The following is a 285,818-nucleotide window of genomic DNA, read 5'->3' as shown; positions in this document are numbered from 1 at the left end:
AGAAGAGCTGGAGGGGCTTGTGCTAACAATTCACGGGCAGTACAGAGCAGCCATCCCCTGCCCCTGCAGCCTGTGTCTGCCCTGGGACGTTGGGCTAATGCCCTCATGCTCGCCAAGGAAAAGAGAGGTAGACTATGGCTCTGATCCTGAAAGGTCCTCAGCTCCCACGGAAGATGATGTAAGCGAAGGGGCACTCAGCACCGAGGAGGAGGTTCCCATCACCTGTCAGGGTCAGGCCCTATGCTGCGCTGTCTCTTCATACCGGGGAGCTCAGCTGTCCCACGTCCTCCGTCCCGCACAGCATCGGAGGACATGCCGCGTCCGTTCCTGTCCAGCCAAGCACACCAGCGCTTGCTGTTCTGAGCCAGGGCCAGCGAACGAGGGCAGCGCCCAGGCGGTGCCGGCGAGGAGACACAATGCCTTGCCTAGTGTAACTGATAATCAAATAATTAGGCTGCGCGTCGTCGCTCGCCTTGAACAAGCAGATTAAAGCCTTTCCCGAAGTCGGCGTCCACCTTAATGGCTGGATGTGTCCTGCACGCAGAGATTTCTTTATTTAAAGGCTGCCGACGTCCCCCTGCCTGCTTCTCCCACTTAAAAGGACGCCGCCGGGAGGTTTTCAATAGCGTTTCAAGCCCGTTCATCGCAACCACGCTACAAGACTTGACACTGGAACCTGTCTATTTCATCTGTCGGCGGGGGACGTAGCTGGCCTTCGCTAGCGCAGGGCAGCTCGGAATCCGTCGTGCTTGTAGACTTGCGACGCCCCCGTGAGTGAAGGACGGGTTGTCATCCCCGTGGTACAGTTGAGAAACTGAGGCTCTGATGACACCGTAGCGGGGGCTATAATTGACAGCCGGGGTAGATGTACTCTTATCAGTATTCTTATCAGCAAGTTAAAGAAGTATGGGTTGGATGAATGGACTATAAAATGGATAGAGAACTGGCTACTTCAATAGGCTCAACAAGTAGTGATCAATGGCTCCATGTCTAGCTGGCAGCTGGTCACAAGCGGAGTGCCCCAGAGGTCGGTCCTGGGGCCGGTTTTGTTCAACATCTTCATCAATGATCTGGAGGATGGGGTAGATTGCACCCTCAGCAAGTTTGCAGATGTCACTAAGCTGGGGGGAGTGGTAGATATCCTGGAAGGTAGGGATAGGATACAGAAGGACCTAAACAAACTGGAGGATTGGGCCAAAAGAAATCTGATGAGGTTCAACAAAGAAAAGTGCAGAGTCCTGCATTTAGGACGGAAGAATCCCATGCACAGCTACAGACTGGGGACCGACTGGCTAGGCAGCAGTTCTGCAGAAAAGGACCTGGGGGTTACAGTGGATAAGAAGCTGGATATGAGTCAGCAGTGTGCCCTGGTTGTCAAGAAGGCTAAGAGCATATTGGGCTGCATTAGTAGGAGCATTGCCAGCAGATGGAGGGAAGTGATTATTCCCCTCTATTCGGCATTGGTGAGGCCGCATTTGGAGTATTGTGTCTAGTTCTGGGCCCCCCACTACAAAAAAGATGTGGACAAGTTGGAGAGAGTCCAGCGGAGGGCAACAAAAATGATTAGGGGGCTGGAGCACAAGACTTATGAGGAGAGGTTGAGGGAACTGGGCTTGTTTAGTCTGCAGAAGAGAAGAGTGAGGGGGGATTTGATAGCGGCCTTTAACTACCTGAAAGGGGGTTCCAGGGAGGATGGAGCTAGGCTGTTATCGGTGGTGGCAGATGACAGAACAAGGAGCAATGGTCTCAAGTTGCAGTGGGGGAGGTCTAGGTTGGACATTAGGAAAATGTTTTTCCCTAGGAGGGTGGTGAAGCACTGGAATGGGTTACCTAGGGAGGTGGTGGAATCTCCATCCTTAGAGGTTTTTAAGCTGCGGCTTGACAAAGCCCTGGCTGGGATTATTTAGCTGAGGTTAGTCCTGCTTTGAGCAGGGGGTTGGACTAGACACCTCCTGAGGTCCCTTCTAACTCTAATATTCTATGATTCTCTCTGCAGGGGGTGAATTTTACCCCTATTTCTTTCCATTTACAAAGAAATGCAGAGGGGCGAGTCCAGCTGCTCTGTGCTGAGTCCAGAGGTCTGTGACAGACCTGGAATTAAATCCAGCTCTCCTACGACCCAGCCTGGTCCCTGGACCATACCACCGGCCTGCCAGCTCCCCTTTAGTTGTCAGTCTTGGGAGTACCCCCAAGCCCATCTCCCCACTTGTGCCTCCTGCCCGCGTCCATCGCCAGCACTCCTGTGACTGGGAAATGTAATTCTGTGACAAGCCCTGTGACTAATCCCATGTGCGCAGTTTGTTTGCAACTGGCCTCATTTCCTTGATCTCATCCTTGCGTTTCTCCGGCCTTGGGCTGGTGCTGGCAAAAATGCTGCTGTGTTGTTGTTTCAATTAACCGTGTCAGACTCCATGGGGCCTGCGGTTTAATAACCATCTACGTGAGGCAGAGTGGAGGCAGCAGGAAGGAAGTCGGGGAATAGCTGACCCTGACCTGCAAAAAGCCCAGAAGGTGGGGGAAAGTTTGGCTGTCGATCTAGCTCTCGATTCAGACCTCGCAGCTCAGGTCGGTAAAGGAAACGTTTCCTAATGGTGAGATCTGTTAGGAGGAAGAACAGTCTGCCAAGGACGACTGTGTAACCGTAACCACTCGCCTGTGTGAGCTGTGTCCCCCGAAATGCCAGCTCCAGCAAGGCTTGGCGTCAGCTACAGCGTCTAACTAGGGCCATTGACAGCAGCCTTCAACTACCTGAAGGGGGGTTCCAGGGAGGATGGAGCTAGGCTGTTCTCAGTGGTGGCAGGTGACAGAACAAGGAGCAACGGTCTCAAGTTGCAGTGGGGGAGGTCTAGGTTGGATATTAGGAAAATCTTTTTCACTAAGAGGGTGGTGAAGCACTGGAATGGGTTACCTAGGGAGGTGGTGGAATCTCCATCCTTAGAGGTTTTTAAGTGGAAGCTTGACAAAGCCCTGGCTGGGATGATATAGCTGAGGTTAGTCCTGCTTTGAACAGGGGGTTGGACTAGATACCTCCTGAGGTCCCTTCCAACCCCCATCTTCTCTGATTCTCTGATTAGTCTTTAGCACAAGCTGCCTCAGTTCTGGATGTCCTGGATCCCTCATGCTGGTCGATGTATTAATCAGCAGACAGGAACTGTCAGAGCAGTGCTGTATCTAGTGTCTAGCCTGGCTCAGCCCACGAGCAGGTGCTTCAGAGGAAAGCACCAGCTTCCCCCAGTGAAGTTATGGATCACCTGACCATAGGGTAAGGTCTTCCTAACCCTGGGTGACGAAGTGGGCTTTTTTCATAATGTTTTGTATGAATAGCGTGTGTGCCTCAGTTTCCCCTATGTGGTGCAGGGGTAACGAGGTGGTGAAAAGGGTTGTTGACTCTTTACAGAGACCCAGAGGTAGTGGTGGGAGTCTGTGTGATTGAAATATGGCCGTGTACAGCATTAATATTGCCGCTCTTAGACAATTGCAACAAATCTCGCACAAGGTCTGTCATGCAAGGGATGAATGGAAAAGTTCCAGGCTATCAAATACAATTATCCTGTTTGTATGTACGTCTCATCTTTGCATCTCAGGTTATGAACAGTGACTATGTACCCGTATTTCAAATGTGCGTGCTCCTGGAGTCACACCCACAAGGTAGTTTACATCCAGTCCAGCCAGCACACTGTGAATGGACCGCCTGGAAGACGTTTCTCCCTGCCCAATGAGCCTTCCTGTGGATGCTTTAGCTACAATATGGGCCATGGCTGCTCCTTTGAGTCATCTAAACATGCAGACTTGCTCATGTGGCCCTGGACTCCACCTTGTGCCTGTAATTTTCCACAAACTAAGACTGAAGGCATCCCCTGCACATGGGAAAAGATATAAAGGACCCTCGAAGCATCTCTGTTTTGCCTCTTTCTTGCTCTGATCTCTGGACTTACACTAAAGGGAGCATTTCAGTCAATGGACTGAGGACCTTCCAATCTTTTGGAAGTTACCAGAGACTTTACAAGCCAGCCGTCTATCCCATCACTGCTACAAACCTGATCCAAGAGCTTTTGCAATGCTTTTATGCATCTGACTTCCCTGACCATTTTAACCCCCCTTTTTTCTTATCAATAAAACTTTAGATACTAAAGGTGTGGCAACTGTGTGATTATCGGGTAAGATCGGAGTCCTATATGGACCTGGCTGTGTAGCTGATCTTTGGTGATCCGAAAAACCCTTCAATGAAATTGGCTTTCAGTAATCACTCCTCACAAAGTCCAGCGTCTGGGTGGTGAAGGAAAGGCTGGAATACCTAAGGAAACTACATTTTGATTTCTGGTTAAGCCGTGTGGTGGTTACTTTTGTTACCGGCGTGGTGTAATTTAAGGATAAAATAGCCACTGGTTTGGGATAAGTCTGCCCTCTTTCTCGGCAGATTGCCCTGAACGTGGCATCCTCAACTGTGACCCACTGAGGCCAACAGGTGTGGCCAACACTGAGCTGCCTGGGGGCCCATGGAGAGTCCCAGAAGACAGTGGCCACTCCGGTTGCCCGGACATTGGCACCTAGCAACGAATGACCGTGGACCGCTCACGCTCCTTAGAAGGTCACACCCAGCTGGAGGACAAAGAACTGGGAAGGGGCTAGCTGGGGTTGGTGAGTGTGGGAGAAGCTTCTGGACTGGTACTAAGGAGGAGTCGGAGGGCTCTGGACTGACCCGGATGGACTGCGCTCTAATTATCTGCTCTCCATGTTAACTAAGAACTTTCCAGGCTGTTCCAGACATCTATTACCCCCCCCCCCCCTGCTTTTACACTGCCGGCGGAGATTCACTCCAGATTCAGGAAGTTGGGGGGCGCATTGCTCTCTTTGGATGTGCAAGTCTCCCTCGGAGGGGCTCGCTGCACAGTGTGAAGCTGAAGGCGCTGAGGTTCGGTCCCCAGAGGCTTTGAAGCCCAAGGGTTTGCCCTAGTGAAAGTGTGACCCTCCGGGGGCTGACACACCGACGGGGTCCTCCCTGCCACGGTTCCAGAGCCGGACGAGAGCACCAGACCGGCGGATCCGTGACAGCCCACCAATCGGAGGAAAGCTTATATGCGTTTCTACCTCTTCGAGCTATTTTGTACGCCTTGCTAACGTAGCGGTGGGTGTGTGGATTACCCAGAGAAAGGGCCAATCCCTTTTCTTTTTTTTACTCCTACTAAGCTCTTGGCCTCAGTGATATCTTGTGGCAGTGAGTTCCACAGGACCCTCAGGCATTCTGTATATTTCCTTTCATCCATCGGAAGCAGTGGTGTAGTCCTAAACTGCAGCATCTCCCTGCCAGCCTGGCCCTGTAACACGGCCCCCACGCTGCTTTCTAACCACAACCTCAGACTGCTCTAGCCCCACCCTCCCCACCCCCAGGCTGCTTTAAACACACGGCCGGGGGTGGGGCACAGTGGCGTGGAGGAACTGGAATGCTGGTCTGGCTCCAGTACACCATTGATTTTAAGAGCAATACTGGGGTCCAAGTCGGGTGTGTAGGCCAACCTCCTAGCACGCTCTGTGTGTGTAGCGTGTAAGGCCTAGTGACTAGTGCACTAGACTGGCACTCGGGAGAGCTGGCTTCTACGCCGGGCTTGGCCACTAGCTGTCGTGCCTCAGTTTCCCCATCTGCAAAAAGTCAGCCTCAGGAGAAGTACACGCAGCCGGATTTGGCCCAGAGCTTCTAACGGCACAAGAAAAATAAAACTCTTCAACAGGCTTAGCATTTCAGCTGTTCGTTATAAATAACTCCTCAGTGTCTTCTGAGTCACCCAGCCGAAAAGTGCAAGCTAATAACTAACTGTTTAAGGGTCTGGCTGGCAGAGCGAGCCGATAATAGGCTGCAAAATACTTCCTTGCTCAGTCATCAGTTTGGGTCTGGTCTGGGGGGAGGGTTGGGGGGGGGTTGTGATCAGAATTGCTATTATTTATGTGTATTACAATAGCACCGAGAGGTCCAAGCTCAGCTCCGGGCCCCACTGTGCTAGACAGGGACACACAGGCCTGGGCTCCAGTAAAAAAATTAGGTCGGTCTGCGACGTCACTCAAGACAGTGGAAAATATCCTGCCCTGTGTAACGCACATAAGCCGCCCTCAGCTCCAGTGTAGACGCTGCTAGACCAACAGAAGAACCCCTCCATTGCTGGAGTAAGCGCAGCTGCTGTCGTGTTTCTAACACAGACGAGCCTGTAATAAAAGACAGCTCCTGCCCCAGGGAGCTTACAGTCTAATTAGACAAGACAAAGGGGAAACCGAGGCACAGGGCGGGACAGTGACTTGCCCCACGTCACCCACCGAGGCAGAACCTTAGCATGGCGGTTTTTATAGCATCCTTGAGACGGAGATGCCACGATGAGGGATACCAACATAAGAATCTAGACAGACAGAAATGCACGGCAGTGGAAAGCTGAGATCCACTGTGGCATGAACTGTTTCTTTCTAGATATTTGTTCTGTACCTTGGCCCATACCCACGCAGAATCTATATTAAACAGTTCACAGAGAAGCTGGCTTTTTGATGAGAGGTAAGGTACGAAATTACTGCGACGTTTTAGCATGGATCCACATCAGTCTGCTACATGCAGAGGTGGCTGCATTTCAGCTGCAGCTCTGATATTTTTCTGGCGCTGTCCTTACCCCCGATTTATCGGTCCTGTGTTCTACAGGAAGGACTAGGTGGGTGTGCCGTAGAACACATGTTGCTCTATTTAATTTACGTCCAGTAGCCTTAGTTGTCTGCATGTCTCCCGCTTCCCAGTGGTGCCCTATCCTGCCTCCTATAACTGGCATGTGCGCATCCGTCCTTTATCCAGGGAATAGCTCCAGTACTTGCAGGGACCTGGGCTCCACACTGTGTAAACGTGAGCTCAAGAGGTGACATTTTGGATCCGGATTTCGAACACCCCAAAGCACGTAGGTCCAGGGTTTTGGTTCAGCCTGTTCTGAATTAGGGGGCTGTTGCAAAAAGTGGGTTGGGAATGAGATAAAAAAACAGCCCCAAATTTAAGGGGTTGGGGGGGGGTCTGTCTGGGCCCATTCCTATTGCAAAGGTCTTTTCCACCTCTAACTCCCACACGGCTAGTATCCTATGATCCAATGCACATTGTCCAGTGTTTTATCTGATCTCTCTTTGCTTGGGCTAACAGAAACACGCCTGTTTTCTTTGCTGATGCAGCAGAGTCAGCAGTCATAGCACTGGTGGGGGAAGTGATTCATGGGGTTCCCTCCCCCCCCGTTCAGATAAGCAGCCCCATCCATTAAGCAGCACGGTTCAGCCCTTTGCAGGGGAGGGCTGGAGTCTAGAGAATCCCAGGACAGCTTCCTCCATGCTCCAGCGTGCCCGTGTTTCTGGCTAACGACCAGCACAGCTCTCAGAAAGCCACGTGGGAGCCAGGAAAGAGACAGGCTGCATCTAGCAACAGTGAAAGATCAAGAGGAGAGGGGAGAGATTGGTTTGAGAAACATAAGGCATTCCTGGAAATGCGCTGAGATCATTTGTTGCTTCCCAGGAAAAAATATCTCCCCTCTTCCATCCCCTTGCAATTGAACCACTCAAGTCCTGAGCTCACAGAACAGTTCCCAGCAAAAAATCAGCAGCAAGGTTTGAAGCCTGGGCTAGCCGCACCGAAGCACTGCCCTCCACCGCTTGGGCTAAAGGAGCAGCTCCATCAGCAACCAGCAATAGTAGGCTGTTGTTCGCTGGGGAACGTGACATGCACTTTGCCTTCATCTTAGGCTTACCCCGGGGATGCTTCTCCGTGCTGGGAAGGAGGCAGATATGTCAAGCTTTAGCACATTTCCACCCAGCTCACCATGGGGAAGGGCCCTTTCTGGTAAAATTATCCTCCCCTGTTTGAGTGTCGGCTGCAGGATGGAGCCATGATCAACGGAGCAGAGACCATACTAACTGACTGCATCTGCTGTAGCATCTGGCCAGCAGCCGGCAGACACAATGGGATTAATTCCTTGAACATCCTACAGTTGATTATTCTTCTGATTATTACTAGTTGTAATTTGCAAGGCGCCCACAATGTGCTCAGGGTTGTACAGGAGACATAAGCAATTCCGCATGTCTAGTGCATCTCTGTACAGCTAGTGGCATCTCTGGATCTAGTATCCAAAGAGCTGACAAAGTATCTACTGAATGTTTCCTCGGCATAAGTGACTTTAAAGCTGACCACATCCAGGGCTGGAAGCAGGCACTGTGCTCTCGCTGGAAAACTGGACAGTGCCCCTTTCCAGTGTTATTTACTCCATCTCATAACACAAGAACTAGGGGGTCACCACGTGAAATGAATAGGCAGCAGGTTTAAAATGAACCAAAGGCAGTATTTCTTCACACAACGCACAGTCAACCTGTGGAACTCCTTGCCAGAGGATGTTGTGAAGGCCAAGACTATAAGGGGGCTCAAAAAAGAACTAGATAAGTTCATGGAGGATAGGTCCATCAATGGCTATTAGCCAGGATAAGCAGGGAATGCTGTTTGCCAGAGGCTGAGAACGGACGACAGAGGATGGATCATTTGACGATTGCCTGTTCTGTTCATTCTCTCTGAAGCACCTGGCATTGGCCGCTGTCGGAAGACAGGATACTGGGCTAGATGGACCATTGGCCTGACCCAGTCTGGCCATTCTTATCAGCTCTCATCCCTAGCCCCGTGGGATGGTGACAAATCAGAAGAGGCCTTACCAGCCAGCATCCTTTAGAGTACCCCTAAGGCTGCTCTAACTAACACCAAGGGCTGGATCATCTCTTGGCAGTCCTGGGGATTGAGACGAGGGTGACAATATGCCTTGGAGCACGGCCACAGCTGAGCAGCTGTTTGGTGACTCCCACCTTTCGGGTGAGGCAAACAGCACAGAAGAATGAAATGAGACATTCACAAACAGACTGCCCTACGCTCTGCAAGATGCCCCGCTGAGCCAACCCTGCACTGGCAGGGAGGTGGCGCTAGAGAGGTCTCTGCAGAGGAGGTCTCTGGAAAGGGAGAGGGTCTCCCAATGGATGGAGGTTGATTTGGGATGCGTCTCCCAGGACAGGACTGAGGCAAGCTCTGCTCCAGATCCCCTTTGTGACGGGCAGGGCTGGCATTAAGTGAGCATTATACGCCAGCTAAACGGGGAAATGGATGATCCAGTCTGGTTTGCGGTATTTGCCATGTGCTGAGCCCTACTTCAACTGCTCAAAGGCTGCCTGGATAATAAAGCACCACGCCGCATCCCGCTCACTCACACCGCCAGGGCTGGGAAGGGGTGCACAGAGGAAAGGGGGGGGCTGGTTTGGGTCCAGAAAACATTGCAGCCTTTCCCCACTGGCCTTCAACAGATTTTCATGCTGGGCTTATTAAAAACACCGTTGTGACTCCGAGTGCTAGCTGTGCCGATTACGCTGTCTGTATACGCAGATCTTGATTGACAGGATCCCCCCCCCCCACCCTCCAGGCTCTGGGGAAAGCAGGAGGTGTTTGCAGTATGAAAGCTCATCAAGGCACTGGGATCTGGAGTACAGGGCCGGGAGTCCCTGGCACCGAGTGTGGTGCAGAGCGGGTGGGACAGGCTACTGGATCGGAATGGGAGCCCTTCACAGTCCCTTTGCCCAAGTGTAAACGACCACAGCCGGCGCAGAGCAGAGAGAAGCTGGGCTCTGAGTGTCTAAGCCCAGTTCTGTTCCTGATTCACTTCGTGTTTCAACTCAAAAGCTTGGGACAATCTCTGCTCTGTTAGTTATTCTGTATCTATTCTTCCGTGCTTTCTGGAGTAACCCAAAGGGGATCGACTCAGAGACTCAGAGACTTTAAGGTCAGGAGGGACCAATATGACCATCTACTCTGACCTCCTGCACGACGCAGGCCACGGAACCTCACCCACCCACTCCTGTCATAGATCCTGACCTGTGACTGAGTTACTGAAGTCCTCAAATCATGGCTTAAAGACTTCAAGGTACAGAGAATCCACCAGCAAGTGACCCGTGCCCCCTGCTGCACAGGAAGGTGAAAAACACCCGGGGCCTCTGCCAATCTGCCCTGGGGAAAAATTCCTTCCTGATCTAATGCTAACTACCTGGGGTCAAATTGGGCTCTGTAACTTTGCTGTACGTATAGAGTAACTCCACTGAACTCAGAGGAGGCAGTCCACACTGCCACCCAGCTAAGCGACAGCAGAGGCTAGATATTCTCTCGGGGGATGAAATTCACTCACTGGGCCTTGCTCTCTGAGAGGAAGTGTGGTGCAGTGGTTAGCGCAGTCACCTAGTTCAGCTCTCTACCACGTGCTTCCTGAATGATATTAGACAAACCCCTTTGTCTTGCCGTGCCTCAGTTTCCCCTCTGTGCAATGGGGATAACAGCCCCACCTCCCAGGGGAGTGTGAGGATACATACGTTAACGACTGTGATGTGCTCGGATGCTCTGCTGACAAGTCCACGGACCTGCCGAAGATGGGGTTCAGCCAACAGCCTCATTTAAATGCTTCTACCTTGTGGTGATGTTAGGCTGAACTCTCCCAGTCTTCCTAGCACCTCCTCCCCTTTAGTAGTGACAGATCACCAACGATAGTGCGCTTTGATTCACTACCACAGAGCCCCAGTTCAGCTAGACTGAGGGGCCTCCCCCAGAGACACATATATGGCAGCAAAGTCTCTGAGTCCAGTCCTCCAGTGCTGTTACCTTGTGTGACCGCTTCACCGGTGCTAAGAGAGCGTAAAACCACCCAATGAGTGGCATTGCACAGCTGCAAAATGCCAGGCAGTGGGCGAGTCAGGCTCCCTGCCCGGTTACTGCCCACGAGGCCATAGAAGGGAGGCCGCAAAAATGTTTCCTCTGCAAACCGCCACCAGCGCTTGACTAAAAAGAAACCCACGGACAAATCCTTTGTCCTTCCCAGGGTCACCGTGCCAGATCTGGAGACTAACTAGGCTAATCAACCCGCAGGTGCCTGGCTGGTTCCCCCTCACGTGAGGTCTTTAAATCAAGACCAGTCACCGTTCTTATAGTTCGGCTCCAGCTCAGCCAAAAGTCAGTGGGCTCGACGCAGCGGTGACGGGCTCTATTCCTCCAGTGGGGCACCCCACGGCACCTACCGCCGCTCCGTACGAATCAGGGGAAATGGATTCGGGAGCCAGAGTTCCAACCCGGATTCTGCAACGGCCTTGCTGCGCGGCCTTGAGCAAGTCACGTCACTTCTCTGCCTCGGTTTCCCTATGGGTAAAATAGGGCTTTGTGGACCTGTGGTGCAGGGATGACGTGATGCTTAACCGGTTGAGGGTGGTTCAGTTCTCGGAGCCTGGGGAGAACTGAGGCCACCTGTGGGTGCTTTGAGGAAGCTGTTCACCGTCTCCAGCCCCTCCCCACCAACCTTTCCCAGCTACCGAGGACACATAATTAACACCTCAGGTTAACCTTAACACTAGCCCTGTACCTGTCTGTCGATGGCACCTGTCCTTAGGACGGCCCTGTTTGTACTGAGGGTCATTAATACGCGTAAGCCTCCTTTCTCTGCCCCCATTTCTTTGCCTGGCATTGGCTCCATCACATAGACCAGGGGTTCCCAACCTTTTTGACTCGAGGGCCACAAATATGATTTTTACAACCCTGAAAGGCCGCCAGGCTCTGCCAGCAGCCCCCCACTCCCCCACTGCAGCCAGAGGGAAGGAGTTCAGCGAGGATCTCGTGTCCCCCTGGCTGCAGCAGGGAAACTGTGCGCTCCAGCTGGGTCCCTGGGCAGTGGCTCCCTTCTGTAACCAGGGGGACAGGATGAGAGATCAGTGCTTCCCTCCCTCTGGCTCCAGCAGGGACCCCAGCACCTAGGGACCCAGGCGGAGCGCTTTGCCGTGCTCCCTGCTACAGCCGGGGGGAGAGGAGCGCTGATCTCCCATCCCTCTGGCTCCAGCAAGGCGCCTGCACCCGTAACGCGCTCCTCCTGGCTACTCAAGCAGCGGCTCCCTTCCGCAGCCAGCGGGCGGGGAGCCGCGGGCCACTCTGAAAGACCCCGCGGGCCGCAGGTTGGGAACCACTGATATAGGCCTTGTCTGCGGGCCCCTGCCCGCCAGTACTAACAACCCGTTCCTAGCACCCTCCCAGGAAGGGACGCCAGGTGCTTACGTTAAGCTTTTCCTGCCAGAAGGTGGGCAGCACCGTCCCGGCCATCCAGAGGCCTGCGTCCTCACTGACTGTGGTACCAGTGCCCGCTTTGAGGTGTCGCGGGTCTAACGATCTGGAGCACTCCCAGCTTTGGCTGGCGTCAGTGGGACCGGGGGGGGGGGGGGCGGTCCCCACCCCCGGCACGTCTGAAAACCAGGCCCAAGGGGGTCTCAAGAGGGGCATCCAAAAATCAGTGGCTGCTTTGTGATTGTTTGGGCCTGCGTGACTTGCCGGAGCCAGAAGCCCTGACTTGTGGGCCTGAGCCCGAAGCCCAAAGCAGCCCTCCGTCGGGCATCACAGCTACCCCGCAGGAAGGTGCCCCCGCAGGGCCTGATGGCACCACCCTGAACCTGTGCCTGTGGTTATAGTGCAAATCTACGGAGAAAGCACGAGAGAGGAGACATGAGTTCTGCTCCTGGCTCTGCCACTGACCTGCCGGGTGACCTTGGGCAGGTCACTTCACCTCCCGTGCCTCAGTTTCCGCATGGGGGTGCTGACACTTGCCTCTCTGACGCTCTTTGAGATCTATGGATGGACGTCACCAGGGGCTTATTCCTATCCCAACCGGGGGAGGGGGGTGGGGAGAAGAGGGCTCTGGAGCGCAGGGATCAAGAGGAAAAACTACTGCCCCAGCTCCGAGATCCCCATCCATGGCCCTGGGGAACAAAGGGCACCGCTGCCGGTCCATGAAGAAGGAGAGTCAGTCCCACTGCACAGGGCGGCTGCTGCATTGACACAGACCCGGGTCCGGTAGTTCCTGGGGAGAGGGCAGGCTGTGCAACAGGCAGGCCAGGCCCTTCTATTCACTAGCCCATCTGGCCAGCTGACAATGGGGGGGGACACGAGTCCCGGGAGTCCTGTGCCGGGTGCAGCGAGGGGAGTTCCCAGTGCTTCATTCCCCCCCCACCCATCGCCCGGCCTTCTGCCACCCCGGGGCTGGGGGTGACGAAGCCCCAGCTGGGATGGTTTAGTTGGGGTGGGCCCTGCTTTGAGCAGGGGGGTGGGAGGAGGAGCTGACCTCCTGCGGGGCCCTTCCAACCCTCATCAGCTCTGAGTCTCTGCTGGCACTGCTGGGCCAGAGGCTGGCTCCCAGGGATAACACTTGGTTGCCAAGAGTCATCTCCCAGGAAGAAGCCCTGCTGGAGCTGGCCAGCCCAGCTGGGAAGCAGCTGTTGCACCCACAGGTGCTGCTGCTGCAGGCTGCCTTCCAGGGCACTTTTCGCCTCCCGGCTGGGCTGGACTTGCAACAGAACTGGAGCCTGTGTCAACGCCAGCCCGGGGGGCTGGAAGGGGGGCTCGCTTTCCGCTGCAATCAGCTCTTGGGGCAGAGGCTTGCACCGGGCAGCGGTTTCCCCCTTTCTCTGTGTCCCCCGCTTGCAACACGGGGTGGACACAGCCGCACACCTCTGGTGGGTGGCCAGGGCACCCCAGACTCGGGCGGGGGGAGCTGGGCGAGCGACCGCCCCCGGGAGGCACAGGACAACTCGGGCTGGCAGGAGAAGGAGCGGGGGATAAAGCCAGCGTGGGGGGCTCGGTGCGGGGGGTGTTCTCGGAGGGGGGGGGGCTGAGTTTTGGGGCGACCTCTTCCGAGCAAGCGGCTTCTCCCAGCAGCGCAGGCTGGGCTGAGACTGTGCAACTATTGTCTGAACACGTGTGTGCTTTGCACAGGCGAACAAAGGCACCGCCACCCCGCGTCCGGCCCGCCCTCCCCCAGCCCCGCCGCGGCCCGCTCCCCCCCGGGCACCGGGCAGCAGGACGCGCTGCCGGCCCCTGGCTGCCTGCGGGCCGAGAGGCGGACCCCGGCCCCGGGGGCTGGGCGGGCGGCGAGCAGTTGGAATAAAACTCCAGCCCCCCCTTCCTCCTCCTCTGCTTCCCCGGCCCGCAGTTCGGATCCCGCACCCGATCCTCTGGGAAACGCGATGCGCCCCCCCACGTCCCCCCGTGCTCGGAGCTGTCACAGGAGGGGTGGCGGGTTTAACCCAAAGGCGGGACTCGTCCCCTCCCAGGGAGGGAGTTGCCAGGGGCAGCCTGTCTGTCTCTTGGAAACGGCAGTATTTCCAGCGTGGCTGGCACAGGCAGAGTTGCACTTTCCAATGCAAAGTCTACACACACACACACACACGGCCCTTTAACCACACCAGCCCGACAGTGGGAAACGGCTCCCCTCCAGCCCCGTGCCCGCCTTCCACACCAGGAGTATTTTGCACACCCCGAGACCGCAAGCAAAGCGAAGGGAAACTGAGGCAGCGGACAACCGCCACCGGGCTGCCCCGGGGGTGCCCCCTGAACCAGCAGCCTGGAGAGCGACAGCCGGCGCCTGGCCCTGCTCGGTGCCCCCCGCCACAAGCCCGCCGGTCAGGGGGGCATGGCAGAGGGGCTGTGGGAATATCGAGCCCGGAATTCCCACGCTCGTCTGGCAGGCAGCCGCCAAGGGCTCCGGCTAGGACAGGTCCCTATAGCAAGGGGTGGGCAGGGGGCTGGCCGGTCCCCGCAGGGGAGGGGGCCTCACTCATTTCCTGCTGTAACGCCTTACCCTCTCCCCCCCCGCTTTTTATGCAGGGAGAACTTTTATCCCTGTCTCTGAATCAGTTTCATCCCCCGCCCCCCCTTTCGCTCCGTCTTCCCCGCTGGCTCGCTCCTTCCCCCCCCTTTCACCAAACCTCCTTCCCTGGCTCCCCCCGACCTTCACTGCGGACCCTCCCGCCCCCCCCCCCGGGCTCGAACCGGCGGCCGGCCCGGCACTCACAGGTCAGACGCGGCCGGCTGGTAGGGCTGGCTCCGGCAGAGGATGGAGTGACCGCAAGCTTGGCCCATCTCTCCTCATCCTTTCCTCCCAGCCCGGCCAGGAGCAGGCGAGGGCGGAGGAAGATGCTGTGGCCAGAGGTCCCGGCGCCCTTCTCTCTATCCCTCCCTCCCTCCTCGGGCTGCGGATGCTGATCCGGAGGGAGTCAGCGCCTGTAACCGAGCCTAACGCAGCCTGCTGAAGCATGCGGGGTGGGCGGGCGCCGGGCGGGCGGGGAGAGCGAGAGGGAGCATGTGTGAGACAGAGACACAGAGAGAAGGTACCTGCGGGGCCGGGGCTCACCCTGACACCCAGCCCCGGCCCCCAGCCCGCAGCCGCTACGGTTCCCACGGGCGCCCGGCGCGCTCCGGCCTGGCCAAGGCTCCTGATTGCATGAGACCGGCCCCGAGCTGAGAACCCGCCCCAGGTCTAGCCCCCGAGGGGAGCAGCAGCGGTGGGTGACAGAGTGTGAGTGTGTGTGTGTGAGTGTGTGTGTGTGTGTGTGTGTGTGTGTGTGTGTGTGTGTGTACACACACACACCTGGGCTAGATCCTCAGCTGCTGTCAATCAAGGGAGATTGTGTGTGTGTGTGTGTGTGTGTGTGTAATCTACACACACCCTGGGCTAGGTCCTCAGCCGGTGTCAATCAGGAGTGTGTGTGTGTGTGTGTAGGTTAGCCGGCTGTCAATCAGGAGTGTGTGTGTGTGTGTGTAATAGACATACACGTGCTGGGCTAGATCCTCGGCTGGTGTCAGGAGTGTGTGTGTGTGTGTGTGATCTACACACACCCTGGGCTAGATCCTCGGCTGGTGTCAATCAAGGGAGGGAGTATGTGTGTGTGTGTGTAGGTTACCCTGGGCTAGATCCTCGGCTGGTGTCAATCAGGAGTGTGTGTGTGTGTGTGTGTGTGTAATCGACACACACCCTGTGCTAGATCCTGGGCTGGTGTCAATCAGGTGTGTGTGTGTGTGTGTGTGTGTGTAATTGACACACACCCTGGGCTAGATCCTGGGCTAGTGTCAGGAGTGTGTGTGTGTATGTGTGTGTGTGTGTATCAGATCCTGGGCTGGTATCAGTCGGGGAGGGTGTGCTGTTGTAATCACACGGCTGACTCCAGCAAAGCGCTGTGGGACGCCAGTGCAGATTTCTGCCAGCTGAGCGGGGGGTCGGGCCCAGCAGCTCCCTTGTGCCGTGACTGCACTTCAGAACTGGCGAGGTCCTGGCCTCGTCCCCGCTTCCCCTGTGTATTTCTCAGGGGTTCTCCTCCTCTCCAGCCCTCCCCTCCCCCAGCCCCCTCTCCCCTTCTCGCCTCACTTCACCGCTGAAATCGCCTCCCCCCCATTCCCCGTCGACTGCTCTCTTGCCTGCTCTGTTCATGCCCGGTTCTGGCCAGCCTCGGAGAGGACGGCTAATTGCAGGCAGGGGCGAGCCAGTCGATACGGGTGCCATTATTCTGCGGCTGAAATCGCTCCGGCTATTATTAGCCGGGTGTATGGTAGTAATTTAATTCATGTGGTTTCGGAGCCTGGCTGCATTGTTCCAGCCAGCAAGAAGGAGCTGTGGATGTGGAGGGCTGGGGACACCGGGAAGCCAGGAGGCCCAAACTGATCCGGCCTTTGTCACCGCCCCGGAGTGGAGATCTATGGAGATGCACGCTGGATCTGACCTGGAAAAGGTAAGAAAAGCCTGCTGAGCGCACAGATTTATACCCAGAGCCCTGGGGCATGGTGACAGTCACTGGGCCAGTTTAACCCTGGCGGGTCTCCTGGCTTCCACGGATGGATTTTGGATTACTCTCTTGATCGGCTAAGAATAGTGCACATCCTACTACTTGTGTCCCCCCCCCACACATCCCGCTGTTCGCCTCCTCCATCTGCCGTGCTTTAGAGCACATGTCTACGCTCAGTCAGTGTGCGATTCAGCACCTGCAGCAGACACACACCTGCTAGCTTTCATCTCGCTCACCGGAGGACCGGGTACCGTGAAGCCGCGGCGGCTGTGCACACCTGCCTGGGACCCTGGGCGCACCGATACACAGAGCGCTGTGAAACCAGCTGGGTCAGAACGGGAAGCCGCATCTGCTAAAACGAAGCGTGGCCCTCCGGGCTTAACTGGTGGAGGAGACTGAATGTGTCTGCCTGGCCCCTTTGGAGGCCCTGAGATCTGCATTTCCCAATGGATCTCCGAAAAGAAAACAGGGCGGGCGTGTGTAGGCGTGACAGGCCTCTCCTCCACAGCCTTGCTGACGGGCCAGCTCTCCGGGTTTCACTGGCTAGCTGCATCTTTATGATGGCTGTGAGCTGATTCCTCATCTCCGCTTCATCCACCTGCCGAGGGGACAGAAGGGCAGAGTGACAAAAAACCCTCCACAGCCCGGAAGCAGAAAGTACAACTTCACCCTGGGTCCCAGCTTTGGGGAGAACGTGGGCTTCCCCCATCAGTCCCTGGCCCCCTGCCCGTCGCTGAGCAGTGCCGGTCTGCAGACGCTCATCTGCCCCGCTCGAATGGCAAACCAAAGGCGTCGCACGTCTCTGCAGAACAGCACTGAACTCCTGACAGGGCTTCCCTGGCTTCTCGCCCTCTGCTCCGATGTCCTGGAGAGGCGAGCCCAGGCCAGGCCCGCGCTCCTCTTGTTACTTGAGGTATCTGGACCGATGTCGACGTGTGCGGTCACACCTCTGATCCCCGTGCAGACATAGCTCCATGAACTTCCAGGGAGCTGTGCTGACTGACAGCTACACGGGCGTAAGATGTCAAAGGGAACTTTGCTGTGTCAGGATCAGGCTCTTCCACGGGACACAAGGTGCTTATCTGAGCCCCAGCACTGTGTCCCCCCCTCGGATTCTTTATTTTATTTATGCCCACAAGAGCCCTGGGAGGTAGGGCAATGCTGTTATCCCCATCGCACAGACGGGAAACTGAGGCACAGATCGTCAGAAGTATTTAGGTGCCTAAATCCCATTGAAATCAATAGGAGTTAGGCACCATTGAGGAGCTGGGTCAGAGAGTCTAAGGCCAGGCATTTCTTTGCGGCTCTGCGTTGCAACGCCTAAGTGAGTTAGACAGCTGAGACCCACTTGCAACAGAGACTCAGGCCCCTCGAAACCGAAGTCTCACTGCAAGTCAACGGGAGCAGCTACTGGTGTATCCTGATCCCACTGAATGCAATGCAGCTAGGCCGGATGTGCACCCACTGAGGAGTTTGCCTGCTGTGTTCTGTAACCACACAGGAGCGAGGCTTGCCCGCACATTTTATTAACCACTGAAACACGCAGCTCAGCTTGAGCCTGCCCAGGCGCTTGGATTAATCTGTTCTGGTTTAGATCTTGCACTAGGATAATTAGGGGAAACCACTCTCAGTGGGTCCAAAATCAGGCCCATGTCATTTAACTGGGTGGAATTCACTGCCAGGCAGAGGGGCACCTAGCCCTATGGGCCCCATTAAGTCCTTAAATAGGAGTGAAGTGGTTTATAGCCTTCCACTGGCCCTCTGCACAGGGGTGTGTTCCACCCACGGGGGGCCCATCAGGGACTTAACACAGTCACTCCTTTATTACGATTATTATTTTTTATACTATGGTAGCATCTACCGGCCCCGGGTCCCACTGTGCTAGGCGCTGCATACAATATTACCAACCCCAAGTGTTCAAAAATCATCAGACTGGCTTAAAAATCATGAAGTTGGCTGGGTTTTGTTTGTTTGTTTGTTTGTTTGTTTTTGGATTCTTTTTCTTGGCCTTCTGGGTTTTGGGAATCACATTGTGAAGCTTTTCTCCAGTGCCATGAGGGTGAGAATCTTACTTAAAAGAAAGCCGAGATTCTCATGTAATCACCTGACTCCAGGAGGTGGGGCATTAAGAACAACAAATATTGGGAGGCTCACGCAATCAAATCACAAGAGTTGGCTGTGCTGTGTTTGCATAGCAGGTAACAGCTTCTGCTCCAAAGAGCTTATATTCTAAATAGGCAAGAGAGACAAATGGTGGGAGACAGGTCCGTTAGCCACGTGGTACGGATGGGGTACTGATGAAATGAGCTGTTTACAGTCACAGCAGGAGTCCGTAGAGAAACCAGGAATTAAACTAAGATCGCGGAGTTGCCAGGCAGTGCTATAACCACCTTCGCTTTCCTTCTATGCTACACAAGTTGTTGAATGACCATCCAGCCCCCCCTTTTAGCCCCTCTAAAACAAGCTCTTTACTTTCTGGAACAATAGCTTCTGAACTATTGTTTGAAAAGGCCCGCTCCACATACCACACTGAAGTCAGTGAGCGTCTTTCCATCCCAGAGGAGCTTGATCAGACTCCAAGTCAGTCATTTATGCTTTATTTCAGCCTCGGCCATATCTGATCATGTGGCTTCTGTCAGCTGCTGCTTGGGCTTTGGCAATGGTAGCAGTGCTGCCTGCTGTTCATAATGATGGTGATCTCATCCATGCTGGTGCCTGTAAAGATCCTTCTCGTGCTGGTACAGCTTTCTCATGACATAGTATTTCTGTCCTATATGTCTGGGGTGACAGGTACATTTTGACATCTCCTCCAATCTCTCCGACTGTTTCTCCACTGATTTCGGGTGGCTGGCTCCCATTAATTATTATTATTATTTATTATTTGGCTTACTGTAGAGCCTAGGAGACCAAGTCAAAAGCCAGGATCCCATTGCGCTCGGAGCTGTACAAACACAGAACAAACAGATGGCCCCTGCCCCAAAGAGCTTCCAATCGAAGTGTAAGACCAGAGGCAGCAGGTGGATACAGATCAATAGAGGAATACAAGGAAACAATGAGATAATGTGGGTCAGCCTCACAGGCCAAGTCTGGCGTTTGCTTGCGTAGTTGTGTTCTGGCGGGAAGTAAAGCCCTTGCTTCTCTGCCCATTGAGCAGTTGTGGTGGGGAAGCCATCCCTTCTATTAGTGCATTACTACAGTCCAGTGGCATTAGACTCAATAAAACTCTTGTCGTGATTTTCGCTGTGCGACTCTGTGAACCTTCCTGCTCTAGCGACGTTGTGATGAGGAGGTGATACTCTCCAAGACATGGCAATACCTGAAATTCAAAGTCATAGATCCCAAGGGCAGAAGGCACCATTGTGATCATCTCGTCTGACCTCCTGTATAACACAAGCCCGAGAACGTCCCCAAAATAATTCCCGAGGGCAGATCTTTTAGAAAAAGAGCCAGTCTTGATTTAAAAATGGTCAGTGATGGAGAATCCACCACAGCCCTGGCTAACTGTTCCGGTGGTTAATTACGCTCACCGTTACACCTTATTTCCAGTCTGAATTTGTCTAGCTTCAACTTCCAGCCATTGCATCTTGTTAGACCTTTCTCTGCTAGACGGAAGAGGCCGTTGTTAAATATTTGTTCCCAGTGTAGTATGTATAGACTGTAATTCAGTCACCCCTTCACCTTCTCTTTGTTAAGCTAAATAGATTGAGCTCTCTGAGTCGATCACTGTAAGATATAAAGACAAAGATTGTTTTCAAACAAACTCATGTGGTTTGTGATCAGTTTCTAGGTTTCTGTTCTCATTGCACAGACATCAAAGAGTAGTTATCTGTGGTTTGCTGTAGAACTGAGAGGGTGCAGCTAGTGAGGTCTCTCTGTTGAGTCTTGTATTTATGTTTGGCTAAAGCATCTTCCAGAAAAGCCTCCGGTCTTGATCTGAAGACATGAAGCGAAGGAGAATCCACTACGGCCCTTGGGAGTTTGTTCCAATGGCTACTCACCCACACTGTTAAACATTTGTGCCTTATTCTCATTTGAATTTGTCTGGCTTTAACGTCAGCTCTTCTTACGCCTGCCTCCGCTAGACCCTGTTAGTACCTGGTGTTTTCTCCTCATGAAGGTGCTTACACACCATAATCAAGTCCCCTCTCGAACAGATTGAGCGCCTTCCTGTGCATCTCTCACTGGAAAGCCTTTCTTGCAGCTCTTTGATATGGGCAATCACCGTATTTACAGTCAGTGAAAAAGTTTTGAAAATTAAAACCTTTACATCAAAAAAAGCTGTGGGTTTTTGGGGTGTGAAAATATTTCGAAAACGTTTCATTAAAAATGTTCAGCACTTTTCCAGCCAGCTTGCGCCACATTCCTCCTTTGTGTTTTGTTAGCTTGGGAACATCCATTCGTGCAGAGGAGGAAGCAGTTAACATGAAGGTCTTGTCTATAAGGGAGGTTTTTTCGGGAATGTATTTTCCCACTCGGAATCGCTATAGCGAACGCGGGCAAAGACACACTTTGATTATTCCGGCTTAAGCTACTTCCCTTCTGACTCATTTTATCCATGCACCTCGAAGATTTTTCAAAACAGCATTCGGGGCAGATATATTAGTGGATTTCTTCACCAGACAGCAGCAAGCCCCATCCCAGCCTTTGCCCGTTTCCGCTGGGATTTCGTTTCCCTGCCCAGGCCCTCTTCAGTGCCCCAGTAACCCGCCATGTCGTAGGATACGTTGGCACTGGAGCTGAAAGGTAGACAAAGCCGCACCAGCTTTTTGATCGAGCTGGGATGCTAAAAATAGAAGTGCACCAGTGCTGATGTGCTAAGGCAGCACTTCAGTGAAGACGCTCTCACGCCGACGGGAGAAGCTGTCCCGTTGACATAGCGCTGTCTACACGGGGGGATAGGATGGTATAACTACATCGCTCAGGGGTGTGGATTTTTCAGGTCTGTAGTGTAGACATGGCCTTAGATGACTGCTGTGTATTTTAGCGAGCGTCTCTATCCTCAGCGTTGTTGGAATAATTTTGTCTCTTCTTATGGCAAAACATTGTCCTTAATGAAGGTATGGGCAAGCAGCTATTGAAATCAGTGCGGGTCTTTCTATTGGCGCTAGTGGGAGCTGGCTCAGGCTGTAATTTCATCCCTCAATGGCCAATACGGCCTGAGTTTGGGAGCAAACCCTATCCTTTCCTCAGGCCACCCTTATAAAGCTTTTGATTTTGTTTTATGCAAAGCTGGATCTGCGTGCTCCAATTTGAAGCTCAGCTAATCATGGTCATCAATATCGTCTTCAGATGGCGTTGATCTGTTTGCTGTCAGTTTATTCTTCTCAAGGAGATTGCCACAAGGAGATCATCCATTCGATCGTGAGTGCATGAAGGCAAAGATTGTTTCCTAACAAACTCATGTGGTTTGTGATCAGTTTCTAGGCTTCTGCTCTCATTGTACAGACATCAAAGAGTAGTTATCAATGGTTGGCTGTCGAACTGGGAGAGCGGATTGAGTGGGGTCCCGCAGGGGTCAGTCCTGGGTCTGGTACTATTCAATATTTTAATTAATAACTTGGATAATGAAGTGGAAAGGATGGCTTATAAAATTTGTGGATGACACCAAGCCGGGAGGGGTTGCCAGCTCTTTAGCGGCCAGGATTAGAATTCAAAGTGACCGTGACAAATTGGAGAATTGGTCTGAAATCAACAAGATGAAATTCAATAAAGATAAGCGCAAAGTATTTCACATCGGAAGGAAAAATCAAAGGCACCGCTACAAAATGGGGAATAACTGGCTAGGTGGTAGTACTGCTGAGAAAGACCTGGGGGTTCTAGTGGCTCACAAATTGAATATGAGTCAAGGGTGTGATGCAGTTGCAAAAAAGGCAAATATCATTCTGGGGTATATTAATAGGAGTGTTGTGTGTAAGAAAGGGAGGTAATTGTCCCTCTCTGTTCAGCACTGATGAGACCCCAGCTGGAGTACCATATCCATTTCTGGGGACTGCGTTTTGGGAAAGATGGGGACAAACTGGAGAGAGTCCAGAGGAAAGTAACAAAAATGATCGAAAGTTTAAAGAACCTGACTTATGAGGAAAGGTCCAAAAAACCCCGCAAAACTGGCCACGTTCAGTCTTGAGAAAAGAAGACGGAGGGGGGACCTGACAACAGTCTTCTAATAAGTTAAGGGCTGTTATAAAGAGAACAGTGATCAGTTGTTCTCCCTGTCCACTGGAGGCAGGACAAGAAGTGATGGGTTTAATCTGCAGCAAAGGATATTTAGGTTAGATCTTGGGAGGAACTTTCTGATGCTAAGGGTAGTTAAACTCGACCAGGTTTCCGAGGGAGGTTGTGGACTGCCCGTCACTGGAGGTTTTTAAGAACAGGCTGGACAAACACCGTTAGGGCTTGTCTAGGTGGACTTGGCCCTGCCTCAGCGCAGGGGGCTGGACTAGATGACCTCTTGCAATCCATTCCAGCCCTGGCTATGAGTAGTGTGTGTGTGTGTGTGTGTGTGTGTGTGTTACTTGAAATAACCAAGCACCTCCTTTTTCAAACAAAGTGAAACTCACTGCAGAAAGTCAGTACAGACCTATGCATCAACATAATGCTCCAGTGGGGATTAGGTGATCCACCAGCCTCTTACTGGCCTTCTACCTCTGCGAATAGTTTCTTTATGACTTCTTCAGGGCTTTCTATGTAAAAGTGACTGGTGGTTCCCCCCATACCAACAGTTCAGAGATTAATAGAGTAGGCCACTAGGGGACATGGTGATCATCTGATCTGATCTCCTGCATGACTATGCTCCCTTCTGGCCTTAGAATCTGAAACACAGTCCATCCGTCTTCCCCACATTCATTCCCGTACGGTGCATGTCGTCCTTTAGAAGGTGTGCTGACAAACCCATTGACTTAGTTACACTATTGTATATTAAGACCGGTGGTCAGAGATGACTGCTCTCATGCTTGTGTCCGTCCATTTTTCCAGTGTCCAACCATGTCATTTCCCGGCAATTGACCACAGAGTAGAGAGATTCGGAAGGGATTTTGCCAAATAGCTGGCTCTCTCTCTGTCTCTGCTTAGCGGGGGCAAGGGGAGAGATTCCAGGTCTTGCCTTTATTCAACCTGGACCTGCAGCTAAACCATGAGTTATTGCCCCATACAGATAAATTCTGATAAGGCAATTTTGGACTCTTAAATTCAGTGTTAAGTGCCTCTCTCTTGTTCTCTGTTAACACTTGCTTAAGCTATTCATTATGTTCTTTGAGGTCCCTAGCCCAGATTAAACCTCATCCATTATAAATTCAACATCTTGTAATCCCTCAAAGGTCTGTGCAATTATGCGTTGAAATACCCTGGGAGCAGAGCTAACACCAAACTGCAGTCGCTTACATTTATAACATCCAAATGGTGCATTAAGTCATTAGCTTAGAGTTAACTCAGCCACCTTTACTTGTTGAAATTCATGTCCTGCATCTAATACGGAGAATAATTTTTTGCTTCGGAGATTTTAGCTGCTGCTTCAACAGTTCTCATCATACAATGTTCCCATTAAATGACTATATTTAAATTCCAGTGATCAATGCATATCTGTTCTTTAGTTGGCTTTTCAGTACAACTGTAGCATTAATGCAGCCTCCGGTAACTCCTGGATTTTCCACATTGTCATGTCCTCTTGTAACTTGGTCTCTTGGATCAATTTCCTCTTGGTTAGGGTCTTCTCACCTCCCATTTTATCAGCCCCTGTTGAGGATGTTTGCCCCACAGTTGGGAAACAGATACGTACCCTAGGCGCCTTCTTCAATACCCCAGAGCGAAAGAGTGACAGCCGGCTAGGAAGCTTTCTTCCATCCTTTGGCAAGCTAGGAGACTACAACGCACTTCTTCAAGGGCAAAGCGTTCTGTCCCTATTCTCCTATAGCCCTATCAACGTCAAACTCAAACACCTCCCAGGTGTTTATGGATCTAGCCCAACTTCATCCCTTTTCAGCTACACAGCTGTGATCCAGGGGCCGCCCCCAGGAAGTTCTCCATGGAAGGCTGGCTAGTCACAGGGTGCTGGCTCCTAATCCTCACTTCCGGCTAACAAACTGCGTTCAAAGTCAGCTAGCTCTCGGCGTGCCAGGCCATTTGTCCGGTCTGAAGCTCGGTGTTCCTCTTTTACAGTGGTTTTGTCCCCTGCACTGAGCCAAAAGCGGCCCTTGCTTTGTCTGGCGTCGCAGCCTGCCAGGAGATGCCAGTTTGAAGAGTCCGGTAGCACCCGCCGGGGTGAGGCAGCAGGCTCTTCAAAATGCCGTCCTGTGTGCGGTGTGACCCAGGACACACGGAGCATGTGAGGGCATGCCGGTGGGGGCCGGGTCCCACCAGCGGGGGTGCGGGCCCACACCATTCCTGGAACTGCTTGCGGCTCCTCCGCTATTTTTCACCCAGCAGCACCAACCCGAATCAGTTGACCTGGGCTCTGAGCCTGGCTGATGCAGGCGTGCTTTCGCTGTGTAGACATCCCCTGAGTCTCCCTGGTTCTGACGCCGCTACGCTGGGTTAAAAGGACAGAGAGACGCAAAGGAGCGAGGGAAGCACCACATCAGGCTCCTGCCAGCCCGGCACCGTGGAAGACAGCTGCACGGACCCGCGGGGAGGCACTGGTGCGTGGGGTGCGTCGGGGTGGAGCTGTGGCACACAGCAGTGCAACGTCTAACGTAAGTTACGCACAGGGCGGCTCAGGCGTGGGAGGCTTCCACGGGAACTTACATCCACCCTATCTCTTACCCCCGTCTCGCCGGGCTCTGAGTTCCACACCCGTGGCATGAGGGTGAGTGTGCGTCCTTTGTCCACCTGCAGCACCCGGAGCGTTCAGTGCTAACACAGCCTGGCCATCTGCATGTATCTCTTGGAAGGTTACATGATGCTAGTTCTTACAGCACCCTGCAGCTGCTATTTGCCCGTGTCCTGGTGTTCTGCATCCAGAATCTGAAACAAGATTTCTGCCGAGTCTCCTTAGCTCCGGTATTGAATGTTCGGATTCTGAGTGGCCTGGCGCTGTCAGCCAGGGACCCTTGTAAAGGATACAAATTCCATTGTTAAGGTAGATGTATTTGCTGATGGGAAGCAATTTGCTCTGCAGTTGCTGGAGCTACAAAGAGATCAGCATCGCTGCCTGGCTGTTTTCCGAGTGCCTCGGCGCACTTGGCTCAATGCTCTGCCACACGCTTGGGGAAAACAACTGGTTTTCCTGTGGCACTCACAAATACGGGGCAGTCGCTTGCTTCCTGTTCTCCACCGCATCCAATCCAATATCCCCTGATGGCCCATAGGCCCCTCCAGTGAAGTCTGTGTTTAAACTTAAGCACACGACTCACATGCTTAAAGTGAAGAAAAGGCTACATACATTGCTGAACTAAGATCCTCCTGCCTGGGCAATTTGCCTGTCAGAAAGCTTTTATCCCGATTTTGGTTGCCCTTCACTTCTAGTTCACTTTTGAATGTGAGCGGTACCCTATGAACTGGCTACTTATTCTGCCCTACTCAGGAGTACTGTGAGTACTTGGGTGTATTGCATCCAGTTTTGGGCCCCACACTACAGGAAGGATGTGGACAAATTGGAAAGAGTCCAGAGGAGGACAACAAAAATGATGAGGGGGCTGGAGCACATGGCTTATGGGGAGAGGCTGAGGAAACTGGGCTTGTTTAGTCTGCAGAAGAGAAGAGTGAGGGGGGATTTGATAGCAGCCTTCAACTACCTGAAAGGGGGTTCCAGGGAGGATGGAGCTAGGCTGTTCTCAGTGGTGGCAGGTGACAGAACTAGGAGCAATGGTCTCAAGTTGCAGTGGGGCAGGTCTAGGTTGGATATTAGGAAAAATGTTTTCCCTAGGAAGCACTGGAATGGGTTACCTAGGGAAGTGATGGAATCTCCATCCTTAGAAGTTTTTAAGGCTCGGCTTGACAAAGCCCTGGCTGGGATGATTTAGTTGGGGTTGGTCCTGCCTTGAGTAGGGGGTTGGACTAGACACCTCCTGAAGTCCCTTCCAACCCTCATCTTCTCTGATTCTAAGAGTTTTATACGTGATTAGTGTCTCCAGTTTGGGGTGCCCACCTTGACATGCTTTAAAAGGGTCTGATTTTCATAAAGTCCCTCCAACACCAGGCCTCTTTGGGGTACCTCAAGGTGGGCAGCCAGCTCACTAATCTCTGTTGAAATCTTGACTCCCATCTGTCTCGGTCCAGTTTCACTGGCTCTACAAATGCCTCTGACTTGGGTTAAGGTGAAGACAACTCCCTGTGGCAGTCGGTGCCCGTCCTGCTGTCACTTTCCACTGCACGTGCTTTCATTTACTGAGGAATCACGCAAGCCCGCAGATTCATATCTCTGAGTCAAGTTTAAAGTCAGGCGCATGGCCGTCAGTTGGTCTGTATGGGCCTTGATTATGTATACTGAACAAATGCTGCATAGGTAGAGCTGGCCAATTAGTGGGGGAAATTAGTCACACATTTTGGTGGTGGTATTATTATGTATATTCCAATAGTTCTTAGTGGTCACATTTAAAACTAAGTCCTCATTGTGCTGGATGCTGCACAGACAGGTAGTGAGAGGTAGCCCCTGTCCCGAAGGGCTTACGATCTAAGTAGACAAGACCGACACAGGGTAGGAAAGAAAACAGAGAGGCAAAGTGATTTGCCCAAGGTCACAGAGCAGGTCAGTGGCAGGCACAGAACCCGGGGCACTGGCCTAGGAATCTGAAGACCCATTCGCCTTTTCTACTCATCACCTCGGCACCCCTCTTGAATGCACTTTTCAGGAGCAATTAGGCAGGCAGAGTTTTGTCCTGCGGATGTTAGCGGGAAGAGACATCCAGGCTCTCGCTGGAATTCAGACTAGGCGAAATTCACCGCTGCACGGGGGAGAATTTCAAGCTCAGGGAGGCAGAGGAACGCAACTCTTGTTGAAGCAAATGCAACGACAGGCAGCTAAAAGGGGCCAGTGGGAGCGCTCCCCTGTTGATTGGCACCAGCGGGAGTTCGCCTTCCAGCCTGTGTGCCTGCCAAGGAAATGCCACCTCCCAGCCTCGCTCACACGGTTTGTCCGTGACCCTCCCACGCTTACCAATGAACTGAAGCCAAATGAAAAACAGATGGCATGCCCTTTCCGGGTAAACGAAACAATCACGGACAGCTTTCCTGTACGGAGCACAACACGGTGAAGTAGTGCTGAGTTTTCTTCTTCCTCGACTCCCTTTGCAGTTCCCTATTCTGCTCCGTCCGCCTGTCTCCTGCTCCCCTTTGGCCCCTGCCAGTGTAACAGCCACCCTCTTGGGAGCGAAGCACCAACCTGCAGGGCCAGGCTGTGTAGCGGGGGGGCTGTAACAGAGCCACGCCCTCTGTGAAGCAGACATGTAACTCACACTCGCTGATCGGCGGGTCGCACAAAGCATCATTGCGATCATCCAGCAGAAGGACCATCACGTGCATGGTCTGTAGATGACCTCTCCTCCCCTGCTACGCCCACCTCATCTGTCTCATCCTGGGAAGAGTCAGTAGCCTGGGATACACCCTTTGTGTACTCGGGCGGGGGGCACTCAGCCTCTGGCTTTGCTTGTTTTCCCAGGCCGTGTGCAAGCTAGCAGTACAGGGCCTTTGACACACAGCTGAGAAACTCCAGGTCCATCCTCTAGAGGGCAGTGGCGACACATATACACTAGCCAGTTCACTACAAAGTATACCCACTGTGGTCCACAGACACACTTTATTTTACAGCAGAAGCCTCTGCTACCAGTGACACCCAGCCTGGAGGGGTAGATCTCCCAGGGACTTGAGGCTTGGACCACCACTAGTTAGGAGGGAAGTAGGCTGCCACCAAAGTTTCACATGAAAAGGCAACAGCCACACATATTCCTGTGTGCCTGACTTCACTCACTGCCCTGGTCAGCCACGGCCGCGTGGGATCTTGAAAGTGGGCAGCATTACCCTGGGGGAGTGATGGACAGACAGACAGCCATGCACAGAAGGACCAAGGACGCACGGACAAACACGCGCACAGGGACCTAGCCAGTGGCTTCTTTAACTTCTCCAATGATGCAACGCTTTGTTGTAAGAGTCCAATAATGAATGTCTTTCCCCAGCAGGTGGGGCAGTTACACATGGCTACTTTTTCTATGCAGAGATATTCCTTCAGGTGTACGGAATACACAGAACTTGGATCTTAACACAGCTCTGCCTGGAACAAAGAGGGAAGCCTCCGGGTAACCCAAATCTTACTCTCCACACACGTTTTGGCCTGGTCTATGTGATGGCTTGAACCATGGTAGCAACAGTGATACCTAAACCTGGTGCAGTCCATCACCGGACTGAACAGAGGGGTTTTCCTGAGAACGGGGTTGAAAACAACCTAGATGTGGTTGAAATTCTCAGAATTCTTCATCGGATTATAATTGTCAAAAATCATTTTTATTTTGATGGTGAAGGAAATTTCTGCGGGAAATGGCCACTTTCGATTAAACTGTTTGGATGTTTTGCCAAAAACTGGGAGGCGGGGAGGGAGAATTAGCGTTTGTTTTTTCAACCAAATCCTCAATGTCAAAAAAAAAGAAAAACTTCAGTTTTTATCAAAATTAGTTACGGGAATTAAAAAAAAACCTTCCCTGTCCGTCTCTACTTTAAAAGCACCCACTACGGAACCCAAAGCAGGTGTTTTATAACATGATTAGTCCAACACTGGTCTCAAAAACAAAATCAATACCTAGGGGCTCAGGGAAATTATGTTTCCAATCTATGGTTAGGACAGTTTTAACTAGCGTGTGGACACAAAATGAAAGAACGCCACCTGCTTTTATATCTGTGGCCCCATCACCACAGTGCCTGAGTGCTTGCATGCATTAAGAGGAAGGATCGTCCAATGGTTAGGATACCGGCCTCTGACTGAGGAAATCCACATACAATTCGCTGTTCTGCCACAGACTTCCTGTGTGTGACCGTGGGCAAGTCACTAAATCTTTATGTGCCTCCAGTCATTTCAATGGGGACAAGAGCACCTGATAGGTGCAGTGATTACAATGATTTTTTTAAGTGATGTGACCCTACATGGACCTAAAACACAGAGATTAGTGTTTTTACCCTTTCAATATAGAGCAGAGCTATTATGCCCATTGCACAGAGGAGAAACTGAGGCACAGGGTACATTGCATACCTTTCCTAAGGGCACAAAGGTATTCTGTAGTAGAGGCGGGACCTGAACCCAGGTCTAATCCGTCCCACTGCCACGGCTACTGGGCTATTTTTAGCATCCTAGTTCAATCAGAGCTAGAGCATATCCATCTCTACCTGACCTGGAAATGACCCGGCCAGCTCCTGCACGGACGTCTCCTCTGACAGAACCTGGACTATCCGAGGGGAACGTTGGAGCCCCCATAAATAACACGAGGAGGGACTCGCCAATTGCTCTTTATCCTCGGCAGGTAATTAACGTGTTTGGGAGCTGGCAGAACAAGAGGCTTGCGGCTTTGCTACCACTGGAGGAAGCAGCTAATGAAAAGATCCTTTCACCAGATAGTAGAGGAAATTAAAACAAAACTCACCAGGAGACGCGAGCTGCTAACCAGCCTGCATTTAATAATGGAAAGGCACCACGCTGAGCCCAAGCGCACCACAGGGAGGGCCCAATCACGTCAGCCCTCTTGATTCACTTCTCCCCTTTGGCCTCCAGCAGCCCCAGCTGGCTCCCGGCGACTGCTTGATAAACGTGACAACTTCTCTGCAGCGCAGCCCGGTTCCTTTCATGGGGAGCAGAAATTCAAGGGGAGCAGACAGCCAGCAATAGCTGGAGCCTTCACCCTCCCCCATGGTTTTATGTATCAGGAGCCGTTACCAACACAACCGCGGCTGGGTTTGTTTCTCTTTGGGGGCCCCTCCCCTGCAGCTGCAACTGTGCTTTGGATCCCAGATTTAATGGGATTGTTAAAGGCCAGTGACTGAGAAGCAGAAGCAGCTGTCTTCAAGGGGCCTAAAGGCCACATATATGGCATGTCTACACTGCATGCTAAGCCGGGGTTCTGACTCAGGTTTGAGCCCAAGCCCCACTTCCGTCCACACACAAACCAGCCGGACTCGGGTCGGCAAGCACTCATGACCCATGTCCTAGGACCCTACTGGGGGGGGAGTCAGAGCCCCAGTCCTGCAGAGATGCAGAGTGACTCTAAGAACATCCTTGTGTCCCTATGGAAGAATCCCATGCACAGCTATAGACTGGGGACCGACGAGCTAGGCAGCAGTTCTGCAGAAAAGGACCTGGGGGTTACAGTGGACAAGAAGCTGGATATGAGTCAGCAGTGTGCCCTTATTGCCAAGAAGACTAATAGCATATTGGACTGCATTAGTAGGAGCATTGCCAGTAGATCGAGGGAAGTGATTATTCCCCTCTATTCAGCATTGGTGAGGCCACATTTGGAGTATTGTGCCCAACTTTGGGCCCCCCCCTACAGGAAGGATGTGGACAAATTGGAAAGAGTCCAGCAGAGGACAACAAAAATGATTAGGGGGCTGGAGCACAAGACTTATGAGAAGAGGCTGAGGGAACTGGCTTGTTGAATCTGCAGAAGAGAAGAATGAGGGGGGATTTGATAGCAGCCTTCAACTACCTGAAGGGGGTTCCAGGGAGGATGGAGCTAGGCTGTTCTCAGTGGTGGCAGATGACAGAACAAGGAGCAATGGTCTCACGTTGCAGTGGGGAAGGTCTAGGTTGGATATTAGGAAAAATGTTTTCACTGGGAGGCTGGTGAAGCCCTGGAATGGGTTACCTAGGGAGGTGGTGGAATCTCCATCCTTAGAGGTTTTTAAACTGCGGCTTGGCAAAGCCCTGGCTAGGCTGATTTAGTTGGGGTTGGTCCTGCTTTGAGCAGGGGGTTGGACCTCCTGAGGTCCCTTCCAACCCTCATCTTGGAGGATTCGAGGATTCGAGGATCTAGCAGTGCGTTTCAGATGGCACCCAACTCACTATTGCTGTAAGGTGCATCTAAAAGGTGTCGTGCAATATGTGATTGGAAAAACTAGTAGCTGGCAGATGATCAATATTCTTGCATGATATATGCACAAAGGATTATACAGATATGCTGGAATTATGACCAAAATGTGCCAAATCCGGGAACATCAGCAGAGCTGATAAATAATTTCTCCAAATAAAGGACTGCGGCTCCACCTGCTTGAATGTGTCTCCCATGTAAACTGAGCAAGGTGGGACCAAAGCCAAAGCAAAGCACATGTGCATGGCAGCAAACAAAGCCTTCAGGAGAGCAAATGGGGGGGAAGTGATCACGGAACAAGCTCAACGGACGATGGAGACTGTCCCCCTCGCCCCTCTGGAGGCCTTCCTGCCTCCTGGAGCAGGGAACTTTGAGAGCGACTTTTCAAAGGTTTCCTGGGCTATAAAGAGAGGGGCAGAAAACCCCTACGTTCTCCTTCACCTGAGGAGACAAGGAAAACCAGCGCCTCGGACTCGGTGGGGATCCCGGCCTGGGAAAGGAAGATTGGCAAGGAAACGACCTTGAACAGAGACTGTGGTTTGTTAAGTCAGGTCTTAGCCATTAGGAAGTGTATTTTTGCTCTGGTTTGTCGGGAACCCTTCCTATCCCTATCCCTCATCCTTGAACTCAGGTAAAGCCTTTCCCTTGGCCATTAAATAGACTGGTGTCGCTTTTGAGCTGACCCAACCCAGTGCTTTGGTTGAGCTAAAGGAATTGGTAACTCCTGTCGAGAGAACAGGCTGCTCTTCCTGCCTCTTTAAAGGAGCAGTGGACTCGGTAACTTCTGGGAGTGTTTCAGGAGCAGGCTGAACACTGCAGGGAGACAGGGCTGGAGAAATTTCAGACTGCGGGTTGCGTTGGGGGTGGGGGGCACTCGGCAAACAGTCACTGGCCGGGGGAAGCCAGGGTGTGACCTGCATGCTGGTCCGCTGGCTGCGGGGGTCCGGGCTGCAACCCATAGGAGCAGAGCATTTAAGGCACCCAGAATTGCAGGGCAGGCAGTGAACACAACCCCCCACGGCTCCGGGTTGAACCCCAAAACGTCACATCGGGGGAGCAGAACAGGACCGACACGCAGCTTGCTCTTTTAACGGAGGCGTCCGCTTTACGCCCAGGTCCGAGAGCTTCCAGTGATCCTCAAGTCAGAGGGCTGGGGTCCAGCGAGGGAAGGTTGCACTTGGTTGTTTGCTGTTTGCTTATTCTGGGTGAGGGACGCAGAGCGGAAGCAAGGGCAAGACGACCAAAGAACCGTGGGCTAAGTTTAACCAAAAGCAGCGAGGCCACATTGTTCGCATAACTCTTCTGCTTCCTCTGGGGAAAAGCCAGCTGTGACGAGACCTTTTCTCACAGAGTCTGACCAGCGACCGGAAGAAGAGATGAATCCACAGAAATTCACGGAGGGCGCCGGGGCTGCAGTGATGGGAGCCAGCCCCCATCCACCACAAAGCCTAGAATGGATACAGCTGGGGAGGGAAAAACTGCAACTAGAAACCCTCCAACTCCCACAGGAGCTAGGAGAAAGAGAGAAGCAATGCTAATATGAGCTCAAAATCTGAGAACGAAGGCGAGGGAAAGAGACATCGTCCCCCCCAAAGATGTTCAGCAGGGGCTGAGCCATACCATGGCTCAGACTGTATTTCAGAGCACTTGGCAACTTCTGGACAGGCTTGAGAACGATAGAAAATTCGAGAAGACAGGACAGGACAGTTCCATCCCTCCCACGCTCGGGCCCAGGCCCTGTCGTTTTGCAGTGTAGACGCAGCTCAAGCCTCAGACCTGCATCAGACGGTCTGCATGGTGGAGTACAGATGCGGCCAGGGCGGCTGGGAGACCCAGGTCCAACAACTGTAAGCCCAGGTTTGCAACGCAGCGTGGCCGCTCAGGCACAGGCTTGGAAAGACCAAGTCCACAAATCCCGGTCCCAGAGACTGGGGTTTACAAAGCTGTGTGACTGTACCCCTCAGCACGTCCCAAGCTCGGGCACCCTCATGGCGTGGATACAGCATTACCAAGTCTCACGATTTTATCACACCTCTTACCATATTCTGTGTTTTTCCTTAAGCTCCAGGATTCGTGGGATGCCATGAGACCCTCAGTTTGCATTTTTTATAAAGACGTTTCTAACCCTCATTGCTGCAGGGGGGGAAAAAGTTTGAAAATGTGAGCCTGAACCAGCAAAAACCCCAGAAAGAACCCAACATCTAATACCTTTAAAAAAATCTCATGCCCTTTCAGCCCACCAAATGATTTTTCTTGTGACTCTTGAACCCTGGGGGTTGACGAGCCTGTAGATATCTTACTAATAAGATGTGCTGTAATTTAGCCAGAAGGTAGGGTCAGGATACAGGAATCTCTGGGTGAGGTTCACTGGACTATACTACACAGGCTACATAGCTAAGGCGAGGTCATAATGGCCCTCTCTAGTCTTAAAAATCTCTGTGTCTCGCTATTGGAAGGTGCACAGGTGCCAATGATTTAATTATGGGTTTGTCAGTGGAGCAGAGAAAGATCTAACGTGAGCCAGGGGCTGGAAGTGGAAGCCAGATGGATGTCGCCTGGAAATAAGGCATCAATTTTTAACAGTGAGAATAATTAATCATTGGATCAATTTACCAAGAGTCGTGGTGCATTCTCCATCACTGACAGTTTTTAAATCAAGGCTGGCTGTTCTAAAAAAGCTGCGCTAGGGATTATTTTGGGGAGGTTCTCGGGCCTGTGTGACACAGGGGGTCCTTCTAGCCTTGGGATCTCTGAATGTACCTGTCAAGGTACGTACAGGGCCTTCCTCTTTTTCGGCTTTGCAATCCATCCATCTGTGCCCATCTGAGGATAAGACCGTCAGAATGGGAGAAGGAAGTCCCACCCCTTGAAAGATCAGCTCCACAAGGGTGTGCTGTGCTGTGCTGGCACCGCATCATGCCTGCTTCAGGCTGTTCATTGTACCTATGCGTCAGTGGTCACGCTTGATAAAAAACAAAACCTTTGCAGATGTGTGTGTGCAAGGATATCTCCCAGCTGTGCCCCAATTCCAGTGGGTTAGTTGCACGTAGCACCCCTCTATTAACTCACTTAGCAAAGCCACTGCCTACAGCCCAGACGAGCCCCGTTCAAGTTTCGGCTGCCCAGAAAACTCAGCGTGATGCAGACGCAAGATGCCTAGGCGTCAGTTGTTTTCTAAAAGCCACCAGCAGTGGAGATTATCAGCTGGTCCAGAAAGGCCTTCCCTCCTTTCTAGATCAGCTCATTCCCTCCAGGCCAAGTGGGACATTGAACTCCCAGATGCAATGGGGCAAAACGCAGCTAAGAACAACAACAAGCTAATTGCCCTTGCTGGTTAGAGCAGGCTGGAGTTTGCCCTTTTTTCTTAAACCTAAAATGATCATTTGACAACATTTGGGGGGTTGTCATTAACAAACAAATACCCACCCCCCATTTTTTCCCCTCCAACAGGAAATGCTTTGGTTTTCTGTTGTCAAAAGTAAATAAACAAAATTAAAATTTCAATGAAAACCCCCAGAATATCAAGGAAAACGAGCACAAGTATTTCTTCACACAACGCACAGTCAACTTGTGGAACTCCTTGCCAGAGGATATTGTGAAGGCCAAAACTATAACAGGGTTCAAAAAAGAACTAGAGAAGTTCATGGAGGATAGGTCCATTCATGGCTATTAGCCAGGATAAGCAGGGATTGCTGTTTGCCAGGGGCTGAAAATGGCCAACGGGATGGATCACTAGATGATTACCCATTCTGTTCATTCCCTCTGAAGCACCTGGCATTGGCCACTGTCGGAAGCCAGGATACTGGGCTAGATGGACCATTGGTCTGACCCAGCACGGCCGTTCTTATGTTCTAAAAGTGTCAGCGAAAATGAAAATATTTTCTCTTTTGTTAAATCTTTTCACGCACACACACTTCTGTTACTTTCTATGGATCGGATTCCAGGTTGGGACTCTGCCAGCCTGATGCTCATTCACGAGCAAAGGCTTCATGATTTGCCAGGGCTTCGCTGATCCAGAAGCCCTGGCCATGTCAATGTCAGAGTCCACCTAAGAATGGCACGATTGACCCCCTTCCCTGACATCAAATGTAAAAGTCTCTGTATATATCCTTCCTAACTAATCAGCGCCAATTTCCCTCTGCAATAGCCCTAACTTCTCTCAAGCTGTCAGAGACATATGGATGGAAAGGAACGTTAACATGACACGCTCAGCCTGGCTCGGATTGGAAATCTTCAGAGCAATTGGCCCTAGGATTTCACAGCGCAGAGAAATGATATCCACAGAGATTTGTGATTAAGCTACATTCTCTCCAGGCTAGACTGGGCATTTCATTTTGCTGCCCGTACCAGTGTTTGAAATGAAAATGGGAAAACAAAGTTAGAGACGAGGATCAGGCTAAAGGGCTAATATCTATGTCTCCCTAAGACACCAGACCTGTTCCCATCTGATTTACCCGGAAAAGCTCCTTCAGTCCAGTCTCTTCTGCCACAGTGAAGCTTCTTTGTGCCACTCCAGCATTTGGTTGAGAACCAATGTAGCCTCCAGCGGAAATCAAACTGGTGTAGTCAGAGTCTAGGTTTAGCTGCAATGGCATGGCCAAAGCATTAATATGCTCTGGCTATTCTCAGTTGGTGTATTGGCCCTGGGTACCGTAGTCAGCCAACGTGCTTTAGAGCAGCCTCGAGGTTGCTCTGGATGACGCCAAAACAATCCCAGAATAAGCCCCACGGTCAGGGAGTTGCAACCGACTCCTATGCAGCCTCCGCTGCGCACAGCGATAATCTAGGCGTTTGACTCCAGGGGAGTTGCTCCTGATTTACACCCAGCGTAAGAATCAAAAGCAGAATCACACCCAATTAATCTGACATCCCTGAGCAGCAGAATGTAATTAAGCTACCGACAATTCTTCTTGCTCCAGTGATTATGGAATGAGCACAGCCTGCCACCTCCTCTGCTTCTTGGCATGCAATGTCAGTAGGAAAGCATCTGCTTGGTGTCGCTGGCCACGTTCCCTGCCTGCAGCTGAACAAGTTTATACACCGACAAACACCGGGCCAGCTTCTGAGCTGGTGTGAATCAGCACAATGCCACTGAGTGCCGCTTCACTGACTCCAGCCGAGGTTCTGGCTCCGTGTCGGCAGGGCAGATCTTGGATTTTCAGAGGTTCCCAGTTGTGAGGAGGGTAACCCATAGGATGACCGCTCATTTACCATGGCCCAGCATAATGCTACCTGCAGCGACTCAGGAACGTGGGTACCAGCGTAAAGCAGACTGTTAAGAACCAGGGCACAAACTCCACATTGGCCGTGAGTTCTTTACTTAGCTTTCACCAACCAGTTATCAACTGTAAACGCCGCAGGCACAGTAGTGACTTTAACATGGAGTTACAGACAGTCCCCTGGGGTACTCCGATGAGTTTCACCACCCAGGGAAGCCTGCCTTTGCAATAGATGGCCCTTTACACCACTGATCACAGCAGTATTCAGGTTACACCCAGTTCCAAAGGACCAGTCACTTACCCCAGGTCAATTGCACCTTGGATCTCACACCAAAGACGCTTGTAGCCAATCCTATAATAAACTGTACACAGATTTATTAAATAAGAAAAGGAAACAAGAGGGTTATTTACAAGGCTAAACCGGATAAACATAGATTCACAAATAAGTTACAATCCGAAGTTTCAAAAGGTAATAGAAGCTTCTATAATAAGCAAGCTCTGTATGGTGTTTAGGTCTAAGCCAACGTAAGCAGCTGGAGATCTCTTGCTTATGCCTAGTAAACCTGGCCCCGAGAGTTCAAGCACATACAGATACAATTCCTTCTTGCTGGGGTTTTTCTTCACCTTCTTCCTTGTGCTCTGACATGGGGACCTTGGCATGAGCTGGCCCCTGGTCTGCCAGCGTCATTGTCAGTACTCAGCGGTTCCTCTTACACCTTTCCGACCTTGCAGATAACTCCCAGCTGTTTTCTCCCAGCCCCCTTGCACCGGACTGGACTCAGCTGTGCCTGGTGAAGTCAGGTGCATGTAGGAAGCCTAGGGTTTTACCCTCTGCTTGGGGTAGCACCCTCAGACTGAAGGCTATTGTTTAATCCCGCTACCCCCAAGCTGCTGCCTGTCTAGGTGGGGCCTTCTCTAGAGGGTTAGAGCCAGGGCGCGGTGTCTCACATCAGACCCTGCACAGCCAGTTGTGAGCATGACTGCACATGTCCCGGTGGCTTATGTGTCATGAGATAGCGTTGCCTAGTGGGCGGTGTACTGGAATGGGTTTCAGGAGACCTGCGTCCTAGTCCCAGCTCTTGCTATGTGACTTGAGACAAGTCATTTCCCTTCCCTCTGCGTCCGTTGCGCCTCCCACTCGTGTCTATTTCAACTGGAAGCTTTTCTGGGGCAGGTACTGTCCTATGGCATTGCAATGGCCTCACTCAAAGCCAGGGCCTGGCCGGGCTAGGCCCTGGATACACAGATAGTAAGAGACAGTCCTGGCCCGAAGAGTTTGCGAGCGAAACAACACTGGAGGAAAGGAAGTCTCATCCTCCCCATTGTACAGGTGGGGAACTGAGGCAGAGAGGAGTCAAAGGCTGGGCTCCATCAGTCAACTCAGGAGCCAGAAAGAGACATAGCAGCCTCCATAAAGAATCCCCTGCGTTTTCACTGCAGCTGCAGGCGTCTCTTCTGAACCACAGGGGACACTAATGGACCAGAAGCAACATGGCTGGAGTTAATTTTATCAGCCATGCATCATTCGGGGCAATTTTGACGCCTGTCCCTATAATCGATGTTCTGCAGATTAAGTAGGTTTGGCTCATTAAGGAGCTGGGGCATTGAGGAGCTGCAGCTCCAGCGACGCACTCTGCAGCGGAAGGAAGGGAAACTGGGAGCTGACCTGATTTCAACACCCTTCTGCAGCTGATGACTGCGCTCCTGCTTGCCTCCCCCAGCTCCTCCATCTGCAGCACCGGGAGCCACCATGAAATCAGTCACAGGCTCATGGCAGAAACGTCCCACGGTGCTTGCACAAGGGTTGCCGCCTTTTCAAAACATCGTTTTAATTGCACAGCAAGTGCCGGGTCGGCCCAGATGAGTCTGACACGTCCTTCCAGATTATTGCTATGAAGAATTTGCAATTAGCATTGTGCAGATTTTTAAGGCCCTGTTAGAAAAGAGTTTAATGGAAACATCTATCAAGTATGCGTATTTTATATACACACCATAATAGGGTGTAATAAGCTGAGGGAATGTGTGTGTGTGTGTGCACACAACTACACTCTGCTGGGTAGACACAGAACTGCACAACTGTACGCAGTGTGGCTAACTCTGGCCCATTCTTAAAGCATCCAGCTCCTGCACTCATGTGAAAATGTGAGCGTCTCAGCTTTCCTTTTTGAATGCTTGGGGTTGGCAACGCAGTGTGTGTCATGTGCTCCAGTCTTCCAAGCCCCACCAGCTGTTCTCCTATAGATCCAGTGGTAGGAGCTCATGTTCTGGAGCAGGAGGTGTTGCGTTCTAGGTGTGCAGCAGAAAGACTCTTGTATGATCCTCGATGGCCCCAGAGTTTATTGCATTATGTTAGGCCAAACCTGCACTGCAGAGTTAAGTCGACTTAAATTACGTCAATGATCATAAGCCGCTTTAATAACACCGGTTGTGCATGTCCAGGCCACGTCCCTTGTGTCGGTGGAAAGCATCCAGTCGTTGCTCTTGCATCAGCAGAGAAAGCGCTGCAGCATGGGTAGCTATCCGTGCAACTCGCCACCCTCTGCCACTGGGAGCTCTGGGAACGGATCGTGGTGCATCCTAGGGACATGCTCGCCATTCCGTGGTGTGGTTCTTTCCGTCCCATCATTCCATGGGCTTCCGACTTGATGCGCATTAGGAACACAACGCAGCTGGTCCTCCAGCATTTCATGAGCTGCGAAAGAGAGAGGGAATGGGTGATGCCTGCCCTGCTGTCTGCCACGGAGACAAACAATTCAAGATTGCGGCTGGCATTCACGCAACAGCTTGCCACGCTGGCCCGTCGGCACTGGGCTCGGGAAACAAGCACTGAGTGGTGAGATCACGTCGTGATGCAGGCCTGGGATGATGAGCAAGGGCGGCAGAGCTTTCAGATGTGCAAACCCACCTTCCTGGATCTGCGTGCAGGGCTCGCCCCAGCACTGCGGCGAAAGGACCCCAGAACGAGAGCTGCCCTCACGGTGGAGAAGTGAGTGGCAATCGCTGGGTGGAAGCTGGCAGCTCTCGACTGCTACCCGTCAGTTGCGAATCAGTTTGGAGTTGGGAAGTGCATCATGGGGGTTGCGGTGATACAAGGGTGCAGGGCCATTCATCGCCTCCTGCTACGTAGGACTGCGACTCTGGGCAATGTGCAGGACATAACGGATGGCTTTCAGGCAGTGGGATTCCGTAACTGCGGTGGGGCAATAGATGGAATGCATATCCCAGTTTTGGCCCCCAGACATCTTGCGACAGCATACATCAACCGGCAGGGCTACTTCTCCATGGTCTTACAGTTCCTGGAAAAATCATGGAACGGGGTCTCAAGGAATCCATTCTGAGACACTTGGACGAGAGGAGGGTGATCAGGAACAGTCAGCATGGATTCACCAAGGGCAAGTCATGCCTGACCAAGCTGATCGCCTTCTATGAAGAGATGACTGGCTCTGTGGATGTGGGGAAAGTGGTGGACATGATATACCTTGACTTTAGCAAAGCTTTTGATAGTCTCCAACAGTATTCTTATCAGCAAGTTAAAGAAGTATGGGTTGGATGAATGGACTATAAAGTGGATAGAAAGCTGGCTAGTTCAATGGGCTCAACGGGTAGTGATCAATGGCTCCATGTCTAGTTGACAGCCAGTATCAAGCAGTCTGTGCTGGGGCCAGTTTTGTTCAACATCTTCATTAATGATCTGGAGGATGGGGTGGATTGCACCCTCAGCAAGTTTGTGGATGTCACTAAGCTGGGGGGAGTGGTAGATACACTGGAGAGAAGGGATAGGATACAGAGTGACCTAGACAAATTGGAGGATTGGGCCAAAAGAAATCTGATGAGGTTCAACACGGACAAGTGCAGAGTCCTGCACTTAGGACGGAAGAATCCCATGCACAGCTACAGAGTGGGGACCGACGAGCTAGGCAGCAGTTCTGCAGAAAAGGACCTGGGGTCACAATGGATAAGAAGCTGGATATGAGTCAGCAGTGTGCCCTAGTTGCCAAGAAGGCTAATAGCATATTGGGCTGCATTAGTAGGAGCATTGCCAGCAGATGGAGGGAAGTGATTATTCCCCTCTATTCGGCATTGGTGAGGCCACATCTGGAGAACTGTGTCCAGTTTGGGGCCCCCACTATAGGAAGGATGTGGACAAATTGAAGAAAGTCCAGCGGAAGGAACGAAAATGATTAGGGGACTGAAGCACATGACTTGTGAGGAGAGGCTGAGGGAACTGGGCTTGTTCAGTCTGCAGAAGAGAAGAATGAGGGGGGATTTGATAGCAGCCTTTAACTACCTGAAAGGGAGTTCCAGGGAGGATGGAGTTGAGCTGTTCTTGGTGGTGGCAGATGACAGAACTAGGAGCAATGGTCTCCAGTTGCAGTGGGGGAGATTTAGGGTGGATATTAGGAAAAACGTTTTCACTGGGAGGGTGGTGAAGCCCTGGAATGGGTTACCTAGGGAGGTGGTGGAAGTTTTTAGAAGTGATTTAGAAGTTTTTTAGCTGCAGTTTGACAAAGCCCTGGCTGGGATGGTTTAGTTGGGGTTGGCCCTGCTTTGAGCAGGGAGTTGGACTAGATGACCTCTGAGGTCCGTTCCAACCCTCATCTTCTATAATTCTATGATCTCCTGTGTGTGGCTTCAGACCAACTCTGTATGCTGCTCACCTCTGTGCCATTCTGATCCTGGCAGAAATAATTGCTGGATCTTGCACAAAGTTTCCTACAGTGGGGGGAGAAACAAGGCAGCTCTGCCAAGGAACCTTTGGCAGCGGATTGGAGAATACCGCCAGGAAAGCTTCCTAGAGATCTCTCTGGAGGATTCCCAGGCCATCCCTGTGTGCATTAACAAACGTTTCCGCCATGGCCCCACTGCCTAGATGGACAGGCTCTATTGTTAATTTCTGTCCCTCATCCCTCCTCTACCATATAACAAAGTACACAAGAGCTCAATCCCCTCTCACCGTGCAGCATCAAAGTAAACTGAGCACTTACCGGCGCTCCCCTCTCTTCCATCCTGCATGCTAGAGCCGGAGGGCTGGGACTGGCTAGACCCCGCCAGGGTGGAAAAGAGGTCTTCACTCATGAACCTGCCGTGTGCTCCACAGCGTCCTTCAGCTCCACCTCCTCGTCCACCACCTTGGCATCGGGGCTGAGTTCGCTGGCTGCTGCCTCCGGTCCCCCCAACGTATCCACAGGGCTCTTGGTGATGGAGGTGGGGTCGCCGGCGAGGATGGCGTGCAGCTCTTTATAGAAGCGGCAGGTCTTTGGCACTGCACCAGAGCAGCAGTTGGCCTCCCTGGTCTTTTGGGACGCCTGCCTCAGCTCCTGGACCATAGCCTGGCACTGCTGCATGTCCGTTTCATGCCCCTTCTCCTGCATGCCACGAGCTATCAGCTTGTAGGTATCCAAGTTCCTCCGGCTGGAGCGGAGCTGGGACTACACTGCTTCCTCTCCCCATAGACTCAGCAGATCCAACAGCTCCACGCAGGAGAGCATCGGGTGCGGAAAGCCGGCACCGTCAGCTGGGAAGATGCTGGGTGAGTTGTACACGTCAAGCAAACAGGAAGAGGAATTTGAAAAATGCCCAGGCTTCTCCACGGGGAGGGAGGGCGCATACCTGCGTACCTTCAGGGCAGCGGAGTTCAAACTGCTGAGCAGAGCGGTCAGGGTGGGCCTTGTGGGACACCTCCTGGAGGCCAGTTGGGGCGACATAACCAACCGCGGTGTCTACACCGATGTGACGTCGTGCTAACTACGTCGCAGAAAGCCCTGTGCCGCTGGCCGAGGTGGTTTTAGGAGCTAGATCGGCGGGAGGAGCGTGTCAGTGTGCACACCTCCGCTGCTTTGCTGACGAAGGCTGGGAATGGAAGTTAGACCAATTCAGACCGGAAACAAGGTGTACGTTTGTACGTGGGAGAGAAATTCACCACGGGGACAATTCACCAAGCATTGCGGTGGACGCACAGGCAATTTTAAGTCAAGTCCGGATGTTGTGCTAAGAGATCTGCCCTAAGAGGTATAGCAGGGCAGCTCTCTGGCCTGTGTTGTACAGGAGGGCAGAGCGGCTGGTCAGGGCCATCCCTTCTGGCCTTGGAGTCTATGAATCTCTAAACAACCATAGTATCTGGGCGCATGCTATTCTCTGAGCTCTGATAATGCTACGCTCCTAGGTATGAAGGACCAGGCTCTGGAGTCTCAGGTAAAACTCCCACTGGACCAGCTCCTGCTTTCCTTCACTCTAGTTTAAACCTGAGGGAACTCGGTGGAAGTCAGCGGAGTTATCTTGGCATTACACCTCTGGACAGGTGAGCAGTATCTGGCCTGATGGGATCTTTTACCTGGGTGGATCCACCCCTGGTGGAGACATCATGCATGGTCCCGAGGGGCTCTAGGTAGAGATCAGTGAACGTTAAGCAATGGGCAACCCCCGTTCACATTTAACACATTTGCCTCCTATTTAACACAACTCCCGTTCCTGACAGACCATCCACCACAACCTTAACTGTGCCCCTTGGCAATGCCAGCCTTCCAGCATCCCCCTGTACCCGCCTTCCTGCCCAGGACGCTTTACCACACCAATCACCACATGGCCTCTGCAGCTCATTTGCATGCTCCAATTCTATTGGTGGCCCCTGCACGTATGGGATCATGGGATCACGGCTGTGCTTGTCCAGAGAGAGCTGGGGAGGGGCTGTTCTCCAAGGCAGTGGTCCCTCTCGGATGCGTAGGCCCACCCCGTTGCAAGTTTAATGCCGCCCTAGGGGGTGATCCAGCGTGGCACCAATCAGGGGAATTGTGGATTTTGGGGAGTTGACTCCCTGCCATTCCCAGCAGAGCAAGCCCTGCATCCTGACTTCCCTCACCACTGCTCAGCAGAAATAAGGAGCAGTGGGCCCAGGGTCATCAGAGCCATATTTCTAGCGCCTCTCAGACGCAGCAAATCGAGGATTCGTCCTGCCAGCTCCCAGACCCCCTGAATTTCAGTCACCGGGGAAAGATATAAAAGAGCTGAAAATTAAAAGGGAAAAGTCATCGCCTTAGTGCATGTCTGAGAGCGTGCCACATGCAATATTAACAGATGTTTCTGTCCAGATGGCTTGCTGGCCAGAGCAGTAGCTGGTCTCTTTCTAATACCTTCATTCCCCGAGCTCTCTTTTTGATAGCTCCGTGATGAGGGGGTGAGGGCTGAAGCATCTTGGTTCTGTGTGTCGTGCAGAGATGGCTCGCCCATTACTGAAATGCAGCCACCTCTGGGGTGGAACATGTCAGCAGTGCTAAGAAGCTGTTTTTAGGAGGAAAAGTGAGGAATGATTTCTCCAGTCAAAACTGCAGGAGGACTGTCCTTGCTGAGTGTGTGCATGGTGCAGCAGACAATAGGGCTGTGATTTCGGGTGGGGTGTTTAGGTGATACTGTGCTAAGTGAGGAACAAGGGTCTGATGGTTGGGGCGCATACCTAGAACTCTGGAAAGCTGGGTTCAATTTCCGGCTCACACAAAGAACTAGGTGTCAGGAGAAACTCCTGATTCTTCCCCTGACTGAGCGTGTGTGTGTTACTCAAAAGTATAATCTTTGACTTTGAATGAGAGCAGCCCCTTCGAGAGAGCGGAAAATGGGGGGGATGGGGCATCATGGTCAGGAAATAATGTGCTCTTCCTTTTTCTTTTCACCCTGGCATGGCAAACACATGGCACCAGAAGCCTAGGGGAACGGACCCACCTTCTGTGGGAAAAAAGAGACAGAGAGTCTAAAGTGAGCAGGTAGGATTGATTCTAGCTAAATTGAATCAGCAGATAGTGTTCCAGAAGGACCAAATGGAGTATCAAAAGGATAAAAACGGCCATGCTGTGTCGGACTAATGATCGATCCAGCCGAGTCTCCTGTCTTCCAACAGTGGCAAGTGCCAGGTGCTTCAGAGGGAATGAACAGAACAGGGCAATTTCAAGTATTGTCCAGTCCCAGCTTCTGGCAGTCAGAGGTTTAGGGACACCCAGAGCATGGGGTTGTGTCCCTGACCATCCTGGCTAATAGCCATTGATGGACCTATTCTCCATGGACTTATCTAGTTCTTTTTCGAACCCCGTTATAGTCTTGGCCTTCACAACATCCTCTAGCAAGGAGTTCCACAGGTTGACTGTGCGTTGTGTGAAGAAATACTTCCTTTGGTTTGTTTTAAACCTGCCGCCTATTAATTTCATTGGGTGACCCCTGGTTCTTGTGTTAAGTGAAATGGTAAGTAGCAGTTCCTTATTTACTTTCTCCGTACCAATCATGATTGTATAGATCTCTATCATATCCCTCCTTAATTGTCTCTTTTCTAAGCTAAACAGTCCCAGTCTTTTTAATCTCTCCTCATGTGGAAGCTGTTCCATACCCCTAATCATTTTTGTTATCCTTCTCTGTATGTTTTTCAATTCTAATATGTCTTTTTTGAGATGGGGTGACCAGACCTACATGCAGTACTTAAAGTGTAGGCATACCATAGATTTAGATAGTGGCATTTTGATGTTTTCTGGTTTATTATTTATCCCTTTCCTAATGGTTCCCAACAGTCTGTTAGCTTTTTTGATGGCCGCTGCCCATTGAGCAGATATTTTCAGAAAACTATCCACAGTGACTCCAAGATCTCTTTCTGGAGCGGTAACAGCTAATTTAGACCCCACCGTTTGGTATGTATAGCTGGGATTATGTTTTCCAATGTGCATTACTTTGCATTTATCAGCATTGAATTTCATCTACCATTCTGGTGCCTAGTCACACTGTTTAGTGAGATCCCCCTTGTAATCTTCGCAGTCAGCTTTGGACTTTGAGTAATTATGTATCATTTGCCAGTTTTGCCACCTCTCTTCTTACCCCCTTTTCCAGGTCATTTATGAATTTGTTTGTGATGTTGGCAGACCGGAAGCCAGTTCATGCCAAGATCCCCATGTCTCAGCCGGGCACTAACAAAGACATAGCTGGAATCTGTCTGGTTCACTTGTGGGTTAATATTGATAAAACAGGTATTCGAATTATAAGGAAGTGTTTAGTGTTGAGACTATTGAATGCTTGTGGGTTGCTTCCTGCATTAATCCTACCTGTCATATCTGTGTTCCATTGTGTAATGTAATACTTGAGCTGTTGTACTGTGAGCCTCTGGGACTGCATGAATCACCGTGCAGTGCGAAGCGCTGGTCCCGTTGATACCAGACCGGCTATGGCTGGATCTCACAACTAGAAACTCCCCACATCTGGACTGAGCAATCATCAGCGAAAGGACTAAAGACGCTTATTATTGTTCTGCTCTCCACACCCGTCAAGATGAGCTGTGCGAGTGGACTCCTCCCATCAGCGGAGTTTGCGGTTGAGCGCACATCTGCTTAGCCTGGGTTAGCCCTAAAGGGCCAATTTGGCTTGCTAATTACAGAAGCCTTTTAAAACCTAAGACGGCAACTCATTTGTGTCTTTATATTTGCTTGCTTTAACCTTGCAAATATCACCCCTAATTTCCTTTCCTAGTTAATAAATCTTATAGGAGTGGCTACAAGTGTTGTCTTTGGTGTGAGACCTAAAGTGCAACTAGCCTGGGGTAAGTGACTGGTCCTTTGGGATCAAGAGTAAACTTGAATATTGCTGTGATTCCCGGTGTAAGGGGCTGTCTCCCGCAGAGATATGCCATCTTGGGTGGCAAGGCAGACCGCAGTACCCGAGGGGACAATCTGTGGCCCTCTGCTTAGGCAGTTGCAGTGCCTGAGGAGTTTGCACTTGGGGCTGTTGGCTGGTGAAATCTAAGTTTGTGAAATCTCAGTTTGTGTCCCGGCTTTGAACAGTCTGCCGTTAGGCTGGTACTTGCGCTCCCCTGTCACCGTTGGGAGCATTACCATGTGAACAGCACAGGTCCCAGGACAGATCCTTGGGAGGTCCCACTATTTGCCTCATTCTAAATGTGAAAACTGACCATTTATTCCTACCCTTTGTGTCCTGTCTTTTAACCAGTTACTGATCCATGAAAGAACCTTCCCTCTTATCCCATGACAGCTTACTTTACTTAATAGCCTTTGGTGAGGGACCTTGTCAAAGGCTTTCTGAAAGTCTAAGTACACTATATCCACTGGATCACCCTTGTCTACATGTTTGTTGACACCCTCAAAGAATTCTAGTAGATCGGTGAGGCATGATTTCCCTTTACAAAAGCATTTTGACTCTTCCCCAACATATGTTCATCTATGGGTCTAATAATTCTGTTCTTTACTATAGTTTCAACCAGTTTGCCTGGTACTGAAGTTAGGCTTATCGGCCTCTAATGGCCAGGATCACCTCTGGAGCCTTTTTTAAAAATCGGCGTTACATTAGCTACCCTTCAATCATCTGGTACAGCGGCTGATTTAACTGGTAGGTTACATACCACAGTTAGTAATTCTGCAATTTCACATTTGCATTCCTTCAGAACTCTTGGATGAATCCCGTCTGCTCCTGATGACTTATTACTGTTTAATTTACCAATTTCTTCCAAAACCTCCTCTATTGACACCTCACTCTGGGACATTCCCTTAGATTTGTCACCTGAAAAGTCACCAGAAAAGTGTGGGAATCCCCCTCACACGCTCTGCAGTGAAGACCAATGCAACAAATTCATCTAGTTTCTCCATAACAGCCTTGTCTTCCTTGAGTTCTCCTATAGCATCTCGATCATCCAGTGGCCCCACTGGTTTTTTGGTAGCCTTCCTGCTTCTGATGTACTTTTAAAAATTGCTGTTAGTTTTTGTGTCTTTAGCTAATTGCTCGTCAGATTCTTTCTGGGCCTGCCTAATTTTACTGTTACACTTGACTTGCCAGAGTTTCTACTCCTTTCTATCTTCCCCAGTAGGATTTGACTGTCTGTGTTTAGCAGATGCCTTTTTGCTTCTGTCTCTTTTATTCTGCTGTTTAGCCATGGTAGCATTTTTAGGTCCTCTTCCTGGTTTGTTTTTCTTTTTAATTTGGGTAGACATTTAATTTGAGCGTCTATATGGTGTTTTTAATAGTTTTCATGCTGCTTGCAGGCATTTCACTTTTGTGACTGTTCCTTTTAATGTCTATTTAACTAGCTTCCTCATTTTTGTGTTGTTCCCCTTTTTGAAGTGATATGTGTCTGTGCTGGGTTTCTTTGGCACTTTTCCCGCTACATGGATGTTAGATTTAATTCCATTATCTTCACTATTACTGCATGGTTCAGCCAGATTCACCTCTTGAACCAGAGCTAAGACACAGAGAGATGCAGTGACCTAACCAAGGTCACGCTGGGAGTCTGTGGCGAGCTGGGACCCAGCCCTGACCCTTCCTTGCCTCACAACAGGTAACCTGGTGCTGACGCTCAGCTCCAACTCCTGGCTCCAGTCTCCAGCTCTAACCCTGGGCTCTGACACCTGATTACCAACACCTCCTCTAACCACTAGGCATGACGGCTGCTCCAACCCCTACACACAATCACCCACATCCCGGTCAGTGACACTAGGCGATTTCCAGTCCCACCTTGCAGACCTACAGCTTCCAGATAAAGGTTGGAAGAACTTCCAGGCTCATGTCTTCTGCTTAGCACTTTTCATCCATAGATGCCAAGGGAGCCAAAGTCCTATTCTCCCAGTGTAGACATGGGGAAACTGAGGCACACCATGGTTAAGACCCACCTTTTCAAAGTGTCCACTAATTTTGGGTGCCCATCTTAAGATCCCCAAGGTCTGCTGTGCATGTTCATCTCCCATTGGTTCTGTCAGGCGTTGTGTGTGCTTATCTCTTCTGAAAAATCAGGCCCTGCCTGTCTCAAGTTGGATACCCAGAAAATTGAAGCACCTGAAATTGGCGTCACCTGCTGAAAGTTTTGGACTAAGTGACTTGCCTGAGACCAGAGAGTGAATCAGTGGCAGGACTAGGAAGAGAAACCAGGAGTTCTGCCCCCCCACCTCCCTGCCCTAGTCTCTGAACGCTGCTGGTTCTAATTGAACCTGTTTTCTTAAATGCTAGCCTGCATTTGAATGAATCCTGGTGGGCCCGAACTGGAAAATTCAGATCTGGATTTGGAGCATCACAGAGTTCAGCAGTTTTGGGGTTGAGTCCACCTTGACTCCTGGAGGCTTGTCCAAACCCAGAGTCAGCAGTACTGCAGAGCACCTCCACAGTTTCACGTTGCCCTCTGATTACAGTGTCATGCTGTGTCTGATGTGCCGCGCGCAATGAAGCAAGCGCTAATGGGCTCACCAGACGGACGCCAAAAAGAACTGGAAAAAAAAAAACCCACCCAGCCAGACACAGAGTCTCAGAAATTAGCAGAATTATCAAGTCTTTTCCTTTTGTGTCGCCTTGCACAAAAGAAAGGAGCACTGATGCTAGGAACAGCCATCAATTAGATGAGCAGAAGGCAGTAATGGGTTTGTGTGAAATCAATGCCAGCCGGCAAAGGAGGATCTTGTGAACAGGTGACTAGACAATGCGCTACACAAGCAACGCAGATAATCATCTTGTATTTTAACACGCCTGGGGAAGAGTGGGACAATATTTGCAAATATCACTTCTGCATCTGGGGCTTGCCTTCCGAATGACAGACAGCGGACGGCAGTTCACTGCCGGAGAATTTAAGTCCTTCCAAAGGCAGCGTGATTTTGACAGCCCGCATTACCCACAAGTGAAGGGAGAGGCTGAGAGAGCGCTACGGACCACCAAGATAATCCTACATTCCTTGCTTTTCTGAGTTACCGCTCAACAGCGAGATACAGTCCAGCACAGCTCCTGATGAGAAGACAACTCAGAACTACCGTTCCGACTTTGGCAAGGAACCTGTCTCCACAGTGGCCAGACATGAAGAGAGTAGACAAATCGGATAAAAGGCTAAAAGAAGCTTATGAATACTTTTACAATGGCTGTCACTCAGTGAGAGAACGACCAGGTCTAGAACCTGGGAACTGTGTTCCTGGCAAACTGGATGGAGAAAAGGGATGAACAACAGCAGTCGTCATAAAGAAAAAGAATCAGCCCCCAGGTCAGTGGAGAATTCAACAGAAACTGTCGACATCTTAGGGTGACCAGATGTCCTGATTTTATAGGGACAGTCCCGATATCCTGAGCTTTGTTTTCTATAGGCTTCTATTCCCCTTCCCCCCCTTATCCTGATTTTTCACACTTGCTATCTGGTTGCCCTATGACATCTACAGTTTGTTCCTCAGAAAGAACAATCCATGGAGCAAACTCGACCGGTGGCAGATGCAAAACAAGAAGAAGACGACTTCGGGAGTCCAAAGCAAGCACAGCCAGTTGTTGAAAGCAATGGACCGAGTTGTTACGTGTTCAGATCGTGGAATTAGAGAACCAGGACTATTCAGAGACGCTGGACACACTGAGCCATACAAAACCAGTGCGGTTGGGTGAATACTGTAAATGGTAGAAATGTAGAACTTAAAGGGGGAGATGGACTAGATGGTGCCGTGTGAGAAATGCCTTATTTGAACGAACCGCACCCAGACCTGTCAGAGCATTCAAGGATCTGATGATGAACATACCTGGTGTGTATTAGGAAGCGCCGTAGCCAGGCCGTATCGAGAATAGGAGCGACAGCGGTGACACCCCAAGCCATGGAGCCTGCCCTCGGAGAGACCCACACTTTGCAGGAGTGTCGGCCACCATGTGCGTGCCTGGGAGACCCCGGCATGGCTCTCAGTCACTCACGGCGGGCCGAGGAGTTCTGCTGTCTCACTGCCCCCGACTCCAGGGTTTGTATCTCCCTCCCCAGCAGCTGCCAGGAAAGAAAGCTTGGGCCCTGGTTTGCTTCTTTATGAGGGCACAGGGACTGGTGGGGAATTGAAGCTGTCACTGCTGCAGCCCCACGGATTCTAGGGGTGGCCAGGGATTGATCCAGCCCCCCCACATTGGAGACAGCAGCCTCAGGGATTTAAATTTCGCTCAGTTGCCCCTCCACTAAGGAGTGGTTTCAGCAGGTGAGAAAAGCCAGATTGCAAAAGTGACCTGGCCACGCCCCCTTTTCACCAGCCACGCCCCCAAAGCCAGAGTTGGCCGGGAGAGGGCGTGGCTTAGAGTCGAGACGGCAGCTGGGATCAGCAGGTGACTAGCACCTAATCCACGAAGAGGGGTGCCCAGGGTGTGTTGGGCCCTTCCCAGGCGTTCAAGATGGGGCAGCCCCCCAGGATCTCCCAGTCTAAGGAGCGGTGGGATGGGGGAACAAACAGGGGGATGAGGGAGGCCAGGCAGGGATGGGCCGTCACACAGATCTCGCCTTGGAGGGAGCAGTCCTCTGCTGTTGCAGTCAAACTGCTGAGAAACCAAAGCTCCTGGTTTCAAACGGCCCTCCTGAGTCCTGGGGGTGGCACTCAGCCAGTCCGGGACCCCGGCTATTATCTAGCGGGTTCATTTGTGCATTTCTTGGCCCTGCCTGTTGGGCTTCCAGGGAGCGGAGCCTGCCAGCAGCCGCTTACTAATGGCCTCGTTGTTTTCTGTGGCACCACGTTAGGATCCGTATTCCCTCCCCACTGCCCCCCGGCGGGAAGGCTGGGCTGCAGCAGCACCCACCGGCTGTCTCCCTTTCTCAACCGGACCTCTCTCATCCTCCCCGCCGCTGCACCCATAGGAGAGCAGCTCGCCTTGACCTGGGAAACCACCTCAAACCAACCAGCTGAAAAAGCCCCTGGCTACCGAACCAATCCGAGCGTGCCGGGGAGTCGGCGCCTTCCACCCTTGGATTGCATCAGGCCCTCATGGTAGAAGGTTTGGGGTGCTCAAATGCCAAGAGTTTATGGTGATTATTGTAACAATCTCTGTCCCCAAAGGGCATCCCATGGTCACTCACAAACCACAGGCCCCGTGGGGACAGCACTCAAAGCCTCCTGCTATAAAAGCCGCTTGAGCTCAAGGAGACCCTCCATTAGCACTATAGGGCCTATGACACACAAGGTATGCCTACACAGGGCCTCCAGTGTACACATACCTAGGGTCTCAGACAGGATCCGCCCCCGCCCCCTTCCATTGCCATGGCTACACGCGCCTCTTTTTAGCTCATTATCTCAGCCACAGCTAACACAGGGACGTCTCCTCGAGCTGGCAATTACCCCTGCCCCGGCAGGGTGGACGCACCCTCCACCGGGCAGAGCTGAGTCTGCCCAGCAGAGGGGCACCGCCACACTGTGATCATCGCAGGAGCGTTTCGAGTGCAGTTGAGAGCCGGAGGCTGGTCGCACAGATTTCCAGTTAGGCACAGCCGGCACCTGCTTCGGGAGATGCCGGCATTAGAATCACAGAATCAGAGAGTTGGAAGGGACCTCAGCAGGTGTGTAGTCCAACCCCCTGCTCAGAGCAGGACTAACCTCAGCTAAACCATCCCAGCCAGGGCTTTGTCAAGACGCAGCTTAAAAACCTCGAAATTTGGAGATTCCACCACCTCCCTGGGTAACCCATTCCAGTGCTTCACCACCCGCCTAGGGAAAAGCTTTTTCCTAATGTCCAACCTAGACCTCCCCCCTGCAACATGAGACCGTTGCTCCTTGTTCTGTCATCTGCCAACACCGAGAACAGCCTAGCTCCATCCTCCCTGGAACCCCCTTTCAGGTAGTTAAAGGCTGCTATCAAATCCCCCCTCACCCTTCTCTTCTGCAGACTGAACAAGCCTAGTTCCCTCAGCCTCTCCTCATACGTCTTGTGTTCCAGCCCCTCATCATTTTTGTTGCCCTCCACTGGACTCTCTCCAATTTGTCCACATCCTTTTTGTAGTAGAGGACTCAAAACTGGACACAATACTCCAAATGTGGCCTCACCAATGCCGAATAGAGGGGAATAATCACTTCCCTCCATCTGCTGGCAATGCTCCTACTAATGCAGCCCAATATGCTATTAGCCTTCTTGGCAATAAGGGCACACTGCTGACTCATATCCAGCTTCTTATCCACTGTAACCCCCAGGTCCTTTTCTGAAGAACTGCTGCCTAGCTTGTCAGTCCCCAGTCTGTAGCTGTGCATGGGATTCTTCCGTCCTAAGTGCAGGACTCTGTACTTGTCCTTGTTGAACTTCATCAGATTTCTTTTGGCCCAATCCTCCAGTTTGTTTAGGTCCTTCTGTATCCTTTCCCCGCCTTCCAGCGTATCTACCACTCCCCCCAGCTTAGTGTCATCCGCAAACTTGCTGAGGGTGCAATCTACCCCATCCTCCAGATCATTAATGAAGATGTTGAACAAAACCGGCCCCAGCACAAGCCCCTGGGGCACTCCGCTTGTGACCAGCTGCCAGCTAGACATGGAGCCATTGATCACTACTCATTGAGCCCATTGAACTAGCCAGTTCTCTATCCATTTTATAGTCCATTCATCCAACCCATACTTCTTTAACTTGCTGATAAGAATACTGTGAGAGACAGTATCAAAAGCTTTGCTAAATTCAAGGTATATCATGTCCACCACTTTCCCCACATCCACAGAGCCAGTCACCTCTTCATAGAAGGCCATCAGGTTGGTCAGGCATGACTTTCCCTTGGTGAATCCATGTTGACTGTTCCTGATCACCTTCCTCTCTTCCAAGTGCCTTAAAATGGATTCCTTGAGGACCTGCTCCATGATTTTTCCAGGGATTGAAGTGAGGCTGACCGGTCTGTAGTTCCCCGGATCCTCTTTCCTCTCTTTCTTGAAGATGGGCACTAGATTTGCTTTTTTCCAGTCATCAGGGACCTCCCCCAATTGCCACAAGCTTTCAGAGATAATAGCCAATGGCTCTGAAATCACATCAGCCAATTCCCTCAGCACCCTCGGGTGCATTGCATCCGGCCCCATGGACTTGTGTACGTCCAATCTTTCTAAATAGTCTTGGACCTGTTCCTTCAGCACTGCGGGATGTTCACCTCCTTCCCATTCTGTGCCGCCCAGTGCAGCAGTCTGGGAGCTGACCTTGTCTGTGAAGACAGAGGCAAAAAAGGCATTGAGTACCTCAGCTTTCTCCACATCCTCTGTCACTAGGTTGCCTCCTCCATTCTGTAAGGGGCCCACACTTTCCCTAATCTTCCTCTTGTTGGTAACATGCCTGTAGAAACCCTTCTTGTTCCCCTTCATGTCCCTTGCTAGCTGCAACTCTAATTGTGCTTTGGCCTTCCTGATTTCATTCCTGCACGTTCGAGCAGTATTTTTATAATCCTCCCTAGTCATCTGACCAAGCTTCCACTTCTTGTGAGCTTCTTTTTTTGTGTTTAAGTTCACCAAAGACTTCTTTGTTAAGCCAAGCTGGGCGCCTACCATATTTGCTATTCTTTCTGCACATCCTGGTTTGCTCCTGTGCCCTCAATAAGGTTTCTTTAAAACACAGCCAGCTCTCTTGGATCCTTTCCCCCTCATATTAGCCTCCCAGGGGATCCTGCCCATCAGTTCCCTGAGGGAGTCAAAGTCCGCTTTTCTGAAGTCCATGGTCCGTATCCTGCTGTTCTCCTTTCTTCCTTTTGTCAGGATCCTGAACTCGACCATCTCATGGTCACTGCTGCCTACGTTGCCACCCACTTCTACTTCCCCTACCAAATTGTGAGCAGCAGGTCAAGAGAAGCACGGCCCCTAGTTGGTTGCTCCAGCACTTGCACCAGGAAGTTGTCTGCAACACTATCCAAAAACTTCCTGGATTGTCTCTGCTCTGCTGAATTGCTCTTCCAGCGGATGTCAGGGTGATTGAAGTCCCCCAGGAGAATCAGGTCCTGTGAACTGGAAACTGTCCCTCGTTGACTGAAGAAAGCCTCATCTACCTCGTCCTGGTCTGGTCTATAACAGACACCCACCACGACATCCCCCTTATTGTTCTTGCTTCTACGCTTAACCCAGAGACTCTCAACTGGCTTATCTCCAGTTTCTCTGGCATTCTCGGGGCGCTGGCATTTTAGGGGTGCCTATACCATGGTGGATTACCGCATGGGCCAAGGGTATGTGCCTATCATGTCCACCCCGCCGCTTCTCTCCGAGGCTTCCTCCCTCCATCCACAGAGCCAGTCACCCCCTGCCCAGAGCTCCCAGCCAGCCCCTCTCTCCCCCATCGCCCTCCCCAGGCGGCAAGACCATCAGGGGGTGTGTATTGGGGTCAGGCATGGTGAGATCCATGGTCTAGACCCCCAGCTCTCCTGGCTCGCAGTCCAGTGCTCTAGCCACCAAAGCAGAGTGAAGCGGGTCTGGTGCCCCTGCGCCAGCACCAGATGCATCCCCAGCTAACCTGATTAAGAGGGTGGGGTGGCATCTGGGGCTACCCAGCACCTATACCCCTCCTGGCCAGGCTGTACCCCCTGCCACACACAGCGGGGATCCAACCATACCCAGCACCTGACCCTGTCCTGGGCAGGCTGTATCCCCTGCCAAATACTGGAGAGGCGCTGTCTGTTTCTGTCATGTTAGCAGCATGGGTAGAGCCATTCAGCTGACTGGTGTAAACATCCATCAGTGTGTGAACCAGAACCCTGGTCCTGAAATTCAGGGTCCAGTTCCTTTAACTAGGATTTCACCAGTGGCTGCCATCTAGGTTTAGACAGCGTTAGTTACAGCTTCTGTCTCTGTACTGCTGTGAACCGGTGGTCAGGTATGCGCCATTCTTCCTGAGCTGCATGAAAGCTGAGTCATTCCATTGTGTGTCATAGGCCCTGTACTGCTAATTGGAGCAGGTCAAAACACTGATGACCATGTGGAAGACGGCGCTGTTACTTTGAGGGGTTTGTTGGTTTGTTATTTTGAATTTTTCAGTATTTTCCACAGAATTTTTTTTTCTCAACTTTTCAGTTTTGGAAAAACCCTGATTCTCTACAGCAAGCCTTTTCAGCGCTGAAAATGGAAAAGTTCAAAGAATGAGAAGCACTGAATTTGGAATATCCCATCATGTGTTTAGGCCACCCACTTAAAACTGACATCGCCAATCCCCCCTCCTGGAAACTGACAAACAACTAAACAAGTAAATCCAATAAAACATTTTGGCAGAGACAAGGTGGGTGATATCTTTTCTTGGTCCAATAAAACATATTACCTCACCCACCTCATGTCTTTAACATCCTGAGATCTACATACTTTTTTTGTGGAGCAGTTTCAAAAGGTGGGGGGTTTTTTTCAGGAAAATCCACGCATTTTTGTCAAAATTTCCTGTGTGAAAAGTGGCCACGTTTCAGCAAGAAAAATATTTGAATGACAAATATCAACCAGATTCAGCTCCTTAGAAGAGACATTTCTCCTTTAGCTCCCGTGGAAGGGGGCCTCTGTCTGTACGGGATCTGAAATCAACCCTGCTGATGCTAGGAAGTTCCAGTGGTGTGCTGCCATGGTGACAATCTGACAGCCCTTTGATGGCTCAGGTTCGTTCCAGGAGGAAAGCGAAGGGCTGAGGATTTCTGGAGCCAGCTGGGGGGGGGTAGCCACACAACTCTCACCACCTCTTGTGGGCATTCTCGCGGTGTAGGGAACTCACACAGCCTTCATAGCTGGAGTGGCACGTAGCTGGTCTAAACGCCAAAGCTGCAGTGATGTAACTCTGGCCAAAAATGGCTTTTGGACTCAATGGACATTTTTCTGGAGAAAAAAAATTCCGACTTTTTGGTCAAATGTTCAGGTCTGAGAAGCCTGGGCAGTTTGCCGTTCTGCAGCAAATACGTTGAAAAATTCCCCAGGACGGGTTGACAAACGTGAACATGGTGGAAATTTGCGGCTGGTGATCGTTTCCTGAGCACTGCCTCTCGCCTTGTGTCAGGCCTGCATTCACACACCCATCTGCCCCACCTCACAAGGGTGTGGGGAGGATAAATCTAGTAGGGATGGTGAAGAGCTTTGAGATCCACGCCCGTCGAAAGCTAGGGATTATTGTTATTCTCCGTCTCCACTGAGCCAGAGTTAAACAAATCAATTCCATTCTCCTGCTTTATTACTGGCAAAACTCAGCAGTGGATTGGAGTTAAACTGGTAGCAGCAAGGAGACCCTTTCACCTTCCAGGGCTGCTAGCCCGGGGCAAGTAGCCCTTCCGTTGCTAGCTGAAGAATCAAGCTGTCTGTTAATATCTCTCCACTTCGTGGGGCTCCCGCCTGGATTTTTGCCTCACAAGGACCCGGGAAGCTACAGCAGCATCCACTGGACAGATGGGAAACTGAGTCAGAGCAGATTAAACAAATTGCCCAATCCCAAAGCTGGCAGAGAACCCTTATGCTATCCTTCCTACTCTAATCAGGGCTACGGGGCGCAGAGATTAAAACTCAGCCCGGTGAAGAGACTCGCGCTGCAGCTGGTCGTTTTGCTTGTGTTTGTCGGCAAAAGCGAGGCCGCTGCTATGCCTCCAGACCCATCTGACAGCCTCCGTCTGACGGCAGGCGGGTCAGTGGGCTCTGGGAAAGAAGCAAGGCCCTGATCCTGCAGGGTTAGGCGATTAGGGAATCTCAGCCCATTTCCTAGGGGTCCCACCATCCATCCCTCTGCAGGCGGCTCCTTACGGGCAGGGCCAGCAATAAGGGTCAGGACTGAACGGTCTGGGAGCTTGAACTCATTTGGAGAGGGGCTGGCTCCCCACACAACCCCACTGGCAGCAGCTTAGCACTAGAGATCATGTCTCCCTCTAGTGGCTGGCTTCAGTGACTGCAACAGCCTCCTCCTGGCCCCATCAGTTGAACGCGAGTGGTACCAGGGGCTTGTATGTCTTAGGTGCAGGTGACTGAGGTTTCCCGGTGTTGGGAGGTGCAGTACGTGCCTGTGGGTTGTTGCATGAGTGCTGCTGCTGCAGCTCCAGCTGGGCTCAACCCAGTGACCTGGCGGGGAAAAGCGGCTTGGCCGATGAGCTCAGGAAGGAAGCACGGCCGTCCTGGTCTGCCAGACCCCGCTTCTCTGGAGCACGGCAGATGGGGACAGGTGGCGAGCAGAGGGCGATGGATCCTCCCAGGATATTCCCAGGTCCCCAGGAATCTCAGCGGTGTCTATGAATGTCATATGACTAACCCCATCCCCAGTGGGTGCCCACTTCCCCTTCACCCCACCCTTCCAGCTGTGCTCGGTGGCCTTCTGCCGCGCAGGCTGTGAGGACCCAAGCCCTGCCCATGGATGCTGGAGCCTGACTCCTGCCAGAGCTAGCTGTTGAGGTTTAGGTCTTTAGAGGCTGCATCCATCCGTGAGAGCATGCATGAGTCCTGGCATCCGTGGGAGCGGTGTTTCTTAACACCTGGTCCATAGACCGGTGCCGGTCCCTGAGATCTCCCTGATGCAGTTTAGGAAGGCAGCAAGCCAGTCCATGGTATCCAAAAGGTTGAGAAACAAGGCGAGAATTTAGTGCGTGAGCTCGCCTTGTCAGCTAGTGGCTGATCAGAGCGTACCGAAGCGCGCTCTGTCTTAGTTCAGGCTGTAGAGAGCTGCTGGCTTTGTAGTGCTGAAGGTCTCTGGTTCAATCCCCTTCATGATTCATGGAATCTGTATGGAATAGCCTGGGGTGGAGGGTGCTACCCTTAGGCTAGTGGTTAAAGCAGGGATCTGGGAAGTCAGGCGACCTCATAGACTTGAGAGCCAGACAGGGCCAGTGTGATCATCTGGTCTGACCTCCTGCACGTCGCAGGCCAGAGCCCCTCATGCTCATGGAGTAGGCACATAACCTCGGGCTGAAAGAGTGAAGTCCTCACATCTTGATTGAAAGACCTCACGTTAGAGAATCCGCCACGTATTCTCGTTCAAACCAGTAAGCGACGGGTGCCCCATGCTGCGGAGGAAGGCGAAAACCCCCCTGGGTCTCCGCCACTGATTGCGTGACCTTGGGCCAGTCACTTCCCCGCTCTGTGCCTCAGTCTCCCGGTGTCTGACATGGATAGTGATGCAACCCCATCCCTCAGGAGGACGGAGGTTGTCTGGGTAAATTCACCAATGCCTGCCAAGCGCTCGGGCAGCAGGCGCTACAGCGATGCAAAGATTTATCGCTATTATTGTTATCAAACATTTACAATACATGGGGCTCACTGCAGCCCCATTTCCCCTCCCAACGCTGGGCTCTGGTTGCCGAGGTCTCACAGGTAGCCATGGAAACCTCTTGACGGGATGCTGCGCAGCTAAGTAGCCAATCCAAAGTGATTCTCTGGCAAGGGCTTTTCTGATTAAATCCCTCATCTTTCTTGCTTTCTTTTTTTCTAATTCAAGGTTTGGAAAATGTGGCATAACAATGACGCGCTGAATTGCTTTGTAATAAAAGAAAGAGAAACAAAGCGGGTCGATCTGGATGGGAACAAATACGAAGCGCGGTTCTGAGTTTGTTCTGTGGGAGGAAGAAATCTGTGTGTGCAGGCAGATCTCTCGCTGAGCATGCGTGTGTCTCTGTGCACATGTTTGCATACGTGTGTGTTAACATGCCTGTGCATGTGTACGTATGATGTGCGTCTATGCATGTGTGTGTTAAGAACATACGAGCTGCCACACTGGCTCAGACCACCAGCATGGGGCTACATCACTGACTTTCTTGGCTAATAGCCATTGATGACACTATCCTCCATGAGCGTCTTTAGTTCTTTTTTGAACCCAGTTATACTTTCGGCATCACAAGGCAATGAGTTCCACAGGTTAATTGTGTGGTTGGGGGGATACACTAACCAAACCCGTCTCCTTTGATTTCCTTATAACACCGGGTTCCTTCACGTTTCCTACAATTTTCTTTTGCACTCAGCTCTCCGGCTGGGGAGGGGGGGGATAATACCAGCTCTGACTGGAAATCATGGCGTTTTCTACCGCCTTAGAAGCAATAATTTCCACCTGTGGTAGCGTTTTACACCCTCTCTGCATGGGTGTGAATGGCAGCAGGTGGGAGGCAGGGGAGGACTGGGCCCATGGGGGTTTTGCCGTTGATTTCGTTGGGACTGGGAGCAGGTCAATACAAAACATTATTTATGTTACAGCAGCACACCGAGGATCCAACTGAAATCTTGTGCCGGGTGTTGCACAGACACACAATGAGAGCCAGTCCCTGCCCCAAAGAGCTCGCAGTCAAAAAGAGACAAAGGCTGGGAGGGGAAACTGAGGCACGGAGCAGGGAATTGGCTTGGCCAAGGTCACCCAGCAGGACAGGGGCAAATCCAGGATCTCAAGCTCTCCTGACTCTGTAGCCATTGGCCCACGCTGTCTTTCAACAGAGTTGGCTTCTAGCTAATGTAATTCCATTGGCTTCAGCAGAGTGCCGCCAGACGGATGCCGGTATCGGCGAGCACAGAGTCAGGCCCGTGGTCTATAACCAGCGTTCTCAGCCTTGTTTGGCTGCGGCTGAAAACGGAGATTTTCTTGGGGACCTCCCACCCTGACCACGTCCAGAGTTTAGGGCTGACTGCTTAGTTGGCGACCAAATCTCCCCCTACTGCATGCCTCCCCCCTCCTCTTCTCCCGAGACACTTTGCAGCATGCTTCCCGGTGGCTGTGTCTTTGCAACCCCTCCCGTCCTGGCGTCACCCTCAACATCGGATCCAAGTTAAATTAACGGAAAACAAACAACTGACAAAGAAATCCACGCGGCAGCCTCTTGGGACACAGCGAGTACATCCGTTTGTGTGCTGGTCAAGAGAGGCTCTGCCCCCCCCTCTAATCCCATAACATCCACACACCTTCCATGCGTGCTCTAAGGGACAGGCCTCACGGCTGTCACGTGTGCCTGGCCAGAAAAGTTTCTTGCCTTTCGAAAAGAATCCCGGACTGGGTTAAAACTAACATAGCACGCAGGGGCAGGGCCCCAGGGGCTGTAATCGGAGGATTGTTTTGGTGGGGTGGGGGCGAGGGGGTTTACGGGGGCGTCGTGGGAGAACATGCAGCCAGATGCACTGAAATGAGCGTACAAGCAGAAACCTGCGAGCACACGGGGAGCTGGCAGCTCTTTGGGGTTCAGAGATCCAGAAAAAGTGGAAGACAGGGGATGGATCATTTGATGATTGCCTGCTCGGTTCATCCCCTCTGAAGCCCCTGGCATTGGCCACTGACAGAAGACAGGACACGGGGCTAGATGGACCAATGGTCTGACCCAGCGTGACCATGCTTAAGTTCTTAAGAAGTTTCTTCTCCATCCCAGACAGGTTCTTCCAGCTCTTTCTCACTAGCTCAGATGAGAATAGTCCATTGTTATAGAGCCACTAGCGCTCAGAGGGGCAAAGGACGCCTGTGAGGCCCGTCTACCCTTTAGAAGGACGCTGTCTTGGGAGTAAACGGTTCAACAGGGTTGTCTGATGTCCTCCCGACCCTGCCTGTCTTGTGGACACCGCAGCAGAGCACCTGCTATACCTCATGCCACGGAGCTGCCTTGAAACTCAGCCCACATTACCTCTGAAACGAAGTCCTGGGGTTCCCCTTAGCCCTGGACCCTCACCGTGGCACCAGACATTGCAGTACGAGGAATACAGGAGTACCTCGAAGCTCTGAAATTCCACTTAGGTTTCCCCCAACTGTCCCCTGATTGCTAAGAACATAGGAATTGCCAGACTGGATCAAACCAGGGTCCATCTAGCCTGCCAGCGTGACCAGCACCAGCTGGTTTAGAGCTTCCAGAAACCCGGCAGAAGGCTCTTGTGCGAAAATGTGCCCCTGAGAAAAGTTTCCTTCTAACCCTTGCTAGCTAGAGGTCAGCCGGAGCCCTGATACATGAGGGTTAATACCTCCTTCCAATTTTTTATCCTGTGTATAGTCTTATTCTCCCATGGAAAAGTTGATGGAACGTCCAGGTTTACAACACAACCCCGCTCGGACAGTCTCGGACTTGTTTTCTTCCAAATGTTTCACAAGTGAAAGGATCAAAATAAAGACAGATCTGAGCCGTTTCAAAGATCCCTCGGAGGCATCTATATTCCTCAGATGTGAAAAGTACCTTGGCTAATGCTTTCTTCTCAAAAGCCTCCATTTAATGGGGAAATGATTTATGCATTGGGATTCATTTTGCGGCTTTTCTTTTCCTCCAAACCATTCTCTCTTTCCTCTGCCCCTCCCCAACTTCTGGAGACATCATGGTGTCACTTTCTATTATTAAAGAGAAGCGCATGAGGTAGCCTCCTCACGCGTCTGCCACAGAAGATCTCATTTCTGTAACAGAGGAGTGAGCTGCACCAAAAGAATTGCAAAGATTTTACCCTTCTTTGCAAACACTTTTGCCGTCTTTTCCTTTTCATCTGTGGCCATGATTCTGATCTACCGCCGGCTGACAGTGGTTTCACTCTTCCACTATTTGCAAAGCTTCTTCTGAGTGGCTGACGGTAGGATTTGAAGGCTGGGCTTTCAGCATGAGTGTGTATTGCTAGGGCTCAGCCTGTTAGCCGAGAACTTTATGAGACTTTATGGCTGTTGGGAATTTTTCCATCCAAACTGGTTTTTGACAGAAAGTTGAGTTTTGTGACTAAATAAAGGCTTTGCAGACGGTGTCCCCTTTCCGCCGAAAATTTCAACTTATCAAAAACCAAACACACAAAATAAAATAAAAAAATTCAATTTGGAAATGCTGCAGTGGTGGGAATTGCAGTTCAGGGGCCTCAAGCCCCATTCTCTTCTACGGGCCAGGTTCCTCAGCCAGCCTACATGTCCCAGGATGCACCACAGCCAGGGATGACACAACATGGTACCTCAATAACGGGAGAGACTGTGGTGTGTCCTGGGTGATGTGATCTGGCCAGGGAGCCTGTCTGATAGGGAGAATGGGGGCATGAGACACCCGAACTACAACTCCCATGAGGCATTGCGATGACATTTACACATCAGAATTTGGCTGAAAACTTTCCGTTTTCAATTTTTGGCAACAAGTTAAAAATTTCTAGCCAGGAGGGGGTAAGGGGAATAACCATTTTCCAAACAGCCCTACTTCTAAACCTCTTACGCCGACCGGTCACAGGAGGGGAACAAAGACTGGTGCTGTCCCAATGGGTGTGAGTTACAGCTGCTTCCCTGGTTGTAGTTAGCAATACTGTTGACCTTAGAAAAAAAATTGAGTCATGGACCTTGGAACGACATCTGAATTTTCCCAATGAGAGGAAGGCTGGTCTTGTCTCATTGCTAAGGAACGGACATGGGTTCGGAAGAGCTGTGTTCAATTCTTGCCTCTGCTACAGACCCTCTCTATATCCCTGGGTAAGTCTCTTAATCTCTCAGTGCCTCAATACTGCATCTGTCCTTGCCTGTCTGGTCGATTTAGACTCTAATCTCTACAGGGCAGGTATTGTTCTCTTATGATGTGTCTGTATAGTAACAAGTACGATGGTCCCTGTTTTGACTGGACATCTAGGTGATGCTGTAATGCAGACAATTAATTCTAGCAATGGCGTATCCATTCACCCTAAAATCCTGGTTGTGAAAGGTCTCATGTGCCCCCCAGGTATTCCTCAGCACACTTTGGGTGGGCTGGGATTATCTTGACCCTCACAGTAATGGTGTCAAGAGTGGGGCAGAAGCAAGATTTACCTCGGCGGCCCCTGAGCAATCTTCATGCTCCGCTAATGTTCCCTGAACTCACTTGTCAGGATAAATCCTGTTATTAGTTCCTCCCAAGAGCTCTTATCCCTGCTGGTCTGCTCATTCTGCAACCTCTTCTGGTCTGCGGCTCTACAGACTGTCAGACTCTGGCAAGATCCTTTCCACTACCCATGGACATGATTCAATATGTACTCAGGCCCCCGTTTCCCAAGCAGTAGCAGATCTCAGGGGCTTGCCCATTGGTTTCCTGCTGAAGAAGAAATCTGGGAGGCAGAGTCTGGGCATTTTCTGCAACTAGTTTATCTACGTTGTGTCCACCAGTCCTGGAATCTCTGTCCTAGCACCTTTACCTCTGTGAAGGCAATTCAGGAGGCAGTCCAGTTCTGTGTGGGGTTGTGTCACCACCTGCCGTGTAACCTGGGGTGTCACACGCCTTGCTGCTGTCGCTCCCAACTGGGCTGCTCATAAACAGCTACCAGCATGCAGGTCACCCCCTGAGAGTCTGTGTGCTAGACAGCCCTGGGTCAGCAGCTCTGACCCCAACCAGCCTGGGTTACTCCTTGCAGGTCCCACATTTTCCCCAGACCATGCGCTCGGTAATGTCAGCCCTTTCCTGGACAGATCAGAGAAATAATATGGTTTGTTTATTCCTCTAAAGACACAAAACTAGATCAGAGCTTTACTGGGGTAGGTAGACCCTTCCCTTTAAACACAGCACTGAGTTGGTTCGTAGTAAAAATAAAGCAAATGTATTAACAACAGGCTAAGTGGTTAAGTGATGCCAAGTAAAAGGAATGAAGTTAGGAAGGGTTACAAGCAAATAAAAGTGAACACGTGCATCTAAACATCTAAAACTTACTCTGGCATGCTACAGACTTTCTTCAAGATGATTTCTCACCTATATTCAATTCCCAGAGACTTCAACCCCCCTTAGCCGAAGGAGCCATCTCTCTCAGCTTGTAAGAGCTCTGTTCCCTTGTGTCTGGCTCGTGTTTGAGGCCAAAGATGGCTTCTGTCTTTGCTTCTATCTTCCAAGGTTCGGGGACGTTGTTTCAAGAGGCAGGATGACCTGCTGTTCTTCCCTTCCTGGGGCTTTCCCAGCCCCGCTGATGTCTATGTCAATGGGGCTTCCGTTGTTTCTGCTCATACTGCTTCATCTCATTGGAGACAAGCAGATCGCTGGTAGCCCTCCTGTCTAGGAGAACCTGTTTCTTCCTTGGTTTGGACACAGACTGTAAAACCTAATGTTACAAGGTATTCGACTTTCCTCAAGGAGAGTTAATACAGACATCTATTCTAGGCCCCTGCATTGAGGCAGGGCCATGTAAACCTAGACCAGCCCTGGCAGGTGTTTGTCCCACCTCTTCTTAAAAACCTCCCGTGACGGGGATTCCACAGCCTGGCTTGGAAGCCTGGTCCAGAGCTTAACTCGCCTTCGAGGAAGGTAGATTTTCCTAACATCTCACCTAACTTTCCCTTGCTGCACATTAAGCCCATCACTTCTTGTTCCCCCTTCAGTGGACCTGGAGAACAATCAATCCCTGTCCTCTTTAGAGCAGCCCTTCACAGATCTGAAGACTCTGATCAGGTCCCCCCTCAGTCTCCTTTGATCCAGGCTAAACCTGCCCACGTTTTTTAACCTTTCCTCATAGGTCAGGTTCTCTAAACCCTTGATCATTTTTGTTGCTGTCCTTGGGACTCTCTCCAATTTCCCCCCATCTTTCCTAAAGCACAGCGCCCAGAACTAGACACAGGATCCCAGCGGAGGCCTCACCCGTGCAGAGTAGAGCGGGATAATTACCACCTGTGTCTTACAAACGACACGCCTGTTAAAACACCCCAGAATGATATTAGCCTTTTTCACAACTGTATCACACTGGTGACTCATATTCAATTTGTGATCCGCTCTAACCCCGAGATCCATGCCAGCAGTACTACCATCCAGCCAGTGATTCCCCACTTTTTAGCTGTGCATTTGATTGGTCTTCCTAAGTGACGTACTTTGCATTTGTCTTTACTGAATTTCAGCTTGTCGATTTCAGACCAGTTCTCTAATTTATCAAGGCCATTTTGAATTTTAAATCTGTCCTCCAAAGCGCTTGAAGCCCCTCCTCGCTGGGTGTCATCTGCAGATTTTATAAGCATCCTCTCCGCTCCATTATCCAAGTCATTAATGGAAATTTGAATAGTAGCGGACTCGTCTATATGCTCTAAAATTATTGTGGGGAAATTCTATGGCCTGTTTTGTACAGAAGGTCTGATTAGATGATCATAATAGACCCTTCTGGCCTTGGAATCTATGAAACTGTGAAGAATCGGAGGCTGTCAATGCGGCACGACTCATGCATTCACTTAAAGTATTTTTTTTTTAAAACTCCTTCCTATGAAAAGGGTCCATAGCCGAAGCCAGCTTGTTCCTACAGCTCCAAAGAAAGGAATAAATTAGTAGTATGTTCCTCCCCCAGCCCACACACCTACCTGCCATCAGCCTCCACATGGATGTCAATGAGAAAAGACATCCTGAGCAACTTGTTTTCATTTGGCCCAATAATTGCCACTCTCCTCCCTCCGCTGTGGAACTATTTTGCAGATCAAAGCCGCTAGCCCACCCTGACCCGCATGGATTTTATGTCAAGTCATTTAATGTAGCCCCTGCTTTTCTGGGTCCATACATAATCCTCTCAAAGCAGGGGACATGCCCGCTTCAGACAGAACAGCTTCAAGAATGGCTCAGCTCTCACGGCCTGGCTCTTTTCTTCAATCACGGTCAACATCCCGGGAGTCTCCGCCGCGTGACCGCTTTGCACGATGGTCCTCCTTGCCTCCAACACACTCAGCACGCTCAGGGTTGTTCAGTCATTGGAGGAAGACTTTGATGGAGCAGGGACGTGCTGCAGCCAGGGCGGCTTTGCCTAGTGGCCTGGCTTTCCTCTCTGTGTGGGACTAAAGCAGGGTCCCAGCAGCATAGGCGTGACGCGCTGCTGGACAGGCCATCTCTTTGCACGGTTGCGGGGATGTAGCAGCCCCGGAACGATAGATCTAAGTAAAGTATTACTTAGTGCAGGAAATGCCTCTTGGACAGTCCTACCCAGCATCCTCTTCCGTGCCCTCCGCGGGAAGTGAACCAATACACACATGGACAAAAAAATTCGACTCCAAGTTACTCCCTCTTCTGGGTTCCCAGTGCCTGCTACACCTGCCACTCTGTGGAGGTATTCATCTAGCTCCAGGCATCTGCCCTATGGATTTGAAGGCCCTTGCTTGATGCTGCACTCGGAGAGCGGGGTAAAATCTGGGGAGCAGGGGCTGTCTGCATTTTGGGGTCTCATATGTTGTCAGGCTTACTGTCAATACATAGTCATTATGGCTCCACAGTTATGACACAACTGGGGTTAATCCTGGGCGTTTGGAGAGGGGAAAGTGATGTACGGTGGCTCCAGAAACCTCAAGGTCTCTGGGTTATTTCCCTGACAGTCCCCGTCGCCAAAGAGCCCCCTCATTGCACGGTAGAGCACAAGGTGAGTGACTAGGGAGTCGCTTGCAAAGGGAAGTGATAACCCCAGTGCAAATAAAAGAGGAGCGGGGCTCAGCACCACAGGCTTGCAGAGCAGAAAGAAGGCAAGGCAGGGGTTTGCACACTGGCTGCTTGCGATCGATGACCTTGCTCCCGTGTGCTTCAAGTGGCTCTTTGGGTCTGGAACGCGTCTAAACAAGGCGCCCTGAGGCAGATTTGACCAGGAGCCGCAGAGCAAGGCGGCCCAGAAAAAAGGAGGCGAGAAAGGCCTGACTTTCCCGGTTACATGGAAGATAGCATTAAAGGTCTCATCTCTCCTCTGCTGTTGGACTGGTTCTTTATACCACGCCCATCACAGTAGCGTCTGAGCACTGCACAGAAACGGCAAACAACGATTTCTCACAACAAGCAACACTTCTTTCTTTCTTTCTTTCTCTCTTTCTTTCAAGGATCTTGGAACGCGGCCCCAGGACCTTGCATAGGTTCTGGTACTGGCTAGGTAGCCCCGCGTACCGATCCCACCACCACGGTGAAGAGTTTCTGCCGACCTCTGTTCCTTAGCAAGCACAGTCGATTGAGTGGAATGTGGCAAACTTCTTGAAAGAGGCCAAAGGTGCCAGGGGCGTACAACTGGAATTGCTTCACTGAAGGCAGTGGAGGTGCTGCAGACACACCCTGGGGTAACTGCGAGTCAGCAGCACTCAGCTGGGCCTGTGGTGAGTCAGCCCCCGGGTGACCCAGGCTCAGGTATTTCCACAGCCCCAGCAGAGCGTTACCTGGCCAGGAACCCTCCCTTTGCCTCCTGGTGCACCGGACTTGCCTGAGCCCTGCCCTTGTCCAGTTGCCCCTGTAGCCTATAGGACTAGCCCGCTTGCTTGCACACATATACCTTCCTTTATAAATCTTTCTATTTGTTTTATTACAATAGGGTCATAGATTCATGTCAAAGTATTATAGCTATAACGCAAGATACCTACAGGCCACATCCTGTCTGAAAGCGAAGGCAGGCAACATACGTATGTTCGGGACCTTTGGCCCAGATAAGTAATGATGAGTTAAAGGATAAGGTACATATGTGGCTGTAACCTTCACCCTAGATAAGTCAGGAGGCATCAAGACAGGGGGACTATCTCAGGTTACGCCCCGAGTAAACTTCACAGACACACCACAGAACCCACAGAGGGCCAGAAATAACAGAGATGAGATAAGCGAACCGTCTGGAAAGGACGTGGATATGTCATTAATACGCCCGAACCTGACAGCCTGTAGAAGAAGTGTACCCGAATCATTTGGGGGTGAAGAAGCCAAGTTTGGATTTAGAAGGAGGACCCCTATATTGTTCAGGGTGTAAAAGGGGCAACTCACGTTAATCAGCTAGCAGATGCTCAGGCTGGCACTTGAGTTAGTTTGCCCTTGTGCTTGTCTTGGCGCTTAGATTCGTGCCTTCTTCGAGTAAGAATAGGATTATTCGAATATTTACCAGTAAAAAACAGACTTCAAAGAGAAACTGCTGAGTTAGAAATTATCTGCAAACTTGACACATTCAAACTGGGTTTAAACAGGGATTTGGAATGGCTATCTCATTACAAGAAGTAAATTGCTCTGATCACCCATTCTCACCTCCTACTCAATGGTTGTCATTAGACCTCAAGTACCCGGCTTTCATCCACCCGCCCCATTGTTGTCTATGCCTTTGGATATGTATATGTTGCCTCCTATATATGTTGCCAATATTTGCTGTATTATTTCTACCAACTGCATCTGAGGAAGTGAGCTGAAGCCCATGAAAGCTTATGCCTGCTGAAATTAAATTTGTTAGTCTTTAAAGTGCTACAGAATTCTCATTGTTTTTGCTGTATACAGACTAACACGGCTACTACCCCTCTGGAACTCTTTTACCTTGTTAGGATCTTTTGTTCTTAGTAGTATCAACTACTACGTAGTCTTAATCTTAGCCTTATAGCTCTTAGCTCTCTAGACCGTCTAGCCCTCCACCTCCCACTCGAGAATTGAGGAGTCTGGACGTCCTCCTACCAGGTCATCAGGGAAGGGTGTGAGTATATTAATCCAAAGCGCACAGCAGATATATATATGTATCTCCCACAAGTGTGTTTAGGACAAGACTGCAATTGTAATCATTCTCCATTTGATTATTCATGTGTCTATCATTCTGTTATCTCAATAAAAGTTTGTAAAATTCTATGTACTTGGTGTCAGTGTTCCTGTCATGCACCTTGTTAAACTGTCCTGTCCTTGTAAAACTCTGTGTAGCCTGACGAAGTGGATTACAGCCCACGAAAGCTTATGCCCACAGAAAGTTGTTAGTCTGTAAGGTGCGACAGGACTCTCATTGTTTTTGCTGTGTAGCCTGATTCCAGGACTAGAACCTCATTATCTTTTGATCAGATCCACTGGCGAGCCTATAACCCCACTCAAATTACTACACACCCAAAATCAGGCAACACCCCAAACCCTCAGACTCTGACTATCTGGTTTTTGACCTTTGGCGCCTATCTGGACTCTGACTTCGGCACTGACTTGGCTTATCCTTGAACTCTGACCAGCCAGCTTTGACCACTGGCCCGTCCCTGGACTCTGCCTACGGATCTGATTTCGATTTGTCTATGGACTATTTCCTTGGCCTGTCCCCGGATCTTGATTCCAGGCCTGCTCTTGGCTGAGGCTCAATCCTACGTGTAAGCAGGGCGGAAGGAGCTCTCCCCTGTCCTCTAGTGCTGAGCGGGGGAAGAGGACTTCAGGCACTGACCTTGTTTGCATGGACACGCCCACCCGGCCTAGGTGAGCAGCATGATGGATCTGCCTCGCCCAGTGATCCCTTTTGGCGGGTGTTGACTTGCAAGTCGCTTTGTTATTGGGGGCAGGGGTAATAAAGGGCTGTTGTCCCTGTTGCGTGAATCAAGGGCAGCAGAACCGTGATTGGCATGCCCTGACTGAAGAGATCACCCTCAGCTGAACTGCGCTGGCTAAGCAAGGGGAAAGGGTGCCAAAGCTTGGGAGGGTGATGATGGGGATCTGGAGCTGGCCCAAACCCAACTGAACCCAACCCTGTTTGATCCGCTCCACCATGTCATGACAGAGTGAATTAAGAGTCCATTAGGTATCTTTTGCCGTGGATCAATAGAGCTGAAATCACTGATCACTGGCTCTAAGAATTAGAACTGCTTTGGGACAAACTAGCCTGCCTGACCTGTGCTAAGTGGAGGGACCATAACTCATCCCAGAGGTTGAAGTGCAGTGATGGGTTGCCAGTGGGGTGAACCGAATTGAGCAGAGTGAGTGGCTGATGGGGGAGAGCAATATGCGTCCCCCTCCCTCCCCGGAGGAGGGGATGAACTCAAGCAAATGCATCTCTGAACTCTGGGTCTTCACGGACCAAGAAGAACAACAGTGAGCGAATGCGGTGGAGGGAGGGGCCCATTAAAGGAACTTTTGTTTGTTGGACTTTCTCAGCGCAAGGTGAGAACCGGCGGCGAAGGACACCACCCAGAGTGCTCTGGGCTGGATGTTTAGTTCATGGTCTTATGCCCCTATGAATCCTGCATGTGGCATTTTCCCAAATTAATGCCAGGTTCCTTTCCTTTTTTTTTTTAATTAAAAAGTTTCTTTTCTACACACAGACTCAGCGCTCGCAAGAGGGGAAGGGTGGCCTCTGAGAAACGCCCAGGTCTGGTGTGTAATTTTCTCATGTTACTGGGTGGGGGCCGAGCCAGTTTTGTGGTGCTGTTAAAGAGGAGCCCCTAGATATCGAACCTGGCCCTTGTTGCTGCTGACTCCACCTGGCAGAAGCGTTACATCCACCTCGCTGGGACCCACACGCCAACCGCTAGCCCTGATCGGCAGCAGCAGTGTCTGAAAGGAACAGATCAGAATTTGGCCTCTTGTGTTTATTATCAGTGCGGGGGAGAAACCACACCTGGAGGTCATGAGTGCATGGGTCACATATCTCCGCTAGCGTCTTTACCATGAGTTAATCAATTCCGACTTCACTCAAGGTCGTTAGTACCTTTGCAAAGGCTAGTGGATCCCTCCAGCGTGTCTAGCACTCCCCTCAGTCTGGTGTCATCTGCAAACTTGCTGAGGGTGCAATGCACCCCATCCTCCAGATCATTAATGAAGATGTTGAACAAAACCGGCCCCAGGACCGACCCTTGGGGCACTCCGCTTGTTAGCGGCTGCCAGCTAGACATGGAGCCATTGGTCACTACCTGTTGAATCCGATGATCTAGCCAGCTCTCGATCCATTTTATAGTCCATTCTATAGTCTTATAGTCACGCTTGGTCTGGACCTTCCAGCTGCACCTGTGCAACTGAGTCAACTGAGCCTCCCCGCTCCCACGATGCATTGCTTCACAGGCTGCTGGTGTGGGTGCCCTCCCGGCTATCTATCCTCCAGCCGAGACACTACGAGACAGCTGCCTGGATTTGCCCAGCATGCACTGGTACAAATGTCAGAGGGATGCTCAGACTCAGCTGGCCCATGGCTGCGGGGTGCGGCAAGCAGCACCGTGGGCTCTTGGATGGTGACGCCGGAGATTGGTGTCCTCACTCAACCGCCGTCTGAGCAGGAGTGAGAGACTTGGACTGCCTTTCCCTGTCCATCTTGTCGCGTTAGATTGTAAGGGCTTCACGAAAGAGCCTGTCCCGTACCATGGGTTGGTGCAGCATCAAGCACATTTGGTGCCTTTTCCTTGCTGCTGTCAGCCAGTTCATTAACAACAAATGCATGTGCATGACTTAGTGGTGTTTGCTGGCTCCGGATCACTCGCGATTGTGATAAGCTCGTTAGAAAACCCCGGCGCGCTTGCAGGGCAGGTGTCCCTGAGAATCACCGCCCGCTGCTCAACGTCCGCTGTGCACTGAAGAGACGGCTCAGCCACCCAGTGACCCCCACCTGGCAGCAATCAGTGACTATCTCAGTAAGGACTGAATGGTGCAACGGAGAGTAAATTTCCAGCCCCGGAGGGAGTCAGTCCAGGTCAAGGGCGAGGCGTACCAGCAGGCAGAGCCATCTGGGGGATGCGTATGTGCTATTTTTGCTCCCGGGATAAATAGAGCTGTCACTCTGGCACCTTTCACCAGCACTAAATTCAATTTGCATGTCTTAAAGAATAAAAATGACATGTGGGCGGCTAATGGAGAAGGAGAAAAGAGAATGGAGCGGGGTGGGGGGAGGAGAAGGGAATCGTGTGCGTGGATGTGCAACGGGCGTCAAATGCAAGGTGCTTGTTCTTAAAAGCTTAGAAGTGGCTTTTATTCCCCTGTAAACATGAGCCGTTTCCATTTTGATGCCCACCCACTTTGCTTTAATGATGCTTGAAATGAACAATTCTGGAGCCCAGGTTTCCAGCCTGCAGCCATGGACCCCTGAGCTGGGCTTCCCTGCGGTTCTCGCAAACGAAGCAGCCTTCAGCTAGTGCAGTGTGTGGGTAAGAAACCTACCAGGGACATGGAGCTGTTCTAGGGATACGATGCTTGCAGGACAGCTTTCCTTTTGATGGGAGTGCTGCTTTCCTAGGACATCCTACTCTGCGATAGCAGAGCCCTATCTCCGGGAGCAGCGGCTGGTCGTAGCTTCCTGGACAACTTCCATCAGTGATCATTGAATTCCCACTCCCTAAATTCCACGTGTGCTAAGGGTCGCCAACCATCTGTAAATTTACGGACAGCCATTAAAAAAAGTGTGCAATTTTAACACTGTCCGTCAATCCGTAAATAAATGAAAATGTCCATATAATTGGGTAGAAATAAAACATCATGTATGTTGACATGGATTGTCGCTGTTCAGAATCACTTCTTGTATCATAAAACGACACTGATCATGACTTTATCCATTTCCTGTTTTCTATTCTTGCACACGCACAAGGAACCCGACTGATCAATTAACTGCAGCTAAAACAATTGCATAATTCCACATTCCTGTGTACAGACTATTGCGAGTGAGCACACACTTTTGTGGCATTATTGCATTGTTTGTGGAGTTTTTAGTGAGGTCGGTAAAAAGCGTACCGTGTCAGTAAAAAAAAAACAAGTTCAGATCGTCATGTCAGTAAAAACTAAAATGCCAGGTTGGCAACTCTGGTTTTCAGTCGGCTCCGATATTCTCCTTCAGGTCCTGTCCTAGATTGTGTGGTCTCGCTGTGCGCTGTTCTAGGTTTTCCCTCCCCCAGGATGGAACGATTTCCCCAGGACTGTGTGTGAAGGGAATGCTGTGATTTCTACCCATAGCGGTGTTAGGAGACTGAACTGAGAGGCTGGCAGAAGCGTTGCTGAGGTGCAAAGCCCTTATTCGTTATTGCTGTTGCATTTGCTTCGTTGGCCTTCCGCCTAATAATGCGTCCGTACGAACAAAGCTGGTGAAAGCAAACCGGTGCTGATGGCAGCGGTTTCTGACTTTGGCTATGAATAGTCTCATTTCTGATCTTGGCCTGCCACTTACAATGGAGCCGCTGACAAAGACGCTGAGAATCAAAAGCGCCAGTCCGGCTCTCGTCAGTCTTCCTCAGCACCCCGCTGCCGGACAAGAGCGGGTGTCGCTGCGGTTCTGGGAATCCGCAGCGTCAGTCGGCTTGGCTGATCCGTGCTGCAGAGGCATGCGATGGAACAGAATTCGGCTTGCTCTCCCATTGCTGCATCCGCGCTGCAGAGCAAACAGGTATGTGTAGGTAACGGCATGCGCAGATGTCGCGCAAGGCACACAGGGAGCAGATATGGTGAGTCAGAAGGAGGCATTTTTAGCACTGCTTCTCTGACCATGATAGACTCCTAGACTCTAAGGTCAGATGGGACCAATATGATCATCTAGTCTGACTTCCTGCTCAACGCAGGCCACGGAACCTCACCCGCCCACTCCTGTAATAAACCTTAACCTCTGGCTGAGTTATTGAAGTCCTCAAATCACGGTTTAAAGACTTTAACGTACAGAGAATCCACCAGTAAGTGAGCTGTGTCCCCTGCTGCAGAGGAAGGTGAAAACCCCCAGGGCCTTTGCCAATCTGCCCTGGGGGAAAATTTCTTCCTGACCCCAAATATAGCGATCAGCTAAACCCTGAGCATGTGGGCAAGACTCACCAGCCAGACACCCAGAAAGAATTCTGTGTAGTAACTCAGAACCCACCCCATCTAACATCCCTTCACAGGCCAGTCACATGTCTACCACCAGTAGTCAGAGATCAGTCAAAATGGCCAAACTAGGCTACAGACTCACTGAATGAGGCCACAGAGTTGTAGGGAAAAGGAAACCAGCAAAACTGGGTGCAGTTACGGACTGGGATGCAAAACCCCAGTTAGCTAGATGGAAGGGAAAGCGAAAGCAGAGTGCAAAGGCAGTGTTGGTTTAAACTATGGATATTATATAATGGGATTATATTGTATGTTTAATGCCATCTACAAACACTCCTAATTTTCGGACAATCACTGCTTTCATTTTGGATGAAGGGTGTTTTCTGAGGATGTGCTAAACCACCATGTTTGTGCCGCTTGTATTTATCTTCACAATATTATTTGTATATTGTGTCCCGTGCACTGCATCTTTAAGGGCCCGGCTGCCTGCAGAGACAAGCAGCCATTTTGTGTTCAGGTCCATGCAGAGTGTTGGAGGAGATACACACACTTTGCTCTCTCTCCTGAAGACTTTGCATTCGTTCTTTCTCAGTGTGTTGTCCTCTTAATCTAAAAGTCATTTAAAATACAGATTTTCTCTGTGTTTACGGAGAAACATAATAGCAGGGGGAGGGGAAGAGAACAAAACTGCGGATTATCAGCCTGGAAGGTTTCAAGTTTAATTATAGCTGGTGGCAGAGATTGGGCTTAAGTTTGGATTTGGAATGAGCCAGGTTTTGGCGGTACTCAGCTCTGTGGCTTTTGTTCAGCTCACCTTAAAGGCTGGGTGTAATTATATGTTTACTTGCAGTTTATGATTCAGCCACTTGATGTCTCTGTGTGTTGAGCTGGAAGTTTAGACAGTGTGCGTGGTCTCTGGTTAAAAAAGGAAGCAAAGCTGGAACTCAAGCTGTGTAGATGCCTGTTTGTAGCTGTAATATGTGGCTGTTTTCTTTTATCATCAGCTGTTGGCTTTGATGCACTTTGATTCTATAGCACCTGACTATACAGGCCACATGCAAAATGTGGAGCTGGAATTGGGTTCAGATTCCAAACATTCCCACAGGTGATGGTCTAAGCCAGTGGTTCTCAACCTTTCCAGACTACTGTACCCCTTTCTGGAGTCTGATTTGTCTTGCGACCCCAAGTTTCACCTCACTTAAAAAACTACTTGCTTACAAAATCAGATATAAAAATACAAAAGTGTCACAACAAACGATTACTGAAAACTCACTTAATTTCTCATTTTTACCATATAATTATAAAATAAATTGATTGGCATATAAACATTGTACTTACATTGCAATGTATAGTATATAGAGCAGTACAAACCAGTCATTGTCTGTATGAAATTTTAGTTTGTACTGACTTCGCTAGTGCTTTTTATGCAGCCTGTTGTAAAACTAGGCAAATATCTAGCTGAGTTGATGGATCTCTGCATCCCCCCAGGGGTACATGTACCCCTGGTTGAGAACCACTGGTCTAGGCCTGTCTCTAGCCAAAAGGAATCAGAGTTGCTGTCTATAAATATCAGACACACTCAGGGGGGTGTTTGCGGCCAGGACATGTCTCACAGAAAGTGCTCGCTTGTTTCTCAGGAAAACGGGGAAGTTCTTCTGGACAGGCTGGAAACACAGCGAAACCAGTTACCCAGCCACAGTAAAGAGTCAGGTGCCGCATACTACTGCTGCCCCCCCCCTTTCCGCCCCCCAGTTCTGTGAACAGAGAGGAGCAGAAGTGACCTTATTAGAGCAAGGAGAGCAAAAGGGAGAAGCAATGGCTCCGTGGCATTCAGATTCCTCAGCCCCCAGCATCCCCTCCACCGACACTTGGCTAGGTTTGGGTGCTGTGGACTGCGAGGGGGCAGGACTGAAGGAACAGCTGCTCTTTGAGGCATGCCAGCACTTTGCCAGGCCCTGGAAAATCTCTGGGCAGGCCAGAGAGTGTCTTCTTTACAATTATTTCTTTGCTTTACCGTAGTGCCTGAGGGTCCCAGCCATGGGTCAGGCCCCCTTGTGCTAGGCCAGTGGTCCCCAAACTTTTTTAGTCTGCACCCCTGCTTACCAAGTCCATGCCCCTCCAGGAGCTGAGGGCCAGAGCTTCAGGGCAGGTGCGGAGCCAGACCCAGGAGCGTGGCAGCCAGCCAGTGCCCGGGGCCTGAAGCACAGCCAGGGCTGGGGCCGTGGCCAGGTGTAGGAGTGTGGCCAGGAGCTGGGGGGGCCAAAACTGGGTCCAATCTGGGGGCAGAGCAGGGCCAGGTGGTGCTCCCTCCTCGCCCCACGTGCGAGCTGGCCTAGGCCCTGCCACCATCCCCCTGAATGTTCTTCCACAGTTTGGGGCCCACTGTGCTAGGTGCTGTACAAACGCAGCTTTGTATAGGACCGTCAAGTTCTGCTCAGCTCTGAGCAGGGCAGTGTGTTGCTGTAATGGCACCTGACCCCAGACTGAGTCACAGCTCAGGATGGGCTCTTCCCCAGACGATATGCTCTTGCAATAAAGCCAAGCTGTGAATACACAGGTGAGCAGGGTTGGTCTGAGGTTTCATGGCTCCCCTGTGCAGAGAGTTTTTGCACCATCTCCAAGATCAGGGCTGTATGTCATATGCCCTAGACTGCTAATAATCCAGGGCAACTTCCTCTTCTTTTTCTCACTGTCAGTGGCTACTTCGCTGTCTTTTTACACAGCTTTAGGAGTAGCTGGAATGCTACTGTAATGGTCATAGGATTATTACTCCAGGTCGGTCAGTGTTATCCCCATTTTACGATGGGGAAACTGAGGCACAGAGTATGTGTACGTTGTGTGTGTGTGTGGGTGGGAGGTTGTCTTGTCCAAATCCTCATAGGAAGTCAGCCTGAGGGATCCTGGCTCCTCTTCTGCTCTAACCACTAGGCCATGCACCACAAACAGCTTCCTATCGCAAAACGATCCAGTCAGACAGCAGCTCTGCGCATCCAGCCAGAACAGACCCCCCGGCACTCTGGCACCAGCGTCGGGGAAGTGGTGTAGGTGGTATCGGGCTTCCTGCCTTAACTCTGTAGCCACGGAGCCTGGGAGAGTAAGCTGCGATGGGAAAAGCAACTGCAAAAACACATGACAGTTTAATGGGGCTGCTGATGAAATAATGACTGTTTTAAAGTCTGCCAGAGTGTGGCTGTGCTTCTATTAAATCGAGGTAGCTAGTAATCTGCTGAGTTTATTACCATGTCGAGGGGGGAGAAACAGCGGTTTCACCTGGGGCACGTATATTTTTTCCCATGGATGAACGTGATTGAAGGGGGCTGAGGTAGCCATTAGCTCAGCTGAGCACGGAGCCTCCCCCAGGGTTGACAGCAATTTGTAACTTTAACACGGCCCTTCTCCGGCGGGAGCATGCAGGTGTTTAAAAGGGAACGTCCTCCTGGCACAGCACCTGGGGTGGAGGAGAGGTGATTGGAGCCTCTCTTCTTGGGGGAGCATCTGGCTAGCACCCCTCCTTCCCGGGCCCCTGTGGGGCATGGCTAGGGCGCAGAATTGCCAGAGTGCGGGTCTGCCTCGGCCACGCCCCCTCCCTCCTATGCCCCGGCCCAGCCTCAGAACACGTCTGTGCCCCGGGCCCCTGCAGGACTCCCCAGCCAGTCTCACAGCACCTTGATATCCGCCCGGCTGGAGGAGAAGGCCAGCCTCTGGGCCTGATTCCCCCGCTTCTCTGCGCCCCATATTGTCCTGTGCCCAGGGGAACACCATTCCACAGGCTGAAGGCGAGTGAGGCCCCATCCCGGGGAGGGCTCCGCATTGAGCGGTGACTTGATAACAGAGCCCTTTCTTGGTGAGTGCATGCCCCGTTTTCTGTTCCTGCTCCCCTCGGGCTCTGCAGGGTGGCACCCCCCCCTCGGACTGGGCAACGTCTCCCACCGGGGCATGGCCCTGCTGCGACAAAGCGGAGGATTGTTGCATGGCGTGCTCAGGACGGGCACCCCTCTCCAGTGCAGCTGTGGGACAGCTATCCAGCTGGGCGTGGGATAGCCGGCTACTGAGCAGAGGCAGTGTCCCCCACTGGGTAGGGCGCTAAGCGAGGACCCACGAGACCAGGGCTGTAGGCGTAGCTGTCCTGCTGTGTTACGCTGGACACGTCTCATTGGCACTGGGTGCTCTCTCACTAGATGTGCATACAACAATGCCGCAGACACAGAGGTACTGTTCGGCAGTCCGCGCCAGCGTCCTGGCAGGGGCTTCTAGGTGTTGCTAAGATCATCTGGCTGACGCCCTGCTTGGTGTGTCTAAGGTATAAGAATCCTGACAATGGAATCAGTCCATGACTAGAGGGAAAGGGTAGAATTATCTACACTAAATTACAAAGAATGACTATAAAAAAAACCCCCCAACACAAGCACGGAGGGACAAAATTAGAAATGCCTAGGCACACAATGAGATTAGACTGGCTAGGGACGTACAAAGGGGAAGGAGAAAATGTTTTACAAATACATTAGAGGCCGGAGGAGGACCAAGGACAGAGTAGGGCCGTTACTCAATGAGAAGGGAAAGACAAGAACAGAAAACGCTGCAATGGCCAGAGAATTAAATGCCTTTGTCTTTCAGGTTTCACCAGGAAAGGTTAGCAGCGATCGGACACCTAATGTCGTGAACATCAGTGTAAATGGGGTAGGATCTGAGGCTGAAAGAACAAGTTAAGAATTATTTAGGGCATGTTCACTCTACCCCCTTTTGGTCGGTATGGGTCCTTACCAAGAGTGCTTCCACCACCTGAAGAAGGGCAGTGCGGGGGCTGAGAGCCAGACAGGAGTGGGATCCAGCCGCCCAGCTCTCCAGGGGAGCGTGGGGCAGCTGGGCTGTAGCTGCCCGGCTTTCTTGTCAATTTCAGGGCTCCTGCCTTGAAATTGACAAGGGAGCCGGCAGCTGATGTAAGGGACACAGCCTCTACACAGACACTGCCTGGCTCTAAGGACACTGACATAAGCCCTACGCCTCTCGAGGAGGGGGAGTTCTGATGTCAGCGCAGGAGGGCACTTACATCGGCGGGAGGAAAGCTGTCGTGTGGACGCTGACATAATTAGGTCGACATAATCTGCCTTACGTCGACCTACCTGTGAAGTGTAGACCAGCCCTTAGACAAGTTAGAGGTCTTGAAGTCAGCAGGGCTGGGCGAAATCCTTCCCACTTGAGGAAGTGGCTGAAGAGATCTCGGAGCCATTGGCGATTATCTTTGAGATTTTATGGAGGATGGGAGGGATCCCAAAGGACTGGAAAAGGGCAAATATAGGACCTCTCTACAAAAAAAAAAGGGGAATACGGGCAACCCAGGGAACATAGACCCAGAAAGATAATAGAGCAAATAATCAAACAGTCAAGCTGTAAGCACCTGGACAATAAGAAGGCGATAAGCAACAGTCAACATGGATTTGTCAAGCTAAGATGATGTCAGACCAACCCAATCCCCTTCCTTGACAGCGTAACAAAGCCTGTGAATAGCTGGGGTGTAAAGCTGCCTGCAATGAAACAAGAGCATGAGTACCAGCCCCAGGGCCGAGTGTTAAGAACCCAAATTGACTGGGAGTTCTGTGTTTTGATTTCACCAACCAAGTGTCAAGCATAAACTCCTAGGCACTCACCGTGGAGTCACAGAGTCCCATTGGGTACACTGGTCTGACCTGCCACCCAGGCATGCCTGCTTTGTGATAGATGATCCTTCACACCAAAGATCACAGCAATATTCAGCTTACTCCCAGCCCATAAGGACTAGTCACTTACCCCAGGTCAATTGCTCCGTAGATCTCACACCAAAGGCGACACTTGTAGCCAATCCTATAATAAACTATCTAAAGATCTATTAACTAGGAAAAGGAAATAGGAGAGTTATTGACAAGGTTAAAGCAGGTAAACATATACACGCAAATGAGTTACAATCTGAAGTTTAAAAAAGTAATAGACGCTTCTATAATAAGCAAGCTCTATAAGACCTTTCGGGCTAACACAGGCCATGCACTGGAGATCTCTTGTTTATGCCTAGCAAATTTTGTCCCCTACAGTCCAAGCAGGTAGAGGTAATCAGTATCTTCTGTTTGGGGTTTGTATTCCCCCTCTCCACGTGCTGTCAGCTGCAAAGTCAACTGATGGGAGGAATCCACTCGTACGACTCATCTTCTTGTAGGGGAAGAGCAGAGCAATAAAGTCTTTTGTCCTCTTTAGCGTCCCACAATAGTCGTCCAGTGTTGACCTTTCCTGTTGGGCACGATGTAACTCGTTCTCTTGTAGATCAGCATGTCAGACTAGTTAATGTCTCGCTCCTGTCTGGTGATTTACTTAGGCATGGTCTACACGACAAAGTTAGGTCGATGGAAGGCAGCTTACATCGACCTAACTATGGAAGTGTCTACACTTAAATTTGGCACCTGCCGACGTAACCACCCCGCTACATCGCTTTAACTCCACCTCCATGAGCAACACAGAGTCACAGCTGATGTAGTGAGGTAGACTCGGGAGTAGCTGTGGTGACGTAAATGGATTTACACGAGGCTAATAGTGATAGACTCAACAAGCTCAGTCTGTTTATTTTAACAAAGGAAAGATTAAGAGGTGACTTAATCACAGTCTGTAAGAATCTACGTGGAGAACAAATATTGAATAATAGGCTGTTCAATCTATCAGACAAAGGTCTAACAGGATCCAAGGGCTGAACGTTGAAGCTAGACAAATTCCAACTGGAAATAAGATGTAAATTTTTACCAGTGAAGGTAATTAACCATTGGAACAATTTACCAAGGATCGTGGTGGATTCGCCATCTCTGACCACTTTTAAATCAAGATTGGCTATTTGGCTAAAAGATCTGCTCTAGGAATTATTGTGGGGGTAGTTCTGTGGCCTATGTTACACAGGAAGTCAGACTAGATGACCACAGTGGTTGTAACTTTCCCCCCCTGCAATCTGGACTGGTGTGTAGCCATGTCACTCCTGGGTCCTGACTTGCCCTGCTTTGCTGTGTGAACAACCCACTCCTGGGTCAGCCCACGCCCAGCCTCCTGCGAGCAATTGGTCCCTGACCTAGTAAAGGCATGCTCCAGCCAGCCGCTTATGGGATAGACACCCCCAGTCCCAGATGCAACCCTGGTAACTGCCGTCTTGCAGGGTTCAGTGCTGCACACTGCACCCTGAGAGCTCATTTACATTTGTCCGTCAATTTATCAAATAAATTTATATGTACCAGCTCTGTCACGCTAAGTGAGGTCTCCGCACACATTCAATCCGCACGCACTGCTTTAGACCAAACAAACAAATACGTTTATTGACCACAGCAAGATTTTAAGTGATTATAAATCAGATTAATATTAATCAAGAGATTTGACCACAATTAACTAAAGTAATAAATCACCTGCTAAACTAAACTTGATATTTCAGTCGCTTCTGTGACGTCAGCTTACCCACAGCTGGTTGCGATGCCTCTTGCAACCAGGCTCCCCTGTGGGTAGATGTCAGTCCTTGATGTCGCTTGGAAGATAGATTCAAGGGGAGAGCCCTGAGACTAAGATGCCTCAACTTTAACAAGTTTCCCCAACACCCCCTGGGGTCACGTGATCGGCCCAGTCCGGCCATGGGCGCTCACAGGCGCTTAGGCTAGTCCATTGTTCCTGTACGCAGGCCTCTTCTGGGCACGGAAACACAGCCTTGTGTTTGTCGGCATCTATTCAAGCCGTGTGAGACACCCATTTGGGAATATGGCACACTTTGCATCAGGCAATACACAGTTACACTGTGAGGGTGAACGTGAATATACACAACTCACACTATAAGAATGTACGTGGGTCCAGCGTGTCACAATGGTCCCCTTCTGGACTTGGACTCTATGTATCTATAACTTTTATTTAAAAACCCCTGTTTTGTTTCCCCGGGACATTTATGGGTAACTAAAAACGGACCACCCAGGTAAGCGTGCAAGCTTTAGGTGTGGCATGCTTTATCCACAGGAACATGGTGCGGTATTGCCTGAATAAAGAGACCTTAACCGTTTGGCCCCATCACCACCTGCAGATCAAGCCCCCTGAGGGCACTGCATTGTCTCTAGTACCATTGCACGCAGCTGACTGTGCAATATGATTGTGCACAGAGAAGTCCCTAGTTCACTAGTGCAGGTTTTACACTCAGACCAGGCCAGTCGATGGTGTCTCACTCAGGATTGTGATCCTTGCCATGCCTAGCTCTTTTCACCCGTCGCTCTCAAAGTGCTGGTATCATTATCCCCATTTTACAGGTGGGGAAGCTGAGGCACAGAGTGGGGCCTTGACTGGCCTATGGTCATCCAGCCGGCCAGCAGCAGAGCCAGGACTAGCAGCCTGGTCTTCAGAGCCAAGCCCAGTGCTTTAGTCATTCGCCCCTGTCAAATAGAGGTCAGAACACCTCCCCTCAGGCTGGTGCTGTTTAATCGCTTTGAAGATTCCCTAGATGAAGGGAGCTGGAGAGGGGACCATATAACGAGGGCAGCCACGGTACTAGAAGGCTTGCGGGGAACAGAAGATCTCTGGTTCCTCCAATCGAGGAAAAAAGGGAAATTGAAAATGCGGCTCCCCACTGCCACGCTTTAGCTGCATAAAGATCACCTACTTCAAAGCAGTCCCGAGAGGCGTTTCACACGATGTCATTAAGAGCGTCTCGTTGAACAATTTCTGTAACTCGGCCTGTGCTGGGGCATGTGGGCAACGTTGGCCACCCAAATCGATTAGACAGCGGTCTCAGACTGGGTAGGTGAGTCCCACATGGCGCCCAGAGGCACTTTGACAGAGAAGGTTGGTTCTTAGTCTGATGAGAGAGAGACACTGTCTTAGAGCATTGGCTGACCAAAGCATCTCGTTGGGGCCGTGAGCATCATGGCTAGGTAGGTGCCCGTTAACTATGTATCGTTATTCTAATAAGGGGGTGCAGGTACTGCACAAGCTGGCTTGGTTACTATGGAGTTGGTGCTTCCTGCTGCCATGATCACTAAGAGATCCTTGCCAAGTGTTCATACTTGCCTTTTTGTTCCCCCAGTCCAGCTTCTTATCCCCATGGGTCATGACTAAGGGGTTTAGTCTCACGCCACTTGAGTGTCACAGCAAATCCAGAGGGTCTGATTCTACTCTGTTCTAACCTCTGTTAGCATAGTGGAAGGTAGCTACCCCTTCAAGAGAAACTAAAGCAGCGAATAGCAGACCAAATCCGGATCATGGTTACAGCGGTAGCGGAGCAATGCTTGCTGGTTCTTCGCTTTCTATTCTTCAACTCAATGGCGAGGGGTGGCCAAAGCACTCAGTAACTAGTGAAAGCACTCATGGCCTGCTATGGGCGTGACGATATTCGTCTCCAAGGAAATATGGACGAGCTGTTTATCTGAAAGCTTGTCAATTATTTCACCTCACTGTGACGTGGTAAGGGCCAGTCCGCTTAAAGTTGCAAGTGTTTATAAACCTCCTGAAGAGCCTGGAACACCCCACCTTTACCAACACCATCTATCCATGCTGGGGTTTTCAATAGCCACTGCGTCTCACGGGGCTACAGAGAATCTGCCAAAAATAGAAGCAGATGGAGATGCCAGTTTTCCCAGGAAAATCACCAGATCTCTTGATCTCTACAGACATTTACAAGGTAAAAAGCATTGCTTTGGGCCACGGGGTGCCATCAAAAACTGAAAATCAAACAGCAACATTGCCCTCAACATCGTCAAAAAAAAAAAAAAGCCATCAGCAGTCACTGCTCCATATCTGATTGGCTTGTCAAAGCCCAGGCGAGTGACATCAGTTTGTGCCTCAGTTTCCCCATCTGTACAATGGGAACCATGATGATTCCCTACCCGGCAAAGAGGATGGAGGATGAATTCACTTCGGGAAGGGAACTGCTAGGGAAATTAAAATGGTATTATAACTCAGCCCACGAGGACTCCACCAATACAGTGACACCGAAGAGCGAAGCCAAGGGGTTTGTTTGTGTGTGAAGGCGCATGAATAAAGCCCTCTTGCGTAGACATGAGGAAAAGGCTCAGTCCATCTCCGATTCCCAATAGCAACATCTCTCCCTGCTTCCAGGCAGCAGGGCAGAATTCCCTCTCTCTCTAGAATGAAGATCAGCTTTAAAACACTGAATCACTCCCTGCAAAGCGCAGGCAGGGAGGGAACCGGTGGCTAAAACCTATGCTCTCTGGTTCTGCAGGGCAGGCTATTAGCAGGGCAATCACAGCGAAGGACCGGCTGGCCCACTCGCGCCTTTGAAGCCGATGAAGTGCGGCACAGGGACGCCGCTGTGCCGATGAGCAAATTAAACTGGAAGAAGCTGGCTGCAGGATGGGGAACCGCGGCGCTAACCTTTCACGGGCAGGCACCTCCAGCACAGCTGCTGCATCCTGTGCCTGCCGGGCTCATTAACGCCACGTCTGCTTCTCTAGGATCCTAGTCCTCCAGGAAAGGAAGGAGCTGGTGGGTCACATTAGGCCAGGCGCATTCCCTGCAGGTGACGGTCCAGGCTGTAATAATACGGCGCTTTCCTGTACCTCTAGTACCTGCCGGATCTCAAAGCACCATGGAGACATCAGTGAATTTATAACCCCACAACCTCCCTAGGAGATAGGTGAGGCTTGTTATTCCCATGGTAAGGATGGGGAAACTGAGGCACCGGGTGAGGAAAGTGACGTGCCCAAGGTCACCCAGCAGGGCGGTGGCGGAGCTGGGAACAGAACCCAAATCTCCTGTTAAGTTTAGTTACGTTTTGTATCTTAACAACCTATTGGTTTCCTCACCGTTACAGCTCCCCCCCGTCCATGGATCTCAAAGCACTGTGTAAATTCAATTAAGCCCCCCAACCCCTCAGTGAGGGGAGGGCAGTATGAGTAACCCCCCTTTTGCCAATGGGGAAACTGAGGCATGGAGCCGTGCCGTGAGTTCCCGATGCAGAAAGCCAGCAGCAGAGCCGGGAATGGGTCCAGGGAAACTTGACTTTCTGTCCCTCTGCTCTAACCACAAGACAATGCTGCCTTCCTTTTGCGCTAACAGCCTGTTCAAAGAGCAAAGAACGCCAGGGGCTTGCTCCAAAACCCACTGATGCGTGTGGCATGATTTGAGTGGAGCGGGCCTTCTGTCATTTTTAGTGGCTGGCAGTAAGTAATACAATTACTTGTGTTTGCTTTACATTACCTTGAAAATGAATGGACATCTCCTGGCATTTACTCAGTCCATTTAATCAATGAACAGAAGTATGAATATCAACAAGGCTGTATTTCTCTAGCGCCTGGCATCAAAATGAGCCTCTCGGGCAACATCCCCCCAGCCTAGCTGCCGACTCTCTAGGGTCCCCCCACGGATGAGGGTGATCTCCCAGCTCCAGCGGGGAGCCCAGGATATCACCGGGCTTTAAAGCCATGGCATTTTGCTACACGTGTCTGAGCCCATCTATCCAGACTCGGCCGCTGGTCCCTACCGCCACCGGGCCCAGTTCCAGCAGGGTCACAACAGCCGAACCAAGCCAAACGCCGTGGCTTTGGTGCATTTGGCCTTGAAGTTTGTTTGAACCCAGACGGGGAAGGGAGTGTGAGCGATGCATGTGCACGCAAGGAACGGTGCTGGCGAAACCCTGGAAACTGCAGCTGCTGAGCGACAGGGGAGCTGAATTGTCAATTATTCCGCAGCCCACCCGTCTGCCCTCCCACTGTGTATGCATTGAATTGGGCTCTACCTTTTCTGGTGCTCGATGCGTAGGAGCACGTGGGGGGAGGGTAGCCACGTCTCTGAGCCCCCCCCACACACACACCTCTGCACACCCAAGATAGCCCTCTGCACCATCTCCCCCCACAGACCGGTATCCTCTTATGAGGTTCCATGGTGGACCTCCTCCTCCATGGACCAAGGGGCCAGGAAACAGAGCGACACCGGAGCACGTCATTCTCTGCGGGAGGCAGGCGGGTCTGCAGGCGGGACGGGGCGTCCTGGGCGGTAGGTGAGCGGGATCTGTTTGACCGAGGCTAGAGACGCCGCCGACTAGTCAGGGAGGGGGGCTGCTCAAAAGCTCTGAGACCGACCGGACCCTCTGCCAAAGCGCCACCTGCTCTGGTTCCCCAAGGAGCTGCTGGGATTTGTGGCTCTTTCTGGACAGCCCTGGAGGGAAATCCTGGTAACCCCAGAAGAGGCACAGGGTAAGAGACCCCTCCACCTGCCCCCTCCCTCCAGGGCCAAGATGCAGAGACGGCCAAGCAGGGGAGGGGCCAGTCAGTGCCCATCTTCTCTGTGCTCTGTGGGACTGGATGGGTATGAAGCCGGGGTCATATTGGGGGTAGGGGGGGAAGGTGGCGATGTTCCTCCCAGCTCAACTCGTGAAATAAGCCGGGCCCACTCGAGCGACCGCTGGCTGTAGAAAGGGCCAAGGTCCAGGTCTGACCGTGTCAGCTCGCTGGATGCCCTGAGCCTGGCTCCCCCATGCCACGCCGCGCACACAGCCGTGGGCTCCGCTGGGGCGTGTTGGCTTGGCACCCGGATGGAGGGCAAACTAAGAAATGGGGGGGGAGGCGTCCTCTGCCAGCAGCGCTGATGCAACAGGTGACCCTGCGAGAGCCGTCCTCGGAGGTCTTGGCTGGGGTCAGAAGAGGAGACAGTGCCACGAGCCGCGGGCCTGGTGTGAATGCGCTCTGGTCGTCACACAGCCCGGCCCCACGCGGCGCTGCCAGGCCCTGGGCTGAGGGCTGAGCTGAAACGCGGGGGGCGCTGGAGCCGGGGGTGGGAGGGTGGGCGGAGGAAGGCGACGGAGCCCTCATGGGAGAGGCAGGCAGCCAGCGTGTTTGCCGTTGTTTTCTTGCGCTGTTCGCGGCGTGGGCAGCGGGGGCGGCTGCGGGGCTGGCATCCAATGAGAGGAGCGAGAAGCTGCCCGTTCGGGTGAGCTGGGAAGGAACCTGAGCAATCCGCACAGCCTCCTTGTGTGGCTGTGCTGCTGCCCTCTGCTGGATGGAATCAGCATTGCGCAACTATGCATCATAGGCCCTCTACTGCCAGCCAAGATCCCCCTTCAGGTGCTTTTGGAGCAGAGCGACATGAATCCTGTTGCTGTAAAGTCCGGAGTTGCTGAGTTGCTGAGTCCCTTCTTTCAGATCCCTCTCAAATCCACACTGAGTTAGCCAGCTGTGCCCTGGGGGTCAGGAAAGCAGAGGGATGTTAAATGGGTAAGACAGTACTACACGGAATAGTCAGTCCAGGCCTCCTATGGAAGGCCCCTGAATTTTTCAGTGGTTCTCCCACAGCCTTTTGGGTCGCCTTTCAGCGATGTGGCTTGCCCACAGGAGTGGGGAGCAGAACGCCTGGGTTCTGGTCTGCTGCTGACTTACTGTGGGGCCTGTGCAGGTCACGTCTCCGCTCTGTGCCTCAGTTTTCCCATATGAAGAATGGGGTTATAATACTCACCTACCTCCTAGGGAGGCTGTCATCGAGCCAGGTTCATATTATGTGTATTACAGAAGCATAGACGGCACCAGTCAAAATTGAGATCCTATTTGTGCTAGGTGCTGTATGTACACATTGTAAGAGCCCCAGAGCTCACAGTCTAACCAGACAAGGCTGGGAAGGGAAACTGAGGCACAGAGCCGGGAAGTGACTTGCTCAGGGCCACCCAGTCAGTTAGCAGCAAGGCTAGGAATACAACCCATGTCTCCTAGGCCCAGTCAAGCGCTGTACCCACTAGCCCGCACTTCCGCCGGTGCCCCAGGCTGTTGACGGAAGCCAGTTATTTGACTGGGAGGTGAGTTGGGCCGCGATGGTTCATAAAGTGCTCGGAAGAAGGCAAGGTAGGCATTTTTCCAATCCACGCGTCCACCCGCGGCTGCTCGCAGGACAGCTCCCAGCGGCCCATCTCCGTTAACAAGTGAAGGCGGCGAAAAAGGCCTTCCCCACAGACTTCAGCGCCTTTCCACTCGCCGCCTCCGCCTGGCTGGGAAGCGGAGAGCAGCTGGCACATGAAACACACCACGGCAGGCGGCAGCTACAGGGAGGCGGCGTACCGACGGCCCCCGAGAGCTGCCCCTGCAGGCGTATTGCCTGGAAGGCTGGGGCACAGACAACACGGGCGCTGTTGAAAGGGATTTCGGAGCCTTACAGAGGCTGGGCCGCTAAAACGAGTCCCCTATGCCATCTGCAGCGCTGGCTCGACGGGAGAATTCTCCTGTCGGGCCTACGCTAAGGAATTAGCTCAGTATAAATATGTGAAAAATCCACCCACCCGAGCGACACGGTTACACCGACCTAAGCCCTGGTGTAGACAGCACTAGGTGGCCAGGTGCATGGGTGGTGGATCGCCTGCACTGCTGGAGAGTCCCTCCTGCCGGGTGGTCACCGCTTCGCCGAAGAGCTGACGTTTACACGCCCCGCTGAGCCGTTCAGCCACGGATTGCAGCCCTCGGCCTGGCTCTGCGGGTGTTAGAGACGAATCCCAAAGCAAGCAGCTCCACGCCCAAGGGAGGTATATGGACAACCAGGGCCCCCGCTCGGACACCACAGCAGGAGAGCGCGGGCGCCGAGTCGCTGGAGTACGCGGGCAACTGGCCAAAAAGCCCCGGATATTTTGTCTCGTTCAAATGGCCCAGGGCGACTTTTCCGAATTAGTGGGTTTGTGGAACCCGCACTGGGGGTGGGGGGCAGATGTGCAGGGCTGCGTGGGGGGGGGGGGGAGAAGGAGGTTGTGGACGGGGGGCGGGCTAATCCATACTAGGGCCTGTGGGAAAGGTTGTGGAGGTGCTGTGTTGGGAACCCACGCATAGGGTTTTTGTATGGGGGGGCGGTGTGCTGTGTGTCTGTGTGTAACCCACACTAGGGGTTGTGTGCGTGCGAGGGGAGGATAACCCACACTAGGGCTTGTGTGGGGTGGGGGGTGGTGCAGTGCGGGGAACCCACACTAGGGTTTGTGTGTGTATGGGTGTGTGCTGTGTGTCTGTGCGTAACACACGCTAGGGGTTGTGTGTGTATCGGTGTATGCTGTGTGCCTGTGAGTAGCCCACACTAGGGGTTGTGTGTGTATGGGTGTGTGCTGTGTGTCATAGCCCACACTAGGGGTTGTGTGTGTGTGTGTGTGTAGCCCACACTAGGGGTTTTGTGTGTGTGTGTGTAGCCCACGCGAGAGGTGGTGTGTGCACGGCTGTGTATTGTGCGTGTGTCCGTGTAGCCATGGCTTATGTGGGGAGGGCGGGTGTGAGCGGGTATCTGGGGAGCAGGCACCAGTGACCCCAGATCCAGCCCGACCCCTGGGTCCCCTAAGCACTGCGTAACCCCAGCCTCCTCGGCCTGCCTCCCCGCTAGACAGACCTGCCTCTCCGGCTCCTCCAGGCTGTCCTGTGCCTTCCTGCCCCCATATCAGACGCTTCACCCCCCTCAGAAGCGCTGGGCCTGGCTGCCAAGGGACTGGCCTTCAACCGGGGCTGCAGGGACCCCCCGGACACACACGCCCCTGCCTGTCTGGCTGTCCCAGAGCAGCTGCGGAGCCGGGGCTCCCTCTGCCCGGAGGAGGAAGGGGCCAGCCCCTGGGGGGGGTGGCCTGGTAAAGCTGGTGGGGGCATGTGACTACGTGCACGGGGGACAGGGGGGGAACTTGCCCCAGCCCTGGGTTCTGCAGAGCCCTCTGCAAGCCCCGTCTGGCGGCCTCTCCGCTGGTGGCTATGTCCCTACCCTGTGCTCACTCACCTCCTGCCAGTCACGTGTCCCTTCCCCTCCCCAACAGCCACTGATATAGTATCTAGAGAGATAACACATCTGGATGAGACTGACACCGTCGCAGGTCTCCCCACTCCCGTGTGACTCGAACCCTCTCTCTGACACACACACACACACAACGCGCAGGTGGAGCACTTGCGTCTTGGTGGGCAGACAGCTGCTGCGTTTCCAACAGTTTCGCTCTGGTATCGCTTAAACGGCAGAAGTGGGAACACGGCAGCATCTTTAGCTGGACACAGACACTTTACATCGGCTGTCCCAGTGTATTGTGACAGCAACGCAAATCTTTAGACCCACAGTAAAAAACAAACAAATTATTCTTCTGGCAAATCCGTAAAACAACTGGCCAAGCTGGTTGGTAACCATACTTGTCAGGCTGTGTCTGCATTGTCCCTGGAAGAGCGAACAGCGCCATGCATGACCATAGAGACCTGACATTCCCACGAGGGCTGGAGATCCTTCTCCATAAAGTCTTGGCCCAGGTCCTCACAGGTATTTAGATGCCTAACTCCCACTCATACCTAAATCCTCCGGAGTTCCGGACTCTAGTAACTACAGCGATGGGTTTGGAAATCCAGAGCGATCGAGTCAGCTTCACCAGGGCCGACCTAGATCAAATCGTGCCCCAGGCGAGAATCTCTTCGGTCCCCCCCTCATCCCTCTTCCTTTGTTAAACTTTTGAATACCTTATTTTTTATCGCATTTCATGACTTTGATGCACAACTTGCAGGTTAGCATTGACATCCGAACATTCCCCATGGGTCAATGTCCGGCGAAGATCCAAACAATGGTTCAAGAGTGTTTTCCTGCCCGCCGGCAGCTTACTGAAGTCATACAAAAAACGCAAGGTCTTTTCGTGGTGCTTCATTTGGCTGAAGCTTTCTTCGATGGACACTTAAGCAGTGTCAACGAGCAAGCAAAAAATCTCCCTTTTGAATTTTTCTGACAAGCTTCCCATCACCTCGTCTCTGCCCTCCTAACCGAACTGTCTCTTCTTCCGATGAATACGAGTTTCCTTAAAGACAGGTTCAGCTGCGAAGTTTTCTGCCGTTTCTCTGGCAGCAGCGATGGCACCTTCAGATCCATTGTCTCTGTAGGCCACAGAGAAATCAAGGCAGCTTCTCATCAGTGCAATATTTCCTTGGAACAGGATATCACGCCAAACCACAGCTGAGACCAGAAATTTGAAGTCAGTGATCTGATTTGCCAGGCTTTGCACCTTGTGTTGGATTCCGGCCATGACTTTGCTCGACCGCTCCAGTTCCATCAGGGCGTCGTAAACCTCAGTCACTTGGTATCTCACTGGCCTTACGCTGCGCGTTCTCCCAGTCAGTGTCCTTAGCGGCTTCATAGTCCAATTTGTAACATTGTCCGTGAGGATCTTCCACCTGATGCTGAAAACAGGCCGGGTCTCCTTTGCGGTACTCTGAAGAGAGATACTGAATCGAAAGAAAATGACGCTGCATCTGACACAGCCAAGTTGAGGGAAGGAGCCTCAAGGCACGGAGAAAGCTCTTGGATTCGCCTGGACAGCACTGTTAATTCCCTACATGTTCGCCCCACTGTCAGAGCCTGGGCCGCGGCAGTCCGGCAGCTTTATTTCATTCTCATTCAGAACGTTCATAAACCGCTCTGTTAGGCCTTTTCTAGTAGAGTCGTCCACAGACCGGAAACAGATCCAGTGTTCCTTTGCTTGGACACAGCCCCTCGTCGATAACAAATCTTACTGTACATGACATCGTTTCGCTCTGGCTAATGTTGAGAGTGCAGTCCATGGTTACGGCGGAGTACTTCGCTGTGCCGAGCCACATCGATATGGTGTCAAACACCTCCCTCGCCATCAGGTCAATCAATTCGTTTCGAATTGTTGCGCGGCAGTAAGGGTCCATAGTTTCCTTATGAACTACTCAATGTAGGTGCTCACGCATGACATTGGCGTATTTCCCAAGGAGCGCTACCAAACCGAAGAAATTACCGTTATGTTCGGTGAACAGCTTACCCGACGAGTCCTGGAAAACCAAATTAGTCTTTGCAAGGAAGAGGGTAATTGAGATCAGACACTCAAGCATGTTCCCCCAGTGCTGGGTTTCTATATTAATAATGCACTGATTTCCTGAGTCTGTGCAGTTATTCAGCTGGAGCCTGGACTCGACCTCCATCCATTCGGAGTAGGCTGTAAAATGGCCGGGTGACTTTTCACGTTACTCCAGAGCATCCGCTACATTATGCCAGTAATTTTACCCGGAAAGCGCATGCAACGATTTGGCATTTTTGTCAATTATTTTGCAACAAAACCAAAACACTTTGCCGGTAAACTAGCCAACGCCGATTCGGTTTCTCGCCATTCTCAAGCACTCTTTTGCAGTGTGACTTTGAGAAGCGTCGTGTCTGCTCATTTACTGAAAATGTCATATCCTCAATTTTGCCCGGCCCGTTCAAAATTGTCCGATCGATATCGGCAGAGTTTAGTATCTCCGGCCATAAAGCAGGACCTGATGTACCGATCTGTGGTGTGCAATTTTTCTCACTGCTGTTTCTGTCACCATGCGAGGCAGAATCTTTTTTACCGTTTCTCTCCTTTTCATGTAAACCAGGTTTTTCTTTGTCAATACTCTGCTGCTCACGTGAACCACGTTCTTCTTTATCATCGCTCTCTTTTACGCCACCAGGAAAACTGGACATTTCTCCGTCACTCTCCTCACATTTCCATTCCTTATCTTCCAGTAAATCTGCTAATTCCTTAGTAATAGGACTTCTATCATTTACTCTTTGTTCCTCAATTTCTTCTGTACGGGGACGATTGCTACTGTCGATAGCCTGGTCTATACTGTTTTCTTTCAGATATTTTCCCATCAAATTTGTCCCCGGCTGCAAAAACTAGTCTGCAATTGAGTTTTTCACTTCCTAGACCCAGCTCCTGAAGGTTCTTCGGGGGCATCTTTTATTTTCTACGGGGGAAAACAGACAGTATTAGAGAGAGCAAACACCTGTGTCCCACAGGCTTAGAAAGTCATCAAACATTACGTGTCAAGCATGGCAAAAGTAACCGTATTTCCTTTATATTGTTGCGCAGACAGGGGGTCGATAGATATCGCTGGCGTCTCATTAAATATGTCGTCTATTAGTTGCTACTTACACTCTTCAAGGCTTAAAACACAAGTACACTTCCACAATTACACAGTAACACAAGGGTCCCGGTATCGCAGCTGGGCTCTCACTTCACTTCAATTGGTTCTTATCTCTCACTGCTTGACTGGTGAGGCCCAGTCCCTGACATACCCGCGAGGGCCTGGCTGGCAGCCTCCTGGGAGAGTCGAGGAAAATGCCATTCTCCGAAAGTCTGGAAGGTTCCACGAGATTCTACAAAGGTCCAGAACCTTCTAGGAGGCTAGTGACAAATGAATCCACAGACGAAACAGCTGAACCATTTTACATCAAAACCTTCTATCGTCCCTTTTATCGCTGACAACAAAACCAGCCCCCTGAGTCCAGCGCCTCCAAAGCCTGGCACCCCGGCAGACACCTGCCCCTAAATCTAGCCCTGCACTTCGCCATCCCGCCCCCGCGACTCCAGGACTGGCCCTCCAGCATCTGCCACCGCCGTGAAAAATGCTGCCCTGGGATCTGAAGCGGGCCGAGCACGTGTGAAAGAGCGAGGGTTAAAAAAGAGGGCAGAGAATTGTTCCCTTTGACACTGACTCTGTCCCCCCCTCACAGCTGCAGCGTACTGCCTGGTATTCCCCGGGTCTGAGCACTCGGGCTGGCTGCACTGGCTGGAGACGTTTGCCAAGGGGTGGCCATGATGCTGGGTGTCGGTGTCAGCTTCTGCTCGGAGAGCCCAGAATGCTGGCCAGGGGGGAGTCGCTCAGGAAAGTTGCAGGGACCCGAGGGGAAGGAGGTGCTAGGGGAACGTGGCGGCTGATCCGCGGTCAGAGACGGCTCCGGCGCGGTGTTGAATTGGCCGGGCGGGGAGGCCATAGAGACCTGGGGAGACAGGATCTAAAGGAGGGACCCAGGATCCATCCATACAGCAATGGCACAAGGCCAGGGGTCTGCTGGGCGTTGAGAACAAATGACCGAGGGGCCGGCTGGTCCCATCCAGTGGGGATGTGTCTTTTGCTCATCCAGGACACTGATAAGAAACCCCACAGCCTCAGTTGGTCCCAGATCCCTGCGTTTCCTAACAACACACCCACGTGCTAGGCCTCGCTCCGTACACACTCCTGCTCTGGCTGGCTTTTGACACACAAAACGCAGTGAGCTCCGCTGGGGGGGGGGGCACCCATTATTTAAAAGGCTTCTCCCCTATTCCTGTACACTACCATAGGCGTGAGGCCATCCAGCCCCTGCACCTTGGGTCTGTTCTCTAAGCGGGAAAGCGATGGCCCAAACTCTCCGGCTAAGTGGAAATAGCAAATGAGGGCACCTGTCTCCCCTAGCGTTGACTTATTTGGGTTCTGAAAGAAGTTAAGAGTCAGGCACATGGTTTATGACCATCCGCGGCCCTTGTATATTGTGCAGCGAAGGCATCTGGAGGGCTTGGACGTCATGATCCTAGCCACACACGTGCCCACATGCTGGCTGGGCTCAGATAATTGCCTGGACATGGTAAGAGAGTCACAATGGTTCATGAAAGCCCCTTTCCGCCCGCTCGTGGTAATTAAATCATAATGGTTCATGTGTATTGATTAGCGCTAGATGCTGGGGGAATGGAGGGGGACGGACGGCGGGGTCTGTCCTGAAGGATCCGGCTGACACAGATCATCAAAGACATTTTTTTGGCTCGTCCACCTCCCTTGCTGGATGCCTGCTTGGAATCTCACTAGCCGTGATGAACAGGCAGGTAGCGCTCTCCTCGGTGGAACTGCGTTGGTTTGTCTGTCGGCTCCTTGCCCGGCTCATCCCGAGGACAGCCGGCCCCCCGGGGTCACCTGCTCCTCGGCAGGACCCTTCCATGGCGGGATGGGTCACACTCTGAGTCCAGCCCTCTGAGTTCTGATGTGGGCGGCCTCTGTTAGATTTTGCCTGTGATGGCAGAGGACATAGGAACGGCCACACTGGCTCAGCCCAATGGTCCATCCAGTCCAGGAGCCTGTCTTCTGACAGTGGCCAATGCCCGGTGCTTGGAGGGAATGACCAGAACAGGGCAATTATCAAGTGATCCATCCCCTGTCATCCAATCCAGCTTCTGGCAGTCAGAGTTTTAGGGACACCCAGAGCACGGGGTTGCGTCCCTGCCCATCTTGGCTAATAGCTACTGATGGACCCTGTCCTCCACGGACTTATCTGATTCTTTTTTGAACCCTGTTATAGTCTTGATCTTCACAACATCCCCTGGCAAGGAGTTCCACAGGTTGACTGTGTGTTGCATGAAGAAATACTGCCTTTGGTTTATTTTAAACCTGCTGCCTATTCATTTCATTTGGTGACCCCTGGTTCATGTTATGGGAAGCTTTAAATAATACTTCCTTATTCACTGTCTCCACACCAGTCATGATTTTATATTCTCATAGACTTTAAGGTCAGAAGGGACCATTAGGATCATCTAGTCTGACATCCTGCACAACGCAGGCCACAGAACCTCACCCACCCACTCCTGTCATAGACCCCTAACCTATGGCTGAGTTACTGAAGTCCTCAAATCATGGTTTAAAGACTTCAAGGTACAGAGAATCCACCAGCAAGTGACCCATCCCCCATGCTGCAGAGGAAGGTGAAAAACCCCCAGGGCCTTTGCCAATCTGCCCTGGGGGAAAATTCCTTCCTGACCCCAAATATGGCGATCAATTAAACCCTGAGCATGTGGGCAAGACACCAGCCAAACACCCAGAAAGAATTCTCTGTAATAACTCAGAACCCACCGCATCTACCATCCCTTCACAGGCCATTGGGCATATTTACTGGCCACTAGTGGTCAAAGACCATCATAGATCTCTATCAGATCCCCCCTTAGTTGTCTCTTTTCCAAGCTGAAAAGTCCCAGCTCTTTTTAATCTCTCCTCATAAGGAAGCTGTTCCAGACCCTTAAAGACTGTGTTTCCCTCCTCTGCACCTTTTCCAATTCCAAGAGATCTTTTCTGCGATGGGGCGACCGGATCTGCAGGCAGTGTTCAAGGGGTGGGCGTCCCATGGGTTTATACAGAGGCAATAGGATATTTTCTGCCCTATTATCTATCCCTTTCCTGATGGTTGCTAGCAGTCTGTTAGCTTTTGTGTTTTCCGAGATCTCCCCATGGTGACTCCAAGATCTCATTCTTGATGCTGATTTAGACTCCATCATTTTGACTGCCCAGCAAGTCCTTTCTAATCCTGTGACCCTAACGCCCATCCCCCAGTGCCCATCCCTAGCCCCTCTGCCTCTTCCTCAAGGAATGAACAAAAAGGTTTGTAGACATGAAGACCAGCAGGGACCCCTCATCTAGTCTCTTTCAGCCACGGCAGGTCTTTCAGGAAGACACGCAGCTGCAATGGGACGTGAGGGGTCTCAGCCCATTGCAAAGCCTGGCCTGACCTCGGTGTCTTGTATTACGAGCCCTGTGGCAGGCTGATGAGACCCAGCTCCTTCCCCTTCCTCCACCCAGGATCGGGCTGTCTGCAGCGGCATGTCACTGCAAGCCTAGCCAGCGTGGGGGCTGGAGAAGAGATGGTGCTGAGCATGCCTGGATCCTGTAATGGGGCAGGAGACACGTGATTTGGATGGCTGGCTGGTTGGACGGAGGAGAGAGGTCCTGGCCTCGCCGTGCTGAGATGGGCCGGGATGGATCGGCGCTGAAGGGCTTTGCTCTGGGGCTGGGAACAGCTGAAGTGGTTGGTTGGACTCGAGCGTCCGTTGCCCTGAAGCGCAGTGAAATCAGCTGGTACGGCGGCACGGGCCAGGGCAGCGTGGCGCAGGCATAGCCCCGCCGCGGCGCCAGAATGGCTGAGACGGATGGTCACCAGCCGTGACTGGCCTCTAATGCTGCAGCACGGCTGAGCCGAGAAGCAAGGCGCCGAGGCCGAGGGGGACAGCAAAGGGCCTCTTGGGGCATGGCCAGGCAGGTGGGAACAGGGAGGCTGGCACAGCGGGAGCTGGGAAAGCGGGAGGGAGCAGTTTGCCAAGTCTCCATTCACAGGAACCTCTGGCTGCCCCTAGACACGGGCGGGCGGCGCTTCCTGTGGGCTGGAACCGATAACTCCTCCTAGCCAGGGCAGGTAAAAGGGAGAGCGGCACATTTAATAAGGAGGCTCCGAGACAGCTGGGGTTCCGCAGGAGACACTCACCCTGGTGCAAGCTACACTTTCCAAGGAACTGCCCTTTGTGTTATTGTACAGTCAACGACCTTCCTAATCATCGGGCACTGGCCTGCCCCTATTTTCTCTGATGTCTCTGGCTGAGGCTCGGAATCAGATCGTTCCTGCAAAGGGTCTGAAACCCAGCCCTCTAGAATCCAGACCGTAGGGGCCACGCCCGTCTAGATGGTGACCCCGTGTATTCCCTCTGCCAGCTCCAGCAGCCGTGATTCATCTTCCTTGGCCATGCAAGCTGCCTTCGTTGCTAAGCTCGCTCTGATTAAATTGCCAGCGCTTCCTAGGCAAATCCCAAGCCCTCGTCAGGTTTCCCTGGTTGTTAGATGGATTGGCGGCGCGGCTCCCACTCACGACTCATCGCCCAGCCCTTTCCAAGGAGGGAGAGAACCCTCAAGGTTGTACAGCAGACGCCACGCTGTGATGGAGGGTGGCAGAGGGGTGAGGTCGGTGGCGCGTGGGCATCTAGTTGGAGGGCGTTCACCAAAGGGAAAAGGGAGCTGGCGTTTTTTTCTAACAGTGAAATTGAGTCCTGGATGCCAAGGCCAGCAGGGACCACTGAGATCGTCTGATCTGCTCTGAATCCCAGCCGCACACGTACAGGTGCTGCTAGGGAATCTAAGCTGGGAGTTACAGCACCAAAGCCCCCGGCCCACTACCCGAAAAGAGCAACGCCCCAGGCTGTGATAATTGCTGGCACCCAGACATCAGAGGGAGCCACTGTCCCCCGAGACCCAGGATCTGGTCTGTGCTTCCGTGTAACCAGTCTCCTGGGCGTGACCTTTGGGGTGTCAGGACCCCCAGCTCCCCGGGGCCAGGCGCATGGCCTCCAAGGCTCCAAGATGGGGCCCCTGGCACCAGCGATCCCCGTCTCTCTCCATGGCCCCTGGCAGCGAATCCAGCCCAGCCAGTGTCCCGTGGGAGACCCCTGGGTCGCAGTGTTCTCCGGGCGTACGTGCAGCGAGGCGGTCAGTCACCATCGATCGGTCACCCGGCGGCAGACTCTAGATGTCCTCGGGTTGGTGCACGGCGGCAGGAATTGCACCGAAGTCCATCCTGGCCCCACTGGCCCCATGTGTTTTACTCCATCTCTGACTCTGTCCTTGTTCCCCTTGTCTGCCCCCACCCCCGTCAGAGCTCCTGTCTCCCTCCAGAGGGCAGCCCTCTTCCAGTCGCCTGCCCCCTTTCCTCCCCTTTGTTCTCCAGCTCAGTTCACGTGTCCCGCCTGCTGGGGTTTCCGGCCGTTGTTCAGTCATTGGGAGCGTCCCTTTGGCTTATTTGACCCGCCGCTGATTTGAGTGTTTTTCAGCCAGTTCTTTAGTGCCCCTAATTCATTCCACCCAGACAGCCAGGTGGCAGACATTTCTCCTGCCTCCCACGCTGCTCTCGGAGCAGAGTTAAACCTTGTAACAATGCCAAGTGCAGAGGGAAACTGAGGCACCCCTCGGCTTCATTAAAACGTTACAGAAAACTCCCACTTCATCCCAGCCACGATAACACAGGCTTGGCCAGAGTCTTGGACAAGGGCTCCAAAGTGGAGGATGAGAAACAACTCACGGCAAGGGACGGGGGAGAAGATGCCTGCTCTGTTGTGATAGGCCTTTCCCATGGTACTGGAAGAGGCAGTTAGCCCTTGATCTTGTAGTGCACTGCAGTGCACGTGTGATTGGACCCTAGCATCTGGAGGGTGGGGTGGATTGCACCCTCAGCAAGTTTGCAGATGACACTAAACTGGGGGGAGTGGTAGATACGCTGGAGGGCAGGGATAGGATACAGAGTGACCTAGACAAATTGGAGGATTGGGCCAAAAGAAATCTGATGAGGTTCAATAAGGACAAGTGCAGAGTCCTGCACTTAGGACGGAAGAATCCCATACACAGCTATAGACTGGGGACCGACGGGCTAGGCAGCAGTTCTGCAGAAAAGGACCTGGGGTTACAGTGGACAAGAAGCTGGATATGAGTCAGCAGTGTGCCCTGGTTGCCAAGAAGGCTAATAGCATATTGGGCTGCATTAGTAGGAGCATTGCCAGCAGATCGCAGGAAGTGATTATTCCCCTCTATTCGGCATTGGTGAGGCCACATTTGGAGTATTGTGTCCAGTTTTGGACCCCCCACTACAAAAAGGATGTGGAGAAGTTAGAGAGAGTCCAGCGGAGGGCAACAAAAATGATGAGGGGTCTGGAGCACAAGACTTATGAGGAGAGGCTGAAGGAACTAGGCTTGTTTAGTCTGCAGAAGAGAAGAATGAGGGGGGTTTGATAGCAGTCTTCAACTACCTGAAAGGGGGTTCCAGGGAGGATGGAGCTAGGCTGTTCTCGGTGGTGGCAGATGACAGAACAAGGAGCAACGGTCTCAAGTTGCAGGGCGGGAGGTCTAGGTTGGATATTAGGGAAAACTTTTTCCCCACTGGGAGGGTGGTGAAGCACTGGAATGGGTTACCTAGAGAGGTGGTGGAATCTCCATCCTTAGAGGTTTTTAAGCTTAGGCTTGACAAAGCCCTGGCTGGGATGATTTAGCTGAGGTTAGTCCTGCTTTGAGCAGGGGGTTGGACTAGACACCTCCTGAGGTCCCTTCCAACCCTAATATTCTCTGATTCTATGATACGCACAGGCTAAGATGAAGTGCTAGGCGCACGCTCTGCGTCCCTGCATCTCTTGTCCCTCTCTCTAACGAGGGCCCATTCCCCACACTTAGCTGGGCTTGCCTGCCTGAGAAGATCGCCGTAGCAGTGGAGGACTCAGTAACGCGGAAGCAAGATCTCTTGCATTCCCTGCCCGGCACAGGTAATAAAAGGCCAGAGACAGAGGTGGCTGCTGAAATTGACACGTGCAAGATGTTTCTCCCAGGATTGTTGTTAATGCCCTTGTTTTCTGTCATCAGCAATAAATTGGTTGGGGAATATTGTGTAAGGGAGGGGAAAGACTGAATAAATCAGACGCCAGCTCAGCTGCTCTGGACTCCAATGAAATGAAAAGAAAGCCGGAAATCAAATTAAAAACAAAGAGCGCAATCAAGAAGAGAAAATTGGAAATACCGAATTAAGCTGGGACTTTGTCATTTGTTTTTCAAGCTGGGCCACGTTGGCTAGGTTGGAAGCCGCTCTCTGTTGAATTGCCGGCTGCCCATCGCGGCCGGCTGACTTCAGAGCTCAGACACGCAGCACGAAGTGTTAGGCCTGATCGGCCGTTCAGCGGCGTGACACCATCGAAAGCAGTGAGTTACGCCGGTGCAAATTAGCTGGGCATCAGAGGCTGCGTGCTGTGATCGCAAAGGGAAACGCACGGCTGGCTGAGCGGAATTCTTTTCTTTCCCCACAGCCCTGAAACATCTCGACAACCAGACCAATTTCGGAGGGGGGGGAGGGGGCGTTATAAAATCCAGATAAATTTTCCTCCAATGGCGCGGGTTGAAAATTAGTTTCTAAAAATGACTCTAGCGGAGAAAGGCACAGCGAGCCCCCAACGGCTGGAAGCTGAAACTTGACACATGCAAACGTGAAATATGGCGCAAATTTCCAACGGTGAAGGCGATTAACGGTTGCAACAAACGACCAAAGGAAGTAACAGCTTCTCCATCTTTTGACATCTTCAAGGCAAAACTGGATGCCTTTCTGGAAGACATTCTTTAGCCAAATACAATTTTTGGAGTTCAACCCAAGGGTAATGGGGTGAAATTGAATGGCCTGTGATATATAAGCGCTCAGAACAGATGATCAAGGGGTCCCTTCTGGCCTAAAAATCTATGAATCTGTGACAAATGATTTTGTGACCGATTTCAAAAATCGTTTCCATTACACGTGGTTTGAACTGGCTGCATTTTCTGGTATCCGTGGACTTTTTGTTGCGATCAGTTTAGCGTACCGCTAGCTGCATTTGTGTCAACTGAAAACCAAGGTTCTGATAAAAGACAAATTGCAGAACCAATTTTTCAATCAAATTTTCAGTTAACAATAGCTTGGAACATAATGTGAAAAGCGGAAACTGTTGCTAAGTGTTGACGATGGTGAAAAGTTTCTTTATAAAATAGACCATATTTGGGCTGGGGAAAAAAATCACCCCACCCTCTTTTTGTGATTGGAAGGTCTGTGGTAGCGCTGCCCTTTTGAACTGATCTTGATTCTCTTCTGCGCCTGCTGACTCAGAAAGGGCGGCCTCTTTTGGCCTCGCTCCACCGTGCCTCACATCGTGTGTCGTCAATTACGCCCGTGCAAAGTGGCCGTGAAACACGATCAGAGCATTATCCATACTGCAGTAGCAGCTAGAGGTCAGCATTCCATTGCGCCAGGCGCTGCACATACACATAGTCAGAGACGGGCCCGGCCCCAAAGATCTTAAATGGACAAGACAAAGGGTGGGAGGGAAACTGAGGCACAGAACGGGGAACGTGACTTGCCAGAGGTTATACAGCCGGTCAATGGCAGAGCCCGGGCTAGAACCCAGGTTTATTGGCTCCCTGTCCTGTGCTCTCCCCACTAGCTTACGCTGCCTCAGAATGGCCACGTGCCATGAGTATGTTAAACAGGTGCACGTGATGACAGCAGCTGTGAGGCAGTAAAAACTCAAAGCCATAGCGTCTAGCGATGGGACAGTCCTCTGTGTTCTTCCAGGCCAACTCCCTGCACATGTAAGATCAGTGACTATATTACAGTAGCAGCCAGCAGCCCCACCTGAGCTCAAGGACTGCATTGTGCTAGGCGCTGCACATACAGAGTAAGACACAGGCCCTGCCTTGAAGAGCTTAAACAGCCTAGCTGGGGGCAGAAAAGTATTAATCGCTTTGTGCCTCAGTTTCCCCTCTAAAAAACAGGGATAGTAATCCTGCCTTTCTCCCACCTTTTGTCTTGTCTTGCTAGCGCCCGGGTGTGATTCCTAAAGCCAGAATGGCTGAGAACGTAAAACTCAGATGTAACAGGCTGAAACCCAGCGATGCTTCGACCTGGTGATATTCTGAACCAAAGGAACGCTCAGCTGTTTCCTTAGCTTCACGCTAGCTCAACGGATGTTCCCGACTTCAGCATGACACCAGCCGGGACAGTCCTGGACTCCTACTCTCTAGACTAAACTGCACTGGGTGCTGATGGCGCTAACATCTGCGCAGCTGGGAAAGGCTCCCCCCCAGCAAAAGAAGAGGGGATAGTATGAGCCCCTGGAGTGGGAGTGACTGCTTCCCAGCCTCCAACAGAGAGAGCCAGGCACAGCCAGCAGCCTGCACCGTCCCCTGCTCACGCACCCTGGTGTGACGCTGGAGGGACTGGCAGAGCCGTGGGAGGGTCACCCCTTGAAGCAAGAAGCGAATGTCTGTGGCCCAGTGCCTGCAGGTGCTGGAAGGGATTCAGGGCGTTAATGAGACTACAGCGCAGAGGGGATGTTCTCCAGCGCTGTCTCAGCCCACGATGCTGTGGACAACCCAGCTCCGGGAACAAAAACTCCCCCGGTTCTCCGGACTCCTGGTTTATTGGGAGACCATCCAGGAGCGGTTTAGCCCCTGCTCCGATCTCACAGCCAGCCAGATCTCCGGGAAGCCGAGCGTTCTTAGAGCACAGTCAGATCACGCTTCCACTGCAGTACTTGATCCTGATTCAGACCCGTCTTTTGTCTCCTGGGCAGGCGTCACTCAGCGCAGAGCCGTGGTGTTCACGGGACCTATGCCGCTTGCCGTCAGCTTAACTTAATTTACCTCCTAACGTCTGGCTTTCATGGGCTGGAGTCGGCAGTATTGTACTGACCTGGCTGCAGTCCCTGCGCACCCTGCTGGATGACACCGGAACGGCTTCGCTGTGTGTCCTAGACCCCATATTGCATCATTTAATGCTGCTGCCAAGGGGTGGAGGGTTTGGAGCAGGCGCTGGGCTCTCGCCCCACTGCCATGCTGACATGCCAAGTGGCCGTGCCAGTCAGCACCGTGCCTACGGCAAAGAGCGGAGCGGTTCCTGCATCCGTGTGCTGTAAGCACGGGGCGCACGCCCAAAATGAAACAGCCAAGCCCAGATGCTCTCTCCATGGGGTTGACGCTTACCCCAACGCAAGGGATAAATAGCACCCTGCTCCCATAGGCTGGCCTTAGCATAGGCCTATAGGTCACCCCACTGGCACCAATGGAAGGGCTCCAGGCAAAGGAGATATAGAATAGCCCCGAGGTTAGGGGGCTGCTCTGGGGCTGAGGATGCTGCGATTCAGGCCCCTGCTTTCCTACAGAATCCCTGGGTCAGTCACTTAGCGTCTCCGCTATAGAGATCAATTCACTAAGTATTGTAAGGTGCAGAGCTGCCCGTGTCAGGCGCCACGTAAGTACCCCAGAGAGAGGAGCGGCCCTCCACGAGATTCACTCCTCTATTCTGGGCACGTCTCCGTTCAGCCCAGATCGCCGCACGCCTGGGCTGCATTCTGCTCTCCCGCGCCGGGCTGGGAACGGGGAGAGGGTCCATAGGAGTCAGTACGCTTTGACGGGTGTAAAACCAGCAGGAAATCAAGCCGCCTGCCTTTGCCCTCCAAGACGAGGACAAGGATAATGAGACTTAACTTTCAAATATATATTCTTGCAGCGGTCTCCTTATCGTGGAAGATAACCCAGCCGAGACCTTCCTCCATGCGCCTCCGCTAGATTTTCTTTTGTATTTGTTCAGAAATCTTGAATAGACCTTTAAAAAAGCAAAGCTGCAATGTATTGGCAGAGCAGGGGGGGGGGATAGCAGGGGCTGCGGGCTGGGATTGAGGGGCATTGGCCGGGCTGCGTAAGGGGACCCCGGGCTGGGAGCTGTAGAGCAGGACTCTGCTGGTTTGGAAAGGCTGGGGTGGGGGGGAACGGGGCTGGGGGAGCAGTCGGAGAAGCGGCTGCAGATCCAGCTAGAGGGGAACAGCGACAGGCCAAGCACCCGATGTGGGGGCGACTGATGGGGCCCAGCACAGCCTCTGCACCGAGCACAGCGCCAGGAGCGACGGGGGGCCGGCAGCCAGGCCGGGTTTGTGGGGAATGAGGTGATCAGGCGCCAAAGCAAAGCTCAAGGAGCCCAGGGGGTTGTGCCGGTCTCTAGGAGACCATCTCTCACGGTGCCCCCATAAAGGGACTTGGGCATTAAAGCTGGCGGCTGGGCCACGTGGGTTTTCTCCCCATCGCAATTTTCCCCCAGGATCGGTGCCATTTTCTCCCCCTGGTGGCTGGCCCCATGGTTACAGTGTGAGCCTGCTATTTCCTCTCGTCTGGTAACAGAAGATCTCCTGGAGGAATTTTTAGTACTGAAGGGCCCAGGTTCCAGCCCCTCTGACAGCCCCTGGCGTCTGTATCTTTGTGGCACCGGGTCCATTGCGACAGCAGAGTTGCAGCAGTCAGCGCCCATGACCTGGCAATGTTCTCACTGGGTGCTGGAGTGGATGGGACACATGTGGGCTGGAAATCACGGAACAGCCTTGTTTGATACCTGGGACAGGGCTGTGACAGCGGACGACCCTTGGGGGGGGGTTTCTCATTCCCTCCCCCCAGATCCTCATCACTGTTACAAAAGGTAAATCCTGCACTCTCAGAGACGCCTCCCTCAGAGGTCCCCTGCTTGCGCAGTCCTGTACAGCTGGGGAATGTTCCTTCCTGACCCTGGCTGTGGGCAGCTGGGCCCTGAAGCATGAGGATCAGTTGCCGTGGGAATTGTCATCATCACTAGCGTAAGGGCAGCTGTGATTCAGGTGAACTTGAGCTCGCTTCTGCAGGACAGGGGGTCCAGCTCACCCAATGAATGACAGCAGGGACTTTGTCACCCTCGAGTTCTCACACACGAGTGTGAAATAAAAGGCGCCAGCTGCCTGCCCTTCTGCCTTCCCTGGCTTTGCCTCCGTCCCCACCCTTGGCTGGCTGAGCTGCAGGTCGCTCACCTTTAAACGTTCCTATAAATAGAGCAGCCAAAAGGTCAGCAGGAAAGTGTTGCAGCCTGCAGTGCATGCTGATGAGGCCAATTCACCGAAGGGTGGCCGGATCTGGGGAGGAGGAAGGCTGGCTTCCTCGCACAGCCGGGGCCTGTGGAGGGATGGATGCAGAGCACGGTAAAGCTAAGAATAACAGCCTCAGCCGGTGTTCATCGACTTCACAGCCTGTTTACACCGGCCGAGGGTCTGGCCTGAGACCAGACACTTCTATGCCACCGTCCATCTCAAACGAGCCCCGCGCGTACGCACTGAAGTCGCTCCACCTGTCACTGAGAGGCAGCCACCTCTGGAGTACAGCACAGCAGCTGCGGTGCGCCTGGGCCCATCTGGACGGCAGCCAGCCGCAGGGCGTGAGTGGGCTGCGCCGGCAGGGAAGGACGCCGCAGGTCAGCACGGCAGCACATCGGCACGGCGGGACTCAGGTGCTGGCCCAGCAGGGGCCGCGGTTGCAGGTCAGCCTAGCGCAGCCCTGGCAGACTGGCACAAGTTGCAGGGCACGTGCAGAGGCGGGATTCGTAGGATGCGGCAGAGCCGTGGAGGTGGCCGTGGCTGGACTAGGACGGGGTTAGCAGGAGGCGCCAGTAGGCAGGGCTGAGGTACGTGAGCGAGCTGTGTGGGGGAAGCCCACAGGCCAGGGGCCCCCCAGCTCTTCTTTGGCAGCGCCGTCTCTCCCAGCCACCTCGCGCGTCGCAGGCGGAAGGAGGCAGGCTGGGTTCGTGGGTAAGGAGTCGGGCTAGGGAGCAGGAAACCTGGGTTCAAACACTGGCTTGCCCACGGTCTCTCTCTGCTTGACGTGAGGGTAAATTCCTCTTGTTGTGTCACAGTTTCCCCAGTGGCAACATGGAGTTCTTACCTCACTGCCGTGGTGGGAGGAGAACGCTAGTAATGCGCGCAACCGCTGGGTGATTGACAAGGGGTGGGAAGGCAGCACGGGCCAGTGGTTAGAGCACACGGCTGGCAGACATGACTCTCGCCGCGTGGGCTTGGCCAAAGGGCTGCATCTCTCTCTCTCTCCGTGCCTCAGTTCCCCCATGCATAAAATGGGGATAATAAAACACCTTGGATGGAGCGAGCTGGAGAAGTGCAAGACATTGTCATGTCAGTAGCTTTTCCAGCGCTTGTGCTGAGTCTCCCCGGACCACAGCCCCGTAGTCGCTGAGCACCTCGCAGTCCGCATCGAGTCTCACACACCCCGGCAGGCAGTGCAGTTAACCCCATTGCGCAGCTGGGAAACTGAGGCACACAGAATGGCCAAGTGACTCGCCCCAGGTCAGAGAGGGCTTGGAACGTGGGTGTCAGCCATTCCAGGCTCAGGCCCGACCTGCCGCACCGTCCGTTCCCTCGCCCAGAGGTCCAGCCAGGCTCAGCTGTTCCTGCCACCGTGGATCCTGAACCTCAATAAATAAACTTGAATCTGAAAGAGAAACCGCTGCCGTGCAGCTCAACGTTCGCTGCTTCCGCATTTTCCAGGCCACCCCTTCCTTCTCTGACTAATCAGCAGCTCCCCATCCTCGCCAGTGGGACCAGTCGGCTCATCTGAACCCGACTGGGGTGTGGGACTGGTCCAGCCGCACCAGCCAGGCCGAGGGAAAGCCTTGGTAATGCGCACTTGCAAACATCAGTGGCTAAATAAACCCAGTTTGCCTGTTCTTTGAGTGCCACCTGCCGGCCCCTTTCAGCAAGGTTGGGTCTCTAGTCCCCACACCGTGTGCCTGGTGGCGTCTGTCATACACAGGGAGAGGTTCCCAGCTGGGGTGATGTGAAATGTCTTGGGCCAGTCGTTCTCGGGTGCGGGGTACGCAGAGATCTTCCAGGGGTACATCAACTCAGCTAGATATTTGCCTAGCTTTCTAACAGGCTGCATAAAAAAGCACCAGCGAAGTCAGTACAAACTCACCTTTCATACAGACAGTGCCGTGTTTACGTGAGCCCTCCCCTGGAGCTGTGCACACAAATCAGCTGTCGACACCTTGTTCTCTTGTAGAAGTGAGATTAGAGAGAAATGTTTCCTTCCCTGTTACGATAATGGTACAGCGCTGTTTAGTGGGGCATAAGTGGACTCCATCCTGTTAGTTTCCTGAAGTGAGCTCTGTCCTGAAACTTGTACTATTGAACTGAAAAATGTCGTGATGAATTCCCTTTGTGTGAGTGAGGAATGTATGTGCAGGGCATCAAAAGACACCAACCTAAATTGCTCTGACAACAGAAAGTGGAGTAAAGACACTGGCTGCCAGCCTGCCCCTGAAGGCCGAAGAATACCTATCAACGACCCTAAAGTACAGAAGGATCCACCCTGGGAACAAAGAAAGTTCAGAAATAAGAGACTAGTCCTGCTTGCAATTAGCTGGTGATTAACAACTATACTGAACCCAGGGGCAGCAGGACACAGCCAGGCCATAGACTGACAGGAGAGCCAGCAAGTATCACAGATGGGTAAAAACATGGAAACTTTGGGTCTCGTTCTGCAATCGTCATCTTGGAGCATCGGGTCCGCGACTGACGGAGGCCCGGCTCCCTCCTCGTGCCCCGCCTAGTTGGCCACTGGGCCGGCTCGAGCAACACATAAAAGGACTGGTCGTTATATCACACCAGCTTGCAGAACTTTGTGAATGTGACGGATTTTTGCTAGTCTCACATGTACAATAAACGTAGCGTATTGCCTTGTCCCCCTGAATACGAGCCTGCTAGTCTGTTCTTTTACAAGTATAACATTTACTCTGCTCTATATACTGTACACTGAGATGTAAGTCCATTATTGATATACTGATTGATTGTATAATTATATGGGGGAAAAGGAGAAAGTAAGCAATTGTTTTCCAGGAAGTGTGCTATGACACTTCGGTATTTTTATGTCCGATTTTATAAGCAAGTTGTTTTTAAGTGAGGTGAAACTTGGGGTACGCAAGACAGATCGGTTTCCAGTAATCTGGAAAGGTTGGGAACCGCCGTTGTGGGCAACGCAACGGTCATAGAGTTCTTCAGCATCAGTGAGCAGCTCCTGTCAGAAAGTCACAGCCGGCACAGCGCAGCCACGCAGGGCTTCATAGCAATAGCAGAACTCGAACTCAGAGCTTCTGGTGCCCGAAGGCCTGTCGTCTACCAGTCGTGCATTACCATCAGCTAGGGGCAGCCGGGGGGTGTTGAGTGACACATTTGAGCAGTCCAGTAGCGGGCAGTGGTGCACATGGGGGAAAAGAGCGACCCCCGAGTCCGCTGCCCCCTGGCCATAGGGAAGGCACCAATGTTCCCGGCCAGCCTCATCGCTTCCACGGACAAGCAGCGTTCCAGCTCAGACAGCACAGCCGCCTGCCCACGCCAGTCTCGGGGTGGAGGGGGCCAGGCTGGCTGCCCCAGGTGAATGTAGCTGGGGTGGAGGCAGACCCTCTGGTGACCTTCCCTGCTCCCATAGAGAAATGCCAGGATGAGCCACCGGTGCGATGCCGTCACGGAAACAGGCTGAGGATGGTGTCCGAGGATCTCTCAGGCGCAGCATTTCCCGCAGCGATAGGGACGGACGAATGCCATTGGACAAGGCGCTGGGAGGCCTGGCACGAAGCAGAGCGGGGGGGTCCGATAGGGTGCTACACCCCCGGGAGGGAGACGAGCTGAAGCTAAAGGACGGCATTGGCGCAAGAACAAACCGGGCTGCGCTGGCTGGGAATAAATGGAGGCTGGAAAGCAGCAGAAGGTTTCTGCCCATCAGAGACGTTCTGGACCAGCCACCCAACAGAGCAGTGCAGGCCGTTAGGACGTTTGTGCGCCAGATGCTACGACATAGAATCGGGACAGGGACTGGACACCTGACTCAAGCAGGCCCATCCAGGCCTGTGTCCCTAGGAGAGCCGAAGCCGTGACTCTGGCCTAGTATCCAACAGGCAGCCAGCAAAAAGCACGACCAACGCCTCCTGCTGCTCTATTTCAGCCCTCCGTGGAGCTGCTCCGACCCCCAGAGTCCTACATGAGCTTCATAGTTCACAGCCTCAGTCCTGGAGGTGTCCCCATGGGAGGCTGGGCTGGTGGGTGACGTGTTGTACGCAGCGACTGAGGACAGGATTAAAGCACGCGCCTGAAAGAGAGGAGAACGGGCCATTGCACGGATCCAGGCCTGGCATCTAGCTATGGTACCTAGCTGGCCCCCATCATCACAGTTTCTGAGCACTGCACAATCTTTAACATGTGAATCCTCACACACACACACCCCTCTGAGGCAGGGCAGGGCTATTGACCCCATTGCACAGGTGGGGAAACTGAGGCACAGGGCGACAAGTGACTTACTCAGCATCACACAGGAAGTGTGGGACAGATGCAGGAATTGACCCTGGGTCACCCATGCCCTAGACGAGCATTCAAACCACTGGGCAATGCACCCCATAAAGTGAGGCTGGCCCGTCTAATGCTGAGCAGTGGGGAAGGCTGGTCTAGTGGTTAAGGCAGTGGAGATCTGGGGCCATTTTCCAGCTCTGTTACAAACTCCCTGGGTGACCTTGGGCAAATCATTTCCTCAGCGGTACAATGCGGATGAGCCTTCCTTTGGCTAGCTAGAATGTAAACGCTTGCTCGGCTGCATAGCCGATCTCAGCTGGCGCCGCTAAACGCCACTGTAATGCACACACGGATAAATATAAAAGAACGGGGACACATTGCTCGCAGCGTCCCCTGCCCCCCGTCTCCTTTGCCTCCGGCTGCAATAGCTCCCGCAGAGCAGTGCAGCGCACCGCCAAGGTAACCCTTCTGGCGGGGGACAAGTGCAGGAAAGCTGGGAGCCAGCAAAGCCCCCGTCCCCCTCTGGGCTTGTCAGCGGCTAAGTGTGAGACGGTGGGTGAGGTCGTATCTTTGATCGGACCATCTGCTCTTGGGGAGAGAGACAGGCATTCGCAGCACACAGAGCTCTCCTTCAGGGCTGGCAAAACACTCCCAGAGTCCCAGCAAAACGCGTGGAACCATCCCTCTGACATTGGTCCAGTAAAAGATATTCCCTCCCCTACTGTGTCTCTCTAATGTCCTGGGACAGACACAGCTGCAACACCACCGCATACAACAGTGGGCTAAGCCCGATCACTGACTAATGGTTAACGTTCCAGCACATAACTCCTGGGGAGTCTTGCCCACTTGCTCAGGGTTTAGCTGATCGCTGTATTTGGGGTCGGAATGGAATTTTCCCCCAGGGCAGATTGGCAGAGGCCTTGCGGGTTTTTCGCCTTCCTCTGCAGCATGGGGCATGGGTCACTTGCTAGTGGATTCTCTGTACCTTGAAGTCTTTAAACCGTGATTTGAGGACTTCAGTAACTCAGCCAGAGGCTAGGGGTCTATGACAGGAGTGGGTGGGTGAGGTTCTGTGGCCTGCGTTGTGCAGGAGGTCAGACTAGATGACAATAATGGTCCCTTCTGGCCTTAAAGTCTATGAGTCTGAAACCATGCTCTAACTCAGGGGGACATTTCTCCCCTGGGGAGGTTATTCCACTATTGTCCCCTAGGGGGTTTATTGCTCCTTCTCTAACGCAGCTGTATAAACCCTCCGCCAAGCGCAGAGCCCTGGGCAAGCGAGAAGCCCTGTTTGGCCGAGCCCAGCATGACTCTGTGGGACAGAACCCAGGCTCCTCTGTCCGAAGGAGTGACAGCCTTAGACCTACAAGGCTGAGTCACGCTCATCTACCTCCTGCACAACCCCATCACTGCCGCTTCCCTGGCAATGAATCCTGCTGGAAGACCGCAGAGGCTTACCGGCCGCCCCGCGTGATCGTTTAGGACAGGAAGTGATGGAGAAGCCTGCACCCTGCTGAGCCTGCCACCGGCTCCAGCCGGGAAGGTGGCCTTGCGCCCCTTGGGGTTTGCTCTCCCAGCCACTCTGACTCTTGCAGGGTCTTTCCTGGCTCCAGCGGGCAGCGTGTGCTCTCCGCCGCGCCCGACCACTGAAGCAGAGGGACGTTGCTGCAGACACAGCAATGCTCTGGGGGGTGCGGGCGTGGCCGCGGTGCCAACCCACGGGGGGGACGCCCAGGCCCTTGAGATCTCAACGAGCCAGAGCGTCACCCTGGCCACGAGCACATCGCCTTCCCGCAGGGACCAGGACAGACCAAGCTGAAGCAAGCTCCCTTAGCGAGTGGCCAACGGGAAAGGGTGGCGGCCCATGGGTTGGTGGGTCACAGGGCGCTGGCTCCAACACTTCTTTACTGCACCTCTCCCACGTAGCTGCCCACGGCTTCGGCTGCCACAAGGGAATTCAGGGATGGGGAGCGGAAGGGGAGCAGGGCCAGGCAGCTGTGCTCAGAAGGCGAGCTGGGTTCCCCCAGCCCGTCGCACCATTATACCGGGGATTGGAGAGACGTGAGCGGCCCCGGCTCAGACACAATCAATCCGCTCCGCCTGTTTAATCAATGCTGATTTCATTCACTGCGCCCTGTCTGTACCATCCACCCGCAATCCAATAAATTAGCCCTCCCCTTCTGATGAAATGCACCCCGCCCGCGCCTCCCCGCTCACTGCCCAGCTGGGGAGCTTGAGAAAATGAATGGACCTGGCCGCTGCGGGACCCCGGCAGCGGCATCAGCTGGAAGCACAGACCGCAGCCAGGGCAGACGCCCTGGAGAGAGCCGGGTGCTGGTGCTGGGCTGTGCAGCCAGGAATGCTGGGCCGGGAGTTTCCTAGTAGCGAGAATCTAGTAGCAAGAACCCCACTAGCCGACGCTTTGACAGCGACCTGATTTCAACTTCGGGGATGATCACTCAGTGCTTGCCCTGGTCTGTTCATTCCCTCTGAGGCACCTGGCCCCTGTCGGAAGACAGGACGCAGGGTTGGATGGACCCTTGGTCTGACCCGCTATGGCCCTTCTTATCTAATTACCCTCCTCAGCCAGGCCAGAGCTGTCACGGTATCAGCAGAGCAGCTGACCGATCTCCGGGCTAGCCACTCCTCTCTGGGCCAGGGTCCGGCCTTGCAAATCCCAGCCGCACTGCGTTGCTGAATGCGAATAACGAGAAGCCGGAGTCCGTGAGGACTGCTGCAGGGAGTCGGAAGAAACTGGAGGTGGGCTGGATGCTAGGGGGAAGAGCGGTTGGATAGGGCGAGCTGGGGCTGGGGAAAGCGGGAGGGCAGGATTCCTCCTGCTGGAACGGTAATAGCAGCAGCACAGCAGGGCTCCAGCAGGGACAGGGTTAAGCGGAGTCCTGCGGCAGAACAAACGGGCGTGGAGAAGAGGGAACCAGAATGAAAATGATCCAATTCAAAGTCAGGAGATCCTGAAAACTGCGCACGACCAGACAGTATAACAAGACCCTCCTCTACCTCCCCTTGGGTGCAGCACCAGCTCACGGCGATGCCCTGATGGCTTATGGGCAATTTATTTCATTTGCTTATTTCTAAAAATCGCCAGGTGGGGTTTAGTTAATTGGTAGCCAAGACACTGCTCTGGTAACCTCGGTGGTGTAACCCAGGGAAACTTCTACCAGTCATCAGGCCCATTTAAAGGAAGCAGCATTTATGGGAAGCTGAGCTTCATGTATCTACCTCCACATCCATCCCCCACACACCACACTACTCTGCCAGGATGGATCTGTGATGGCCACGGGCTGAACTGAGTATGGGATCTAACCGCCCGCTGCCGTGCCTGGGACGCAAACGTTGGATGTTACCTGGCCAGCGGCACCCTCTAACACCAGGAAAATCAACGCGGCCCCAGGCACTGGAGTTAAAGCTGCCCCTTGCTGGTTGCAGGCGCCGTGCTCCGAATGTGAAATCAGTCCACAGCCTTGGTGCTACGCAACGTGATTAGATACCCGCATTGATGTGGCGGCAAAGGACAGACGCTTCCACCTGGGCCTGGCCAGAGGATTACGCTGGTCCTGGCGGAGACAGATCTGACCACAGTGATCTATGCATTTGTAAACTCCAGGCGCCACTACCACCATATGCGCTAGTTCAACCCCACGGCACGGGGCTGGCGGCAGAAATTCTCCAGCTTGTGCAGGGCGAGTCAGACCGTCTGATGGCAGCGGTCCCCTGCAGCCTTAACATCTGTCAATTCCCCAGCCCCTGGGTGTGATGCCAGCAGCCTGCAGAAGCCACTCTGCATTCAGGGCTGAATGCAAAAACCATCTCTTTATCTGGGCCCCTCGGCACCCTCCCACCCACGGTACAGAGTGGTGCCCATAATAAGCATGTTCCCACCAGCAGAGCTGGAAGAGAGAGAGATGTTTGTGGTCACTTCTCAAGAGGGGGGACTTAGCTACCAGTGTGACAGGGGACTATAAAACCCTCGGGAGATAGCAAGAGGTGGAATCAGTTGTTAACCCCATCCTCCACGTCCACGGTGCCAGTCCTATGATCGCGAAGGGCACCGAGGATTGACGAAGCCCATTCAGCCCGTGAGCGAAGGGGTGCATGGAGCTGAGAACCCATCAGATGGACTCGGCTTCTCAGCTGAGAGCCATGCAGAAGGAGGAACTGAAATGCAACACAGCCACTGGCGGTGGTGGTAAAAAGACCGGGGAGCAGAGGAATGAAGAAGCCGGGTGACCGGAGAACAAGTCTGGGAGGCCCAGGAGAAGGGGAGCTGGCCCAGCAGCAAACAAAGGGCTGACGAGGGCTAGAGAAAGAGGGAAGGAATGGCAGGAAGAGATGGAGAAGAAGCTGGGGGGTGGGTACACGGAAGGCAGAAGGGATTGGAGAAGATGACAGGGAAAAGGGAAGCGGAGCAAAGATGATGCTCTCTGATACAACAGATGAGAAATATAACGCTGTACCCTTTATAGCTGTGCAGACGCCACCCCCGCTCCCAAAAGTTGGCTTGAGAGTCGATCGTGATTAAGAGACGGTTTCAGTGAGGAAATCTATTCCTCGGCTCTCAAGGTCAGATTCAGAATTGTGTCAGTTGGGGCACAGGGTTTGGCATCGCACACACACAATCTCTGACCCCACATTCCTCAGCTGGACCCTGTTGCTGCTGAAAACGAGTTACTGTCAACAAATCCCTCCCCACACCCCACAATGCCTTGACATGTTTAGCGCGAATTTCTTCCAGGCCAGCCTGGATGGTATTTGGAAAACACAATGACTCAAAAACTCAAGTGGAAGGCACTTTTGCCTATTCTTGCTTCTGAGAGTCACGCTTATGAAACCTTGGCTGCTCGAAGGAGAAGAGAAATCAAAGACAACGCCGCTTTTAATAGAACTGGCTCACAATGCCCCGCGGTTGCAGCGATCGAAAAGGAGAGGAGAAAAGGAGAGGCATAATGGCTCTTTGAGAGTTGAGTGCCCTTGTGAGAAACTGGTCAACAGTGAGCTGTGAAGAAAAGCTAGGTTTGGAAAGCTGATAACGTATCAGGGTCAGGAAAGGATCAGCTCCAACAAGGCAGAAGGGAGAGTGCGGGGACTGACAGGCATTGAGATAGAGCGGTGAGAAGTGTAGATAAATGACTAGATAGATGAGGACAGCACTGACCCAGCTGCAGGAGAATGGGACTACAGGGAGGTACATGGGAACATGGCCATGAAAAATCTTGCAGACAAGGGCAATCGTGTAGAGGCAAAGATGGTGATATTTGATGGGGGAGGTCGGCTGCGGCTTTCTGGACAGATTGCTTTGTCTGGGAGCAATAAAACAAGCGAGCCTGACCTTCTAAATAAATCTAATCTAGTCAAGCTGTCTCCTGTTCACAGACAGAAAAGTCAACGGAGCTCAGCCGGGACCGCTAATCCACCTGACATTTCTCGTGCATCCATCGCTGGAGAATCCGTACACCTCAGAATCTCACCCGGCCCTGAACGTGCTGGCAAAGGTCAGCCGGCACGTCTTACTCACGCTCACTCTGCGAGCGTGTCCATGAACGGAAGCCCAGCCCAGGAAGAAGCCAGCTTAGTCAGGGGCCGTGGGGACTGTCTTCTCCCCCGGTTAGCGAGGAAAGCAGAGCCCTGTGTAAGTAGATGAAAGATCTCAGCCGGTTTTCCAGCCTGCTCTGCTGGAAGATGGCCACAGAATCATAGATCCGTAAGCTCAGAAGAGACAGCCGGGGTCACCCAGTCTAACCCGTGGCCAAGGTGCAGCACTGCCAAGATGCTATTCCCTCCCTGAGCACGATCCTTCGCTGGGTGCACCTGTGCGTCCGTGCAGGAGGCCATCTTTAAAATGGGGCCATCGGGCCCCTGTGCTGAGACAAGTCTTGGGGTAGTTGGCTGGAGAGGGCTCTCTGGGGAAGATCTCCACTGGGCCTTCCCAAGTATCTCACTCTGGAGGCTCACAGGCCTTGGCTCCCCTGTTTCTGGCTTACCCAGGCTTAGCTTTAAGCGGTGAACAATACTCACCGCCTGGGAGAAGTCAGCATTTTTCTAGCTGCCCGAAGGATTAGAAGGCCTGTGCTGCTGCCCACACGTTGCCAGGATCAGAGGAGTCATGGTTTGAAGGTAGGGCTGAGCGAGGGTAATGCAAGACAATGTCCCGCACATGGAAGGAGGGATGTGGCTGGGTTCAGCGGGCCCGATCCCGCCAACCCTGCCTGCGAGGAACTCACGTTGACGCCAATGGAAACTCCTCGCACCTGTGGCATTGGTAAGCCCAGTTATTTGGGACTCTGCATTTCCAGGCTCGGACTGTCTCTCGTGAGAGGAGAAGGGTTGCAGCCAGGCTCGGCACCCTGATGTTGTGAGCATTTCTCAGAGAGCTAGGAGCATTCGGGACAGAGCCGCTCCAGAATCGACATCCCTTTGCCCATAGTTTATCCTTTCTCTTATCCCTTCTCTCCAGCCAGTGTGAGACATTTCACATAGGCCAGTCTAATTCCTGATTCCTACCACCTCCCTGCGATGTATACTGTGCTGTACTGGCTGAAGCACACAATGCGGATCTCTAGATGCTGCCTTGCTTAGATAAAACCTAGCGTATGTGCTCCACTAAGAGGCCTACGATAGATAAAAGACCTACTACTTCTGCTGCCCACTAATGGGGATTTTCCTTTAGCTCCACTGGTTCTAGAGCAGATGGACACATGCTCTATCCCCTGTGCCATGGCGGGGCCCAGGGGAGGGGTCCGATGGCAACTCTGCGGAAAGCCAGCGAGCAGGAGTAACACGTCTGACTCCTTTCTAAAGTAAATGAAAGCAACTGTCTTGTCTTCCACCTTCTGTGGAACACAGAGTGCTAGCGCTGTTCCCGACACGGCTCTGGTAACCTTTGATTTTCTACAATTCCAGCTCTGCCTTCCCACCTGCTAATGGAGGAATAATAGCTGAATGACACTAATGGGACCTAGAACACAGTCAGGAGAGCTATTCCATTAGCAGCGGAAGCTACCATCCCGGGCGTCTTCACTTAAGGGATGACGGCTGCCTCTGGCTTTTAAAGAAGAAAAATAGCTCTCTCCTCCAAGGTCAGGAATCTCACAGACCCGATGATGCCATTAACTCTGCCTGTGCCAAAGTGGAGGCAATGACGTCAGGTCATCGCCTATGCAGAACTACTCAGAGAGTTCTCGCTATCCTAAATCTCTGAGGCCTCCCCCTCGTTAATGGAACCAGCGCGCTATTCGGTGCCAGTTAGACCTCCGCCGGAGAGCTCTGTCCAATTCTGGTCACCCCTGGATGGAAAGGATGTGGAGAAACTGGCCAGGATCCAGAGGCGAGCGACAAAGACGATCCAAAGGGACGGGATGCAAGTCACATGAGCAAAGGCGGAAGGAACTGGGTAGGTTTAGTTGGGAAAAGAGGAGATTAAGGGGAGACATGACAAATATTTGAAAGGCTGCCGTGAAAAAGACAGAGAAAAGTTGTTCTCTCTTGTGACAGAGGGCAGGACAGGAGGCGATGGGTTCAAACTACAGCACAGCAGAGTTAGAGGAAATCTCAGGGAAAACTTCCTACCCGTAAGAACAGCAGGACAATGGCACAGAAGGCCTGGGCAGGGCGTGGAAGCCCCTTCACCGGAGGTTTTCCAAAGGAGGCTGGAGAGCCGCCGGTCTGGGATGGTTTAGACACCACAAATCCTGCCTCTTGGCAAGGGGTCGGACAGCCGACTCTTGCGGTTCCTTCTAGGAACCCTGTGGTTCTATTCTAGGATTTATCCTCCCAGCCCCACTGCGGGGCAGGGCGGCGCTCTCCCAGCGTACAGATGGGTGTACTTCAGTGCCCGACCATGAGACCACGTTACATACGGAACGCAGGACATGAAAGGAGCACACGAAGCCACTGAAGACAGACTAGCACATCTGATTGGTGCAAAGCATGACGACCTCCCTTGAAATCTGGGCCAATCATAAATAAGTCACCACAAGAGAAAAATCCTAAAACGGGGACCTTGGTTCTCGGGATATAGCCACCAGCCACGGCACACATACACGCCCAGCCTGGCCTGGCCTCCATTGAGCGTCCACAGGATCTGCAGGCTCAGCGGCTCTGCATAGGAGCCACGGACTCTGCTCCGGCCACCACCGTTCTGTGAGCCCCTGCTAGGAAGAGGGTAGAAGTCTGCACACAGGGTTAGGAGCTCATCCTGACTCTGCCACTGACTCCTCCTGGACCTCAGTCCCACCGGCTCTGAGCAAGACAGGAACTATAGTTACTTACCTGCCTTATCGGTGTCTCAGCCTGCTGGGAACGGCTGTCACCTTATAGACTCCCACATATCCAGGCCAGAAGGGACCCTGGTGATCATCCAGTCTGACCTTCTCTGTAACGAAGGCCAGAGACCTGCCCCACAATAATTCCTAGAGCAGATCGTTTAGACAAACAGCCCATCTCGATTTAAAGATAGTCCATGATGGAGAATCCATCACGACCCTTGGTACGTTGTTCCTGTGGTTAATTACGCTCATTGTTGAACATTTATGCCAGAGCTCCAGTCTGAATTTCTCTAGCTTCAACTTTCAGCGCTGGGATGACAGCCCTTCAGACCGTGCTCTGCGTCATTGTGCCCATTATTAAATATTGGTTCCCCACGTGGATTCTTACAGACTGTGATCTAGTCTGGCAGGGAGTCACCTGTCTCCAGCACAGCTGAGCTTCACCCCGCTCGACTGTACCGGAGTTCCCCACAATTTTCTCCTTCCTGGAGCTTTCGGCTATTTTAGATTCCCTGGGCTGAGTCCAGCGACTGCTCTGAAAATGAGAACCTTGGATCTGGATTCAGTATTCTGGGGGAAGTGAAGGACAGCTCTGATGTGCGTGCGGTAGCCCACGTTGCTAAGGAGACATGCGGCTACGTTCTGTACCAGCTGCAGTTTCCTAAGCCCCGAAGGCTTCATGCCCAGGTATATCGTCTTGCTGTAATCCAGAGGAGAAGCGATGAAGGCATGAATAATTGAGGCCATCGAGTCTAAGGTCATCCAAGGTCCCATCACCTTGGTCTCCCGGCTTCTTTGTGGAAAGAAACTAGATTCCAGCACTGGCCATAGCTTGCCTGGTCCTTTTTCCCAGGTACTTTTCCCAAGAGGAGGGGGTGTTAACATCGGGCTCCTTGGCGTATTTCCACTTGGCCTCCTTAAATCCCCCCTGCTGTTTCAGCCAGCTACGGCATTCATCTTCTCTTCCTGCCCTGACGCGGTGTGCAATGCCGACGTCGAAGGGCGGATGTGTCCATCTGAGCGTGTGTGTCGGGGGGAGTGAAATGTGCTCCGTCTCCCCCAGATCTAACCCTGGCAATGGGGTTCCACCAATGCTTAGAGAGCCTTGGGCAAAAGAGGCTCAGAAAGTGCAAAGTGTGTATGGCTATGACCCCCTTCCCTTGGCACAGATTAACAGGGTACATGGCTGGGCTTACTTCTAACTTCGGTTTCCCACGTTATTGCATCTGACCTGTCCTTTAGAGTGTGAATCCCAGCCAGAAAGAGCAACGTTACCCTTACTCTCCTTTGTAAAGTGCTCTGCACTCCTCGGCTGAAAGGGGCTATATACAGACAGAACATTATTACTCTGTCTCATACCAAAAAAGCAGCTTATGTTAACCTTATGGGTGCATAACCTTAACTCTGCCCCCTGGGTATGGGTTACAATGCCCTCTTTACTTACATGATAACATTTTGGGTTCCCACAGTTCCTGCCTCATTCAGGGCACAAGCTTCACAGCATGCAGCAAATGAGACAGCTGTTCACTGTGTGGTCCCTGCCTCATTCACCAAACCAGGGATGGGGCAAGGGCTTGCAGAGAAAATGGCATGCGATCAGATAATTAAAGACCGCACAATAATGCACATGTTCAAGGGGCAGAGTTAAGGTTGCCTGGACAACCTTACTTTTGGGATTTCCTGGCTTTTCGGCGCTTGACCAGGCCGATGTAATGTTCTTTTAACGTCTTTTTTTTTTTGTCTAGAATTTCCTAGGTGTTTAAAGAAAAGGGAGGCTACTAAACAGAGGAATTCTTTCCCTCGGCTAGTCAGCTGGAGAACGCATTCGAGACAGGTCGCTCCGCTCTCTGAGCGCCCACTTTGGAACACTGAACTAGACAGAAACTGGCCTTTTTCTCTCCATCCAGACGGTCCCGATGAAGAGGGCCACTGCTCCTCCGTCGTGGCCTGTGGCCCAAAAACAGTGGGCTCATGGGTCTCCATCTTCACCTCTAGCTGAAGCAACTGGCCCTCCTGCCCCGCACCTCCATTCCAGCCTGCAGCCCCAAGACAATGGTTCTTCACCCCTTTATTTCAGCTTGAAGACTGGGGGTAACGGGCTGCCACCCCCCACCCCCCATTGGCCTGCCACTCTCTGGCGGCCAGCTCCCCGCCTTGCCTGCAGAACAGAATCACGGGAACACCACCACTCTGACTTCCCCAGGCCTTTAATATTAACAATAACCAAAGACACCATTAAACAGGATAGCGCCGGCCCCGCTCCCCCGGTCTCCTGGCCGCTGAAGGCAGTTTGCAGTTTCCTTTACACCAGGAGGCAGGATGCAAGGGACTCCCAGGCCAAACGGCCCCACTCCGGGCTCAATTTTAGGTCCAGAGTCCCCTCCCTCCCTCCCCGCACAGTCTCTTGCTGCTTCCTCCAGACGAGCATCCCGACCACGGCTGCGTTCGCCCCTCTCCACGTCCCCAGGGCTGGGCCGTGCGACCTCTGCTCTCCACGCAGGGATCCTGCGGCTGGCTGCAGAGCTGCGGCTCCCCCCACCCGAACGTCCCTGCCCGCGAAGCTTTCACCAGAAAGGCACGTGCGGTCGTGTGACCCGGGAGCCTGGGAGGAAGAGAGGTGGCGTAGGGGCCCGCAGCGGCGAGGGAGCCTTCAAGCCGCTTCCCCGGCGAGTCGTCTTCAGCCCTTCCCCGCGGCCGTGATACCGAACGGCTGGGGTTAGCCCATCGCTCCCCCGTACGAACATTTAACGCTTCCACCAGCAGAAGCGCCCCCGGGGGAAGGTCTCTTCCTGGGCCGGCCGGCCGATCACTGCTGCCTTTCCACGGCTTGCGGCTTCACGCAGACAGAGAGAGATTTAAAGAAAAGCGAGAGTCCCCGCAGCCCTGGAGCCCCTCCCGGAGCAGCAGAGAGGCACCACTCCAGCCTACGTCCTTCCAGTTTTCATTCAGGACCCAAGAAGAAGCAAGAAGCAGCTGGGAATGGGTGAGAGAGACGCAGCGATGAATCGGGAATAGTCCCTTCCAGCACAGCGTCCTCTGCCCCTGTCTCTGGGGTTCCGCTGGTTAAGGCTCTGACAGCCAGCTAGATGACCAATTAGGCGGCCTCTGCTTGAACGATTAACCCTTCAGAGGCAGCTCCGGGGTCCCATGCTCTTTCCCAATGGATTAATTTTCCCCGGTGGCTCCTGGTTTGCTGCTGCTGTTGGCTTTGCCATAGAAAGAGGTGATTGCATCAAGGGACTGGCGCGTGTTTCGAGAGCCTCCCCGGTCTCGGCGCAGACCCCGCTGGGTGAATGGGGACAAGGCTCGTGCGCACCTGGCCTCTCCGGCTGGCTCCCCCTTTCACAGACGGACCTGGGGACCAAAAGAGACAGACAGGCTGAGCCCCAGGGAGAGAGAGCGCGACCCAGCCAAACGGCTCCTCCAGGAGCTTTTCCTGGCCCGCTGGCTCCTGCTACCCCGCCCCACCCACGTCTCTTGCTCTCAGGGCCGCCTTGGAGATGGGCCCATTAGGTCAATAAGGGGAGGGTGGCACAGCCGTGGGGGCACAGTAGGGGACTCGGAGCTTAGGTCAGTCCCTGGGTCCCCCTGCTGTGTTTGGCCCTGCCTCACCTGAGGGAATTGGAGCAAGCCACGCAGGTCAAAATTTGGGTGCCATAATTACACCCCGAGACCCTCCCAAAGCCCCTGAATAGACTCGGCCAGCGGCTGCCCCTGCCAGCGCGGCAGGATCTGGAGCCCCCATGAGCCGTATCTGTGCAGGTCCTTGAGCTCAGGCAGTACCAGGGCATGCCTTTTCGACCCGGACCTCATGGTTTGATCCCCACAGGCAGCCGGGATTAAGATGGAAAGCGTAGGCGCCACGATCACGCAGATCCCAGCTTGCCATGCTACGCCCTGATCCGAGCAGGGGCCGTTTGGGTGGAGACGGAGCGGGCCAAGTTTGGGATCTGCTCAGCTCCCAATGGAGCCGGCAGTCACCATGAGCTGTCTCTCTGCAGGGAAGAGGAAGGCGGCTCTGGGCTAATTCTGGCCATTGAACTGCCATTTGGTCCCGGGAGCCGGGGGAAGATCCCCTCCTGGCACGTGCAGGGGTGAGCGACGCAGGGCAGCGCAAACAAGCAGGGATGCTGGAAGCACTGAATCACCTGACGTGTTAGGCCTCCGACTCATGCGTCTCGAAGAAGCTGGAGAGAGAGCAAATAAGGAAGAAGAGGTTAGTTTTCCTTCTCCTACAATGCGGGTCATTAGGCGAGGGTGACAGGGTTGCTGCCTGGGAAACAAAGGATTCACTCCGGCTCAATGTCCCCTCCCCTTGCGTAGGTTCTCAGGGGAACCAGTATCAATTAACTGCCTGGGCACGGGGCAAGGGACGACCGTCACTGCGGTAAAACGACTGGCCTGAGACGGGATCAGCGGGAAAACTTGGCTCCTGTGATGAGCAGGCCAGACCCAGCCCCCTGCACCGCCCCCCAACACGCAAGCACCGCGGGGCGAGCAGGGAGGCTGGCATCGCACCCAGGACTTGTGGAGCGAAACTTCCAGCTCTGGTTGGATCCTGCAAACCCACGGATCTCTGGGGCAGCCCCGCGGGTGCCTCTGCGCTGCCCTGCCTCCTTGAGACTCGGGGAAGGCCACGAGGCATCCGGCATGTCACCTGCCTACAAGAATCCCGGTGGCGGGAGCTGGTGGCTTGTCCCCTTAGCCAGCCTGCGGCTGCCCCCACACAACCCACACTGCACGCTACTCCTCTCGCGTTCTGGCTCATCCTCGGGGGCGGGGCAGGCATAAACGTCACTCAGGTTCTTCCCTAGCACCCACAGCCACCGGACCGTGGCCCTCGTCTGTCAGGGGACGTGTCAATTTCTACAGCATCCACCCTCCCCAGGGGCAACAAGCTTTGCCCTGCAAACTCTCAGCGCTCGGGAGAAGCCTGTCTGAAACGCAGCATCGTCCTGCAGGCAACGGCTTACGTGGGAAGCCGAAGAGAACAGCTCGTGGCCCCAAAGCCCTGGTTCGTAAGGCACGAGCCTTGGGCAAAACAGCGAATTGCTGAGATCCAGGCCTGAGTCGCAGGGAATCATTCTTCGCAGTTTCCTGCATTCTGCCAATTAAACATCTGAGCACCATCTCTGAGCACCTCACAACCTTGCTGCGCAGTGGCTATTATCCCTGTTTAACCAGATGGGGCGCTAGGGCACGGAGAGATGCAGCGACTTGACCAAGGTCAGGCAGGAAGTCGGTGGCAGAGCTGGGAATTGAATACAGATTTCTGTCCAGCACCTTAACCACACGACCATCCTTGAATGCCTGAGGGAAGTGACCACAAGATGCGTCACAGCTGCATCCATGGGAAAACGTCCTGTATTATCCTCCCAGCGGCAGGAAAAGGTGGCAAACTTTGTGTCAGAGGAACAAAGGGCCGGGCAAATGCGTGGCAGGTATGGGAGCAAAGGTGCAAACATCAGCTGCGGGAAGGCAGTTCAGGCCAAGCAGAGATGTCCCACTGCTGCAGCACCGGATCTGCTGCCAAGGGGGAACTCGCAAAAGCACCAGAGGAAGAGGGAAGACACGGCCTCTAATCCTGGCCTCCTGGGATCAGCCAGGGAATGAACTGTCTGACCCCAGCAACAAAAGACTCTGACATGCCCGTGCAGCTTTGAACGGGGAGGCAGAGGCTTGCGTTGCACGGGGAGCTGCCGCCAGGGGGATTCGGGAAATAAAGCTGGAAGGGATTTTCAGCTGGAACCGAGACGCTCTGAACTGATGAAAGCCCAACATGCTCCGAGAGACCCTCTGGAACATCCAGGGGCCAGGGTAGGATCAGCCCTTGCCCAGCGGCCCGAATGCAGCAAGCCTCACCCACGCGCTCTCCAGCCTGAGCGGTTTCCTCTTGCTCCCTCACAATCGTGTGGAAAGGGGCCGGAAGGAGGCAGGGCCGCAGCCCTGCTCTGACTGCACCAGCTCGCAGACCTGTCCACCCACTGCGCTTCATGTGCTCCTGACCTTGCAAACAGCGGGATGAGGTCGGACACAGCACCCCAGCGCCCTGCGTCTGCTCTCCGAACCACCCCAGATACAGGAGGGGAGGGAACGCTGCCGGCACATCCCCCGTTACTCATGCTCTTCGGAGACTCGGCACTTTCCCTCGCGACTCGCCAGCTGTCCTGCCTGACCCAGCCTGCCTTTCACGAGTCCTTTCACGCCCGGCTTTTAGGGAAAGGGGGTTAGCGACGTAATCACTTCCCAGGCTGCCACTTCAAGCCCTTCCTTGCTCAATGCACACAGCTCTCAGAGTGGACGCCCTACAGGACCCCCAATAGCTCCGCTGCGTGGGGGTCTGAGCCTGCGTGGGAAATGGACCCTGGTTCAAAACACTCAGTGCCTCGGAGCCTGCTTACTCTGCAAAGAGATTTCTTGAGCAGGCCGGGTGGGGTTGTACAAGGGGGGCTCCATCCTTTCAGAATATACCGCACCCAGAGGCAGTGTAGTTTAGTGGTTAGAGCACGGGAGTACGAGCCATGGATTTTATTCCGGCCACAGATTTGCTGCGCACCCCCCGGGGCACGTCACCTAAACGCTCCTTGCCTCAGTTTCCTCATCTATCAAACAGGGCTCATGCTCCCACCTCCCCTGGGTTCTGAGAGGGGGAATTCACTGATGTGCACAGAACACGTCGAGATCTGCACATGGGCAGAGGATTACTAAGTTGGAGATTCCCCTGAGCTGCTGCAGCTCCCAAGGGCGTCCCTGGAGTTGTGGGTGCCCTGCCCCGCCGGAAAACACAGGCCTTTCCAGCGTTAATCATCCTCCCGTAAAATGCTCCCTGAGCGCAGAGTGAATTGGGCATCTGCAATTTCATCCCACCCCCAACCTTGAGGCAGTGAAGTGACACTAGAATCGCCATGGACGGACAGGGCAGGATTTGAACGACCAATGCTGGAAAGAAATTTAGCATCGGCAGGGCTCAGAGCCTGGCTTTTCATCTGATTCCTACACACGCTCCTAAGGAACCCATCACTGTGGCATCTGGGCACAGGCAGAGCCCTGCGCGGGCTGCGATGCTGACGGTGCAGAGTCGGTGCTTAAGACACCCTCAGCAGACCGTCAGGCAGCACTTCTTGATGGGGAGATCCGGGCAGCAGCAGAGCCTCCGGCGGGAAGGGGCGGCACATTGCTGCCCTTGCTTCCAACAGGGCTGGACAAAGGATACGGAGGAGGGAAACGCTCATGCAGTCGCAGAGGATGGAGTCTGGGGGGGGACCCTAAAGGGTTCCCAGCCCCGCCTGGCCCTTCGCTCCCCACTGTTGAGGCTGGCAAGGGCCTGGCCAGGACTCCATCAATGGGGCCAGCACCCTCTCCCCAGCCTCTGGCGGATGGGACTGAGCCAGCAGCCTCCGTGCCACGCCCGCTTTACACAGTCAGGCCTGAGGACACATCCGGAGGGACAGAGCGGAAGAGGGGAAGCAAAGAAAAAGCAGCGTCCGATCGTGCCCCAGCGCCGGCAAGGTGGAGAGCTGGAAGGCATCTCTCCCCGCCCCCTCCGCCAAGCAAAAAGCCGGATGCGTCCCATGGCACAGAGCCGCGCAGGAGACCCTGTCCCAGCACAGCTCTCATTATAAACCTGAGGTTGGGTCGGGCCCGGGGTCCTGTGTGGCGGACGGCCTGAATATCGCAGGCAGAGCACTGGCGCTAACAGACATTTAAACATGGCCATTGGGAATTCAGGGCTAGGACGTGTCGGTCCCTTACTGACCCACAACAGGGACCCAGCACGGGCAGTGGTGGGGCAAACTTCCCCTGTGACATCTTGCCACGACCTGCCCCGAACTGACTCCTCTAGAGAGACCCATTCAGTCCCTGGCCCATTGTGAAGACGGTGTTTGTGTAGAGACACTTGTCTTCTAGCAGTTGGGCTGAGACCCCACCCAACTCATTTCACGACCCATCGCCCCGTCTCCAAACCATGGAGGAGGAGCGATGGGGGATGAACGCTGCCAGTGCCAATGGCTTCCCTCTGGCCATCAGCTGCATTCCTGGCTTTCCGGGGCCAGAGTTGGAAGGACATCCAGAAGGGAGAGGGCAAAAGCTTCTGGTCAGGTTTATAACAGCAATAAGGACCCCAAAGCTCAGTCTGTTGGCAGTCAGATAAAGACCAGCTCTTTGCTAACGCCCACACCCAGCTAGTCCTTATCTGAGCTGCCGACTGCTGGCTCGGGCCTTGTTGCTCAAGCGAATCCGTGAGGTTTCCACGCTCATGGAGTCACGGTCTGCAGTGGCCTCTCTGGCAGTCCCCGGTGCTGCCATCGCGTGTGGACAGAGTCCAGAGCGCCGAAGGCGAGGCTCAGGGAAAGGCGAGGGCCGGACAGCTGATTTGTAACTGAGAAGGAATTTCAAAGCAGCAACCCCAGTTACCAGGGGAAATCATCCTCGGGACAGCATCCCCGGTCGTTGCATCATGCCTGCCGGTATCTCCCCACTGACGCTCGGACAACGGCTCCCTGGACCTTAGGCCTGATGGGGACGGTTGCACGGCACGGGCAAAGACTGAACCTTGCACTCCTGGCTTTGTGTCGTCTGGGTCCATGACCAGGACAGAGGCCGGAAAAGGATCTGGAAGCAAACTAACTGTGGAAGGTGCTGCATGCTCGCCCGTCCCACGCCAGCTCTCGCAGGCTCCGGTCCCCACTGGGAAGATGGGCCAGTGCTTGGTGAATGAGAGTTTTGAATGGCCGGGGCCTCGATTTCCTCCCACTTATACTGGTTTGACACCAGTGTCACTGACTTTGGCCCGGCCACTGCGATGATGACACGTCTCCCTTTTAGGGTCACGGCCCCGGGCGTGATGCTCGGAAAGGCAACAGCGCCCTGATCTCGCACTTGAGGAAACCCCCGGGTGTGGGGATCCCCTGCCCCGCCCTGCCCTCACCCCACCCCGGCAAGCATGATGCTCCGAGCCGACCAGATGCTGCTCCCTGCACCGACAAAACCCAGCGCCGATTGGTTGTCACTCACAGTTAGTGGGTCAGCAGCAAAAGCAGCCACACTGTTCCTCATCTCATTCTCATTGCCCCGCAGAGGGATGAGCGAGATGTTACCCAACCTGGAGTCGTGCTGTGTCCGTGACGCCCGCACCTTGGAGGATTCGGAGGGCCAGACATTCCCGCCGTTCTGGGGAGGGAGAGCAGACGCATGGCGAGTGAGCGGATGGGTGCAGGGACGTGCCTCAGCTCTGACCCGGAGGTCTCCATGTCCCACTTGGTCCTTGGCCTCTGCCGAGCCCGCCCACCGGGAGAACGGTCAGCACCCTCCCGCCATGCTGTGTGAGCTCTTGTCCACCAGCAACTGGACTAAGAGCCGCCAAAGCATTTCACGTAGGGCACTGGGCAGAGATCAGACACTTCTCCGCTGAGCGTGGCCAGCTCCAGAGAGGCAAGTTAACCGGCAAAGTCTTTACAGCCCGTTGAAGTGGATCTTTGAGCTAGGCGGTGAGCTGAGGAAGCCTTCGGCGGGGCAATGACCCGTCCTGCCCCTCTCCAATGTCCTTGGCTACCTACCTAACGCAGCAGCTCCCCATCAGTGCCGTGTTTCTTCTCTCCCACCCCTGTGAGGCAGGGCAGGGCTGTTCTCCCCATTGTACAGACGGGGGAACTGCAGCACGGAGAGGCTAAGTGATTTGCCCAGGTCACACGGGGTGTGTGTGGCGGAGCAGGATTTGAACGCTGCTCTCCCACCCCCCAGGCTAGCCTTCTAACCACCGGACCCTCCTTCCTCTGGCTGGGGAGACACCGGAGACCTGGTTAATTGGGAGGAATCTCGGCTAAGATATGCTCATCACACCTGCATTGGTCACATTCATCTAATACCCCGTGACTATGTGGACCATGACATGTGACTGTCCCGGCAGGCAGGCAGAGAGATGCACCCAGACTTTATCTAATTTATCTACGGGACGGGGAGGTGGCAGCGTCAAGTGGTCCCAGGCCGACCCTCCCCCTGTGGCAAGGCTGTATCCGAGCGGTGAGGAAAGGCCCCTCTCTGCATCCCACCGCCCCTCCCCGCCCTGTGGGGTGGCAAGGCATGCTGACGGGCCGCCCGCTGCTCCCGCAGTACCTGTACGTGTAGGAAGGTAGCGAACCACTCCCGCAGCTCCATCTGGGTATCGCAGCACAGGTACCTACGGGGGAGATTGAAGGGGAGGTTAGGGGGCGGCGTGGGCAGCGAGACGAGCCCCCTCCCCTGCCCACCAGCAGGCCTGCCCGGCTTCTAGCACGAGAAACGCAGAGTTCCTTTCAAGCAGAGACCCCCCGGCAGATGTGAAACACGACAAGCCCTGCAGTCCGGCTTGCTTGCTTGCAAAATAGGGCTGCCTCGGGGGCTGCTACTCCACATGGCGGCAGGATGGATCCAGCCCAGGGCAGGGCACCGGGTGACAGCGCAGAGCCGGCCAGCTGCCCTGTGACCAGTGGGCGTGGATATGCCGGCGCGGCAGGAGTCGGGGCCATCTGTAGTGAGAGCCGTGACGCTGCCGCCTGCCCTGGGTGGGGATCCTGCAGTCAGGTTTCCTTTCGAGCGAGGGTTTGTTTGCAGCAGGGGGAGCGCTTGATTCCCGCCCAGGAATCTGATTTGTGTGAATCGGATGGATCGAACTGGTTTGAATCAGGATCTGATCTGGCCCGCGGGCCAGCTTGAAAACCGGGCTCTTTAGGCATTCAGGACCAGGCCCCAACGTTACCGGGCTTTCAGCCCCATTCCGGATCAGGCCCATTTTTCATAAGGTGCTAGGATGCCCTTGGCTGTCAGGCTGTGGGCATCAATGGGTATCATGATTAACCGTAACACAGCTGTGTGTCGAGTGATCTGTTACCGGCATCGTCATTAGTGATCAGAGAACATCTGGCGTGTCTGAGGATGACAGCTGCTCTGGGGGCGCTGGATAATTAGACAGAGAGGGCGGCTAGACAGGCAGAACCAGAGGGAGGGTCCCTAGAGCCAGACAGGCTTGTGTGGGTGGGTGACAGATGGAGTGTGAGAGACAGCCCACTCTTCTCTCCTGGACAGAATCTGAATTGCTGGACTGTGCATCATAGACCCTGTACTGTTAACGGAGATTCTCATGTAGGTCAAGTAACAGGGGCCCACAGAAGGTGGGGGTCTAAGTGGCGCAGGGAGATCCATGCCGGCAATGAATTTGTTTCAGTAACACCTGTACAAGGGAATGCAGACAGATCCTGGCCAGCTCCATTTCTGGGCAGAAAGGGCCGCTCCCCTTGCGGTGGGGAAGTCCCTGAAACCTGGTTCTGTCTCGGAAATGAGCTCGGTCCCTGTCTGCCTGACCGTCAGTGTATCACGGCTAAGCTTAATGAAGAGCTCTCCTCCAGCAAATCCCCCCTGGGTCCCGCCCGGCCCAGCCTGGCCCGGCTCCTTACCACTGCTGCTTTTCATGCTTCTCGTTTTCAAAGAAGACGGTAAAGCCCCAGCTGGAAGGGAGAGAAGAGAACACAGCGATGAATTCCAGGGTTCCCCTCCCAGCCAGAGCAAAGCTGGTATCCCAGCAACCGCAAGCACCCCGGCGTTACTGTGGCGAGCGGTTGTGATTTGTCACCCCGGCCAGGCATTTTCCTCCGTAGTTTTGCTTTCGGAGAGGGCCAGGTGGCACATCTGCCCTTGGTGGAGAGTTCTTCTCGCAGCCAGAGGACGCCAGCGATGGAGTGAGGGGAGCCACGTGACTTAAAAACCCCCTCTCATGGTTTTGTGGCGCCTTTGATCCCAGTGGAGCCCCACGTTTTGCCTGTCAATTAAACGCAGCCAGATCTGGGAGGAGGAGGGGACAGGCCAGTGCTTGATTTGCAGTGAAAGAGGTGCCGGGCCTCCAGCAATTTTTTGACATCCATAACGGAGGCAGCGAGCCCAAATTAGTTCATTAAGCATTGGCGCGGGGTGTTTAACGGCACACTGCAACGTTACGAAGCAGGGTGGGCCGTAAAGCAAAAGACATCAGCCCTGATTCTTCCCAGTTTTACACCAGCGTCCAGCCCACAAGCTGCTCCCGGCCAGAGATGTCCAAAATCAACAGCACGACTCTCTTATACAACCGAATTGCTCTCAGTTCAGCCCCACCTATGGGCCGAGCAGCCAGCAGTTGGACTGCCTGACCTGTGGTGTCTAACCCCCCGCGTGACGGGCAGAATAAATCACTCTGGACTATCCCAGCAACACACTGCCATGCTGAGCTCTAGGCATTGTCCTGGTGCTTTTCATTTACCAGCCCAGGCAGAAAGCCCCAGCGTGACCGGTTTGATCATCGCCTGCATTTTCCCTTTCCTCTCTACTGAATACAAATCTGGAAGGATGACTGCACCTGCAGACCACCAAAGATGCGCCTTCCCCCCCAAGCCGCAGCTGCAGCCCTGCCACCTCCAGCTGTGCTGGTGTCGCATCTCCCAAGCCAAGCAGGGTCAGGCTGGATCCATACTTGGAAAGGAGCCTGCCAGGAAAAAGTCAGAGTGCTGCAGCCAGCAGAGCTGATGTTATAGCAGGGGGCCCTTTCCTCTGAGCCAATACTGAACCTACCTGGCCATGTTTCAATGAGAAACTTGTCTAAGGTCATCCCAAGTTGCTTTGAGCAAGAGCAGGGGTGTCTGTGCTGGTCTGAGCCAGATTCCAACCTGGAGAGCGACAGCGCTCTCCGGAACTCGTCTGACCTCCCGCACGCCCCAGAACCTCGCCCGCCCACTCCTGTGGCAGACCCACAACCTCTGGCTGAGCCCTGGCGTCCTCAGATCACGATGTCAAGACGGCGAGTCACAGGGAATGCACCGTTTACACTGGTTTCAACCCGCAAGTGACTCGTGCCTCCTGCTGCAGAGGAAGGTGAAAACCCACCGGGGTCTTTGCCAATCCGACCGGGGGAGATTCCTTCACGCCCCAAATCTGGTGATCAGCTAGACCTTGAGCATGTCGCAACTCAGAGCCCGCCCTATCCCCGACGTACCACCTGAGCAGGCTGGCTGGGTCTGGCCCCAAACCACACCCAGGAAGCATCTGTATCAGCTCCACTTTCATCCTATCCACTTTCTCGCCCTCATGCCTCGCCCTGACACCAAGCAGCAGGGCCCTGCTGCCACCCGTGGAGGGTGAGAAACCGGGGTGGGCCAGGCTGTACTCCACTCGGCCCAGCGGGGCTATCGGCCGGCGGCTCCTCCGTGGAGCTGCAAGCCTGCGGGTGTAGCCGGCGTGGCTTGCGAACCCCCCCGGCACCTGTCCCTCTTGCAGCGAGACCTGGGCGCACGTCCATGCAGAGGGCGTCCAGCTGCAGCCCCTCTTCCGGCTCCTCCAGACCCTTTTACTGACGTTCTGGCTGCACTTTTCCCTCCCTTCCTTGCCCTAGCACACCCCATCCGTGGCCCCCCGAAGTCCCGAGGCCTCCTGGCCAACCTCCTCCTGGTGCTGGCCGAGACGGCCATCCACCACACCCGCAGTGTTTACTCGTGGCCTGGGGTCAAAGGCTCCTTCCCTTCAGTTGAGGAGGCGAGCGGCTAGGCCCGCCGTCTCCCAGCAACCGCAGTAGCTACCCAGGCTCAGCGCTCTCCATTCAGAGGGAGGCACAAGTCCCGTTATGCCGGCATCAAACCGGGGCACAAGGCACTGGAAGGACAGGACAGCGTGGCGTTGGTCCCAGCGTGGCTGAGATCAGCTTTTCCTCCCTGGAAGTGCTAAGCCCGTGGCGGGGTGGGACTCTGGGGCTGTCCGGGGAGGGGTGGAGAGGGGCCACGCCTCTCCAGGACGCTGTGCGCACAGCCTGAGCATCAGGAGGACGAGGACTGTCTCGCGAGGCTGCTCTGACATCTGGTGGCAAGCAAGAGAACAGGAGAAGCCCCAGCAGCTGGGACTGGGTGCAGCTCCTCCGCTGCGACGCCTGCAGCACTGACAATGCACCTGGGCTTGGTTCCCGGCTTTCGTCTGCCCGTAGCCGCTTCCTTTTACCCAGGAAACAGCAGAGCTCAGAGTTTAAAAGACAGCTGCGCTCCAGCCCGGGGCAAAGGCTCCTCCCAGGAGTTTTGGGCCGCTCTGCTTCCCTGCTGGCCGGCTCCCGGCCCACACTGCCGCTCCCATGAGCAACGGGCAGCCGCTAACGCTGTGTTCACAGCAGGGAAACCGAGGCAGCCGATGGCTCGTAGCACTGCAGCTTGGCTGTAGCATGACAGCGCTCTGGGTCAGTAAAGCCCTGGTGGACTGAGTGCAGGCTGGGAGCTCAGCCCTCCTGGTTCTGCCACTGCACGGCCTTGGGCAGTTCTATGGTCCTTCTTTGTGCCTCAGTTTCCCCTTCTGTGAAATAGGGGCAGTGATACTGGCCTAGGAGGTTCGTCACCTCCATAGGTGTCAACCGCTGCGTAACAGTATCTGCAATGAGCCCTGGAGCCTGAACAGGGCCCCTAGGTATGACTGCAATACAGTAATAAATAACTGGAGCAGAGTGCTTTGAGATCCTGACGGACGAGACAATAGAAGTACACCTTTCCAATTGTCTATTACTGCATTGCAGTCGTGCCCAAGGCCCTGCTCGGGATCCAGGGTTCATTGCACCACACACAGAGCTCAGAGCATTAATGGATGAAGCCACACAGTGAGCTGTGCCATCACCTCCATTTCACAAATGGGGAAACTGAGGCACAGAGCAGGGCAATGACTCACCCACAGTCACCCAGCTATTCGCTGGCAGAGCCCAGGAGTTGAAGCCAGAGCTCCCAGCTCTCCATCCCTCTGCTCTATCTACTAGCCCTCGCTCATTGCGTTACCACAGCGGCCTCTGGGCTTCCCTTTGGCAGGGCTGATGGAGTCCAGATCCCACCAGAGGTGCCGCTGTTCAAATTCCGACCCACTGCTCACCAGGTCGGCGGGCGAAGTTTCTTCTTAATTCCCAGGTAGACTTTCAGATTCTTCACTGGCCACTCTTTCTCCGGTCTGTGGCTCTGGGGAGACAGGAGAAGAGGGAGTTAAGAGAAAGAAACGACCCAACATCGATCGTGAACCCACCGCCACGGAGTGGACGTTTAGAATCTGGATCGTCCTTCCGGTTCTGTTTGCAGGGGACAGTCCATTCCGGCGAGTCCAGCCTCAGCAAGCAGGAGCGTGAACGATGCCAAAGCAACACGCAAAAAGAGGAAGGGTTTTCTGCCCCCCCGCCCACAAAGAAATATCCTTCTGTGACTCACAGACTGAATATAAGGCCTCCTTAGAGAGCAGCCTGAAACAGAGCCCCAGGGGCAAGGAGAGGTGCAGTGCTGTTCTCCTGACTCACCCAGGCAACCAGACCAGGTGGGTCCCATTAGCTCCAACCGGGGAGCATAAAAGGGTCTGAGTAAAGGGGGCGGGGGTGACACAGAAGGTCTTGCAAGGAAGCGCCTTATGTTTTGTTGTTCTGAAGGCGAATGCAAGGCAGGAATGGGAGTGAGCACCACAACGCTGGGGTCGGGGCTGCAATCCCAGTGCAGTAAGGGGCATGAGAAGAGGCCCCTAGAGAGCTGGGATCACCACTGAGCTCCCACGAATAGAGACTCAGCCCGGTGTTTATTGCTGGGGCCAGGTGCCTACAACCGGGCTGGGCCCAGCAGCTCCGGTGCCTACGCCCGAACCTGAGCTCATGCTCTACTGCCTGGGACGCCACAAGCACCCGGAGCGCCCGTGACGTCTGACAGCGGGTGGGGGCCCTGGCGCAGCCCCGGCAGGGGCGGCAGGCAGAGACGTAATCCACAAAGATTCTGTTTCCATGTAAACACCCCTCATGACAAAGGGGAGAAGGGCGGAGGGGACGCAGGCGAGAGCAGCACAGTGCAGGTTTTCCCGGGGAGGTGTCAGGATGCCTTTGAGAGGAAGAAGCTGGGGACAGAGAGACAGGTCTCTGGCTGCTGGAGAAGGGCCCCAGCCACGCCCCAGAATCTCAGCTTCCCCCTGCCAGCTGGCCCCACTCACTCGCCTGCTATTCACGCCCTGCGAATGAGTTATTTCCTTCCCCTCCAGGGAGGGCTGCTCCCAGGTCATTCCTCCTGCATATCTGGGCTTGGTTCATTCCACAAACGCCCACCCCATGAGATCCAAGCCCGGATGGAGACCCAGACCTCCCGGCTGGCCTCTGTGTCTGGAACGGCTCAACCCGAAAGGTCGGATTTGCCTAGGCAGAGAGCGTGAGCGTGTTCTAGGCGTGGCGTGGTATGTTATATGCGTGTCACACATGAAAGAGCCACTTTCATATTAGCTCATGTGAGTGACGGCAGTTCGATGTGCACAACATATGCTGGCCTGCACAGATCCGCAACGTCTCCCTTATTCTGCCCCGCGCTCTGGGGAAGGTGGGGGTTGGATCTGAACTGTGCCCGGCCCCTCCTTACAAGGGTCCAAACCAAACTCCCAGACCTGATCTCTGGGCTTTCGAGCCATCCAGCACTTGGCCGCTTGGGCCCCTGGTTCTTGCTTAGTAGAGCCGGTTCTGAATTATGCTGGGGGCACGATTCAGTCCCCAGGTGGCGTCTGCTGGGGCCCCACATGAGCAGGGTTGACTATTCAGATGTGCAAGACCCAAACGGGCCAGTTCACACAGCCAAGTCTCAGGCACACTGCACACACCGGAAAGGCGAATCGCAATTACACAGCAATCGAACGCACGCTGAGCCACTTACAAAAGCCTCCCTGGGTCAAGAGGTGGAGGCTGATTACACACAGAATGGATCAGCACCGAGCCATCAACCAGCAGCGCCTGCGAGCTGCCGAGCGGAGGCAGAGGGATGGCACAGGCTGATGCGTGTGTGTGTGTGTGTGTGTGTAATTATGAGCGAGGGGACAGAGCCATCCTCTGAACGCCAGGAAACACCCGCTCGTTGGCAAGGTCTACTCGACTGCAGAATAGCTTCCTCCGGGGAACAGGACGTTGAAACATGAAGGACACATTGCAGGGGCCATTCCTGCACTAGACCGGAGATGGACTGAGTGACCGAATGCTAGGCTGGTTTCACCCATCCTTTCTATGGCTCCACGGTTATCCACCCGCTCTCAGTGCCTCCCGCCCCAGGGCAGGCGAGCTGCGAAAAGCCAATCTTGCCTATCTCCCATTCATCATCCTGTCACACCCTCCTGCCTGGGAATCTGCAGCTCATTACGGGGAAGATTGGACCCTCACCTCACCCAGCTCGCTCGTTATCCTTGGGAACGATGCTCTTTTCCTGCTGAGCGCTGGGGGTGGGGACAGGGGGTGGGTCACAAAAGGGTTTTCAGTCCCCAGGGGAACAGGCACCTGTCCTGAATATTTCAACCATCCCTGCACGTCAAGATCCAAAATCTTGACCATGATGGCAGCCGCTTAGCTGGCTGTAACGCCCCGTAGATCACCGTGGGGCGACCAGCTGGTCGAACCCGCCTTGTTAAATGTTCCGCATCCCCTTTGCCCAGGAAGAAAGGAAGGACGGTGCAGTGGTAGGGCACTGACTTGGGAGACAGGGTTCAATACCCCCTGCTGCCGCAAACGTCCTGTGTGAGCGGGGGCAAGTCATTTAGCCTCTGGGCCTCAGTTTCCCCATCGGCACAAGGGAGAGAACCGCCCTGCCCTGCCTCCCAGGGATGTTGTGAGGTGTTCAGAGACTGTGCTAATGGAGACACGGGACTTCCAGAAACCTTGGTAAAGAGAGACAAAAAGGCCACTGCCAAGGGTCACTTGTAACAGGGGCAGGCCAAATCCTGCCCTAGGTTAGATGCCTGGCCCCGGCTCTGCCCCTCTGAACATTGGCAATATGCCACCCTGCCTTCACCAGGGCAGCTGGAACTACCACAGGGTCTGGCAGAGTTTTATTCTCCGTTGCTTCGGGGATTTTCGCTGCGCCTGTTGTCTGTACCCCTCCCTCAGTGTCGCTGGTATAACTTCCCTCGCCATGACAACGCACACCTGACCGCTCTCGTGACAGCCGCTCGTGACAGCGCAGGTCCGGGAGCACTGACACAGCTCTGAGGGCGGAGGGATGTGCGTGTTTGCATGCACAGCAGCTGACGGGGCAATCAAGACATTTCCATCCCTTACAAGAACCTGTGGGACTCAACGCGGACTGGATCACACCCTAAAACAAATACTGTGGTTTTCTACAGGAATAGCCCAAGGCACTAACAACAGATCTGGTGTTCTGTAGTGTGTCATTATTATACAACACTGCTGTGTTTTCTCTCCTTTATTTCCCTTTCTGATTGTGTGACTCCCTCTTTTTTTGGAGACAGAACACAGTGTGTCACACACACATACAAGCACACGCTTGAACATGTTTAGCGACTGGATTCGGGTCTGACCCAGGGCAGGTTTGTAAGGCAAGAGAGCGAATCAAAGCCCACAAAGCGTCCCCTTCAGCCGTCACTCAGCACGCTTCTCTACTTACATTTTCCAGGACAGGGATCCGCTGCTTTGAGCTCTGTTTAATAAAGGACCAGGGTTAAAACCAGACACAGAGCATCAGCCACAGACCAGGGAGAGGTATGTGTGTGTGACGGGAGAACTGCCATCCCCTAGGTAACCCCTGCTCTGCCCCACCACGGCCACAGAACAGAAGGTTTGTAAAGCAAACGTGGATTTGGGTCTTGCTTCCCAAGGAAGGTGCAAGGATCTGTGCACTAGGGGATTTGGGCACCTGGCCCCAAAGGGTGCGATAGTTGGGCAGGAAGGCCCAGAGACGGGGACTACAGGACACAGAAGGGCAGGACCAAATGGTTATAATCAGCCAGTGGAGTGAGCCAAGAGCTGGATGTCAGGATACTTGTGTTCTAATCCGGATTCATCCGTGGACCCAGTGTGGCTTTCGACAAGTCGCTCTGAGCCTCGGTTTCCCCATCTTTGAAATGGGGATAACAGCACCACAGTGCTTGGATTGCCACATGTGAAAAGCCATATGCCAATGTGAAGTATTATTGTTACCATGCTGTGGTGCCGTGTCGCAGTCCCCGATCCTTACAGGACTCTTAACACACTTTGACAACATGGTTTTACCAGAGTTTGGTGCTATCGTCACAGAAACTGCACCGTGTAAACAGATTCTTACTCCTCATTTCACCTCTTCTGCTATAAATGGGACTTGGGAATCAGAAGTAAATAAGGCTCCAATGTGTCGTAATGAATCCAAAAGCACAGGTCCTTTCCACTTGAGCTAAAGGAAACTCCCCATTAGCTGTTAGCAGTATAGGGTCCATGACACACAGAGCAGCAGCTCTGATTCCATCCAGCAGAGAGAAGTGGTGCACAGACATACTCGGCAGTTTGCTACATAGGAATATGAGGCCTGTCCCAGGTATCACAGGCAACTGTCATATAACCCTGGTCATAAATCCATCTTAAAGCTAGTCAGCTTGTTTGCCCCACTGCTCCTACTGGACACCTGTTCCAGAACCTCCCTCCTCGGATGGTCAGAAGCCTTCTTCTCACTTCCAGACTACACTGATTCATGGCCAGTTCACCCCCATTTGTTCTTGTGCCAAAACCGTCTTTCAGCTTCAATAGCTCTTCATCCTCCCTTCTCTTTATCACCCCCCGCCCCCGCGAGGTATTTATAGAGCAATCAGATTCCCTCTCCGCCTTCATTCTGCCAGCCTGAACCAGCCAAACGCCTCCAGTCTCTTCTCTTAAGACAGGCCCTCCCTTCCCCGATCACCCTCACAGCTCTGCCCTGCACCCGTTTCTGTCTGAATTCCTCCCACTTGCGCACGCGGGACCCGATTTGCACCCAGGGTCAGGGAGGAGGTCTTACCAGCCCCTTGTCCCCAGGCCTCGGTACCTCCTTATCGCTGCTGGAAAAACCTCGCCAGCGCAGGCTGGAAGTGAAATGAAACGCCTGCAGCCAAGCGTCGCTGACCTGTGCCCCCAGGAAGCGTCCCCCCCCGCCACGAGAGCCTACGGCGGCTAGTGAGCAGAGGCAAAGCGTCAACGAGAGAGGGGAAGTGAAGCCAGAAAAAGGACGCCCGCTCAGGTCAACGGGGGGTCTGCAGGCGAGGGAAAGGGCTGCGTGCCCGGGACAGGAGGTGGCAGAGGGTGGTGGCAGGACCAGGGAACTCACCCGCACTTCCTTGTAGAGCCTCAGACAGCTGCGGTTCAGGATGAAGTATCGGTCGTGGAAGCCCGTGCTCAGTCCCAGCCCCAGCAGGTTCCTCTCCTCCCGGAACTTCATCATGCCGTGCTTGCTGTCGCCCACTCGGCTGGCTGGGGAGAGCAAACGGGGGGTTGGGGGGGGGGAGGGTTCTTAGCGGCCCCTGGCACAGAGCTGTTAGAGCGGGACCACCAGGGCTTAAACACGCAGCTGCAGGCGGACATGGGCTGCGGCCCAGGCACCACGGGAGGCAGGATAATTCCCACCCTGCCTGTAGCTGGCAGACATCGCACGGGGCCCTGGGGGTTTCTAACCCTGGTCCCTTGTGTGCCAGGCACCCCCTGCACAGCAATGGATGCTGCGGGGACAGGCAACGCAGAATCAGAGAATCAGAGAAGACGAGGGTTGGAAGGGACCTCAGGAGGTGTCTAGTCCAACCCCCTGCTCAAAGCAGAACCAACCCCGACTAAATCATCCCAGCCAGGACGTTGTCAAGCCGGGCCTTAAAAACCTCGAAGGATGGAGATTCCACCACCTCCCTAGGTAACCCATTCCAGTGCTTCACCACCCGCCTAGGGAAAAAGTTTTCCTAATGTCCAACCTAGACCTCCCCCACTGCAACTTGAGACCGTTGCTCCTTGTTCTGTCATCTGCCACCACTGAGAACAGCCTAGCTCCATCCTCCCTGGAACCCCCTTTCAGGTAGTTGAAGGCTGCTATCAAATCCCCCCTCACTCTTCTCTTCTGCAGACTAAACAAGCCCAGTTCCCTCAGCCTCTCCTCAGAAGTCTTGTGCTCCAGCCCCTCATCATTTTTGTTGCCTTCCGCTGGGGACTCTCTCCAATTTGTCCACATCCTTGTAGAGGATGTGCCATTCCCTGTCCCAGGGGGCGGGGCTGCAGGAGAGAGCCCCACCGCCCCACCTGGGCAGAGACAGAGCAGGTGATCTGTGCAGAAACTGCCCAGGGCAGGGCTTGTTAATAAACCAGCTTTCCTGTCCGAGTTGCAGGGCGTGTGCGAACGAGGGAGGGCGCTGGGGAAAGTCGATGATGTCACGTTGCTTTGCCCTCTCTTCATCGTATCTGCTCTGGTTGGGCCCGGCTTGACCCCATCGCCCAGTCTGTCGGGTTGAAAAGCTCCCCCCTGCCACTGCTTAGCACTGGCTGGAGTGCACACACCTTGTCTTTCCTTTTCCCCTCGCTCCTTCTCCCCCTCCTTGGGTTTACTGCCTAGCACAACCCAGTACTGACAAGTGCTGTTTCCAGAACCCTGGGCCAAGCACCAAGCTGCGTCCGAGATGTTCCTGGACTGGAGCCAGAACCATCAGGGCACAGGATTGTGCTCCTGCAATTCCCGGGCTTCACGTCTGGAGGACATCGCAGACGACGCTGAATGCGCTGTGCCTCCAGCAAGACCCCTGTCCATCCTGGATCCCTTCTGCACCCACCTAAATAGATAAGCATGTTCTCCATGGACAGCTGCTTTTTCACCACCAGGTAGCTGTCCGTCCCCAGGCAGTGCAAGATAGGCAGGACTTTTTCAGCGTGGTGCAAGGGTCGCTCTGCACAGGGAAGGAGAAACAGGTGCATTAATGGCCCCGTTCGGCTCATCCCCCCCCCGCGATAATGCTGAGACGGACCAAAGCTCAGACTTCAGGACTTAAAGCGGCGCTTAGGAAAGAACAATCCCTGCCTGCGTGGCAGGTTTTAACTCAACTCTTTCCAAGCCCCAGAGGTGCTCTGAGCCCACAAAGCACCCGCTAGGGGAGGATTATCGGTGCTTTAAAAACTCTGCCCAGGCATCTTTTCCCCCACTACCAGAATGCAGCCGCTCTGGGGTGGAACGTGGGTGGCTGTTCAACAGCATATAGCAACGCTACCCAACAGCTTAGGAGAGGAAGTGAATGATACCCTTTCCAGCTGAGGCTGCAGGGTGGATCTAGGGAAGCAGAATGCAAGTGTTCAGGCTGCACACGAAGGCCTCATGCATCTTCTCTTGCAAAATCAGTCACACAAAAAAAATACAGCCAGAGGACCAGAAAATACTAAGGAGCGGGCCACACAGTTATAATAATGATGGGAGAACAACTGTGCAGTGTGAATTAACTAGTCCAATCAATTAGTAAACAGCTTTTGAACGGGCCAGTCAGCATTCATTTTCTTAATGAGTTCTCACGTCACGCTGTGTTGCAGAGATCCAAGCTTTCTGGCAGAGCTGACAGGTACTTTGCTGCAGCTTGGAGAGGGGATGGGGAAGGGAGACGAGGATAAAAAGAGGCACTGGCAAATCTTTTGCAAGATGAGGCCAGTGGAATTTTAAAACCACGTTTTTAACGTCTGCAGAACACAACCAGCGCAGCTTCCGGGTGTTGTGGCCGGCAGAGGAGCAGCAGGGTTAAGGATACTCCTTTGTGGGGAGCTTGGAGATCAACGGATGAAAGGCCATGGACGAGAGACGGGTGTCAAAAGGTCTGTCTTCACTGCAGAGTAAACTCGGCACCAGGGTCAGCCATGCCTGGGGGAAGAACAGCCCCTCTGAAAAGCCCTACCCATGTTACTGTGTCCTCGCAGCTGCTACACCCCCGTGTGTCACTAGCGGGCACGTCCCTGGGTTCTTTGGACTGCTGACGCTGAGTCATGCTCTGATTCTCGCCCAGGAATTGGGAGAGACGTTGTCTGTCCTAGACACAGGGGGATAATTGTGGGAAGGCGCTGGAGGACTGTCAGCACTGCAGGGATTTAGCCTGTGTCCTCTGCAAGTATGGATGTAAGCCTGACCTAGGCTTTACCCTATACCCCAGGGGGCACCAGCTAGCCCGGGTTGAAAGCACCACTAAGCTCAAGTGAGAAGGTTTTGTGTGTAGACAGGAGGGGGTTAGGGTCAAGCCCCGAGTAAAAGCCCGAGGTGACTCTAGTGAAGATATACCCAAAGAGGGCTAGAGGATTGTAATGATCCCTTCTGGCCTTCCAATCCAGGCCAGCTAGTTCCCCGTCACAGCCCCGATCCTGCCCCCACTGACGACCGCCAGGGACTTCAATGGAAGCACAACTCAGCCTTTAAATGAGAGGGCTGCACCAGAGATACATCAGCGCACAGCAGCACCGGCTGCAGGGGGAGGTGAGCTCTCCCCACAGCCCCAGGGATGCACGGGGGAGGTATCAACGAAGACAGACCAGCCTTTAATGACAGGCGACACTGCCTCTTCCTGAAGGAGGATTGGCCGCCTGAAGGTCGGGAAACGCTGCTGTGGGCAGTTTGCCGGCTGCTGGCAATGAGCTCACGTACAGGCCTTTACGGTCGCTGGGATTCTCAGAGCACGGCCGGGCAAAATCCGGAGCGGTCCTGAGCAGCTGCAAGAGCGCCCACCGCTTCCACTGACTTCACGGGTGCTCGGCTCTTCGCAGGATTTGGCCCACTGCTACTACTTAGTACTAACGTGGCCGGCGCCTTTTATCCAAGCATCTCAAAGCACTTTCCAAAGGCAAGTAGCTATAGTCCTCCCTGCCTAAAGGAAAGAGAGGGCAATGCGAGAGACAGGCCCAATTTTTAAAGTGCCTATTGATTTTGGGTGCCACAAATCTGGGGAGCCCAACTGCACACTTAGAGCCAGCTATTCAAAGGTACTGAGGGGCTACACATGCAGAGAGGCACCTAGCGGGGTTTTTAGAAGGGCCTAGATGCCTCTCTGCATCTTTAAGTGCCTATATACCTTTAAAGACCTGGCCCTAGCACCAGGTTTTCCGCAAGGCTGAGCACTCAGTCCATGTGGGCGCTCAGCACCTCTGCAAATTCAAGCCCCAAATGTCAGGGTCGGCACCAAGGAAATGACTCATCTGAATTCAGTGTCTGCTCTGGAAATCACAGAAACAGAGGGCAGGAAGAGACCTCAAGAGGTCATCTAGTGCAGCCCCCTGCGCTGAGGAAAGACCAAGAAAACCTAAACCACCCCTGACAGGGATTTGTCCAACCTGTTCTTCAAAACCTCCAGTGACGGGGATTCCACAACCTCCTTGAAGCCTGGTCCAATACTTAATTGTCCTGGTAGTTAGAAAGCTTTCCCTAAATCTCCCTGGCTGCAGATTAAGCCCATCACTTCTTGTCTTACCATCAGTGGACCTGGAGAACAATTGAACCCCGTCCTCTTTAGAACAGCCCTTCACAGATTTGAAAAGTGTTCTCAGATCCGCCCCCTATTCAGTCTTCTTTTCTCAAGACTAAACCTGCCCAGTTTTTTCACCTTTCCTCACAGGTCAGGTTTTCTAAACCTTTGCTCAATTTTGTTGCTCTCCTCCGGACTCTTTCCAATTTGGCCTCATCTTTCCCAAACTGTGGCGCCCAGAACTGGACACACAACGCCAGAGGAAGCCTCACCAGTGCCGAGTAAAGCAGGACGATTACCTCCCGTGTCTGACGTACAACACTCCAGCTAACACAGCCCAGAATGACGTTAGCCTTTTCACAACTGCATGGCACTGCTGACTCGTATTCAATTTGTGATCCTCTATAAGCCCCAGGTCCTTCTCAGCGGTACGGCCGCCTCGCCAGTTATTCCCCACTTCGTTTGATTTTTCCTTCCTAAGATCAGTACTTTGCACTTGTCTTTATGGTCAATCTATGTGACTTGTCAGGTCACAATGTCAGAGCCAAGACTCTCCCGATACTCTGCTTGCCGGCGCTATGACCGGGTGCCCATCCGGCTCTCGGATCCAGCATTCCACCCACTCCATGCCCGAAATGGTCCCATTCTTGGAGTAACCCCTCTCTCCCGCCGGACACAGACCTGCCTCCTCCCTCTCATTCACTTCGAAGCAGCTCCAGTACTCCTTCTCCTTCATGAGGATTTTCCTCCGGTCCAAGATCTCGAATGTCAGCTCATCTGCCGTCATCGTGGCTGGGATCTGAGAGGAGGAAGAAAGATGTCTCTGTCGTGCCCGCCTCCTGACAGGCGATGTCTCCATGGCCTTCCCGCCGCCCCTCTGTGCACGCCCAAGCACCCAGTGGGGTACCAGCCCTCCTGTCCGGGAGCCACGGAGCAATCTAACCTCTGAGGTCGTCCTCTGGCTAGCAGACAGCTCTCTGAAATGGTTTGCCAGGGCTGTGGCGTCTGATAGGGCAGTCAGATGAAGGCTTTAGCTCTGCTGTTGATGGGGCCGAGCTGATGCCCACAGACGCCGGCCAGATGGACTGAAAATCCATCCCACACTGCACCCCACTGTGCAGCCCCCCTAGCAGGCTCAGCCGGCTTCGGCTCCCCGGCTTCCCTGCAGTCAGAGTCACCCACGCCCTGCAGTGGAGGTGGAAGCGTCTACCGCCCCCGCCTGCCAGGGCATGCCCAGCGCTGGAGCTCAGAGGGCAGCCACGGTGCAACTGACTGCCCCACCTCACACTGGCTGTCTGGAGCCACCCTGCCTCTCCGCTGGGTGGCAGTGACAAGCCCCAGCGCGTTGGCTTAGAGCGAAGGGAGCATCGCTCCCCATCACGCGGCGTATCCCTCCAGACAGCTTCCCCTTCCAGAGGGCAGCTGGGACACGGCTTCCGGCAGAGACTCCCTGCAGGCCTGTCCGTGGCCTCTTTCCCCTCCCAGCGCCCCCCGGTTCCATCGCCCCCTTGCCTTCGCCCCACCTTGACGTGCTGCTCCGCTTCAGTCTTCTTTTCCTCCAGATACACGGTGCAGATGAAGTCTCCGGCTTGCTGGAAAGGAAGAAGAAAGGGGCTTTTGCCGACAGGTTCCGGTTTATGGCGGGGACGCAGACACTGGTCGGCATCAATCCCTCCTGGCCTGACCTGCCACGCCCCAGGGATAAGAGTTCGTCTGGGCGCTGAGCTCCCCTTCAATAACCTACAATAAATGTATTCCCCAAATAACCCCTTCTCACAGCGTGGCTGGCCCTTTCAGGGGAGACGGGTCTCAAGCCCTACCTGTGACACACACAGCTCCCCAGGTGGGCAAACGGAAGGTCATGTGATCAGTGAGTCAGGTGATTCAATCAGGCAGGCAGCTGACCCCCCTTTTCCACCCCTATTCTCAAGCAATCCGCTTTGCCGTGGGCCCACCGGAATAGCAACCGGGGCCATGAGAAGCCATCAAGGCCCTTTCCTACTGCCCTTCAGTGTCCGTGGCAGCCCGGCGGCGGTCTATCCTAACGGCCCGGACCTCAGCCCAGGTGCTGCCGAATGGGACGGGAAAACAGCTAAAAGATATTTTATCCATAAAGAAGTCCCCGAACAGGGCGAGCGTGTGCAGCTGAGACCTGTCCCCCCCCCTCCACCAGCGCCTGGCCTGGCCGACGGGCCGGCTACCTGGGTTCCACTGGAAGAGCCAGCTACCCGCATTTTGAGGATGGCGGTGATCTCGTCCTGCTGCTTCCGCATCTCTTGTTCGTCCACCTGCCGAGGGGAGAGAAGGGCAGAGTGACCCAACCCGCCGCAGCCCGGGCTGGGGGGTGGGGGGGCGGAAAGGCCAGGTGGACAACTTCACGTGGGTCAGTCCCCGGCCCCCTGCCCGTCACTGAGCTGTGCTGGTCTGGAGACACCCACCCGCCCAGCTCGACGGGCAAGCAAAAGGCACCGAGGGTCTCTGCATCAGTGGTTCTCAGCCTTTCTGGGCTCAGGACCCATTGGGCAATGTTTCTGGCCTGGTGCGACCCAGTAAATAACCTGGAGGTGCAGCCCCTGGGGCAGAGTCGTAACTAGTCATGTGCCCCCCCCCCATTTTTTTACTGTGCCCCTCCCCCCCCCCCCAAACCCAGACAGGTTGGGTGGCCCACTGAGGTGAGTTCCTCCCCTAGTCTTGCCGGGCCCGGCTGGCTCAGCCGTCCTCTCCTCCTAGATCCTCAGATCCCAAGTCACCCTTCTCCCAACAGCCAGGGGATGGGGGACCAGGGTTTGTCTGCTGAGAGTGCTTTAAAGGGTCTGGAGGCTACTGCCCGGCTGAGAGGCTTCCGTCCAAAGCCACGCACCCAGCAGCGGCTGGGGATCAGAAAGAAGACAAAGGAAAAAACTCCCTCATGGTGGAGGAAGCCCCCAGGGCAAAGCAATGGGCGCTAAGGGCCATAATAACTGTCATCCGCCCTCGCTCTTCTCGTCAGTAGATCTCAAAGCACTTCCCGAAGGAGGGTAGCGTGAGCCTCCCCATTTTGCAGATGGGGAAACTGAGGCACGGGGGCGGGGCCGTCGCCTGCCCAACGTCACCCAGTGGAGTGAAGCCAGGTCTCCTGATTTACTGACTAGCGTCCTCGCCACCCCACCACTCCGCTCCACAGACGAGCTTGACTCGCCAGACGCCAGGTTATAACAGGCAATGTGTAAGACTCGCTCCGGCTGGCCGGAGAAGACAATATTTTCTCCAGGTGCCCACGTGCCGGGCGTACGTGGAGAAGGCTCTGGGACGTACGTACGCTAAATATGAGCACGTAGTGGTTGATGAGATCCTCCACCACGAGCCCCGGCTTGTAGTCCTTCCCGTCCGTCTGGAAGAGCGTCGGCCCGAAGACGATGGCCAGGTTGTGCGTGTTCATCTGGTTCATGTCGGAGAAGTACTGGACCCTGCGGAAGCCAACGTGTTCAGGAGAGCTCCCCCCCGCAACCTCACGTCTGCAGCAGCCGCCTCCCTCTGCCTGGCGCAGGGCAAGACAGGAGTCGTGTTTGTTCCTCGTCCCTGTCCCAGCGGCCCTCTGAGATCTCCCCAGAGCAGTCGGGGCTTCCTTTCCTCGGCGGCTTACTGTGTGCGGTCCTCTAGGCCCAGAGCCTCCCAGGGAGAGGGACTTGTCGGGTCTGCGCGCAGGCTTGGCCCTCCGTGGTGGGGACCCTCTCCGGCCAGACACACCTTGCTCCATCTCTGCCCGGGGGCAAAGCCCCAGCCCCTGCGTGACCGGTGCAGGGACGCTATCAGGTCAAAGGAGCCAGCTGATGCTCCCAGAGGGTAGGGTTTGAATTCTGATCTGATCCCTAGCAGGGCGGGTGGGTGCCCGGGAACAGAACTACCAGGGGGTGGGCGGAAAGGAATCCCTCTCTCTCCAGCTTGTCCGAGGTGTGCTTCCCGACACATCTAGCCAGGCATGGCAGCTGGGCCCCAGGAGCCATACAGCCAACTAAAGGGGCTATAGAAAAGGGTCCCTGGCTCTTTAAAGGGGAGGCAGAAGAACCTGTCCCAGCACTGCTCTGCTGATCGTGCATATCTGAGATCTCCTTTATATGAGGGTCTCACAGCTCCCCTGTGCGGAAGGTCAGGATTAGCCCCCCTTTTATAGATGGGGAAACTGAGGCATGGAGCAACTAAGTAACATGCTCAGGGTCCCACAGGGAGTTGGCGGCAGAGCCTGGGGAATAAGCCAGGTTTTCTAAATCCCTGTCCTTGTACTTTAGCCCCTTTCCCCTCTGCGGAGAAAGAGCGACGCTCATCTCATGGCATCACAGACCAGCAAGTAACCCCCAGTGCCTCTTTCCTTGCCACGGACCCCAGGCGAGTGACTCTAGCTGGGGGGACCCCAGGCCTCGCACGCCCAGCTGGTGGGAGCAGCTGCTGCTGGAGAGCATTTTCCTCCGCCTGGCACAGAGTGGAGCTGTGCAGCTTGCCGTGACCGCGCCGCGCCCCCCCTTACCGGTACAGGTGGTTGATCAGTGCTTTGACCGTGGCTCTGTTCACCACGGGAAGGCTGCTCAGGAGATGGCGGTACCGGCTGATCTTCTCCTCCTCGTCTTCGATCGCTGGCAGGGAAAGGAGCAGAGCACAGGGGTGAGCAAGAACTGCTCGGCGGCAGAGCGGGTGGATTTGGGGGAGGGGGCTTCCGGACTGGCTGCTGGGCTTCCCCACCGGGGTCCGTTCGTGGTCCAAACTCTCACCGGACCCGCCTCTGCATCCCTGACCCCCGTCTGGGCATTTCCCAACAGGCCCCTCACCTGCCCTATTCTCTACCCCCCCTTCACCCCACAGCAGCCAAGTCCACTGCAGAGGGACCTGGTTCCTGTTCCGTGTTCCCCCCTCGGGCCGGGCCGGTTCCAGCTGCGCCTGGCCGCTTCTAACCCCCGGAGCCAGAGGCCTTGATCTGCCCAGAGTTCTCCGAACAAAACATCTGCCACCCAGCTGTCCTGCAACCCACCTGGCTGCAGAACCAAGAACTGGGCCAGGATGCCAGCGTCAGCTCTCCGGGCTAAATGAGCCAGGGAAGAACGTGCCTTGGAGTTGTTCTCAGGCTAAGGCGCACGATGCAGGCTGTAGCATCCTTCTGTGGAGTACTGGAGCGACGCGCACAGGGCAGCTGGCTGAGACGGCTGCTACCAGCCTGAAAGAACTGAGCTCCAGGGACAGGGCTAATTCACCCGTAGCAGAAATGCCTGATCCTGCCAGACTCTGGTCCTAATATGAATATTGCACGGTGCGGGCTGTGTGAACATGTCACACCGGGCCCCCCCAGCTGGCACCAGAACTGCGTGTCGCAGGCCCCGTCCTGCTCACAGCTAACGGAGATGAGCTGAGCTCTTGGTGCTGGGAGGTGGGGAGTTCTGTCCCCGCGACGCTCAAAGAGAACCTAGCATGCAGCGCCGGGACAGTACCAGAGCCCCAGGGGCAGGGAGGATCTGTCACTGCGTTTTGTCCTTCTCTGGCACCTTCCCCTCCATGGCTCTCAAAGCGTTTTACAAAGGGCAGCTCAATTTCCCATGTGGGAGAAGTAAATGTTATCACTCCTGTTACACAGATGGGGAAACTGAGGCACTGGGGGTAGGCAGTGACTCGCCCAAGATCACCCAGCAGGCAAGTGGCAGAGCTGGGACTGGAACCAGCAGCCCTGACTTCCAAACTTCTGATCTAACCCCACCCTAGGTTAGTCTCCCCTCTCGGCATACATAGAATCATAGAATCTTAGAGTTGGAAGGGACCTCAGGAGGTGTCTAGTCCAACCCCCTGCTCAGAGCAGGACTAACCTCAGCTAAATCATCCCAGCCAGGGCTTTGTCCAGCCTCAGCTTAAAAACCTCTAAAGATGGAGATTCCACCACCTCCCTAGGTAACCCATTCCAGTGCTTCACCACCCTCCTAGGGAAAAAGTGTTTCCTAATATCCAACCTAGACCTCCCCCACTGCAACTTGAGACCATTGCTCCTTGTTCTGTCACCTGCCACCACTGAGAACAGCCTAGCTCCATCCTCCCTGGAACCCCCCTTCAGGTAGTTGAAGGCTGCTATCAAATCCCCCCTCACTCTTCTCTTCTGCAGACTAAACAAGCCTAGTTTCCTTAGCCTCTCCTCATAAGTCTTGTGCTCCAGCCCCCTCATCATTTTTGTTGCCCTCCGCTGGACTCTCTCCAACTTGTCCACATCCTTGTTGTAGTGGGGGGCCCAAAACTGGACACAGTACTCCAAATGTGGCCTCACCAATGCCGAATAGAGGGGAATAATCACTTCCCGCGACCTGCTGGCAATGCTCCTACTAATGCAGCCCAATATGCCGTTAGCCTTCTTGACAACCAGGGCACACTGCTGACTCATATCCAGCTTCTTATCCACTGTTACCCCCAGGGCCTTTTCTGCAGAGCTGCTGCCTAGCCCGTCGGTCCCCAGTCTGTAGCTGTGCATAGGATTCTTCCTTCCTAAGTGCAGGACTCTGCACTTTTCTTTGTTGAACCTCATTAGATTTCTTTTGGCCCAATCCTCCAGTTTGTTTAGGTCCTTCTGTATCCTATCCCTGCCTTCCCAGGTATCTACCACTCCCCACAGCTTAGTGTTCCTCTCTAAAGCCTGGCCTGCTAACAACCTAGACTCCCCATTTTCTTCCCACAGCAGAGCATCCAGTTCCCCTTGCTCTCACTGCCACACCGCCCCCTGGTATAAGACTCACAGAGGTGGGGATTGTAAGGCCAGAAGCCCCCATGATCAGCTCGTCCGAGCTTCTCTACAACACGGGCCGACAGGCTAGGCTCCCGCGGAGGATGCAAACAGTACGTCTGCATTGGAGGCTTTGCAACAAGAGGACAGCAGCCCCCCCTACCTGCCGCCTTCAGCCAGTCCTGGCAGCACTCTTTGGTGAAGAGTCCGTCCCCGAGGTCTCGGAAGAACCTCTTCAGCGTGTTGGAGACATCATCCACCTGGTGCTCCCCTTCCTTGAGCCGGACCCTGCGTGCGTCCTTCCGGAGCATCTCCAGTAGGCTGGTGATCTTGGAGTTCTGGCCGCTCTTCCTGTAGATCCCGTCCGAGGTCAGCCCTGCAGCGGAAGAAGTCACGCGAGGTGAGTGATGCGCCAACAGCCTCGTGCGAAGCACAAAGCGCGGCGGGGCAATACGTTCTGCGGGGAGTCCCGGGCCACCCACCCGCCCGCTGGCCTGGTAGAAGAAGCCGGCGGAGCTCTGCGAGGAACGTGTGACCAGTGGCCCCCCCTAGCCAGGGCCCGGTCACCACCGCCAATTTCTGTAGGAGGCCTGGGAGCGGATCCAAAGCCCGGTCTAGTCCTTGGGAGTTTTTCCACTGAACTTCCCGGGCCCTGGATCCAGCCCTTTGTCAGCAAAGAAAGCAAACCTGTGTAATAATCGGATCTTTACGCCTCAGGCCCACACAGGTGCCGGCGCTAGGGTGAGCAGAGGTCCTGATTTTATGGGGACAGTCCCAATACTTGGGGCTTTGTTTTCTAGAGGTGCCTATGACCGCCCACCCCCGTCTCAATTTTTCACACTAGCTATCTGGTCACCCTGGCGGGCGCCCACATCAATCCTGCACCAAAACATTTAAAGGTGGCGTTGCTGATCTTGACAAGTCTAGAAAGGGGCTCGAGCACAGACCAGAAAGGAGTTTAAGGCGTCGGTCCATCTGGGGGAAGGGAATTTGTCACAGTGGAAGACGCACGGCGGGAGATGCAGGGTGCAGAGGAGATAAGACAGGTGGCAATATACCTGACTGCACTTCCTTGTCCTCCTGCTGCTTGCCCGCCCCCCGGGATAGACCCAGCACCTCTGGCTGAGTTACTGAAGGCCTCAAATCATGGCTTAAAGACTTCGAGTCACGGAGGATTCGCCATTTACTCTCGTTTAAACCTGCAAGCGACCCGTGTCCCCTTTTGCGGAGGAAGGCGAGAAAACCCCCACCTTCTCCAGCACGGAAGGGCCAGGTATGGGAGGTGATGGGTCAAGGGCCAATCCAGCAGCGAACCGTCTCTCAAGCCGTGAGTTTGCCTCTGGAAGCCAAGGTGGCCTCAGCATGCAGGCGAGGGGGAGAGAGCCTGCTAGCCTGTCTGAGGCGCTGCCCTCCCACCGAAAGCGGGAACGCCCGGGTGCCGACGTACCACACTGCGTGATGTAATCGATGCATCGGTCTACGATGACGGGGACGTCCGACTCCGTCAGCTGCTGCTCGGACAGCGTGTCGCCAGAGCTTCCCGCCGCCTTCTGGATGGCAGCGACCCAGCCCGAGAAATCCAGCTTCCTCTCCCCTTGGATGTACAGCGTCCTGGGGAGACAAACGCGGCCCCACTGCCCCCTCAGCTGGGAAACAGCAGCCGGGACTGCGACGCACGCCGGGACCCAGCGGATGCTTCTAGCCCGTTACACGTCTAGCCGCCGGGGCTCCAGCCCTCTCAAGTGAACTACCCATCGGTGGAAGGGGCTGGGTGAACAACCACGTCTTCACGCTGCCCGCCCAGCCCTGCCCACCGCCCTGGAGGGCGTGCAACCTCCATGCCCTCTGCTGGCAAGGTGAAGAAGGTGGTTGGGGTCAGACACGGCCCCGATGGGGTGGGTGCCGGGCCCGCAGAAGTGGTCTGAGACCCGCCGGATCGTTTCACACGAGCCACTGAGCAGACACCAGTCGCTTCCTACCCTCTGCTGAGATGGCCTGATTTGACCAAGTCCCTGTTCAGCACCCACCCCCGTGCCTCCAGCGCCACTGGCTCTTTTTAGTCCATTTCAGCTTTCTATTAAAACCCCGCAGCTTTTAAGAACCTGCGGGATCTAACGAGCCCCTTTAAACCAAGCCGAAGGATCGTTCCCTCAATTCTGCCCGGTACTACACGAAGAGCAGACAGGCTTTTACCTTCTTCTCTCCACCAGCACCAGGTTGTCCCCTTGGAGGGCTGTGAAATTAAAAGCAGAGACGCCATGAGATCACCCTAGCGCAGGACGCTTGCTTCCCCCAGCCTCTGGCTAGACAGAGGTAGACGCTCGGTTCTGCCAGTGAAAACCCCTGCCATCAAAAGCACCAGCTGCCAGCAGAGGTGCTGGAGGGAACTACGGCCAGGAGAGAGACGGCACGAATGGACTTCTCTCTGCATGGCACGTTGGCCAACGATGCCGCAGGTGGCACCAGCCTCCTGGAGTTGGCACTGACCCAGCCCCCAAGTTTGGCTGCGGGAGCGCTGTGCCCTGGGAGATGTGAAAGCCAACTTCCTCCGCGGCTGAAAGATTTCAGGGCACCTTTCGCAGGAGAAGGGGTATTAACCCGTCCGTCCTGGGCAACCGCCTTTCTGCCTTCAGAGTTCTCTCTCCCTCATTGCTCCTCTGAAGCATCTAACTGTGTGGCGTTACTAGTGGAGAACAGTTGGCAGGCTCCACCCCAGAGCTGGCTGCATTTCAGCGATCCCGGCCCGTAACACGCTCCAGGCTCACAGGTGCCGTCCACAGGGATTGTTCTGTGGGGACGCTCGACTCACAGTACTGAGTCTTAACGTGGCGAGGGGAAGGGACGGGGCAAGCCACGGGGTGGCTGGGGTTGACGCCTCTCAGGCACAGGGTCCAGAGCCCTCTCTGCGGAGAAGCAAGGCTGGGGGCCTGGGAGGAGGGACAGGAGGGGCGCGGTGCATACAGAGCTCCTGCAGCTTCTTCAGGTGCAGCGCCTCCTCCTTGTCGCTGTCCTCGAAGAAGGCGTAGAGGGTGGACTGGGCGAGGGCGAACCAGCCCTCCTTGGCCTGCTCCAGGCTCAAGCCGCCCTTGTACTGCAGCCGCCCGATCCGCTCGAAGTCGTGGCTCAGCAGCTCCTCGGCGTGGGGGTGGACGAAGGACTGCGTGGTGGGCAGCAGCGAGGGAGGGAGGAGAGAGGAGAGAAGCTCAGAGTTCCCGCGCATCCCTCCAGCCAGCCGGCCACGAACCGCGCAGTTGGGACCTTGAGGGCTGGGGCCCGGTCCAGAGTCTCCACAGCGGCGTGGGCTGCGGAGAGGCCTTCCCGGCACACCCCTAAACTGCAGCCCTCCGTGCTGGCGCCTTGTCCTCGCCGGGCCCCTCGGCTCCCGCCAGAGCCGCTTCTGGAGAGCAGCGAGGGGGAGCGGATCTCCCCTGCAGCGTGACCGGGACTCGCTCACTCACAGCCTCTGAATCTGGTTCCCCACGTCTCCGGGGGGACTGAGCTGGTGGGATTCGCTGACACGGAGCCGGGAGAAAGTTAGACCACACGGCTCTGTGCACATCCCCAGCTACAGCTGCACACCTGGCGGCTGGCACCAGCCTGGTCTCCCACGGCCTCTGTGGTGCTGGTCCAGAGGCGATGGCCACTACCCATCAATCAGACTCCATCAGACTCACTCTAGGCGTGCTTCTGAATTTGGCCCTAGTCAGCCAGCCCCAGCCCCACCCTGGGCCCTCGAGTGACATGAAGGGACAGGACCACGCAGGGAGGAGAACATCCCAATCCTGAGAATCGCTCTCCACGCCCGGCTCCCCACAGGAGCGCCCAGTGCCAGGCCCCCCGCTTGGGAACTGTCCCCGGAGACCAGGCTCCATTCAAATCCAGCCTGGGGTTCAACCCCTAGCAAATTCACTCCACTAGCGTCTCAGCACCGGGGCTCCCTTACCTTGGCGATGGACTTGACCCACTTCCGAATGGCCTCGGCATTGTCCAGTCCAAACAGGTACAGTCTTTCCGACTCGATGAAGACTTCAAACGTGTTCTCAAACCTGTGTGAGGGGGAGAGACCAAGACTGACCACAGGAAGGAGACCCGGGCACTGACGACATCGTTCAACCTCCAGCCGCTCCCCTCTCTCGGTGCGCTGTGTCTTACGCGCCAGGGATGGAGAGCGGTGCCGGGGGAGCGCGCCGCACAAGGGCCGAGGTGCTCGGGGCCGAATCGGAGCGGCTCGGCTCTGAGGCTGGTCAGAGGGCCGCCTCCGTGAGAACGGCCGTCGGTCTCTATCTTTTCTCAAGCGAGGTCTGAAGTCCCTGCAGATCTGGGAATTCTCCTTAGAGCGAGACGCCCCCAGGCACAGCTGGAGTGCGGGTCACTCACTCGTATCGGCTTATTGCACGAGGCAGGCGGTTTGAAGCCCGGGGACCAGAGCAAGCCCAGCACCTGGGGTGAGAAGAACCCTCGCTAACACTACGACACATGCTAACTGCAGCTAGAGACACTAACTATAAGAACTATACAGATAGACAGGCTAAACCACGGGGTAAGAAGCCTTCCCACAGAAAAAAGGATTGTTCCAGCAACCGTCACGGGTGGTAAGAAGGAACGGAAGGGGTGCGGGGCCCACAACGCCCCTTACACCGGCGCATACGCCCACAGCTCCAGAGGGTGCTAGCGCCAGCCCTATGGACACCGCTGAGGGGAAAATCTCCGGCAGCTGTGCATGCGGGGCATGCCTAGCACAGAACAGACGTGAGCAAGCACTCAATAGCTGTCTGGATGGTCGCACTGCCGCAAAGGATCGGGGCGTTAGAGTGCATCACAAACTGAATCTGAGTCGGCAATGCGATGCCGCTGCAAAAATGGCTCATGCGATTCTGGGGTGCGTCAACAGGAGGGTTGTGTGTACGACACAGGAGGTGATTGTCCCGCTGCTCTTGGCACTCTGCTGCCCCACCTGGAGTTGTGTGTCCAGGTCTGGGTGCTGCGCTTTAGGAAGGACGGGGAAAAACTGGAAAAAGTCCAGAGGAGAGAAACAAAAATGATCCGAGGTTTAGAAAACCCGACTTCTGAAGAAACACTGAAAAACCTAGGCATGTTTCGTGTTGAGAAAAGAAGATCCGGGGAGGGGAGGGAGGGGACGGGACCTGATAACAATCTTCAAATAAGTGAAGGGCTGATCTAAAGAGAACGGTGATCAATTGTCCTCCAGGTCCACTGAAGGCAATATAAGAGGTAATGGGCTTAATCTGCAGCAAGGAAGATGGAGGTCCGACATCAGGAATAGCTTTCTAATGCGAAGGGTAGCTAAGCTCTGGGCCAGGCTTCCAAGAGAGGCTGTGGGATCCCCGTCACGGGGGGGTTTTAAGAACAGGCTGGACAGACACCTGTCCTTGGTCCTGTCTCAGCGCCGGGGGCTGGACTAGATGACCTCTCAAGGTCCTTTCCAGCCGGACACGTCTATGATTCTGGAGAGCTGCCTCCTGGTTCCAGAGCCGCCGTGAGCGATGCCGGTCCCCAGAACGCCCACAAGGGACCTTCAAGGGCTACAGGACTGACCTCTGCTCTCACCTCTGCTCTCACAGTTACACTGGCGGGGCTCCACTAACTTCAGGGACGCTACTCCTGATTTCCACCAGCGTGAGGAGAGAATCCGGCTCGCTGCTGTGCAAACCACACACTGCAATGGGCTTGCACGCTACCGGCTGAAGGCCAGGCCGACATGCTACAGCTATGAACTGCTATCAGCTGTGCTTTGGCCGGGGAGGTGGCGTTACTGCTTTCACATGCAGCGATAGTTGGCTCGATTCCCGGGAGGGGCGAGATTTCCTCAGGGACTGAAAGACCCTTCTGAGACCCAGGGAAGATAGATTTAATGCTGCCCTGAGGACCCCTCCGATGCACCGCAAGGGATCCCTGCAGAGGCAGGTAGATCTGAGTCCCCCTTCCACAAATGGGGAAACTCAGACAAAGGTTTAAGTGACAAAGCAAGTCACTGGGACAGCCAGGATGAGACACAGGGAGCTCCTGGCTGGTAGACTCACGCTCCCCTCACTGGTTATGCGCACGGGTTTGGGAAGGGCTAGACGGCACCTGTGACTCGCCGTAGCCTCTGGGCCCCCTCAGCGTCATTAGCAGTCCCCAGCTGCGGTACCCATTGCTCGGTGCTGCTCCAGATGCCTTCAGAGAGGGCTCGTTATGTTTCCATTCCCTGTGGGGCGCTACCACAGGCGGGGACCGTGCCAGGTGGGCAGACCCTTACCCATGGGTGTCAGGCGGCTTGGTCACCAGGCACACGATCTCCTCCATCTTGATCTCGCCGTTCGGCACGGTGTTGCGGTCGTTCTCGTAGTAGCTGAAGACGCTGTCGTTGAGGGTGCACCAGCGGCGGCTGAATTCTACGGGGGGAGAGGAGTCAGCGGTTACTGCGGCTCAAGGACCCCAGACAAAATCCGCCCATTTTCCAAGCCAAAAATTTTTTTTAAAAAATGGTTTGTCTAATGGGCAGCCCTGCAAATTCCCCTGGGATCCGAGAGCCCGTCCCACACCTCTGCGCAGACAACAAAGGGTCTTGTCAGCCAAATTCTGCCCTCTGGGCCACCCCGGGTCCTGGCACTGGGTTTGCACATTGGCACTCAGAAACAACTGTGTTAACGATAGGAAGCGAGGACTCCAGCTCCTGTTCCCACAGCTTCTGCAGGGCTAACAGGAGACAGGAACAGCCACAGCTTGTGCCAGGCGTCTGCTTCTTCAGACTTATGACATCCTACACAGCCTGGGTCGCATGCCCTCACCGAAGACACCCCGTGTGTGTCTGTCTCCGTCTTAGGGCCTTCTACTGTCTGCACCACAGGACTCAGTCTTTGGTCTGTCTTAGCTACCTTCCGTTATTATTATTTATTATTTGTATTATTAGAATGTCTAGACGTGGGATAATTCGCACCTGCGTTGGGTCTCATCCTAGTCTCTAGTAGCTAGAGATTGGCCAAAACCCTGAATTGGGAGGTTTTAGGTCCCTGCCAACATATTTGTTATCATTAATGACGATTACTCTGGGTATTATAGATATCCATGGCCATGTCCAAACCTGGTTGGCTCTTGCCGAGTTCTTGGCCTAAATGGCTTCCGGAGGCAGTGAGTTCCCTGATGACAGGGTGTGTGAACAAGCCGTGCCTTTGATCGGGTTTGAAATGCAAAGGTCAAAGTCGCAGGGGAAAAAACAATCTGAACATAAGAACGGCCACACTGGGTCAGACCAATGGTCCACCTAGCCCAGTGTCCTGGCTGTCGACAGTGGCCAATGCCAGGTGCTTCAGAGGGAACGAACAGAACAGGTATCATCAAGTGATCCATCCCCTGTTGCCCATTCCCAGCTTCTGGCAAACACAGGCTAGGGACACTTCAGGACACAGGCTAGGGACGCTTTTGCATCCCTGCCCATCCTGAATAATAGCCATTGATGGACCTGTCCTCCATCAACTTATCTAGTTCTTTTTTGAACCGTGTTACAGTCTTGGCCTTCACAACATCCTCTGGCAAGGAGTTCCACAAGTTGACTGTGGGTTGTGTGAAGAAATACTGCCTTTTGTTCGTTTTAAACCTGCTGCCTATTCATTTCATTTGGTGACCTCAAGTTCTTGTGTCATGAGAAGAAGTAAATAACCTTGACCTGGGCTTAAATGAGCCACAGAGCCAGCTGCTGTAGCTGTCACGCAAATCACCTACTGGATCTCTTAAGCCTGGCAGGAGGACAGTGCCACCTCAGACAGCATCAGGGGCTGTGCCATACCACGCCCTTCGGGCCCACTGTGTTGCCCCAGCCCCGCCCGCCCGCTCTCCCCGGCAGGGAAGCAGAGAAGCACCTACCTTCCCGGGACTTCCGTTCGTTCGCCAGCTTGGCCATGGAGGGGGTCTTGTAGAGGAAGCCATTGTGCGTGACGGACGGCAGGATCACCGAGTAGTGTTTCTCCTCCACGCTCCCCACCTCCACCCGCGGGATCTCTGCAGGCACAAACGGCGTTAGAGGCCCGGCGGGCGCGGGATCCGAACTCGTGCCGCTTGGGAGCCGACCTTCACTGTGGCCTTGGTAGATCCCGGAAACACGGCAGCCCTGAGCCAGTGGCTGCTTTCTATAGTGCCTGCTGGGCAGCGCCAGGGCCTGAAACCCTCGCTGCTCCTACAGCGAGCCTGGGCGCTAGCTGCCACGGTGCCAGTGGGGTTTGATCGTGCCCTGGAGGGACCCGCCCAAGAGGCGCTCAGCCCCCACGGCTCAGTTAACCCTCAGCCTCCCTGCTGGGACCGCAAACCTCCGGCACGTGGACGCTCGGCCGCCAGGCGGGGGAAGAAGCTCCGATGCCATATTCCATGCCCAGCCCCCTTGAGCTGCCCAGCCTGCCGGAGTTAGTTGTGTCATCCCCACCCCCCGTCATCTGCCAATTAACAGACCTCAGTCGAACCCCTCCTGGGCTGCCCAAGACCCCCTGCCCCCCCAGAAACCAGCCGAGGGGGGTGCAGCAGCAAAGGGGTTACGCCAGCAGAGCAGTCGGAGGGGAGCCCTGGACCACAGCCGTCTGGCTGAGCCTGAGCTCCGGCCGACCCAGGCCTCTGGGCTTGGCGTTCCCTTGCCACCTCACCGCTCCCCCCTGCTGCATCTCACCGCCGACCGCCACCAACCTCCCCTGCCCAGCGCCCCGGCCCCTCCTGCCGCCACCTCCCCAGGTCCATGCCCATCGCTTTCCGTGCTTCCCCCCCCAGCGGCGCATCGCCTGCCCGCCGCCCTGGCTGCCCCTTCCGGGTCCTGCGCTTTAAATCCTTAAATGGGCCAGGACTAGGTAGCTGGGAAACCACCTCTGGCCCCGCCACCAGGGGCGCGTGGAGGCTGACGGAGGCCAGGCACAGACCTGCTGTGGCTGGGGGACGGGGGTGCTCCGCGGAGAGCCCCAGCCGCGGGACCGTTCCCGCTGAAGGTCAAGGTAAGCCAGACTCTTGCTCCTTGCTCCATCTCTTTGCACCAGCCTCGTGCGAAGCAGCGGGGCCGTGGGGCGCCCTGGCTGAAGGCCCTGGCACTAGAGCCGCTAGACTGAAGGCAGGGAACGGTTCACGGCTGGTACCAGGGAGCGGTAAGTGAACAGCACCGAAGCGGTGCATCACCTACTCGGGAGAAGAGATTCTGGCACAGACACCCCCTCCTTGGCCGCGGGACCCCCCCGAAGGCAGGCCTGGGGGGCTGATTCGGGGGCCGATTATGGTACCAAGGTGGCAGGACACCAGAGGGCGCATGATGGGCGACCTCAGGGGCAGGTGGGTCGTGTGAGGTTTACAGCAGGGAATGGGAGGTGGTTCACCCCTCCCTGGCCCGCGATAGAGCCACGCAACGATAGCCTGGGGGTGGACGTTACCGTCCCTGGCAATCACGCTAGTCAACGGAAGGAGGTGGTGCAATCGGCCGCCGCTCGGCTTTCAGAGCTGACAGCTCCGCTTTGCTGCTTCGTTACCGGCTCTGCTAACCTTCAACGGGGGGAAACAAGACTCTCATAATCCGGTGGATGGTCCCGGGAATCGGTGTGAAAGGAGGATTTCTTCAGTGCTGGCAGAGTGCTCGGCGCTTTACAGACCACCGAGGAAGATGAGGCCCTTGCCCCGAAGGGCACAGACAAAATCCTGCAGGTGCACACGGCCAAAGGCCGGGCCGGGCTTTAAAAGCCGCTCTCACAAGACGCGTCGGCTTGTACCCAACTCCCGCTCGTCAGCGCCCACGCCGGGGGCATGGTCTGCGAGACCAGCTGAGAGGGAAGGCGTGTGCCCAGAGGGATGGGCAGATCTTCACGGTTTCATTTGGATAAAGACCCCGAATGGGGCAGCTGTGGCAAGGGCTCCGGCGTGAGGGGCCGGGATCTCGGTTCCATTCCCAGCACTGCCACGGACACGCCATGGCTCCGGGACTCAGTTTCCCCCCTCTGTGGCAATACCCATCCCCCTTGGTGAAGCGCTCAGAGAGCTGGGCTGGAAAGTTGCTCTGCCGTACAAAAGACAAGCACCGTGGTTACTGCTGCTCCACAGGGAGCCGGGTGCTGGACAGAGGGGTACAGAAACAAGGTCCCTGCCCAGGAAACTTTACAGCACAGACGCTTATCTGAAATCCTTTGACTCTGCCAGCTGGCAATCGGGGCACAACAGGCTTTCTCGAGAGCTCTCTGCTTCTCGCTCTTTCTGGTCTGGCTGGAAGGACCCGGAGAACAGCCCCTCCTGTGGTATTTCAGCCCCGATGTTTCCAGTCTCACTCAGAACCCAGCAGCACAGCTGATCCACCGGGGGGACATCCGCGTTTCGGCTCTTGCTCTGTGTGAGTTCTGAGCTTGGATTGCACATTCTCCAGCCAGGTTTGCCCCTCCCTAATCGAGAGGGCGCTGGTCTCCTTCCCAGAAACGTCCTCTGCACCACAGACTCGGTGCAACGGACGGCAGACAAACAGCAAGGAGCAATCCGGGGGTGGCGCCAGGAGAGGGACGAGATGACCTAAGCGCGCTCAGATTTCTCTGATTCATCGTGCGCAGGCTGGAGAGGACCCGCAACAGCTGGATTTCCTATTGTGCTGACTCTCCTAAACTTGTTGGGCCAGATTCCCCCCGCCCCCTCCCCCCCTAAATCCAACAGCTTCAAGAGGTCGATGGGTCGCCCAGACGCTACGGTAATGAGCGAGGTGTCCATAGATTAGATTAAAGATCAATAGCTGAGATTGACCTGCCCCTTGGTCAGTTTTTCACACCAGGCATCCCTGATGATAGAGATTTTCTTTCCTTCTTCCTCTCTGCAATGTCCGGGACCCTGCCAGAATCAAGGGGAGTTTTCCAGGGCTATAACAACCACCAATGAATCCTTGAGAATTAGTTCCCCTTTCGCTGACTTCAGAATGTCGTCCCGCGGAACCAGATCTGCAGGGCTTTCGCTGAGAGATGGGCCTGACGCCAACCAAAACCCGGGCTTGTTTGCAGACAGATGGTTACGCCACCGCACTGAATCTGACTGATCCCAACGTGGAGGCGGGGAAACATTTGTGGAAGATGTGGAGAGGGATCATACTGAATACGTGGGAGCGGATCTCGCCCTGGAGGCTCTTCCATGCCTTGACATGCTTAAGAAGGATCCAACGCCGCTAAGCCACGGGCCACGCTGAGCATGAAGTCAGCTGGGACCTCGGCCGCTCGGCGCCACCCAGGTCAGACCCGAGCAAAGCAGGGACGCAGAGAAACACTCAGAAGCAGGGAAACCCTCAGAAACGAAGAGCAGCCAGTGGCAAAGCCGCCCTTTGGTGTATACCAGCCAGCTGGTGGGTCACGGTCCCCCCAGCCATCAGCCAGATCACCTGGAAGCACTTGGGTCTATTGCCTTAAAGCATGGTCACCCGAGAGAAAGACAACGGAGAGAAAGACAACGGACCAGCCACGTGGCCAGTGCACGGTATCAGAACGGGCTGGACCTCAACAGCACAGCGGGTGTGTTTGACCTGGGTGCCTTATCCCGCCCCACGGCAGCCGGGGGCCGCTTGGCTTTGCCGTCCACGGGAGCAGGAGCTGGGGACGCTGGTGTCCAGGGAGGTCCCAGCGGTGGGCTGGAAGGGTCGAGCGTCACGCTGGATCTGAACGTGTGACAGAGAACAGGCGGAGGGCAACGGGACAGAACAGCTCTGACCCACGGCCCAATGGGCCCTTCCCACCGCAGGGGACTGCTCCTGATTTACACCGCTACAGCGAAGAGCAGAATCAAGCCCGATGCCTTTTCATCTCATACTGATTTAACGCAGGGGCCGAGAGGAAAAGGGGAGAGAAAAATCACTTTTCCGAAGCCCAGGAGAGATCCCAAGGGAGGTTTTTCACCTGTGCCCAGACTGCAGGATCTGGCTCCACCAGGCCCACTCCCATCGGACGCTGCCCTAGATGGCTGAGGCATGCCAGGACAGCACGGAAAGATGCTCCGGGCAGATTCCAATGAGCAGATGAGAGTGGCTGGAGAGAAGCAGCGGCCGCTCCTGGTGCCTCTGCGGCGGGACGGTTTGTTTGCTGCGTTTTCTCTGTGTAAGAAGGGGCTTTTCAAGCACCGTTTGAAATGCGTGTTACCAGCCCATGCCAACGTACCAACACGTACCAAGTCCCTCCTCGGTCATCCCCAGGTCCTGTGCTCGTCACAGTCCCGAGGCTTGCCTCAGTGTTTTCTTGGGACTGGTGGGGAAAACTTTTCCAGGACGTCTGAGCAGAGCCGGCTCCACACCTAAGACTCAGCGTGTTTGTCCCGAAGTTGGTCCTTCGGGGCCAGAACCTGAGCCACCGTGGGGCCCGGGGACTCAGATCTGAGTCAGCCCAAGAGGAAGGAGGGTAGATTTCTGAGCAGGCCCAGGGATGGGGTGAGGGCAGCTCGGGGTTCACATGGGACTCACAGAAACCAAAACCCCGGCTTCCATGAATCTCTGCGAGCCGGCAGCGCCCAGCTTCAAATAGCTCTGCCTGGTACCTAGCAATGTACCTACCTGGTACCCGGGTAATGCTTCCAACGCACATGCCCAAGCGGCACCTGCAAAGCAAGAAGCAGGACCCAGGCCACGCAGTCCGCAGGCCCGATCTCTTAAGCGTTCTTGCGACTTCGCTCTCAAGGCTCTGCCCCTCCTCCGTAGCGCTGAGGATCTCCAAGCACACGCTGCAAATCAAGCCTCAGGAGCGAGGCAGGGGAGCATCACAAGCCCCGTGTTACAGAGGCGAGAACAGCGGCACAGAGACACGCAGCGACTCGGCGTGTGGGATCTGGGACCGGTCAGCAGCAGAGCAGAGATCAGAGCCCACGGTTCTCACCACTAGCCCGTCCCCTCTGTCTCTCTCTGGCAGGGCCAAGGCAGCAGCCGCATTCCCAGAACCGCCCCTGGGCCTCTGCACACCTGCCCCTCTCACCTGAGTTTTTGTTATGAAGCAGGAATTCCATCTGCAGCCTCTGCCCAGCCTGCTCCGCCAAGGCAATGGGGGTTGGGAAGTCAGGGTCCCCGGAGAAGCAGCTCACCTCTGCCCCGCAGAACACCAGGGACTGGGTTTCAGCCAGGTCGCTGGTCGTCACCGTAGCGCACAGAGCCTGCAGCAGGGCGAGGAGGGAACAGATTGAGTCCAGTTGCGCTGGAGACACAGACAGAGCCTCAACAGAGACCCACAAAGCCCTCTCGCCCGCTAAACCCCAGAGCCGGGAGGTGGGGGAACTGCTCCAGGCTGAGCTCGGCAAAACAGTCTGGAAAACAATCGAAAGAGGCTGAACCCGCCCGCAGGCGCGCCCGGCTGCAGCTGAGAGTTGGCTGCCAGGCCAGCCGGGGAAGAGGAAAGGGGCTTGAAGAGGGGAGAGAAAGTTTTGGAGGGGCTCTGAGTTTAATCCCTCCCTTAAGGAGCCCCTGGTGAAGTCATACAGCCAGAGGGTGGGACGACCTCTTTACAGGGAGAAAGCAAACAAGGCCACATGTGGAATGCCAGAACTCCCCTCCAGCTGACTCCCAGCTGGCCAAGAGATGGCTGAGGGCGGGGACTGGATTTGCAAAGCAAACAAAAATACAAAGCCCAGGAGGGTAAGCGGCTGCAATCTGATCCGGCCAGCCTGGATTCTGTTGTTTCCCAGCCCAGTGGCTGCTCCTAGATAATCCTTACCACCGGTGTGAAGCCAAAGGGAAAAAAAAGTTCAAAAATTAATCACGCTCCTTTCCTCCGTCCCCCCAGCTTTGCCTGGAGCATGGAAAAAAAAATCAGCTTTTGTGCTGCTCTGTCGCCAGCAGTTATCAGCGAGGGCTTCAACGGACACTCAGCGCAGCTCTCTGAAATCTGCTCATTGCAAATAGTTCAGGTCCCTGATGGAGGCCCCGGGAAATAGCGTGCCCTGAGAGAATTCCTCTAGAAAAATGGCGTAGGGGTTTCTCTGCTGGTTCTTTAGAGGATAACATCTTACTACCGCTACCAGCCCAAGATGTTAAAAATGGGGGTTCTCAAACTGGGGTCATGAGGTTATTATGGGGGGGGGGGTTGCGAGCTGTCAGCCCCCATGCATGCTGGTAAGGATGGCACGGCATGGGGGGGGGTCATCACTTTTGTGGGGGTGTGGTCACAGCCTGAAATATTTTCAAAGAGGGTCAAAAAAAGTTTGAGAACCCCCGGAGTTATTCTCGCTCAAGCGGCAGAGGCCGAGGCTCTGGTGCTAATGACCCTCCCAGTAGATTTCACTCACGTGGCGTGAGCGTCCAGTAACAGGAATTCAGCAACACATAAGTATGCAGCACAATGTGTGAGTCACATCGCCCTTTAGTGGCTGGGCCACTCGGGGATAACAGCCTACTACTGCTAGAGGAGCTACTCCTTTAGCTCAAGCCTGCTTTGGGGCTGAAACGCCCTGGTTCAAACCCCGCTGTTCACCCATGTGTGGGGCGGGTCGTTACGCTTGGGCCGACCCCTCTTGCCCTATGAGGTTTACGAGCTCCTGAACCAGCAACCATTCGGCTAACCGCCCTGTGGGAGAGCCGCTTTCCTTCCAGTCGTGATCTCCACAGCCCTCCCCAAAACACACTGTGCACAACACCCCTCCTGAGTTTCTGGCATCGCTGCATGTTGCACTCCGGGGAACTTAGGGCGTCTCTCTCTTCCTACAGGCTGCAGCCAAGGCCCGCTACGCCCCTGGGGCGGATACCACTCGAGCAGCAGCGGTGAGCTCAGCTTTGCTGGCAGACTGCGTGTGGGGGAGGAATAAACAGGGCGCGGGGTAAAGGGGCCAGGGGTGGATGGGGCAGAGGAGTGGATGGCTGGTGTGGGGGAGCCAGGATCCTCAGGCAGGGTCTATCCCCAGCATTACAAGGTGAGTCACTATAGTGGGAAGCAGGCTGGGAAGCAAATACAGCGTTATGCGCAGGGAGAACAGGCCTGGGGCGGTCTGCCTGGGTGCCGCCAGAGGATGGGCAGTTCCTTCTGCTTCAGCAGTCTGAGGAGGGGGTCCAGGCAGGAGGCCAGACCCCAATGTTCTGACCCACCCCATCCATTTCCTCCCGCGTTACCCTGCTGGATTGACGGAGGGGATTCTTTTTAGTAATAGAAAGAATAGTAAAGAGAGAGCAACGCTCCAGCCATCTCCCTTCCAGTCGGCCCCAGGCCGGGGAGGATCTGGGGTCTCAGCGTTCACCGCCCCCCAGCCCGTCTGCCGTCTGGAGATGCAGCCCGTGACCAACTCCCCTGCAGAAAGGCAGAGGGGGAGAGAGAGACAACGGGCGCTGCACAGAGCGGGAGCCTCCGCCTGAACTGGAAGGCACAGGCTGACTCCTCCGGTGCAAAGACAGGAAGGCGTTTGTGAGCCACCCTGGGGATTCAGCACCCAGGGGCCAGGCTGGGAAGGAAGACCTTGCATCATTCTCCCGCCTGAGCAGCACTGCGGTGTTCTGCAGGGAGCTACGCCCAGCTCTCCTCCAAAGCCAGCCAGCATCCGCAGCGTCCCGCACGACGGGGAACAATATACATCGGATTCTGTGCTGAGGCTGCTGGAAACAGACAGACCCTGTGGTTCTCCAGAGCTCGCTAGCTCCTCCATGCAGTCTGTGCTACCTCGCCTCGCCCACATGGGGTCTCCCTACGTCCTGGCCTGGACTCCGCGGCCGTGGAAGGGGCCTTTCGGACTGAACTACAGGGTCACGGCAACAGGAGAACTTAAGCACGTCTTTTCCCCAGCACACTTGGATCAAAAGCTCAGCGGATGCTGCAGGTGATCTGGGTGCTGAGGAAAAGAGCTGACAATTATACAGACCCCCCCTCCCAGCTGCCACTAAGCATGCTACAGAGGGTACACAGGAATCACGTCATCCAGCACTGAAATGCGGTCAGCTCTGGGGTGGGACACAGCCGCTACTGAACAGCACACCGCAACATTTCATGACGCTTTCAGTCCGTATCTGAGACACGGCAGAGGGAATTGTAGGGAGACAGAATGTTATTTCTTGACTGGGATTTGGCCAGAACAATTGGATTAGTCTCCCTGCTCGTGTGACAGTGTCATGGGGTCTGTGGGTTAAAAGGGAGTCAGGCCTCAGTCTGACATGTATTTACTGAAAATCAACAATTAACCACGCACCAGGCAAACTACCTGAACTCCCCACAGAGCACAGCCTGAGCCACATACAGCTGTGCATCCCACCTCCCCTACATACAACACACACAGCGGGAGCACGCCCATTTCACAGATGGGGGAAACTGAGGCAGGGGAGCCAAGCGGCCCCGTATGTGCCTCTTTTGGGTGACCAACCAGCCCTGAGACCGGATTTCAGCGATTGCTAGATTTTAGGGACAGATGAGGTCAGAGGACAGGATCACAACTAGCTCCCACAACTCCCACCGCTATCCACTGGGGCTGTGAGTGCCCGGCCCCACTGAAAATCAGTGTCAGCATCGGCAGACACTTGTGAACGTTTGGGCTTTGGCAGCTGGACAAAGAGGAAAGCAAGGAGGAAAATCCAGCATTGAAGGAGGCACTTTAGCCCAGGGACTAGGAGAAGGCCCCGTCCGCTCATCTTCTCCAGGTGATGGGAGACCCATTGCTGGGAGAGAGACCAGAAGACCTGCCCTTCCCCTGAACGTGATCTGGAGACCACGAGGCAACCAACCTTGTTGAGCTCCTCCTGGTTCCCGAAGAGCGGGTGGTAACGCCGATACTTGCCCTCCTTGTATTTGGCGACGAGGAAGCGTCTCCGCTCCTGGCTCCCGCTCGCCGGGTTGATGGCCTCGCTGGGGGGGACGTTGGCTGCCCAGAACTGATTCGCCACCGAGTTGCCAAGCTGGCAGAACAGCTGCGGATACAAAACAGCGACGGCAGAGTGAACAGCGCCGGCCGGCATCTCTGCGCCGGCGCCACCTTCTCCCCGCTGCACGGCCCGGGATCCGCTGCGGATCTCCTGCTGGACGCAACGCACGCAGTGTGGGGGGCAGGTGCCTAATGCAGCTCTGGGTGTGGCCAAAGGGTGCTAACAGTACGCATCTGCCTGTTATTAACACACACACACACACAGGAGATCAGGGACTCACAACCACGGCTGAGTGACAAAGGCCGAGTTCCGACAGGTATCTGCCCATGGATCTCTGCATGGACATCAGATGCCAGGGTGATGGGCACCACTTTAAGACCCTGGGGGTGGAGGGAGAGAGAGCTGGCCATTGACTGCCCCAGCACGGATGAGGGTGCCCAATTTGCCATTCACATGTCAAATCGCCCATTGCACAGGAGCGCAGGGTCTGCAGACGGACACAGAGACCAGCTGCCATCAGCCTGTTAGTTCATCTCCTCCGCTCCCAGGCTGTGATTGTTCCCTGCAGAGAGCTCCCCCGAGAGCCCTGGCTGGTCCAAACACAACTCTCCTCTGGACCCCATTCCAGAGACCATCGCTCAGCCTCGAAGCCTCCGGTCTGGGAGCACTCTGTCCTGGGCTGCTGATTTCCCCCTTCCCACCTTTCTGCCGCAGAATAACATCTGGAGAGCCGTGCGGAGGCTTGTCAGCTCCAGCTGCAGGTTATGAAAAGGACACCGCCGTTTTAAACCCTGCACTTTGAGAGTCACACCTTTCCTTACTGACGTTCTTCCTCCTGCGCGGGTTTGTTCTGATAGGGTCGCTCGCAAGCGCAGGGCTGCACACGCTGGTTTGTTATTGTAGGGTCGCTCATGTGCGCAGGCCAAGGGCACTGCTTTTACTGTTGGTGCAGCGTCCAGGAGAGAGTGCAGTGTGTGTGTGTCTGACTGTCTGCACTGGAAGGGACACAAAATGGCTGCCTGACTCCGCAGAGTCCTTTGTAAAAACACCATCACCACCACAGCGACACAGCTGGACACCGCAAGGGGAGATGGGACTAGAAGCAGGGGAGAAGGTGTCAGAAGGAACTGACAATGGAGGGGGTGGTCCTGGTCTCTCCCTGTGGGGAGAGGGAGCTGGGGAAGCAGGGGGATGGGTGAGATCTGTGGGGGAACATCCCCATTTCAGCGTGCGTCAACGGGGAGCAGGCGGGAGCCAACTCTGGGGCGGGGCAGAGGTGGCCAGACACAGCCAGGCGCCGGGTGGACCCAGGCCAAGCCACAAGCAGCTTTGGCCGCCCTGGTAGCAGATGAATCTCCCGGCACGTCGCGCTTTGCTCTCAGATCCCCTTGTTCGGGAGAAGGGCGGGGAACGCCCAGTCCCTGCCTCGGGTCCTAAGTGTGGCCGGACGGCGAGGAGGGGCAGCCCGCACGGGGCAGGGAGCGCCGGGTTCCCCGGGGCAGTGACTCGGGGGTGACCGTCTGCGGTTTAACCTGAGAACAGCCACAGAGGGGATGGTCCCTGCCCTGCGTGATGGAGGCGCACCTCCCACCGAGGAGAAGCCAGCGCCACAGGTCTAGAGCCAGCACCTGTCTCAGGATCCCCGAAGGGAGACTGCCCTGCCACGGCACAGGTGCGGCTACTGGGAGGAGGGGAGGAGACACGCCGCCTGCCCCCCGGCACCTGGCTCGGGGGCAGTCGGCTCAGGCGTGCTGGCTGTCCTGGGGGAGCTCTCGCAGGGAGCCAAGGCCCAAGCCATGGAGGGCTTTGTAGATCCAGGCCCGATGCCCTGCGTCTCTGGCTGTTGTCACTCGAGCAGAGGCAAAGCTCGCTCGGGGCTGTACGTCCGCACGTGCCGCCGTCACACCTCCGACGCGGTGGAGACGGACGCTGAGTCGCCGGCCGACCCCGGCCAGTTCCGACCCGGACCCGGAGAGGGGAAGGGCTCTTTTGCTCATTCAGCGTCTCCTTGGGCCAGTTTGTTTCTGCAGTCACTAAACACAGCCTCCCGCACCCTCCCCTGCCTCCGAGCTCCGGTTACTCAGCAGCTTGAATGCACGCCCCTGCCACGCTTTCCCACTGCTCTCTTTGCAGCTGCTTCTGCCGGCTCAGCCTCTCCCCCTTCCAAACACAACTGGGGAGAGGTGCCCTTCTCGCCTTCCCTCCCTAGTGCCCGACCGCCCCTGGCCGCTGACTGGTGGGACAGCTCTGCTCTCTGCAGCCTGGCATCTCGGCTCCCCAGTCCCAGACACGGGCATCGCCCAACCCCCTGAACGGAGGCACCGGGGCGGGTTTATTTCCAGATCAAGGGGAGCGGCAGGAAACGTTTCCGGAGGGTGGGTGCCGATGGCCATAGCCCTCCAGAAGCAAAGCTGGGGGTTCTGCGTCCCAGCCAGGAATGACTGCAAGGGGACACAGATATGATGATCAGAATCAGCCCGCGTGGGTTCAACTGGCACTTTCGAACTTGCCGGAAGCAGACAACCAGCTCGTCTCGTTCCGTATGGTTTGTCACAGGCCTGCAAGGGTCTGAGTAGCAAACCAGGGTAGGATTTCACGGGAAAGCTTCCCTCAGATGGCTACGAAAGAGCCCCCTTTCCACCAGCTAAACAACGGGAATCTGCACCGATACCTCGATCAGCAACTCCGTCCACACCTTCCTGTCCATCTTGAGGCTTCGTACTTTGGTGATGCTTGGGCCGAGCCCCCGATGTTCCCCTGCGGGTCAGATAAACAAAAGCAAACATCTCATTAGGGGCAGCGGCACGGCCTCGTGGTCCGAGCGGGAGTCTGAGAGCCGTGAAATCCAGCTGCCTGGCAGTGGCTCTGCTCGGTGGCCTGAGCCTAGTCCTTTCGCCTCTCTGCCTCAGTTTCCCCATCTGCAGAAGGGGATAACGGTATCAGCTACAGTGAGGTGATCCTGCTAAGTGCTGGGTAACCATCGGCCCAACTTCATGCCCTCGCTTTGCCCCGGAGAGCCCCTCTCTAGGCAGGAGATGCGCTTTTCCAATCACTATCTGTGCTAGTGGTTTTCTGACGTAGACAACCACCCAAGAATCCCAGCTATTCGAGATGGAAACCAGACATGCATTGCTGGCTCATCTCCAGCTCATCTCCATGGCCACTAGGAACTAGACGGAGGCCACCAACTCAGAGCTTGTCTGCACTGCAGAGCCTGGGCCGGTAAAGCTGTTCCGGTATATCTTTGCTGGCTGAGTCCCCCAGCGCAGTGTTTCTCAACCTTTTTGATACCAGGGTCTTGCTGTCTTCTGCTGTCTTCCTAAATTGGGTCAGGGGGATCTCAGGGACCGGTGCCGGTCCACGGACCGGGCGCTGAGAAACACTGCCCTAGTGGAGAGGCAGCGTGTGTGGGAAAACGGAGCTTTGCCAGCGTAGCGACGCCAGCTCCCTGTAGGACGTTAGCTAGGCCGACAAAAGCACTCTTCTGCCATCAAAGTCCCGCCGGGGCTGTGCAGCCTCTCCTCGTGGAACATGCACTTGCGTGATAAGCGGCCAGGGCCGGACCCGGCCACAGCTGCCCCTGCCCGGATCCTGCATCAGAAGGACTCTGGTTGCAGCCCGGTGTTTCTGAGTTGGGAAGAATCTCCCCCTCGGGGAGATCATTTCACAAGTCTCCACTAGAGAGGAGCCTTCCTCCAGCAGAGACAGGCACCGGTCTGACCTCGCCGGGCAACTGGTAATGGGGCGAGAGGGACCGGCCCGGACTGGGGGGATTGAAGAAGACGCTGCCTGGTGCGGCCAAGCCCAGTTCCCTTGCTGAAGCCAGCGTCCAACTCTGCTCTAAGCTCACTGGCCCAGCCGGGGCGCTCGGCCTGTCTCCATCACCGGCCCCGTCTGGCGGCCCATACCTGCGCATCTCTTGCAGATGACGACGCACAGGTTGATGGAGGCCCAGTCGGGTTTGGGCGCCCCGCAGTCGGCGCAGAACCGGTTCGCCTCCACCGACCAGATCTGCTGCGCCACCTCCGAGTTGGAGAGGGCCTCAGCGATGGACTGCTGCATGGCCTCCACCCATTCCTCTTTCTCCTGGTCCGAGTCCGCCGAGAAGCTGGAAGACACCCGAGAGCGGTGAGGGGGCGCGGGGCGGCTGGGGTGAGACCCGCGCCGCGAGACGGGGGGAGGGACCAGCGCCCGGTGGGGGCGGGGATGGGGCACAGCCCCTAGACCCTCCTCCTCACCTGAAGATCCTGTAAGGCGTCGTCAGGTCGAACCCTCTTCTGTCCACGTCCTTCACGTTCCCCACGTTCATCTCAATGTAGGTGATTCCGATCCCCAGGCGATAATCCTGATGGGGCAAGAACAGCCAGCAAGGGGTTAAAGACCATCAGCAGGAAGCGCGGACAGGTCATTACCCACCCACCCCCCAGGTCCTCCAGAGCCACCTACGGCGGGAGGCAACTACAGCCCTGGCCATCCAGCCTGCAGCCCAGCGCAGTGCCACGGGAACCAGGAATCCTAGTGCCCTTTGCGGGTGCAAGAACCGGTCCAATAGCACCCAGGGCTGAGAGGCTCAATCTTGGGGCCCTCGAGCCCCGGAGGCATCGGGTGGTCACAGGGCCTGCACCGTCACCCTACCTGGGAGCACAACTGCAGCAAAGCGCGTGAGAGCTTCTAAAGTGTCTCAATAACCCAGAACAACCAGGTCGCCGGGAGCAGGTGCTAAAGGGAGACAGAGCCGGGCTGGATGGGTCTGCACAAGAAAGGCTTCCTGTTATAACTCAAGCCCTGGGTTAAGATCACACCCAGTAAACCGCAGCGTGGGACCGGAAATCAATGGACCAAAACTGGCGGGTGCGAAATGAAGCCCAATTCATAGGATCATCGAATGCTAGAGTTGGAAGGGATCTCAGGAGGTGTCTAGTCCCACCCTCTGCTCAAAGCAGGACCAACCCCGACTAAACCATCCCTGCCAGGGCTTTGTTGCAATTGCTGGACAGGATAATGAAGGAAGGGGCTATTCCGCCCTTCTCTCCCTTCTGGGGATCTTAAAAAGAAAAGGCTTCTGGGGGAAAATTGACAGCGGAAGCAGCTGCCTGACAACAGCTGCTGGAGCGGGCTTTACTGGTGTGACTGCCACTCCCACCGCCTCCTGGGAGCCAGGATCTAGCGTCACACCACTGGGCCTGCGTTGTCCTGATCCGGAGCGATGTCCTGACCACGCCGGCCAAGAGGGACCAGACGACATCGCTATGTCCGCTGGCTCTGGCTGAATGCCCCTCCCTCCCTCCCGCTGTGTGTTCTTGTCTTTCCTCACCTCCTTTCTTCTCTTTCTAGCTCCCTCCTTTTTAATTCTGTCTAACAGAAGCCTGGCTTAGCCAGTCCAGACTGTGTATTTTGCACCACAGCTGGAAGCCTGCAATGGTGTTCACAGTCCGAGGCTGGTACAAGTTTGCCAGGCAGGTGATAAGACCAAGACCGTGCGCTGGGTCTGTGTCCTTCCAGCCCTGAGGTTGCAAATGAGTCACCACCAGAGACAGAAGCTGCATTTTTCTCTCTTTCTGCTCTTTTCTCTCCCCTTTTGTGCGTGTTTCTTGTGTTGTCTTTTAGGAAACAGGATTGGACTTTACCCCAGCCCAATTAGGTAACGTTTTCTCTTCCCCTCCCTCTCCCCCTGGAAGGACAGCTATTACCACCTTTGATACCATCCCAAAAGATGACACACAAGGAGGTTTTCCTTATAAAAAAATGTTACAGTGCAAGGGAAAGGGAACAAGGCTTGTGGTTAAAGGGAAAGCCTTCCTCGATATTTTACATTTCAGATTTAAGCCAATTTAAGTTCAGCACCACTGTGGACACAAGAACAAATGGATATACAATGGCCATCAGGAAGTTTAGATTTGAAATTAGACAAAGGTTTATAACCATCAGAGGAGTGAAGTTCTGGAACAGCCTTCCAAGGGGAGCAGTGGGGGCAAAAACCTAGCTGGTGTCAAAACTGAGCTTGATAAATTTATGGAGGGGATGTTATGATGGGACAGCCTAGTTTGGCAATTGACTGATCTCTGACTACTGGTGGAAGATATGCCAATGACCTGTGAAGGGACGCTAGATGCGGTGGGTTCTGAGTTACTACAGAGAATTCTTTCCGGGGTCTGGCTGGTGAGTCTAGCCCACATGCTCAGGTTTAACTGATCACCATATTTGGGTTCAGGAAGGAATTTTCCCCCAGGGCAGATTGGCAAAGGCCCTGGTGGTTTTTCGCTTTCCTCTGCAGCATGGGGCATGGCTCACTTACTGGTGGATTCTCTGTACCTTAAAGTCTTTAAACCATGATCTGAGGACATTAATAACTCAGTCATAGGTCAGGGGTCTGTTACAGGAGTGGGCAGGTGAGGTTCTGTGGCCGGTGTTGTGCAGGAACTCAGACTAGATGATCCTATTGGTCCCTTCTGACCTTAGAGTCTGAGAGGCTTTAACCGTTTGTTCTTCTTTTCTGTATCTTGAATTAAGGTCACAAAGGGTTTTTATTGGTTTGTTCGCCATGGTACTGAGCAGGACGTCCTTGAGAGGTGTCCGATCCCTAGCGTTGAGAGTGTGCTCCTCCAGGCTCAGCTTCGCTGAGTCGGACCCGTGGTCTGCATGGAGGTTTTCGGTACACTGAAAGCGGAGTTCTGCTGCCAGCTAGGCACGGGAGCCCACGCTACGGGCAGACTCATTCTCAGATACAAAGACACTTTGAAGGCCAACCTCAAAGCACGCAAGACAGACATTAAAACCTGGGAACTCGGTGCACTGGATAGCCCCAGATGAGGGGGGACAGGACCGTGCCATGAGGCCGCGTCCACTTTGAAAGAGCGGCGTGCGAGGTCTTTGCAGGAGGAGAGAGCACGTCCTAAGACCAACCCCTCCCCTCAACGACACCTCCACGTGTAAGACCTGCAGCCGCCTTCGCAAATCCAGGAGTGGACTCGCTGCCCAGGTGAGAAGCCAAACAAATAAATGAACCCAGGAGGTAAGTCAGTCCTGTGGTCGACGCGACGGGCAAATCCATCATCAGAAGCCATCACTCGGCAGGCTGAGGTCTCCACAACCCTTGTTTAAACCTGCGTGACGCTGGGCGGTGACCACGGGGTTCTGCGGATGCCTTTGACTCTTTGGGCCATAGGGTCCCTCTAAATACAAGTGCGAGCAGCGGAGACTGTATGTTCCGACTCTGCCAGACAGGAGTCCAAGCTGAGACGTCCCGACCCAGATCCATATTCCCCCGAGTCCCAGGAGCCTGGCTTAGACCCACCTCTGGATCCTGCCCAGAGCAGTTGTCTCAAAACAGGCGAGGGTCTCAGAGCGGGAAGGGGACGGGGAGTGCAGTGAGCAGAATATGAGAGTTCAGCCCCTGACCACAGTCTGCGCCAGGGCTAGTCTGCAGAGTTCACAGAATCAGAGAAGACGAGGGTTGGGAGGGACCTCAGGAGGTGTCTAGTCCAACCCCTGCTCAAAGCAGGACTAACCTCAGCTACATCATCCCAGCCAGGGCTTTGTCAAGCCGGGCCTTAAAAACCTCTAAGGATGCCACCACCTCCCTAGGTAACCCATTCCAGTGCTTCACCACCCTCCTAGGGAAAAACTTTTTCCTAATGTCCACCCTAGACTTCCCCCACTGCAACTTGAGACCGTTGCTCCTTGTTCTGTCACCTGCCACCATTGAGAACAGCCTAGCTCCAACCTCCCTGGAACCCCCTTTCAGGTAGTTGACGGCTGCTATCAAATCCCCCCTCACTCTTTTCTGCAGACTAAACAAGCCCAGTTCCCTCAAGTGTCAGAGGGGGGAACTCTCCCCTCCTGGTGAGACAGGCCCGAGGGACCGCAAATGGCTGCTGAGAACTCCCACATCCAGTGCAACTTGTGCCCGGGTCCTGCGCCCCTCTCTGCACAGGGGGACTAAATCCCCCGCCTGCTCCCCTGAACGCCTGCTTGGAGGACGGATGGGGCTATGGTGAAAGTGCTGGACCGGCGAGCCGGCTTCGTTTCCTGCTCTGCCCCGACTCCCTGTGTGACCTCCGGCACATCCCTTCATCTGCCTGGCGCCTCCGCTGTCCGTGTGTAACGCGGGGGTGATGAGCCGTCCTTCCCTCGGGCTGTGTCTGCCCCGGCTACTCCCAGTGTAAGCTCTTCGGGGCGCGAACGCTCCCTCTGCAGGTTAGTGCGCGCCCCCAGGCACTCTCAGATGCTTGCTGCTGCTGTTCCGACTGCGAATAATAACCAATTCTCTGGGCAGGCCTGGGGGAAACACCCAGGGAAAGGGCCCAGAGGGAGCGGGTGCCGGGAAGGAGTGAAGCGAGGATGGAGAGACGGAAGAGGGGAAAAGCGTAAAGAGAGGAGGAGGAGAAAGAAGGGAGTTTGGAGCAAGGCTGTGACCCATCCCCTGTCCCCCAGCTGGGGTCTGAGCTGCTCATTTCAATAGGGCCCTTCCCCCTCACCCCCCAGAAGGAGAAAGCCCCTGGAGATCCAGACCTCGGCATTCTTGTACAGGAAAACCTTCTCGCCAGCCACCACCACGTACAGCTTGTTCTTAAAGCCCCGCAGCTCCAGCGGGCCCGACTTGTCCGCCGAGTCCAAGGTGCCGTTGGCCGGCTGGAACAGAGACATCCTATCCGAGCCCTTGGCCTTCCGCTCGTCCACCATCTGCTGGAGGGTCCTCATCCACTCGTTACGATCCGCTGCGGGGCAGAAAGGGCTCGGGGTCAGCTCCTGCCCCACGGTGCCACCCCGCCCCCGGGAGCCTGGCCAAAGCTGGTGCATTGTCGGCACACGCAGGGGCACAAGGGGGGCAGGAGCGTGAGCAGAGCAGCAAGGGCTGGCCACGAAGAGAGGCAGCGCCCCCAAACCCGCTGGGCAGAGAGAGTGTTCTCCGGTGCCCCTCCCGGCTCAGCTCTTCTCGGGGGGAAGAGGGGAAAATTCAGTCACTGCCCCCAAAGCCCTTCGCTGTTTGGGATGCTGGTCCGGGACCGAGCACGACTTGCTGGAAGAAGACAGAGCCCCAGGGTAGCTAACGGAGGACGAAGGGGTGGGGAGGGCACGGTGCCATGACCAGCAGGAGGGAGAGGAATCACTGCAGGGGGGTCAGGGCAGAATAACCAGGAGCAATGGGACCAAAGTGTGTAAAGGGAAATGTCAGCTGACTCCCGGGAAACCTCTCCTGCCAGCGGGGTCTATCGGGCTGCGGAATGGTCTCCCCATGGGGCTGGGGGAAGCACCTGTCCCCGGGGACCTGAGCGAGATACAAGGGAACAGAGAGACCTAGAGCGCCCTTGGCCTTCTCAGCAAAGGCCATCTCGATGCTGGGGGTTTAGTTATTGAACATCTCCCCAAAGCAGCCAAGAGAAACAGGAGCAGCTGCCTCCCTCTTCTCTGCTTCCTTCTCCCCTCCACCCCCCGGATGTGCCCGCCTGCCAGCCCCGGAGAAACCAGCCGCAGCCAGGAGCGACAGGGCAGCCCCGGAGAAACCAGCCACAGCCAGGAGCGACAGGGCAGGGTGCCCCGCACTCACCGTCGCTCTCCGCCCGGAAGGCGAAAGTCCTGTTGTTAGTGATCACCTCGAACTTCTGGTCCCCGATACTGGCCACGCGGGTTATTGAGGTCACCGGAATGAAGCGCTTGGAATACGTGTCCTGCGGCAGAGAGCCATACGGGTCACAACCGCGCACCCAGGGACGCTCACACACCCCATGGGAACACCCATGTGCAAGCCCTGCCTGAGAGGGGGACCCCCCTCATTGTCAGCAGCCATAAACACGAGTCAGGGGAGACCCCTCGGTGTTGTCATTAGCCCCCAGTCTCTTATTTTAGTCCCTCTGCCAGTTGCTATTGGACCTGGTATCCCTATCCCACCCCCTGTACTAAAGCAGTGCACGGGCTTTCCTGTGGGCTGTTCAATTTCTATTGCCTTCCCCACCCCAGAGGTGGCCGCATTTCACACCAACTCCAGCCACGAGGGGAATCCTTGATGAGGAGAATGCCTCGACGGCGCCCATCTGAGTCAGACCAGGACACCACCCCCTGAAGCGCCAGCACTACTCTTTACATCATCCTGGTTCTGGGGGCAGGTCTCCCTTCTACATTCTGACCAGACCGAATACTGCTTAGCTCGTGAGATCTAGAGCATGGCCCAGTTGTGGGAGTCAACTTATTATCACTGCCTGACTGTTGCTAGAAAGCAGAGGGGGACGTGAACCAGCAGAGCAGGTCCAGATCCCTCAAACACTGGGGGAACCTCCAAGCCAAACCTCGCACATCAATCCCCTCCCTAGGGGGAAAGACAAAACTCCCTAGATTAGGTATTTACACAGCCCCGCGGCCGTAGCGTCTGAGCACCACACAATCTTTAGTGCATTTATCCTCCACACAGCAGGGCGGAGCTGTTAGCTCCATCCTACCGATGGGGAACTGAGGCACAGAGAGGCTCAGGCCTCTTGAGGTCACCCAGAAAGTCTGGGGCAGAGCAGGGAATCTCAGAGGCCATCCTTCCTCCCCACTCACCTTTTCGCTGTCAAAATATCGGAGGTAGTCGGCATCTAGCTTCACCCAGCGCTTCTGGTAGATGTACGAGCTGTACAGGGATGGGGAAAGCTTGTTAGCCAGAGGAAAACGGAGGGGTTCCCGCCTGCTCCCGTAGAATTGCCGAGATCAAGGAGATAAGAGGACGGACACTTTATGAACAGCTGCGGGGAGGAGGGGGGATTTTTGCTTCTGCGCTAGTCTGCCCCAAAGGACTTATAATGTACACAGCTGGGCGGCTAGACGGACACACTCAAATACAGGCACATTTTACCCTACCCCCCTGCCCCTCCGCCTAGCTGTTCAAACGCAGGCGGGTCTCTCACAGCACCGTGGCCGTGCTGGAGAAGGGGTCTGCAAGGGGACAGAGCAGCAGCCCCATGGACCAGTTTGGGGTCAGGGAGGGTGTTCCACGTCTGAAGAGGTTCATGGGAGGAGCAGACATGCAGCCTGGAGTGTCCATAGGGCAGCGATACTCAGACTGGGGCTCACAAGCCCCAAGCGGCTCCTTAATGGCCAGGGCCCCTCCCAGGTTTCTGCCGGGGTTCACACCAGGATGTGGCCAGCAGCTGTGCCGGCGGGGAAGGGCAGGAGCTGCTCCAGCCGCAGGTTGTGGGGGGGAAGAGAGGTGGAAGGGAGGACCTGGCCCATGTCTCTGCAGTTCCACACACGGCTGCTGCCTCAGGCACAAAGCCTAGGGACGGAGCAGCCCCGTGCTCTGGGGGGTGAAGGAAGGGGCTGCTGCAGATCCTGCGAGTTCAGGGTGGGAACAGGCTGGAAATCACTCCCTTCCCTCTCCCCAGCGATGTTTAGAACTAAAGTCACCTTTTTATTTTCCCCTTTTATTCGTATTATTGTACCCTAAATATTATGACGTGGCTACGTTTTGTATTCTGGCTATTCTGGCGACCGCTGTACTCTGCGGGGTATGTCGGCCGTATTTTCCGCCACCACTTTGGCCTTGGCCCCCCCCCTGCTGCTACAAAGCGCCGGTGGCCTGGCTGCATACGCCAGTAAAACTCCGCGTGCTTGAATGATTAACCAGTCTCAGCTATTAACTGGTCAGGAGGCTTTTACTACCTTAGTAACCAACTGCAGCTGATAAAACAAAAGCCTGGTCATTCTTTTTGCTCTGAGTGTGTGTGTGTGTATATATATATAAACTAAACATTCCCGTCGTGCTGTTTAAGTTCGACTGTATAATACCGTATTGAACGGAACAATGACTTCACACGACGGTGGCTCATCTGGGTAATGCCGATCGCTAATTTGGCTCCAGAACCCCTGGAGTTGGAGTATCACTGCTTCCGGAGACGGCTCCCACTATCCTTCACCATTCCCCCATCCTCCTCTCACTGTCTTTGCTTGGCCAGCGCTTTCCAAGAGTCAGTGTCACACGGCCCGGACCATCAGAACTCTCCTCAGCCCGGGGCAGTGTAATCGAGTGGCGGGAGGGGTTTTGCCAGTCACTCCCCCTGTGGACTGTTCACCCTCACCCTGGTGCCACCCTGTTCACCCTCACCCTGGTGCCGTTGCACCCAGCTGGTGACTCCAGTCCCTATAACCCCACCTCGGTGCATTGTGAAAGCCGCCTGCCGCTAGCCGCGCGGTGCTTTGCTCCTGTGGCGCTGTGCATTATTTCAGGCCATGGGGAAGGTGACTCTCAGCGGGTCAGTTTCACTGTCTCTTTCTCCTCAGTTTCCCTAACAGGCTCTGTGGGGTCAGATCTGGATGACAGCAGGCGTCAGCCGCAACTGGTTTCCCAGGAATTGTTTAAAGGAAGATGGGTGCTTGTGTTAGGGTTCAGAAACCAGCCCCAGAAGGCAGGGGCCTAAGCTCCGTGGGTGGGGGAAGCCAGCATGACAGGGAGGAAGCAGGCTGCTGCAACAGTCCCATCACCAGAAGACCTTTGAACAGGAAGCTTTATCAGGCAGGGGGCGTAATAAATCAACCTTCTCTTGCAAGCCAAACATACAGCGATCTCTCCCTGTGTCCCACACACAGCAGAGCCTGTATGCAGCCCGGCACCGGCTCCTTCCACGACACCCTCCCTGAACCAGCGCAGTCCCCGCCGTCTCTCCAGACTTCGGCGTGTGCAGGCCGCCGTGGCCTGAGCCCTGAAACACACATCACCGCCGGCCCCAGGCTGCTCCAGCCGCTCCCCATTCACATAGGGTCCCGGCTGAAATCCCACTGCGTGGGTGAGGGTCTCTTCACTCCTTTGTGTCATTCAGGTGGTGCAAAGGGGCGGGAAAGCGGCCACACCTGGCCAGCTGAGGCTTCCCCCGACACAGGAACATGCTCAGTGACAACAAACCCAGTCCGGCCCCAGGGGAAGCAGCACGCTGGGGTAGGAGTGGGACAGAAGGCTTGGCAGCCTATTCTCAGTTAGAGCAAGTTAGAGCAACCCCACGGCTTCTCTCACGAGCTGGGGTCAGCGCTCATACTCCATGAGAATCAGGGAGCCATAACCAGACTTCCCCTGCGGACACCGTCTGTTATGGGTTTTCTCGCACCTTCCTATGAAACAGCCGGTACCATCGGAAGTAGCAGACTGGCTAGACGGACCATGCTCTGAATCAGCATGGCAGCTCCTGGGCTCCCACTGCCCTAACACACAGCGCCCTCCGCAACACACACACACAACCTTCCTCCTCCTCCGGAAAGATCCAGAGTCCCAAAACACACACCCCAGGCTAGTTACTAAGGCCTGGTCTACACTAGAAAATCACGTCCACTCAACTACGCTGCGCAGGGGTGTGAAAAATCCACCGTAGGGAAGCTGGCCGAAGTCCTATGTAGACCGCCCTGGGACTGCCGGAAACATTTTTTCTGTCACCTTGCACTGCTAGGGAAGGTGGATTGCGAACGCCCGTCAGCGTAGTTATCTGGGCAGCTGTAGCATTTCAAGGGCAGATAAGCCCTCAGCCAAGCAAACAGTTCTGTGTTAGATAACAAGCCACTTCACCTTGAATGGTCCCCTAGAATATGTGTTAACTCCCTTACGCTAAACTACCTGTTCCACCTTGTTCTGTGCTGGGACACCCTGAGTTCCCTTCCCAGCCCGGAAGAAGAGCTCTGTGTGGCTTGAAATCTTGTCCCTTTCACCAACACAAGAGGCTGCAATAAAAGGTATTATCTCCCCACCTTGCCTTGCTAATATCCAGGGACCGACATAGCTGGAAACACCCTCCCTCTCCCATGGAGAATCTTCTAACTTCAGAGCGGGGTCCCTTTAATGCTCGCCCAGAGGCTGCTCCCCTCCCCTCGCTGCCCAGCTGACTTACAGTAGCAGAGCCATTTCCTGGCTTGCCATTAATATGCAAACCGACCCAGACAGCGCTGTTGGGTAATCAGCTGGCAGTTTGCAAACGCTCAGCAGTTGCTGATGCTTGGGGTAGGATAGGGAAAACCCTAGTGCTCTGAAACACTGGTATCTCCGCTGCGGAAATTACCCCAGAGCCCTCCACGGAGCGGGGAGGTACTGGATAAAGCAGGAGAACTCTAGCCGAGGGCATGGGGTCTGCCCAAACTCTGCCCGACCAGCAAGGGCTCGAGTGGCAGCTTGCCAGCAGCCTGAGGGCTGCACCGAGTTTGTCTGTCCTCTTTAACACGGCCAGGTAGCCTGTTCGGACTACAGACCCCACCGGGCCAGCTCCATCCCAGCGATCACGGCCAGAAATGAGGGGAGACTGCAGGTTCTGGGGGTTACCTTCCTCTCTAGGCACTGACAGGCTGAGGGCGGGGGGAGCCCAGGTCACAGCCAGTCTCCCAGGCCGAGCCCTTCGGAGCATTACTCACCCTTGGGGAGGGTTCTTGTCCAGCCACCCGGCTTTCATGACGGGCAAGAGCTGGGCGGGGGCGTCCAACCCCTCCACGCTGCCGCTGTGCATGCTGGAGCCGCTGGAGGACAGAGCGCGGCTGGACTGCAGCGTGCTCAGGCCGTAGTCAGTCCAACAGCCGCTGTCGCTGAGGGCAGGAGCGAAAGGGGAAGCGCGGTTAGGAGAGGCCCCGTTAACCACGGGGCTAACAGCCCAGAAGGTCTGCCCCGCTTTGATTTGCCTATCGCCCTCCGCTCTCCGGCACGGCCTGTCCCCGCTCCAGTGTCCGAGATACAGCACCCTCCTTCCCCCTCGGGAGCATGGCCGGCTAAAGGGCTTCGTGCTCGCTCGGCCCAAGCGACCCTTCCTCATCAGACATGCACGCGCCTCTCTGTCACGCACAGACTTTGCCCGCGCTCCTTGTCCTGGGGATAATGGATTACCAAGGGGCTGGCGAAAAGCAGCGGTGCCGGCTGGGGGGCAGGGACAGGACCTGCATGAAGGCCACCAGGGAGCCAGCTGTCTCTAGTCGATCTTCAACGGCGGGCACTCAGAATTCATTGCCCTGCGACCTGAAATGCTCTGTTTATCCCCAGGCCACAGGCCCCCCCACGCCCCAGGCAGGTCTTGATCATTGCCGAGGCTACGGACAAGGGGACAGTCGCAACAGCGGCTTTTGAAGTTCCTTCACTAGACGGGACAGGCCCAGCCAGCTCCCCGCATGCCTGGATCACCCAACAACCCTGGGGCACTGTCCGTGCATGGGCTTGGACCCGGGAGCTGGCCCTGAACTTCTCCTTCCCCCATTGCCAACCTGCCTGGCCTATGGGCCAGAGCCCTTCGGTGGCGACTTTTCTCCTCATAGACCTAGAGAGCAGCTATTCCAAACAGCTAGAGTGTTGGTTAGCCGCTGGCCCTAGCTAGACCCGCCACTTCCATAAATACATCCACCTCCCCGCCTCCCGCCTTCCCCCTGATCCGAAGCCCTTTGAAGTCAAGGGGCAGACTCCCATTGACTTCAGTCAGGCTTTGGTCCGGCCCATTCCCTTCAACGGACCAGCCCAGACACCTGACCCCAGACTTCCAAATCCAGCCCCAGACCTTGCAGCCTGCGCTCAGTTCTAGATGGACATGGGACACGCGGACAGACACCCCAAAGGGATTTACTCTTGGAAATTATTTCCTTCTCTTTAAATGCTTAGCCACAGGGATACCAAGTTATTTATAATTGCAGAGAACACCCACAAATGGTTTCACAGCTAAATCCAGCCAGCAAATAAATTACTTGGTATTTAATGGTGAGAAATTGCCCTCAGTTGCTCATCAAGACCACAAATTACTCGGGCAATGGGAAGTTATTTTACTACCTTTAGTGATACCAGCTGCTCTCCGTATATAACAATATATATATAACGTATATATCTCCTCTGGCTGTGGTTTGCAGTGTATCGGTTGGAGAGAGGCAGTGTGGTCTAGTGGGCAGGGCAATGGACGCAGGATTTCTGCAGCATGGCCTAGAAGACACATCGCCCCTCTGTGCCCTCAGTACTATGGGGACAGAGGCATGACCCTACTCTGCAAAGCACTTGGAGACCGTGGGGCAGAGCAGGCATCCTAACCACTGGGCCAGCCCTCCCCTTAAGGAAAGGGAGACGACAGACACAGATTGTTAACCGGGGTCAATTTCCCTGGGACAATGTGGACACCGATGGCTGTCCCCACCCATCCGGCGCTACCCATGCTTTCTCCCCCGTGCAGACCTCCTGTGAGCCCCATTTACTCTGCACAGCACAACACCAGCAGAGCAAGCTGCGGTTTTCATTTTCACCAGTGGCGGAGACGGCTTTTTTGCAGTATTGACGCAGGTCCAGTAAGAATTCCGGGGCCAACGTGGAAACCTCTCTGTCCTAGGGCTTGTCTACACAGGGAGACTCAGGCCTGCTCCACACGCCAAAGTTAGATCGATGCAAGGCAGCTTCCGCCCAGGGGCGAAGGAAACTGGAAGCCTCCTTCCTCTTTAAAGCCCCACACATTTTTGACATTCCTTTTTCTCACTGCCTGGCTTGGTAAGCACCCCTAGCCGCTCTCCATTGCTGAGTGCAACTCGCCAGCTGACCACGCCGGCTACACGCTTCAGTCACGCTCCTGCTGGGTGTAGACAGGAGACATTGGATCTCATGGGTCTGTGGGGAGAAGAGGCTGTGCAGGCGAAGCTCTGATCCAGCCGTAGAAATGCCGGCACCCACCAGCAGATTGCTTGGGGGATGCAGGAGAAGGCCGATGCCAGGGGCCAGCAGCAGCGCCGCGTGAAAGCCAAGGAGTTGCGGCAGGCAGACCAGAAGGCCGAGGAGGCCAACCATCGATCTGGTGCCAAGCGGCTGAGTGGCCACGTTTACAAAAAGCTGCAGGCCATCCTCAGCAGAGACCCCACCACCACCATGGGTGCCTCTGAGAAGCCCAAGCCAGAGGAGGAGGTGGTGGATGAGGAAGAGGAGGAGTAGGGGAGACAGGCGACTGGGGGACCCAGCTGCACAGTGAGGCAGGACCACAGTCCAGCGAGCTCAGTGCAAGGGAAAGAACCTCGGCAAGTGTGTAGATATTTTTTCAGTTACAGGGACGCTTCCCCCCGCCCCTTCCCCAAAGCAGCAGGACACAGCTTTCGACTTATTAACGCACTGGTGCTAGATGCGGTAGTGGGACAACCCAGAGAGGCAAAGTTGCTATCTGCTTTTCTCTCCCTTCAATCCCCCGGAGAGCTCTCGATGATGCGCCCGTGGGTGTGCTCTGCTGTCCTCTGCCGCAGGTTTCCAGGGAGGGCGGCCTTCTTTCTTCCTCCGCGACAGGACACTCTCCCACGCCGCTCAGCGATAACTCCAGCAGGCACCACTGCGGCGCACAGGCTCGCAGCACGCAGGCGTGGGTGGCTTCCAGGCGCCAGCAGCAGCTGCGCTCGCTCTGCCTTTGTGACCTTCAGGAGGGAGATAGCAGCCAAAATCAGCACCGCCAGTGGAAACAAGCGCCAGCATTCGGTGCCTTTGCCCTCTTCTAGCATCCTACGACCAAGCAATTCCCTCCTCGTTTCCCCATCCCCCGGCAAGCCGGACTCCCCACGGCTGGTGCTGCGACTGGTACATGGGCATGCAACCCCAAGCAGAAGACAGAATGTAGAGTTTAAAACTTTCGGGGAGCGAGAGGCGTGAGCTCCGCATCTCAAGTTTCTGCAGTGAATACGCAGACAGTGGTACCGCCGTGTGTTTTATCTGCAGCGGCTGCTATTGCGGCCTTCGGGGTCTGCCCCGCCACACACCTGAGCCGTATAAGGGGGAGAAAGAAGAGGACTCGGGATGAGATGTCCAGTGAGATCCTACAGGCCTGTGCTGCATCGGCCCGCGAGCACAGGAGATAGAGATAGAGCAGATAGAGACAGAAGAGTGTGGAGAGGAGAAAGACCCAGGAGTCCGGCAGGAAAAGGAGGGAGAGGCACCAGGACGTAATGGGACTTCTCAGGCAGCAAACACGGATGCTGCAGACTCCAATGGTCCCGAGCTCACCTCCCTCTGCAGCCTGTTGAGAACTCAGTATCGAGACCTCCCTAGACCCCCCCTCCACGTTTCACACGGCATCAGAGGTCAGTGCACTACCCCTGCCAACGGAGACGTTACAGACAACCCCAGCTTCACACACGCTGACCTTTGACGACCACGGTTGGTGTACGTGCTGCAGAAATGGACATGAACGTTCTTTCCTCTCCACAAGTCCTGCTCTGGTCATTTATTAAGTTTGATTACGTTTTTAATGGGTTGGTTTTAAAAACTGCACTCTTTTTTTGCCCTGATTTTGTTACTGAATACATTTCTATTATTTGAAACATCATCTTTACCAGCTCACAACCTACACTGCTGAGTGCTCGGCGGTTCGGAAAGCAACCAATTACCTGCGCAGTGTGGCTCAACTCACAGGATCATTCACACACAAAATTAACGTGCACTGATGATATTATATTGCTACATAAGCAGGACGAGGCAGAGCACATTACAACACCACACACTACTCTGGCTCACTGTTAAAATACTCTTTCAAAGCCGCTCTGAGCCATAAAGCTCCACGTTGAGCTCTTCTAATAGCCCTAGTATCTAGCTGTTCAAACTCAGAAGCCAGCTGCTCCAGCTCTGCACTCCACTCAGACGGAAACTATTCCCTCTTTGCTTCCCGGATATTGTGCAGGATACAGCAGGCAGCAATAACCATTGGGATATTTTTCTCACTGGGGTCCAATCTTGTCGGCAAACAACGCCAGCAACCCTTCAGGCGAACAAAGTCCCATTCAGCTGTCATTCTGCACCTGCGGAGCCTGTAGTTGAATAGTTCCTTGATGCTGTCGAGGGGGCCGGAGTATACCTTCAGAAGCCGGAGGAGCAAGAGGCAGGCTGGGTCCCCTTGGTCCACTATTGGCATTTCAATATTCCCAGTGGCAATCTGCTGGTCGGGAAAGAAAGTCCCCACTTGTAGCTTTCTGAACAGGGCTGTGTTTCTTAAAAATGTGAGCGTCATGCATCTTGTAGGCCCAAAGCTTGATTCTGTTGTACTGATTCTATGTGAAATACCCTTATTCTTTTGGTACATGACAAACCACCACTGCAGTCTCTGTGAGGCTTTGCATTTTGGGCATGTAGGGTGATCTGTTCACTATTACTGAGGTTGTTTTGAAACCACCATCTGCTTGACCGAAACAAACATTTGGTCATTGATTATTCTGTTCGTAAAGTTACCAAAGATCATTCTGTGAAACTGTTGCTATTGTTGAAGTACACACCTTTTAAGGTCGCTGCTTACAGTAACACCAGCAAATGTTCCGAAACGGAAAGATTCAATGTTCAATGAGGATGTTTTGCAATAGGAGTGAATGTTCTCGATAAAAAGAAATGTTATTGTTTCTGAAGGACACTTGTGTCTTCCAGTTACAAGTTTTAAGTAAATGTTAAGAGATCAGGGTGTGAATAGATGAATGAGTGACATGTGCATATGAGACCAGGGAGTGACGGGAAAAGACGCCGGCCTCGGATGTTCAAGGAAGTGAAGACAAAAATTTTTATCCAGATGGCTGAAGACTGCCCAGCCTGATGACCCTGGGATCCACCTCGAAGAACGAGAACAAGATGGACTGTGATAGATGATAAAAATGGTCATGCTTGCAAAATATGGGTGATTAATAATCAAACCAGGATGCAGATGCAGCATGACAAAGCATGACATAAGGGGACGAAAAGATGAGGACTTTGGGTTTGGTTCTACAATCATCCTCCAGGAGCATCGGTGCGCACCAGCAGATCCCTGCTCTGTCCCTTAGCCACCTGGCCCAGGGACTAACACAAACAACTGAGGCTGGTAACTATACTTCATCTTTGTGAAACCTTGTGTGTGTGTGTGAAAGTGTGCAGGCAATTGCTTTTTGAAATTTTAGTATGGCAGGAGGCAATTAATGGGTCTTGCACATGAGGACGGCCCCCATGGCGGATTTCCCAACTCCAAACCGATTCCTAGCTGATCTGGTACTGCAAGTTGCCACAGTGCAATTGCCACTCGTTTCTCCACCGTCGGTGCAGGTCTCAGTTTGGTGTCCCTGCGCCGGTCAGCTGGGCCGAGCTCGGCTCACGGAGCTAGGAAGGTAGCCTTGGCCATCGGAAAGTTCTGCAGCCACCGTCCGTCATCCCAAACCTGCATTACAATGAGACCCCAGCTGTCAGTGCTTATTTCTCGGGCCCAGAAGCAGTGCTCCACTGTCTGCAGCTGCTCCGGGAAGGCCACCAACAACCTCGGAAGGGTTCTCATTATGTCCCACAGCAATCTGTTGTCCAAGAAATTGTCATGGTCCCTGCTCATTTGGATCTTCTTGCGGCTCTGGAAATACTCCAGGATCATCCGTCCTGTGCTTGCGGCGCTCATAACAACAATGCAGAGCTCCGCTTTTTGAAGGAAGGCGCAAAAATTATGGGATACAGACACCATTATGGGATGGAGACAGTTGCAAACCAAGAAGCTGACCCCATGCTCCAATCACCCCTGTGCAACTAATTTCGGTCCCATCATGCATTGCCAAGACTTCCCAAAAGACAGAACGTGGGATGGTGGCAAGTTGCAGAGTGAGATGCCAACCCATAGGGCGCTGCACGTTGCACTCCAGGAGAGGACACGCACCGCTGACACAAGGAGCCACGTATGCACGCAGACAAACAATGTACCGACTGTGGCGGCTGTACACCAACAGTCGGCATACGTTCGTAGCGTACACACGGCCTGAGGAAAATGAATCCATATTAACTAAAGGTGTGAATGTAAAGTGGCTTGGTTAAGCAGTGTTCAATCCTTGTGCAGGTGCTCTGACTCTGAACTGAAGTGGCCTTAATTCGGTTTAGCTTAATTCACTTCCAAAGTGAATTAAATTAAACCACATTAAAGAGAACAGGAGAGCTAACAAGTTCGGTAGCAAGAGCCAGTGAGCTGCTTTGGTCTCTCCTGGCTGGTCTCAGTACGAGCAGAGATGCTTCGAGAAAAGATGGCATCCCGGCAACAGGCTTCCCCCACCCCCTCTTGGCTCCCAATGAGTCATTCTCCGCCCAGCACCGGAGGCTTGCGCACCCTTCCCTTCTTCCGCGAAGCCCAGTGCCCCAACCCTCTGCGGCGGGCTACACCCAGCCGAGAACCACAAGGAGGCAGCCTGACATCAGGGCACCATCCAGGCCTCCCCAGTTGGCTAGTCCCCTCTGGGGCCAGGCCTGGGAAACGAGGCAGGGCAAGAGAACAGCACAGAGCGGGCAGCACTTCGCTGTTTGCAGGCTGCAAACGAGGCCGTGAGGCTCCCTTCGAATGCTGGCCAGGGCTTCTGCTGCCCCTCTGTTCGGATCTGCTGAACGGGCAGTCAGGAACCTGAGCCTGTCCCAATAGGGAAGGTGACCGGCTCTGAGCTGCTCGGGGTTAGGAGAGTCTGCAGAGGCCAGCACAGAGACCGGCACAGTGGTGGACGCCATGGCAATCCCCGTGGTGGAACGGGCCAAAGCCAGGGCGGTCCTGCAGGTAAAATCAAATGCAAAGGGCCAGATCCTGCTCTCAGCAATGCCAGCGTCAATCCAGAGTCGCTCCACTCCCTTCAGAGGGGTGGCTCCCGATTTACACCAGCATCACTCATCGTGGGGTCTGGCCCAAAGGAATCCGTACAACAAGCTCAGGTGACAAATGAGGTGCTTTTCACAGAACCAGAGAAGATGGGGATTGGAAGGGACCTCAGGAGGTGTCTAGTCCAACCCCCTGCTCAAAGCAGGACCAACCTCAGCTAAACCATCCCAGCCAGGGCTTTGTCAAGCCGAGCCTTGAAAACCTCTAAGGATGGAGATTCCAGCACCTCCCTAGGTAACCCATTCCAGTGCTTCACCACCTGCCTAGGGAAAAAGTTTATCTTAATGTCCAACCTAGACCTCCCCCACTGCAACTTGAGACCATTGCTCCTTGTTCTGTCATCTGCCACCACTGAGAACAGCCCAGCTCCATCCTCCCTGGAACCCCCTTTCAGGTAGTTAAAGGCTGCTATCAAATCCCCCCTCATTCTTCTCTTCTGCAGACTAAACAAGCCCAGTTCCCTCAGCCTCTCCTCATAAATCATGTGCTCCAGCCCCTTAATTTGCAAACATCATCTGTAATCTGCGAACTTCCGGAGGGTGCGATCCACTCCATCCTCCAGATCATTAATGAAGATGTTGAACAAAACCGGCCCCAGGACCGACCCCGGGCGCTTTAAAGTAACCAAGGATCTGTCAGCCCAGGCTAGATCTCCCAGGGCCTGCCTGTGCAACGCCCAGCCCCGCTTCCCTTCTGATGCTGCTGTCAGGCACCGGACCGGTCCCTCCCTGGCTCCACAATTCCCCACCCTGGGAGCAGCGGAGAAGGGGGCAGAGCACAGGCGCACACGCAAGGGGAGGGGACGGTAGACACGGTCCCTACTTGGCAGGCGGCTGGTAATAGTCTTCGATGAGCTCGTCCTCACTGAAGAGGCTGTTGAGTCTCTCCGGGCACGGCCGCCGCCCCCTCATGGCTTCAGCATCGTCCTGCAGAGACAGAGACGGGGACAGGCAGCGTGAGGCGCAGCTGCCCTTTCTGTTTCTGGCTCCCTGCTGCTGGAGTGCGTGACGGGCGAGGGTGAGTCCTGCGCTTGGTGAGCTGCGCCAGAGCGCCCGAGGGGCCGCTGGGGGACTAGTCGGCCCGCAGGGCGAGGGGCAGAGAGGAGACAGCCCCACCCCTGCGCATGGGCATGCACGGGCAGGCACACCCCTCCCAGCCAGCCCTTCGGACACACAACGCGGGGGAATCCACCCAGAGAGAGATGGTGCACGCCACGGGTTCACGGGTCGCCTCCGGGAGTTTGCTCCCTTCCATGCAGTGAATTTGGTGCTAAGGACAAGCCAGGCCGAGGAGAGGCAGAGGATGTGCCAGCTTCTCCCACACCCTCCTGACCTGCAGCCCCCTTTCTCGGCCAGTCCTGGGTCCCCACCCAGCTCCGCCAATACGCCCCACGCCCGACTTGCAGCGCCTCCTGCTGTTCCAGTCCTGGGCCGCTCTCTGACCGAGAAGGCCAGTCGTACTAGGCTGTGGGAACGGGTGGCGACGGACCTAGCTGGAGACCAGACTCTTGGCATGAGCCCCCCCCGAGAGGAAAGTCCAGTGCCTGTAATAAGGGCCTCCCTCCATCTCCTGCCTCTCCTGCCCCTGCCCATGCCTCTCACCAATCTCAGCAAAGCATGCCCTGCCCCCGTGGTACAAGGAAGTGCAGCCGGGGGGGTGGAGGTCAGGGGGGCTGTGGGCCCTTTATTCCCAGCAATCAGAATTGCTGCATCGTCGGGTTTTGGCGAGAAGTTCTGCATTTCCCCTCTGGCAGAGAGGATCATGCACACACACACACACACACACACACACACACACAAAAGCAGCCCAGCTCAGCACAAATGCCCTCCACACCACCCTACCTCCCGCCACAGACCGAGGGTTCTGACACCCAGAGGCAGCTCACACTGAATCGAGGGTGCAGCCATTCAGAAGGAAGCTAGGCCCAGATGCTCAGAGGGGTTCGTGCTCCTCTCACTGGGACAGGCTCTGGGAGCCTGGGACCCCCTCGGCACTGCCTCTGATTTGCAACTCAAGAGCCCCTGGGGCCGGCATTGGCACAGACAGAATTGAAACTTGTCTCTGTGAATCAGTCGCAGCCAGTCAAGGGTAGAACTGGGCCACGGGCTTGCTAAAGTCGCCCCCGAGAGCAGCATTTCAGCTGCCAGGTCCCAAGAGCATCCCAAACGCCCTTCAAGTCCTAACTCACCCAGTCACTGGCAGGAGTATTAGATAGGCATTAACCCCCGTACCAAAGACAAAATCTGAGTCATGATGTTTTACCCCTACAGTTTCAATTAGAAACATGTTCAACTAACGTGTTGTGCAGCGTTGCTGTGTGCCGTTAACAGCTGCTGTGCTCCACACCAGAGCTGGTTGCATTTCAGCAGTGAGTGTCCAAGCCCTGAATGGCACGGTATGAAGTTAATGATATCTTCTGATTTTTTCCACCCCTCCCCTCTTTTCCATACAATGCTGGGGCTATTTTCTCTCTTATTGTGTTTTAAAACTGAAGGCAGGACAGACAGACAGACCAGCCGACCCGCTGATAGAGAGCTGGAAAGCCCAGACACCCTGCGCAGTATTTTTAGCCAACCTTGTCATTCATTTCTCCTGCTGGAGCAGCTAATTCCTCCTCCCATGGGGGTTCTTCATAGTCAGAGTTGTCTGTGAAAAGATACAAAGGGAGGCTGAGAAACATGGTTCTTTCAAAGGGGGTTCAGGGAACAGGCACCCCGAGATCGCTGTGCTCCCGTCCACCACTTGGGTAGGCCTGCCCCTGCACCCAGTCAGCCAGTAACACAGCTCTCTCAGCAAGAGGCAACATCCTCCAAGAAGTAGGGCACCAGAATGGGAGTCAGGTGATCTGGGCCCCCTTGCTGGCTCTGCTACAGTTGCCCTGGGTGACCCTGGCCCAGTCACTTCCCCTCTCTGTGTCTCAATTTCCTCATCTGTAAAATGAAGCTAATTTTGTCGAGCACACCAAGAGCCTTCCATGGAAGACACCAGAGAAGGACAAAAGCTCTCTAGGAACGGCTTCTGAAATTCACGCCATACGACAGCTCTGTCATCCGGCACTCACTGCCCTTTGCTGTCTCGCTGTGCGCTGCTGTTATCCCACGGCAGCCTAAGCATGCAGGGCACTGTACACGTCACAGAAACGTCAGGCTGGAAGGGACCTTGAGAGGTTCGCATTTCCAGCCCCCGGTGCTGAGGCAGGGCCAAGGAAACCTAGACCAGCCCTGACAGGTGTTTGTCCAACCTGCTCTTAGAAACCTCCAGTGACCGGGATCCCACAACCTTTGGAGCTGTTCCAGAGCTTAGCTACCCTTCGAGTTACAAAGGTTTTCCTAATATCTGACCTAAATCTCACTCGCTGCACATTAAGCCCATCACTTCTTGTTCTGCTTCCATGGAGAACAATTGCTCGCTATCCCCTTTAGAACAGCCCTTAACAGTTTTGAAGACAGTTTTCAGGTCCCCCCCGTCTTCTTTTCTCAGGACCAAACGTGCCCGCTTTTTTTTAACCTTGCCTCACAAGTCAGGTTCTCTAACCCTTGGATCATTTTTGTTGTTCTTCTCTGGACTCCCTCCAATTTGTCCACATCCTTCTAAAGCCCGGCGCCCAGAACCGGACATGCATCATTTGAATCTCTCTCCCGAGAGCCGGGACCTGAAACCGGTGGGCGTTTTGTCCGAGGACTGCAGGATTGGAGCCCAAATCAGCCGGAGCACAGCGAAGGAATGACAGACAGCCATCACGCAGGCAAGGTTACGGAAGGACAAGATTTACAGAACGAGACCATGAGAAAGGGCTGTGGTATAACCCGTGGGTTCCTTTTTTTTTTTTTCCCCCCTTCCGTCCAGACGGGTTTGTGGTTCTACAGTGATTTTGAAGAGCATTTTTTCTTTGGTAATGTGCTGAGCTGAAGTTGGATGGAGCATTGAAAACAGGGCTGGCGTTGCAGGGAGAAATCACAAGTGGTTACAGCTCCTGGGTGCCAGCACTAGTCATCCAGAGTTTTGCAATGATTCAGAGGCTCCATTCAGAAACCGGAGGGAGGTAAGAGCCAAGGGCGAAAAACAAAAACAGGCCGTTTATTTAACCTTGATAAAGAACAAGATCTACAGGAACCAGGGTGCCAATCGTCAGCGTGAAATGCTCCTATGTGGTCATCCGGATTAAAGAGGCAGGTGTGCCTGATTTCTGGCAAAGCTAATGACATAGGAGGTTATTACAGTATCAAATCTGTGCTTTAGTAAGACAGCCAGGCCTTGTCTCCCCCAGTATCCCAGCCTCTGAAGCAGACTTTCTCCTGAGAACTTGGGATAATCGAGGCTGGAAAATAACCCCCTGATTTATTTCTTTTTTAAACACTCAGAGCAGGAAGTGCTATTTAGACTGGAGCCTTCGAGCGAATGAGCTGAAAAACCAAAGCCCTGACCACCTGCGGTCCTGCAAGATCCCGTGGCTATCTTTCCACGAGCCGGGGCGCGCACGTCAGAGTGTGCAAAGGGTTTCAGTGAGGCCACATAACAGTGCGAGGTGTGATTGTCGCACCCATCGGCAGACCCGAGGCTAGCCTGGACTGAGATAAAAACAGCAGGGTAGCCGCTGGGGCCTGGCCAGCGTCACCGGTGGAATCCTTGAGACGGGGCCGGTTAACCTTGGCACACACTCACCAAACTCCGGCTGGAAGGTATTGGCTGGTCGGAAAGGCAATTCGGGGGGGCTCTGCTGCTGCTGTGGTTTCACCCGGGGAAGGACAGCAGGCAGAGGGGGTGGGATGTGAGGCGCTGTCTCTGGGGCTTGGGATTCCTCTCTGGCAGGAAAGCTGCAAAGAAAAAGAAAGATCCCATGTTAACTCGGTCCCACGCCTTCCCAGAATCCCCATCCTTTCCTTCTCTTCATGGCTGCCTTAAAAACATCGGGCCAGCTCCATCACTGATGTCAGCAGATATCCGGACACACTCCACTGAAGTCAAAGGAGCAACACCGGATTTGCACTGGCATAACGGAGATTAGAATCAGGGCCTTTGCGTCGAGCAAAAGCCAAGCAGCCAGGTGGGGTCAGTCGATGGTATTACAGAGGTATCTCCGTGCTGTTGGAGTCACCTCCCGACACAGACTTCCAAGTGCGCTTCAAGGACAAAGGATATATAAAAGTCAAATTGCAGACAGCTGGGACTGCCCCTGTCCTCTCTGCTAACCACCAGCAAAATCCACCTCCACCGGCTATGGACGACCACCAAGAGCCAGGTCAAATACCACATTCAGCACACAGCAGGAACGCTCCAGGGTGGGAAATGAGCTGCCAGTGCCCCTGCCCCCCCCACTTCCTGTTCATCTGACCTGCTGCCCCATCACAGAGCCACAGAAATGTCGGGCTGGAAAGGATCTCGAGAGGTCCCCAAGTCCATCCCCCTGCACTGAGGCAGGGCCAAGGAAACTGAGACCAGCCCTAGCAGGGGTTTGTCCTGCCTGTTCTTAAAAACCTCCCGTGACGGGGAGTCTACAACCTCCCTTGGAAGCCTGGTCCAGAGCTTAGCTACCCTGAGAGTTTTTCCTAATATCTGACCTAGATCTCCCTTGCTGCCCATTAAGTCCATTACTTCTTGTCCGACCTTCAGTGGACGTGGAGAACAATTGATCCCCTCCCTCTGTATAACAGCCCTTCACAGTTCTGAAGACTGTTATCAGGTCCCCCCACAGTCTTCTTTTCTCAAGACTAAACATGGCCCACCTTTTTTTAACCTTTCCTCACAGGTCAAGTTCTCTAAAGCTTTAATCATTTTTGTTCTCCTCTGAACTCTCTTCACTTTGTCCACATCTTTCCAGGGCTGAACAGAGGAGGACAATTATCTCCCATGTCTTACGTACAACAAACCTGTTCATACACCCCAGAAAGATATTAGCCTTTTTTGCAACTGCATTACGGTGTTGATTCGCATTCAATTTCTGTTCCACAATAACCTCCCAGATCCTTTTCAGCAGGACTTCCGCCGTGTCTGTTATTCCCCATTTTGTAAGTATGAGTTTGTTTTGTCCTTCCTAAGTGAAGTACTTCGCATGTGTCTTTATTGCACTTCAACTTGTCGATTTCAGACCAATTCTCTAATTTTCAAGGCCATTTTGAATTCTCGTCCTGTCCTACCAAAGTGCTGGCAACCCCTCCCAGCTGGGTGTCCTCTGCAAATTTTATACGCTTCACTCCATTATCCAAGTCAGTAATGAAAATATTGAATAGCACTGGACCCAGAACAGACCCCCCTCACAGATACACGCTCCCAATTTGACAGCGAATCATTGTTATCAACTCTTTGAGTACAGTTTTTCATCCAGTCATGCACCCACTTTATAGTAATTTAATCTAGATCGTATTTCTCTAGTTTGCCTATGAGAACGTCACATGGGACTGTGTCAAAAGCTTCGCTAAAATCAAAATACGTCACATCTACTGTTCCCCCCCCCCATCCAATAGACCAGTCACCCTGTCATGAAGGATCCTGTAGAAGCTTCCTACCTTGGCACTCTCATTCAGTCTCATGTCCCGTCCTGCAATGTTCCAGGGCTCTTCTTTGGGCAAGCATTTCATTCAGCACTGACACAAACCCAGCTCTCCACCTCCCGCTTCCCACCCAGGCTGGGCAAGCACTGTGGGAAAATATGTACAACTATTGTGCCAACGAGCATCTGAGATCGCACTGCTCACCATCAACGGTGGAGCTGCTGGGCGAGACCGGAACTGGTTAAAAATGGACTTATCACGCACACACACACACACACAAAAATCGAGATTTTTGAAAAAATGTTTTACCCTGATTCAAGACAGAAAGCCAAAATTTCCAATTTTTTTGCAAAATGAAATTCTTGAAAAAAAACATTTGGTTTGGGATCAATTGAAGTATTTTGCTACGATAAATTCTCAGTGTTTTGTTTCAGTTTTGACTCTTTTTTTAAAACTACTTTTTATATCAAATAAAGTACATTTCAAAACCAAACAGTCATTTTGAAACAAACAAGCAAAAAAAATCAAATGTTTTCATTCCAGGGAAGTTGACGCTTTTATTTCCAATGAATTTGCTGAACAAAGTTTGATACGATTCCACCAAAAATTTGGTTTTCTCTAAACAGCGTTTTCTGATGGAAAACTGTTTTGATGAAAACTTTTCCCTCCGTTCTAAGGCAGACAGAGCCCTTCGTCCTAAGAGTGTTTACACCAAAAGCAATTAGACAGAGAGTTGTTACCGATGAGATGGACCCCAGCGCAGTGACTTGGGGAGGCTTATAGATATTTTGGGCAAGCCAGGTTCAAAGGGAATCCTTACCTGCCTCTCAGTTACCTGGCTTGGTGCACAAACTAACCCTGGTGCAGTGTTTCCCCTCGGCAGGGCAGATGTGTCACGGCTTCATCACTGTTTCGGAGGAAGGACACCACTGGGTTGCAAAAGTGAGTGCCGGGTCCAGACGGTAAGTTCTTAAAACGGCATCCCAAATGCACGACCTTCTCTTCCTGCTTTTTATTTAACAAGAGCCTGGCCTTCCACGGGGCTATCGTGCAGGGATTGGGTCTCTTGGGTTCCGTTCCTGGTGCTGTGGGACTCCGGGCAAGCCGCTAAAGCCAGCATTGTCATCCTTAGGTGCCTAATGACAGTCATCTAAATCCACAGACGGGTCCCTAAATAAGTGGTTGTGCTTTCCAAAGTGCTCAGCTCCCAGAACACCCCAATGGAATCAACAGGAACTGCGGGCGCCCAGCACCTCTGAAAAAGAGGCCATTTGTATTTAAGTGCCTACATATGGATTTAGGGGCCTGCTTTCAGGCACCCAATGCAGAAATGTTCAGCTGATTCGCCCCACAACTCAGTTTCCACATAAGAGCAGCCACGCTGGGTCAGATCCATGGTCCATCTAGCCCCGTGTCCTGTCTTCTGACAGTGGCCCGTTGCTAGATGCTTTAAAGGGAAGGAACAGAATGGAGCCATTCTTGAGTGATCCATCCCCTGTCATCCAGTCCCAGCATCTGTCATTCAGAGTCACAGCAGGGGTTGCATCCCTGCCCACCTTGGCTAATAGCCACTGACGGACCTATCCTCCCCTAGGTCTTTTTTGAGCCCCCTTATAGTCTTGGCCTTCACAACATCCTCTTGCAAGGAGTTCCACAGGTTGACTGTGCATTGTGTGAAGAAATACTTCCCCTTGTCTATTTTAAACCTGCTGCTTATTAATTTCCTGGGGTGACCCCTAGTTCTTGTGTTATGGGAAGAGGTAAATAACACTTCCCTATTCGCCTGCAAACTATGGCTAGTGTCATTTGGCCACCCCTGGTTGGGAGGATTCATTGACAAGTCTTGGGAGGTTCTCAGATGAAAGCAGGTACATAAGGGTAATGATTTATGACCGGCAAATAGCAATTCAGGTTCTTGTGGGTGAATGAAAAAATATATAGTGGAAAGACAGAGCCACTCACAGCCTGAATTGCAGAGGCCCTGCGCAAAGCTGATGTCATTTGTGGTGACAGGTGCGCCGCACCTCTGAAAATCTGCATGCAACAAGCACCACAGAGGCGATCTTCCCCAGCACGATGAAAAGTTCCAGAGGGGTAGCTGTGTTAGTCTGTATACAGCAAAAACAACGAGAGTTCTGTAGCACTTTAAAGACTAACAAATTTCCTCAGGCATAAGCTTTCGTGGGCTGCAACTCACTTCGTCAGATGCATCTGCAGCCCACGAAAGCTTAGTCCTGCAGAAATGTGTTAGTCTTTAAAGTGCTCCAGGACTCTCGTTGTTTTCCCCAGCACCTTTCTCTTCTATCGAATTGGATTCTGAACCTCTCGGGAACTAAAACTGGAACTCAGCCACAGCTGCTTCCCCATTGCTACTTCTCAGTGGTTTCCAACCTTCCAAAGAAGCACCAGCAGACGGGCAATCAATACAATTTTCACAGTAAAGATTTTCTTAAGGACAGGAAAGAGGAGAAGCTTCCTCAGGTACAAGAGATTTGAATTTGTTTTCCTTTTGTGTGTGTGTGTGTGTGTGGAAAGATTCCCAAACCAGTGATGGAAGCGGCTGTGGAATATCTCCCAGGAGAAGCCCCGGTGCGTGGTACACTACACCTCAGCCTTTTCCAAACATCTGGAAAGTGTCTAGCACACCACAGGGCCTGGCCTAAAGGACATCAGGAAGAAGGATGCGGGTAACGTCCTGGCCTGGGACTCAGAACATCTGGTTCAACTCTCAGCACTGACACTGACTTCTTGGATGCTCTTGGCCAAGCATCTTAACCTCTCTGGGCCTCGGTGCCCCATCAGTAAAGTGATGTTTCCTTCTCCCACCATTTGTCAGTCTCGTCTACTTAGCGCATAAGTTCTTGGGCAGGGAGTGTCTCTCGGTGTGGGTATACAGAGCCTGGCAGCTCTAGGTGCTACTGTAATATAAATAATAATTACATCCAACACTGTTAAAGGAACAGTAAGGTTGCACAGTCAAACTGAGAAGTAATAAAACGCCAGCATTAAAGCTGCCCGGACACCCATATTTCAGCCCCCCTGTGCATTACAATATGTTCTTTATATACATGACCACATGCTATTTTTTCCACAGGACCACCACCTCATTCAGTGAATGAGTAGTTATTCAATATTTCTTTTTATCCTTTATATGTGGCCCAGGTTTTATTTACCACCCGCCATCCACACCTTGCACGGCATCCGGGATTATTCATTCCCTGCGGGGAGTTTCTGTGGTGCTCTCATCATAGTGTGCGAGTGCTTCACAACCGTTCATGAATTTATTTTTGCGCAGGTGATATTTTTATGCCCATTTTATAGATGGGGAGCTGAGGCACAGAGAGAGTTAGGCTAAAATGATCAACAGCGACAACTAATTCTGAGTGGCTAAATGAGACTCCCAGGCCCTGAGTTTTCAGAGTGTTCACCAACAGAATTTGGTCCAGTAAAATATTACTTCTCCCACCTTGTCTCGCCTCGCATTTTCGTGGCACATTGTATGTCCAGGGCACAGCGCCAATCGCCCTGAGCACTTCTGCAAATCTGGTCAGAGGTGTCATGTTGCGCACCCAGAAAATGAGGAACACACAATTAGCAGCTAACTGTGAGCGTTGTGGTGTAAGTGATTTACTCGTCCCCAGGCAGCAGCTCTGCTAAAGGCAGGGATAGAATTCAGTTCTTCAGGGCAGCATTCAACTTCCTTGATCACAAGCCCACCCTTTCTCTTTCTTGCTCACGAGACAGCTTCAAACTTCTGCAACAAAGGAAGCTGGGGTCCTACCGACCACAGCCTCCTTCACTATACAACCCTGATTCGGCCCCAGTGCAGACGCATCCTGTGCAACGAATGAGGCTGGGGTCCAGTGGAAAAAATAGTGCGTGATCGTGTCATTAACGACTGTGTCATAATGCATACACACAAGGGGGCCAAATTAATGTTACACTGGCAATCTGAACACTGGCATTTCCTCATTTTTGAGTGATTGATTTTGCAGCCTTAACTTTCTTTTAACAGAGTTTTTTGGATGTAATTTCCTAATTAAAAAAAAAAAACTCTCTGAAAACACCGAAATGCCATCGCACAGAATCATAGAACCAGACTGACTGCCAGCTTGAGTCATCAGCAGGGTTTGGGCCGTTAAAGCCACCATATCTGGCGGCCGTCGAAGGCTATTATCACCTGCGGAGACCACTCACCAGAGGTCGGATGAGACACACTCACTTCACAGGTGAGTTTCATAGCTCTTCGCTGACAGCAGAGGAAAGTAGAGGGTTCAAGCCCAGGTTCTGGAGGGGAGTGTGATCTAGTGGTTATAGATGACTTCTGTCCCTATACGCCTAGCATGTCTTTGTCCCTCTCTGCTCCTATCCAATCCCCCCCTCCAGCTCCTGTCCTCTGCTCCCATCCATCCCCTTATCTGACTCCTGTCCCCTCCACCTCTGCTCCTCCCCACCCTCTGGCTCACATACCCCCCATTCCTCCTCATTTCTCCCCCCTCTGCATATCACTGTGCAGCTATTTCCTCCTTCTCCTCCCTGCTGGCTGGGAGCAGCAGTGGGGGGCATTGAGAACACCGGAGAGACAAGCGCTCAGTTCCCGTGCCTCGCATCACCGGCATCCAGGAGCTGCACTTCCAGGACAAGCCCGGCTCTGCCTCTGCAGGCTCAGACTGGCACAGGCCCAGTCACTCTGCCAGAGGACACATGCACCGTCCAGTCGCATGCAGGAGCTGTGAGGACGCTGGCGCACGCCCAGTGCAGACGGGAATCCTTGGGGAATTTAGCGCCGCGCTAATGGGCCTCCACTGAACATTTGCAAACTTGGCCAAATCGTGGGTGGATTTCCAGAGAAACAGCAAAAGGTGCATCCCTGACCCCAAGACAAACTCCCTGCCACATTTCAAGTGCCACACAACTGAAAACCAAGTCTCAGGTAGGGAAGTGTTGGGCAACCTTAACTACCTAGGGAAAAATCTTGGACCAGCTATGACTTAAACAGACCTTTTAGGGTTCTGTAATTTACCAGGAGGTGGCAGGGGGAGGGTATAAATTCATTAGGCTAATTGCTGCTGGGTTCCAACAGTTGTACAGAAATCCTGAGGCCCTGCAATGTACATGGTAGTCAGAGCGAGAATAGGGGACACTGGAGAAGATCATGACCCTCTACCACTGGAACTAAAGGAATAAGTCCATTGGCTGGCAGCAGTAGTAGGCTTCTCTCCTCCGTGTGGACCAGGCATTAGAGGGTCCACCCTTTGTAAGTGTTAGTTAAAAAGCTACTAAAGGGCTGAGTTCTCCATCTGTCAGGGCAGAATCCCTGTGGGTAAGTGAACCCTCCCCCCGCCATAACTGCCTCTTTGATCTGCCTTGCTCTCCTTTTCCAGCGCAGGCAGCCAGCGGTGTAGCCCTGTCTATAGAGCCGCATGCCGCTGCTTTGGGCACCATGGCCAAGATTTTCAGAAGCGACTAGTGATTTCAGGCTCCTTGGTTTTTAGGGGCCCTAACGAAGACACCCTACGGGGCCTGGTTTTCGGAAGGCAGGCGCTTGGCCCTTTCTGGGAACCGGGCCCCTTGAAGTTGGACTCCCCCAGATCGCTTGTCACTTTAGAAAGTCCCGGTGGACCTTGTAAAGGGAAGGCGCTGCACAAGCTGGGCCGGGTGCCTCTGTTCTCATGCTCTGCATTCAGCATTCGGATCCCTAATCTATTTCACAACGGGCTGGACACAGGGGTGTCGGGCATCAGCCCTTGGGCTCGCTGATCCGGGGCATTTCAGAGGCGCTGAGATACCAGCGACGTGCCCAGACAGACGGCGGGGGGCGAAGGGAAGCAGGACTCCGACGGGGCAGCTGTGAGAAGGGCAGTTGAGCCCCTTTCAATCACGGCTACACAGATGGCTCAATCCAGTGTGAATCCAGATCCAAGCTGCCACAGAATCCTATTCTCTTTTTCTGGGTTGGAGTGACCGCATTTCTTAGCAGCCGTTTCTAGGGAAACAAGCCCGCAAACATCCCGAGGTTGACCAGACAGCTGGTGCAGAAGGCAAAGCGTGGGCACTCCGCCCCTCCGGTCGGGATGAGCTACGCAAAGCGAGGGACCCGCTCTCTGCAGCGCCGGGAGATCTGGCCGGGATACTGGCACTGCCGTCCGCCGGCGCAGGGCTGGCAGGAAGAGGCTTTGTGAGCCGGGGGGCAGGGGGGCGCTGAGTCCAGCACAATGAGTTAAAGGCAGCCTGCAGAGCTGACCACGGTGGACGGGCAAGGGTGTACGTGTGCCTCCACCCTCCTCTGCGGGATGGAATCTGTGTGCCATAAGCCCTATATGGCTAACGGGGATTCTCCTTCAGCTCAAGTGGGTGGAGCGTGGGCTTTCTAGGGTCCATCTCTGCCACTGCAGCCATGCTGAGCAGCAGAATGACAACTGGCAGGCCGTGGGTTCATTGCATTTTACGTCAAATCATTGCATAGCTCACCCGTAAGACTGCATTAGCGCGAGACGCCTTTCCCAGGCACCTGTCAGTGTCTAGGCATGTGTACCTGGGTCTAAAGGGACATCAAGTCTCTCACTAAAGGGAAACCAAGCTGACAGCCGCAGCCCCTCTGCCCTAGCTTTCCCTTCCCAGATGCAGCCACTCTCCTGTTTCGGCGTTAGGAAAGGGAGAAGTGCAACAGGGGGCAGTTCCAGAGCCGGTGGCGGCCTCCACTAATAATCTTAGAATCTACACAGCGCTTCACACCCTCAAAGCACTAGATGAACACCCGCTAACTAACCGCCCCAATGCCCCCAGCAATGCCCTCGTCCCCACTTTAATGCTGGGGAAACCGAGGCAGAGGGAGAGCCGGTGGCTTGCCCAGAGGTACAGAGAAAGCCCACACCAATGTCAGATTCAAACACAGAAAGGCCAAGCTCCCTGGCCTGTGCTCGGGTCACTGGGCACACTAGATTTAAATTTTAAAAGGAAATAATCACTCTCCCGTCCCACGCCTGCCCAGGACACAGCTCAGGGTCCTGCACCCCCCTCCGATCGTTTGGGACGGGAGGACATACCCCTGTGTCCAGTGCTTCTCAGTCCTGCTCTGTGAGGCAGGATTGCAAGCGTTGAGCATCCGGCAGCTCCCACGGTGATGAGGCAGGATTTCACACGACCTCAGCACCCCACCAGCACCCAACGTGCTGAGCTCTTGGGAAAAATCGAGCCACTTATTTTTGGTGGGCAAATAGGGGGGAAATCTGGACCGGTGAGTCTATAATGCACACATCTGCTACAAGTGAAACAAAGCGCTTGGCAGGCAAAACTGAGGAAGGAAATCCCGGGGGGCCCCGGAGCTCTGGGACCAACCACAGCTCAGATCAAAATAAGGCGAGCCGGCTGTCAGGCACACAAACCCCACGTGCCTGCTAACCCCATCAAATAACCCATCAACGACCGCCGAAGCAAGCACGCTACAAAAGAAGTGAGGTTTGCAGCTCTGCTCTCAGGGGGGCCTCAAACACAGCTGCCCAGGGGATGGGGGCAGAGAGAGATTGCTGAAGAAACGGGGGTTTCCTCTGACCATGAGATCTAGCCTCGTACGCCTCCTCTATTCTCCTCGTCGTGTCCCCTACCTGAGAGATTGCGGTGCGGGAGTGACACAACTGGATGCTCTGTGATCACCTCTGTGCTGCGTGGGCTCCCGCACGGCAGTCATGAGTTCCTAGACTCCGGCATAACGAGCCCCCCTCCCTGCGCCCAGCAAACCTGCCACGGACTTCCCTGGGAGCAGGAGGTGACTCAGATGGCTTTTGCAACCCTGGGCTGGCCTGGAGGCTGCCCCCTTCCCGTCAGGTCCGGCCACAGGGATTGCATACGGTTCCTCCTCTCCCGGCTCACTGCCCTGCCCTACAGCTGGGCAAAGAAGTGAACGCCGCAAGGGAGCGGCCCTCGAGGCATAGTCCTCCTGCCCTGGTTCCAGAGTCTCGTAAGAACTTCCCTCCATCTGCTGGCAATGCTCCTACTAATGCAGCCCAATATGCCGTTAGCCTTCTTGGCAACCAGGGCACACTGCTGACTCAGATCCAGCTTCTTATCCACTGTAACCCCAGCTCCTTTTCTGCAGAACTGCCAAAACCAGAAGACTAGATGGTTGGCCCCCGCATCCTTGCCCGGCCACAGACATATCCAAACACCCTGGTCTTGAACCTTCAGCACTGAACGCACAAGCCTTGTCCGCCAGCACGACCGGAGTAATTCTGCCGGCTATACATCGCAGGCTGGGATTGCCAGTGGGGCCAGCCATCCGAGGGCGACATAATCACAGGCACCCGGCCAGTGTCTTGCACTTGGCCCAAACAGCCCTTCTCCTGCCACTGCTGAACGGTGCTCAGACTGGCTGGCAGCTGCATCCCCATCTACACACACCCCATCTGCACAGCCAGCCCAGTTCAGGCCAGTAGGTCGGCCAGCTGGATCCTGGGGTGTCTCCGATCCCCTGTGTGGGCCCCCTCTGACCAGGTTTGAAGGATTTCGCCTTAGCTCACGGCTGCATTAGCCCCATTCCTTAACCCACCTCTCTGGAAAGCTTCCCTGAATCCAAGATCTCCCAGGCGCAGGTGCTGGATTCTATCTCTGACCATCGCCATTCGTGGAAAACACTTTCAGCTGTCGAAATGCATCTCTTCTGCAGCTTTCAGCAGCTCGTCAGAGTAGCTGACCACAAGCTCGAGATAAAGCATCTTCTCTGTAAGCCGTTCAGCCCCAGGGGAAGGAAGGGGTCAGAAACGGGAAGGGGGGGGTGTCTGCAAACTACAGCAGCCATGCGAAGGTCAGCGCTGCTGAATCAGGGCTTGATCGGCTTCCAAAACTTCACACTGAAGCCTGGTTAGTTTTGCAGCAGGCGAAATGCACTGGGGACGCGTCCCTATTGCCACGGGCGTCAGCTCAGGGACCTCGGAGATGCAGAGAGAAGCACACGCCCGGGCGCAGAAAGAGCGAGCGAGCGAGAGAGAGACGCTTGCAGAGGGAAGGGGCAGGGCGACGCAGCCCGGCAGTGCAAAAAGAGAAGCAGACAGAGCAGACCACTGACAGAGGGACTCACAAAGCGAGGCCAAAGCGCTGCTCTCTGATGCAGCCAGCACATCCCGAAGCTGGCCCGGTGGACCCCAATCTGCCCTCCAAAGCAAGGCTTCGCAGACCCACCGAGATCAGAGAGAGGAGAGGCCCCCCACTCCCCACCCCCACCCCCGGCACCTGGGCCAAGGCAGGATTTTTATAGTCTCCAGAGCAAAAGATTCTCAAACTGTTTCGTAGACTGACGACGTCTTCCTAGAGACATCTCCCCTCCTGCTCTTGGTTGCTCATCCTCCCAAGCCCTTGGCATGCCTAGGCACCATCTCCTGCCAGCCCTCCCCCCTCTTTGGAAAGATGGACACTGGGGGGGGGGCGGAGAGCTTCAGTGCAGCTGGTACCGCTGGCAGGTGGGCACGAGACCCCGCTTTGCAACGATCTGATTTCCCTGAGCTCCGTCCCCGGAGAGCCCCACGCCCAGCACTGGTGACGTGGGCCGCTCTGAGGCAGGGCGCGCAGCCCGATTCGGAGCAGCACCTCTCAGGACAGGCAGGCTGGGGCAAGGCGGCTTGGAGTCTGCTCAGACCCCAGTGTCGGTCAGAGGAGCCCCAGAGCCACTTGCTCCTGCTCAGAGCATGAGCAAACTCCCTTGCCCAGAATATCCAGAGCAGAGAGCGCTCCGCCCACACCAGGGCAGGTCTGCACACAGAGCAGCATGGGGCAGTCCCTAGGTACTGGTCAGACTGGCTTCGCAGCCGCCTTGACAGCAGCTGAGCTGGTATAACGGGGCCAGAGCAGAAGTCCTAGGCCCTGATTCTGTGTGGACAGCATCTAGATGCCATACAGACAATCAGCCATACAAACAACCCCCTCCACCTGTGTCCCCACAAAAATCTGTTACCCCCACATGTTACAGATGGGAAACTGAGGCACCAAGAGACTAAGTGATGGCGGGAACCTGTGACGGAGCGAGGACTCAGAGCCACATCTGCCAAGGACTAAGCTAGTGCCCTAACCACTGGGTGACGCTCCCTCTCTCAGGGAGCGGAGGTACCTCACAACAGGGGTGATGCCGCTCAGCCCACGGGCCTGGTGCTGGCCAGCAGACGTGCTGAAGACCAGGGGACAGCATGAAAGGAGGACAAAGATGAGAAGAGACCAGGAGGGAGGATGTCGGAACAAGGGGAAGGCACGGCTGAAGGCAGCCGACGCCTGGAAAACGGGAGCCCCAGCGCGATCCCTTGAATGACGAGAGGGAGAGCGCAGGCAAGGGGGTCTGCGCCTGACGCCGTTCCTCGGGGCGAGCAACGTCCGACGCCACCAGCCGGGGCACCCCTGGGCAGCTCACGCCGGGGGGGGGAGCTAAAAAATTCACCCAATGTCTCCTGGGCATTTTACCAAATAGCAGGATCAGCGGGGTGAGGAAGAGACTGGGGTAGTGCTCGACATGCCCCCTCCCCCCACAGCCCCCCAGCTCCCCTTGGCACACCCCTCCCCCACGGTGCCCCCAAAGCCAGTTCCTTGCCCCCCCTCCCCACGACGCCCCTGCCAGCCGGCAACAGTAGCCCCCCCCCACCGCTGCCGTTCTCTATGGGCAGGAGACCTGCCAGCTGGGCGGCACATTGCCTCTGAGGGTGGAGCAGCAGATCCCCTGCCCCCCCCCCAGCCAGGGGACCCCACTGTACCCACTGTGTCTGGAGCGGGGGATGGGGCTTCGCCCCCTTCCACCCCTCCCCCCACGGCGCCCCACTGAGTCCAGAGGGGCTCTTGGCCAGCAAGGCGCCTGGCGACCCAAGACCTTAAACAAAGAGAAGGCCGCAGGCAGGGCCCTCTCCGGGCGGGGCTCCTGGCCTCTGGATGAACGCCCCCGTCTTTGACCCAAAAAACAGCCCAACCCCATCCTGGCCTTCAGGGTGCAGGTCAGCTCTGCTCCCGGGGCGAGCGCTCCCGGTGTACGGCAGTTCACAGCCCCGCGGGTGGGCAGCGCAAGTTGCTACTCTCTTCGGGAGCCAGGCCAGCGGCACTGACAGAAGGGGGGCGTTCTGCGGGCTGGGAATCGAGCTGGGTGTTTTCCCGTCCCGGGGAGGGAGGCTGCTGGGTTTGCTTCAGTCTGGACCGGCATGATGCATTTGTCATCGACGGCACAGGCGCCTGGGGCCCTGGATCGACCCCAAAGAAGGATGGTTCCGTGGTCAGGGCACCAGCCTGGGACCCAGTTCGATTCCCTGCCCCACCGCACGCTCCCCCCGTGACCTTGGACGAGTCACAGTCTCTCTGCGCCACGGTTCCCAATCCCCGGGTGTAGAACGGCAAAAAGAGCCCGGCCCTGTTGCGAGGATAAACACGCTGAAGACTGGGAGATGCTCAGACACTACGGGGTCGGGGCTGCTCTAAGACAGACAGACAGACGTCTTGCTCTGCCTGCTTCATACTGGGCCCCTCCCGAATTTCAGAGCCTGCATTTTATTTCCCAGAGCCCCCCCACCGCAGCCCAGTGGAAGCCGGGCTCGGGCGGGTTTGTGAGCTGGTTAAAGAGGTTTCCTCTCTAGGGCCTCCCCTGACGGCTACCTTGGATGTGATGGGGGGACCCCTTCCCCATGCTCAGACGCAGACACTCAAACGTGGGCCGTGGGCCCCTGCGGCAGCAGCGATCAACAGGAGCAACTTGCCTGCTCATCAGAAACGAGTTCCTGCCTGGAGCCTGTGAAACCGCTTTCGAATCACGATGCACGCTCTGCCAGGCTGCCTTCCTTCCCCTCTGGTGGGCGAAGGCTGCTCTTGGTTACAGGGGGAGGCTCCTTTCACAATCACGAGAAGTGGAGCTCACATGATGGCCTTTGCAAGGGAGCGGGGAGATGGCAGATGGGATTTGCACCAAACTTTTCACCTCCAGGCAATGCTCCCGCTGATCATTTTTTCTGGGAGTGAAACCACCAGGTTTTGTCTACACTAGCACTCTTGTCAGCAGAACATTTGTCTGTCAGGGGTGGGGAAAAAAACCACCCCCCTGACCGGTGTAAGTTTCACCAACAAAAGCGCTGGTGTGGACAGCGCTATGTCGCTCTCCCGCCAACACAGCTACCGCTGCTCCGCTCGTTGGGGGCGGTTTAATTACGCCGGTGGGAGAGCTGTCTCCCGGCGGCAGAGAGCGGCTACACGGGAGACCTGACAAGCAGTGGCACAACTGTGCCGCTGTACGGTCCGTAGTAGGGACACAGACCAAGCGTGTTAGTAGCGGGGGCAGCGCAAACAAAAACCAAAAGCCACATCCATGGAGTATGTGAAACAGCCCGTCCCTGTCAGGGTCACTCACAAGACACCCGCAACCATTTCTTTAGGGCGAGGTCTGCCTCAAAACCAGCACAATGGAAGAGCGGGTCCGTAGGCTCCCAGGAGCACCACCTGCCTTCTTCTCAATGCCCTCTCTCGGATGGGTTATAACTAATCCTTTATCTCCTAGGATGCCTTGCTCCAGCCCGGAAACTACATCTCCCAGCAACCCCGCACCCGAGTTCCAGAGAGAGCCCAGCTGAGAACTGCCTGAACCAGCCTCATCCTTCGCCACCAGCCCACCCTGATCGGGTTTGAAAAGCAGACTGCCTCCCCCTCACCACCCCTCTCCCCCAGGGATGCTTGAAGAGGAATAACTGCACAAGTCCGGGATACCCCGCCACTGTGACCAAAGACACCTTGTAGGCAAGCTGGCGACTTCTACCCTGCCCTCAGTCAAGGATTACACTTCCCCTTGAGGCTGCCAGATCACATCTCTACCCTCCTCCATCAGGGTTGTCTAAAGAGGAGCCATGAAGGGGAAGAAAAAGCAGTTTTGTGTCTTTCCTTCCCTTTTTTTTTGCTGCTCAAGTTGTCTGAGAAGGGGTTTATAGTTCATATTTCCTTTCCTTGCTTGTTTGAGACACCAGAGACGCAGGTCTGGTCTGTGCTGTGTTTCTCTTGCTGGAGAGCTGATGGGATGAAGACCGAGACACCAGACACATGAAACTAGACCAAACAAGAGGGTGAGGGATTTCCGCCCCCCGCCGCCCCAAGTGTTTAAAACCCTTTGCAGGTTTTTATTAACCCCTATTTAACTCAAATGTCTAAAAGCACTTGGGAGAAAAGCTCTTCTTGTGAAAAACTGATCAGTCCCCTTTCCTTTCCACTGAGAGGGGAGAAAGCTGACGTTCCAGATCTCTGACGCCTCCAAAGAGTCTTCCAGAAAAACCATGGGACACTCAGCCGGAAAGGCTTGAGATTTCTAAAGGGAAAAGCAAACCCTTGAAGGATGTGCAGAACTTCCCAAGAAAAACCCTTGCGGGCCTGCTCTAGACATCACGAAGGGACAAAAATTCCCCCACTTTGCAGGTTGTCTGTGAAATAACACGCTGTGGGCACAAGAACAAATAACACACTCACGTTCTCAGTGGCCCCTCCAGCCGCAGGCATGTCACACCCAGGCACTGTGATCTGCACTGGCTTTTAGTGTTACTGCTGCTAAGTTGTTGGTTTTAAGTTGATTCTCCTCTGGACACTTCAGGGATCCAGCTCACTTCCGGCTTCATCCCACAGCAGTCGAGATATCAGTGCCGGCTCCAGCTCCCAGCTCCCGCGTTTACTCACGCAGGGGCTGGAGTCAAGGCGTTACGGGCATCCCTTGTTTCTCCCGCCGGCACCCGAGCATCTTGAGCTCCAGGGAGTTCAGGGGAAGCGGAGGTGGGAACGGGGAGGGCCGAGGAGCTGGAGTGGTGTTGATAGAGAGTGCGTCCCGTCTCACGTAGCGTGCGTTTCTGTGTCAGACTGTCCGCCCGTTCAGTGAACCCAGGGCAGGACAAATGAGTCAGTGAGGCTCACTTCCATTCCTAGTGGAAGTGGCCACATGCTATTGGCAACCTCTGCAAAACGACAGGAACTGCACAGAACAAACTCCCCTCTCACCCTGCACCAGGGTCAACTGCCTCCTGGGCGCCTCCTCGGGGCACAGGGTGGCGTTGTAGCAGCCCTGCCTCAGTTTCCCCTTCACGAGAAACTCCAAAAAGGCTATTTTCCCCCCTCTTAGCCCATAATTCCCTCTTTAAATTGCTCAGAATTAAGTCCCATGAATCCAATTCATTCTTCCCTGGTCTTCATCAAGCCCTCCTGGGCCCCCCTGCCTGGAGTCTTTCCCTGCTTTGGCAGGCCACTTCCAGCCCTCCCTAGCTTTTCTCTCTGGTATCTCAGCGTCCCCCCGCAGCAGCCTGCCTGCTCCCTGCAGCCTTCACCAGCCTTCTCCAGGCCTCTGCTGAAGCCTCTCCCAGACCCGCCAGCTGATCTCTCTCACGGTCACTTTATCTAACCCGTCTATCACATGCCCCATTTGTCCCCAGCTGGGGAGGCGAGTAAGTGTGTCAAAAGTAGGGCGGAGACCCAGCTCCCCTTAAAGGGCCGGTTGCCCCGTGATTCACCCCTAGAGATGGGCCAGATAGACCAGGTCTGAAACCTGTTCCTGGCACAAGGCCAGTGCCCCGGCTTTATTTGCTCTGCGGACTAACAGCAGCTGCCAGTCTCCCAGGCGCCGTCATTAGCTCCCACTTCAACTCTTCTGCCCCCAGTTTGGCCACCGCAAGCACCCCACCCTTAAAGTCCAGTGGTGCACGCGGCCTCCCAGCTGACACCAGCTCGGGTCAGGACCGGCCACCTCCAGAAAGCCTGTAAGAAATCAGCTACCTGAAGAGGGCTTGATGGGCAGAGCCGACAGCAGTACTTTCAAAACCCAGCTGTACCCGCACACAGAACAGAGCTTAGCTGTCTCATGGTGTCCCACTCAGCCCTACTCACAGGTTCCTTGTGTGCTTGGGTTACAGGCTCCGCGGGGTGGGGTCTTTAACCTCATAGGTTTATAGGGTGCTCACAGAGCGCTGTCGGCAGTGGACAACTCTGCCCATAGCAGGGCGGGTCTCACATCTGGAAATTAAACATCTGCTGCCTGAGAGTGTGATTCTCTCCCCCCCTACCCACGCCAAAGCCATCCACCATGTCCAAGGACACAGAGGGGGTCCCTGGTCTGAGATGCGGGAAGGGAATCTAAGATCACACCCGTCCCAGGCTGCACCAGCCATGGGAGAGCTGGCAGATCAAGCCAGGAGGGCAGGGTTACCTGGCCTGGAGCAACGTTCTCCTAGCAGTAAATAAACCAGTCCTGCTCCATCAACTCTGGATCAAATTACTTCAATCTCAGCAGATCTTTAGCCCCTAAAACCCCACACCATCTCAGCCTGGACCAATACACAAGCAGCTGATGGTTCCAGGAAGCCCGGTTACATTATCCAGGCTATTTTTAAAGCACAGAAGTTAATCTTTTTTTAAAAAAACAAAACCGATATTGCCTACTTTGCCATCACTGGTTAGAGCTCATGGTCTTGTTGAAATGGTTCTCTCTCTCTCCTACCTGGTAAAACAGATTCGGGGCAGGGGAAAGGCCTGGTGCTAGGGTGTTTTCATGACTGTCAGGCCCCCCTTGGTGAATACTTATTTCCATGCTGGAACAGCAGTGCTGGGGGTAGGTGGAGTGAGTGTCTTGCTGGCTGTGAGAAAAGGGGGAAGAGGAGGAGGGAGGGGAGCGACGGACCACTTTGAAAGCCCCCGTGGGCCATGGGTTGGGAACCACTGATTTAGACAGTCTCACTCTTCTGCTGCAGCATCACCTTCCCAGATAAGCCACCCTGTGTCTGAGGACCTGTTCCGACTGGACACTGTTAACCTTGGACAGGGTCAACCGGGAACCAAAACTAGCAGGTATTTTTGCCAAACACATGGAGGGAGATTGGGAAAAGAGGATCTACCTGGATGAACCAAAGGCAGGTCAGAGTGTGAGGCTGAGGCCCCAGTGCTCAAACCCCTGTTTGGATTTCCACTCCCTGTGTGCTGGGCGCAGGAGAGACGCCCTCGCCAGCCTAGTGCCATCTCCAAATTCAGTCTGCACGGAGGTGTGGCTGCACCATAAACGCAAAGGCAGCTGACTGCAGAGCAGGGAGGCTAGTCCTGCCTCTCACCGCCCTCCTGGGAATATCAGAGTCAGGACTGGACACCAAGTCATCAGAAAGAGTCTGACAAAACTGGAGGGAGTTCAGAGAAGAGCGATAACAAGGATCATGAGGCTGAAAGAGTAAAAGAGCAAAATCTGGCTAACTCGGCAAAGCAAAACAGCAAGGAGGGGAGCGTGAGAACAGGCGTTTACTGCCAGGCAAGTGAGATCGAGCGGCAGAGGGAGCAGGACGAGGATGAAATCAAGAAGCGGAACATTTAGACCAGTGGTTCCCAACCTTTCTGGCTCGAGGGCCAGAGATATCATTTTTACCACCCTGAAGGGCCACCAGTCTCCGCCAGCAGCCTCTCCCCCGCTACTGCAGCCAGACGGAAGGAGTTCAGCAAGGAGGCCGTCTCCCTCCTCCCTGGTCTCCCGTCTCCCCGGCTGCAGCAGGGAAACCGCACGCATCCTGTAGCCCTGTGCGCTCCACCTGGGTCCCTAAGCAGTGCCTCCCTTCTGCAACCAGGGGGAGGGGAGCGACGGACCACTTTGAAAGCCCCCGTGGGCCATGGGTTGGGAATCTGATTTAGACAGTCTGATTTAGACAGTCTCGCTCTGACAGTAAGAGCTCTTCTGCTGCAGCGTCACCTTCCCAGATAAGCCGCCCTGTGTCTGAGGACCTGTTCCGACCGGACACAGTCCCGTAGGAAGCAATCCTGCGCTGGGCTCACAGAGACAGACTGGGAGATCAAACGGGGCCTTGCCATCTTTCCTTGCTCTAGACATAGAGCAATTTAATAAACGGTGACAGCCCCTCAAATTATAATCTCCAGCCTATGGGGTCACCACTCAACCCAATGGCTACAGAACCAAAGCAATTAGGGATGTAAGATAAAAATAAGACCATCCTTAGCTCTCCTGTAGCGCTTTTTCATCCAGAGATCTCAAAACGCTTTACAAAGGAGGCATCGTTATCCCCATTCTACAGATGGGGAAACCGAGGCACAGAGCGAGAAAGAGGTTTGCCCAAGGTTACACACAGAGCTGGGAACAGCACCCAGGTGGGTGCTGAGTCCTAGTCCAGTGAGCTAACCACTAGGCAACACTATTAGAGCCAGGAAGTGCTTCCCCATCACAGAATTGTACCCGTGTTGTTCTTTGTTATCTGTATGGGGGTCACACTTGGGGGATGTGGGGGGCAATCAGAGATCAGGGTCTCACTGCAGCAGGCACCATACACGCGTGTAACGATGAGATGGTCCCTGACCTGAAGAGAGCACCATTTAAGTACCAGGTGAGAGGCAGCCGTCGGATGGACACACAGACAGACGGGCGAGGGGAGCACAAGGGAGCAGCGAGAAGATGAGGATCAGTGTAGTAAGCAGCAGTCACACCGGAGCTACCATTGCCCGTTCTCCAGAGCTTTGCTCAATTCAGTTTTAAATGTCCTGAGCAAGTGGACTCTTGCCCCTTCCACATTCTCACAGTCCTCACTTCTAGGACATTTCCCCTAACATTCAGCCTCAGTTTCCCTCTGCTCCAGTTTCCGTGGGGCCAGCCCACAGCCTGAATTGAAATCCCTGCTTATAGTGTGAGGCAGAGCTGCACTGTCAGGTGTTATTTTATCCACACAGCAGGATTCCCGGTTCTCCTTCCCTTCGGACAGCTCCATATCACTCCCTCAAAAGGACGGCAAAGCCACGGAGGCAAAATAAGCCTAAAGGAGTTAAAGCCACAGAGCAAAGCTGGTGTGAGTGGCGTCCACAGGGCCGGAATGGATCTCGGCTGGGGAAGCGAGTTTCATCCCACTCAATGCAAATGACTGGATGGGCAGAAGCAGGCAATCTCCCCTACCCTGTCTCAGAAGTGATCTGGACCCCCCCGAGAGACGGCTGTAGGGTGAGAGGGGAACCGAGAGTCCAGGAAACATGCAGTGCTTGGTGTCTCTGCTGAGACCGCCCCCCCCCCCCACCCTTCTCCTGCCCCCAGACGATGGATTCTGTGACCTAATTAGGCATTCACAGCGTGTTCATCGCCCTGGCGGCCGAGCGTGATCCGAGGTGCCGTGCACCTCTATCCATGCTGGGCACGTCTACACTGCAATAAAAGACCCGTTGCACAGCCATGGTGGACTCAGGATCACGGGGTTGGGGGCACGGTAGAGATTCGGGCTCAGAGACCCCGCCGCATGCCCCGCTAAAACGCCTGGGTACCTTTGTTAAACAGTTGGCTATAATTCCACCCTTAATCTTCATCAGCCAAATCCTGGGCTCTCCTCGGGGCCTGATCCTCTCCCCCGGAGCAGCGGCGACATACGGTACCACACGGCGCAGGTGTGGGAGGCAGGATCCGGCCCTCCCTGTTTACTCTGCTCTTACTCCAGCAAAGTGGGAGTTCCCAGCAAAGTGGGAGTTGGGGCTGAGTAAGGACTGAGCACATGCTAAGTAGCTCAGGATCTGGACCACCCTTAACACCACCTCCCTTCCATCTGTTTGCTTTGCAGAGCAACAAAGCAATAAATCAACACGAGCGCTGTAAAGATGTCTGTCTCCTGCTAAGACAGAGCATGGACCGTAGCTGTGCGATGGCGTCCTAGCCTCAGAGTGGCTCACATGGACTTCCTTTCCAGGGACCACACAGCAGAGACGCTAACATTTGAGACCATCAGCGCAGGCCTAGAGAGTGTGGTTATCGCCAGAGATGTGACTGTGGAAACGGCCCCTTCTTACACACCACATCTGTCCCCTGCAAGCCCCCCACCTAGCATCTGCTGACTTCACTGACACAGCTGAGGGGTCGGTCCCATTCGCTCTGCAGAGCCGAGACAGCCGCGAGAGAGTAAAGAGGGTTCTCTTCTACCTGGGTCGGCGGCAGCAAAGCGGTCCATGAAATCCCTCCCGCAGGATCACCAGGTTGTGAGGCGTGAGACGGGAATTACCCAGCTTGACTCTCGGAGCCCGGAGCCGGGGGGAGACGGGGGAATTCTGCGTCGCCAGCCAGCTCAAAAACTCATCTTCTCACTTGTGACGCCAGTGAACTTCTAGGGGAGGCGCTGAGAGAGGCAGTCACCCCACAGCTGACCTTGAATGCGCACTTGCAAAATCAAAACGAAAATGTACAAGCCCAGACACAGGACCCACTGGCCCATCCTCGCCAGGAGGCTGAAAAAAACCTGTCAGGCAGCCAGCTCACCAGGCCTTCAGGCGGCTGTTTGAATGGTGAGGCTGCAGACCAGACGCTGCGTGCTTCACAGAGAAGGGAAAGGAATTCCTATCAGAGAGGCAAGAGGAGGGGGAGAATGAAAGCATTTAACCCCAGGAGAGCGCAGGCAGGGTCCAATGCAGCAGGCACCATGGGAGCTCAGCCACCGCCCAGCACCTATTAATAACAAAGGACCCTTTGTGTTTCCATCTTCCATCCAAGGCGCTTCACAAACACCAGATTAATTAAGCCTTCCCCCGCTCCCGCTGGAAACGTTAGAAAGACACTGTCTGCAGAGGTCTCCGGCTGTGTCCAGAAACCTGACTTCTGTCCGTGGCTCTTCCACACATTCCCCATCCGATCTCGGGTCCGTCCCTTCCTCTTTGCTTCCCCCTCATCCGTACACCACCACCTGCCCCCCGAGAGGGTGATTCATTCCTCGCTGTGGAGGCGCTATGTCCAGGGTGGGTCAGAGCACGCCCATGGGGGAAAGACGGTGAGAAAGGGTTAAGTGACCTGCCTGAAGTCAGAGACAGATTGCGGTAGAGCTGGGGAAAAGGTCCCAGGGGTCCTGACATCAGATCCCTCGCTCTAACCGCTAAACACGTGATGGGCCTAATCTGGATCTCACATACTCCTAATTTACACTGGTCTGAGAGCACAATCCAGCCCAGGACCAGGCCATGACTCTACGGCTGGGGCACTGCGTTTTGAAAATCCAGCTGCCAAATAAATCCCTCCGCTTATCGCCCTTCGCCAATCCAGGACAAGAAGCCGGCTTCCCGCTTGCCAATAACACCCTGAGAGGGACAAGGCGAGGGAGGCGGTTCCTGTTGCTGGGAGGAATGAAAAACTTCCCTCTGCCAAGCCCCGGGGCAATGGCTGTGTGTTTCCTGGCACCACCAGCGCAGAGGCCATTCTGGTAACCCCGGGCCTGGGCTGTTTGTCTGTGATCTCAGATGTTTCTGGGGCGACGCTCACAGCCCTGAGCTCGGGACTTGGCCGACGAAGGGAAGTGGCTGCTGCTCGCCTTCACAGATTCAGTTTTACAATGGAGTGCTCGTGGATCCCGTTGGAGACAAACGCCGCCCCCATCCCTGCGGCCTGGATCGGGCACGGGGAAGCGTGGAGGAATGCGCACAGTAAATGCAGCAGAGCACGACTCCTTGGGGCTCCCCGCACATGTGGCAGCGGGACCCCTAAGGTAGGAGCAGACACAGAGGATCAGCTGCTGCTGTACCCACTGGTCCTTCGATCCACCCAGCAGAGCGCCCTCGGCTCAGACTGGAGGTTTAGCCCTTCGCGGCCATCTCGTCTACCAGCGTTTCTGAAGCAGCCCCCCGCGCAGCGCCCAGGCGTGGGCCTAGCCACTGGCACGTGTTACCGGTCGGTGTCCTCAGCTGGAGCCATTTATAACTGCACTGAGCAAATCCCCGGAGAACGGGAGCTTGTCCTGTTCACCTTTTAGCCAGCAGATGAAACCACCGAGAACGAACGTCAGAGGTCAGCTTGCCCCCAGCGGAGGCAGCAAAGGGCAGACAGACCCCCCAGGACAAGGAAGCAGAGTATTAACGGCGAGACGCAATGCAGGGGGGGGGGATGGGGAAGGCAGCAGAGAACGCACCAGCACAGACATTGTCTGGCTGGCTCTGTAGCCCAGAACAGGGCTCCCCTTTGTACTCTCACATCTGCCTCTGTGCTCGGAGCAAGAATCCTGTTAACCCTCTTCTGACAGCCCCGGGACGCCCTCCGGGCTAGGAGAGAAAATAACGGCATGAGGAGACTGGACCGGCAGCTTGGGAAGAAGGTGGATGTCATTAAAACAACCAGCCGTCCGGGGCAAAGGAAGCCCGGAGCAAAGGAACGGGGCGCTGCCTGTCCCCTACAGAGGTTCTCTCTGGCCAGTGATGGACCCAAAGCCTGTTCGGAACCAGGCCCTGTTGCTATCTAAGGTGATTGGGGTAGTGAGACACATGGACACCGATGTAATCAATTGCTTTCCCTAGGTGGGATCTTTGAAGTTATACAATTCCGGTCAGTAAGTCACACCCAGAGGAGTCCAGCCTAGCAATTCTGCTGTTTCTGTCCCCAGACATAAGCCAGACCCACCACAGTGTCCGGTGTACGGCCACACCTCAACGAGCAACTAACACGCAGGCTCCTAGCCTGACCTAAAAGCAACCGGTAATCTAGCATCTTGGTGGCAGCAATACGGGAAAGCAGACCTGTGGTCCATCTATCCCAGTCCCGTCTCTGACGAGGACCCGTTGCTTCACGGGGACATTGTTGTGGGGGTCAAATTCTAATCGGTGCGTTTTAGCAGCGTGCAGAACTTTCCCCGAAAGCATAACTGGGTCCAAAATAGAATGAGATCAGTTCCTGGAGGACAGGGTCCACCGCTGGCTATTAGCCAACATGCTTAGGGGTGCAACCCCATGCGCTGGGTGTCCCTAAGCCTCTGACTGCCAGATGATGGGACTGAAAGACGGGGGACGGATCACTCCATAATTACCCTCTTCTGTTCATTCTCTCTGAAGCACCTGGCACTGGCCACCATCAGAGACAGGTTCCTGGGCTAGATGGACCATTGGTCTGAGCCAGCCTGGCCATTCTTAGGTTCTTATATAGATGAATGCTTCCACGGTTCCTTTTTTCTAACCCTTTTGCTACCATTCAGCCACTAAAGATTTAAAATAGCTGTAGATAAGATCAGCAAAACAAGCCACAGGCAGAAAGATGAAGAGAAGGGGCTGAGAGGGGGGGGTTATACCACTGTGGGGCTAAGAAAATGGAAAGAAAGCTTTTTGAAATGCAGAATACATTCCCCCGCCCGCCAGTCTCTCAGCTGCTCATTTTACAAACCCTGCATTTCATCACCCAAAATTCAAACCCGAATCCTCACCTGGGAACTAAGGCGATGGTGAGACTCGGCTCCCTGTCTCTAGGACACAGCCGGGAAAACACCACACAATGCGCTTTTATGCTTGCGCCTGGAGCCTCTGCAGAAACCTACCCCCGCTCGCTCTGCCTCTGCAAACTTCACACAAGGGACAGGCTGTCCACCCAGCCCTCCAGCGCACACACAAGTGCCTCGGCTCACTGCCTCGGCGTTGACTTTCTGGCTGAGCTGCACAATACTTCCTGAAAGATCAGACAGACCCACTGAAGCAAGAAAAAAAAAAAAAGCCACCCAGAATTCACTGGGGCTCATACTTCCTTTTCTTCTCACCCCTCCAAAAACGTTACACCTTCCGTCCCTTGCACTGCTGAGCTGCTGTCTGGTCACCGCCAACTACATCACAGAAAGGGAGAGTATGGATACCGAGAAACACAGCCGACCAAGGTTCATATTAATAACCCCCCACCCTGAAGTTAAAGGGCCATCAATGGCATTGTTGTTTATTTCACTCAGCATTGCGCAATGACACACAAACATAGAAAGTCCCAGGCCAATCTGGCAGACAGATACTTGGGGCACGGGGAAATCCAGAGGCAGTGATTCACTGAGTATCTATTTCCCAAAGATTTGCTAATTCAAAGGGTGGGGGCTGTCTCCACTCATCTTGCCTGGCCGGCTCCATCTTTGCTGTTACACTGGGCACTGGGCACCTGGCTGGTAAAACTGGCACGATTCCTGTCACCGCAGGGCACGTGGAGAGAGGCGAGTTAGTTTCATTCACAGCTTGGGACATCTGTGAACAGCAGCTGAGGCCATGGAGCTGTTTACCTGCAGATGCAGGAAGACCAGGCTGCATCCCTTTGTATTTGGATCAGTCCGTCCCTGTCCCAGCAAGCCAGAGGGCTAGAAACTGAACGTTTGTCATAAATGACACCTTGGATTCCACACAATTCAATCTTTTAGGTCCCCCACCCATCGCAGAAAGTTTCCCACGCCCCTGTGGACGAGGGGCCGCCTGGAATTTCCATGGCCTTTATTTAGCAATGCACAGGCATGCCACAAGCGGTTCAGGCCAGAATACCTTTTCCATCGCAGCTACAGGGGGAGCTGATGTAGGCAGAAGATAATCCCCGATTCGGGATGTTTCCAGGACACTAGGATGGAGGTCCTCTAAGGTGACCAGCTAGCAAGTGTGAAAAATCGGGGCAGGGGTGGAGAGGAATAGGCGCCTATATAAGAAAAAGCCCCAAAGATCGGGACCATCCCTGTAAAATCGGGACATCTGGTCACCCTAATGTCCTCGCTGCTGTAAAAATCTTCACAGGATCTTTAGTAACCACATGTGGGCCAGCCCTTTGGGTTCCTCATCTGCAAGAGATAGAACATCCAGCCACACGATGCTGTTCCAGGGTATCATACGCTAGTGACCTCAGGGGAACGGCACCATCCACTGGGGGGGCCTGACTCCCCACGCCGTTGCTCCCTGTAGTGTCATTCACACTTCTGCACACACAAAAAAGGCGTCAAGCACGGCCCAGCTTGCACAACAATGCACGAAGCAAGGCAGAAGAGAATCAAGCCCTCTGTCTCTCCGTGTGTTTGGGGCACTGGGCTGGGACGACTGTTCTGAGCATGTGAATCACATTCAGATTGCTGGCTGCAGTAGGAAATGGGGGTAACTGGAGCAAGAACCCCCAGATCACCGGAATGCACCCAGTCCCCGCAGGAAGATCACGGCCCAGAGGTTTCCGGACCCTCCCTTATTTGGAGCAGTATCCAGGCGCTTGGTCACTGCTGTATTACACCAGTTTGGGAACCACGTGACTCTACTGTAGTTGCTGGAGCGAGAAATGAGTCCCTCGATGGCTAAGCTCTGGCCGGTTCTGTCTCAGTCCCTGTGTCACACATATACCCGCTATTTGCAAATGAAACGACGGGGCAAAAACATCCCTCAAACCAGACAGTCCCAGCTTACCCGCCTCCCGGGAGTGATGACGATTCATTCATGTTTGCAAAGCACCTTAGAGAAAAAGGCCCTACAGAACCGCAAAAGATATCCTGGGGCCTGATCCTGGCAAATGCTGAGCGCCCTCAATTGTCACAGACCCCAGCACCTTGCAGGATACGGCTCTTCGTTATTTTGCTGCCATTGCTGCTGGGCTTATTCTGTTGACAGAAGAACCTGCGCTCTCCAGAGAAAACCCCCAGAACAGGACCTGAATTTAGATCTCCCCAGTTGAGTCTGCAGCACTTACTGGGGAAATTCCCATAGAGAAACGGCTTCTCCTGTACTCTGAAGCCTGACAACTATGGGCCCTTTTCCCTTATTCAGTGTTAATAAAGATACATCAACAGGCACTTTTTCTTCCAGCGATCGCAAAGCTCTTTACAACGGTAGCAAAGTCTCTGTAAAGTTTTCCAGAAGGGAAACTGAGGCACAAAGAGGCGAAGCATCTTGTCCCACATCACACACACAGAATCTGTGGCAGCTCCAGGCCCTCCACCCATTTCTCCAGTGCCCACTGCTGGGTGCTAACACCTAGACCGTGCTGCCTTCCTTAGGAGTCTGCATGGGAGTGATCAGTAGCTCAAAGCTCTGCACTTCTTCCCTTCCTGGACCGTGCTCAGCAGGTCTCTGAAATCAATATTTCACTGCTCTTCGGTCTGCCCTGTCTAGAATTCTCTAGGCATTCCAGGGTGCAATTTCCACTCTGATTCGATCCCCCATTTCCTCCCTGCGGAAGCTGAAGGAAGGGAAATTTAAAGCCCAGCTCAGAAAATGCTGGCCCTGGTATTTTATAGTCAGATTCTGTGAGCTGAAGCCTGGGGAGGGGTCCATGTAAAGACGTCTGAGGTTGGGGTGAAACTCCCGGAGCTGCAGGTGTGTCATATCTTGATTCCCAAGAACCACACAGGTTTCAGCTTTGGCCGGGACCACTCAGCCCTTGATCCATCCAGGAGTCACTGGCAGATGAGACTTTCCAGATGAGACCTTAATACACACTATTCTAATTGGCTCTGCTCTGCAAACGTCAGTCTGGGGTCTCCTCTGCCCAGTCCTTGCCAGCGATGCCCCTTGCTAAAGATCTGCCATCGTACTGGAGGGAGGCACTGATTCCCCCTGTTGGCTTGGACGACGTTGCAACAAGCTGCTTCGGGGAATTGTTTTGCAGGCTGGAACATTCCTGCAACCTCCACGAGTCACCTGACGCATAACGAACCCTGCCCTACATCACGCCCTGAGCCCCGTGCTATGCCAGCCATGTGCCCGGTCTCTTTTCAGGAAAACAGGATGCATTTTCCCTGCAACAAGCATTTTGATAAGTTTGTTGGTCCGGGTGGGATCCTTCCCTCTTTAGTTATGAGCCTGAGAAAGCGTTTTTGTGGGCAATGAAGAGAATCCTACTGGATCACAGCGTTTATGGCTGCTAAGGGAGACATTTTTGGGACCCTGATCCTCCCCAGTAAAATACTGGTAGGACACTGGTGAACCTTGGCTAAAATTTCTCTCCCCTAGCCACAGCGCTGTGAGCCCGTCAGGCTGCCACCCTCCTCCCCAGAGCTGGCTGCATTTCAGAAGTGTGTAGGCCCATAGTTTGTGAAGTGCTGAGGATGGAGTGGTTCAGGATGCGAGGGTCGGTGTAACCCGGACGATGAGTATTATGGAGCTTTACGCCATTCTTTGAATGTCCAAGCAACGCCACAGACGCCAGCGCCCCCCATGTCCATTTCTAAACGCAAAATGCGCTACATTGAGAGGAAAACGGGTGCGTCAATTGCAAAGTGCCTGGTCCAGCTCCCTGAGGCAGTGAGGGCCTTCCACTGAACTAGTGTGAGACGGGTCATGAAGCCCCCCAAAAGCAGCTGTTTCTGGGCATCGGGCACCATGGACACACAAGAGCTCTATATCTCGGCCCTGTCGCCTGTCCCTGCCCACCGAAACCCTCCTCCGGATTCGGCCGGGAGCTTCCCAGAGCAGGGACCATCTCCTCGCCCGTTTGCACAGAGTCCTGCACAATGGAGCCCGGGTCGGACTGGGGCCTCTGGTCAGAAACGTGATATAACTGGACTCATAACAGCCACCATGCTGATCTCCACCCTCCAGCGTCCCCAGCCTGGGCTTTGTCTGCTGCTCATCACGCTGACAGATACCATCACACCATCCTCCCGTCCGTCTGTCTGTAGCCACCTGCTGTCTCTTGCCGCACATGCAAGTTTTGAGCTTTCCAAGGCTCTCTTTTTGAAATGGGTTTGTGCAGCGCCTGGCACCGCCGGGGCCTGGGCTGTAGCTGAGACGCCGAGGTGCTACCGCTACACAAACCATCCGTGCCATTAAGAATGGTCACTGGATGGAGTTCGTGCTCTCGGGCTAGATCTGCATTACCTCGTTACAATAATTATAACACTGGAAAATCTAGAGGAACTAACAATATAGATACGTTAAGAAAATCCTGCCCCGGCGTTGCCTCCTGCTGCCTCTAGTTCTGCTCAGAAGGGCCAAATTCCTCTATCACTTGCGTATACCCATCTCCCATTGCCTTCAGAGGGGAGCTGGGTGTGAGTAACTGACGACACACTTTGGCCCGAAGCGTCTTCCTGCCTTCCTTGTGTTGGCCAAAATCTTGTTCTTGAAATATATGTAAGAACAGAGCCACAAACACCCCCCACCCTCCTACCAAAAGGCACATCAGTCTGAATCAAAAGCTAAAACCTCAAACTGACTCTTACTGTTCTACCCTTTTCAATGTTAATTCAAGTCTGTCTGCACTTTGTTAATTTTAAGTAAATGTCTGTACTATGTCCACTGGCCAGTTTAATCTGTTAATTTTACCCGCTTCCAATATATTTGTAAAAATCCTATTCTAAGTACAAAAGCCACACTGTGCAATGTAATGTATCTATCTAATTGTGAAAGACACTGTCAAAAATGAAATAAGGTTTGCTCTAAAAATAATATGTAAGTTCTTCAGCTAGGAGTTGGCCCTGCGTGATTGAAGTGTGAATGGCTGAGCAGTTGAGTTGGGTGTAGACAGGAAGAGTGATTGAACAATTGGTCTGAGTAAGGGATATCGAAACAGACATGAAGAAAACACCAGCCTCACCTAAAACGCTTGAGGGAAGAAGAAAGAAGCGAAGATGATCAAATGGCCGAAGAGGAGCCCACCCTGATAACTTTGGAGCCAGCCCATTTCAAAGGACAAAATCTGATCAGGCTTGCAAGAATGTGGGTGATTAAGGATCACACCAAGAATGCAGTTGCAGCATGACAATGCAAAACCCATAAACTTACATGGGGTCCTTTCCCTATAAAATGGGACAAGAAGATGAAGGCTGGAGGTTCGGGTCTACAACATCACATCAGCCAGGAGTACCGATGCGCATCGGCAGAACCTTGCTCCTCATCCTCATGCTCTAGTCACCTGGCCAGTGATTATCATGAGCACCAAGAGGCTGGTAACTATGACATCTGGAAGATCCCTATGTATGTTTGTCTGTCTCCCTGTCTGTGTATGCCTGTCAGTCTGTGAGAGTGTGAATGAAAGCATCAATTGAAACGTGTCTCTGTAATTGTAGTATTGATGTAATGTTAATACTGTTTTCCTAGTGTTTACATTATTATTAATGCTATTTCACTAAGTAGAGCACAATATTAATGTTATTACAGTGTTGATACTTTTCTTTTCTTTAATACTAGTTACCAAGTTTCTGTGTTCACAATAAATGCGGCTTGTTGCCTTATCCCCTAATAAGATCCTGTGACATTTGTTATTTGGGTAACACTTGTCTGTCTGCCATGTGCCACGCGCCGCCACGCAGCATAGGGAAAAAGCAAAACAAAAACCCCAGCAGAGTCTTGACCCCAAAGAGGGAAAAGATCCAGGGACTTCTCTATTGATATTGATTTTATGTGGCAGATGCTCAGATATCACAGTGACAGACAGGCAGGCAGGCATGGAGACAGCTAGACCGACAGGCAGGCAGGTGTGTGTGAAAGGTAGCTAGACAGACCCGGCCAATACGCACTAAAGAATTATTTAACGTATTTTGAGTCAATCTTTGCTCACCAGCACCATTCCCACGGTCACGGCAGGGCTAGACTGAATGCTCAGACAGGCTCTCAAACCTTTAACCTCTCTTTCTCAACCCCCAGGGGTTCCCCCCACAAATCTCTGCTCTGTGGGGGTTTTAGTTCTCTACATTTTTTAATTTCCTACTAATACATGAACTCTTCAAAAACAATTTCTCTCTTTAAAAAAACAGCGAGAGTCCTATGGCACCTTAAAGACTAACAAATTTATTTCAGCAGAAGCTTTCGTGGGCAGAAACCCACTTCCTCGGGTGCACCCAAAGTGTTGCATCCAGCGAAGTGGGTTTCTGCCCACGAAAGGTTATGCCCAAATAAATTTGTTAGGTCCCACAGGGCTCTGGCTGTTTTGCTAAAACCAGACCAACACGGCTACCCTTCTGACTCTCTCTTTAAAAACGGCCAGCGTTAACAGTTAAAAGTCATATTTGAAACACTTGGCTGCTTCCCAGATTCCAAGGCCAGGTGGCATCCTTGTGACCCTTGACTCAGACGCGTTGCATGGCCCAGGCCAGAGACCCTCGCTCAGTAAATACACACCGTGCCATTTCACATTAAATGGGGGGGGATCTTACAAATCCCGTGTGAACCACTTCATGCATTTCTATTAATGGAATCGTGGCCGCCAGGGAGCCACTTGCAGTTGTTTGTGGTTAGTTTCCCAGAGGCTCTGGGGTGTGTGCTGACAGGGAGGAAACGCGGTCTATGGCAGTGTTTCTCCAGGTTTTCGGGTTGAATGTTCATGACTCCCTTATCTTTACTATAAAAGAAAGAGTAAAACATGGATCATTGCTAACAATGCTAAGCCTATAGATCTGATTTTTGTTTGTGTGTGTGTGTGTGTTTTTAACACAGAAATAGTTGCCCTTGCAGGGTAAAAGCGTACATGGAGTGATTTTCTTTGCTTTAGACTGTAATAAAATTTTCAAGGGCTCATGACCCCAGTAGCTTTTTGCGATGCTTTTCAAGAGGCACGTGTTGCAAAACACTTGTCTGACGGATACAGTGGAACTGGACTCAGGAGACAGGGGTTCAAATCCAGCCAGACTCCCCGTTTGATCTCGGGCGGGTCACTTCGTCCACGCTGTGTCTCAGTGCCCCAGAGGGGTAGTACGTTACCGGAGTATTGTCAGGGTGAAATCGAGCAATGACTGTGCAGCGCTCGGATGCTATGGTGATGTGGACCACCCAGCGACTTATCTAGATACGGAATGCCTCTCGGAGGCTGATTTATAGGGGAAGTTGAGTGTCACCTTTCAAGCAGATTAGTGGGTACAGACAGCTCTGCTAGCTGGTGGGAATGTAATCTGCTTGATTTAGCAGGTTGATCCCCTTTGTAGCTGCTCTCCCACTCTCTACGAGATGAAAACAATCCGCTGGAAATGTCTACAGAACATTCCTTAATTTGTCCCGTGTGCCATTCTCCCCCCTGGATCTGAGGCGTCAGTTGCACGAATTCAGCACTAGAGGGAAGCATGACACCAAAGACAACAGAAAAGAGCTTTGTGCTTGTATCATGTCAGGCACATAGTGCTGAGCAAGGAGAGAGCATCACGCCATCCGAGGCCAGCAGCAAGGGCCGTCACATCTTCTCTCCCCCCCGCGTCCCTTCCTGAAAACCCCAGGAGACCTCCCTTCAAGGAACAAAGCCGGGAAAGGTTACTGTAATGAGAGGCTGGCCAGCACGGCTTTGTGTTCAGAGGCCTGCACAATCATTATCTAATATAGCCTCCACTAGGGAGGGAAGGATCTTATCCCCCCTTGCAGAGAGGGGGAAACCGAGGCACACGGGTGGCATGACTTGCTCAAAGCTAGAGGGAGCCAGCGTAGCTTCAGGCGTTCTGGTCATAGGAGCTGTACATGTTCCTAGAAAGATTACACCTCAGGAGTTCCTCCTCCCTCGTCCTATTACAGATCTCTAGGCCGAGTCTCTATCCACCAAACCACTAACAGTGACCATGCTTTGAGCTTTATATAGTCCTCAGGTCTGTGTGCGCAGAGACCACAGCCTGTCACACTGACCAGCTTTGTCTCATTGTTTCCTTGTGCTCCCCTGTCCCTTGTCCTACACTTAGACTGGAGGCTCCCTGGGGCAGAGACCATGTTTGTACAGCGCCTAGCACAACAACGGGATCCTGGTCCATGACCAGGGCTCCTAGTACGATGATGATAGAAATGAATAATAATAATGATAACCAAAGCCCTTTGCACTCCCTTGGAGTGGTGGGGAAGGATATTTATCCCCGTTTTAGAGGTGAGGAATTTGACACACAAATTATTGCCCAAACTTTCAAGACAGGCCTCTAATTTGGGGTGCCCAAGTTCAGTCCCCCCCACGGGATTTGCTCTGCAGCAGAGCTGGGCACTGTCTTCAGCTGGCTTGGGCATGCACGGCATCTCTGAACAGCGGGCGCGGCAGGCGGGGGGCGTCTTAAGCTGGGCACAAAAAAAATCTGTGGCTGCTTCTGGAAAACGTGGCCCTAAGCAACTTGCCCAAGTACCCAGAGCTGAGTCAGGGGCAGACCTGGGCACAGAACCCAGAGAAGTCCTGGTCTCCTGCTCTAACCACTAGACCTATAAAGTGTATAAGGCTGATAGAGAGAGGAAAACGCACCCTGTTAGTGGGAAACAAAATCAGCAAGGCACAGTGCCACCCATCCCCCAGAGAAACCAGGGCCGGTTCTAGGGCGGGCGAGCAGGGCACTGCCCCTGGCCGCCGGCTCCCAGGGCGCGCTGTTGCACTGCCATGCCACTGGACTTTTTAATTTTAATTTTTGCTCCCCTTTGATTGCCTGGCTGATTTCCCTCCCCCCCCCCCCCCCTTCTGATTGGCCGGCTGTGGTTGGTCTATTTTTGCCCGGCTGCCAGTGGGAACACCGAACACGTCGGCAAACTGGGTAGGGAGAAATCAATGCCCAATGACATTCCCCTAAAGCAGTTCTGCCGGCCGCCTCTTGCCGGTGCCAGCTCTGTGATTGGGCAAACGCTAGCAGGACTGCAGTAGCTCCCACCCACACATGGGGCTACAGACGGGGAGAGTCTGGTGGCCTCCGTGGGCTCGCCAGTGGCAACAGCTAGGCAGAAGCGTCCCGCCGCAGTGATGGAGAGAAAGCCCCCATCACAGCCCTGTCCCAGGACACCCCTCCTTTCTGTCTACACCGAGCGATGGAGCCCCGTCTGCCCTCCACTATCTGTGCCAGGACGCCCAGAATCCTCTCCAGCCTCCCCGTAGTATTCTTCCCACAAGGGGGAAACGGTTTGTGGGTCTCGGAGGTGAACGACCCCAACATCAGCACCGGGGTCCCCTTTCCGGGGGACACGCAAAGATCTGGATCAGGGGCACTCAGCCTCATCGCTATGGAAACGGGTCCAGAAAACGCAGACACCCCTAGGAGGCCCGGGCGCTTCCTCCGACCCTTCCTCGACTTCATGCCCACCCCCCGGCCACCCAGACCTGGGACGCGCAGCTCTTCCAACAGACTGGCGAGACAGTGCCCTGAGCTCCGCCCGGGGTCATGGCCGGGTCCAGCAGCCCCTGGGCTTCCCTAGAGATCCCTCGCCCCAGCACGGACCCAGCATCGCCCTGCTGAGCTCGGGAGACCTGAGAAGAGCTCTTGGTAACGTGGTCCTTACAGAAGCCACCTATCCTGCCCCCCACCACCTGCATCCGGCTCCACCACCACCGGCCTTCCGATTCCCCCAGCGCAGCGTGAGACTTACCTGGGGGTCGTCCGCTGGGACACAGCCCTGGGGGGCAGCAAGGGCGGACGGCTCGGCAGGGCAGGCCCCTTGAGGGACAAGGGCTTGGTCTCCAGCTGGTGGCGTTTCGCCGGCAGAGGGGGCAAAGGCGGCTTCCCCTTCCCGTCAGCAAACCCTGGCTTGTCTCTGGCGGGCAGGGCAGCGGGCAGCAGAGGGATGACGTCGGCGGGGGAAGGCGGCTCAACGCGGCTGGAGACGGGGGGGGACGGTTCGGCAGAGACCGGGGGCGACGCTGAGGAGAACTTGACTGGAGGGCGACACCCCACTCGGGGGGGGATAGGCGGGGGCACCGGGCTGAGGCCGGCGGGGTTCCCCGGCTCCGTCGGAAGAGGGGACTTCCTGCAGGCCGGGGTGGCCGAGACACCTTTGATCTCCGACTCTGCCCGGGGGCTCCCGGCATCCGCGCTGACTCGGAAAATGTTGCGTTTCATGGGGACCGGCCGCCTTGCGGCCAACTCGGGCCCCTGGGTGGCGGGCAAAGCCTCCGCGAAGGCCTTCTGCAGGCCAAAGAGGATGCGCTTCCGATGGCCCGGTAGCAAGACCCCGATCCGGGTCAGCGCCTCGTCCGTCAGGTTCCGGCAGTCCGACACCTTCCAGAGTTCGTTCCTCTCAAAGCTCTCCAGGTACTGGTCCAGGTGAAGGGCTCTGAGCCATTCGGCCACCGGCAGGGACGCGCCTTCCTCCATGGCGCTGCGGGAGAAGCCCAGCCAAAGAGACCTCAGCTCTCCACCTCAGTCCATTCCTCCGCCGCTCGGTCAGATTCAAAACGGCGTCTGCACCTGGTGGGAAACAATCACAGAGCGCCTCAGAATGTGTCTCACATTAGCTGGTCACAACCCCTGCAGAAGGGGACTAAGCCGCCAACCCTCCTCCCGCGTATCATCTGATGGTAAACAGGTATTCAAGCGTCAAACAGGGAGAGCACAATCCCTCCCTAGAGGCCCAGCCCTGCCACCCTTTCTCAGGCTGTTCCACGTAGCATCCTACTGAAATCCCAGGAGATCATCATCCCATTGTACAGAGGGGAAAACTGAGCCCCCAAGACGCTAAGACCGATGTTTTCCTGATATCATCTAGGATCAACGTGGGCTGATTTTCAGAGGGGCTGTTCTAGTCCATCCAGGTTCTTAAACCACCCGCATCACCACAGAATCCAAGCATCGTAAGCCCCTGTGAATGCCCCAGACGTCACCAGGAGCAGTGGACTGTCAGCGCCTCTGAGGAAATCAGGCCGCTCATGCAGGTCCCTAAGCGCAACTCTAGGAGCCTAACTTCAGACAGCCACGTTTAAAACAAATCTAGTGGCTTGCCACAAAGCCGGCCAGATCTGACGCTGACGAACTCACCCAGAAGACTCAAGCTACTATGAAAGTCACTTACAAACCCACAGAGCAAATGGAGAAATGAGGAAGCTACCATCTTGGACTTAGCATCTGCAGAACTCACTCCGGAGAGCCAACTGTGTTCGACTGAAATAGCCTCTCCAAAGGGAAGTGGTGAAAGCCTCATCGTGCGCGTCCTTTAAAACTCCGTGAGACGTACGGATATTAAGAAGCTGGGCTGATGACACAGCGGGAGGCAGACTGGAAGGAACCCTCCTACGCTGGCTGGGACAGATGACTCCGTCTGGCTCTTCCAGATCTAACACCCAAGAGTCCCACCAGGAGCACGCACGAAAGAGACACGCATCAACCACCCTACGTACATAGGGGCAAGGGCACATCTCAGTCAGCAGAGGCAGAGCCGTGGCTGGATGGAAACCAACAGCGCAGGGATTGTTGCCATGTTCTGCTGCATGGAAAGCCAAGCAAGGGTCATCACGCGGCCCAGCGCTTCTCAGACTGAGATACGCTCCTTTAACTCAGGTGTCTTGCCCGTGACTCCAAAGACCCCAGAGCTGTTACAGGGTCAGAAGCAACGCCCCCCAACGTGCCGTCTACTGAGCGATAGCCCGTCCGCTGAAAGATTTCCACCCTTCCAAGAGTTGTGAGGGGACTGGAGCAAGGTGGTGCCCGGTTGGAGCAGGCGTGGGAGGCGCAGGGGGAGTGGGAAAGGGGCCAGAGGCGACACATGGGGCGGTCACGTGCCCCCCCACACACACACACACCAACAAGAGTTACGGGTCGTCTCTGCGTGAGAGGCAGCAGCAGAGAAAGCACAAAGGGGCTTATTTGAAATTTTAACACGGGGGCAGCAGAGGCTGCACGCGTGGACAGCTTGGTAAGGAAGGAGAGGTGATAGGTAGGGTGTTGCCAACTGTCTCTGTAAATTTACAGACAGTCAGTAAAAAAAAAGGTACAATTTTAACATTGTCCGTAAACCCATAAATAAATGAAAATGTCTGTGAAATTGGGTAGAAGTCAAACATACTGTGTTTTGACATCGATTGCTGTCGTTCAGAGTCACTTCATGCATCATAAAACTACACTGACCATGACCTTATCAATTTCCTGTTTTCTATTTCTACACACGCCCAAAGACCCCGAATGATGAATTAACGGCAGCTAAAACAATTGCGTAAGTCTGAACTCCTCTGTACGGAACATCACGAGTGAGTACCCGCTTTTGTGACATTATATCACCCCCAGCTAGAGACTCTAGGACGCCTTACGAGATGGAAGAGGGCAAAGTACTCAGCAGGGTTGCATCTAATCAAACCGAAAAGAGCAGAATTCACGCCCTCCAGCGGGAGCAGAGTTAGCCCATTGCTGAGCATGTCTGTGTCTCTATCTTCCTCGGGAAAACAGAGCCAGCTGCAGGGGGGAGGGAAAAAGTCTATGAGCAGCCCCGGAGCTGTGAGAACTGGGAAAGACTTGGACAAACAGGTGAGACACCAAAGAGAAAGGGCTTTCTCCCAAAGGGACGAATTCACTATGAACTGAGTCTAGCGTTGCCACTGGCTACCCCACAGTCAGAGACCTCCGCAAAACACTGTTGGTGTCAATGAATCAGACACAGCCAGGAGCCTAAGAGCGGCACAAGTCCTTTTGCACACACGGGCATTAGGAAAATGGTAAGATCTGGAAGTTTTGGGGTGTCTGGGAGAAACACTATAACGGAGATACTCTAACAGCTCCAGAGTTAAAATTATATAGAGTAGCGTTCAAATCCCTTAATTAAATCGGATAATTCACGGAAATCAATCTCAAAGGGGGGCTGTTTCAAGCAGGACAGGCTCCCCAGCTATCTCCAGAGATACTTTCCACTCTCCCTGGAGCCTTCGTTGCAGAATTCTGACAGATTTTTTAAAGTCTCTCCTTGTGGGAATTTCTGGTTTCGTTTGGGTGCCACTAATATCCCAGTCTTAACAGGCGCCAACTTGAAATGTCACAGTGGGCAACAGGGAAGGAAAAGTCCCAGCACAGGGTCATTTCTAGGTCTGGGTGGAGAATTCAAAATACAAACAGTTGTTAGTTGGTTTGTTCGTCATAATAGCTTTATTTTTCCAAGGCCAAAGGAGGACTGGATCTCCCCAGAGGGGTTTCGTTTAGGGCTGGCTGGAAATGTTTCGGCAAAATCGGTTTTTGATGAAAAATTGGGTTTTCAACTAAATGATTGGGGGAAGGGGGGGGATGTCTGTTCTCCATGGAAAAGCCCAGTTTTTCATTAAAAAAAGAATTCCTAAAACCGAAATATTCTGGCAAAAACCTGAGATAGATACTTCGATCTTGAACTGTGACTGCAGGGCCTCATGGAGGTTGGCCGGGATGTAAATGTTGGCTTAGCTGGACTGTCCAAGGGACTCCTGGTGGGCCCATTGTTAGGAAATGTAGCTGAGCGACCTGGTATTTGGGTGCGGGATGTAATACGGAGGCTGGAGAAGGGCAAATCCCCGGTCCCTGTTTATTCTAGGAATTCGCCCACTTACACCACTGACTCTCAACTGTTCCTAGGCCACGTCTACACTGTGGCGGCACAGTTACGGCACTGCAGCTACGCCGCTGTGGCACCACAGTGGAGATGCAGAAGGTTTTTTTTTTTCCATCTCTCCGTGTAATCCACCTCCGCGGGCGGCGGTAGCTAAGTCAGTGGAAGAATTCTTCTGTTGACCTCGCCACATCTGCACCAGGGGTGAGGTCGGCACCGCTACCGTGTGAGTTTTCCACACCCCTGAGTGCCGTCGCTGTGATGCCCTGACTTTTCAGGGTAGAACAGGCTTTATTGTTAGGCCCGGAAAACTTTGCTGGCCTAAGGGGAATCCACCCTTCTTCACGCAGGGGGACTAAAAGAAGCAGTAACCATTTACCATGTCATTAATGCAGCTAGAGGAGAAAGGTCTGGAAGATAAAAGTGGGAAAGCAATGAAGTTCCCTACGGACAAACCATCACAGACCTGGCGTCCTCTGCTGGAAGAGCAGGTATTGAGCGGAAGAACAACAACATAATGCTGATCTGATCGACAGGCACGTGTTTCTCCATTCTGGAGATCACAGCACCGGTGTCGGGGAAAGAGAGTCATCCCCATCGGCGGGCGGCAAAGGAATGGACGGCTGAGCGAGGGCGAGCGTGGCCCTGAGAAGGCCACGAACGACGCAGCGTGTGGATATGCACATGTCTAGAGACAAACGGATCCAGCAGTGGAGTGTGAACCCAGGAGCCTGCACACCAAAGCCCCTCACAACCAAGCTAACAGAGTGGCTTTGTCCGCTGCGAGACATGGCATGCCCTTGTCCTCCACGTGGCCAGCTGTTAGAGACGGGGACGGGGGGGGCGCTCCCCACACTAGCCCTTCAAGAACTGCAGTACGCCCACGGTGGGCCCAACCAGCTACTTCGGCTGCAAACAGGGGAGCTCTCGGCTGGAGGCAGCTAATTAGAGAGAGGCTCACCTGAGAGAGACAAGCCAGGCTTCTGCAAAAGACAGGGATTGGGAAGCAGAGGGGGCAGCAGCCACCTCCTGGGCGTGTTTGATGAGCTGCAGAGATTCCTTGTCTAAAGTTACTCCCTGGGAGGAGGGAGGGAAGAGACTGGCAAAGCCAGAGGAGTGGGGAGGGCCAGGAGGTATGGAAGGAACTCAGGGAAAGGCAGCAAGGTGCAGGGAATGTCGTGTGGAGAGTCCCTGAGCTGGAACCCAGAGTAGAGGGTGGGCCCGAGTTCCCCTGCCAGCTACCGTGGGCATGGCCCAGTGAAGCCGAAGACTGCCTGAGTCTGCTGGAGACCAGGAACCTTGACGTACTCCCATTCCACTTCCCCGCCAGCCCCGCGGGAAGGGGCAACCACCACTGTGACCTGGCCGGAGGGCTGAGTCAGGAAGAGGACAGCTGTGGCTCGTGAGAACGAGACGGGGGCTGCAAAGGAGAAACTGGCAAGGTGTAAACACAGAAGGGGGGGGCCCAGCCTCCAGAGCTAAGCCCCAAAGAGAGCCCAGGAGGAGACGCCAGACTAGCCATGAGTGGCACGCCCAGTGACCGAGACATTGGTGAGCCAACGGATTTCGAGTCGCATTACACGGATGAGCAATTGATGAATTACCGTCCTGCCGGACCCAGATCTATACAACACCACCAGCCAGCTTCTAGAGAGGCCAGCCAGCAACCCACGAAAGAGTCACGAGGATTTCTGCCGCCCAGAAAAACAAGACAGTGAAGTTACTCAATGGCTGCGGCTTTCACAATCTTGCAGCCCAACGCAAGAGCTTGCGTTCCTTTTGCACTGGGGGCTGCTGCCAGACGTAGCAAGCAGCAGGAGGGTGTTCTACAAGCGAGCAGCAGAGGGAGCGAGCAGGGCTCGGCAGACAGCAAAGGATAAACTTCAGGTGTTGTTTGTGGGGGAAGATGTTCCTCTCTCTGCTGAAATCCTGGGGCCATTGAAGCAAACAGCAAAATTCCCTACTCACTTTGAGGGGCCATGATTTCATTCTCTCTAGTCTTACAAGTCCCAATCCAAGGGACTTCCACCATCAGAGCTTGACGATCAGCTACTTTTTAAATATTACCGGGAAGATTCACAGATGCATCGAGTTTAACGCCAGAAGGGACCATTAGATCATCTAGTCTGACCTGCCTAGTACAGGCCGGAGAATTTCACCTTGTTACCTCTGTACTGAGTATGATGGCTTGTGTTTGGTTAACGCGTATCTTCCACAAAGGCAACCGGTCTTAATCCGAAGATACCGAGAGTTGGAGAATCGACCTCGTCCCTTGGTATTTTGTGCCAGTGGTTAATCACACTCACTGGAAAAGATCTGGGCCCTGAAACGTTGGTGGGAATGAGCCACCTGGATCACTAGTTTATACCGCGCTCGCGTTGGCATCAACCGAAAGCGGTTATCCCTCCCACGTCTGCGGGAGTTGTTTGCTGATCTCCGTCCACCTGGCACAGCGGAAGTCAGCATCGCTCCTAGACACACTTGATGGCTAAAAGGTATGTGCGCCCTGGAGAACATGCACGCCTCTCACTCCTACATGTGGGTGCTGCAGGTGAGAACACAGAAGCCTCTTTCCCTGCCTGGCATCATGACGTTTTTACACCAGTGCCGTGGTGGAGCGGACAGATCACTGCCACATTCCCCTTCGGGATCTTTATCCATAAAGGACCAGATCATCCGCTGCTGTAGATCAGCCCCAGTGAGATATGGGGAGCTACGCCAATTTACACCAGCTAAGAATCTGGCCCGAGGCCTGGAAGTATTCCTTAGCTTATGGAAGCTGCAATATTAATACAAGACCACATTTTTCATCACACGGGCCTCTGCTCTTTTTTCGCGTCATTTCATTTTCTGTGTCCGTGGGGTGTGTCTGTTTATCCAGCTACCTGGGGCACTGAGTGAATGGTGGCTGTGAGTATTTGTCCGTGCTTTTGCGCGGCGCCAGTGGTGCCAGCTCCTACAGTTATATCTCAAGTCTCACGCTCTCGAGTGGTTTTCTGATTGCCCCAGCTCCTGGAGTCACAGGAGAAGCTCAGATTTCTCTTTTTCTTTTTAAAAGGGAGTTCCCAGTCCTTCGGGTTGTAGAGTAAAGCCTGGAAATGTGACCCCTGAGAGCTAAGCCAAATTGCATGATTTTCAGGGCCCGACTCCTGATTTTTTTTTCCAACATAAAATTTAATGGTAGCCCCAAAAATACCTTAAACAGTCACGACTGACAACACCCACTTTCTGGGGGTGCTGCTTAGCCCCCCTCGGAGGCCATGGGCAACTGAATAGCAACCCCTCCTGGTGTCCCATTCCACCTGCCTCCTTCCTCCTTGGCTTCCACCTTCTTATTCAGTCCCTTTCAGCACAGCCAGTCCCCACTGAGCTGTCCCCTGCTCCAAATCCAGACAGCGCTGCTGTGTTCTTTTAGGGGTCTCGCGTTCCACTCAGGCCCTTCCTCCAAGCCCCTTGTCTCAGTTCCGGGTCATTTATTCTCTCCCTATGGCTGATGTAAGCACCCGTGGCAAATGGACCAAGGAAAAGGGGGATTTGGTATTTGCAAGATAAAGAGCGAGTGAGCTAGTGCTCAGCCCGCAGAAGTGGGAGTCAGGACTCCTGGGTTCTCTTCCTGGCCCTGACGTAACAGAGGCCTCTCTGTGCCTCAGTTTCTCCACCTGTAAAATAGGGATAGTCAAAGAGACCTGCCTCACAGGACCGCTGTGACGATTAGTGTTTCTAAAATGCTCTAATGTCTTCCAACTACAGGGTCTGTATAAATGTACAGTATCAATACTGATCAAAATAAATAACAAAGCACCAGACAGCTGCGATACAATATATCCCGGCCCCAGGACAGGCAGAACTGACAGAGAAAGTGTTTCGATAGTGCCTCCTTTTAACCAGAGCGGATAGTATGGCAATATACTAGCTCCACGAGCAGAGACAATTCAAAGTTTCCACATGCTGACAAGACAGACGCCTCCGGTCCAACATGAGCTCATATTTGGATGCTAACTTGTATACAATGATTTAATATATGCCAGTTGTTACCGTACGGTGGTGTCTGAGATAACTCCAGTCATCCCTCGCTACTTAGAGTGTGTGTTTAGAGAGCAGATGGATAAAGGGGCATGAAAAACGTACACAGAAATGACAATACCGCAGACTGCCATTAAATGCACCTACTCACCCTTCTTCACAATGCAAGAGCAAAGGTACACCCAGTGAAATCAAAAGGTAAAATTGAAACTAATCAAAGGAAATATGATTTTCAACACCATGTACACTTGGCCTGTGGAACTCATTGCAACAAGATATTCGCAGGCCAAGAAGTTAGCAGGATTCAAAACAAGGATTAGCCTTTTATATGAATGACGACCAGAGTTTCATTAGCAGGATTCAAAACAAGGATTAGACATTTATATGAATGACCACCAGAGTTTCATTTGCTTATAACATTTTATAAGGGTTATAAAAATTTATGCTCTGGGAGATAAGCCAGCTGCTACCAGACAGGTGATAGCAGGGAACTGGCCACAGATAACTGGACCAGGTGGATCACTGGTGTAATCCCATGTGACTATGCCAATGCGCCTAGGAATGACTTTTTTCTCTCGGATACCAAAGATTTACCCTGTTGCAAAATCATTACAGATCCATGGCAGTTTTTAACTCTTGGGTCTGCTCATGTTTTGCTTATAAGAACCGGCCTTTGAGAAAAAGCCATAGATCTGCCCCATTTTTAAAAATTCCCTCCTAGTCATTCAAGCCATGATACGCTCTCTCCCTACATACTGCTGCTTCCCCGGCCCTTGAGATAGCAGACCCACTACTCACCAGATCAGAGGGCTCGTCTACTTTCGCGGTAGCTCTGTTGCCACTTCTTGGGTCCTTTTCTCTGCAGGAAGTCGCAGACGTCCCTACCCCTCCTGCAGCCAGCCCGCCCTCCACAAGCTGTTCCCCCCCCAGGCCGTCTGGATGGAGCAAGACCACAGCAGTGAGATCAGATCTCAGTGGTGGTCAGGGTGGAATGACAAAGCCAACTGTGATCACGGGCAGGAAATGTTTCTCTTTCCTCCTTTTGTGCCCTAACCTCCCTATGCAAAGCAGAAGCCTCTCGAGTCGAGCTGTGTCGGCCAGACAACATCTTTGCGGACCAGCAGCCCTGCAACCTGGAGGGTTTCATCATAAACTATCCAGCCCAGGGCAGCCTTTCCTGGCTCCTTTCGCCAGCAGATCCCAGGAGTTCTCAGAACGAGGCCTCCCCTGGTTTCGGGTCCTGTACGTAAGACTTCGTGTCTCCCTCCCACGCCCAAACGCAGTCTGCTCCCAACTACTGATCCCCTCCTCCAAAAGACACCTGACCCCGGCTTTCAGGTGACCTGGGCATTACACACATCCCTGCTCTGTGCCTCAGTTTCCCCATCTGTACAACGGGGAGAACGACACCATCCTGCCGTGCCAAGTGCGATCTCTGGATGAAAAGGGCTAGGTATTGTTATTATCCGGCTGCAAACCCTGGAGCTAAGAGCACCTCTGTCTCCACAACCCTCACCCCACCCTGGCAGACGCCTCTCCTCCCCCACACCGCTGCCTTTCCCGACCCCGGAGCAAAGCCCCTGGTGGACAGATCTCCCTCTGCGAGTTCCTGGCCTTACGGTGGGTGGGAAACCAGCAGAGAGGAGCTAGCTTACCCCGGCGACGCATGCGGGGAGAATCGCGGCAGGCCTAAATCCCAGACTGACGGCCCTCACCTAGCACCTCTCCCAGGGGACCCCCTTGCCGGCAGTTCCCAGGGGACACGGCCGCGTGCCTGAGAGCTAAAGGGCAAAGCTAAAGAACAAACGGCAGCCGGCGGTTCCAGCGGGGGCATTGCCACAAACCTGACACGGGCGTGCAGCTCCGTCTGCCCCAGCCAAGTCCAGAGCCCGGTGCCCCACACCTTTGGAAGCGTTCCTCCACCAACCAAGGAGAGGACACCCCTCCTCCCACCCTCCTCCGCGGGTTTCCCGCCCCCTTCCTGACACCGAAGCTCAGCTCAGATCCTCCCTGCGGTTCACAGCGAAGCGAAAGTTCTCGGGGGGTTCTGCAGCCTGGACTCCCACACGCTTGTCTGCGTGGACGTGTCTCCCCATTGCAGAACCTGGGATCTGCAGACAGCCCCGCACGCAGCCCCAGCACATGGGGCGGGGGGGGGGGGGGGGGGGCAGTACTCACCCACAGAGCCCTGCCGCTATGGTGATCCACTCATTTGGAGGCAGAATCTCTGGTCCTGTGAACCTCAGCCCTGGATGAAACAACGCATGGGAGAGCCTCACCCATTCCCGTCCCCTATAGGGGTCTTTCCAGGGTTGGGACATTCTCGCTCACAGGATAAGAGTAGATAGCAGTGCTGAGCCATCGCAATTCCAGGCCCTAGTCATCAGCGCGTAACCCAGAAGGCCCTTGCTTCCTTTGCCTGGATCGGTCACAGCCAACGAGCCCATCCCAACAGCCCGGATCCAAGGACAGCGCCACTCCATCCCACGTCCGGCAAGCAAAAGGCATTAAAATCGCCACTTACTGCCGCGGGGGGCCGGTGGGGAAGCAGATTCCAGAGAGCAAAAAACCAATACAAGGATCGACTCAGGGTCCTGATTCACCGCGGCAAAACCCTCCGGCCAGCCTGTGACGATTCAGGAACCTGTCTGCGTCATTCACAACCTCACACAGCATTCACAGACTCTGGGCACAGACGCCAGGCTGCAAACCTTTGGCTTTTCTTCTCTGCGGCCTGCCTGCCTCCACGCTGGGTTGAGAGTCCGAGAAGTGGCGGCTGAAGTTACATGCGCTTTGTAATCGCTCTAGCCAATTGACCAGTTTCTACCCAGGGGAACTGGGTAGCCAGGGGAGAAGTCACCAAAGCAGCAAAGTCACCTGGCAGGAATTTGTGCTCGCGTAAGACGGACGCCCAGGGTGTCACCTGACATGGGTCCGAAAGGTTTTAAAAAGGACAAAACTGTTGGTAGGGACATTTTTCTCCACTACCCTGCCTTCCTGCACACGGATGGCCCCTGAGGACTCCCCCGGGTAGGGTGAGACAGAAAGGGACGTGTGTGCAGCACCGATTGCTGTGTCTGATCTGGGTTAGACTCTGGGGGAAGCCTCTCTCTGCATGCTGACTGCTTCACAACTGCCACGTGCCTCCGAGAGGGTTAAACGCCCGCCAGAAGCTTCACACCTTAGGGGTGGAGTTCTGGGAAAGGGGTGTGTTTAAATACAGGGGGAGCCGGAGAGGTCAGCTCTCAACAGGGATGCCCGATCGAAGGTCTGCAGAGTGCGCCTGGGGACCCCAGAGCTGGGCCAGTGGCTGCACTCTGTTCAAGCCAGGGGCTTAAAACACCCAGTGAAATGGGCTTGGATTCACTTCACAGCAGGCCTAGTGGGGATTTGCTGGGATCGGCGACCCAGCCTCATGTCCACAGGCAGTAACAACACACTCTACTGGCTATTATTATTTTAAGATTGAATTAGCACCCAACAGGTCCTAGGCATGTCCCCGAAGGAGAGAAAGACCCAGTCCCAGTGAAGGGAGGGGAAAAGGCATGTGACATACAAGCCGAATGACCAGGAAGAGGACAGGCGGCTCACAGATTATCAGCTACATAGCGGTCTGTTGATGGGTATTTTAAATATGAAACAAATGGCTTACGTGACCCACACACAGCCCCTACAGCGTGGGATAGGCACGGCATGCAAATACATCACTGACAGCTCCCTTCCATTCCCAGAATCCCCCACTGCTTTATAAACAAATTGTCATGCAGGGATCACGTCACCCACCACTGAAATACAGCCACCTCTGAGGCGGAAGGCAGCAGCTGCTTAACAATACACCTCTATGCAACTGTTTAATTTCAGGTGGTGAACAAGATGAATGTAGCCATTGAATCGGCAGGAGTCCGTTATATAACAAATTCAGCCATCATCTCTGTGCTGAATACTCAGATCTCTCTCTCCACTCCAGAGTTGTCTCCTTCGGTCCAAACTAAAATCTACTCAACCTGTTTCTCTGACATAGAATCAGAGAAGATGAGGGTTGGAAGGGACCTCAGGAGGTGTCTAGTCCAACCCCCTGCTCAAAGCAGGACTAACCTCAGCTAACATCTTCTCATGGATGTCTAGCCACTAGATCAAGCTGGACAGGGCTAAAACAGAGCTCTAGATCTTCCCCCCACCACCACCCACAAAGTCCTCCCTGATACTTCCTCTCTCTAGGACTGCGGACAACACCGCTATACCCCGTCACTCAGGCCTGTATCCATCCTCTGCAACTCGGCCCTCTCACCTCCAGTCTGCGTCTAAAATCTTGCAGATTCTTTCTAAGATACGGCTTTTCCTACCCAGCCAGCCAGCCAAAACTCTCACCCAGGTTCCCATCACCGTGCGTCGATTACGGCAGCCTCCATCCCCCTGGCCTTGAAAAATACACAGCCTTGCCCTGCTCCTATCTGTTCAGAATGCGGCTGCAAAGTCAATTCTGCTAGCCCGTCACTTTGACCACATCCCCCCTCTCTTTGGGTCCCTCCACTGGCTCCCCCTTTTCTATCCTACCAACTGTCGGCTGCTTGTCTTCGCTTTCAAGGCCCTTCACAGCCTGCCCCCACCCTGGTTATCTCTCCTTCAGCATCTAAAGGTTCACACCCACCTCTTCTCAGTCCATGATCTCAGCCTCCCTGTCCCACGGGTTGCATTTTCCGTGCTTTCTCTCATGCTGCGCCTCCTGCTGGGGTGGGGCTCCCGTAAACAGCCACAAAACCAACTCTTTACATTCCTTCAAATCTCTCCTTTGCCGGGATGGCTACAAAAAAACTTGACAACAGTTGGTGGCTGGTGTGCAGAGACCACCGCCAAGTGGTGACCAAGAGCATCTATTGTTCCCTGGTATTCCCCAGATATCTGTATCCATCTATTTTCCCCTGTTTTATGCCTTGATTGTAAGCATTCTGGGGACAGGGCCTGTCTTTTTGATCTGGGTCCGTACAGCGCCTGGCGCAATGGGGTCTTGGGCCGTGGCAGGGGGCTCCTAAGCACGACGGAAATACAAATAAATAATAATAGCAGCAAGAAGGCGGTTAGAAGGACAGAACTGGAACTTAGGCAGGACATGGAGGTTAACAGCGCACTCGCTTGTGAAAGCACCACTGGACCTTCCAGGGCCACAGCGGCTCAGGACTTTCATTTCAAGCCTTATCCGAAAAGGGTCCGAGTCTACATGCTTCAGACCCTTAGCCGCTTCCATCCAAGGCGAGGAGCAGGCCACACCCCCCTTCCAGAGCTGACTTTCAAAAAGCATCTGAACAACCAAGAAACCGTAGCTACGTTTTGGTGGGGGGCTAGTACGGAAGGAGGAGAGGGCAAAATCCATCCTTGATACCCCTCAAAAGCCCCTCAAACCTCAGCCACATCCTCTAGGGTGCCGGGCCCACCAAACAACAGAGCCCAGTAGCTCACTCAGCTGCTGGCCTGGGAGAAGTTTACGCCCTGGCTAGGCAGAGGACTTCCGTCTGCACGGTTCGGGATCCCTCCACCCGTTTGTTAAATCACTGCTCCCTCCCCAACTCAGTAACTTCCCAGAGTGAAATGAAATGGTTTTCATGAGCAGTAGGAGCCAAGGTTATTGGGGTGGGGGGGGGAACATCCTTCCCTATGGCAAAGGGCATTGCCACATCACCCAGACCCTTCCCAACGGGGGGTGATTTATCCCTGGTGACAGCCACGTCTTCTCTGCCCAGCCAGCGCTGTATTAGTGCTTAAAATCAGCCCCAGGTAATCACTGTTTCCAGCACTGTGACCCTGATACACTGTGCAGCGTGAGCCTCCGAAAGCAGTCAGAGAGAGGAGTTTCCTGTTACTATAAATAGGCAGATCACGGTGCCTGCCAATCACCGTCACATTTCACTGACTCATGCCGCTGTTAACCCTCTGCAGAACGCCTCTGCTCTCTTGCAACATTTGCTGAAATACCAATAACACTGCTGCTTCTTGTGTGTAACGTGTGCAAAGCGCTTTACATGGGGAGGGTGATGTGAGTTCAGTTACATACCAGGGATGAGTTTGGCCTCTGAATTTAACTCTTCCACCCAAAGAGGCGCCTCGGTATTATCCCCATTTTACAGATAGGGAAACTGAGGCAGGGAGCGCCATGCCTTGTTCAAAGCCCCGGGTGGAATTGCTGTGGAAGTCAGGATCAGAACTCAGGAGTGCCAGGGCCCCAGTCCCATTCTCCAACCACTAGCCCGCACTGCCTCATAAAATTAAACCCAGATCTTTCAGGCAACGGTGGATCTCCTTCAGCCAGAGACCACCCTTGTGAAATGTCAGGAGTACGACAATTCAGAGGGAGCTACGGAAGAGAGGTCACCACAAAGCCAGTCGCCATTATTTCGACTTATAAAATACATCCATCACTAATCCCTGGAGGCATTTCCATCAGTTCAGAATACACACAACAGAATAGGATAGCAGTGAATCCACAACAGAACACTATGCAAACCTGCTCCGCTCAGGAAATGCCTCCGCACAGGAGAGCAGAGATACAGCAGACATTGCTCTGTGCTGAGAAAGTCAATAAACTCCGGCGTTATCGGACCAACGGGGGAAGGGGGAAACCAATACACAAACACATTGAACACTTGCGGTGCAGATCCAGGGGCTGCCAGAGTACATTTACACAGCAGAAGCTGTGCAGTCTGCTAGATTGAATCTAGTTAGCACAGATAACAGCAGCAGTAAACACAGCACAGCAGAGAACTCCAGCAAAGATAGTGGAAGCCGGGCACGGAGCCTGGGTACGTATGCAGCTCGCTAGCCTGCTCTGAGGCCCACGTTGCACTGTCTTCACTGTGACTGTTACCTGCACCAGCTGGATTCAGGTTAGCACAGGTAGACAGGCTCCTAAGGAGGGCATGCCGATGGCTCTCGTCTGCCAGGATGGTGCAGATAGGATTCGACAGACAGGCCAAGCCCTGGGGCCTTGTCGATGAAATTTCACTGCCGGAATTGCGCCCAGGAAAACCCAGACAAAGAGAAGCCAATCCCATTCAGTCATTAACACGGGTGAACATGGCCCCGGTGCTTTGTGGAGCCTTTGTTTCAGCCGTTTTACCAATTCTGCTGATGTCAGGAAGTCCCCAAAACTCCCTTTTCCGAAGGTCAGTTCCCCCATGCCCAGTTCAGTTCTCCGAACATCTCTGTGGTACTGATACCCCCTCGGTTGTCTTCGCACGTAGCCCCAAGTACAGCCCGATAGATCCACCCACAGGCCACCAAAGGCGTGGAAAGCAGCTGAAGGTCAACTTCCAAGGGCGAGGGCACCACCTCCACCCTAGGCAAGAATGGCAGGGGGGAAAACATCACTTCTACCCCCGAGAATCCCGAAGCAGCTGAGCATCCGAAAGGCCCTCCAGACAGCAAACCTCGTAATCAAACAGACAGGCACAGCTTCCGTATGCAAGTTGATAAGACCTGGTTGGCCCAGTTACTTAGCAGGGAACCAACCTCCAGCCTGTGAATTCTCACCAGTCAGAGAACACCCAACCATAGTGAAAAGACAACCCTGGGGAGAAAAGGCCTCCTTCTACCCAGGAAGAGCCTAGCCCTCGGGGATCTGATCCTCTGAGTGTCTCAGCTGGGCACAGCAAGATGGCACAAGAACAACCGGGGATAAATGGGTCAGGAATAAACATTGGCTGGAAATGAGAAGATGGTTTCTAACATCAAAGAAGCAAGGCTCTAGAACAGCAGCTGTGGGGCAAATAACCCACCTACCTTTAAAACGGAGCGTGAGACGTTTATGAAGAGGTTTATGTGCAGGGTAGCATGCAATAGCAGAGGACAAAATTTAGCTGAGGTTAGTCCTGCTCTGAGCAGGGGGTTGGACTAGATGACCTCCTGAGGTCCCTTCCAACTCTATGATTCGATGACTGGCCTCCATGAACCCAGGAGGTTCCTTCCAGTCCTATGATTCACGGCTGGACAAGTGGTGAAGCTTTTGATTCATCTGTTGTGTTCATTTGTTGTGAAATATTCACTCTGATTAAAGACTGTTTGTACAGGGATAAAAGGGAGATGGGGAAGATGAGAGGACATAGAAGAATCACAGAAGTATGGAAGATGAGGGATGGAAGGGACCTCAGGAGATCATCTAGTCCAACCCCCCTTTAAATCTACAGCAGGAAGCCAGGCACCTGAGGACTTGGAGAAGGCTCTAGGAAAAAGCTCAACGGTGAAGCAGAAAGAGAGTCTCTCATGGGAGGATACAGTTTTCCTTACCCACTGAAGTTCCTTGTTCAGTGTTGGAAGAAAGCAACACATTTCTGTGATTCTTTAGTACCGTCACATGACTGGGGCAGCCCTCGGATTCCTCAGGCAAAGACAGGGCGCTCCGACAAGGCGCTTGCTGTTACAGGCATCACCACAAGGACCGTACCGCAATGTCTGACCATGCGCCCAGACAGAATGGAAAAAGGCGGGGGGGGGGTGACATGCCTACACTGCAAAGGAAACCCCGTGGCACTGAGTTTCAGAACCCGGGTCAATAGACATTAGCTCGGGCTGGAGTCTGGGCTCCAAGACCCTCCCGCCTCCCTGCGTTAAGCCCGCGCCCAAAGGTCTACGCTTTTTTTTAGCCCTGCAGGCAGAGTCAATTGACCCAGGCTCTGAGACTCAGCGGTGCCACGTTTTTCTTTGCAGTGCAGGCGTACCTTCTCCGAGTGCGTGCCGGTGGGGGCGTGATCGAGAGCGTGAGTGAGCGCGCTAAGAAAAGAACCGTCCGTTTGTTCCCACTGCTCCACGACGGGTCAGAATTAGAAACCAAATAAAAATATGCTTAACCTACACCAGGGTTTTTGGTTTCCTTTGAGCTGTTGCTGCAGCTGCATAAAAATAGCTACGCTGAGCTAATGTAAACGTTTGAAAAAAAAACCCACCACCATCTGCATGAACACACACACACACATTTTCGTGACTAAAAAAAAAAATCTTTCTTGATCGTAACAGAGCACGGGACAGCACCATCCGGTGGCCAATTTAGCTTAAAAAACCCAGCAATCACTTTCTCCGAGACACTCACAGCAGGAAACGACAGGTCTTAAGCAAACAGATTTCACCAGGAGGAGGCAGAAGAACGAAATCGCGTGCAAACACCGGCGCCTGTCTCCCCCTCTCCGTCGCTAATTTCAAAAGTGGAAGTTACAAAGCTCAAAAGTGACAGCACATCCGCGTGCCCCTTCTTTGGAGACACCTGCCTTCACACACACGATTTGCACTGACACAAGCTGGACCACGCTATCAATGGCCTCTTTACGTTTTTCAGGAACTAAGTATAAACCTGCCCAGAGGCGTGTGTTTGCCCAAGTTGTGTTGTCTTGATTTTGATAGGGAAAATGAGGCACCCGGGGTCATATTACTAGACCGAGATCATACAGCCAGTTAATGACAGAGCCAGGAAAAGAACCCAGGAGTCCTGACTCCTCCCGGGCGCTGCCCGCTAGAAACTCCACCATCCGGAATGAGGAATGGAGGCCGGTCCTTCTGGCTGTAACCACTAGCCCGCTGTAGTGCGCACCCAATACCACCGGGAGTCAGCATTCATTTTTCCTTATAATCCGAACTTGATCAAAATGACCAGCACAGGAACTTGGTAGGTGGACAAATCCCCAAACGGCAACTTTCTCCTTAAAAACGCCATGTGTTAATGTCGATTCATTTTCTAGTCATGTTTATGGTGCTCCTCATCATAGGAGCTAAGGGCCTCTTACAAGCAGCTTTTTAGCCACCTAGATTCGGGCAGGGAAGGACGACATCCTCTCCTGCCACGCTTCACACCCCAAAGGGTCCCCACAGCGAGCTGAATTAAACTGCTGGACATGGTGGAAGCTCTATCCCAGAGTCATTTAAAAGGAGACTGGATAACACTCCAGAAGATGTTCTGTGGGGACCAAGACCTGGAAACGAGATGATCTACCAGGCCTTCTGCATTCATAGCGTCTAGGGTATCTGTACCCCACAAGTGCTTTAAACCTGCCCAAAGGAATTAGTTCGCCTGCCTCGGGGGTGGAACGCAGAAGCTATTCAGTAGTATTTACTCTAGTATTGACGGTAATGCCCGGACACCTCAAGCAATCTAGAAACCGCACAGATATACAGGTGAACATCCCTGCCATGAAGAGAAACCCTACACAAAAACCTAAGACAGGAGGTGAAGATGAATTCTGTATGCAGCAGAAACTGCTATGGAGAATTTTAGGCCAGAAGGAAGCGGTTACCAAAGTGCAATATAGACAAAACATCTGGTTAAGATCCCTAATTCTCATGCCAGGAAATCTTGAATGGCCAAAGCGGTCAGGACTTCTGTTTTATGGCTTTCCCCCAACACGACACCCCCTGTCTCCAGGATGTTGTGCTGGTTCAATATAGGCTCACAAATGTGTGCACTGCATGTGTTTCCATCCTGGTTAGAGCTCCTGGTTAGGAAAAAGAAATAGAAATTTACCAAACTTTTTCAAACCTCAGCAAAGGCCTGCTGGAGGTTTGGCTGAGGGTTCAGACCGGACTCATTGATCTTATCCAAAGCAGTTTGCCTGTTCCAAGTCGCAGAGAGGTTGTGTCATGACATCATGTCATGACACAACACTGGGATGCAGTTGTGAGTCCTGAAGGACAAACACAAAATTGTGGCAGTACTTACACCGGAATCTTCTGAGACAGAAGCTCCCCTGTTCCTAAAATTAATTATGTAGCCCTTCACAATAGCTGTGCCTGCTTGTTATAATAATCTCTCTCTCCTCTTTCATTCACACACACAAACGAAACCCGTGGCGTTCCAGCAATCCAGTAACAGCCTTGTCTGAGCCAGTGAATGAATCGTGGGTTTTTCTCTGATCTCTACACTCCCTATTCTTTTACACACAAATACACTCAGATCTCCGGGAACCAGACACACCTCAATTTAGAGCTCCCGCTGTTGTCAAAAGATTGCCAGGGAATCCCATCAAACTTACGAAGAGACCATCAGTGTACAATCCCAGCAACTGACTTCACGGCTCCTTCGGGCATGTTCATCCTAACGTAACGTTCTGCAGCTCTGTCCCATGGGGCCTCCCGTTTGTCTGGACCCACCATGCAAATCTAAAACAACACAGTTCTATGCAACTGTCATGGGGGCTCAGGATGTCGAGCGGGGCCTCCCGTCTGCCCAGTGCAGGGCTGATACACCCCGTCAACCGGTTGTCGGGATTCCCTGTCGGGTCAAACATTCATGATCAGGGGGACTCAGGACCCCGGAGAGGACAGAGCAACCAAGCAGTCCATCGCCCCGGGGCGGGGCTGAGCAAGCGTTCCGTTTGGCGCTCTGACCCGCTGGGTAGGACTGAGCAAACCAGCTCTGCTCTGGTAAATATTTTCAAACCCGCAGGAGCCCTGGCACCTCCCCTGAGGCTGAAGCCCCACAGCACATGCTGGGGCCCGGGGCTGAAGTCCCCCCGCTCTCCTTCCAGCAGGACTTAAGTGCCAGCACGCCCCCCCCCCCCCCCCACACACACACACACGGGGTTAAAGCCCTGAGCCCCAAAATAATCTCTGAGAATTGAAGACGTGGAGCAAACAATCAATCTGTAGCGCCTGGGGCAGGGCAGAGCAGAGCAAACACCCAGTCTTTGGCTGGACTCACATGTAGCCATGCCTAGTGCCTAGTTCAAGTGCAGTGGGGTGGGGTGGGGAGGGGAAGCCAGGCCCACCCTACTCCACCAGGTTCTGACCCAGGTTCTCATGGAGCCGGTAAACTCCCTATTAAGGGCTCAGGCATCGGTTCCTAATGCATCCCCTGGTCACATCCTACCAAAAAGCCCACCTGGGGCATCTATGAAGGTGGCAGCGGCTCGACATCCCAGTCAGGCTCCGCGGTCAGCTGGTTGGCTGTAGCGTGGTCTGGGTCCATGGTCCCTAAAGCATGGAGAGTCAACGGCGCCTCGGTAGGAGCCTGCAGCACACGTCCTTCCTCCTCCGCCAGCCCCGAGCCCAACTGAGCTGGACTGCCTCCTTTTATCTGTCTCCTCCATCTGGAGCATGTGCAGTAGGAGCAAGGGGGCATGGCCTACCGTGATTGGTCAGCCCCCAGTGCAGGGTTGATACACCCTGTCACAGCAGCACAGAATTAACCTGTGCAACTTGCTGCTGCAGGATATGATTGAAGGCCAATAGCTGGGTGAGATTTTTAAAGAGCATGAGCTGCTCCTATGAAGCAGAGCACACATCTGCCAGCTAGAATAAAAATGAGCCACTATGTAATTGCGCACTCCATCAACCCTCATGCTTCAGAGCCTAGAGTAATCACCAGATGGGGATAGGAAGCAATTTTCCCCCATGGCACAGTATCGTGGAGACTGGACTACGTCCGCTGAAGCATCTGACATCGGCCTGTTGCTTGCAGTATGAAAGTGCCTTTGTTCCAGGGGTCAGCTGGATGACCTTGGTCAGAAGAGCTCCTGTGATTGTTTTTGGAGAGCGGAGCAGATTCTCGGTTCCCTGCTGGAAGGATGGGTCTTTTCTCACTTCAGGGTTCCAGACACTGGCCCCTCTTGCTGTGAGCAGATTCTGAACAGATCGATTTCATTAGGGAGTCGGACAAAATTCATCTCATTGTGGTAATTAGTCTGGCACCCCTGTCTGTTTGCAATGCGCTCAGTGACCCCAATGAAGAGAATCAAGACGCAAAGTGCTAGGGGAAGGGAAAGCCATCTGTAAACTGATTCTGGCTGGAGTATAGAGCTCCAAGGGTCACGCTCGTCTCAGGCCCAATTCTGCCCCCACTGAAGTCAGAGAGTTCAGGATTGGTCCCCCTGAGTCAACAGGAGTCTGAGGAACGCCTGCATCAACATACCTGTTCTAAAAATGAAGCCACTTTTCCTGGTTTGCTAATAACTTGGACAAACTTTCGCTCTCCCGTTACCCTCTTCATCCAAAACCAGGAACTTTGCGAAAATCCTTCAGAAGCCACTATAAAAAAGGATCGTGCCTTAAAAAGAATGAACACACCCCGGAGGAGAATTGGAAACACTTCAAGATCCGGGTAAGTTATCCGGCCCGAACGCTCGTGCTTTAAACTAAGCCAATTACAGACCGCGCGCATGAGTTCTTGTGCACCAAAGTGCAATTACAGCACCGCTGTTGGGGCAGTGACGTCCCATATGTGAGAAACTTCAAAACATTCCCACACCCTCCCTTCAAACAGAGTTAAGCGATAAGCTGAAATCACCCCTCCCAGTCACTATTTTCTTAGGTCGTTTACCAGGGCTCATTACCAAAAGGAAGCGGGGATGTTTCTAAGATTTGGGACACCTTCAATTCTTATTTGGTTACCACGTTGTTCTGAGGGCCAGCCTCACTTGACCCCTTCACTGCTGGAGAGCTCTGTGGCACCATGGAATACAGCCACCTAAATCTCAGACCACCAGAAGTTGGGTTCTGTTCACTCCCGTTGAAGCATCTGGTCCCGGCCGCTGTCAGAAGGCAGGATACTGGGCTGGATGGACCATTGGTCTGACCCAGTGTGGCCCTTCTTATGTTCACTGAAATGCAGCCACTTCTGGGGTGAGACAGGGGAAGCTGTCCTTCACCATCCTTCCAACCAAAGAGCCTGAGGACATCTTTTGCTCACGGCGTCTTCTAGTCACCAACGCCCTGTCTGTTTAAGGCCTACTCTGAAGCCCGTTGTCATCAATAGAAGTCTGCCTACTGAAGCCAATGGGCTTTAGATCAGGCGCATTGATGGTAAGCTCCTAGGACAAGGAGGATTTATTTCTCTGTGGTGCCACGCTAACTGGCGGTGTCCAGCAGATAATACCACCACCCGTTTTTACCAGCTTCCCTACGCATGGTATCAGCCCCAAAACTGACCAGGTCACCAGCCCCAGAATGGGAGAGATGGGAGCTGATGTACAAATTCCCACTGCCTCCCCCTTACGCCCCCTGCGTGGGAGCAGAGGGGCAGGGTGTCAGGTTTGCCTGCCTCTCTCACTTTCAGATCTCGCACGCTATGGGTGAGCAAACTCTGGGATGTACTTTATCGCCTCCCCCCCCACACACACACACACCTTGTTCCTTGCACGGGACCCTCACCTCCTTGAAAGGGATGGGGGAGGAGAGCAGCAGGTCCCCTCTCAAACTCCAGGCACGTCCCTTCCTTTGGGACCACGCGGCTTTTAATGGAGCTTCTGCCAGTCCGTGCTTGGCCTCTTTGCTGAGGGTGCCAGCAGCTGTACACTCACAGGGATTGTACAATCAGCCAAAACACAGACGGAAATCACTAATGAAAGCCCAGCTGTCTCCGCTCTTCAAATGCTAACGACTGAGCCCAAAACAAGAAGCCAAAGGAAGTTCCCAAAAGAAAATCTGCATCGAGAGCAGGTTGGGACTGCAGTGAAAAAACAAACCAGGGTTGTGGCAACCCCAGGATGACCGGGCATTTCTCCTCAACCACTTCCTCGGGAGGGGGGCACTTCCAGTGCAGAGTGGGGCTTGCCGTTTTTGTTACCCTGTGTCACGATCTCCCTGGCTTTTTTTAAAAGCCCTGCGCTGTGTGGCCTGGAGGAGCAGATCCCTGGATCTACAGAGTCAACTGCTAATCTCCAGTTCCCTCTGGAGCCCAGGACCCCTGACCACCTCCTCATCCTACACAAACACCCCCCAATAAAGGAACAGGTACCCAAAATCTCTGGAACGTCAGAAGGCAAAGATTTGTCTCCCGGGAGCTCTACAAGTAGCTGAAAAAAACAAAGGGAGCAGAGCCGCACGCACCCCTCCCCACCAAGACGGCTGCGGCTGACGGGACAAGTCTACGATGGCCCTTGCTGGAGAGGATGGCTGCCGACACGGGAGCTATCGAGCCCACAGTACAAGTGACTGCCACCTCCTCTCGGCCAGCGCAGACAGGACGGGTGAATCAAGCAGAAGGGAGAATGTCACTGGCGGAAGATAGGTACGAGGGCTCTCCGAGAAGCCGCAAAGCCCAGCAGATTGACATCCCATGTGCTGGAAGGGTGGAGAGGCAGCTTTCCTTCCTGCAAGATGTCATGGAAAGCCGCACACGAGCTGAGCAACGCAGCTGTCCCCCCCGCGTGGATCCACGGAGCAGAGGAGACCAGTGTGGGTTGCTGAGTTACGCAAACAGTGATTTCTGCCCTCCCTGTCTCCTCCGACTACCTGCCTGTCCCCCTGCCCCTGCTTGCCCCTTTCCCCACATCCCTGCCTTCCTCTCCCCCCCACGCCCTCCTTCCTCGGTCTCTTCTCCCCGGTTGCCCCATCCCTTCTCGTCCTGAATCACCCCTCAACTTCTTCAGCCTCTTCCCCCACCTGAACACCTTCGATAAGCTCAACCCCTAAGGACACTAAGACGAAGTCTGAAATCGATCCGGAAGAGTCAGCTGTTCCAGTGGATTGTTGCCTGTGCTCTGTGGTGCAGTGATTTACTCTTTGTGGAAGCAGTTCCATTTCCCCCCGTGCGCTAAATGTTTGTTTAATATGGGGAAGGGCAACAATTTTTGACTGTATCCTAAAAGGGGGGGGGGGAGGCAAGCGGCCCTGGGAGAGTAAAGCCCACCACACGCAGGGTCTCACGCAGCGCACCAAGCCGTGTTCCCAAATCTCTGGCGGGGCTGGCGCACGGCAAAGGTTACAGACCCGGTTAAGAAACAGTACGTCTGTGGACTGTCTGTTCCCTTTCGATCCCCTTAGAATGTAGTTACGACTTTGCTGTGTGGGAAAGCGAGGATGCCTGTTAAAAATAACAACAATTGCAATTATGGATATTGGCAGAGCTGCTGGCCTGATGGTGCCTCTCTCCTCGGCCCTCCCGCTTCAGAAAGTTGGTTTAGTTTTGAGCTGAAGGTTAAGTGTTTGATCATTGTTGCCTTTAAATTGTGATCTGCTGTGGTAGGTACTAAGTTATGTTGTTTTCTGTATCTTCTGTGATTCCAGGTTTTGCTCTAACGTGGCTTTCCCCTGCCCCGCTCTCTTCCCCATTCCCTGGAAGCCTGGCGAGTTCCAATTCCCGGCAAAGCAATCCAAAATCTGCGGCATAAGCGTCTAAGACATTTCATCCCTAGACTCCCCTTGCTCGTGGGTTTCTGTGTGGGGAGTAAGATGGGAGGTAACAGAGCAGCGGTTCCCCAAGTGGGGTCCGCCATGGATTATACTGGGGTCCACCTCAGACAAGTACCGCAGGGCAGCCAGAAAGCAACGTTCCAGTACGTTCCGTGTGCAGGACGCCATTTTGTGGGGTGTTCTGGTAGTCCCGGCATTTGTCCATTCAAGATGACATCTTTTAGTTAAAGTGAAAATAAGGGTGACGTAGTAACTTGTAATAACGGCAGACTGTTCACTTTTGGTTCCTTTGAGAGTCTGATTTTAACTACAAAAATACTTTTTTAAATAATCAGAGAGCATAACGAATAGAATAACAACAGCATGAAACTTGCGTATAAAAAAATGGAAGAGGTCCAGGAAAGTTAGTCTCAAGGTCTAACCTTGAGTACCTTGAAATGTTTCATAGGGTTTTTTTACTAAATTATCTCTGTACTATGACTGCTGGGGATTTAATGAGGTGCTTGATCCCTTTGTGAGCAAATCTCAGCCTCAGGATCAACTGGAATGGCTCTGGAGTTGCACCTTAAAGGGCTGGAATTATGTGATATCTGGCGTCTTATACATCCAATGGGTAGGGGCTGTTCCTACTTTTCTCTGATACATGGGTCCTATTCCCATGTAGATTTCTTTTTTTATCTCCATTGCCTTGGCTAATTCTGCAGCTATCTCTGATTTTTCCCCTGTGACTCTTCAAACAGCAGCAGATCCAGGTTAGAAACAGCCAGGACAGGGATTTCATTCTTCACTTTGGAGCTGAATTCACCCTATTTTGACTCAGGCAGGACTTCTGGGAATTGGGTGAAAAAGCTGGCAAAGCGCTCACATACAAGCGACTTCTCCATGGGGAATCACAGCCACCCATGATCAACATGGTAAATTATGTACTTCACCTACAGATAATAATAAAGAGTTCTTTCATTTCTACAAAGATCGGCACAAATTGGACACAAGCCCTTCTGCAGGATGCTTCGGATCAATTTTTCCAAAATATCACATTACTGTAAATTACTACAGCCCAGTGTGGAAACCTTGACACACGCCATGGAGAATGAATTGAGGTGACTAAGAACATGAAAGTGGGGGCAGCCCCCAGGCCAGATGGCTTCCCCTGCTACATTCGATAGACACCTTCTTGACTTTCTAGCTGACAAAACCCTTAAAATGGTTAACGAGTCACTTCTAGAGGGCACCCTTCCCCCTATGCCGAAGGAAGCCCTAATACCAGTTATTGGTTAACCAGGAAGAGATGCCACGTTGTGTTCCAATTTTAGGCCAATTTCACTTAATTAATAGTGATGTCAAAACACTGGCGAAAGTTCTCGCAACGAGACTGGAGAAGATTTGGGGTTCTATGGGACACGCAAATCAAGTCAGGTTTGTCAGAGACCGGCATGGCTCTGATCCCCTTCGACAACTCATCAATACCATAGCTGTGAAATACGATGACCCCCAAACCACAAGTTGCGTTAGCCTTACATGCAGAAAAGGCTTTTAACAGAGTGAGTTGGAGGTATGTGTTTTATACCCCACAAAAATTGGGTGTTATATTCTCACCCAGCCTCTCCGATCACAACCAACAGTGGGACCTTAGACACCTTCAGCCTCTTCCAGGGTTCTAGGCAGGGATCTCCTACCTCCAGTACTTTTTGATTTTGCTCATCAGCCCCTGGCAATCCTCCAGTTATCTGAGACACACAACTTGGTTCCACGGAGTATAAATTGATGTTATAGGCAGACTATGCCCTTTCTGTACATATCCAAACCAGAAACCACTATGCCAGCCCTCCTATCACTAATTCAAAAATCTGGAGCAATATCTGGTTACAAAATCAATTGAGGATAATCGGAACTATGGAAAATCTCCCAGGTATCATGTAGTGGGGCTTTTCCCTTTATGGGATTTCCATAGCCAAAACGATGCAATTAGTACCTAGGTATAAAACTACCAAGAAACATTAAACTGGTCAAGGAAAATTGAGATCCTGTGCTCTCTCAAATAACTAGTGACACAAATAGCACCTTCTCTCCCTGTGGCAAAGAATTAAGACAATACAATTGAATATTCTCCTAGGCGCCTATTCTAAAGTGGCCTATCAGTGCCTCAAGCAATTCCAGACTTCCATTCCGCCTGCCCTCTCTGTGTTTTCACACTGTCTTCTTGCCCCCCTTCATCGGGCCCCTCCTTCCCTTTTGTGCCTATATGTGCACCTCTTTATTTTTTGTATTGTTATCCCCACCCTAACGTGTGAAGTCCGAGCAACAATCTGATTTTGCATTGTCCGGGCTTGCAGCTTTGATAAGTTTGCAAAGCTGTATCATTTTACTGGCGAGCCTGCGACGTGTGGGATTTGGCATCGTGGACAAGCTGTACGTCACTTCCCTTTTTGTGTATTTTCATGTTTTTCTCTTTGTGAAAATTAATTAAAAAATGAAATAAAAAAAAAATCACCCATTGAAAATCAAACCAAATTACTGGGCGCAGCAAGCAACGCCAAGCGGTGGGGGAATAGTTACCCACATACTGAGTAGGGCCTGCCCCAACGTTTGAGAAGATTAACGTTAACCTCTCCGTGCCTCAGTTTCTCCAGCTGTAAGATCAGGACCACACAACTTGGGGGGGAGGGCAGTCCCTATGAGGATTAACTCTTTATTGTCTGTAAGCTATTTGAATGGCAGAATAGACATGCAAAGTGATTTTGTCCGCTTTAAAGGGTTATTACACATATCCCAGCGTCTCTCACAGGTTGCTATACAGTGCACAGGAGTGATGCTCAGCACGTCTAGGGAGAAAAGGCCCTTCCCTTCCCATCTCGCATGGGTCACTGTGTGGCCACAAATCAGGGTGGATAAAAATCAAAGATTTTTTAAAAAATAAAAAAAATCGGATTTATTTTTTTTATTTTTTTTAAATCATCAATAAAATAGTAAATTTCTCTCTCGTTTAAAAGATCACAGTTACAATTAAATCTCATCACAAACAGGCTAACCCGACACTTACAGTCTCATAAAAACGAATGAATGGCTCCAGTCTGTCCAGCCTAACCACCAGCTCTTGCTTCTTGAAAGTTCTGGGCTTTCAGTTTCTGTTTCTCAGCAGACTCAAGCCACATGTGCAAAGACAGACACAGGCTGGATAGGATTGTTGTTGTTCTGGGCTTATGGGGCGGTGGAGCTGGGCCAAGCGAGGCAGAGGAGTTAGTGAAGACACTGTCTTAAAGGCGCCCAGAGAATATTTTCATTGTTTGGTTTTATTCACTCAATGCTGCAAACGTAGCAAAGATGAGAAGATACTTAGAAGAAGAAACGGAAGGATGCTCCTTAACAACATATGGCGTCAGTGCCCATTTAATGCATCTTTTAGCCAAAGTACGTCTTCTCCAGGAATAAAAGAAAATGTTGCTGCAGTCGCAAAATACTTCCGTAACCACCATTTTGCTTCAGCTTCACTGAAGAGAACAGGATGATCCAAACTAATTCTCCCTCAAGATGTTCGATGGAATTCTGTGGTTGATTGTTTTGAACAATTTATTAAGAACTGGCCTATTCGCATAAAATATTGTGAAGAAAACCATGATAAAATAGATGGAAGTATCTCATTCAAAGTAACTAACATTGGATTAAAGAGGAATGTAGAGGATACGTTCAGTACACTGAAGCCTATATCCATAGCCTTAAACAAACTGCAGAGAAATTGTTGCTGCATTGCTGATGCTGTCGAAATTCGGAAGGCACTTCAAGAGACATTGAAGAAAGAAATACGTCACCAGAAAGTTAAGCTGCAGGCAATAAAGAAGCGAACGGATCAAGCACTAACTCCACCTCATTTTCTTGCGAACATTCTCGACCCCAGATATAAAGGTAGATGCCTAACTTCTGAAGAAGATGATGCTGCCGTGGCATGGACATCTCACAATCACTCCTCGGTTATGCCAGTCATGATAAATTTCAGGGCTGGCGTGGAACCATTTAAACTGTACATGTTTACTGATGATGTTTTGAACAAAGTCATTCCCCTGAATTGATGGAAATTATTAGCCAGGCACCTTGAAACAGAGTTCCTTCAGTTGCTAAGCCAACTTTTCACAGCAGTAGCTTCCTCTGCAGGCACAGAGAGAATATTTTCATCATTTGGTATTATTCACTCAAAGCTAAGAAATCGACTGGGAGCTGAAAAAGCAGGAAAACTCGTAATTCTGTTCCAGTCTATGAATAAAAATGACAGTGGGAGTGGGGAAGATGAGAGCTAGTTGTAGAAGTTTTGAGGACAGCGTACGTTTAGTGTTGTGATGACTTGTCTGTTAGAGTTAATAAAATTTGAAAATTAAAAAAAAAGAGTTTCAGGACAGCCGTCAGCCGGCAACTCAGGAGACTGCTGCAATCGCAAATGTGAAACATGTATGTAACATTTAAGATTTAGTTTAATAAAACAGAAGTGCTATTGTGTTTGTGCGTGTGATTTAGTTCTTACCATTCCTAATGTATTGCAGCTGCATCTGCAGCTTGACACAGGTAATGAGTATTATGTACTATTTCCTAAATTAATAAAAATCAAGTTTTCTAAAAAATGACACAAAGTACACCCTCCTAGATGCTGTAAAATGCTGTACGGAGTTGTAAATTAACATGTTTTAGTGATCAGATTTGCACTGATTAAAAGAAAATGAATAATCAAACGGATAATGGATAGGATTACAGTCTTACTTTAGAGACTCATGTCAGATATAGATCTATGGTATGCTTTGGATTAATGTACTCACATCCTTCCTGATGACCTGGTTGAGAGAGACGTCTGGTTCCTCAACTCTTGAGTGGAGGCGATACTCGAGGGCTAAGAGCTATGAGGCTAAGACTAACACTACAAACACCACTAAGTATAAACGAAGAACAAAATCTTAACGCTCACTAAAAGCAGCTTCAGGAAGGAGTAGCTGCCAATCTCCCCCAGTAACGTGATTTGCCCCTTCTTATACCCTGAGCAATATGGGTCTTTCTAAGTCCAAACTTGGCTTCTTCACCCCCACATGATTCGGGTACACTTCTTCTGTAGGCTGGCAGGTTCGTGCGTACAATGACATAGCCACGTCCTTTGCAGACGGTTCGTTTATCTCACCTTTGTTATTTCGGGCTATTTCTGTGGGTTCTGTGGTGTGTCTGTGAAGTTTACTCGGGGCGTAACCTGAGGCAGCCCCCCCGGTTTTGATGCCTCCTGACTTATCTAGGGTAAAGGTTGTAACCATCTATGCCTTATCCTTTAACTCATCATTACGTAGCTGGGCCAAAGGTCCGAACACACGTATGCTGCCTGCCTTCGCTTTCAGACAGGATATGGCCTGTAGGTACCTTGCATCAGCTATAATACTTCAGTATCAATCTATGACTCTGTTATAATAAAACAACAATACTTACATCTATAAGGAAAGAGAGAGATAGATATATGCAAGCAAGCAGGCTAGTCCTATAGGCTACAGATCCTTCAGTGATGCAGGATCAGGATTGATATTTTATTATTCATCTCATTTTCTTTATCCGCAACAGTGTGATTTAGTCTTTGCTGTGGCACAGTGTCTTTGGGCGTGTCTGTACAAACAGCTGATTCGCAGCTAGCTGGGATGTGACTCTACCGGACTAAACGTCCATGTGGATCTTGCTGATGCGCATGAACGGTTCATTACTGTGCTCTGAAGTCAGCTTTTCTCGACAAAACAGGGGAGGTGTGCAGACTTAAATGCTCCTCCCACTGCCGTACCTCCCCTGCTAGGCCAACATAATAAAACCACCTCAATGGGGCTTATGTAGGTTTAGTTAGGGCATTGCCCTGTCAATGTAGACACTGAGCTGTGAAATTGACACGGCTGCCCAGCTCCTGGGGCCGCTGGACCCTACTCCCGGGGGAAGCGGGGGGCGGGTAAGAAGCCCCAGGCGGCTTTCCCCAGGAATGGGGAGGAGCAAAGCCCTGGGGCTGGCTTCCAGCTGGGAACAGGCTCTCAGCTCCCCACACTGCTCCTCTTCTGGTGAGTACAAGCTCCACCGACCCATGGAGGGCAACATGGACATCAGCCACCGCAGTAATTACTAGGATGTCTGTAAGTCACCCTATGTTAGGTCGATATAATTTCCTAATGTAGACAAGGCCTAAGTTGAAAGTGCTTTAACAGCTTTCTATGAACTAAACGTTTGCGCAGACAAGCCCTTCATGGGGTTCCATGTCTGGCGTGTCTCCACCAGTCCAGATCAGATTTGATTGGTTTACATGCCTAAAAATGGGTTTGTTTTCTGACGGCCGGCTATGCAAATTACAAATGGGATCTGAAAGTCAAGGCGAGTTCCTTGTGGTTCATACATCACCACGCCTAATAAAAATTCTGGGACAGATTCTCCCCCATGCCCCGTCTCCTAGACACGTCTCTGGCAGAGAAGAGAGGTCGGAACCGTGCACAAATGATCCAACAAGCAGGGCACAGACTACCCAACAAGTTCTTGGAATGCATTGGAGACGATTTTTTATTTCAGAAGGTGAAGAGAGGGCCGAGGGGAGAGGCTGTTCTCGATTTGATTTTGACAAATAGGGAGGAACTGGTCAAGAATTTGAAAGGGGAAGGCAGCGTGGTGACAGTGATCATGAAATGGCAGCGTTCATGGGTCTAAGGAATGGTTGGAGGGAAACAGCACAATAAAGATGATGGTTTTCAAGAAGGCAGACTTTAGCAAACTCAGGGAGCCGGCAGGTAAGAGCCCATGGGAAGCAAGTCTAAGGGGAAAAACAGTTCAAAAGAGCTACATGTAGGAAAGATAGGAAGCATGGGCAGTGGCTGTAATAGACCAGAAGAAGCTAAGCCTCCCCTGGCGCAGCTGGAGCCATGATGGCCCCGCCTCTTCCTGTACCAGCTCCGCCCCTTCCCCGAGGCCCTCATCGCCCACCATCAGCTGGGTGCTCCTGTCCTCCACTCCACCCTCCCTCTTTGGTGGTCCGTACTGCTCGCCATGTGCATCCCTCCTCTTCTCCACCCCTTTCCCCTGCAAGACACCCCCTGCCTACCGCGTCCATCCCCTCCTCCACGCTATGCCCTCATCCCCCATGAGACACCCCCGCCCGCTCGCCATCACCCTCTGGCGGTGGGGGCCAAATGGGGGTGAGAAATGGGGCAGAGTGGGTGTGGAGCGTGGGCAGGGCCATGATAGGAAGTATGGCAAGAGACCACCCTGGCTTAACCAAGACAGCTTCAATGATCTGACACTCAAAAAAGAATCCCACAAAAAGTGGAAACTAGGGCAAATTACAAAGGATGAGCATAAAGAAATAACACAAGCGTGTGGGGACAAAATTAGAAAGGCCAAGGCACAAAACGAGATTCAGCTAGCTAGAGACATAAAGGGGAACAAGAAAACATTCTACAAATGCATTGGAAGGCCAAAGACAGGGTAGGACCGTTACCCAATAAGGGGGGAAAACACAAGAACGGAAAATGTGGAAATGGCAGAAGTGCTGAACAATTCTTTGTTTCAGTTTTCACCAAAAAGGTTAGTAGCAATTGAACATCTAACATAATGAATGCCAGTGAAAATGAGGTAGGATCAGAGGCTAAAACAGGGAAAGAACAAGTTAAAAATGACAGACAAGTTAGATGTCACCAGAGCCTCATGAAAAACATCCTAGAATACTCAGGGAACTGACTGAAGAGATATCTGAGCCATTAGCGGTTATCTTCAAAAAGTCATGGAAGCTGGGAGAGATTCCAGAGAACTAGAAAAGGGCAAATATAGTGCCAATCTGTAAAAAGGGAAATAAAGAAAACCCGGGGAATTACAGACCAGTCAGCTTAACTTCAGTACTCGGAAAGATAATGCAGGAAATAATTAAGCAATCAATTTGCAAAACGCCCTAGAAGATAATATAATATAATAAGATGATAACAGTCCAGTGATGATAATATAGAATTGTCAAAGGACCAACCCCAACAATCATCCCAGCCAGGGCTTTGTCAAGCCAGGCCTCAAAAACCTCTAAGGATGGAGATTCCACCACCTCCCTAGGTAACTCATTCCAGTGCTTCACCACCCTGTTTTTCCTAATATCCAACCTAGACCTCCCCCACTGCAACTTGAGACCATTGCTCCTAGTTCTGTCATCTGCCACCACTGAGAATAGCCTAGCTCCATCCTCCCTGGAACCCCCTTTCAGGTAGTTGAAGGCTGCTATCAAATCCCCCCTCACTCTTCTCTTCTGCAGAGTAAACAAGCCCAGTTCCCTCAGCCTCACCTCATAAGTCTTGTGCTCCAGACCCCTAATCATCTTTGTTGCCCTCCACTGGACTCTCTCCAATTTGTCCACATCCTTTCTGTAGTGGGGGTCCCAAACTGGACACAATACTCCAAATGCGGCCTCACCAATGCCGAAAAGAGGGGAATAATCACTTCTCTCGATCTGCTGGCAATGCTCCTACTAATGCAGCCCAATATGCCGTCAGCCTTCTTGGCAACCAGGGCACACTGCTGACTCATATCCAGCTTCTTGTCCACTGTAACCCCCAGGTCCTTTTCTGCAGAACTGTTGCCTAGCCCGTCTGTCCCCAGTCTATAGCTGTGCATGGGATTCTTCCATCCTAAGTGCAGGACTCTGCACTTGTCCTTGTTGAATTTCATCAGATTTATTTTGGCCCAATCCTCCAATTTGTCTAGATCACTCTGTATCCTATCCCTAGCCTCCAGCCTATCTACCACTCCCCCCAGCTTAGTGTCATCTGCAAACTTGCTGAGGGTGCAATCCACCCCATCCTCCAGATCATTAATGAAGATGTTGAACAAAACCAGTCCTAGCAGTGACCCCTGGGGCACTCCGCTTGTTACTGGCTGCCAACTAGACATGGAGCCGTTGATCACTACCCATTGAGCCCGATGATCTAGCCAGCTCTCTATCCACCTTATAGTCCCTTCATCCAACCCATACTTCTATAACTTGCTGGTAAGAATACTGTGGGAGACTGTATCAAAAGCTTTGTTAAAGTCAAGGTATATCACGTCCACCGCTTTCCCCACATCCACAGAGCCAGAATTCTTCTGCTGTAGTCGGCGCTGATCAGGCCACAAAAGTATTGTGTCCTGTTCTGGGCACCACATTTCAGGAAAGAGGTGGGCAAATTGGAGAAAGTCCAGAGGAGAGCAACAAAAATGATGAAAGGTCTAGAAAACACGACCTCTGAGGGAAGATTGAAAAAATTGGGTTTGTTTAGTCTGGAGAAGAGAAGCCTGAGGGGGGAACATGATAACAGCTTTCAAGTACATAAAAGGTTGTTACAAGGAGGAGGGTGAAAAATTGTTCTTCTTACCCTCTGAGGACAGGACATGAAGCAATGGGTTTAAACTGCAGCGAGGGAGGTTTAGGTTGGACATTAGGAAAAACTTCCTACCTGTCAGGGTAGTTAAGCACGGGAATAAATTGCCTAGGGAGGTTGTTGAATCTCCATCACTGGAGATGTTTAAGAGCAGGTTAGACAGACACCTGTCAGGGATGGGCTAGATAATACTTAGTCATGCCATGAATGCAGTGGGCTGGACTTGATGACCTGTCGTGGTCCCTGCCAGGCCTACGATTCTAGGAAAGACCCAGAGGAGAATTTCCCCAGCACAGGTACACTGTAGAACTGCCATAAAAGGCTCTACCATGTCCCCGTCACACAGGGCCCACCAGGGAATGGGAGGGGAAACGTCGAAGAAGCTCCATAGCACACAGCCCTGTAGAGATTCTGGGCCGCTCCTGACCACGGAGCAGCCTATAGGCCGCCCTATGGGAGGCTGCTGTAAACTAGAGCACCCCTGGGACTGCTCTAATTTATGCCAAGGACTGTCCGGGCCCTCGGAGCAGCCCAAAATCTTGAGTGCACAAAGCTGGTTTACAGCCACTTTTGCCTTTCCCGGGAGACCCAGCACAGCATCTTAGCTGCTTCCCTCAATTACCCATGTGTAACCTTTCCTGTTAACCTCCTGTTAACCCTGCAGGGCTGAGAGAGCGAACAGACGGCAGACTGGATTCGATCCTGCAAACGCAGTTACACCAGGGAGCAGGGAATCAGGGTCTCTCTCAGCTGGCGTCACATGCACCTTGGTACGGTTTTCACCAGCTCACACTCCTCCTTGGATCTGGCCCGCGGGACACAGGTCCGCTCCACCGTTATCAGGAGACCGTCTCGGTGAAGCTACCGTTGTTGGTGGACTCTGGAGAGCGTCCCCGGCTGCAGCATGCTTTCCCGGGGGAGTTGGGAGCGAATGAGTTTCCAAGCTCTGCTGCGTGGCAGATGACACTCCCCGCAAGTGCCGCCGCTTTTAATCACACGCGCTGGGGGCAAATTCCGCAGGACGTTTAAGACGCTCTAGACTGACTCAGCCTGGGTTCGCCTCAGCGCAACCTTTATCCAGCCCCGTCCACACACACCCAGCTTAACCCCGAATAGACTTAATGGGACCTACCTAGGACCACCAAGGGTACATTTACACTGCAACTGGGGCATGTCCCCCCAGCTCGGGGAGACAGACGTGGGCTCGCTCTGCTAGTTCAAGCAAAACTAGTGCGTGTCTGTCTCCCCACGCTGGGAAACATCCTCCCCACTTCACGCAGGAGAGATTAATACCCACATGCCGCTGCATAGGATCCTGCCAGCAAGACACAGACACTTTAGCAGCTCCTTTCACCCCACCCGCCCTGCGTCTGATTAACACCCACGTGGCCTGAAGTTCACTCATGCAAATCAGAGCGATATGGGTGCTGGCAACGACCCAGAGCGTACGTCTTTGTACACTGGAATACACGACAGGGTGTCAGGGGACAGGAACGTTGCAATGACAAACAGCAGAACGCGTGGGGACGGGAAAGGCCTGGGCCTTTTATTGGCAGAGGAATGTGCGTGTGCTCTGTGTGCAGAGCAGCTTCAGGCGAGGTGTATCTGCAGACAGGGACCTAGGACTACAGCAGCCGGAGCCTGGACAGGTCAGGAAAGCAGGAGCAGTGGGGGAACGGAGTAGCAGGGGGCACGGCAGGTCACAACTGCGGTGCATTTGCAGAGCTGGTTTGGTGTTCAGAGGGAATTGCAAAGGAAAGGAACAGACATGAACGGGAGGCTGAGATGGAAGGTGGCTATGCAACCTGCAATATAGATTTCAACTCTTCTGCTACTGATTTCACTGCAGGTCTGACTCAAGTAGCCACGGACCCGTCAGACCCACCACAGATTAAATGGCAAAGAACATCCAGGACATGCAAGCCGATTGGTCCGAGCACAGAGCTGACTGCCTGCATCCGGCAAGGGCATGAACGTGATGAAGCCACGCAGCCATTCCCCCCACAAACTCAAGCTACACAAAAAATAGGAACTGAAATGTGCTTTAAGCCAGCTCCTGGATACGCCGCCTGCTGAGACCAAAATGAAAGGAGAACGCGGCCAACTCTCGAGTTCACTTGCCATTTCCAGCTTTGAATCAGGCAAAGGCAAAGCAGAAAAAACCACCAGAGTCCCCTAAAATAGGGTTAATCTTCTAAACCCGTAGATCCTTCCATAGATCTTAAAACCCTTTGTGAAGCCGGGTGAGTGTCGTTATCCCACGCTAACCTCACAGCATCCCTATGGGGCGCATCAGCATTCGCCCAGTTTCACTGCTGGGGAGAATGATTTGACCCAGAGAAACAAAACCCCAGCGGTCCAGTCTTCCTGTCCCGTGTCCTGGCCTCTGCCCTGTTCTGTCTGCCTTTACAGGAGTGCTCTCCAGTACCAGTATCTCCATCTTGTATCGAATCCCACCCAGTAACACACACTTCCTCCCCTCCTCATGAGTCTTTACTTCTCTGCCCCTCAGCTATTCTTTCTCTCGCTGGCTGAATGAGCTGAATCTCCAGGGAGCTGTGGGGTCAGTTAGAAAAGAGGCTAAGCGGCAAATAAAAGTTGTATCCTGCTTTCTTCTCACAGAGAAGACACCGATTTTCCCCTCCGGCCACTATAATCTGCCAGGCAATCAAGATGAAGAAAGACACGCGGCTCAGACACTCGATTCTTTCCCCTTTCTCACACCGCCAGGCTTTTACTCAAAGGAACACAAGTACATCGGGAAAAACACAGTACCTTTTTAGCCGCGATGCCTGAATCTGCAGTGGTTTTCCGAAGCCCAGCGCTCCATTCCCCCTTCTCTGGCTTCCTTCCCTGTCACTGTCATCTACGGCTTTTCAGCCTGCTGAAGAACTTCCTCAAATGCTGTTACAGCAACCGGGAACTTACCAAAAAAAAAAAAAAAAAAAAAACCCGACATTAACAGTTGTACTCGGAGGAGAGTCTGTTGCAATTACCTTCATTTAAAAGCAGACTGGCTGCTGTGAGAGCCCTCGGCCGTTAGTTTAAGATAAGGAAGATTATCTTAAAGAGGGGAGGGAATAACCCACAGACGAGCACCAGGAGCGTGAGAAAGAGCGCTCAGCTTGCTGGGAAGAGGCGCACGGCACTGCTGAGTGACAGAACGCAGCGCAGGACTCACCCGCTCACAGCCTGGCTGGGACAACTGTACTACACAACCAGCCATTAAACAGCACCCGGCGCACGTACAATAGACGGCTCTCTGACACCGCTTAGCACCCACAGCGCCCGGCTGAGTCACACAGCTCATTCCTGCTCCACAGAGGCCACCTGGGGACTCTGTCTCCTTCCTCTCTCTCTCTCTTACTCGGCTGTTCGCCATTTCTTTACAAGCAGGTTGCATGTCTTCAAAAGCGAGAGAGAAACTGTGAGACCGGGGCTGGTACATTGGTATCAGGCGCAGGGTTGTTGGGCAGACCGGTAGTGTCCACCATGCTAGATTAGATAAACATGTAGCAAGAGAAAACTTTGGACTGGACATGGGCGTTCTCAATACGTGCCCGGATACGGGAATGCCGCCCCACCAGCGCTCTGCAATCACGTAACAGCACTTAGCGCTTCTCCCCTGGGCTGACATTAACTCATCTTATCTGCTGTGCAGGTAGGTGCTGCTTCTCCCCATTTCGTCAGTGGGGAAGTTGAGGCACAGAGCGAGGAAGAGACTGGGGGGACGGATTTGGAGGGTTAATCTGTGCGCCCTGGTGATCGGGACGCTCGCTGTCTGAACACAGGGGTTTTAATTCAATAGCAGGCGCCTTCCACTGCCCCAGAGCAGACCGGGCTGGAGATAGGAAGGGCACAGGGTACACTGTCTAGCCCACATGCTGGGGAGCCCTCGGGAACACAGAAAGGCGGCGAGCAGACTAACAGGGGAGGGATCAGGGTCTAAGGCTGCCAGGCGGACCAGCCTCATGTCCCCAGGAAGGGTGGCAGACACGAAATCCGCACCTGGGAGTGTGGCTTAGATCCAGGCGAGGAACCGCGAGCCGGCTCTGCCCAGACCTGGCTGGCTTAGGGGCACGTGAGGGCCAGCCGCTGTCAGTCCCGAGAGGCGGGGCTGGGCCAGGCTGGGACCACAAGGACCCGCTGTGAATCAGGGTTAGAACTGGGGCTTCGGCCTCAGCCATTGCTGGCTCATCATCGCAGGCTCAGGGCTTTAAGATCAGGCCCGAGCGATGTGGCGACTCTGCACTGAAACCCTCTGTGCGTCGGCCCTAACTGGGCCCGCGTCCGTACGGAGAAGAACGGCGGCTCCCGGCTCCAGGACTCCACAAGGAATAAATAGCACGGGCTGCAAAAGGCGCTGCCCGCTCTGAGACGGGGGCGGCGGGATCAGTTTGAGGATCAACGGATTCGCTTGCTTTACTCTCTCCACCTCCAGAGGGTCACGGGTCAGCTAGAAGGGCACAGCTGGGTCGTTCTTCTCCCTTCCTGGCCGTGTCTGTTCAACAGCCATCACACAACTGCTCGGCCCTTCCACGCTGAAATGGAACCGTTTAGCGCCCCTCACTGGAAACCAAATCCCGCTGGCCTGAGTCAGACAGGTGGTCCCATTGATTTCCCGTTGAGTCAGGGGCTTTCAAGCCAAGCCCAGGCCTTCCTAGCTGGAGTCTTTTCTCCCCTGATGTCTCAGGGCCTCCAAAAAGGTCTTTCCTTCTCTTACCCGAGGACAGCTGCATTCACAGTACACGGGCTCTGTATTTCAAATGTAATATTGTAGATTTGTTATCCAAGTATCCTGTGCCTCCGACACATCCACCTACGCGGCAGATTACGTAGGTGGCTAGCTACACGGCTACAGACAACAAAATGAAATTCAACACAGACACGTGTATGGTGTGGGAAGCAAAACCAAAGGCTCAAATACAGCGTGGGGGAGCAGCTGTAAGAACCCTGCAATAGAAAATTGGGATAACGTGCACCTCCATCTTGGTCTCTAATAGTTTGGCTTAAATCCTGAAGCCTGGAGTTTAATAACCCTGACAACATCCTTTTAATTATGATAACAGTGGAGATTCTTGATATAAAACTCTTAAACGTCCAACCCCTTTCTGAATCGCATTACGGCCTGGGCTTCAATGGCTTTCTGCAGCAAACGGCTGCGTGTGAAAAGGTACTTCCTTTTGAATTTGTCGCCTTGTCCCCTTGCTCTTATAGATGCTTCTTCATACTGCTTTAATCTACTGGCTGGGGTGAATCACTTCCTCAGGATTTCTGGTGTTCTCAACGGAGGAAATAATTCAAGAAACATCTTGGCCTTAATATTACAATGGACCTGAACGGGCGCTCCAAAAGAGATTCAAAAATCTCTGTTACGTTCGTACTGGGGATGGAAACTGACATTAGCCTTTAGTTTCTTGACCCCCAAATTATGCTTATTTTAGAAACGAGGAAGATTTTACACAAGCAGAGCACACTGGATACATTACAAGACAGACAGAACGTGTGTCTTGTACTAGACTGGGCGAGCCGTGGCTTTAAAAATTAAGAACAGCTGGTACAAATACGTCTGGCCACGGCCGCAGCGGAGGGCTTAGCAGTGCCCGGTGCTGTGGGCAGATCTCTGTGAATCAAGTGCAAACCGCTTGATATTTAAATGTCGGTGGTTTAAATTTATAATTAGAAAGCTCCCCCCGTCAGATCAAAGGTGTGTGACTCCAAATTAATTTAATGAGGCAACACATGTTTAGTGAATGTCCAGTTTAGGATATGATCAGGAATTTGTAGAGCAGCTCCAGATGTCCAGACGTCCAACCTTAAGAGGTGTGAGAACGTCGCCTCTTCTGAGCAAGAGACAGCATGCGGAATCTGCTCAGCAGGAGATCCCGCCTCTTGTCTGGCCAATAGGAAGATGAGATGGAAACTCTTTAAAAGAGGCTCTCCAGCACCAGCACGAGAGTTGGCTTTCTGGGATCCGATAGCCAGAACAATCAGAGGGCTGGGAGCAGAGCTCAGCAAAGAAGTGGGCTGCGGCTGGCAGAAGCAGGCAGCCTTGCATCCGGACAGCAGACAAGAGACACCCTGGAGATCCACTTTGGGATGCAGAGGCAGCTACCCTGTGTCTACCACACTCCAGAGGACAGTAACCTGAATTGATGGGTGGCAGCCGCGCTGCCCCAGAGACGGGGGATCAGCCCGGGGAAGAGGTCGATGTTACCGGAGCTGGCGTTAGGCTCTAAGGGTATCTCATAAGGGGCAGGTGTTGGGCATACATAATGGAGGCTGTGGGGTGGAGTTTGTACAGAGGGAGGTAGCAATTGCCAAAGCGGATCAGACCCACACAACTTAACTAGCCCAGTCAGAGCCGGCCCTATGGTTTTGTTAAGTAAGGCAAATATATGTTACATTAAAGTCACATATTCAAATCGCCTCCCAATACTTGGCCCTCAAACAATAACACGCAAAAAAAAAGTGACCCATTTAATCCCCTGAATTAAAGGGTCAAAAATAAATAATGTAGGCCCCAACACTGTAAACACTATAATATAGACCTGAACCAAAGCAGGCCTAACCCTAAATACTACATAAAACTTAAACATTAATCCTTACACTAAAAAAACCCTCCAAACTAAGCATTGTAAATAAAAATGTTCCAAACACGTGAATTGTTTGTTCCTGCCACCCCAGGCTGCACTATAATAATTAACTAAAGTAAAAATATCCCGCCTAAACATGCTGTAATTTAACATTTATAACGCATTGAGACCCCACTGTTTATTACATCCCTCCTAAATCAATGTTTAAAAACATCCTAAAATCTAATTTACAAGTGCAGTAAAGTGCCCAATGCGTATCAAAAATATAATTACTATATCAATCATAAAGCAATAAAAAAACAAATCAGATTTAAAATTTCTGCATATGTATTTTTAATAAAATAATATTAATAAAATTAATAGAAATGTAAAAATTTCTGTTAAATTACTAAATAAAATAAAAACAAAATTAGTATTCATAAAATAAAATAAAAATATAATAATTTTAATAAATATAAATAAAAAATAAATACTATTTTAAATATTAAAATAAAACAAAAATAATTAAATAATTGCTAAAACAATACTCTCAGCCTCAAAAACAAAATAAAATAAAATATCTTTATTCTAAAAACTTTTACAACCCAAATAGCCAAAAATCTAATAACCCCAAAAAACAACCCCCAAAAACAAAATATAAAACAAAAATAATAAAAAAAGCTGTCACATTTACAACTTCAAACATAATTAGTAATTACATCAAACAAAAAAAACTATCTAACATAACAAAATCCAGAAACCCAAATAAAAATAAATTAATGTAAAAATTAAAAAAAAAACAACCCTAAACTTTAGGCTCGTTCTGCATACCCCAAAAAGCTTGTGTTGCGACCGACAAAAGCCTGGCTCCAATCTCGGGTCTGAATTACCTGATCAGTGATTCAGCACGAACAACAAAAAACTAGTAATTATATCCCTTTTGCAAAAGTGTGTGTGTGTGTGTGTGTGTGTGTGTAAATATAAGTGTGTTTGAGGCAATTGTTTTCTTTTAAAATGTTTTTCTTTTCTGTATTCATAATAAACACAGCATACTGACTTATCCCCTGAATAAGATCCTGCTGTTTATTTTATAAGTATAACATAGACCTCAGAAAACTCACTTTTGTTTCCCAACTTTAAAATGTGGAATTTTCTCGGTGTTTGGTTTTAAATATTCTCCTGTGAGAACTGCAACTCCATCACTGTAAGCGTTGTGTTTCAGAGCCTTCCGGAAAGTAACTAGCCTTTAAACAGAAGTGAAAGCTGGGTTGCCAACCCTCATAAGTCTCATGATAATTATTGTTTTCCTTAAAGCCCCAGCTCCTGGAGTCAAGTGGAAGTGTGATGATTTCAGCTTTCATTCTTAAAGAAAAAGTAAGTTTCTAGCCCTCGTGGCTGTGGCGAAAGCTTCAAAATGTAACCCCAATGGCTCAAAAAGCAGAAGGCAAATAAAAAAGAACCTCGAATCTATTGTTTTTACACAATCTCATGATTTTTAAGTCAATCTCATGATTTTTGGTGAGCCTGACTGGTGATTTTTGAACATTTGGGGTTAGCAATATTGTGAAAGTGATTTGAAATTGTCAGTTTCGCTCCTGTTGAAAGTCAGTTTCTATTAGTCTGTAGTATGGTAACACCCGTAGCGCCCCAGGCAGGTGCAGTATAAACCTCACAGGCCCTTGCCTTGGTAGGATGTTGCCATAAGTTAAATGATCTATTCTGAGTTTGGTGAACTGCAAGAAGTAAATAGCCTAAATGATGGAAAGCAATCTAGATTTTCTTATACAAATTATTTCAATTGTTGTATTCAAGAGTCAGATTAGACATTAAAATTTTAAAACAAACCCATGTCCCGTAAGTGGCTTGACACAAGATGTCATAACATGTCCGTATTAGAGCTGAATGGCTCTAATATTTATTTAATTTTCTTTCTTTATATAGGAATTAGATACCATGCTCATGTCATCTAATTTCTAAGTTACTATCTGCAAAAAAACTAGAGTTTCCAGGAATTATTTAAATTCAGCACCAATGTGGACACAAGAACAAATGGATATAAACTGGCCTTTAGGACGTTTAGACTTGAAATTAGACAAAGGTTTCTAACCATCAGAGGAGTGAAGTTCTGGAACAGCCTTCCAAGGGGAGCAGTGGGGGCAAAAAACCTAGCTGGTGTCAAAACTGAGCTTGATAAATTTATGAAGAGGATGGTATGACGGGACAGCCTAGTTTGGCAATTAACTGATCTCTGACCACAAGCGGTAAATATGCCCAATGGCCTGTGAAGGGATGTTAGATGCGGTGGGTTCTGAGTTACTACAGAGAATTCTTTCCGGGGTCTGGCTGGTGAGTCTCACCCACATGGCTCAGGGTTTAGCCGATTGTCGTATTTGGGGTCAGGAAGGAATTTTCTCCCAGGGCAGATTGGCAGAGACCATGGGGGTTTTTCACCTTCTTCTGCAGCATGGGGCACGGGTCATTTGCTGGTGGATTCTCTGTACCTTGAAGTCTTTAAACCGTGATTTGAGGACTTCAATAACTCAGTCATAGGTTAGGGGTCTATTACAGGAGTGGGTGGGTGAGGTTCTGTGGCCTGCGTTGTGCAGGAGGTCAGACTAGATGATCATAATGGTCCCTTCTGACCTTAAAAGTCTATGAGTCTATGAGGTGCCTAAGTAGCCCCTGGAATCACGGTTTAAGTTGCCCCCCTCCACCAAAATCTGAACTGGCACCCCTGCACAGTATCAATTGTGGGATAATCTGCTCCCCACTACCCCCACATTATTAGAGATCAGGAGGAAAACTAATTAGAGACTGATGTAAACCCTGAAGCACAAGGTTAAACCTCCCTGCCAACAGTTTTATTGTCATTAATTAGGATAACCCTGGATATTCTTGACATCCATGTAAATATCCAATTAGCCTTTGAATCTTGCTGAGGTCCCACCTTCAATGACATCCAGTGGAAGTGAGTTCCACAGGCTGATTGTACGCCACTTGAAAATGAATGAATGAAATAAATGAATAAGTCCAGTTCCCCTATGCCAGAGCAGGGGCTTCCAGGTTGATAGCACTGGGAGCTATGAAAGGTCCGGGGAAGACCCAGTAGGAAAGTCCTGGTGAGAATCAGTCAGGGGCCTCCAGGGAAAGCTGCAGACAACTGTCTGCAGGCCCTTTCTGGAAAGAGGAAGGAAATGTCAGGAAAGCATAGCAAGCTGCCCTTCCAGAGCCGAAGAGCCAGTGCTGGGAGGCTGAAAAGGGATGAGAGCCAAAAGCCAGCAGAGGGGAACAGCCAGCTGCCTTCCTGCACCAGAGAAGGCTGCAGAGGGCGGAAGGCTGAAAGCAGCATGCCTGCAGGCTCTCAGAGCCGAAACCAGAGGGCCAGAAAGGATGGGGCAGCATCTGGGGGCCACAAAGGAGGCCTAGGAAGCGAAGGAAGCAGGAGGAGCACGATTGCCCCTGGGAAGAAAGGCGGGGAGAGGCCGAGACACAACGGGTGAGCGGAGGCACTGCTTTTGGTTGGTCGGTTGGTCAAGTTTGGACAATAGACCCGGCCTAACGAGTCTGCGAGTTCTTAGCAAGCCGGGGAGCAGCCCTGCCTTGTTACTGTTCCCGTGATCTCGTTTTACGCGCCGGGGATAACGGAAGCTCCTGATCCCCCTTCTCGAGACCAGCCAGGGTTTTACATGTTTCCATCACGGCCCCTCTTCTCAATCTCCTCTCTCAGGCTCGGGCCCCAAGAGAAGGACCTGCTGGACGCTCCGACTCAGCTTCCCAAATGCCGATTAAACAAGGCCAGTGATCTACACGAGTGGCAAACCGCCAGCCTCGGCCTCAAAGCCACCCCTGCTGCCTGTCTGAGCCCCTGGGCCGGCGGCCCTGGCGCCCAGCGGGGAAAGGAGGAGCACCAGTGCTAGGGCTGGGCGATCTCAGGGCTGTTGATACTGTCAGGAAGGGAAGCGCAGGGCTCAGAACGAGCCGGTTCCCACCGAGCGCTAGTCCACGCGTCGACGTCTCGGGTTTTACTTCCATTTCCAGAATGATGCCGTCCCATCAGCCCCGGAGCAAAGAGGATGCGGTTGCAGCGCGGGAGCCAGCTGAGAGCTTCTTGTAAACAGGTTCAGGAACCGGCCCCCTCTGCCGGGGCTGCCCTCCTGCACAGATCGGCTGAGCTGCCCTCCATGACTCCCGGCCCTTCCCTCCTCCTCACCTTCCAGGAGATCCCCCGACTCCCCTCCGTCCTGGCAAGCATCCAGACTTCTCTCCACCTCCCTCTTCCTGCTGGTCCATAGTCCCCCGTCTCCTTTCTCTGCCCCCCCCGTGAGCCACCCCCAGACAGTAGCTTGCGCACCCTGCCCTGGCTGGGACCAGAATTCAGCATCAGCCAAGGCTCAGCAGAGGTAACCATTGCTGTGATTGCGCCTTGTGGAGGGGCGAAAATGCTCCGCCGCCAGCCAGAGGCGAAATGAAGGCGGGAGAATCAAAGCGGCTCTACATCTCCATTGGCAGTTTGAGAGGGCCGGGCCTGAGGGCCAGTCTAGAGATAGGAGCATCCTCCTGCCGCCATCGGACAATGATGCAGGAGACCAAAGCTCAGAAGGAGACACTGAGCCATGCCGTAGCCTGCTGCATCTCTGTGGAAGGCTGGGAGGAGAGCTGGGCTTTATCAGAAACAGTGAGGGATGCAAATGCCCTGTTCACCTTCCCACCTGCCTCCCACCAGACGAGCAAGTCTCCATTAGCACCGTCTCCCTGTCTCCTATTGACCACTCAGTCTGTGACTGGCGGGCCGGCTAGGGGAGAAGCCCTAGCAGGCAGCAGCTGGAGTTTTTCAGGCCAGTGTTGGTGGTTTTCTCTTGCTCCTTCCTGGGGGGTGGGGGAAGGGGGGGTTGCATTTTTAAGACACAGGACTGGGACTCAAAACCGAGTTGCATTCCCAGCTCTGCCACGCACCAGATGTGTGAGCTTGGGCAGGCCCCGTTACCCCCACCTTGTGCCTCAGTTTCCCCATCTGCGTAACTCGCATCATAACCCTGACTCAGCCCATTGGGTATTGAGAGCTTTTAACTGGTTCATGTCTGTAAAGAGCTTGGAGACCGGCCGATGGGAGGTGCTCTAGCAGGGTGACGTGGTTTGGTTTTTTATAGGATCTGCCTCTCTGCCGCCTCCTCTCAGCCTCCCATCTCCTTCTCTCCAGCAGAAACTGTGGCGCCTTCCTTCCTCCCGCGGGGCTAGGGCAGGCCTGCCCTTGTCCGAGTAGCTGGTCAAAGCCAGAGGGTGTGCAGGCCCCACCCCAGCAGGGTGGCAGAGCAGCAAGTCTGCAAATTAGGCGGAGCGGGGGCTTGAATGGGGTTTCCCACATCCCAGGTGAGCGCCCTGCCCACCGGGCTCTGGGCTAATCTGGGCTGGGGGGGCGGGGAATCTCTCCCTCTCGCCAGAGGGTTTTCGAGGGCCTCCAGTTTTCATTTCACCTCAGAATGGAAACACACACCAAATTGTTCATGAAACTCAGCTCTTGTCTTCCAGCCGGCCCTACACCTCCACTTGAAGAGCGGCTCCTCCTTACCCCATAGCTAGAGGCCGTAGATTCTCCCTGGCAGAGTTCCAGCCTGCCCTCCCCCCTCCACACACACACACACAGCTCCCCCGCTTCCTGGGGAGGGTCACAGCACCCTAAATTTGGGAACCCAAAGACCCAGCACGTCAGCAAGTTCCTGCTAGGCCACCTGTGCTGCTCTCGTGATCCAGCCCTTTTCCAGAGCTCGTCTCTCTCCGTTGGTTCATGTCTTCTCCTTCCCTTTCTGGGACGCTGGGGTCTTCATCTCCCAACCTCCGCCTGGGGAGTTCTCAGGTTGTAATTACTTGCTCTGACCACATTGCCTGTCTGACCATTTCCTTCCTGTTAAGCATGTGGGTTCTCATTTCATCAGCTCGATGCTGCAAAAATCTTTGTTGACAGTTTCTCTCTTTCCCTAATACGGCCCTCGGTCAAGAAGGTAACTTAGGGCACAAAGCACTTCAGAAACTTAAGCTCCAGTGACTATAGAAATCCCTGTAAATTATAGATATGAGAATTATTTCACTGAAATGCAGCCATCGCTGGGGTGGAGCTGGCAGCTGTTTAAACACACACAGCAAACCCACACAACAGTTGAAGAGAGGAGGTGGAGAAGAAGGCTGCATTCAGTCAGAATGGGGAAATTGAAGGCAGCAGAAGGTAATTATCCAATTGGAACTGGATTTGATCATGATCTATTACAACTACTCCGGGAGACGATATCTAATAATAAAAGACTCTTTTATCTAGCAAAACTAGGTCCAATGGCTGAACACTGAAGTCAGCAAAGTTCAGACTAGAAATAAGAATTTGTTAACAGTGAAGGCAATGGAACAGCTTCCGAAAGGATGTGGTGGATTCTCCAGCTTAAAATCAAGCTCTTTCTAGAAGATAGGGTCTCGTTCAACCATGAGTTATTGGGCTTGACAACGAATGGGATCACTCGGGGAAACTCTCTAGCCTGCGTCATACAGGAGGTCAGACAAGATGATCGTTACAGTCCATTCTGGCCTTAAAAATCTACTAATCTAGACTGAACACTGCAGGTAAGACGTGTGCTCCTGTGAAACATACGGTACATTCGTTAGTGACCAGTAGTGGTCGAGGCCTTGGTTACATCTCTTAGTTAGAATCTCGCTCAGGTTTGAAGTAGCACCAGTCTCGGTGGAATCTAAGCACTGCAAAGCACTCGTTAATGGTAGCCAGAGGCCACACAACACTGGAAACCCAACATCGAAGGGGTTCTGAATAAAGCAAGGAACTTTATAAACACACACGGAAAACAGATTGGGGAGGTATGTTTAAAATCACACACACACGGACGCACCCGCCCCACCAGCACCATTACATTAGCATGAAGGAGGAGGCAAGTTAATCTTTCAGGGCAAACCATCTGCAATGCCTTCAAACACCTATCCCACTTCTTCCGGGAACCCCCAAGAAGGGAGTTTTATTATATTTTTGCACAGCAAGATAACGGCTCCAAGTTATCCCCACCTCTGATGTCCCCAGTCTCCCTGTCTTCTGCCACTGTTAACTATTTATTAAGCACCATTGACGCTTCCTTCCACCACTCAGGACTGTCTTTATATCACAAAAACAATTGCCAACACTGGCATGAGTCAGCAGCCATGCGGCAGTGAGTGAATGGGCCATGAAGCCAGAGGTATCCCTCAGACCTCAGGATACGGTCCCCAAAAATCAGAGCGTGGGCGCATTGGTGGAGCAGCGAGGGGTCCGACGGTTCCTGGGCTGTCTTCTTTGAAGCTATTGATGACCTCCCTCTCCAGACCTGCCAATCTGACACCTTTCACTGGCAGCTCATACACTAAAGAAAAAGTTAAATCATAAATAGAAGCCAGGACCTTTTAATGTTTGGGGGTTTAAAACAAAAATCAGTTGAAAATACAGCATCCGAGGAGACCTGGTTTCAATTCCTGACTCCCGTATGCTCTCGGGCAAGTCATGTAAATCTCTGTTCCTTAGTTTCCCAGCCATAAATTACGCCCAGTAATGTTTATGAGGCTCTCGGATACTGTGATAACATGGGCCAGAGACGTACAAAGACAGCCAGAAAGATAGGCCAAGGTTTTAAAAACGGTTGCGTAAAATCAGGGTCTTAAATCCACACTGAGCATTTAAATCAACAGACTGGTTTTCGAAAGCACTGACTACTCAGCATCTGTGAGTGGGAACTGGCAGCTGCTGAGCGCTTACAAAAATCAGCCGACCGTGGAGATGCCCAAATGTGCTGCTATTAATATTTCCACCATCAAAGATTGGAATCTGTTCAGCTCCTTTTCTCAGCTTATGCCACTCACTGTTTTACTTGGAGCTGAAAAAATGCGTCTCGGTAAAAGAAAATCCTGAGGATTGCAGAGGTTGCTAACGTGTCTTTAGGAAAACAGATGTTCCCGGTCCGAGTCTTGAGTTTCTCTAACAGGACGTTACAAAGCCGTGCAGTGCTGAAGGCAGAGGGAGGACTTGTCCAGGAGTTTAATAAAAGGGTTTTCTTGTGCAAATAGGGTTCATTCACTACTTACAGGAAAACTCAACCAGCTAAGACTAGAACACACATCGGATGCCATCGCTCAGCAGCAGCTTTGCACGTCTTGTTGCTGAGACATTGCAGAAACTCAAGGCTCAGTTACCTGTCTACACCCAGGCCATGGACAGCATATCAGACACACACAACCTGACCTTCAAAATCTCTTTCCAGTCTTCGTAGCTAGTACGCAGAAACGTCCTTCTCCCCGCATGCCACCCCAGGGGATCTGCAGGGCCCACAACGCTTGACACACTTTCCACACCGGGCATACGCCTTCGTAAAATAGGTCAGGAAATCGTATCTCTGCTGCCTCTTGCCACGGCCTCACCACATCACTGGTTGTCTCTCAGTCGGCGCTTGGAGCCCTGGTGATTTGGGGGGGGTTTAAAGCGCAGTGGCTGCATAGGGGTAACGCAGCGAGAAGTCGGAGGCAGAGAGAGGGGTGCTGAGATCACAGCAGGCTCCCTGCTGGAGAAGAAGGGCGAAGGGCCGGAGAAGGGTAACGTCCAGGTGAGAGAGAGCAGGACTGCTTTTACTAAGGCAGAGCTAAGAACGGACCGGCAAGAAGAAATAAAGCAATTAAACAGTTTTGATGATAGGAATCTACTGATTACAGCAGAGAACTGGGAAGCAGGAGAGCAGCGAAGGAGATCAAAGTCCTCTGTTTATCTGCGCGGCCGGCAGAGCTCAGTAGCAGGAATGCAATTAGTACAATGACGACTTATGCTGCGGCAGCACCTGCGGGTGCCAGTTGAATGAAGGGCTCTAGTCTACCTACTAGATAAGAATGTGGGCTTATCTGACTGACACACACACACACACACCCCTGCATCACCCTAGCATCTGCGCGCCTCACAAACTAACACATTTCTCTTCACAACACCCCTTTGAGGCAGGGCTGTTATCCCCATTATACAGATGGGCAAAACTAAGGCAGAGAGAGACTAAGTGATTGGCCTAAGGTCACCCAGGAAGCCAGTGGCAGAGCTAGGAATAGAACCTGCGTGTCCTGGCCCAGTGCCCCACCCCCTACACCATGCTGACTCCCCAGTGCAAATTTCCCTTCCCCAACACGCCTCACTGCTGTAAGGGTGCAGGTCGCCGTTCCCAGCTATTTCCTTCTTGAGGCGTCAGCGAGAGATGGCCAGGGTCGGAGCTGACCCCACAGGACACGGCGCCAGTGGGCCAATGATAACTCAGGGGGGGTCACGTTTGGAGCTGCAGGGAGGTGAGACTCTGGCGTTTCCTCGTGCTCTGCAGAACCCGGTCACTCACCCCGCGGCACCAGCCTGAAACCAGTGACCATGCAGCATGCATCGCCGTGTTTCACTTTCCTCCAAGTAGGAACTGAAAATGCTTTGCTAAATGGCTCGGCAGAGGGTGTGCTCTCACAGCAGCGTCAGGCAGCGCAGCTGTGTCCTCAGCAGATACGCTGCTTGATAACGCCTCCCATGCTGCTCACCGGTGATGGGTGGCAGCAGAGAGCATCTGCGCCAGCACCGGTGGGGGCTGCGTTCCTGATGTCTCCTGCCGTGGAACACCCACCGTGGTGGCAGCATCTTAGGATGTCCAGAGCAACGTCCCGTTCCATCCAGAGCAGAATCACGCCGGCAGACTCCAGTCATCTCCCTCCTCCTCAATGACCCATCATCTTCAACCAGGGAGAGCAGCAAGCTGCAGCCCGGGGCTATCCTCAGCTCTATTCTAACCACTTCGTTTCTGGTTTAGTCTCACCATAAACGCTAGGCATGGGTCTGAGTCCCGAGGGCCAGCTCCAGACATTCCCAAAGCTTACGGGCTTGTCTACATCCAAAATAGTCTTTTGGCCCATTACAGACCAAGAGGCCAGTCGTGTGCTTGGATCTGGACCCAAAGTGCGGTGCTGCCTGATCAGGGGGTTTGGTCCAGGCCCCTACCACTCCAGGACAAAACTCCCATAGATCAGAATTAAATACCCAGAACCCAGTTGCTCAGACCTGGGGTTGCTCAGACTTTGGATAGCTCCTTCATCCCCCCGGTGCTTTCCACATGCCTACGAGAGAGCTTCGATCATGCGTCAGCCTAGGACGTGTGGCCCATCTGCTGATCGGGGATCCCGAGGGAGTTGTTTTCCGCCCCGAGGTCCCTCATGCCCTGACCTTTGGGTTAATGCACTGAGCATGAAACGCTGAGATGGCATCACGCGCGTACGGCTCGATCAGCTACCCCAGAAAGGAACCTGCCCTGGCCTTCCCACGGACCGAAAGGGGGAAGAGCTCCGTCACAGGCGCTGTCAAGGGAAGACGGTGGGAGGAGAATCGTTCTGATTAGAGGAACTGGGCGTTGCTGGGGAAAGTGGACGCATGGCGACTGTTTCTCTTCCGTCCCAGCTGGGCAGGAAGGCCCTGGCTATTTTTAGATATTCTTTTGCCTTTCCTCAAGCATGACATTTGCGAAGGGACGTCATGGTCCTTCGTGGCCCGTCACTGGCTGCACGCAATCAAAGGCTCCTGCGAACAAGAACGCTCTGCGTCCCTACAGCACGGAGGAAAGGCGCTTTTTAAAAATGGACTGAACAACTGGGGAACGCCTCCCACCCCGCCGCCCCCGTAGGCACAGTTTAACACTCAGAGAATGTAACTGTCCCCCAAGTCTCTGAATCGGGGAAACTTAACTAGGGGAAAAAAGCACCTTCCTGTCATCTAGTCAGAGCCCTACACGATCTGCCAAGGGCGTGGGTGGGCGTCAGAGCCTGAGCGGCAGCTCAAAAGTGCCATCTACACAGCTATTTCTAGCACGGCAGCATTTCGAGCTCCCCGATCCCACGTCTGCCGATCCGGGTTGGGAGCCTCGCTGCTGCGGGCGGGCGATGGACCCCGAGAGGTGACCCTGCACAGATGTCCCCTTCTTATCCCCCAGACCTGATCCCTGAGAGTGAATCAGAGACAGCAGCTCTGACTCTCGTGACGGCTCTTCGTCCAGCAGAGCCGGCAGATATGGGAGCGGGAGCTTGCTCCGGGGGAGGGGCGCAGCCTCAGAAAAACTAACTAATCCCCAGCTGCGCAGACTGATTCCTCACTTACACCTGTGCCAAGCCAGTTCAAAGAGGAGAGAACTGCACAGGAGTCTGGGAGGGGGCAGATTTTCGCCCTACAGAATCCCTAGTGGAGGGGGGGAGGCACGAGACAAGAAGTCCCCAGCTTGGCTCTCAGATCCCAGGGGGAGTTTGTAGGACTGGTATTTAAAAACAACACCCCCCCCACACACACACACACACACACAGACACACACTATTTTCACTTGTAAACTGAGCAAACGGACTGGGAGTCGCTGAGACACAAGCAACATGGAGCCGAAGGTGCCGTTTTTATAGTCACTTTTCAGAGAAGATCTGTCCCGCTTTGCTACCCTCGTCCTCCCGACACGTTTTGTCTGATTTGGCCTCCTCTCCCAGCACGTCTGCTGGATGGCCTGTGCGCTCTCTGCAGCGGGAAGTGCCTCCTTTGTTATCCGTCCATCCAATGGCCAATGTAACGGGGCCCTGATCCTTTCTTGGGGTCCCTTCCCTCTACCGTAATGTCACTAGTAAAATCAAAAGACACTTTGCAAACGCTAATTGTTAACGCACCTATTTCTAAAGAGCTCATCACCGTAGGGTCTGGATGTTCCACACACATCGACCAGAAATAAACCAGGCTTTCACCAGCGGAACAAACAAGTCTTGCAACTTCCCTGGGAGGTAGCTCACTATCACCCCCATCTTAAGATGGAGAAACTGAGGCATGGAGAGACCAAGTTGTGACGCTGTCTGGATTAAGGGCGACCATTTATAATATTATTTAGTATCAGTATCGCAAAATTACAACCATTTGTATGAGCTCTGCCATGGCAGGTATCATTGGAAAGGTTACAATTTGTTAGATATAATAGTATCGTTACTGTGCATATAACATCTGTGTATCTGAAGTGATAGCTATGACTGTCCCTCTGGATTTCAGATGGGTTTGCTCCTGGAGTAATTTTTTGTATCCAGTCTAGCTAGTTTGGGAATGAACAATGCCAGCTGATGGACACTTAGCTTTCACTATCAGCCATAAAAGGAGTTCCTTCCCACCTGCTGAGTCTTCCTGTGGATGCTTTAGCCAGGTAACAAGTAATGGCTGCCCCTATGACTCACCAGAGCATGCAAGGACAGGTGACTTGCTCACGTGGCCCTGGACTCCATCTTGTCTCTGTGAATTTCCACAAGCTCATCTAGAACAAAGAGCATCCACTCACAGGGCGGAAGGAATATAAGGCCCTGAAAACCCTCCAGACTGTGTCTTCATTCCTGCTTCCTACCTCTGGATCAATTCATCTGCAACTGACGCTGTGAAACAAAGGACTGAGACCCAGCCAGGTACTGGATGTACTCCAGAGGGACTGTACAAGCCTGCAAACTCCACAATTCGACTAGAAACCGGATACAGATGGACTTTCAGATCATTTGTATGTATCTGATTGCTTTAAGCCTATAACACCTCTCACCTTGTTTTTTTCTTTCCTTTTACAATAAACCTTTAGTTTTAGTTCCTAAAGGATTGGCTGGCAGCGTGGTATTTTGGGTAAGATCCAAACTTACATGGATCTGGTGCTGTGGCCGACCCTTTGGGGTCAGGAGAACGTTTTGGTAAAGGGAACAGAGTTTTGTTTTAAATAACTTCTCTCTTTACGGGACCTAGTGGCTGACTGGGAGCCTGACACTGAAATGCAATGAAGTGGGCCGTGTAGCTTCTTGTTTCTAGCTTCTTGATAACCAGCGTGGGGGATCAGAAGCCTTGTCTGTGGCTGGCCAGTGACTCTAACTGCAGTGTTAGCCACCAGTGTTGGGAGAATCGGCTCTCCTTTTGCAGCCTGCCCCTGCCTTTGGCATTTTCAGGTGAGCTTCCCGAGGCGCGGACGGGTCACAGAAGTGACTTGCCTACGGTCACCCAACACGTCTACAACAGAGCAAGGAATGCAGCCCAGACCAACTGACTGCCAGTTCCACGTTCTAACCACTAGACCATGCTCCCTCCACCCATCATGACACAGCCAACGTCTCTGCATGAAAATGCTGCTATTTTCCCACTAGACGCTTCCTTGTATGAGGCTTTTGTACTTGGCTTCTTGTTTCCAAAGTCTACGGTGACCCCCCCTGACCTTTCCTAAGCAGCTGCAGCGAGCGTTAGCGCGGAAAAGGAGGTAGAATCAAGCAAGGGGAGTAATTCCTGCCATCTTCCGGCACGGCCGCTGAGGATCTTGCAGACTTTTCAAGCTCCACTGCGTAGTTCAGGGAAGCGGGAGAGAGGGGGCCGGGTTCCCTCGTCTGGCTCCAATGCAGCCAACAATGCAACAGACTGCAAATCTGCTGTGTTCCCTCCAGAAGGGGAGACCTCAGCAGCAGGAGAAATTCATCAAACCAGCCCCCGGCTGCCTTCCGCAGATTAGGATCTTGCAGATTCAGTTCTCCCGGCTTGGCGCACAGCAACGGGGGGAGGGAGAAGCTAGCAAACAAAGCCGGGCCGCAACCCGTTTAAGTGAATAAGGGGGTCAGTAAACACAGCGTCGCACCACGCGCCGATCAGCAATCAGACAGCTGACTGCTGAAGAGCTGATTGCAACTCTGCACTGAAGATAAACCCAGAGCCACAGAGTACAGATTCGGGGGGGGGGGTTTCGAATCCAGGGCTTAAATTCAGCCTGTTGTGGAGACAATTTAGATATCACCAAGGTCAGCGGCTGTGACTTTGCTCTCTGCATGTGTTGGGGAGCCAGGGGGGGGAAGTTATCTAGTCACTTTTCTGACCAAAGCCATATTTAGGGTGACTTGTCCGCAGTCACGCAAGTCACCAGCAGAGGTGGGACTAGAAGCCGCGCGCCTCGTCCCTTTCTCTAGCCCCCGCTGATGCAACACTCCAGCTAATCCTCCACTTAGCCCTTCCCTTAAGCACATGCTCCACTTCAGGCACACGCATACGTGCCTCCAAACAGGAATGTACTGACTCAGGGCGCAGCTAATGAATTGTGTAATCCTTGGAGGCTGTCACAGAGCCAAGAAGAGATGGGATTTGATTCCCAGATGCAGAATGATGCTTTGATATGCTATGAACGCCGAAGGCGCGTTTGCTAAAAAGAAAAAAATCTGCTGGATTCCCTGCAAGTTATAGTTTGGCAAAAGTCTAGTAAACGCGCCGTCAGCAGCACGGTGACAGGCACTGTTCCAAAGTAGCTCTCTGGACTGAGAAGAGCTCCTCCAGAGAGAGAAGCTCCCTGTATTCCTGTAGGGGGAATCAGGAAAGGGACAGGTCCCACTCCCAGGGGAATACAGGCCTGAAGGAAAGTTAGCTGGGAAAGCCGCTGGGCCGGCCCTTCCTGTTGCCTTCTCCTCTTTAGGATGCCTTGTGCAGAAATCCAATGAACAGTGGATCCATTCTGGATTCTGCATGATTTCCTTCTCTTCTCTGTGCACGACCCCAGCTGAGACAAGCCAAGACACCAGTTAAATCCCCCGGAGCGAGCTGGATCCCCACCGGGAACCAGGCCGATGAGAGAGTCGTGTTCCAGCCTCTCGCTCGCGCTCCCTGGAACCCGACCGCGGTCTGTCATTGTCTCCTCACGGGTCTTTCCATTTCATCCTCTGCTAGTTAAATGAAAATCACTTGTTTCCACCCCCGCGTCACAGAGCTCTGATCCTGCTGACCGGAGCTTCCGAATCAGGGCAAAGATGAGAAGCCAAGAAGATTTATACACACGGCACGCGCCCTGTTTAGCTGGATGGGCAACAGGCAGAGATATGCTTTGAGGGACAGCTTCCTCCAGTGATGCCAGTCTCAACACCCTTTCTGTTCAGTTTCCCCACAAACCTCTCTGCCTTTTCTTCCATGCCATCCGGTCGCTGGCATGCCCTTCCGCCCGTATCCCCCCTGAAAACCCACCTCCACTGTGACGCCTACTGAAAACCAACCGGCTGATTATGGCTCAGCTGTGTAGCACCTGCCAAGAGGTATTTATAGCATTTTCTCTCTGAAACGTCTCTTCGGGGCATGGCCAATCACCCGCGTATGGTACGCTGTACCCTTTTCCCTACTCTCTCCGTTAGCTTTGTCTGGCCGCTTGGCTGACAGGTTGGGGAGAGAACCAAAAAAGCTGTCATAGTTTGAGCTACAGAGCCAAAGTGCAAGAGCTGTTCCTCCGTGGACGGGGCCCTGTAACACACTCACCCGTGGGCTACCGCGGCACAGTGCACTGCGCTGCACACGGTGGGCACTGCCAGATATTAATCACCTTTCCTCCGACGTACAGCGCTGGCAAAATGCCCCTTCCAGCAACGTCCCACACGCCAGATACGCCGGCGCGTCTCACTAGGATGTCAGCTGAAGTGTTCCTCCCTCGCTGCTGGAGCCCCGATAGCAGAATGGGGGCCCAGCCATGAGCGTCAGTAAAGCGTGATGGATGGGAATACTCAAATACATAGAATCAGAGAAGGTTAGGATTGGAAGAGACCTCAGGAGGTGTCTAGTCCAACCCCCTGCTCAAAGCAGGACCAACCTCGGCTAAATCATCCCAGCCAGGGCTTTGTCAAGCTGGGCCTTAAAAACCTCTAAGGGTGGAGATTCCACCACCTCCCTAGGTAACCCATTCCAGCGCAAAAGGTTCCAGTGCAAAAGTTTTTCCTAATATCTTCAACTACCTGAAAGTGGGTTCCAGGGAGGATGGAGCTAGGCTGTTCTCAGTGGTGGCAGATGGCAGAACGGGGAGCAATGGTCTCAAGTTGCAGTGGGGGAGGTCTAGGTTGGACATTAGGAAATACATCCGTGTGCAAAGCAGCCAGGAAATCAGAAGAGATGCCACACGTAAGGGACAAAACGGCAACAATGCCTCTGAAACGTACTACAAAGGATGGAGCAGGTGGCTTCAGAAGGGGCGGCGCACAGATCAGATTGAAAAAAAAAAAAATCCACCGTGGGCAACAGAAGAATGGGTGCGCCAGTGGCCAAGATGGCGGAGCCCGAGTCAAGACTTTAATCAAATATAAAAGGAGCAAAGACGAGACGATATTACCAGCGGCCATGAGGGCTCAGGGAAGAGAAGGAGCTAACGTAGTAAAATGCACCTACTCCGTTCATGACACAGCAGAGACACCCAGTGTCGCCCTTGCTGAATTTCACACTGTCTCGCCGACGTGAGCAAAGGCGCACCATGCGTTCGCTGTGGAGAAACTCTTCCGCTCGCCACAACTCGGGGCAGGGAAGGCCGTGGCGGAGGGACAGAGATGGGCGCGGGAGCAGACAAGACTATTTGTTCCAGAAAGAACAGGAAGCGAGTTCTGTCCATCAGAAGTATTCACAGAACACCGGACAATGACGTATCTACGGGCTGATACTTCGGGGAATTAAACTGTTTAGTCAGTAGAAGGAATCGTGAACAAAAAGAATAACCTCGAATATCCACATCCTCAGATCTCTAAGCTTCGGGAATAACAGTTACCAGAGGACTTATTACTGACTAAGAAAACCTTACATTCACGTAGGGCTTAAAGGATCTTTTAAATTACCTGGAGGAATCACGCATCCGTCACTGACATACAGCCACCTCTGGGCCAGCACACCCCAGCTGTTTAACAGCACACCGCAACCCCCTACAAGAAGTTGGCCTGGAAAGGAAGAAGGATACCATCTTCAAATGAAATCACAGGTGAGGAGATTTGTATATCCTTAGCTACGATTCGTGGACCTCAATGCAAGACGCACCTCGGAGACGGAAAAATAAGACCATGTTGCAGCCCAGAGATGCCTGCCGTGGAGGGTGGCAGCGGAAATCTAATCACACGAGCTCAGAGATGGCCAGGGCACCAGAGAAAAACGCTTCCCCGCCGGAAAGAGAAAAAAGCAACCATGTGGTAAGATGAGGAGCCCAGACCCAAGCTCATGTGGCTACACTACTGACTGACGGGGCAGAGCACCAGCCGGTGAGCGCTCAGCACCACTTCCTGCAGCTCGCGGGTTCTCCTGGGAGGCCTCCTGCCCAAGCAAACGCAGCAAACGGGAAGCCAGCGTGCAGAACAGGCCGGGCCCCACGCAGAATCAGACAAAGGGGGGAAAGGTCTCCCGGCCTTTGCACAAACGGAGCTGGGAGACTGCAGCCGAATGGCCGGACAAGGCTTCCCAGCCATGCCTCAGACAGGCTGGGCCTGACCCCGCTGTCCTGCCGGGAGCTTTGCCGTGGATTCCTGTGCGAGGAGGGTCAAGCTCGGACACAGCCAGTGAATGTATTTCCTGTGGTGCAGGGGGTGCCAGGAACCCAGCGGATCCAGTTCAAGCTGTTGTTGATAGGAGAAGGCCTGGGATACTTGAGTGACCACCTCTCCCTCGAGGTTCCTCCAAGACAACTGAGGACAGCTAACTTGTCCTTGCTCTTTGTCCCTGTCATGGGGTTCTCTGCTCACCACTCAGGCACCAGCTTGCGGCCGCGTCTGGGGAATTGCTTCACAGGATCTGACGCCTCCTTCTGTCTCTCGTTCATGCTACGACCCCTCTTATGACTCGGGATGCGCCCTCTTGGTCCTCCAGCCAGATCATGATAGTTTTCCCCTCCCAGGATATCAAACTCTCCCTGGACTGGCTGACCAGGGATCGTTCCCGGCAGTTCTCCAATTCCAGGCTATGTCACTGGCTGGTGGGGGAACCCAGGCCCGCCCACTACTCTGGGTTCCAGCCCAGGGACCCTACGACCAGCAGCCAAGGTCTGCTCCATCCCAAACCTTGCTGCTATTTCCCTGGACTGCTTCCTACTCCATCTCTATCACTTCCTTATCCACTGCCCTTCTGGGTATGCCCTTCCCTCAGGGCCAGGCTCCCAGGGCTTCTCCTTTCCCCCTGGGCTTCTCCTTTTTTCCTCTCTAAGCCCAGAGAGCAGGTCCTGGATCCCAGGGCTTGTCTGCTCCCATGGGTCTCTTCCTTTCCCTCGCTTGGCCCAGAGAGCAACTTCTCTTCCAGGCCTGACACCAGCCCCGCCTGCTCCTGCTCAGCTGGGCTCCAGCCTCAGGCAGAGGTTGCTTATCAACCCTCATTCGCCCACCACCGGTGCAGCCTGTCGGGATTAACTGGCCCCTTCGGAGCCTCATTAACCCTTTCCAGGTCAGCGTGGGGTGAACACCTCAGCACAGTCCCTAAATCAGGGAGCGCACAGGCCCGTGTTAGCCCAGGCACCCCATGGACGTAACTCCCTGCCTGAGACTGGCCACGTTAGTCCGTCCACAGCCTTCCGGTTTGCCACCGTTCTCCTCTTGGGCCTCCTTGGGTAATTTTTTGTTGCCCCGATTTCTATTTGGCAAAGAGCCAGTCAAGTTCTCTCTGGGCCACTGGACCCAGCTGTGGCTTGCCAGTGTTGTTTGGTCTTAGGAACGTAGGCACCACAGGGCTGAATCGACTCTGAGGTCCATCTGGCCCAGTATCCTGGTGAGCCCCAGATACGTCAGAAGAAGGTGTCAGAACCTCGCAATATCCGATGGGGGATTACCTGCCCCCTGCGTTAGGTCTCAGACTGGTCTCTAATTGTTAGAGATGGTCTTAAACCCTGAAGCCTGAGATTTAATGTCCAGTTTCTTCAGTAAAGTACCCAGCTGTTTATAATGGGCACAACAGCAGATTCCCCAGTCTGTGTCTGCAGATCCAACCTAGTGAGACAAGGTGTGGGAGGGAATATCTTTTCTGTCCTGAAGAAGAGCTTGGTGTAAACTCGAAAGCTTCTCTCGCACACCGACAGAAGCGGGTCCAATAAAAGAATTTCCCTGACCCACCTCGTTTGTCTAATATCCTGGGACTGACAGCGACAACGCCACTAGATGGACATCTTCCGCATGAGCAGGGACAGCCATTATTCCCCCACAGCGCAGAGTAAACAAACAGGATCACAGGCACCTCGGGTACGGGTGCAAACGGACCGCCGAGCTCCCTTTCTGTTGCTACTGCTGCGTAATACAGTAGCACCTGGAGGTCCCAATCAAGATTGAGAACCCCTTGTCCCAGGCTCCGTACAGACACCGTCTCTGCAGCACGAAGCTTGCACTTTAAACAGGCGAGACACACACAGGGTGGGAGAAAAGGAATTTGGGGAAAGAGCTACAAATATGATTCCAGGCGTGGAAAATCTGCCCTGCAGTGAACGGTTTAGGAAGCATCATCTATGTAGCTTACCCAAGAGAAGTTAAGAGGTGACTTGAGCACAGTCTAAAAGCACCTACACTGGGAGAAGAATCCGGGGGTTCCAGCATCCGCAGCTGCACGGCAGCCAGCCAGCCAGACTGCCCAGGAATCACCGAGGCCAGGAATTCCCTCTCGCAGAGAATTTCAAATCTGGGGGGGGGGGGTTCGTTCCAAGTCGGAACCAGACCAAATTTCAGACTATCCAAATCCTCCACCAAACAGAACGTCCTTTCTCTGCCCGGCTCCAGCTCTCTAATCTAACAGACCGAGAAAACAAGAGTCAGTGACCGGCAGCTGAAACTCGTTTAAAGGACCTCGTCTGCAGCAAGGGAGATTCAAGTGAGATATTAGGAAAAGCTTTCCAACTCGCAAGGGAGTTAAGCTCTGAATTAGGCTTCCAAGGGAGGCTGGGGCATCCCCATCACTGGAGGTTTTTAAGACAAACACCTGTCAGGGCTGGTCTAGGCTTACTTGGTCCTGCCTCAGCACAAGAGGTATAGACTAGATGACTTCTCGAGGCCCCTTCCAGCCCGACTTTTTATGATTCTGTGATTCAACCACAAGACATGCACCATTACTTGGTCAATTTCTATGGCCTGTGTTTAAGCAGGCAGTCTGGCTGGATGATCCGAACAGTCCCCACTGGCCTTAAACCTATGAATTATTATACCCATTGTACAGATGGGGAACTGAGGCACAGAGAGGTTAAGTGACTTGCCCATGGGCACAGTGGAATGTGGTAGAGCCTGGAGCTGAGTTCTAGTCCCGTGCCTTAATCCAGAAACCATCCTTCCTCTTTAGTGTTAAGGGAGACCATCACTGACCACAGCTAATAAGCCTGGAACCAGATTCCTACCTGCACTTAGCACAATGCAGTTGTCACAGTTCAGTGCAACTGCCCCTCTGTTTCCTCTCCATGGTCCACCAAGGACTCCCATGCTTAGGCTTCTGGGCTTCTAGCCGCTACCTCTCTTGGGCAGAGACCTGAATCTCTCTCCCTCCTGACCAGGTTGCACAGTTCCCTGCCTAGACTGTGGTAGCCCCAGTAAACCAGATTGCCTAGAAGGCCAACGTCTGCGCTTTGCTTTCTCTCCAGGGGCAAAAGAACCTACACGCCTGCGAAAAACTTACCAGAGGTCACCCCAACTCCATCCCCGAGGTGTCTGTCAGTCCTTCAAAACTTAAACCGAACAACCAGGAATAGCTGAGTCTTTCTTTTATACAGCTTGGGCCTTTAATCTTGGCCTCACGTCACAAGTGATCAGCAGACCACGGTCCCCTTCTCAGGGCGTAGCTTCAAAAAGCTGGATTCTTGCATAATCAGAGGCGAGAAATTTGCATTCCCCTCCCCCTAGATATCTCCAGGAAAGCTACTTAACACCTTTTGTTCCTAGAGTCCACTCTCGTCTGACACTTTGTTCAATTGTTTGAACCCCCAGGTCTCACGTGTGCCACAGCATGATTCCTCCCCACAGTGGTTTGGGACAAGTATTTATGCTAAAATAAATCATGCTAAATAGCGAGAGGGAGAGATGCA

At 53.4% G+C, this 285,818-nt stretch overlaps 1 protein-coding gene across 4 annotated transcripts; it reads right to left on the bottom strand.

The window, feature by feature from the left end:
- Nucleotides 1-119,499: 119,499 nt before the first annotated feature.
- On the bottom strand, nt 119,500-261,262 carry ARAP1 (ArfGAP with RhoGAP domain, ankyrin repeat and PH domain 1). 4 transcript variants are annotated; one of them, XM_067539083.1, is made up of 35 exons: nt 261,173-261,262; nt 224,997-225,814; nt 191,224-191,375; nt 189,137-189,207; nt 187,384-187,487; nt 179,372-179,539; nt 175,553-175,622; nt 174,564-174,684; nt 173,528-173,733; nt 169,255-169,361; nt 168,925-169,124; nt 167,688-167,773; nt 164,879-165,061; nt 161,166-161,340; nt 156,097-156,231; nt 154,493-154,628; nt 152,177-152,279; nt 151,195-151,390; nt 150,427-150,466; nt 149,681-149,844; nt 148,397-148,609; nt 146,014-146,119; nt 144,811-144,958; nt 143,714-143,800; nt 143,036-143,104; nt 142,194-142,311; nt 138,861-138,974; nt 137,384-137,526; nt 135,719-135,751; nt 132,198-132,280; nt 128,738-128,788; nt 127,422-127,485; nt 126,324-126,479; nt 121,457-121,495; nt 119,500-120,662 (listed from the first exon to the last, which is right to left on the bottom strand). In XM_067539083.1, the coding sequence occupies exons 2-34, from the start codon at nt 225,719-225,721 to the stop codon at nt 121,478-121,480; spliced, it is 4,545 nt and encodes a 1,514-aa protein (XP_067395184.1). In that variant the 5' UTR covers nt 225,722-225,814; nt 261,173-261,262; the 3' UTR covers nt 119,500-120,662; nt 121,457-121,477. The 4 variants fall into 4 exon arrangements, with proteins under 4 accessions (XP_067395184.1, XP_067395185.1, XP_067395186.1 ...); XM_067539084.1 differs by lacking the exon at nt 261,173-261,262 and adding an exon at nt 233,724-233,783; XM_067539085.1 differs by lacking the exon at nt 261,173-261,262 and adding an exon at nt 226,424-226,493 and having other exon boundaries at nt 126,412-126,479.
- Nucleotides 261,263-285,818: the final 24,556 nt, after the last annotated feature.

Source organism: Emydura macquarii, unplaced genomic scaffold (assembly GCF_026122565.2).
Source record: "Emydura macquarii macquarii isolate MOO-44397 ecotype Brisbane River unplaced genomic scaffold, CSIRO-AGI_Emac_v2 contig_509, whole genome shotgun sequence".
Lineage (NCBI taxonomy): Eukaryota > Metazoa > Chordata > Testudines > Chelidae > Emydura > Emydura macquarii.
The sequence above is the reverse complement of the archived record's forward strand: the minus strand, read 5'-3'. Positions and strand labels throughout refer to the sequence as shown.

Excerpts from the sequence above, each read along its gene's own strand:
- ARAP1 (XM_067539083.1), bottom strand. The coding sequence starts at position 225,721 with ATGGAGGAAGGCGCGTCCCTGCCGGTGGCCGAATGGCTCAGAGCCCTT. Across the intron at positions 151,391-152,176 it reads GGGTCAAGTCCATCGCCAAG|TCCTTCGTCCACCCCCACGC; the intron begins GTAAGGGAGCCC and ends CCCACCACGCAG. Across the intron at positions 126,480-127,421 it reads CTACCTTCCTACACGTACAG|AACGGCGGGAATGTCTGGCC; the intron begins GTACTGCGGGAG and ends CTCCCTCCCCAG.